Below are 268,719 nucleotides of genomic sequence, written 5' to 3'. Positions count from 1 at the left end.
GTCCCATATAAAGTGGAGGAAGATGGGCACGGATGTTAGCCCACGGCCAGTCTTCCTCAGCAAAAAAAAAAAAAAAAAAAGGAGGATTGGCAGATGTTAGCACAGGGCTGATTTCCTCACAAAAAAAAAAAAAAGAGAGATGCAGGGAATACCAGAAGTCCTTAAGGGAAGCTTTGAAGGAGTCATATGTAGTCACAGAGCACATACAGCTGAGGACCAAGCCCTGCCTCTGATTTTAAGGCCTGTAGAGTTGCAGCACCGATTTGAGTGTTCAACCCTACCAGGTCTCTTACGTTCCAGAAGGTCACTGGTGGGGCAGGAGTAGCACTCTGAGATGTGGGAGGTGGCATTTGGGCATACATTGAACCAAGCTGAAAACCTTGTATCTTTCTCCACTCTTGAAGTGTGGACTGCACATGGTGATTTCCTTCGAAAGAGGAGAGTATGGAAAGAAGGGAGGAAAGAGTAACTTTATAACACAAAAAACTGACAAACACCGACCTCAGTCAGGTGATCAAGGTCAAAATCAACAGTGAAAAGTCATGTTGATAGTATCCACCCTTGATATGATGTGATGAGAAGAGCACTTTACCTCTTGCAGTCTTCCTCCCTAAAACCCACAACCCCAGTATAACCATGAGAAAAACATCAGACACCTCAAATTAAGGGACATTCTACAAAATACCTAGCCAGTCCTCCTCAAAAACTGTCAAGGTCATAAAAAACAAGGAAAGTCTGAGAAACCGTCACAGCCAAGAGGAGCCTAAGGAAACATGATGACTAAAGGTACAGAGGAATCCTGGATGGGCTCTTGGAACAAAAAAGACATAAGCGAGAAACAGGAAATCTGAGTAAAGCATGGACTTTAGTTACTAAAAATGTATCAATATTGGTTCATTAATTGTGACAAATGTGCCGTACAAATGTAAGATGTTAATAATAGGGTTAACTGGTATATGGAAACTCTCTGTACTATCTTTGCAACTTTTCTGTAAATCTAAAACTATTCTAAAATTAGAAGTTTAGGGGGCTGGCCAGGTGGCGTAGTGGTTAAGTTTGGCACACTCTGCTTCAGTGGCCCAGGGTTCATGGGTTCGGGTCCCAGGCACCGACCTACACCACTCATCAAACCATGCTCTGGGGCATCCCATATACAAAATAGAGGAAGATGGGCACAGATGTGAGCTCAGGGCCACTCTTCCTCAAGCAAAAAGAGGAGGATTGGCAACAGATGTTAGCTCAGGACCAATCTTCCTCACCAAAGGAAAAAAAAAGTTTATTTAAAAAAATTTTTTTTCTGTGGCCACCTGGTTGCGCAGCGCTTAAGTGCTCACGCTCCGCTGCCGCAGCCTGGGGTTCACTGGTTCGGATCCCAGGCATGCACCAACGCACTGCTTGTTAAGCCATGCTGTGGCGGCATCCCATATGAAGTAGAGGAAGATGGGCACGGATGTTAGCCCAGGGCCAGTCTTCCTCAAGGAAAAAGGGGAGGATTAGCATCGGATGTTAGCCTCAGGGCTAGTCCTCCTTACAAAAAAAAGAAAAAAATTTTTCTAACTCATAAATGTCTCTCTCTTGGATTTAGGTCTGGGTGGGGACACTTTCAGAATCTAATGTTATAGGGCCAACAATATCTCTTAATGTCTGCAATAAATAAATAAACCAACCTCTGAGCCTCCAAATTCCCCCAAATGCACTACCCCCCACTTTCCCAACCCCTCTCAACCCTGCCTGCCAAGGAGTAAATTTTTCTTTCCGTAAAAGCTTTTAAATGCGACTCTCCCCAGGCTCCTCTTCTCATCCCTCTAGGCCCATGATGAGAGTTAGACATAACTCATTCAGTGAGGCACAAGGCCCACTTATACACCAAAGAGTTACAAGATCTTGGAATCTGTATTAGCAAGAAGTGGGGGAACACATGTAGGAGTGAATTTTCAGCATGTTAAACTAAAGGGGATGGAATGTAACTGTTGATGGAGCCAAATTCAATGATGGGTGAGGTCACCTAATGTTTTGGCTGAAGCAGCCTCAAGTAGCATTTGTAATTTGCTAAATTGGCTAATTAAAGCCTGGACATATTGGTGGCCTACAGCAGTGGTTCTTGAGAACTTCAAAGTGTGGTACCTGGACTAGCAGTATCAGCAGCACCCAGAAGTTGGTAGAAATGCAGATTCTCAGACCCCAACCCAGACCTCCTGAATCAGAAGCTATTGGGGAGGGGCCCAGCACTCTGTATTTTACAGGCCCCTCAGGTGATCGTGATGCATGCTGAAGTTTGAGAACCACTGGCCTACAATCAGTGAGGTCAAAATGCCAGTCTTCTCTGGCATAAGCTCATCAGGAAAGGAATCCTAAGGCTCCAGGCAATGAGTGCATTGGAATGGACCTATTCTGTGCAGCCTGCTCAGCCTCCCCGTATCTGTTCTTTCTGTGAGGGCTAAAAGACATGCCCTTCACTGAGGCATTGAGAAAGGTATTGGTGAGGGGAGGACCAGCCTCCACAAAGAGCTCTGTGATAGACATTGGAGGTGACAGTGGGGATGTTGGAACTGGGTTCCTTAATTTCAGTGGGAATAATGGAGACTCTGAGAGGCAAAGACAAGGTGCTTAACCATCAGAGACAAGGTAAGCAAAGTTACCACAGTGAGCCACAGAGCCTAAATGGTCATCGAGTGTTTTGAACCACGTGGATCTGTGGCCATGGCTAGATGATCACAGGGTCTCTACTAAGATACTGTAACCTTCTAAAGTGCTGCCTAAATACACCTATGGCCTCATGGGGAGTCCCTCATGACCAGGCAATGGAGGAGGACTGCATTCTGGGGGTCAATTCCAACAGGCCTGGAATTGGCCTGAGTTGTTCAGCTGAAGTACTTGCATGGCACCGACCCTTGGTCAAGGCATGAAACATAATGATTAATAGTGTTGCTTTATAACCATGGTTCTGATAACTTTCAGGGAGGTTTATACTGGATGTCAACATTGTTTATTGATTACAGTGAGATTAATGATTTGTGCCTGGCCTCACCGAGACCCCTGGAGGACTCTGGCTTGATGGAATGGTGGAATTATCTGCTGAGAAATAACATCTTGCAAGGTTTGAGTGCTGTCCTACAAGATCTAGCATATGCCGGAAACCAGTGGCCATATGGTGCCATCTTCTTCACAGGCAGAATGTGTGGGTCTAAGAACCAAGGAGTGGAGATGAGAATGGCCCCTTTTGCTATTATTCCTAGAAAAATGTTTGCTTCCTCTCTCCCCACAACCTTGAGATTGGTGAGTTGGAGGTCTTGGTACCCAGAGAAGAAAAGCTGTTACCAGGGAACACACTCATGATTCTGATGAATCGGAAGCTGAAACCACCCTAGCTCATTTAGGGCTCCACATGCCACTGAGCCAACAAGCACAGAAAGGGGTCACAGTACTGGGTGGAGTGATTGATCTTGGCTACCAGGGTGAAACAGGGTGTCTGCTAATGAATGGGGGCAAGAAGGACAGTGTCTGAACTGAGGGGTATCACTGGGGCACCCCTTAGTCCAATAGTCCTGGGCAATGGAAAACTGTGGCAACTCAAAAAATAAGGCAACCAAGGACTCAGATCCTGCAAGAATGAAGATTCGGGTCACCCTACCAGGTAAAGAACCCTGTCCCAAAAGGTGCCGGCAGAAGTTAAGGAGAACAGAGAATGGAAGGCGTAAGAGGGCAGCTAGGATTACCTTCACCTTGGAGTCAGCTATAGAGGTGGGGACTGTGGCAGCTATGTTTCATGAACCATAATTGTTTCTTTATCTCCGTCTTTTACCTATTTCCTTATCTGAAGAACACCAGTGATTTGAGCTGGGAGTATGACCAGCTGACACCATCCCACAGTGATACGCTAGCTGGTGGGACTTTATGGGTCCCCGGTGTTGGAGACAAGCTTTTCCCTTGGACAAAGGTCTAGAGTGGATGCCGAGGGGCCTAAGGGGGAGATTGTGCCATTTACCTTTTTTTGCCCCTCCAGATCACGCTGCAACCCCCGTCACCTTCTCCACTCTGCCCTCTGCCTCAGGAGCTGACCTGTATGGTCCACATCCTGTGTCCTCTGCATCCGGGCGGAGCCCCACAGGAGATCGGAGAGAGAGGAGAGTGAGGTCAGGTTATTTACTCCCTCCCTGTGAGCTGGCTGTGTCCCTCAACCAATGATCATGGCTTCTCTCGCTGCGGCCTTGAGGTAGAGCTCTCTCCCTGTGGATGCCAGTAGCTCTTTCCTCCCTCAGCCCTTCAAGCCTCGTGGCGGCAATGCTTGGCGGCTACTAAACTTGGGTTACTGCACCATCCCTTGCGGTTCCCTGACACCCACATTTTTTTTTGTAAATAAACCCTCCTCAAATTATCCTATTTTGAATGTGCCATCTGTTTCCTGTTGGGAGACTGACTGATGCAGTGGGTTTTATGCCAAAATTACTCTGCTAACAGTTTCATATTTGAACTTCAACTTGTGGTGTCCTGGCATTTCCCCCCTTAAATGGGAGCTGTTTTGAGCCGCCAAGGAGTGTCAGCTCCATGGCAGGCAAAAGGGTGAACCAAGACAGTGTAATCATCTAGCACCGTGCCCGGTGCGGACAGACTCAAGGAATGCTAGAAGAATCTCGCCCACCTCCCACTGCCCTAGCACCTTCCTCGGTGCTCCAGGCTCCACACTGCAACCAAGGCTAGTGGGGTTTGGCATCTTTTGTGTTCCTGTCATGCATGTTAGTAATTTGAGTAGGGAAGGGTTAAACTAGAGAAATTTTGCCAAAAATGACTATTTTATTGAAGACTTGCTCAATTCTTAAATTTGAATACATTTGCAAAAGGCAAGAAGGGAAAATATCTCATTTAATACATTTGGAAATAAACAAACAAAACTGGACTCTAGGCAGGGCCAACCTAGTCACAGCAAGCAGGGGCAGATTTCCTGTGAAGTTAGTGATGCTTAAGCCCCAGTGCCCCCCACACACGTGGGACCCAGCAACAGCCCTGTACCTAACTTTGTATTCATGATTTGATTCTTTTCCTTAAAGAGGGTCCCCCAAATTGTTTAAGCTCAGGCTCCGCAAAACCTGGGGATCCACCCTGCTGGGAAGTTACCACATTTGGCCTCCTCTCTGGGACCCAGTGAAATTCTGTTTGGCACACGCACAGATAGAACTGTTTGGTGGTTACCAGGGACTATGGGGTGGGGGGTGGGCACAAGGGGTGGAGGGATGCACTTATATGGTGACTGATAATAATGTACAACAAAAATTTCACAATAAAAAAAATAGAATAAAAAAAAAGAAAGAAGAGATAAAAAAAAATTCTGTTTGGGGCACATTAGAGGCCTTTTTGTCTCCCAGCTCACACCATCAGAAGTCACACGCATTCTGGATGAATGCAAACAAACTAGGGGCCTTGGGAGATGTGTGCTGTGCTCCATGACAGTGACAAGGCTGCAGCCTTTGCCACACGAGAGCTCTCAGTCTCTCTGCTTCCCCCATGATCAAGACCCATGAATGTATGAGATTATAGATGCAAACTCTTCCCCAACTTCTACAGGGCAGGACGTGGGACCACAGCCACACACTTTCCAGTTATTTGACTTCCAAGTGAGAAGGAGTACACCACAACAAGCATTACCCACTTCCTCTAACCACTGCTGCTTCGCTTTACAGCATGAGATTGTCTTCAGCTGCACAATGCCAGGGCAAGGGCCTCAACTCTTGGTTGTTCAAAAAGAATGTCATCTAATCTGTATCAAAAGCCTAAGATTTTGTGAATCCGTTGACCCTGCGATTCCATGTCTAGCAATTTATTCTAAGGAACTAACACCGCTGTGCCTAAAGATATAGGTACAAAGGCATTCTCTCCAGCATTGTTTATAGTAGGAAAAAAAGGGAGTAAACTTAAATGCTTCTGTTTATTAAGTGTTTAGTGATAGAGAATTGGTTAATTAAATTATGGTGCATCCATATGATAGAATGCTGTGAGGCTGTTAACATTATATGGTAGTAGAATCCATACTACTGTGACGCGATGTGGAAAGACAAACATGTGGTGACAGACCCCAGGGTGGTCCCCGTGATTCCCACCCCCTGGTGTTCATTCCCTGTGTAATCCACTCCCCTTGAGGGTGGGTGGGGCCTGTGACTAGCTTCTAGCCAACAGAACAGAACAAAGGTGAAGGAATTTTGCAGATGTAATTAAGGTCCCATATCAGTTGATTTTGAAGTACAGTCATGCCACATAACAACATTTTGGTCAACAACGGACGGCATATATGATGGTGGTCCCATGAGATTAGCACCATATTGCCTGGGTGTGTAGTAGGCTATACCATCTAGGTTGGTGTAAGTACATTTTATGATGTTTGCACAACGAAGAAATTGCCTAACAACACATTTCTCAAAATATATCTCCATCAAGTGACACATGACTTACTCAAATGAGAGATTATCATGGATGGGCATGACCTAATCAGTTGGAAGGATTTGAAAGAGTTTCTAGGCCCTCCCAGAGGGTCAGAGATCTTTCTCCATTGCTGAATTTGAAGACGTAGCTTCCATGTTATGAGAGGGCCTCTGGAAAGGACCATGTGGCAAGGAACTACTAGCAGTCTCTACAAGCTGAGTGCCGCCCCTGGCCAACCCCCAGCAAAAAATGGGGACCCGAGTTCTAGTCCTCCAAACACAAGAATTCAGCCAACAACCTGAGACGCTTAGAAGTGAATGTTTCTCCACTTGAGCCTCTGATGAGACACAGCCCCAGCCAAAACCTGAAGCAGCCTGATGAGACCCTGAAGCAGAGAACCCAGGCGAGCTGTGTCCAGACTTCTGACCTACAGAAACTGCGAGATAATTGAAAGCGAGAGCTAAGAGGTTAAAAAATCTTCCCTAGAGCCGAAACTTTAAGATAAGCTTTGCTGACTGCAGCTGTGCATATTCAACATAATCAACTGTTGTTCAAAACTAACTAGGTCTTTCCGTCCCTTCTTAGTATATGAGTGAGCTGTCTTTCCCAGAAATTCAAGGTCCAGACGTCAAGATTCAGTCTTCAAGGCCAAACGAAGGTTGACAGGAAGGCGCCAACCAGCAAGGCCACATGCTCCCCCTCCCCTACCTAAAACCCCAGCACATGTTCTCCTCCTGTACCTAAAAGCCCAGATAAAAACCCCTTTTTTCCCTTCAGGGAGGTGGATCTGAGTTGTAAGTCCCATCTCTTCGTCTGGCTGCCTTTCGATAATAATAAACCCTCTTTCCTTGCCACAACGCTGACGTTTCAGTTACTGGCCCTACCGTGTGACAGGTAAACAAACCTATGTTTGTGTTCAGTATCATAATGTGTGTTGTTTTAAGCTGCTAGTTTTGTGGTAATTTATTGTGCAGCAATAGAAAATTAACACATGTGTTGTTACATGGAAGAAAAGCAGGCTATAAAAGAATATGTGTAGCAGGATCCCACTTTTGACTTAGAAAATGAGATCTTGATATATGCTTAGAAAAAAGCCTGTCAAAAAAAGGTTAAAACATTGCCCCAAGATGGTAGTGTTATGGGATTTTTTGTTTGTTTGTTAGTTTTGGTGAGGAAGATTAGCCCTGAGCTAACATCTGTTGCCGAGCCTCCTCTTTTTGCTGAGGAAGGTTGGCCCTGGGCTAACATCCGTGCCCATCTTCCTCTACTTTATATGTGGGATGCCTGCCACAGCATGGCTTGATAAGCAGTGTGTAGGTCCACACCTGGGATCCGAACCTGCAAACCCTGGGCTGCCAAAGCAGAGCGTGTGAACTTAACCACTATGCCACGGGGCCAGCTCCTATTTTTTTGTTTGTTTGTTTATTTAAATTTTCTAAATTTCCTACATTAGTATGTAAGAAGTTTTCTTTATGTTTTATTTATTTATTTTTTGCTTAGGAAGATTTTCCCTGAGCTAACATCTGTTGCCAATCTTCCTCTTTTTGCTTGAAGAAGATTCACCCTAAGCTAATATCTTTGACAATCTTCCTCTATTTTGTATGTGGGATGCCACCACAGCATGGCCTCTGATGAGTGGTGTAGGTCCACACCTGGGAACAAAACCCGTATGCTGAACTTAACCACTAGGCCACAGGGCTAGCCCAAGAAGTTATTTTCAAAGAGAAGAATATCAATAAATGAAATTAAGATTTCACATTAAAAATTTTTTTAAACTGTAATCACAGACAAATTGGGTGAGGGATCCAGATTTGTGTTTCTGAAAATACCAAAAACTAGATAGCCTAAAACCCTCCCATAACAAATGCCTAAAATGTTGGATAAAATGTGGCAAAGACTCTTTTAATGTATATCTGATTTCATGAGAAAGGAGAACTCACCAAGAGCCAGAAACAAAGCTACTCTGCGGGGGCTGGCCCCGTGGCTTAGCAGTTAAGTGCGCGCGCTCCACTGCTGGCGGCCTGGGTTCAGATCCCGGGTGCGCACCAACGCACCACTTGTCTGGCCATGCTATGGCATTATCCCACATACAGCAACTAGAAGGATGTGCAACTATGACATACACCTATCTACTGGGGCTTTGGGGAGAAAAAAGGAGGAGGATTGGCAATAGATGTTAGCTCAGGGCCGATCTTCCTCAGCAAAAAGAGGATTGGCATGGAGGTTAGCTCAAGGCTGATCTTCCTCACAAAAAAAAAAAAAATCTACCCTGTGGGGTGGTAATCAATACCACTGAAGGACTATGGAGAGGTACAGCTGAGTCCCCACCTAAATCCAGAATCCTCAGAGAGTTACAGCCTCAGTGAAAGGATGATCTAGAAAAGCATCCTTCCCCTAGCCAAGGAAAATAGCAAAGAGGTGTGTCTCAGCCTGGGCTCTGGTTGGAAAATGAAATTCTCCTTTTCAGAATTTCTAAACACAGTTCCGTGCCTCATGTAAGTTTGGGGCTTGAGTTTATACTAACTTCATGGTTATTTAAGTGGAATCTAGCAGCAAGACAAGAGAATAACATAAAATTTTTTTCATAGTGGGTGATTCTGTTGGGGTGCCTGATAGAAGCAATCACAAAATAACTCTGGAATATCATGCTGTCAGCCCAGGTCACACAGGATTCAAAGGGTAAAGCCCCACTGAACATGAGCTCACAATCCAAAATTACAAAAAAACAGAGAAAGAAAGCAGAAAAGAAACAACCACTATGAGCAAGAGTCAGCAGCCTTAACCTCAAAACTAGACCTCCAAGAAATTCAGATGTTATATAAACACTATAAGGATATTATAGAATAGATATGATTAAAAGGTCTAGATGCATGCAAGGAATTGAAAGCATAAGAAAAGAATAAAACACTATGAATAGGCAGATATGAACCAGAACCAAATAGAACTTATAGAAATAAAAAATATAGTAACTGTGGGCCGGCCCCGTGGCTTAGTGGTTAAGTGCGCGCGTTCTGCTACTGGCAGCCCGGGTTCGGATCCCGGGCACGCACTGACGCACTGCTTCTCCAGCCATGCTGAGGCCACGTCCCACATACAGCAACTAGAAGGATGTGCAACTATGACGTACAACTATCTACCGGGGCTTTGGGGGAAAAAAAAAAGGAGGAGGATTGGCAATAGATGTTAGCTCAGAGCCGGTCTTCCTCAGCAAAAAAAAGAGGAGGATTAGCACAGATGTTAGCTCAGGGCTGATCTTCCTCACAAAAAAAATATATATATATATAGTAACTGAGATGCAAAGTTCAATAAATGAGTTAAACAGAAGATTAAACGCAAATGAAGAGAGACATAATGAACTGGAAAACTGATCTAAGAAAATTACCCAGAGAAAAAAGAAATAGAAATTATGAAAAAGAGGTTAAGTGACATGAAGAGTCAGAAGAAAAGAGCCAACATTTGTCTAAAAGGAATCCCAGAAGAGAGAATGGCTGAGGCAATATTGAGAGAGATAATGGTTGAGAATTTTTCAGTATTAGTGCAAGATATGACTCTTCAGATTCAATAAGCACAGTAATACTTACTTCTAAATTATTTTACCTTGTGTTTTATGCATCTTTGGAAGTGATTTTAAATCTTTTTTTTGGAACAAGGCCAAATAGAAACAAAAAAATTAAATGAGTTTAATTAATTAATTAATTAAAAATAAACTAATTAAATGAAGATATGAATGTAAAATTGCACAGAGAAAGGACATCCAGATCTAGTGTGATGGGGTGGGGCATGTATCAGTTAGTGCCTTTTCACTTGTAAATGGCATAAAAATCCATTAAAACTGCCTTAAGCGAAAAAGGCAATTATTGCTCTCATTGCCAAAAACTTAATGGGTAGGCAGATATGCCCCTTGCTTTTAGGTGGGGCATGGTGCGGGTTTCAACCACGCCTTCTGGATCTGCTCTCCAAATCTCAGCTCTGCTCTTCTCCATACTAGCTTCATTCTCAGGGTCTCTCCCCCACTAAAACAGGGGACATAAGAGGCACATAACAGGTGCTCAAAAATATTTGCAGAAGAACAAGGAAGAGAAGGTGGAAGCAGTAGTGGCAGCACAATTTCTGAGCAGGAAAAATAAAGATGAGCCTAAACTACATATATTTTAGAGAAACTTAAGAACATGGAAGATAAAGAGATGATTTTAAAAGTCACCTGACAACCTCACACCTGTTAGAATGGCTATTGTCAAAAAGACAAGTAATAAGTGTTGGTGAGGCTGTGGTGAAATGGGAACCCTTGTGCACTTGTATTGGTAGGATTGTAAATTGGTGCGGCCACTGTGGAAAACAGTATGGAGGTATCCCAAAAAATTAAAAATGGAACTATCATATGATCCAGCTATTCCACTTCAGGGTATTTATCCAAAGAAAATGAAAACACTAACTCAAAACCCATGTTTATTGCAGTACTATTTACAGTAGCCAAGGTATGGAAGCAACCTAAGTGTCCATCAGTGGATGCATGGGTAAAGAAAATGTTGTATATATACGCAATGGAATATTATTTAGCCATAAAACAGAAGGAAATCTTGCCATTTGAGACAACATGGATAGACCATGAGGGCATTATGCTAAGTGAAATAAGTCAGACAGAAAAAGACAAATACTGTATGAGCTCACTTATATGTGGAAGGGAATAAAAAAAACCAAACTCATAGAAAAAGAGATCAGATTGTGGTTACCAGAGATGCGGGGGGTGGGGTGTGGGTGAAATGAGTGAAGAGGGTAAAACAGTACAAACTTCCAGTTATAAAATAAATAAGTCTTGGGGATGTAATGTGCAGCATTGCGACTATACTTAATAACACTGTATTATACATTTGAAAGTTACTAAGAGAGTAAGTCTTAAAAGTTCTCATCATAAGAAAAAAAATTTTTGCAACTATGTATGGTGACAGATGTTAACTAGACGTAGTGTGGTGATCATTTCACAACATATTATAAATATCGAATCGTTATGTTGAACACCTGAAACTAATATAATGTTATATGTCAATTATATCTCAATTTTTTAAAAATGTTAAAAAAAAGGGCACCTGACAAAGGAAACAGAAAGCAGACTTCTCAACAGTAGCACTAGAAGACAGAAGTCAGAGGAATTCTAAATTCAAAGTGCTGACAGAAAATGACTCATTCAAGAGTGTTTCAGTTGTAGACTGCTGCGTAATAAAGCTCTCCAAAGTTTAGCGGCTTTAAACAACCACCACCACCCGTTTGCTCACAAGTCTGTGATTTGGCAGGGCTCAGCAGGGACTGGAGGATCCACGACAGCGTCACTCACACCACACACGTGCGGTGCCTCTGCTGAAGGGATCGGAACGGCTGGTGGCTGCCCAGGCCTCCCCCTTCTTTTGTCGTCCTTCATCTTCCAGGCCCTCTCTCTCTCTCCAGTAGGGCAACTGGACTTAGTTTCATGGTGGCTGGATCCCAAGAGGGTGAGAGTAGAATCTTCCAGGCCTCTTAAGACCTAAGCCTGGACCTGGCACGGTGTCACTTCCACATTCTGTTGGTGGAAGCAAGTCACAAGGCCAGCCCACATTTGAGGGGGGAGAATAAACTCCCCCTCGCAATGGGAAGAGTGACATGTGCATGACAGGAATGGACAAAGCAGTTGCTGGCCAGCTTTGTGTGACAATCCGCCACCACGTGTGAAGGGGAAAAGAAGACTGTTTCAGATGAAGAAGAGGGAGTTTGCCATAACATAGCATTGGATTTACAGCTGCTAACACATTTATTTTAAGAGAAAGGAAATTGAACTCAGAAGGAGGGAGATGTAAAAAGCAATGGAGAGCAAACCAGGTGGTAAACCTGTGGGTAAACCCCAGCAGCCGTGATGATGGGTTAGAGGAATGAAGACACGGAGGAGCAGAAGTGCTGGATGGCAACGCGGCAAGCGGAAGGGTGATCAGACTTGAAGCGTTCTAAAGACCCATCCTCCTTCAGGGGACAGTCGAGTTCCTGATTAAAGCCAGCGTGCATGTGAAAAGATGTAGAGATAAGCACTAAAGAATAGGAATGAAATCTATAATTTCCAGGAAAACAAATGAATGAATAAAACTAGAAAAATAAGTTTGATAGGAGTAGGAGACCAGGGAAGGGAAACAAACAAGCGGAAAGGCCCACCAAAATAAGATGGTAAAAATAAGTCCAAATAACAACACTTCAGGTTGTAAGTGAAAAGACATTGATGCTCAGGTTAGATCCAGGTCTCAACATGCCTAAATCTCAGAAACATACCAGCACCAAAAAAAAAAGGCAGCAAATTGTCAAATGATACACTACAATAATCTGTACATAAGATTTTAAAACATGCAAAGCAGGTATGGTGGTTCCTCAAAAAATTAAACATAGAATTATCGTATGACGTAGCAATTACACTTCCGGGTATATACCCAAAAGAGCTGAAAGCAAACACTTGAACAGATATTTGTACATTCATGCTCATAGCAGCATTGTTCACAATAGCCAAGAGGTGGAAACAACCCAAGTGTCCATCAATGGGTGAATGGATAAACAAAATGTGGTAAATACATACAATGGAATATTATTCAGCCTTTAAAAGGAAGGAAATTCTGACACATGCTGCCACATAGATGAACTCGCACTATGCTAGGTGAAATAAAGCAGACACAAAAGGAGAAATACTATATAATTTCACTTATATGAAGAACCATAAATTCAGAGAGGCAGAAAGTAGAATGGTGGTTGCCAGGATTGTGGGGAGGGGAGAATAGGGGAGGTTATTGATTAATGGGCACAGAGTCTCTGTTTGGGATCATGGAAAAGTTCTGGAGATGGATAGTGGTGATGGTTGCACAACAATGTGAAAGTACTTAATACCATTGAACCGTACACTTAAAAATGGTGAAAATGGTGAGGCTGGCCCCATGGCGTAGTGGTTAAGTTTGGCACACTCCGCTTCAGCAGCCCAGAGTCGCAGGTTTGGATTCTGGGCCCAGACCTACACCACTCGTGAGCCATGCTGCAGCAGCAGCCCACATATAAAGTAGAGGAAGATTGGCACAGATGTTAGCTAAGGGCTAACCTTCCTCAAGCAAAAAAATAGAGAAAATTCACAACAGACGTTAGCTGAGGGCGAATCTTCCTTAGAAAAAAAAAGATTAAAAAAAATGGTGAAAATGGTAAATTTTATGTTATTTATATTTTACCACAATCAAAAATAACATGCAAAGCAATGCTATACGTGGTGTACTATACAGATACTATACAAAAGAGTAAAGACATGCATGGGAACGGTGAACTGCAAATTCAGGAGAGCAGTTTTTTTTTTTTTTTGAAGATTTTATTCATTTATTTTCCCCCTGAAGCCCCAGTAGATAGTTGTATGTCATAGCTACACATCCTTCTAGTTGCTGTATGTGGGACACGGCCTCAGCATGGCCGGAGACGCCGAGCGTCGGTGCACGCCCGGGATCCGAACCCGAGCCGCCAGCAACGGAGCGCGCGCACTTAACCGCTAAGCCACGGGGCCGGCCCTAGGAGAGCAGTTCTGCTGGGAGGGGCAGGAATGCACGCAGGAAGGGTAGACAGGATATTTCAGTTGGACCTGTTATGTTTCAGTCCTGAAAACAAAATTTGAAGAAAATAGGACGAAGCTAGGTGGTAGGCACACTTACATTTCTTATCATTACACTCTAAACTTTTCAATAGGTTTTGAGTTTTTCATATTCTGAAGGAACAAGATATTATGTATGCCTGGTAAGTAGGAGTCTCGCCACAGCCCTGTCTGCACCACACACACCGATGGTCCCTCCTCATGTCACCTGAGCAGCCTCCACTCATTTGCCAAGTCTGGAGCAGAGCCTGGAAGTTGCAACGTCAGAAGATCCTTCCCGGCCCACCCTCTCCAGTGACCAAACCACATACTTCTTGCCCAAGAATCTTCAGGAGCAGAGGGACAGAGAAACTGTGTGGAATCCAAGCTATTAGCAAGCCGCCTGCATGAGCTGTGGCACTAAAGGCTGCCTTCTACAGGGAAACCCGGAAACATTACTTTCCAGTGGGCAGTGTCACACCAGGCTGGCCTCACTGTGTGAGGGGCATGCAGGGAGCATTTGCTCCAGCAAGTCCAGGCTCTGGGATTGATTTCCACACTGACAAGGCTGTGAAGAAGGTGGTCGATGTTCACGCTCAGCATCATCTGCCAAAGGCCCCTCCTTCTCCATGAAGACTAACGAGAACCCCCGTCCCGCCCAAGTCTGAGACAGACATGTCTGCTACAATGGAGTCCCCATGTTTCTGACAAGGGTCTCCATTCCCTTGTGCTGAGCTGAAGGCCTCTGTGCATGGGCTTGCTCTGAGCAGCCTCTCCTGTCCCTCTTCACTCTCATGCAGATGGCGAGCCAAGAGGCCTGTCTGGACTCCATCCAGACCGTGGTGAGGCCCCACAAGACAGTAGTCTGTTGCCTTGAGGCGGGTCTCTGCTTGTCTGACCACCAGTTATTCTTGGAAGTAATATTCAGGTGGGCGCCTGCCAGCCCACCTCGGGCCACAGATTTGTGTTATACAAGGTTCAGAGCATGAGGGTCCAGGAGGAGCAGGCTTGTGGTGACTGGCTGACAAGGAGGTCCTCCTAGGGTGGTCTGACAGTAACTTAAATGCACCTTCTCTCGAGCCCTTGGCGATATTTGTCAGCTACACCATGTGAGGCCTACACGGTGGAGCAAAGGGAACAGGCCTTCTCCTGGCGCCTCAGCTATTAGAATGGAGTTGACTGGGGCGCCTCTACCCGTTAACAAAATAGGCACTGCCCTTGGTTGACTATTTGTGAAACTAAAACACATCATCTATAATTCTTACAACAACCCTCTAGGAGACAGATTATCCCCACTTCACAAATGAGGAAACTGAGGCTCAAAGAGGTCACATGACTTGCCTGCACTCATGGAGACCTAATGTGCAGAACCAGAGTCAGTGTCTCTGAGACCCCGACTCAGAGGCAGCCTCGGCATCAGCAGTCCAACAGTATGGGGTGGAGGTTGCAGGCCACACGCTGTGGCTGGGCACAGGTGCCCTGAGGCCCCGAGTTCCCGCACTTGCACGCGGCACTGATTGAGGAAAGTGAGTGGGCGTGTTAGACCGAAGCAGTAGTTTCACAGCAGGGAAGGGCTGCCATGTTCAAGACGAGCTTGTTCCTCGCCTGCCCTCTTATTTGTTTAACTACTTCTCACCACAATAGAAACTGCTTATCTGCAGGTGTGCACTATTCTGAGCAAATGAACAACTGGCAGCTTCGCGTTCGAGTCCACGGATCAGTCAGAGCCGCCACCTGCCCGCCCTGTGCTCCAGGCTGCTTCGCACGCTGGCTCTTCAGGCTGCTACTGCTCTCGGCCCCTTCCCCTCCCATCCAAATGCGCCAAACCAAGCAGGCTGATGGGCTCGCTCTTAAAATTTTCAAATGATTTTATTATGAACTGTAGCACAAAGCAGGAAAGTGCATAAAACATGTGTGACAGGTTAACAGATCACTGGAAAGCAGATACCTTGTGATCAGGTCATGAAATAGAGCATGGCCAGTACCCCAGACACCTAAGTGTCACTTTTCAGTTGGCAGGCACACACCACGCTGGCCTCACTGCCCGAGGAGGTTCCGGGAACTGTTTGCACCAGGGCTGATGAGAAGTCCAGGGCCTGGAATTGATGTCCACGTGACAAGGTTGTGAGGAAGGTGGTCAGGGCACCTGCTTAGCATCACCAGATATATGGCTATATAGATCTAGATGATAGATAGACAGACAGACAGACAGACGATAGATAAATCGATCGATCTGCCCCTCACATCTGGAGCCAGACTGAGGTTAGGCCAGGCAGGCAGGAGCCACAATATTACTGGGACATTAGAACACGGCTGGACACATAACCGGAATGAAAGATGTACTGACCGGAAGGCCTTGGAAGAAGGACCTGTTAGAGACTCCATTCAGCCAAAAGTGACAGACGTTTTCAAAATCTGAAAAACAGTCCCTTAAACAACTAAGGGGTTTGTTTTTCTCATATAATGGGAGCACAGGGCTTTTGGGACTCAAAGCTGCCATCGAGGACCCCCAGTCTCTCTCCATCTCTCTGCTCCACCATCTTAAGCATGTGGTTTTCAGCCTCGGGTTCATTGCCTCGTGGTTGCAAGGTGGCTTCTGCAGTTCCAAGCACTTCATCTGTGCCCATGGCAGGAAGAAGGGGGAAGGGCAAAGGGCAAAGAGCAACGCAGCTGTCTTTCTCCTTTAAGGAGCTTTCCCAGGAACCTCTTCCATTAACTTCTTCTTACATCTCTTTTGTCAGAACTGGGTCCCTGGCCACCTCTAACTGCAGGGACGCCTGGGAAATCAACTTTTTTTTAAAACTGGTCATATTGTTACCAGCTTTACCAGTTGTCTCAGTGTCTAAGAATAGACACTGAGAAGGAAAGAAGTAGTTCTTCCTCAAAAAAATACTTTGGGGTAGGGCTAATGAGAAACCCCCGCCAGCCGCCTTCCAAGGATGGCGGGTCCGGTGAGTCTCATGGCTTTTGCTGGGTGAGGCTGTAAGTCTGGCCCCAGAGCCGAGCTACTGAGGACTAGGAAAAGCTGAGCTGTCTCTCGGTGTCCCCTTCCCAGGCCTTCCCCCACACGGCCTGCAGCTTCACTGCGAAATTAAAGCTGAATAAATATTTTAAAGTGTTGTTTTCCCCACCAAAGACGCACCTGCTTGCAAATGTGTTAAGAAATACGGGGCAGACACGCTGAGTGGTGAGACATCCAAGTGGCAAGGACATCCAAGAAGGTTAGGGCACAGACACCTGGGGGCAGCTGGGGCCGTGTCCCTGTGGGCCGTGGCCCGATCCAGATCCAGAGAAGAATAAAGAGAGCATTAGGTTTACTGACCATCTCTGGTTATTCTGTAGATTTTTTCCAAGCATAACAGTGTTCTTTCTGATTTGTAAGAGATCACTGCACATTAAGGATGTCAATATGCACCGAGTATATCAATCTAAAAGGGCATCAAATGATCGCGAGTCAACGTCCCAGGCTGAGCTCTCATTTGAGGGCAGGGTCCGGGACGCTTCCGGGGGAAGGGGCGGCCCCATGGTGGGGTCAGGTCTCTGCCTCACCACTCCTCACATGCACACAGGAATCACTCCCGGATTGACATGGGACATTGAGACACTTAAGAATTGGGGTATCTCATGTAAATATATGGATTTCCACCTTACTTTGAAAAATCAGAAGATCTAGCAAATAAGAACCCCACCTTCCCTACGTCACCATCTTCTGCCACGGAGACCCTCTTCACACAGAAATGTGCTTCCAGTGCACCCCGATCCCCATCACCCCACAAAACGGGCCCTGCCACGCATCATCCCCCTTGCCCTATTAGTTCCCTTAGCCCCAACTTATTTCACACATTTGTGTACTGGAATTTGAGTTTGTATCCCCTAACAGCAAAGCCTTCAATTTAAATACAAATGACCTGGAATGCAGAGTGAGTGGTCCAAGGGCACACAGCCTGTAATGGCATAGTCAAGACATCACTTGGGGTCTCCTGGGACCCAGTTCTGATGTAAAACACCTCTCATGGAGATTTATGGACATTGCTAATCCCGTTGATTACAAGGCCTGTGCGGGAGAAAGGCTGCGTGACTTGAGTTGGGGTCACCCGGGAGCATCTGAATTTTGCTGATACCGGGCTGTGGCAGTGGAACTCCTGGCCTGGCAGGAAGATGCCCACTAGTCCGGGGTGGCAGGAGCCCCTGACCTGTGCCCTGTTCCCACGGGGAGAGGAAGTCACAGTGGTTGAGGTGAGAACCAGAGTTTGGGTGGGCAGAGGCAGCCACAGGCAGCTGCAGCAGACTGGTGCCTGCCCAGATGCACCCTCCACACCCTTTCTGCAAAAATTGCTGCCACGTGCAGAAATGCAGAAACGTGCAAAGTCTGAGAGCGAGCGCTCAGGAGTCCCCCACTGTGTCTACAGGCGGCTCTCATGACTCAGCCGCAGCCCCAACCATGCACATCTTTCAGGCAACTGAGGGTTAAAAAAAAAAGAGGTGTTTTTGATCCACAGGTGGCTGTGGTTTGAGCAGGGGTGCAGGGGGAGGGGACTTGAGGTTCCCTTATCTTGCTCCAGGCCCTGGCCAGGGGGCGGGCCTTGCCTTGGGAGGAGGGGGCAGCGCTGTGGTGTGCAGGCTGGTGGCCAAGCTGCAAACAAGCAAGCCCCATGGTGGTCTGCCCTCCTCCATGTCCTCCCCATGCCAGCTCCTCCTCACCTCATGCCAGGTTACAGCTCTCCCTCACTGCAGGCCCCGGCCCCCAATCCCGGTGGTGTCCTGCCTGCTCCCATTGCCCTTTGGGGTCTTTCTCTCCCCAGGGACAGCCTAGAACAGAGACTGGACCTCCAGGAGAATGAGGATGCACCACAGGGCATGCTGTGCTGCCTCACCACCACCTCCTGGACTTTGGGCAAGTCTCCTCTGTAGCCTGTGTGTGGTCTTTATGTGGCCTGGCCAAGTGGGATGGAGCAGGGAAAGAGGTGTGTCAGCTTGGGGCCACACTGCCCCCAGAGCACAGATTGGCACTCCTTTCCCGAGAACAGAGGCCCCGACCCACTCCGTGTCACCGTCTGAGAGGTGGGGCTGTCACTCACCCTCTTGCCCAGGGGCGTTCTCATGACACTCAAACCAGAGTGAATAGACAGGAGATTGGGAGGCTGGCGGGGCAGTTCCTCACCTGGGTCCTCCATAAGGGACATAATAGCGATTCAGGACGTAGCTGTTTCCCCCTGAGCTCACAGAGATGCTCCTGTTCTCAGCCCAGAAGTCCAACTCCAAGGCCAGGGTCTCAATGTTGTCCCTGGGGTGGAGCCAGGCACCCCCTCAGCCCAGGCACACCTCCCCAGTCCCGCCCTGGGAGGTCTCAGGTATGGGGGCTGCAGGGCAGCACAGGGAGGGGTGCCCACCGTAGGAAGGCGGTGTAGTTGGTGTGAGTCACATAGCGGTCCATCATGAGGGTCAGGAGTGGGGGCTGGCTCCGCTGCAGGTAGTACACGCGGGCCCCATTGGGGATATGTCCGTAGCTGCCACGAAGGAGGCCTGCTGAGATGCCTCTGCCCGGCCGCCAGAGCCAAGGCAGACCCAGCTCCAAGCCCATGGCACCTGCTTCTCCTCCACCCTGCCATTGAGGTGCCCGGCCCCCTCTTACGTTTGCACCAGGTCCAGGAAGTTCTGCAGCATGCCCTTCACTGTCTCGGGCATCTCAGAGAGGAGCAGACCCTCCATCACCTAGTAGGAGTCCCTGGGGGAAGGGACAGCTCAGGCATCTCCTCACAGCTCCCTCTGCCCTGCACACCCAGGCCACGTGAGGGCACCCTGTCCTGCTCAAGACACCCCGCTGACCCTGGCTTCCCCACCACTCCCGCCTCTGTGGCCCCTGGCTGCTCACCAGTAGTAGAACTCGACAAAGCGCCCGCCAGGCACAATGAAGGGGTGTTCTGAGTAGATCAGAGAGAACTGCTCAGGGTGGCTGAGGACCTCTGGCTTCACCTGCAGTCAGCAGAGAGGGCACAGCCCTCACAGAGTGGAGGCTGAAGGAGGCTGGGGCTGGCAGCTCTGGGCTTTGGAGCCAGGCAGCCTGGGCTTGAGTTCTGGCTCTGCTGCTGCTCAGCCGTGTGGCTTTGGTCAAGGCCTGAGCTGCTGGGAGCCTGGTGTGCTCGTCCCCACATGCCGGCCTCTGGAGTCCTGACTGGGGGGATGGTGCGTAGGAGCCCTGACCACTCTGCCTGGCACCCACAGGTGCTCACTGAGCAGCGGCCATTATTAGGACCCAGGTGGGGGGCCATTTCCTCTGGCTCACCTTGCCCCCCGAATCTCTGCTGCCATCCCCAAGCCAGGCCCAGAGACTCAGGGCCCCCATTCTCTGGCTCAGGTGTGGATGAAATCCCAAGCCCTTTCCCCAGTGAGACGGATGTGGATGAACGCAGCTGAGGGAGAGCAATTGTAGGACCAGAGAGGGGCTTGCTGTGTGTCCACATCTGGCATTTCTCTGTTCATTCCCTCCTAGTTCTAGAGGAGGGTGGTTTTAGTGGGAGAGAAGCCAGCCTCTCTCAGCAATTTTGAGGGGAGCAGTGGCTCAGGTTTGTTCCTGCAGGGCTGCGTGAGGAAGCAGCCCAAGCTAGCTGGCAGAGGAGCCCGGAGCACCATTCTGTGTCAGCAGGTGCCCTGGGGCCTGGGCAGGAGGACAGTTGCTGTGCAGCCTTGGGCAAACCACTGCCCTCTCTGAGCCTCAGACAAAGGAGAGAAAGTGCCTGACAGACCGTGCTGATCCCAGGGCTTGGCTACAATCGGCAGTAGCAATTATCATTCCTGAGCAGAGGCCTGGCCTGAGGAGCTCAGGGAAGAGAGAGCCCAGCAGGCAATTACCACTGGTGTAAGGAAGGGGCAGGACTGGGCAGCCTGGAGGTGGTAGGACAGGCTAGGTTTGCCTGGGGGAGGCTGGAAAGGGCTTCAGGCAGGAGGTGAGGAGTTAGGAGTAGACCTTCCCCTCCTCCCCATCAGAAGTTCTTTCTAGAGAGCTTCTGTAGGGTCAAAGGATTGGGTCCTTGATTATTCCATCTAAACCCAGTGCCACCCAGAGAATGGCTACACAGGTATTAAGTACTGAAATTTGCAGACATAGCACTTGGCTGCCCTGAAGGCTGTCTTGTTTGATAAGGAGAAGGTGTCCGTTTCGACTACTACCTTGAGAACAGAAAGACCTGGGAGTTTTACCCATTCAACCCCACTCCTTTCTGGGCCGGCTGCTTCTCTGACCCGGGCGACGTGAACAAGGCTCTGAAATACCTGCAGGTGAGGGGGGCAGCATGGCGGGCTGGTACTCTGGGGGCAGGACCATCTGCTCTCTCCCTGACTCTGAGCAGTAACCCCTGGCAGGTGGCAGCCACTGCCTCCTGCTCCGCCCCAGCGTCTTAGCCTGCAGGTCCCACTGCAGCCACCAGGGGGAAGCTGTGAGTCAAGAAGGCCCAGGGAAGGACATCTAGCTTTAGGAGCGCCCAGCTTCCTGGCTCCCTGTCCAGCTCCCACCCATAGTCATAGTAATGTCTGGAACCTTCTAGGACAGCCAGATCCTGACCTACCAGTACGGGATCCCAACCTCTCTCCAGAATACAGGCCAGCAGTAGGACTTTCCCAATGCCTGGGCACCCCTGCGGGACCTGGTCATCAGAGGCAGGAGGCAGGGATGGGGCACATCCCAGGGCCTTACCCTCGAGGGAGTAGAGGGTCAGCCTCCCTGGTCCTGGGGAGGTGTGTGCAGAGGATGCAGGGTCTTTCTCTGACTTCTCTGCTCTCTCAGCCTCCCACTCAGCAAACATTTATGTCTACCCCAATTGTGAGGGATATCAGCCCTCCCCTCTCCCTCCAAACTCGGGCCCCAGATTAACAGGAAGTTGGCCCGTGGTTCCAGGAAGGAGGTCTTAGGGCTCGGACCTCTTTCCCTCCTGGAGGAGAGTAAGGCTCAGGCCTCTGCTCCCCCTGGGATGGGGGCTCTGGAGATTCAGGGTCCTGCCTGGGGTGAGGTCTAGGTCTGATCGAGTCTCCTTCACTTCGGGCCCAAGAAGTGGCTTTCCAGCTGGCCCAGAGCTGTATCCGAACCAATTTTGATGTCTACTCCAAAACGTCAGCCATGTATGAGAAGGTGAGCTTGCCCTGAGCCCAGTCCCACGGGGCCTCCTCCTCATGGTGAGATGGGGAAACTGTCAGGCTTGCAAAGCCCAGGCCCAGCACAGCCAGGGACAGGGGTGGCACCTGGTGGCCATTCTCGGGCACTGCAGGGGTCAGAGCTGCAGGCCAGAGTGGATTCTCCCAAAGGGGCTCCCATTTCTTGCTTCCCCTAGAGGGCTGGGGTGTGGAGGCTGGGGGCAGCATCTGACCTTAGAGCACGTCCTCTTGTCCCCAGTATGACATCAGCAACGGTGGACAGCCGGGTGGTGGAGGGGAGTATGAGGTTCAGGTGAGTGGGACATCCTCCAGAGAACTCTGGGGCTCTGCTGTCCCCACAAATGACCATGACCTCCCCTCTCTTGGCTTCGGTTTCCTCCCCTGTATGTGGGCCCACAGGGAGGAGGTACCCCCTTGGTACCCCTGGGGCTAGGCGGGGCCAGAGTCTCCGGGTGAAGATCCCACAGCCTCTAAAAGGACTTGAGGGCTTCCCCAGAGGTCTTCCCTCACTGGCCATGCCTCTCTCCAGGAAGGGTTTGGCTGGACCAATGGAGTGGTCCTGATGCTCCTGGACCGCTATGGTGACCGGCTGAGCTCAGGGACTCAGACAGCTTTCCTGGAGCCTCACTGCCTTGCAGCTGCCCTTCTACTTAGCCTCCTGCTCAGCCTCCTGCCACAGTGACCGGCCTCACTGCCCCGTCTGCCTTCACTTCCTCCTCTGCCTCCAGCTCCTGCCTCATTAAACTTCTGAGTTCCCACCTGCTCCTGCCTCTTCATCCTCCATCCCTGGAGACCTCATGCCCTCCTATGTCCCTAGCCGGTCCTCAGTCATTGTGAAGTGGGGGCAGGGTAGGGACCTGGAGGTCATGGGTTGGGCCCTGGGTCCCTCCTGGAACATTTAATAAGGTGGAAATCCTGCTTAGTAGGGAAGACCTAGCCCTCCTACCTCATGTACCCCAGCTCCATGCCCCCCACAACCTGGCTTCCCAAACACATACTCCAAATGCTTTATTGTTCTGCTGAGACGCTTACAAATACTGAAAATCACACAGCCTGTGGTCCCCAGCTACAGTGGGCCCCCAGTGCTATAAGGGAGGGCAGGGAGGTAGGGTCAGAACAAGTCTCAGTTACTGACCTCCTGAACTATCCCTTCAAATGAGTCCAAATCTGAATGCATTAGTTTAGACCATTTTATGCCCTTGGGCACTTTTGAAAGTAATTGACCAATAGCTGGCAGTTATTTTATCAGCTGAGCATACTCAGACAACGAGAGGAAGAGAGCCCTGCCAAGACCACTGTCATCCCAGGGTGAGTGTGGGCACAAACAAAGCTGTGCCCCTCTGGAGCAACATCATAGGCTTAACACCGAGGAAGGGACGTAGACGTCACTAATCAATCCAGCCAGTCACTCCACAAATAAACAAGCAAATAACAACACCAAGCCTTGGTTGGAGGGGGGGAGCCAGTACCTGGATTTGCTATGCTATATTATCCAAAATGTCCATTTTCCAACAAAGAATTATGAGACATGCAAAGACACAGGAAAGTATGACACATACGCCAAAAAAAAAAAAATTAAGAAGAGAAACTGCCTGTGAGAGTGACCATATGTCAGATTTAAAAGAAAAAACCTCCATTTGACCAATTTAAATACGTTCACAGAACCCAAGTAAACTGTGCTTAAAGAAGTAAAGTACGATGACAACATTGCATCAAATAAAGAATATCAATAAAGGGCCTGCCCCGTGGCTTAGCAGTTAAGTGCATGCGCTCTGCTGCTGGCGCCCCAGGTTCGGATCCCAGGCGCGCACCAACGCACCGCTTTGCTGGCCATGCTGAGGCCGCGTCCCACATATAGCAACTAGAAGGATGTGCAACTATGACATACAACTATCTACTGGGGCTTTGGGGGAAAAAATAAATAAAATTATTAAAAAAAAAGAATATCAATAAAGAGAGAGAAATTACAAAAAAACAACCAAATGAAGGTGTAAAGCATTCCTGGACCCAATTCCAACATGCGTGCGTGTGCAGCCTTCTCCACACCAACAGGCGGTTCTCAGACACCAGCAGGGTGTCTGAGAATTCAACTCAGTTCTTTTTTTTTTTAAAGATTTTATTTATTTTATTTTCCCCCCAAAGCCCCAGTGGATAGTTGTGTGTCGTAGCTGCACATCCTTCTAGTTGCTGTATGTGGGACTCGGCCTCAGGATGAATGGAGAAGTGGTGCCTCGATGAGCACCCGGGATCCGAACCCGGGCCACCAGCATCGCAGCGCACGCACTTAACCACCAAGCCACAGGGCCGGCCCCTCAACTCAGTTCTGACACTATCTACCCTGAGATAGAATCAGATTCCACAGGGAAAGGGCTCAGTCCCACAAGACCACTCTCCACGTCAGACACCAGTCACAAGCCCAGGTTGTTACCTGTGCTTCTGATTGACGGGCTACAAACTGGAGGTTCCAACAACCCCCTCCAACTCAGGATGCCAATCACAAGTCCAGGTGGTCACCTATACCTCTGACTGACTGGCTATAAACCAGAGGTTCCCACCACCCCCTCCTCCAGTTTGATTAATTTGCTAGAACGACTCACAGAACTCAAGAAAACCCATTTTCTCACTAGATTACTGATTTAATACAAAGGATATTAAAGGATACGAGTCAACAGCCAGATGAAGAGACGCATAAGATGAGATACAAAGGAGCTTCTGTCCTCATGGAGCTTGGGCCCTGGCCTAGTGGCACATGGAAGTGTTCTGGTTCCCCTGCGTAGAAGCTCTCCGAAAAAGGGCTGATGAGCTGTCCTTTTGGGTTTTTATGGAGGCTTCATTATGTAATCATGATTGACTAAGCCATTGGCCATTGGCAGTTGATTCAACTCTAGCTCCTCTCCCCTCCCTGGAGGTTGGGGGAGGTGGGGGGGAATGAAAGTTCCACCCCTCTAATCACATGGTTGGGTCTCCTGGTGACAAGCTCTCATCCTTAAGTTCTTTCCAAAAGTCACCTCATTAACACGACAAAAGTCACTTTTTATCACTCTCAACACTTAGGAAATTCCAAGGGTTTGGGGAGCTGTTAGCCAGGAACTGTGGATGAAGACCAAGTATGTGAGAAATATCTTTTGGTCATCTGAATGACCAAATATATATTTCTTATAAATCACAGTATCACAGAGGGTTTTTGGTATCTGCTCCAGCACGCAAGCAGCTTGGAAGTCATCACTCTGTTTTAACAACAATTAAAAAGCTGAACTTGGGCCGGCCCGGTGGCGTAGTGGTTAAGTTCGCATGCTCCACTTTGGCAGCCCAGGGTTCGCAAGTTTGAATCCTGGGCTCGGACCGACACACCACTTGTCAAGCCATGCTCTGGTGGTGTCCCATATAAAGTAGAGGAAGATGGGCACAGATGTTAGCCCAGGGCCAGTCTTCCTCAGCAAAAAGAGGAGGATTGGCATTGGATGTTAGTTCAGGGCTGATCTTCCTCACAAAAAAAAAAAGCTGATCAAACTGAAAATGAACTGCTCTTGAATCTCGCAGAGAATTGACATCACAGGGCAAACTGCTAGCTCCAAAACTGGAGAGACAGACAGGCAGATGCAGAGAATCACAACTTACCAAAGCAGAAACTCACAAACTGAAACCTCTACAGGAACTGGTACTAGATTTCTTTTACCCAGTACATCATGTCCAGCTTTCAACAAAAAATTACAAGGCATACTAAAAGGCAAAAAACACAGTTTGAAGAGGCAGAGAAAGCATCAGAACCAGACTCAAATATAATAAGGATGTTGGAATTATTAGATCGAGAATTTAAAAACAGCTGTGATTAATATGCTAAGGCTGTTATGAAAAAAGTAGACAACATGCAAGAACAGATGGGTAATGTAAGCAGAGAGATGGAAATTCTTAGAAAAAATTAAAAAGAAATGCTAGAAATAAAAAATACTGTAACGGGAATGAAAAATGCCTTTGATAGGCTCTTTAGTAGACTGGACACAGCTAAGAAAGAATCAGTGAGCTTGAGTCAACAGAAAATTCCAAACCTCAAAATCAAAGAGAACAAAGACTGAAACAAACAGACCAGAATACCCCAGAACTGTGGACAACCATAAAAGGTGTAATATGTGTTAATGGGAATATTAGAAGGAGAAGAAAGAGAGAAAGGAAGAGAAGTAATATTTGAAGCAATGATGACTGAGAATTTCCCAAATTTAACATCAGACACCAAACCACAGATCCAGCAAGCTCAGAGAACACCCAGCAGAATAACTGCCCAAAAATCTACACTTAGGCATATCATACTTAAACTGCAGAAAATCAAAAAATAAAGAAAAAATCTTAAAAGAAGCCAGTGGAAAAAAACACCTTACTTGTGGAGGAATAAGAATAAGAATTACACTGGACTTCTCCTCAGAAACCATGGAAGCAAGAAGAGAGTAGAGGAAAATATTTAGTATTAAGAAGGGAAAAAATGGATGTATGAACCAAATGAGAATATCAAGAGATAAAAATTATAAAAAGAAACCAAATAGATTCTTGAGCTAAAGGTACAATAACTGAAATGGAAACAAAATTCACTAGAGGGATTCAATAGCGGATGCGAGCAGGCAAAAGAATCAGGGAACTTGAAGATGAGACAATTGACATTATCAAGTCTGAGGAGTAGAAAGAAAAAAGAATGAAAAAAAAATGAACGGAGCCAAAAAGACCAGTGGGTCATCTTCAAGAAGACCAACATACCCACACCATGGAAGTCCTAGAAGTAGAAGAGAGAGAGAACAGGGCAGAAAGAATATTTAAAGAAATAACAACTGAAATTTTATGAAAGACATGAATCTACAAATCCAAGAAGCCCAATGAATTCCAAATATGAGAAACTCAAAGAGACACATCAAGACACATTATAATCAAACTGTTGAAAGACAAAGAGAGAATTTTGAAAGCAGCAAGAGGAGTACAACTCGTCAGGTACAAGGGATCCTCAATAAGGTTAATTGCCAAGTTCTCATCAGAAACCATGGAGGCCAAATGACAGTGAGATGACATATTTAAAATGCTGAAAGAATTTTATATGTGGCAAAACTGTCATTCAAAACTGAGGAGAAAATTAAGATATTCACAGATGAGAAAAAAGTTGAGGGAGTTTGTACCACTAGCCCTGCCCCACAAGAAATGCTAAAGGGAATCCTTTCTGGCTGAAATGACGCTAGATAGTAACTCAAGCCATATGAAGAAATAAAGATCTCCAGTAAAAGTAAATACATGGGTAAGTATAAAAGCCAGTATCGTTGAATTTTTGGTTTGTAACTTTTTATATCAAAAGAATTTAAAAGACAACTATATAAAAATAATTATAAATTTATGTTATTGGGCACACATGTAAAAATGTAATTTGTGACAACAATAACATAAGAAGAGGAAGACAGAGATGTATTGCAGCAGAATTTTGAATACTATTGAAGTTAAGTTGGTATCAATTTGAACTAGCTTGTTATAAATTCAGGAAGTTAAGTATAATCCCCATGGTAATTACAAATAATTCATCTAAAAAATATACGTAAAAGGAAATGAAAAGGGAATCAAAATGGTTCACTACAACAAAATCAACTAAACACAAAAGAAGGCAGTAATGGAGGAAATGAGGGACCAAAGAGGTGTAAGACATGCAGAAAAAAATCACAAAATGGAAGCAGTAGGATTAAACTCACCAATCAAAAAGCAGAGATTGGAAGAGTGAATTTTTTACAAAATTATTCTACTATCTGCTGTCTATAAGTGACTCACTTTAGATCCAAGACATAAATATATAGATTGAAAGTGAAAGGATGGAAAAAGATATTTCATGGAAATAATAACCAAAGAGAGCCAGGATAGCTCTCTCGATATCAGACAACATAGACTTTAAGTCAAAAACTGTTACAAGAGACAAAGCTGGACATTATATGTTGATAAAAGGGTCAATTCATCAAGAAGATTAATAATTATATGTACTAAACAACAGAGTCTGAAAATATATAAAGCAAACATTGACAGAATTGAAGAAAGAAATAGAGTTCTACAGTAATAGTTGGAGACTTCAATACACCACTTTACATAATGGATAGAACATCAAGACAGAAGATCAATAGGGAAAGAGAAGATTTGAACAACACTATAAAACAAATAACCTAATAAACATATATAGAACTCTCTACCCAACAACAGAATATACATTCTTCTCAAGTGCACATGGAACAGTCTCCAGGATAGACCATAAGTTAGGCCACAAAACAGGTCTCAATAAATTTTAAAAGATTGAAATCATACAAAGTATCTTCTCCAACCACAATGAAATGATGCTAGTAACAAATAGCAAAAGGAAAACTGGAAAATTCACAAACATGGAAATTAAACAACACATTTTTAAACAACCAAAGAGTCAAAGAAGAAATCACAAGGGAAATTAGAAAATACTTACGGATGAATGAAAACAAGAAAACAACATACCAAAATTTATGGGATGTAGCAAAGACAGTTCTCAGAGGGAAATTTATAGCTGCAAATGTATACATTAAAAAAGAAGAAAGATGGGGGCCAGCCCAGTGGTGTAGTGGCTAACTGTGTGCACTCTGCTTTGGAGGTCCGGGGTTCACAGGTTTGGATCCCAGGCGCAGACCTGTGCACCACTTATCAGGCCATGCTGTGGCAGGCGTCCTGCATATAAAGTAGAGGAAGATGAGCATAGATGTTAGTCCAGGGCCAATCTTCCTCAGCAAAAAGAGGAGGATTGGCAACAGATGTTACCTCGGGGTTAATCTTCCTCAGCAAAAAAAAAAGAAAAGAAGAAGAAGAAGAAAGATCTTAAATCAATAACCTAACTGTACACCTTGAGGAACCAGAAGAAGAGCAAACTAAACCCAAAGCTAGCAGAAGGAAATAAATAATAAAGATTAGAGCATAGGTAAATAAAATAGAGAATAGAAAATCAACAGAGAGAATCAATGAAACCAAAACTTGGTTCTTCAAAAAAATCAACAAAATTCACAGAGAAAAAAGACAGAAGACACAAATAACTAAAATCAGAAATGAAGGGCAGGCCTAGTGGCATAGTGGTTAAGTTCACACGTTCCGCTTCAGCAGCCCAGGGCTCACCGGTTCAGATCCTGGGTACACACCTACTCACCGCTCATCAAGTCACGCTGAGGCAGCATCCCATATAGAAGAGCTACAACTCTACGGCTGTGATACACAACTATGTACTGGGCTTTGGGGATAAAAAAAAGAAAAAAAAGAGGAAGATTGGCAACAGATGTTATCACAGGGCCAATCTTCCTCAAAAAAAAAAAGAAAAGAAAGAAATGAAATGAAAATGGGGACATTACTACCAACCTTACAAAAATGAACAATTAGGTAACCTAGATGAAATGGACAAATTCCTAAAAACACACAAATTAGCTAAACTGACACAAGAAGAAATAGAGGGGCCAGCCCAGTGGCGTAGTGGTTAAGTTTAGCACATTCTGCTTTGGTGGCCCAGGTTCACGGGTTCGGATCCTGGGTGTGGACCTACACCACTCATCAGCCACGCTGTGGTGGCAACCCACATATAAAGCCGAGGAAGATTGGCACAGATATTAGCTCAGGGCTACTCTTCCTCAGCAAAAAAAAGAAGAAGAAGAAATAGAAAATCTCAACAAACTTATAATACGTAAAGAGATTGTAATTAAAAACCTCCCCACAGCGATTAAGTTCGCGCATTCTGCTTCAGTGGCCTGAGGTTCGCAGGGTCAGATCCTGGGCGCAGACATACTCCACCGCTCATCAAGCCACACCGAGGTGGCATCCCACATAGAAGAGCTACAACTCTACAACTATGATACATGACTATGTACTGGGGCTTTGGGGAGAAAAAGCAAAAAGAGGAAGATTGGCAACAGATGTTAGTGCAGGGCCAGTCTTCCTAAAAAAAAACAAACCCTCCCCACAAAGAAAATTCCATGTGATAGTTAATTTTATGTGTCAACTTGGCTAGGCCAAGGTACCCTGATATTTAGTCAAAGATTATTCTAATGTTTATGTGAAGGTAGTTTTTAGATGATATTAACCTTTAAATCAGTAGATATCGAGTCAAGTAAGTTACCCTCCATGATGTGAGTGGGCCTCGTCCATCAATTGAAGGCCTTAATGGAAAAAGACTGATCTCCTTTGAAGAAGGGGGAATTCTGCCAGCAGACTACCTGTAGACTTTAACTGCAACTCATCTCTGAGTCTCCAGCATGCCGGCCTCTCTTGCCGATTTTGGACTTGCCAGCCTCCACAATCATGTAAGCAAATTCCTTAAAATAAATCTCTCCTCTCTCTCTGAATCTCTCTCCACACACACACACACATCCTATTGTTTCTGTTTCTCTGGAGAACCCTAATACAGTCCAAGACCAGTGGCTTCATTGGCAAACTCTATCATACATTTAAAGAAGAATAAACACCAATCCTTCTAAAACTCTTCCAAAAATAGAAGAGAAGGAAACACTTCCTGACTCATTCTATGAGACCAGCACTACCTGATGACTAAGCCAGATAAAAACATCACAAGAATAGTTAAAATGTCCATACTACCTAAAGCAATCTACAGATTCAATGCAATCCCAATCAGAACCCCGGTGATATTCTTCACAGAAATAGAACAAAGAATCCTAAAATTCATATGGAACAACAGAAGACCCCAAATAGCCAAAGCAATCTTGAGAAAAAGAACAAAGCTGGAGGCATCACAATCCCTAACTTCAAAATATACTACAAAGCTATAATTAAAACAGCATGATACTGGCACAAAAACAGACACACAGACCAATGGAATGGAATTAAGAACCGAGAAAAAAACCCACACATCTATGGACAGCTAATTTTCGACCCAGGAGCCAAGAACATACAATGGAGAAAGGAAAGGCTCTTCAAAAAATGGTGTTGGGAAAACTGGCTAGCCACATACAAAAGAATGAAAGTAAACCATTATCTTACACCATACACCAAAATTAACTCAAAATGGATTAAAGACTTGAATGTAAGACCTGAAACCATAAAAGTTCTAGAAGAAAACACAGGAAGTACATTCTTTGACATTGGTCTTAACAGTATCTATTTGAATACCATGTCTCCTCAGGCAAGGGAAACAAAAGAAAAAATAAACAAATGGGACTACATCAGACTAAAAAGCTTCTGCAAAGCAAAGGAAACCGTGAACAAAACAAAAAGACAACCCACCAACTGTGAGAAAATATTTGCAAATCACATATCCAACGAGGGGTTAATTTCCAAAATATGTAAAGTCATACAACTCAACAACAAAGAAACAAACAACACGATCAAAAAATGGGCAGAGGATATGAACAGACATTTTTCCAAAGAAGATATACACATGGCCAACAGGCACATGAAAAGATGTTCAACATCACTAATTAGGGAAATGCAAGTCAAAACTACAATGAGATGTCACCTTATGCCTGTCAGAATGGCTATTATTAACAGGATGAGAAAGAATAAGTGTTGGAGAGGATGTGGAGAAAAGGAAACCCTCATACACTGCTGGTGGGAATGCAAACTGGTGCAGCCACTATAGAAAACAGTGTGGAGATTCCTCAAAAAATTAAACATAGAAATACTGCATGATCCAGCTACCCCACTACTGGATAGCTATCCCACTTCAAAGAACACGAAATCAATAATTCAAAGAGATTTATGCACCTCTATGTTCATCGCAGCATTATTCACAATAGCCGGGACATGGAAGCAACACAAGTGGCCATCGACAGATAAATGGATGAAGATGTGGCATATACATATAATGGAATATTAGCCACGAAGCAAGACAGAATCGTGCCATTTGCGACAACATGGATAGACCTTGAGGGTATTATGCTAAGGGAAATAAGTCAGACAGAGAAAGACGAATACCATATGATTTCACTCATATGTGGAAGACAAACAAACACATAGGTAAGGAGAACAAATTAGTGGTTACCAGAGGGGAAGGGAGCAGGGAGGAGGGCAAAAGGGGTAAAGGGGCACATATGTATGGTGACAGATTAAACACTAGACTAGTGGGGCCGGCCAAGCGGCACAGCTGTTAACACGTGTGGGCTCCGCTGCGGCAGCTTGGTGTTCAGATCCTGGGCACACACTGACGCACCACTTGTCAAGCCACGCTGTGGCGGCGTCCCATATAAAGTGGAGGAAGATGAGCACGGATGTTAGCCCAGGGCCAGTCTTCCTCAGCAAAAAGAGGAGGATTGGAGACAGATGTTAGGTCAGGGCTAATCTTCCTCACAAAGATAAATACATAAGTAAATAAATAAATAAAAACTAGACTATAGTGGGGGTGAGCATGATGCAGTCTATAAAGAAACTGATATATAATAATGTACACAACGTTATATACATTGAAATTACACAATGTTATAAACCAATATGACCTTAATAAAATAATTAAATTTTTAAAAATCACAAGAAAATAAACTTACGGTCCAATATCCTTTATGCATACGATGCAAAAATCCTCAATAAAATACAAGCAAACCAAATCCAACAGCATATTAAAAAGATTATACACCATGTAAGTGAGCTTTATCCCAAGAATGCAAGGGTGGTTCAACATAAGAAAATTAATCAATGTAATACACTGCATTAATAGAACAAAGGAAAAAAACACATGATCATTAACAGATGCAGAAAAGGCATAGACCAAATCCAACACCCTTCCATGATAAAAATATTCTAAAACTAGGAATATAAGGGCACTTCCTCAGTACAATATAGGGAATTTAAGAAAAATCCACATCTAGTATCGTACTCAGTGTTGAAAGACTGAAAGCTTTCCCTCTAAAATCAGGAACAAGACAAGGATGTCTACTTTCACCACTGCTATTCAACACTGTACTAGAAGGTCTAGCCAGAGCAACAGGACAAGAAGAAGAAATAAAAGGCACTCAAATTGGAAAGTAGGAACGTATCTATTCACAGATGACATGATTCTATATATAGAAAATTCCAAAGGATCCACAGGAAAGCTACTAGAGCTAATAAACAGATTCAGCAAAGTTGCAGGCTACAAGATCAATACACAAAAATCAGTTGAGTTTCTATACACTTGCAAAGAACAAGCTGAAAACAAAATTTTAAAAGCAATCTCATTTACAATAGCATCTAAAAGAATAAAATACCTAGGAATAAATTTATCCAAGGAAATGAAAGATTAGTACACTGAACACTACAAAACATTGCTGAAAGAAATTAAAGGAGATCTAAATAAACGGGAAGACATCTAGTGTTCGTGGGTAAGAAGGCTTAATACTGTTGAGATGTCACTAATACAAAAAACAATTTACAGATTCAACACAATCCCTATCAAAATTCCAAGATCCTTTTTGTAAAAATGGAAAAGGCTATCTTCTAATTCATAAGGAATATCATAGGAGACATATGGAGTTGCTAGACACCCTAAATAGCCAAAACCATCTTGAAAAAGAACAAAGTTAAAGAACTCACACTTCCCAATTTCAAAACTTACTACAAAATTTTAGATGGGCAAAAAACTTGAACGAATGTTTCTCCAAAGAAGATATACAAATAGCCAATAAGCACATAAAAAATGTTCCACATCACTAATCATTAGGGAAATGCAAAGCAAAACCACAAAGAGATACACAATAATAGCCATTAAGATGGCTATTATTAAAAAAACAAAAAACAGAGCCAGTCCTGGTGGCCTAGTGGTTAAGTTCAGCGCACTCCGCTTCGATGGCCCGAGGTTTGGTTCCCAGGTGCAGACCTACACCACTCATCAGTCAGTGGCCATGCTGTGGCAGTAGCTCACATACAAAATAGAGGAAGATTGGCAACAGATGTTAGCTCAGGGTGAATCTTCCTCAGAAAAAAAAAGACAAAATAAGTGTTGGAGAGAACGTGGAGAAATTGGAACCATTGTGCATCTGTGGTGGGAACGTAAAATGGTTTAGCTACTGTGGAAAACAGCCTGGTGGTTCCTCAAAACGTAAACATAGAATTACCATATGATCCAGCAATCCCAATTCTAGGTACATACCCAAAAGAACTGAAAGCAGGGACTCGAACAGATATTTGTATGCCCATGATGACAGAAAAAGTTTTGGAAATAGATAACGGTGATAGTTGCACAACATTGTGAAGGTAGTGTAAACTGAATTGTGCACTTAAAAATGGTTGAAATGGCAAATTTTATGTTATGTATATTTAACCACAATAAAAAACTCAAAAAAAAAAAAAAAAAAGGAAGGAAGGAAGTATACAGCCTCTGGAGGCAGGGGTGGCAGGAAGGAGGGGGACAAACTAACAGAGCAGAGGTGACTGTCCGGTGGGGAAGGACAGGAGCACTGTCAAGGGGAAGCACAGGGCCTGGGCCATCTCATCTGTAAACACTGCTCAGGCACTACAACTGACATCCTGGACAGCTAGCCTGAGTGCAATGGAAAGGTCACACAATCACTAAACTCAGACGGTGATGGCTGGCAGTGTGCACCTCCCCCACCCCCTGTGTCATTCCAGGCCTGAGTCTTCGATCCCAGATCATAGCTACAGCCTCCTCATGTGCCCCTGCCCAACTCCCTGCCCCTCAACTCATCTTCCCTAATGCCAAGGGGATGAGCTTCCTAAAGCAAATCTAATCCCGCTGCCTCAGCTCACGATCTTGGCTTGGCAAAGGCTATTTACAGTGTGGTGCCAACCCGGTCCTCCAGCCTTGTCTGACATCCCTCCCCTGCACCAACCTCAAGTTCTATCTGGCCAGGCTGAGCCTCTCACGGTCCCTTACAGTACGCTCTGCCTACACTGGAGTGGTCTCCAGCCCATTCCCTTGACAAATTCCTCAGCCGTCTTCAAGATCCCTTGCAAATGTCACCGCTACAGTGGGTCTTCCCAAGTCTACCTCAGACAGGATGGTTGTGCTCTCCTGCACTCCCACAGCATTTCTTGTAGATAATTGTGAGGGTCCTCAAGTTTCACACTACACCTGGGACAGAATTTTGAGCCATTCTGTTTGAAATGTTAAAGGAAATGGTAACCTTCTGAGATGGTGGTCTTGGGGCCACCCATGCAACTGGCATCTGGGTTACAGATGTCTGGCCTAATTATGTCCCTGACGCTTAGGTGCCCATTCCCCTATCACATGACTCTGAGGGAAGGGCCTGAGCAGGCAGCACCAGCTGAGACTGAGAAACAGAGAGGAGAAAAAGTACAAAGTTGGAGGGCAGGGGGTGACCTCTGGGAGCCGAGAGCAGGAGTGGCAAGCAGGCACGTGTGGACCTGGCACACATCCCCTCAGGTGGCCACGTCTCAAACCTGGACTTTGGCTTCCCCGGGTAGGCGGGCGAGCCAGGCTATGACTCAGCGAGCAGGAGGTGCCTGGGCTTACTCATTTGGCCGCAGCCGTGGCCACCATGCCTGGGAGGACCTGGGAGCTGCGCCTGCTGCTTCTGTTGGGGCTGGGGCTGGGGTCCCAGGAGGCCCTACCCCCACCCTGTGAGAGGTAGGAGTGGAGAAGGCAGCTGGGAATGAGGCAGGAAGGCTGAGGTCCGGAAGGTTGGGATAAGACCTCAAGCACTGGGGGTCCACCCTTCAAAGGAAAGGGAAGGGAAGGAAATTAAATTTCCTTGTGTAGCAGGCTCTGTGCTGGGCACTGGACCTCCAGTGCTGGGAAAAGATGGAGCTGCCTGAGGCCGACCTATGCCTGGTCCAGGAGCTGCTGGCCAGAGCCCTCCCTTCCTCCCGCCTTCCCTCCAAGCTGCTCCTTGAACTGCGCAGGGCTGTTCTCAGGATTGTTCCAGGAAACTTTCTGCCCAATTTCTCTAGTCTAGATGTGAAAGGGGGCATAAAGGCCTGAAAAGAGCTCCTGGGTTTAACCTCTGACCTCTGTGACCAAGGGCAAGTCAAACCTCTTTCCAGATCTGTAGTTTCCATCTCCAAACAATAGAGTTAAGTGACCCCATCCTGCCTCCTGGATCCACAGGGCATCGTCCACTCTCCATTCAACATGAATTTACTCAGCTCTCACCATGCCTCTTAGGCTGCAGCAGTGAGCAAGAAAAACAAGGTCCCTGCCTTCATGGGCCTTACACAATAAGCAAGAAAAGTAATAATAGAAGCTAAATAATGATAGAAGCATGATTAAAAGTTAAAATGAAGTTAGAGAGCCACTCATGGGGGTGAGCAGGGGATGTTTCAGATAGGATGGAGAGAGAAGGTGTCTCTGAGGAGGTGATGTTTGAGCAGAATTGTGGAAGGATCTATCTCTCTGCAGATCTGGGAGAAGAAAGTCGAGGCATGGAAACTTCAATGCAAAGGCCCTGAGGTCACTGTTGAAGGATCAGGAAGAAGGCCTATGTGGTTGGGACAGAAGTGGATATAAGCCAGGAGAGGGGGCTGCTCCAAGGAAAAAGGGACCAGGGTTTGGGTTCCAGTGGTAGGACCAGAGGGTGAGAAGTGAAGTGGATCAATATGGCATATATTTTGAAGGTTGAGCTGCTAGGACTTGCTGATGGAATATAAAGGCAAAGGACATATCTGGGATAATTCATACTTTTCTGTTCTGAGCAATTGTAACAGAGATTTCAGAGGCTGAACAGAGAGGCTGTGTGATCAAGTGTTTTTTCAAGCTTTAGGTTGGTTGCCAAAAGTACAGATAGAAGACTGTGTTGGCAGTCCCTAGGACCACCCTCAGCTTCAGTGATTTACTAGTACTCATCAAATGATTATATCCATGGTTACAGTTTATTACAGTGAAAAGATACAGATTAAAATCAGGAAAGATGAAAGGCATATAGGTCAGAGTCCAGGAAAGAAGACACGCGAGCTTCCTGTTGTCTTCTCCCAATGGATTTATAAGGAAAGCACTTAATTTCTCCAGCAACAATATGAATGAAGTATGGCCTGAAGTATGGCCTCACCTGGGCTGTGGCATCCAGGGTTTTTACTTGGAATCAGTCACAGAGGCATGGAGTATCTGCATGGCTAACCTTAGTTACTCAGTCTCCAGGTCTCCAAAGGTCAAAGCAATACCGGATGGCCCTTGGCTCCCACCATAAATCACATTATTAGCATAAAATATTCGGCACGACCCAAGGGCCCAGGTAAACAAAGATTTATCAGGCAGGGCTTCACCAGTTTAGAGGTTCTCTCTCTGGAGCCGGGCACATACCAGACTGTCTTTGAAATGTACAGGGTTTGAACACAGCAGACCTGTTGCTAAGTCAACCCTTTACTGCACAAGCTACTTGTATAATGAAGAATTTGTCTAGTCCTTGTCCTGGGTTCCTGGAACATAACCTCTAAGCTTTTGGAATTTCCCAAGTGATAGAAGCGTCTTTGGTACTCTGGGTGGGCTCTAATAGTTTATGTTAGTGAGGTGACTCATGGTGTGTCCCTAGATGGGTCATGCTAATGAGATGACTCAGGATGGGGGAGACCATGCCAGAAAGACCATGTGATTAGAGCTTTGAGCCATATGATAGCAGCCTGACCTCCCAACCTCCAGGGAGGGGAGGGGCTGAAGATTGAGTTCCATCACATGGCCAGTGATTCAATCAATCATGCCTATGTAATGAGACCCCAATAAAAACTCTGGACACCAAAGCTCAGTGGAGCTTCCTGTTTGGTGAACACTTCAATGTGCCAGGGGGGTGACATGTCCTGATTCTGTGGGGAAAGGACACAGAAGCTCTGCATTCAGGCCTCTCCCAGACCTCTTCCTGTGTGTGTCTTTATTTGGCTGGTCCTCATTTGGATCCTCGTAATAAAACCATATCATAAGTATAGTGCTTTCTGAGTTCTGTGTCATTCTAGCAAAGTATCGAACCTGAAGGGTTGTGGGAATCCCCGAATTTGTAGCCAGTTGGTCAGAAGTGGGGGTAGCTCAGGGACCCCTGAACTTGCAACTGGTTCCTAAAGTGAGAGCCGTCTTTTTGGGGACTGTGCCCTTGACCTGGGGTGGTGTCTGAGCTAACTGGTTAGTACCAGATTTATATTGCAATATTGCAGTTGGTGTCAGAAAATGTGTGATTTGCAAGAATGACATTAACTCACTGAAACATGTGGCTTGGGAAGAGCAAGAAGAAAGGTCGGGAGATGAGGATCCTTTGCTTCCTGGATGGCAACAGGGTCACTCATGGTTTGGAACAGCAGTTGTGTTGTGATCAGATAGAGGTAAACGGAATTTAGAGATGATGGATACAACTCCTGGGGTGTTGGCTCACTGGTTCATAGGAAAATATAAAATAATAAGAAAAAAATCAAGAAATACCATCCCTTAGTTATTGTTATCTATAATAGCAAAAATGAAAGTGAGAGATGGGCCAAGCTTAGACTCTGGCCAGTCCAAACTACAGCCTCTTGCCTCAAGGCCCCTGCTGAAGGAATGTGTTGGGGAAGATCCCGATTCTGGCTGGCCTGAGGTACAGCCAGCAGCCTCAGAGCCATTTCCAAGGGAAAAAATTATTCTGAAACAACAAATAAAGAAGAAATCTAGACTGATTCCCAAGAGAATGGGATAGACAAAGGAGAGAGCCAATAGACTCATCCCAGCAGGGTGGGAATCTTTAAATAGTTGTTAAGAAATGGGATGAATAAAGCAAACATTGATGGGGCAAAACAAAGGGGAAAGAGAAAGGGGAGAGTCAAGGGACTCATCCCAGCATGGTGGGAATCTTTAAGCAGTTATTAAGAAATGGGATGAATAAAGCAGCTGTTGATAAGGTCAAAGCAAAGGTCTTAATGCCTTAAAGAGGCTGAAAGGACCAATGGGAGCCCCTGCAGGTCCCCCAAAAGGGAAAGGCCCTAAACAAATCTGCTTTATTTACTCTACTTTGGAGGAATTTGGAAAACTGCAAGGCAAAGACAGCCACAAGAAACCTGACTTCCAATCTGCAGGGGCAATGGTCCTGAAATTTAATCAAGATAAGGATTCATGGAAGGGTCAGGGTCCCTTAGCTCTATCCCTGCTGGGGACTCAAAGCCTTATGCATATGAGTGGGCAAAATGGTCAGAGGGTAGAGAAGTTTCTTCAACTCTGCAACATGGGAACCCCATGCACTATAGTACCAAAAGCCACTGGTGAGGGCCAGCCTGGAGGGCCTAGTGGTTAAGTTTGGCGCACTCCGCTTCACTGACACGGGTTTGGTTCCCAGGCGTGGACCTACACCACTCGTCGGCAGCCATGCAGTGGCAGCTCACATACAAAATAGAGGAAGATTGGCAACAGGTGTTAGCTCAGGGCGAATCTTCCTCAGCAAAAAAAAAGCCACCAGTGAAGACCTAAAATGGGCTACAGTCAGATCGAGAGGCTATAGAAATGCAAGAGTTGATGAGTTTAAGGTGAAAGTTCGGATAAAAATTGGAATGTCTAAACAAGCTTTATGTGAAGTGGTTGTTTCTCCTTTACCCAAATATGGGAATGGATATTATGTCTGACTGGGGATCACTTACCCTACCTAGTATTGTAAAACCAAAACCTGTTGGTGAACTCCTAACAGAGGCCACAGTTAAGAATGCAAGGGTTGATGGGACTAAGGTGAAAGTTTGGATGAAAATTGGTATGTTTAAACAGTTTTTATGTGAAGGGATTGCATCTATTTTACCTGAATGTATTACAGGGATGGATATTGTGTCTGACTAGGGAACATTTCCACTATCTAGTATTATAAAACAAAAGGCATGTAAATCCGCCCATCAAGCAATATTAATTGGACATTCCAAATGGGAACCAATAAGACTGCCCGAGTCCACACAGATTATAGCCTTCTGTGGAGCATACAGTGGGGCTTATAGCAAAAGCCTTTGGGCACCTCCCAGCACGACTGCTAAGACTTTGGACTAGAGAATTTTCATCTGAGAGGCAATTACTAGCTTGCTGTCAGACATTAATTGAAACTACTCCTATGACTGAAGGACATAAGATAATCTTGAAATCTGAAATACCCATAATATCTTGGGTGATAGGGGAGAAATGCCCTAAGAGGGAGGGCAGTGTCCAGAAGAGTTCCACAATAAAATGGAAATGGCTTATGCAGGAACATGCTACCAGAGTTACTCACTGTATTCAAGAGCAGGTGGACTCTTTTCCCCTAGGACTGACTTTGGAACCACCTGAGGGGCTACCGGATTCTATTGCCACTTGGACAGTGCCTTATAAACAGCTCTCGATTGACCAAAACAGAGCTGATTGGTTTACGGATGGCAGTTCCAAGGTGAACAGACAGCATACTGTTTGGAAGGCTGCCACTCTGATCAAAGCAGAAAAAGCCAAATCAGCTTGGTAGGCTGAATTTCATACTGTTTGCCACTGGGTTTGGGTTTTTACCTACTCCTGGTGAGTGGCCAACGGCCTGGCTGCGTGGTCAGGCAGAAGAGCAATGGAAAACTGGCCTATAAAAACAATGCCCTTATGTGGCACGGTCCTATGGAAATCACTATGGGAATTTGAGGGGTGCACTGAAGTAGAACCCATTGATGCCCATCAGAAGAACTCCTTTCCTAGATGGAAGGTAATTGGAGCTAGCAGATGAGTATCCCAGTGTGTTCATGTGAGGTGGCCACTTGGGTTTATGAACTGATTGAATATTGGGAGGCTGCAGCAATGCAGAGATGGGCTGAATCTAGATATATTCCACTTGTCTTCCTTGAGACACAAAATGCCAGAAAGAACTGTTCTGTCTGCCAACAAGAGAGAAAGACTACAGATGACTATGGGGCAAATTCCTTGGGGGAAAGGACACTCATATAGCTGGCAAATTGGACTGACGCTGGTAGACCCAGAAGGCTACAAATGAGTCCTGACAGGAACAGACACTTACTCTGAACTGGGCTTTGCACACCCAGTGGTAGATGCAAATGCTCAAAATATTGTAAAAGGACCAGAAGAGAAGTTACTGCACCAATTTGGAGCACTGAGTTACACTTCTTCAGACCAAGGAACACTTTCATCCTCAGAGTAATGCTTTGACAGAGAATTGCGATGTCTAAAACAGGGGGAGATATAGGTATGAAGGGCTGGCTTACACACCTTCACAAGAGTGTGCTCACACTCAACATGATGGGTCAAGGGACTGTTCCTGCTAGACAGATGCCTCTGCTTTTCTGGGAGAATCTAGGGAAGAGAGGGTGGAAAGGATGTTGGTATGACTATACAACTCTTCTCATGGGAAGAAGACAATGGTATGATTATACTTTTTTCTTTCTTCCTCACATCACTTCAGATTTCTTTTTCCTGCCCGATGCAGTGATCCCAGGACCAAGACAGCAGCTACAAGTGCCAGAAGCAGAGATGATTCCTAAGCAAGAAAATGTAACGATACATTTAAACCATTATTCAGAATTAATAAGAATTCCTAAGAATACCATTACTCAGAATTCCTAAGAGTCTGATGGGGCAAGTTGTACCTTCACCTGATCTGGGTAAATTGGGGTTGTCAGTGAACACAGCTGTATTCAGTCGTAGTTCAGCCCTAGCAGTAGGAATAGCCCACTCATTCTGTACCTATGAAACCCCACTCTATATGGATGGGAATGGACTGCAGAGGAGGCACTTGCTAGACTAGCATTGCTGCCTGCAATCTGGACCAGCACAGTGGTCAAACCTAATGTCCTTTCCAAAGGTGGAAAAGTTTGGATATAACTGGAGAGGAGAAGAAATAGTCACTGAGGGTAAAGGAATGAACAAATGGATTAAAAATAAATTTAATGAAGGAAATCCACTATGACATTAACACTTTAAAAGCAGCTCAGAGCAAGAAATGATATTGTCTCTTAACTCAATTATACCAGATGCCTGAAAGGGTGAAACTATATATTCCCGAGACCACTCCTACTTTGGAACCTGACAAGACTGAATGGAAGCCTGCAAACCTGAGTGGCCTCACCCTGGGAGACATTTTAGTCATAACATATGATGATGGACTAGACTAATCATTAATAATGGTATGGGACTCCAGTAATGTGCCAACATCTTTCAACTCTTATTTTTCAGGTTTTATCTACCATAGTGTGATGTGGTAAAACACTGATATTTTGTTGGTTAGATTATAATATTAATATTGATGGTCAAATGTATTGGGAAGTTGAGTTAAAAGTCTCCTATCCCTACTCTACACCAGCTGTAAATGTTAGGTGTATTTATGTTGATACTTTGTCTGTTATATAAATGCTACACCAAATGTAGATGCTCAAACAGGTATGATTGTTTTGCTGTAAGAGATCCATGGCCAAAGACCAGGGGGTGGCCTGTTGTATAACAAAGAATTTATCTGTCATTTGACCTTTTCCTGGAACTAACCTCTAAACTCTTGTAATTTCCCAAGTGATAGGAGTGTCTTTGGTATTCAGGGTGGGCTCTGATAGTTTATGTTGATGAGGTGACACATGGTGGGCCCCTAGATGGGTCATGCTGATGAGATGACTCAGGATGGGGGCAGGCCATGCCAGAAAGACCATGTGATTAGAGGGTTGGGGCTTTGGGCCACATGATATCAGCCCAACCTCCAGGGAGGGGAGGGGGCCTGGAGATTGAGTTTGATCACATGACCAATGCTTCAATCAATCATACCTATGTAATGGAACCCTACTAAAAACTCTGCACATCAAAGCTCAGTGGAGCTTCCCAGTTGGTGAACACATCCATGTGCCAGGAGCATGATGCATTCTGATTTCATGCAGGTTAAGGACATAGAAGCTCTGTATTCAAGACCCTTCCAGACCTTGCCCTATATGTTGTGAAAATGAACTGAGTGAGGGAAGTTTTATTAGAAGCTATACCCGTAAGCTTGTGGAGTCTGCACTAACTCTAGGTGGTTAGCGTCAGAACTGAATTCAGTCCACCACTGCTCTGGCCCTTGGCCTAGGCTTTCTTACAGCAAACCATCATATTTGTTCGAGCAACTGTATTTAATGCAGCAATTATATAATAGATACAGCAATAGTATCAGTATGACTATGCCTAACATTTGGAGGAGCCAGTGCAGACTAGGGATAGATTTAAAGAAACAACTAATCTGACCTATAAAGGCTTTACATACACTTTCATATTTTGGTAGTGATTTGATTACTCATTTCTCTCCTTGCTCTGCTGCTCTTTGTATCTTATGATAAATTTGTGCAGGACTACTTAGCATAGAAATTAGTTAAATTCAGTTCTTCCTCAGTCCAGTCATTTTCTATTGGTATGACACTCTGAGGAGGCTTTAACTCAATCTCTCAATATATTTAATCATCAATATCATCATTATCATATGGCTTATTTACATAAGGTAGTTGAATTGTACCAATAATACCAGTGTTACACCATATCCTAGTATGGACATAGTACAATTCAATTTCATTACAGAACAAATCTGAAGAATTACAGAGGAATTTTCTAAGCCTTCCCAATGGAATTGAACCTCGCCCGTAAACCAAATATTATTGTGGACATGCATCATTACAAATGGCCATGATTTGTAATTGTTATTTGTTATTTCTGGGTTCCAAGTCAGGCACCAGGAGGTGAAGCCAGTCACCCTGTCTCAGTTCACAGGCTGGTACTGAGACTAGTTTCCATTGTTTGCTGTTATATAGCAGGGCCCACCTCCTTCCTATGGGAGGACTCAGGTGGTATTCAGAATAGTTCCTATCCCTGCAAATCGTACTACAGGGTGTGTCTTCTGATCTATTCTTGGAGCAAATGCAGTCATAATGCATCAACGTAAAGTATAAGCTGTCCCAGAGAACTTCCATGGGTTTGCAGGTCCCTAAGATTCCCATAGGAGTGCTCCTTGAGCCTCTGCAGCTAGTATGGAGGGCCATTGCCCCATGGCTCCTTTGGCCTTAATCAGCATTAAAATAGTCAAGAGGCCCTGTTGGGTGAGGGTACAAGCCCTTTCCCAGTGCTGGGCTCTAGTATTATGCAGCATTATTTGATGCCTTTGTCTCACCCATTTTACTAAAGCCTCATCATCTTTCCAGGATGACTCCTATCCTTTGTTTTCCTCCGGAAGAGAACTCCTACTTACCTGCTTGTTCTAGTTAATAAAGATTTTTCCTCTAAATACCTCTCCTCATTAAAAGCAAATTCAGTTTGTTCCACAATGGGGGACTTATCTCCCTTAAAGCTCTTTCTTTTCTGTCTCATGGGCCAACGTTGTTTAATCCACCATATATGTTGTTGCCATTGTGTACAAAAGACCTGAGTGCAGTAAGGATAAGTGTTTTGTACCCCAAAATGGTGGATCCCCCATACTAGAGTTAGATAAGTGGTAGTCACACCTAATGATGTAATTTATTTTGAGTATACCATAAGGCCTCCCATAGCCTTCCTTGTCTCAGGACCGGGCTACTCCCCAAGAGAATTTGGAGGTACCATGTGATTCCTACTGCTTTAATCCCATAAGAAACCCATTTTTTTTCTAATCTGTTTAATAGCTTTCTATCCACAAAAAAAAAAAGGTGATCTGCATTTGTGCATATAGCACACTGTGGCCTTTTGGGCATGCTGCTGCTATATTTTGTCCATTAAAACCAGGGACCTTTCTAAGTATTTGATTATCAAGGTTTATAGTTACACAGAGACTAGTCTGCCAGGAGTTGTAAACCACACAGTCCAAAGGCCCAGTAGGGACTAGTTCCTGGAAATTCTTTCCCAAATGATATTCTTCACAGTAGATATAATCTGAAAACAGAGTCAAGAGACACTGGCACATTACTAGAGGTCCCTTCAGTTGTCAACAGTTAATCCAGCTCATTATCATATCCTAAGACCAAAATGTCTCCCAGAGCGAAGCCACTCAGGTTTGCAGGCTTCCGTTCAACTTTGTCAGGTTCCAGAGGCAGGGGTGGTCATGGCAAACATATGGCTTCACCATTACAGGCATCTGGTATAATTGTGCTAAAGACAATATTAATCTCTTGCTCTGAGCCTCTCTCCAGGCACCAGTGTAATGTTGGATTTTCCATTTTCGTTGCATACCCAATTATTCATCTCTTTACCCTCAGCTACTATTTCCCCTTTTCTCCTTTTGTCATTGATTTTCACTAAACTTTTCCACCTTTGGAAGGGCCATTAGGTTTGGCCACTGTGCTAGTCCAGATTGCTGGCAACAATATCAGTCTTGCAAGTGTCTCCCCCTCAGTCCCCTCCCATTCATATAGGATAGGGTTACATAGGTCCAGAAAGAGTAGACTATTCCTACCACCAGGCAATACACCGGCATTCACTGTTAGCCCCAATTTGGCCAGATGGGGTGTAGGCACAATCTGCCCCATCAGGCCCTTAGGAATTCTGACATAAAGGTTTAAAAAGATAAAGTTTCTTGCTTAGGGATCATCCCTGCTTCTGGCATCGCAGTTGCACTCCTGGTCTTAGGACCACTGTATCAGGTAGGAAAAAAGTAAGTCGAGATGATGTGGAAAAGAATTGTATAGTCCGAGTGCTGCCAATGCCCCAGCGGAGAAGCCGAGGTCATCATCAAATATGAAATATTTAAAGTGGATACAAAACTGTTTCAGCAACACAGACAATTAAGTGCATTGTTGTGGGCGATGGTGCTGTTGGTAAAACATGTCTCCTGATATCCTACGCAACAAATAAATTTCCATCTGACTGTGTACCAACTGTTTTTGACAACTGTGCAGTCACAGTTATGATTGGTGGAGAGCCATATACTCTTGGACTTTTTGATACTGCAGGGCAAGAGGAATATGACAGATTACGACCGCTGAGTTATCCACAAACAGACGTATTTCTAGTCTGTTTTTCAGTGGTCGCTCCATCCTCATTTGAAAATGTGAAAGAAAAGTGGGTGCCTGAGATAACTCACCACTGTCCAAAGACTCCTTTCTTGCTTGTTGGGACCCAAACTGATCTCAGAGATGACCCCTCTACTATTGAGAAACTTGCCAAGAACAAACAGAAGCCTGTCACTCCAGAGACTGGTGAAAAGCTGGCCCATGACCTGAAGGCTGTCAAGTATGTGGAGTGTTCTGCACTCACACAGAAAGGCCTAAAGAACGTATCTAATGAAGCAATACTGGCTGCCCTGGAGCTTCTAGAAGCGAAGAAGAGCTGCAGGTGTGTGCTGCTCTGACCATCTCTCCAGAGCCCTTTCTGCACAGCTGGTGTCGGCATAATACTAAAAGCAATGTTTAAATCAAACTAAAGATTAAAAATTAAAATTTGCTTTTGCAATGACAAATGCCCTGCACCTACACACATACACTCACGTGAGACAAGGCCCATAGGTATGGCCCCTTCCCCCTCTCAATACTAGTTAATTTTGAGTAATTGTGTATTGTCAGAAAAGTGATCAGTACTAGTTTTTGTTTGTCATTTCAAAAATGTTCTTTTGTTTGTTTGTTTAAAAGCAAGGCATGCTTGTGTTGACCCTGTAACAGACTGATTTGGGTTGTTGAAGCTGCTCCCGGGTTCTGCTCTGGAGAGTAATCTGGGACATCTAGGATTTCTTTGGTTTTGTCTTTTTTTGGGGGGGGGGAGGGGAGACAGTGTGTGTGGGGTTTGTTTTCATTTAGTCATTTTTTTAATTAATTAACCATTGGACAGCCCTTAACGGGAGGAGGATGGATTGAGTCCACATCCCACTTCCAAGATCTAGTGTAGAAAACATGTTCCCCACCTGGCGCTCTTAGGAAGGAGTATAGTAAATGCCTCACTTAATAACATATTCTTTTTTGAAAGTTGCCTTTTCTCTCTACCTTTGAGTAGGTCCAGTATTTGATGACACTCATGAAAGTGGGTGGAACCTGTCTTGCCCCTCCTCTTTTCTAGGAGGCACTATATATGTGACTGTGACTTGCAAGGAAATTTGTTTGCCATTTGCGGATTTTTTTGAAGTTAGTTTCTAACTTCTTTCACTGATAAATGAAGAAAAGTATTGCACCTTTAGAAATACACCAAATGGATTGAGTACGTAATTAAACATTTTCTCCCTGTCAAAAAAAAGAATTGTATAGTCCTACCAGCAACATCTCCCACTCTCTCAGACCTCCTGGAAAAGCAGAGGAATCTATCCAGTGGGGGCCCTCCCTTCACCTCCCTCACATTGAGGGAGGTTACACACTTGTGAAGGTATGTAAGTCAGCCCTTCATGCTTTTGTCTCTCCCCATTTAGACAACAGATGTTTCAATTCTCTATCAAGCCACCACTCTGAGGATGATATGCAACATGATATGCCCATTTGACATGATATCTCTTGGCCCATTGTTGGAACTACGGGCTATCCAAATTGGTACAGTTTCTTCTATTCCAATATAGTATTTTATAGCATTTTAAGCATGTTCATCTACAATCAGGTATGCAAAGCTACTTGAATGTGCCCCCTTAAATTCCCATAGTGATTTCCTTAGGGTTATGCCTATACAAGCATCCTTTTAATAGTCCAGTTTTTCACTGCCCATTTGCCAGAGCATTGGCCCCTGCCCATGAGTCAATAAAACCCAAACATAGGGGCCTTTTCATTCAATTCTTCCATCACTGCAAGGGAAACAGCATGCAATTCGTCCCACTGGGCTGATTTGTTCTTACGTTCTGCAAAGATTTCCATCAGTCAGTCAGAGCACAGTGGCCTTCCAAACAAGACACTGTCTGTCCCGTTTGGAAGTCCCATTGGTAAACCAAGCAGCTTTTTCTTGGTCAATAGAGAGCTGTTCACAGGGCTCCTGGTGGCTCCGCAGGTGCTTCCAAAGTCGGCCCTGCGGGAAAAGAGGCCACCTCCTGGTGAACACGATGAGTACCTCCTTGCGTTCCCCAAGTAGCATGTTCCTGTGTAAACCACTTCCATTTCATTAAGGAACTCTTTGGGGGCACTGCCTTCTTTATCAGAGAGTTTATCTGACATCACCGGAGACATTATGGGTATTTCAGGTTTCAGGTATATTGTGTGTCCTTCAGTCATTAGAGGTGGTTTCAACCAACACCAATAGCAAGCTAGTCATTTTCTCCCAGATGGGGCATATCACACTCTGCATCTGGAAATTTTCTGGTGCAAAATCTCAGCAATTGTCACTGGGTGCAACTCACAAGCTTTTGCCATAAGCCCTTCTCATCAGGTCCATACAGGGCCACTATACAGAGAATTCGTCCATCCCAGTCTAACACATCACTGATTAAAGTGAGGATCTCCTTTTGTCCACTGGGTATTCTGCACTGTTTCAAATGGATAACTAGTGTGGGCTCAGAGGATTGTTTAGGTCCCTTACTGCACAAGGGCCCTCCTCGTTCTCTCAGCCCTGTATGTCACCACCATCCATAAACCCCTACCACACATGTGTGCGCACACACACACAGCCCTTGTCCAGTCCAGGCAACATGCCCCTGACTCTAGCCTTTCTTCTCCCCTAATGGTGGTGTCCTGACCTGCTCCCCTCCCTGACTCTCTCTGCAGCCAGATTTACTGCCATGGGGAGCTCCTGCACCAAGTTCAGATGGCCAAGCTCTACCAGGACGACAAGCAGTTTGTGGACCAGCCACTGTCCTCAGCTCCAGGTAAGGCCCCACCTCCTCCTGAACCTTCCACCAAAGATGCAGGGGGCAAGACCAGGCAGTGAGGGGCCTCTGATCAGGGAGGGGCTTCTGGGGTCCTGCTGACCTCTCCCTGCTGCCTGTTCAACAGACCAAGTTTTGCAGCGCTTCAACGAGCTGGCCGAGGCCCACAACCACAGCATCCCTCAGCAGCAGCTGCAGCTGTTTGTCCAAGAACATTTCCAGCCCGTGGGGCAGGAGCTGGAGTCCTGGACTCCTGAAGACTGGAAAGACAGGTACAACCCTGGACAGGGAACAGGAGAAGGCCCTTCAGAGAGGGCTGCCTCCCTGAACCCTGTGGGGCCGGTGTTCTTCAGTCCCCAGTTCCTGCAGACAATCTCAGACCCCAACCTGCGAGCCTGGGCAGGGCAGCTGCACCAGCACTGGAAGAATCTGGGAAAGAAGGTATCAGTGTCCTGGGCCTGCGCCAGGGCCTGACCAAGAAGGATGGACCTGGGAGAGGGGTGTGTCAGCTTGGGGCCCACAGTGCCCCTAGAGCACAGACTGGAATTCATTTCCTGAGAACGCAGCTCCCCGCCCCCTGGGTCCTTGAACAGAAGGTCTCTAGAAAGAACTTCTGACAGGGAGGAGGGGAAGGTCTACTCCTAACTGCTCACCTCCTCTCTGAAGCCCTTTCCAGCCTCCCCCCAGGCAAACCTAGCCTGTCCTACCACCTCCAGGCTGCCCAGTCCTGCCCCTTCCTTACACCAGTGGTAATTGCCTGCTGGGCTCTCTCTTCCCTGAGCTCCTCAGGCCAGGCCTCTGCTCAGGAATGATAATTGCTACTGCCGATTGTAGCCAAGCCCTGGGATCAGCACAGTCTGTTAGGCACTTTCTCTCCTTTGTCTGAGGCTCAGAGAGGGCAGTGGTTTGCCCAAGGCTGCACAGCAACTGTCCTCCTGCCCAGGCCCCAGGGCCCTGGCACCTGCTGACACAGAATGGTGCTCCGGGCTCCTCTGCCAGCTAGCTTGGGCTGCTTCCTCACACAGCCCTGCAGGAACAAACCCGAGCCCTGTTCCACTGCTCCCCTCAAAATAGCTGAGACAGGCTGGCCTCTCTCCCACTAAAACCACCCTCCTCTAGAACTAGGAGGGAATGAACAGAGAAATGCCAGATGTGGACACACAGCAAGCCCCCCTCTGGTCCTACAATTGCTCTCCCTCAGCCGCGTTCATCCACATCCATCTCACTGGGGAAAGGGCTTGGGATTTCATCCACACCTGGGCCAGAGAATGGGGGCCCTGAGTCTCTGGGCCTGGCTTGGGGTGGCAGCAGAGATTCGGGGGGCAAGGTGAGCCAGAGGAAATGGCCCCCCACCTGGGTCCTAATAATGGCTGCTGCTCAGTGAGCACCTGTGGCTGCCAGGCAGAGTGGTCAGGGCTCCTACGCACCATCCCCCCAGTCAGGACTCCAGAGGCCGGCATGTGGGGACGAGCACACCAGGCTCCCAGCAGCTCAGGCCTTGACCAAAGCCACACGGCCAAGCAGCAGCAGAGCCAGAACTCAAGCCCAGGCTGCCTGGCTCCAAAGCCCAGAGCTGCCAGCCCCAGCCTCCTTCAGCCTCCACTCTGTGGGGGCTGTGCCCTCTCTGCTGACTGCAGGTGAAGCCAGAGGTCCTCAGCCACCCTGAGCAGTTCTCTCTGATCTACTCAGAACACCCCTTCATTGTGCCTGGCGGGCGCTTTGTCGAGTTCTACTACTGGTGAGCAGCCAGGGGCCACAGAGGCGGGAGTGGTGGGGAAGCCAGGGTCAGCGGGGTGTCTTGAGCAGGACAGGGTGCCCTCACGTGGCCTGGGTGTGCAGGGCAGAGGGAGCTGTGAGGAGATGCCTGAGCTGTCCCTTCCCCCAGGGACTCCTACTGGGTGATGGAGGGTCTGCTCCTCTCTGAGATGCCCGAGACAGTGAAGGGCATGCTGCAGAACTTCCTGGACCTGGTGCAAACGTAAGAGGGGGCCGGGCACCTCAATGGCAGGGTGGAGGAGAAGCAGGTGCCATGGGCTTGGAGCTGGGTCTGCCTTGGCTCTGGCGGCCGGGCAGAGGCATCTCAGCAGGCCTCCTTCGTGGCAGCTACGGACATATCCCCAATGGGGCCCGCGTGTACTACCTGCAGCGGAGCCAGCCCCCACTCCTGACCCTCATGATGGACCGCTATGTGACTCACACCAACGACACCGCCTTCCTACGGTGGGCACCCCTCCCTGTGCTGCCCTGCAGCCCCCATACCTGAGACCTCCCAGGGCGGGACTGGGGAGGTGTGCCTGGGCTGAGGGGGTGCCTGGCTCCACCCCAGGGACAACATTGAGACCCTGGCCTTGGAGTTGGACTTCTGGGCTGAGAACAGGAGCATCTCTGTGAGCTCAGGGGGAAACAGCTACGTCCTGAATCGCTATTATGTCCCTTATGGAGGACCCAGGTGAGGAACTGCCCCGCCAGCCTCCCAATCTCCTGTCTATTCACTCTGGTTTGAGTATCACGACCCCTTGGCCAGGACGGTGAGTGACTTAACCCCACCTCTCAGATGGTGACAGAGATAGCCTTGGTGTTACTTCAAAACCTTGGGAGCCTCCTGGGGGAAATGTGAAACTGACCCGCATATGTACAGGGCAGGGAGAGACCTAAGAAAGAGGCAGACCATTCCAGATTGGTAGGTGGCAGTTTTAATAAAGAAGGGAATTTACTTACGAGGCTTGTCTTCCGCAGCCACAAGACAAGCAGATCTCCGCACCCGCCCGCCAGAATCTTAGGTTTATGTAGAGGTCGTAACTGGGTTCAATTATGTATTCAGTCCAGATGGTCTCAACTACACCTTACTCCCTCAAGGCTATGTCCTTGGAACAGCTCCCACTATGGAACAGTAGGCAGAGGGTACATTCCAAGGACAGGGGAGGGGGTGAGGAGCCTCCGACTGCCCAGGACCAGCTCCAGGGTCAACCGGCGATCACATCGTCTTCATTACCTCCTCCAGCTCCTGGGTAACCCAGGGCTGTGGGGCCCAAAGGGCAGCTGAGTCAACATGGCTCAGTCTCCAGCTTGGGCACAGAGGGCTTAGAGCCTCCTAGTGCCAGGCCGCCCACTCTCCTCTTGCCAGGCCAGAGTCCTACAGCAAAGATGCAGAGCTGGCAGACACCTTGCCAGAAGGTGAGCAGCAACAGGCTGAGAGGGTCTGGGTGGCGCTGGGCGCCTGCAGTTGTGTCAGGCCCTGGTCCCCTGTCTGCTGCTGCCTTCTCCTCACAGGGGACCGGGAGGCTCTGTTCACCGAGCTCAAGGCTGGGGCCGAGTCTGGCTGGGACTTCTCTTCACGCTGGCTCATCGGAGGCCCAAACCCCGATTTGCTCAGCAGCACCCGAACCAGCAAATTTGTGCCTGTTGACCTCAATGCCTTCCTATGCCAGGCAGAGGAGCTGATGAGCAACTTCCACGCCAGACTGGGTGAGCACGCCAGCAGGTGGGGAGGTGTGCTTGTCCCATGTGGGTCCCCGCCTCAGCCCTGGCAACAGCGCTGGAAGTAGGACCTCGGGTGAAGGGCCTCCAGCCTGCCAGCCTGCTCAATACCTCTCCCCTAGCGCAGCCAGGGCAAGTGCACAAGTGGAGCCCACTCTCATCCTCACTGCCCCTCCTTCTTACTGGGAAGGCCTTCTAGGGCCTATGAGTGGACACCCTAGCCCATACAGCCAAACTCCCTCCATTCCTCTTCCAAAACAGCTGTCTGACCACTCAAAGCTAGGCCAGTGCTCTCCAAGGATGGCCCCAGGAACTGGCCAGTTCAGGGAACCGCAGGGAGCGGTACATGGCAATTTCCTCAGGGAATTACAGGTCCTAGAGGCCTCAAATGTGGTGGGCTCCAGGTAGGCTTGTCCCCTTGGTGTTCAGGACTTCTTAGCCTTTGGGGAGGACAACAGGAGGAGGCCAATAGAGACCTTTCGAAGGCACGGGTCCCAAGGGCAGCGGCCATGATTACTCAGCCTAAAGGCAGTGTCACTCCAGGAAATGACACCCAAGCCACAAAGTACAGAAATTTGAGGGCACAGCGCTTAGCTGCCCTGAAGGCCATCCTGTGGGATGAGGAGAAAGGTGCCTGGTTTGATTATGACCTTGAGAACGGAAAGAAGAACCCAGAGTTCTATCCATCCAACCTCGCTCCACTCTGGGCCGGCTGCTTCTCTGACCCGGGCGACGTGGACAAGGCTCTGAAATACCTGGAGGTGAGGGGGGCAGCAGGGCAGGCTGGTACTCTGGGGGCAGGACCATCTGCTCTCTCCCTGACTCTGAGCAGTAACCCCTGGCAGGTGGCAGCCACTGCCTCCTGCTCCGCCCCAGCGTCTTGGCCTGCAGGTCCCACTGCAGCCACCAGGGGGCAGCTGTGAGCCAGGAAGGCCCAGGAAAGGACATCTAGCCTTAGGAGCGCCCAGCCTCCCGGCTCCCTGTCCAGCTCCCACCCATAGTCATAGTAATGTCTGGAACCTTCTAGGACAGCCAGATCCTGACCTACCAGTACGGGATCCCGACCTCTCTCCAGAATACAGGCCAGCAGTGGGACTTCCCCAATGCCTGGGCCCCCCTGCAGGACCTGGTCATCAGAGGTAGGAGGCAGGGATGGGGCACATCCCAGGGCCTTACCCTCGAGGGAGTAGAGGGTCAGCCTCCCTGGTCCTGGGGAGGCGTGTGCAGAGGATGCAGGGTCTTTCTCTGACTTCTCTGCTCTCTCAGCCTCCCACTCAGCAAACATTTACATCCATCCCGCCCATCAGGGGAATCAGCCCTCCCCTCTCCCTCCAATGCCGGCCCCAGATTAACAGGAAGTTGGCCCGTGGTTCCAGGAAGGAGGTCTTAGGGCTCAGACCTCTTTCCCTCCTGGAGGAGAGTAAGGCTCAGGCCTCTGCTCCCCCTGGGATGGGGGCTCTGGAGATTCAGGGTCCTGGCTGGGGTGGGGTCTAGGTCTGGCCAAGTCTCCCTCACTTCGGGCCCAGGAAGTGGCTTTCCAGCTGGCCCAGAACTGGATCCGAACCAACTTTGATGTCTACTCCAAGACGTCAGCCATGTATGAGAAGGTGAGCTGGCCCTGAGCCCAGTCCCACGGGGCCTCCTCCTCATGGTGAGATGGGGAAACTGTCAGGCTTGCAAAGCCCAGGCCCAGCACAGCCAGGGACAGGGGTGGCACCGGTGGCCATTCTCAGCACCCCTAGGCACTGCAGGGGTCAGAGCTGCAGGCCAGAGCACCTTCTCCCAAAGGGGCTCCCATTTCTTGCTTTCCCTAGAGGGCTGGGGTGGGAAGGCTGGGGGTACCACTTGACCTTAAAGCCTTCTTGTCCCCAGTATGACATCAGCAACGGTGGACAGCCGGGTGGTGGAGGGGAGTATGAGGTTCAGGTGAGTGGGACATCCTCCAGAGAACTCTGGGGCTCTGCTGTCCCCACAAATGACCATGACCTCCCCTCTCTTGGCTTCGGTTTCCTCCCCTGTATGTGGGCCCACAGGGAGGAGGTACCCCCTTGGTACCCCTGGGGCTAGGCGGGGCCAGAGTCTCCGGGTGAAGATCCCACAGCCTCTAAAAGGACTTGAGGGCTTCCCCAGAGGTCTTCCCTCACTGGCCATGCCTCTCTCCAGGAAGGGTTTGGCTGGACCAATGGAGTGGTCCTGATGCTCCTGGACCGCTATGGTGACCGGCTGAGCTCAGGGACTCAGACAGCTTTCCTGGAGCCTCACTGCCTTGCAGCTGCCCTTCTACTTAGCCTCCTGCTCAGCCTCCTGCCACAGTGACCGGCCTCACTGCCCCGTCTGCCTTCACTTCCTCCTCTGCCTCCAGCTCCTGCCTCATTAAACTTCTGAGTTCCCACCTGCTCCTGCCTCTTCATCCTCCATCCCTGGAGACCTCATGCCCTCCTATGTCCCTAGCCGGTCCTCAGTCATTGTGAAGTGGGGGCAGGGTAGGGACCTGGAGGTCATGGGTTGGGCCCTGGGTCCCTCCTGGAACATTTAATAAGGTGGAAATCCTGCTTAGTAGGGAAGACCTAGCCCTCCTACCTCATGTACCCCAGCTCCATGCCCCCCACAACCTGGCTTCCCAAACACATACTCCAAATGCTTTATTGTTCTGCTGAGACGCTTACAAATACTGAAAATCACCCAGCCCGGACCCAGCAACCAAGGCCCAGTGCTGGGAAGAGGGGCAGGAAGGTGGGTTTAGTGTTAAGGCGGGAAGGGCTGAGGCCCGACAGCTGGAGGCCTGGTCCTCTTCTCTCCATTTTCATCATCCTATCGAGACTAAAGGGAGGGCAGCCGGACCTCAGGGTCCTCCCCATCTGCGGCTACTTCTGCTCAGGCCTTCCCTCAGGAGCGTCTGAGCAGCCCTCTGTCCCTGTCAGAGACTCAGCCCTGTACAGAACTCAGCCCTGTACGGGCCCTTCCACTTTCCTCTCCTATCCGCATCACTCCTCCTCTGGTCTCTAGATCCCCCAGCTTCGTCCCTTCTGGCTCTAAGCAAGGCACAAGTGGAAGGGAGAGGGCTGGACTGGGGGGCCAGCAGGCTGTGCATCAGGGCCTGGAGACATAGGCAGGGGGCAGGGAGTTATTCAGTCCCTTCCCCCCAGCATGAGATGCCCAAGGGCCTGGGCTGGAGAGATGATGGCACGTACCCTCAGATGGGCCCACAGCTGAAGCAGTGGGCAGAGCCATGGAGCCAGGGCAATTAGTATGTAACCATGGCAATGGGTCTGCAAAAAGGAGATGGGGCTGGGACCTCAAGGATGACACTTGAGGTCTCCGGCCCTTGAGCAAAGTAATAAAAAGTATAAACACAGGAGAAGAACAGGGTTGAGCGAGGTTTGAGAAGTATACCGCCTGAGCTGTTAACCCGCTCTGGATGTGGCTCTGCTCAGCCCCCAGGCCCCTGCAAAGTGGGCTGAGGCAAGAGGGGATCTTTGGCAGATTCTGGTACCATTTGTCCTTTTACAAAAGAGAACACAGGCTGGGGAATGCAGGTGCCAGGTCAGAGCTGAGAGGCCCCCTCTGTGACAGCTCCTCAGCCCTGGCTGGGGCCCGGGCAAGACCCTGAAGGGTTATTGCACGTTCTGGACTCCCAGGAGACAGCAAAGCCCCCTCCCCGGCTTTTATCTCCTGGCTGGTTCTTTAGGGGGCCCCAGCTCAGAAACTCACAAGATGAGCTCCTTACAGAACACTACAAAGTCTTCTTGTACAAAAACCCCAGTCACACTCCATCCTCCCAGGGCCTCTGGGAGCGCTCCTGTGAGGCTTAGGGCCCAGGGTAAGACTCCGTCTCCAGGGGCGAGGAGCAGCAAGTGGTCAGACGTGGGTCCGGGGGCCAGCCTGAGGGTCCAGGAGGCCCACACCAGTCAGTTCATGAACTGAGTGTAGCCCTCAGCCCCGGTGACAATGACATCCATCCAGATGCGCATGGCCTCTGCAGATGGGGCCACCATATAGTACAGCCGGTCATGGGTCTTCACACAGAAGGTGAGGGCTGGGTTTGGGCTCTGCCGAGGAAGAGAGGAAGGTCTAAGACGGGGCGCACCCACGATGCCCAGGAGCATTCTCACCTGCCTCCCAGTCTGCCCTTTCCCCTCCCTGTTACCCTGCTCCCTGGAGCTTGGGGCTGAGTCCTAAAGAGGCCTAAAGCCTGGCCCCCACGAGTCAAGTGGGCCCTAGGCTGAGATGCTCCCCTCCTCACCTCTGGGCAGTCCTTGGGCTTGCCCCAGGACCCCAGAGAAGCAGAGATCAGGGCTGGGGTGGGCATCCGAGGCTTGGCGGGAGGGAGGCTGACGTGAATTAGGGCAGATGGCCCCAGCCTCAAACATCTCCTATTTATCAGTCCTCTGCCAAATCCATTCTCTGAGGGCCGCCTACTCCCCTTTTAGCCATCCCTTCTGCATTGCCCACCCCCTCACAGGGAGACATCCTGTTGTCATCTCAGAAGAGAGGCAAGCAAGCCATACTTCCTGCTCTCTACAACCCACCTTCACTCCTCCCTCAGGCCTGGGGGAAGGGAGGGGGATTTAGGGGACAGTAAAGGGTCAAGGGTGAGTGGGGTACAGGAGATGTTAATGTGAGGTAGTTCTGGTTACAGGTATATGGGGAGGGGTACCTCAGACACCATAGTGAAGCTGAAAAACCTCTTCTGGGAAGGGGAGAGGGAGAAAGGAAGAGAAAGTTTACAAAGAGAACAAGGAATGGGTCCGAGCCTCTGAAGAAGACAGGCTGGAGGCCTTTGCTCCCAGAGCCCTGCTGAGCCCACCCCTTCCCCATGGCTGTCTCTTCTGCCCCCCTCACCTTGGCTGCACTGCGCAGGTGGTCATAGTACACTTCCTCGATGGCCTGGAAATAGATGACCCCCTTCAGCTTCGTCTCATGCTTGTCTGCAAAGCAAATAAGGGCCGGGCTGAGGAGGCCTGCACACTTTAGGTCAAGCTCCGTCGACACGGAGCTTCCCTGTCTGGGAAATGGGGCTATTCCCAGGACCCTAAAAGAGAGTCCGACACGGAGCCCTGAAGACACGGTCAATGCTCAGCCTAGCTCAGAATTACAGAGAATGAAAACTAGACCTCCACTGAGATACCACTCCTTCTCACCTATCAGAATGGCAAAAATATACAGCATATTTTTGGCAAGTCTGTGGAGAAACAGGCAGTCTAATAAATGACAGGTGAGAGTATAAATTGGTAAAGCTTATGGATGATTTGGCCATATCTACCAAAATTAGAAAAGTGTTTGCCCTTTGAGCCAATGATTACACTTATGAAAATTTACCTTACACAAAATAAAAAATTTGCAGGATTATTCACCACAGCAGTATTTGTAGTCACAAAAGATTAGAAACAACCCAAGTGCAGTAGCCCCCCTTATCCGTGGTTTCACTTTCCGTGGTTTCAATTACCCAAAGTCAACCGAGGTCTGAAAACATTAAATGGACGGGCTGGCCCCTTGGCTTAGTGGTTAAGTGCGCGTGGCTCCGCTACTGGGAGCCCGGGTTTGGATCCCGGGCACGCACCGTCACACTGCTTGTCAGGCCATGCTGAGGCGGCGTCCCACATACAGCAACTAGAAGGATGTGCAACTATGACATACAACTATCTACTGGGGCTTTGGGGAGAAAAAGGGGAAAAAAAAGGAGGAGGACTGGCAATAGATGTTAGCTCAGGGCCAGTCTTCCTCAGCAAAAAGAAGAGGATTGGCATGGATGTTAGCTCAGGGCTGATCTTCCTCACACACACAAAAAAAATTAAACGGAAAATTCCAGAAATAAACAATTCATAAGTTTTAAATTGTGTGCTGTTCTGAGTAGTGTAATGAAATCTCATATTCGAATTACTGTTTCTACTACTGAATGCCTATTGCTTTCACACCATCGTAAAGTCAAAAAATCTTAAGTTGAACCATCATAAGTTGGGGACTGTGTGTAGAATGATATAGAAATATCCAATGATATAAATATCTAGATATAGATATATTTGACATAGAAAGATCTCTAAAATACATTAGCAGGAAAACAAGGAATGTATTGTATGCTTCTTTTGTGCAAGAAAAGGGGTAAGCATTCATGTTTGCATTTATTTATACTCCCCTAAAGAAACTCCAGAAGGATACACAAGAGATTAAATAAATAGAAGGATTTAAGACTATTTTTAAGAGATTAAAAATAAAAGTGGGTACCTGAGGTGAGTGGGGGTATAATTCTCAATTTAAACCTACTTATGTGTTTTGATTTTTGAACTATATGAACACATTTACCTATTGAATTCTAATATTAAAAAATGGAAAAAAGTATACAGCCTCTGGAGGCAGGGGTGGCAGGAAGGAGGGGGACAAACTAACAGAGCAGAGGTGACTGTCCGGTGGGGAAGGACAGGAGCACTGTCAAGGGGAAGCACAGGGCCTGGGCCATCTCATCTGTAAACACTGCTCAGGCACTACAACTGACATCCTGGACAGCGAGCCTGAGTGCAATGGAAAGGTCACACAATCACTAAACTCAGACAGTGATGGCTGGCAGTGTGCACCTCCCCCACCCCCTGTGTCATTCCAGGCCTGAGTCTTTGATCCCAGATCATAGCTACAGCCTCCTCATGTGCCCGTGTCCCACCCTCTACCCCTCCAACTCATCCTCCCTAATGCCAAGGGGGTGAGCTCTAATCCCTCTGCCTCAGCTCACGAGCTTCTCCGCAGGTTCCCTCACTAGGGAACCTTCCTCCTTGGCTTGGCAAAGGCTATTTACAGGCTGGTGCTAACCCGGCCCTCCAGCCTTGTCTGACATCCCTCCCCTGCACCAACCCCAAGTTCTATCTGGCCAGGCTGAGCTTCTCACAGTCCCTTATAGTATGCTATACCTACATCGGAGTGGTCTCCAGCCCATTCCCTTGACAAACTCCTCAGTCATCTTCAAGACCCATTGCAAATGTCACTACTATGATGCATGGTTGTGCTCTCCTGTGCTCCCACAGCAGATATTCCTCTGTACAGAACTCATTATGCTGAATCTGAACCCTCCTTTTTCTGTTCATAGGTCTACCTCCTCCAACACCAACAATTAGGTGTCCAGCACATAGCAGGTGCTCAATCAACACTGAATGAATGGGTCTTAGGTACTAGGATCCAGAGAAAAATCAGAGACTTTTCTCTTAGGAACCTATAATCTAGTGGGGAGGAAAGCCCGACACAGCCATTTATCAGCTGTGTGACCTTGGGCATGGTTAGGAACTCCAAGAGCATCTACGCATCATAGGTTGTCATGAGCATTAACTGAGAGAACACATTTCAAGTGTTCAGCACAGTGTCTGGCATATAACATGTGGCATCTGTCATCATATCATTATGCCCCTGGGCTGATGTCACATGGCAGAAGGACGCTGTATAACACAGAAGGACAGGAACTATTTCCAGTAAGGTAGCGCCAGAAAAGGCTTCACAGAGATAGTATCTAATCTGGACCCCGTAGAAGGGAGGGGTTCCAGTGAATATGTGGGAGGAAGGTCCAGGCAAAGGCAGGGAGAATGGCAGGTTCAAGGCAGGAGCAGGCAAGGCATACTCAGGGCCGTGATCCAGCCACAGGCCCATCTCCATCTGACACTTCCTCTGGACTCAGCCCCACTCCGGCACCCCCAGGCCTGGCCATCCCTCCAGCCCGTTCTCTCCTGTCTCTTCCTTCACTGGAAATAGTAACACGCTCCTGCCTCCACTTCCTTACCACCCACCTATCCTTGATCTCGTGCAATCTGGCTCCCGCCCCCATACACAGCAGAAACCTTTCTCTCATCAAGCTCCAATCCCTGAATCCAATGGCCTTTGGTTCCACATTATTCTTGGCCTTACTGCAGCATCCATCATCACTGGTGACACCCCCTGCTTGCAAATGTCTGCTCCTTTGGCTGGCTTCCTTCCCCATTTCCGCTCCACCTTCCCCCTCCCCCATCCGAACTTGGTCTCCTTTTGTTTCATAGACATTAAGGAAGGTCACATATGCCAAGTGTCAGCCCAGCACCTGGCATGTGGCTTCCTGCCTCCTACCCCTTCTCCCTTTACTGGTCCTTCCCCTTCCTCCTCCCCAACAAGGGTAGGCCTGCCCCAGGGTGCAGCCCTCCCTCTTCTCTGCTCTGAAGTCTAATTGCCCAGGTTCAGTTTAGCTCTGCCTCTTAGCAGCTGTGAGACCTTGGGCAATTTACTTAACCTCAGAGCCTTATTTTCCTCATCTGTAAAATGGATGTAAAAATGGCATTTCCCTCATAGGATTATTTTGAAGATTAAATGAGATGCATGTAGAGTGCTTAGCACAGCATCTGGTTCACACAAGTGTTCATTAAGTAGGATCTGCTATTATTATTATTGTTATGGTTATTCCAACAGATTCGACCTTCACTCTGTCTCTAACGCTGACCTTTCTCCTACACCTAGTTGTCCCAGGGTCACTTCAACTTCAACCTCAACATGCCTAAAATAGAGCTCTTCTCCCCAGGCCTGTTCCTCTCAATCCTGACAAAGTCCCTTCCTAGCCCAGGTGGAAACATGGGGACATTTGTGCCTCTGCTTCTCCTGCCTCCCTACACCCAGGGCCCAGGTGGTCAGGGAAGGCTTCTTGGAGGTGGTGGCACTGGTTAAGGACCAGGTTGGATGGCAAGCAGGGCACTCCAGGCCGGGGTGTCTCCAGCACCAAACACTCCAGCCCTTCCTCCCAGGCTCCAAGCAGGACTGTTCTTCCCAGCTTTGTGCTTGAGTGGGGTTGACTGACTGGCTGAACAGCCCCCCGTGACTTGTGGACAGACCCCAGCTGGGCATTTAATGCCAATGCAAGGCCCAATTAGGTTTCTCTTTACTCTCTGCCGCTGCAGCCAATGATGTTCCAGAAAGGCATGCTCTGAAGCAAAGAACACTGATGCAGAGCGAAGCACAGCCCCCACCAACCCATGTACATGGACACGTATCAGAAGTAAGAAGGAAAATTTTGTGGTTTTGAGTCACTGGGATCTTAGGGCTAGTTGTTTCCACAGCACAGCTTAGCCTCTCCTGACTAGTGTAGGATACAGCATCCAATGTACCAAGTGGGAACTGTCCAGGATGGACCAGTGGGCCTGTCCCCAGGGCTGTCCTGAGCACTCCTTGGCACTGCTCAACTGTTTGTCTTGGAGTCTTTGAAGGAACTTGCCCAAAGGGGAACCCATGGGACTCTATGCAACCACAGCAACTGGGTGCTCCCTACAGCATACTCATCACGCTTTGTTTTAATTCTTGGTTCAGTATCTGCCTCCCTGACAATAAGCTCCAAGGGAGAGAGCTATGGCCATCCTGCTTATCACCAAAGCCTAGAACAGTGCCTGGAACATACTAGATGCTCAGCTATATTGCCGAATGAATGAATGAATGAATGGAGGTGAACCAGGTACACCCTGTACATTTTTAGAGAGGAGAGGACAAGACCCAGCCCAAGCCCCCGGCCCCTCCACTTTGAAGCTTGGCCTCCTTCCAGAAGACCAGCTGTCCTGGGTGACAGAGCCCAGGGGTCCCGGCTCTGGGGCAGTCTTGTGAGAACTCACCCACATAATAGGAAAGGGTGCGCTTGAGCCGGTCAAAGACAAACCAGCGCTTCTTCCATGATTTAATCTTGCCACCCATCTTGACCAAGTAGCCACGGCAGACCTGGTGGGAAGCAGGAATAAGGAAGGACTCAAATGAGCAGCCCCTAATCCTTTCTCCCCTGAGCAGCAACATAAGTGCCACCACCTGTGCCAGTATTCATAGGGGGCTGTCCCCAACATCTCTTCAGGCCAGCACACCAGGTCCTGGGACAGAGACCTTTGGTGTCAGGGCAGGAAATGAGGCCACTATTCCAAGGACCTAGAGGATGCCTCTGACTACGGGGTCCTCTCCCCAGCACCCCAGGGCCACGCATGCCTTGTACCTTGCTGCTGAGCACCACGTGCAGGCAAGTATCAACACCGTGGCCTGACGACTCGATGTGGGTCTTCAGGTCAAAGTCCTCCTTCCGGATTGGCAGGTAGCGGGTCAGGGGTCGTGCCTGAGAGCAGAGGGGAGGGTCAGCAGAGTCTCCTCTCCTCCCCCATGGTTCCCCTGTCCAGGTCCCTTGGCTTCAGTCCTGAACTCCCAACAGTCTGACATCACTCCCTCCCCACCCCCGTGGTGCTCACTCTGGTTTCACAGGGCTTGCGGCAAAAGCAGAGACCTAGCATGCCTGTGCTGACTCTACCTGGGCAAACTGCTGAACGGCTCTATGTCTCAGTTTCCCCATCTGTGACCAAGACACAGCCACTCTCATCTTGTTCCTGCTCCTCCTCTCCCTCCTGGATGAATGAAATAAAGCCAGAGGCCAGATATGAACATGCTCTGAGGAGAAAAACCCAGTGAGAAACCTGGCCTCTGACTTCCTGTGAGACTTTGTTTGGGTCACATCCCTTCTCTGGGCCTCAGTCTCCTTATAAGTGAAATAAGGGCTTTGAACTAGATATCACTAAGGTCTGCTCCTCCTTAAAAATTCTGATAACGGGCCGGCCCCGTGGCTTAGTGGTTAAGTGAGCGCGCTCCACTGCTGGCGACCCGGGTTCGGATCCCGGGCTCGCACCGACGCGCTGCTTCTCGGGCCATGCTGAGGCCGCGTCCCACATACAGCAACTAGAAGGATGTGCAGCTATGACACACAACTATCTACTGGGGCTTTGGGGGGAAAAAATAAATAAATAAAATCTTTAAAAAAAAAAAAAAAAAAAATTCTGATACTAACTAGAATTTTCAGTCAACTGGAATGTTTTTCTACTCTTCCTTTCCAGGAAGAACATTAGAATGTCAAGAAAAGAATGGCATCACAAATTACTTAAAGAAAAAACAAAATTCACAACTTCCAGGAGGCACCAAAGATGGGCTGATTTCACCCATTCCCACAGCAGACACTGGTGGCCCCTGTAGCAATGCCTGAGCCCAGGACAGAGGGCTAGAGGAGATGGTCCCAAAGTAGCCTCTGACTGAGGCAGGAAAGGCACTCTTGGCTCTACTGAACTAGGCATTTGGCAAAGATTCAAAGCACAGAGGAGAAACTCACCGAGTTTCTGATTATTTCTTAATTCCCAAATGCAGTCCAGGCAGCCTACCCCTTAGAATAAATGTTGTTGCATCATAGGAAATCAGGGAGCTGTGATCGCTGGTCACTGCTGGGGGAAGATCCCACAGGACTCCCACCCAGGGGAGGCCTATGGAGACCCAATAGGAAGGGACACTTGTCTGAGTCCCACAGGCTCTCACTGGGGTCAGCATCTGGGACCAGAGACATGGGTAGATTTCCCTACCCAACCTAATTTCTCCTTCTACCTTCAACTGTTCTTCTCAAGTCTCCTGTGTAAGGAAAAAGGCCAGAGTTGGTTTTTGTACAGGATGGATTCCTGTCCCAAGGAGAAATTAGTACAAATCTTTCTTGGAGATGTAAACCAAAAGTCAGAGTGAGGTCATCAGCTGGTGGTGGGACCTGGAGCCAAAAGGTCTGGTGGAGTGAGGGCCAGGACAGCCATGAAGCACCAGGCACAGGAGGGCATCAAGGAAGTAGGAGGGAGGTGCAGCACACACTCACGAAGCATCAATGAGGCCCTTGAGGGAGGGCAAGAGGAGCCACCCTGATTCTTGACTCTCAGCTTCCATCTCTGGGAAGCCTGTCCAGACCATCTTCTCTGACCCTAGAGGTCTGCAAGGTGGCCTGCCATGTCCCCACAACCCACCCACTCCCAACACACAACACACACACACACACACACACACACACACACACACACACACACACACACATATGCTGGCTTGACCAAGCCCCTGTGGGTCTCTGTTGGGGCTGAATGAGTACCAGGTAGATTTCTCCTTGTGCTGAGCCAACAGTAATCTTTTCTGGAGTAGAATAGGTTTTACAGCCTAGCAGGGGTTCCCTGGGATATCCCTACCCCTCCACAGCCCCACCCTCAAGCCAACCACCCACCATACCCCACCACCCACTCACCTGGGAAAACTGTTTCTCCCGCATCTTGACCTCCTTCTCCACCAGCTGCTGCCTCTTGGCGGTCTCGCTCTGCAGCCTCCGTTCCACCTGTTCCCGCCTCCTCCGCTCCTCCTCCAGGGCCTGCCGCCGCAGCTCCATCTCCCGCTCCTGCCCACAAAGCGAGGGGTCAGTGCTCTCAGCTGCCCTCTTCTCCTCAAACCCTGGCCGCCACTCCTCAGGCCCAGGCAGAGCTGCAGGAGGCACCCACCTCAGAGGACAGCCTGGCATTTGGAAGCATCATCCTCAAAACCCACCCTCTCCAAGGACCTTGCTGGTAAGGGTAGATGCTTTAAAGGGAGACTCTCCTGGCTTCAAATCCTGGCTCTGCCACCACTATGAGCTCTGTGACTCTGACAAAATCATTTAAACTCCCTAAGCCTCAGTTGCCTCATCTTTAAAAAAGGACCAAGAGTGCCTACTCCTGGGATTGTAGTGAAAATTAAATGAGATCTTGTATGTAAATGCCCATCATTGACTCCAGCAGGTTGGAAGCACTCAATAAATAAATGGAGCTCTTATAATTTTTATCTGAATTCCTAGAACATGGATTATCTAAACAACTTCTTGTGATAGCAAATACATTCAGTAGTCCTTCTCTAATCACTAAAACCCTTTGAAACTCCAAACTAGAAAAATCTGTAATTGAACTTTAAATTTTATGGGGAAAAACAAACTTATGAAAACCATTATTAAAAGATTTTAAAAGTCATTAAAAAATAATTAAATACAGAGCATGTCAGTGATGTTTTATATGTCTTATTCAACAATAATGACCTTCAGGGCCGGCCCCGTGGCTTAGCGGTTAAGTGCGCGCGCTCCGCTGCTGGCAGCCCGGGGTTCGGATCCCAGGCGCGCACCGACGCATTGCTTATCCGGCCATGCTGAGGCCGCGTCCCACATACAGCAACTAGAAGGATGTGCAACTATGACGTACAGCTATCTACTGGGGCTTTGGGGGGAAGAAAAAAAAGGAGGAGGATTGGCAATAGATGTTAGCTCAGAGCCGGTCTTCCCCAGCAAAAAGAGGAGGATTAGCATGGATGTCAGCTCAGAGCTGATCTTCCTCACAAAAAAAATAAAATAAAACAATAATGACCTTCATACCATTAATGCCAATTTGCCACTTCTTCCCAGCTCAAAACTTAGCAGAATCTCCTTTCTTCCATTTGCGAAGAGATGCTTGTAAATTTGCCCTCCTTTGAAGTGAACAAGACTGAAAGGCTTTCTTTTCTGGGTGGTATAGCTGCTGACTCCTGCTCCCTGGGTCCCACTCTCATCCCAGGAGGTACAGAGAGCCCGGATGGTGGAGACAGAACAGCTTCTGCAGGTCCTTTATCTAACCGCCTCCCCAGGCATGTGTTTCTTAAGTCTGGCTGTGCCCAGGATAAACCATTGGTCCCTCTTTGTTTTGTCCCAGCTCTAGGCCCACGTGAAGAAGACGTGCCTTCCCTCAGCCCCTGCCACTCCCCAAGGCCCCCAGCCAACACCTCTGCCCTGGCTTGGACATCTGCCTTCTCCTCTGTCCCCGTCCCTCAACTCCTAGTTCCTGCTTTTCCTAACTATCCCCAAGAGGAATGACCTGCCACTCAGGCAGACAAGGAATCAAAATTTCCGTGGTGGCCAAAATGTCCACAGAAATAAACACACAAAGACTGGAAGTTCCCACACAGCAAATTCATGATTGGACAATGGTTACCATGCTGTCTCCTCTTTTCCTAGAGCTGTGAAACCTATAATCTCACTAAGCCTCCCTATCCCCCATTTGAGGAATGCAAACTTTTACAACACTTTCTTCCTCAAGGGAATGTTACTAGGTTAATGTGGGTGAAAGGGCTGGGGTTGGAACGCAGGCCCCTGGCAGGTGGAGGGCAGCTCTGGGGCTCCCACTGCCTTCTGCCTCTGCGGCCCAGATCTGCCTCACCCTAGACTCCATGAGCCGGCTCTTCTCTGCATGAGCTTCTTTCAGCATCTTCTCCATCTCCTCGATCTTCCCCATGTCCAGGCCACTTGCACTGGGGAGGGAAGGGGAAGAGTAGGTCCACCAAGCAGCCAAGGAGGCGTCTGGTGGAGGTGGAGGGCCCTGATGCGGGGGAGGGTAGAGTTGGCACAATCGGGTGAAGCGGGGATCAGGTACCTAGACATGTTGTCGGGGGAGCAGGCCGAGTTGCCCCCTGTGGAGATGCTGGTCTCCATGCTGTCAGAGCTCTCCAAGCTCAGTGTGTCGTAGGCGTGCTCACTCTCCTCCCCACGCTCGCGCCCAGCCGGCAGGTGGTGCAGGATGGAGTGGTGCATGAGCGGAGGGAAGCCTGAGGGGCCCGCCGAGAAGGGGGCCGCCCCGTGCAGGGCATCCCACTGGCACTGCGCCTCGGCTGCTGCTTTCTGCTTCAGCTCAGCTAGTCGCCGCCGCTGCTCCTCAATCACCTGCTGCCCTGCAGGAGGGACAGGTGGGAGACACAGTGGGCACCCCACTCACCCAGGGAGGACACTGGCAGCATCACAGACAGAGGGAAGAGGCGAGCAGGGAGAGGTTAACACAGGGCACTCCCCTCACCCGTCATCAGCTTCCCTGAAGCCCCCACAGCTCCAGGTCCAGCTGTCCTGCCAATGCTTCAGTCGCCTGCACAACTAGCCCCAGCCGCACAGTCTGGCTTCAGCGCTGTTTCTGCATCCTAAGCCCACACAGGGCATCAAACCTGCCCAGGTGGTGCCCTAGCAGCATGACAGCCAGGTGGCTCCAGCTCACAACCAAGGTCTGAATAAATGGGCAGGACACATGCACCCACCCTGCCTGCTGGGGAAGGGAGAAAGAGATGATGGGAGCCCCATGGGCACCCAGGGTGTCAGGGCAGACCCAGCTGTGATGCAGAAGCAAGAGCACCAGCAGCAGGAAAGAAGAAAGGGGAGACAAGGCAGAGCACAACTGAGGCTGGAGAGAACTCAGCTGGAGGAGTAAGGCCAGCCAGACACCCCAACCCAGCTCAGCCTGGGAGCCTGCCTGCGGGCAGTGGGGGCTTGGGCAGGATACATCATGCGGATGCCTGGGCAGGGGCTGCCTGGCCAAAGCAATGCCCTCAATGACCAACGCTCTACCTGCTGGGTCGTCGGTTGGGAAGGGCTCGGCAGGAAGCAACTCCACTGGAGTGGGGGGCCCCCCAGGCAGAGGGTAGGGTAGAGAGACACAGAGGGGATGAGAGGAGAGAGAGGCACAGACATGGGCTTTCAAAACAACTAAAATGCACACAAACAACAAGGACTCCTGGGTCCCCAGAGCCAATATCTTAGGGAACCATTCCTGGAGGTCATCAAGTCTATCCCTCTGTCTCCAGACAGGGCAATATCTATCCCTACTCAGATCAACATCTATCCCTACTCAGGTCAACAAGCATTTCTCTTATTTGCTCGGCTCTCTAGGAAAGATTTCACAGTTCCCCATACACTTAGTCCTCTGCCCTTAGTCTTTTGATGAATATCCAGGAAGCTCTTCTTTAGCTATCTAATCTAAATCCTTTCTGCTCTTGCCTACATCCCAATTAAAGGGAAAATATCCTGTGAAAGGTGTGGGCATGGATGAGGTATGGTGGGGGGGTGTATGGCAGATATCCAGGGACCCCTGTGAGAGCAGGTGGGCTGGCATTGCAGCCACTCACCCTTCTGCTGCAGGGCCAGTTGGCGTTTGGTCTCAATGTCCTGCAGCGTGGCTGCCAGGTTGCGAGGAAGGCTGCCTGTGCCATTCTGGGCAAGTAGAGCACTCTGTGGAGGGAAAGGGAGCATTGGGAGGGACCTGAGGCTCAGAAGACCCCCTACAACTCTCAAGGCTTTCATGGGTGGCTTTGGCCTCTCCTGAGTATAGCAGTCTCCATCCCCCTACCACCACCACCCTGCCACACAAGCAGCCCACCCACTGTCCTCAGACCTTTGGGGAGGGGCTACGGCCCAAGGTAGCCACGCTGAGCTGGGAGGAGGAGGAGGAAGAGCCAGAGGAAGAGGGGAGGGGGCCACTGCGGGTCCGGGGCAAGGGGCTGGTGGCCTCACCATCCATCTTGGAGCGGTAAACCTGGAGGGAAGAGACACTGCCTGGTGAATTCCAGCTCCCCCACTGGCCACCACCCCCATGTCACCTAGGCTGGCTGTGATCTAAGGTACTGCCCTGGCACCAGACCTCTGAGGCTTCTGTCTCTAGCTGACAACAGCATTGAGCCTCCTCGCCCAGCCCAATAGGCAGATGTTATTGGCAGCTGCCAAGCCTCCTTTCCAGGCTGTTCCTTCTTAGGCTAATCCCTGGTTTAACTCTGCATCTTAGAAAGGACCTTGTAAACCGACCCACACGAGGAGTTAACATCAGTAGAGCAGAGCTGTACAGGAGATCACCTGGAGGCTGGGGTTCCCTCTGGTCCCAGCTGTGCCACTAACAGGCTGTGTGACCTTGGGCCACGCACCTCCCCGCTCTGGGCCTTGGCTTCCTTATCTGCAAAAGGAGGGGGTAGGGCTAGACTAAATAATTGCCAACCTCCTTCACAGCACTAATGTTTGGTGAATATGAGCTTTGGAGTCAAGAACCTGACTCTCCGCGCAGGCTCTGCTACTTCCTAGTTGTGTGGCCTTGGGGAGATTACTTATCTTCTCTGAGCCTCAGTTTGATCTGTAAAGCAAGAGTTAACTTTACCTCAAAGGCCTGTGGTGATGATTAAATGAATCAAAACATGTAAAAATCTCTAACCAGCTGGGCACAAAGTAGAGGAGCCACACATGTTATATGAATCAAACTCCTCCCAAAGGGAATATGGAGTCTTAGCTGAGATCACAGTCTTAGAGGTGCAATACCTTCACTCAAGGAGTGAATCTTGAATGGTGGGGTCTTAGGCACCAAAGCAGGTCAGTGGAGTGGAACTAGTGGGAAAAGACTACCTGAATATTCTTTCTCCACCCCATGGTCAGCAGCTTGCTGTAGGCTCAAGTAGGCCCAGGCCCTCCATGGCAACTCTGATGAGGCTTGGGCACGTCCTCAGGGCTATCACTTCAAAGTCTTTGTTCCCCTCCGTCCTGCCTCCAAGTGTCACCCAGGGAGACTAGGAGAGCAAAATGCTGGCAGTTCTCCCAGGACACACTAGTTCCAGCTGCAACAGGCTCAAGAGTGTGTCAGGCCCCCAGACTGAGTGAAAAACTCTGGGGTTGAGGGCTGCCAAGGACAGAACAGAGCCACAGTCTAGTCTAGCACAAGGGACCAAAGAGATCCCAACCTGACCACTGCTCCCAAACACCCTTCCATTGGACAGTCAATCATGCCACCCTTGGACTCCAGCTGTCCAAAGTGCCAGAATGGCTGCCCATGAGGAGACTCTCATTGCCCTCTCAGGGTCCAGAGACCCCTTGCTGTCCTGGCTGGCCTGACTCCCCTACCATCTAAGGTGGCACCGAGTGGCTGACAGATGGGCAGGAGATGCCCAGAGCAGAGAGGAACAGGGACTGGAGACGGATGGTCAGTGAAGGAAGGGGTTACCTGCAGCTGACGGGAAGCTTTGGCAGGCAGAGGCGGGGGGGAGGAGCAAGGGGAGGCTGTAGTGGGGCCAGTCCCCAGCCCGGCCATCAGCTCCTGGTACCACTGCTCTAAGTCTACAGCAGGGAGCAGCAGCTTCTCCATCTGGAGGGGGGGCATGGGGAAGGGGACAGGGTACAGGAGGAGAAGGATGAAGAGGAAAGGTCAGGAAATGGGGGGAAAGGCAAGGGAGGAAAAAGGAAGAAAAGGGAGAAGGAAGGGGAAAGTTGGAGGAAGGGTAAAGGAAGGCCATTATCAGGGAAACAGACAGGAAGGTGAGGGAAGAAGGGAAGGAAGGGAGAAAGGAGAGCATAAAGAGAAGGAAGAGAAAAACAGTTGCTGTGAATGTGCTAAGGGAAAGAGAAACAGTCAGGACACAACTCCCAGACCACAGATGTGCTATGCCGACCATGATGCCAGCCAGCCAGAGCCCACAGGCACTGAGCACTCCCCTGGAGCTGGCCTAGAGCTGAGAAGCCGGGTGAGCAGGGGCAAAACACACACAGACAGAGCCACACCAGTCGTGGGCCAGGGGTGGCAGGAACACACAGACCACCAACCTTGGGTGAAGGCGTGATAGAAGCGAAGGAGGAGGAAGAGGGCAGCACGGGAGGAAGGCAGGTGGTGGGAACCAGGTCCCTGGAGGCAGAGGCCCAGAGAGGCAGGCCTGGCGCAGGGGCTGTGGGCACGGGCGAGGTGCCCCACATCGCCTTTAGCTGCTCAAGCGTCACGTACTTGGGGGAAGGCCGGGACGCAGGAGGGAATACAAGAGATTAATGGGACTGGAACCCAAGAGATGGCCCTGCCCATGGGCAAGGGAAGGGTAAGAGTAGGAAGCACAGAGCAGAGGAGGCTTGCGGAACCCGGAAAACCAGAGTCTTCTGAGCACGATGCCCTCATGCTAGAGCAGAAGGCCTGCTCCTCCTTGAGCCATCAGGAGCTGAAGAGAGCTCCCAAGTAATGGAGAAGAGAGGGAACCACTCCCAAATCCCCTTATGCCCGCTGCCCTTCTCCCTCACTGCTGAAGACAGATCTGCTGTCCCCCCGACCCCCACCCAGGCCTGAGGGGCAATCTAGGACATTTACAAGTAGGCCCTTAGGCACAGGTGGGCTCACTCGGTGGCTGGTACCTCACTGTCAGGCAGGGGCTGGGCGAGCACGCTGGGGGAGGTGGCAGAAGCATAAGGGTCCAAGCAGGAGCACAGCTGGAGAACCTCTGCCAGGCTCACATACTCCTAGGGTGCCCGGTGAGAGGGGGAGGGATGGGCAGAGAAGAGGTTAATAGGGTTCGACCAGGTACCCAACACCCACACTCCATGCCATAGGGCCATCACTCCATTCAATACAAAATCCAGAGCAGGGGTGGGGAGCTCAGCTGCCCACTGTGGCCAAAGATGGCTGCGGGGGGAAGGAGAGGACCAGAAAAGGGCAGGCAGAACTGACTATCTGAAGGCTCTTCTTGACCTCCACTTTTGAGGCTGCCTTGGCATCCAGGCCCTGCCCCAGGCATACCCTGAAGGCCCATCCCTGGGTTTGCCCTGGGCAGGGGAAGGGGAAGAAGCCTAGGGAGGGCCTTCTAAGAGTCCACCAAGGATCAGGACCCAGCTGCCAGAGAACTCGTCTGTCTCCAACACCTTGGGCATCCCCAACGGGGCACACACATGCAGCATTGAGCACCAATCACACCTTTCCCGAGGGTCCCCTCATATCCCATCTGCCGGGCAGGAGCTAGAGGGGTGGGGATGGAAACACCACTAGGGCCTGAGTAAGATGTGTTCTGAGAAAGAGACCTTAGCAGGGAGCAACTAAAAGCCCAGGCAGAAAAACAGGCCCACCGCCCAAGGGTTAGTACTTGGAAAGATGATAGCACATTACATTGTGGGTTGGGAGGACACAGACTGTCATATTCCCTGAGCATAACCTTAGAACCCTGAGCTTATCTAGGTATTGGGGGCACGGTAGGCATCCAAAGTGCATGCTGAATCAAAGCACAGGATCCTAAGCCTGCCCTATCCAGGGGGAGCCCATCCTGGCCTAGCTCCAGAGGCCGACTGTCCACCAGGGGTCACGGAAAAGGAAAATGAGCTAGAGGGTCCAGTGTGTTGTGAGAACTGATGAATGGCAAGCAGAATACATGCAAATTATTAGGCAAATTGATGCTGATTTTGCATGGGCTGCCCAGGCACTCTATGGAACAGCAGGACAGCACACTCACTCCAACTCGCACAAACTCTGGCCAAAGGATTGTTGCTACACGCCCTTCATCAGGGCCCTTTTGGAGGCGCTGTAGGCAAGAGCTCAGCAAGCAGGCAGACGGGCAGTGGGCACAGCAGAGCAGGCAGTTAGCTGTGATTACCTCTTGTGCTTTGGGGCAGAGCTGAGTGGAAGCAGGTGGGGTTAAGGAGACAGAGGAGGCTCCAGCCTGAGAAGACCCTGGGAACGGGCCTAGAGCCACAGTCCCCAGCCCCATCTCTGAGGACTCGGAGATGAGCAGTTCAGCCTACAGAGAGGGTACATGATGAGGGGCCTCACTCCTCACACTTAGCCCAGCCACCCCACCCCAGGCCTAAATTGCTTGTGCAGTGAGGCAAGGAGGAAGGGAAAGAGCTCAGGAAACTGGGCTAGTTAGACCTCACACACCAGGCATGCAAAGACTTAGGAAAGAACAGCTTAAGGGACTTCAATGCTCACTTCTGAGCCAAGAGCTTAGTTCCAGACCAAAGCCCAGGGAGCTCCCAGATCAGGACCCCTAGATCCCTCTCCTCCCCCTCAAGTGAGTCTGCCTAGCCCTGACCCTCACCAAACCTCTGAGCTGCTCCTCCCCCCCACCCCTGCCTCCTGAATCCTCCAAATGTATTCAATCACCCAAAATGGTAACATCAGTGGGCTCCTGGGAGTAAGCAAGGTAACTGAAAAGAAGAAGCTGGTAGCCATAGAGGATCAAATCCCAGACCTCAGGGCCATTCCTACTCAAATCTCGCCAGTTCAGGAAAACATCCCCATACTCAACCTCCGCCATTTGGGTAAAGATGCCATGTGTTGCTCCAGAGCCTCCCAGGAGACACCTTGGGCCTGAAGCTGGGGCTGACCCAACCACATTACCTCTTTGAGGGTGGGTGTGGTCTTTGGGAAAGGCCTGCCCCCTGTGAGTGACTGGTATCTTCTTTCCAACATAGTCAGTTTCTCCTTCTCCTGCAAGCCCAAAGTGGAAGAGAGTCAGAAAGGAGTGGGAGTGATGGCAAGGGAGAAGACCAAATGAAGGGGGATCCCACTTGGCTAGCAAATCTCCAGCCCAACCCATCTGCACTCATCTCCCACTCCCCCACCCCCTCCCCAACCCTAATCCCCCAGCCCAACCTGACTGGGGCTACCTTCTGCAGCAGCTGCAGGGAGGCATTCTTGTCCCGGGCCAGGCGCTCCGACTCTTGCACGGCCTGGGCCCGGATCTGCCCAGCCTGACTGTCCAGGACTGCCAGGCGCTCCTGGAGGAGATGGTGGTGGTGGTCAGTCGGGCCCTGGAGAGACAGGGCTGAGCCCAAGGTGAGGCCTGGCTGTCTGTCCTGCCCAGAGACCCTGGGCTTGGGTGAAGGGAATCAATCAGCTATTCTGCTGGCCTCAACTCTCCCCAGGAAAACTAAGGTTGCTATGGTCAGCTCCCTCCCTCACTCCTCCCTCGACCAGTGACTCCTGTGCCACCAGGCACACCAGCCAGAACCCAAGTCCCCAAATCTCCCTCCCCACCCTGACAGTCCACACGTCCAGAATCCTGGATACACTAAACAGTTCTCCATTTGCCCCATTCCCCGATCCCACCCTCACTGCCACCACTCAAATCCAGGTCCTCTGCTTTCCCAGTCTGGACTTGTTCACAAGCCTCCTGCTCTCACTCTCTCCACGTTCTGATCCACTCCACACTGCCAAAATAGCTTCCTAAAATGGCCTTTGAGGTTTGTTTTCAGTTGCTTGCTTATCTGAATTTTCTAATCTTTCTGAAAAGAATATATATTACTTGAATAATTGTTTAAAAATCCACAAGTAACGCAAGCGGTTAAGTGCGCGCCCTCGGCTGCGGCGGCCCAGGGTTCACCGGTTCGGATCCCGGGCGCGCACCAACACATTGCTTGTCAGGCCATGCTGTGGCAGCGTCCCATATAAAGAGGAGGAAGATGGGCACGGATGTTAGCTCAGGGCCAAGCTTCCTCAGAAAAAAAGAAGAGGATTGGCATCAGATGTTAGCTCAGGGCTGGTCTTCCTCACAAAAAAAAAAAAAAAAAAACTCCACAAGTAAGGTTAGATCACTCCTCTCTTCAAAATCTTTCAGTGACTCCTCATTACTCATAAGATGAAGCATCAACTCCTAAGCCGGCATTCAAGGACTCCTGGAACTGGGCCTACACTGTCCAGCTCCCCTCCCAACCTGAGCCCTCCATGCTCTCAGCTTGGCCGTGTTGGACGCTCAGCTGTGCTGCTGCACACTTCCAGGCCTCTCTTATTCTGTTCCCTTAGCCCAGGATGTCCCTGTCTTCACTCCTCAAGAGCTTACTTATCCTCCAAGACCAGACCGGATGCTATCTTCTCTCCAACATCTTTCTTGATCACCAATTTCTTTGCTCCTTCCTCTGCGCTCAAATTATTCTGTATCACCATTTGCCTTGTTTTATTGTTAACTTGTGAATATATATCTCCATTACCACCACCCCACCCAGGCTGTCAGATCCAAGGGCAGGGCCAGTGTCTGTCTCCATATCCCCAATATAGTTTAGCTCAGTGCCTGGCTCAACAATGATGTGCTAAAAGGAAATGAAAAGATAATAAGTGAGAGAGAAGGATGGGGGCTGGAGGAAATGCGCTGGGTTAATCCCAGGAGGGCTTCCTGAAAGAGGCAGCCTTAAACCACTACCTTTAAGAACAAGACATAGGAGAGGAGGTGGGGAAGAAGGGAGCTGTCCTAAAACTGGGGTCAGCCCAAGTAAAGACTAAAGCAGACCAGGCAGTAATCCTCACAGCAAGATCTGCTATTTACTGGGAACCTGTTAGGACCCAAGAACTCTGCTAAATGCTTTGCATTTGTTACCACATTTAACCCTATTATGAGCCAGATGTCTTTATGCTTATTTTACTGATAAGAACACTGACATATTTAGGAGCTAAGGTATCTTAGCTAGTAAGTGGTAGAGCTAGGATTAGAACTAGACTTCAAAGTCATACTCTGAACCACTTTGAACCAGAGCAGAGTGGAGAGGGGAGCCTGGGGCGGGTGGGACACTGGGGAGCAGGGAATGGAAGCTGAGCAAGGCTCAAGAGGAGCAGCACAGGGAAGTATGTGACCCCGGGGTCCCAGCAGCTGAGCTCCTAGGGGCCAGGGTGGGCATGGGGAGGAAGAAATAGGAGTCCAATAGTGCCAACCCCTCCTGAACTCCCTGGAGCTTATACTCACCAGGACCTCGAAGGGACGGGATTAGGTGATCTAAGGCTCCCTGTTGCGTTCTCTCCAGAAGGAAAGAGAAAGAGGCTGGAGAACTGCCAGCCCCCAGCCCCAGTGCAGGACAGTGGAAGGAACACGGGCTTTGGGGCCAGGCAGGCCTGAGTTCCAATTGTGACTCTGAAGCTTATAAGCTGGGAATTTTGGGGCAAATATGTTGCTTCTCTGAGCCCTTGTTTCCGCGTAGCTAAAATGAGGATAAGAGTGCCGGCCTTGGGGCCGGCCAGGTGGCTTAGCGTTTAAGTGCACGCGCGCTGCTACTGGCAGCCCAGGTTCGGATCCCGGGTGCGCACCGATGCACCGCTTCTCCAGCCGTGCTGAGGCTGCATCCCACATACAGCAACTAGAAGGATGTGCAACTATGACATGCAACTATCTACTGGGGCTCTGGGGAAGAAAAAAATAGGAGAAGGATTGGCAGTAGATGTTAGCTCAGAGCTGGTCTCCCTCAGCAAAAAGAAGAGGATTAGCACGGATGTTAGCTCAGGGCTGATCTCCCTCACAAAAAAAAAAAAAAGAGTGCCAGCCTTGTGAGACCATCCTAAGGTCAGCATGAGACAACCCAAGAAAGCCTCCTGGCACACATCCACATGCTTGGGAAATGCTCATTTTCTTCCATCCTTTCATCTGCCTCACATCTGGAAATGGATGCACTCATAAGGCAGAGCAGCTCAGGGAGAGAAGCAAGGGATCTGGACTCAGGAGGAGGTCCAGCAGCTCCCTTCTTACCACCAAACCCAGGCTAGCCGTCAAGCCCCCAACTCACCACTTCCTGAGACCCCTCCCCTGATCTCACTGCCCTCATCTCCTAGCCAGGCAAACTGCACATGCATGCATGTATGTGCACAGACATGCAAGTGTCAGCCACGGGTGTGTGAGCCGCCTGGGCCATCCTTCCCATTCTCCTCCCCGACATCTTCCTAACCCTTGCTTAACACAAGACTACTCCCAATTTTACTCCCCCCCCCCACACACACACACACCTCTGCCCCATCACCCTGTCTTGATCCGGCTGGGATCAGGAGCAGATAATCATAGCACCTGGGGCTCCAGAGCTGGCCAGGATATGATACCCAATCCCCTTGTTTTATGGCTCAGCTGAGTCAGGGCTGAAACCCATGTGATGCCCTTTCTAGGACCCCTGGCAGGCTGTAATATCCAGATCTCAGGTCTCTGTATGTGTCTCAGCACTTCCATCAGTCAGAGAGCTCTACAAAGGCAGGAACAAGCCTCCTCCTCCTCCATCTCCATCTTTCACTTCCCTGCCCAGCCAGTGTCCAGCTTCAAATGTGAGGCCAATCCACTTTCCACTGGAACACTGAGGGGAGTCAGGACTTAAGAATTATGGCTACGTTATGGTTGGCTATGGTTCGTGAGTGCTCACTATGATCATATCCTATGCTGCCTTTGCTTATATCATCTTGTTTAATTCTCACAACAGCCTGCTATTGTTCTCATTTTACAGATGAGAAAACTGAGGCTCACAAAGGTGAAGTTAACTATCATGAGGTCATCAACGGAGATTCAAACCCAGGTCATTGGTCTCCAACCCCCACCCGGCACTGGGTACCATGCAGCAGGGAATGGGGTGGGGCACACCTTCCTCTTTGTGATGCTGCGGAGCAACTCAGCCTTGCTCCGGAGCAGCCCCTGGCCTGCCAGCTCACGTTCTTCCTCCACGCGGCTCTCCCGCTCCAACTGCTGGAACTCCAAGTCCTCAAAGAGCTTTGTCTCAGTCTCCAGGGCCTCTGCCTCCTTGAACGACAGTGACAAAGGGGGTTGGGTGGTGCTGGAAATACCACTCAGGGCCTGGAAGGGGGCCTGGGGGCTGGACCCAGGGAAATAGGGGAAGGGACCTGCCCCCACCCAACCCCCTTTCCTCTGCTTAGCTTTGCCCCTTTCGTGGGCATCACTGTCTGGAGTAGCAGAAAGGAGAAAATCAACACCTCCCCCATCCTTCCCTGTCCCCTCCAAGCCACAGCACCAACCCTGGTGTCCAGCAGGTACTGCAGGGCCCAGGTGGTCCCGTCCCACCGTTCTCCTCTCTTCTGGGCGGGTGGCCCCCGGGGGCCGGGGAAGGGGAGCTGGTGAAACTGACCCTTCTCAGCTGCTCCTGTAACTGTTCCCGCACTGACTCGGGGCAGTTATCGAGCTGCGTCTGGAGCTCAGCGTAGAGCGCCTGGCGGGCCTCCAGGTGCCTCCGTCCCGCGGCCAGCTCCGCCCTCTCCTGGTCGGCGGGAGGGGGAGGGAGAGGGCGGGGCACAAGGGAGAAACAGAACACACACTCCTCAACTCCGGCCCGGCAGGCAGCAGCAGCAATGGGAGGGGTGGCAGGGGCGGGAGAGAGAGAAAGGGCGAGCAGAAATGGGGGTGAGGGGGAAGCGAAAAAGGGGCGAGGAATAAAAGAGAACAACCGGGAGAGGAGAAAGAAGAGTAGAAAGGGAAAACAGGAGGGAAGAGGTGAAGAGTGGGAGACACAGGACTCAGAGGTGCAAGACATGGTGTAACACAGGCAGAGGTGTGGGTCCCAGGCAGAAATTTTGGTCTCTTGGAGTCCCTTGCAGTAGAAACGTTAGGGTAGGTCCTAAGAAAAGGCCCTCTGTTTTCTCTCCAAACCAGTCAAGGCCACAGCTGGTTCCACATCACAAACACAGAGCCTCTAGTTCCTGTTCCTCCCCCTCTTCCACTGTCCAGAGACCAAAATTTAACCCTGGGAAAAAGGGTAGAGATAGGAGATAAGGGTTAAATCCAGGGTTTGGGTGTGAATCGGGAGCTGAGGATGTTAAAGCTACAGCGGTGCAGCAGAGGGGACCCCAGCCCAACCCCCTCGGCCTCCCTCCGTCCTGCCCAGGGTGGGGGTGGGGTGCTGGCACTGCAGGCTGAACTTCAGCAGGATGAGGGTTGCAATTAGTTGTCCGTTGCCATGGTAATAGGAGCCCCAGGAGTGGGTACAGAGAGGAGGTGGATGGCTCTGTGTGGGGCAAGATGACACCTCTGAGGGCAGGAAGGGGGACAAAGGGAGGAGCTGATGAGTCACCCCTCCGAAGGACAGGCAGAGGAGAAACTGTGATTACTGATTCCAAAGCCAGAGTGGGGCCATGGGCTGGGAACTGGAGAGGGAAGCTAAGTGAACCTTCCCCACCACCACCGCCAACACCACCACCACCATCACCACCACCACCTCAAGTAACTGGGCCCAGAGAGAAGGCAAAGTCCAGGCCTCCAGGCAATGCCAGGTCAATGAGAAATGAGGTTAGGCAGGTTCCTTCTGAAATGCTGAGCTTCACCCTGGGAGTAAGTTCCTATGTTGAACCCTGGCCCCACCCCCCTTCCATCTCATCCCTCTCCCCATCCCTGGAGAGGAGGACCTGATCAGGCCAGCTTCTGGGGCCCAAGCACTTCCCCATCCTTGGACTCAGCCTTTACAATACCCAATGTTCTGGATGGCTCAGGGGCAGGTGAGGGGGAGAGGCCCAGCCATTCCCACCCTCTAGCTGGGGTATCTGAATTTGGAAAGCCCCAGGGGAAAGCTAGGAGGGGTAGCCACTGTGTGGCAGAGAGCCCCTGCCCAAGCCCTCCACAGGCCATGCCACCACAACTGGACCTCTTTACTCCTCTGCTCTGGAGGGAAGGGAGGCAGATAGCTGGAGGACAGCCTGCCTCTCCCTGCTATGCAGGAAACTGTCAACAGTCTGTGAAAGGAGCACCCAGGTTCTTTCAAAAATAAGAGGAGTTCTTCAGGCTGAGAAGCTCCTCAGCCAAGCATCTCCGCCAACCTTGTACCACTTCTGCCAATGCCCTATTGCGTAAAGTTGAGCTGTGCCCCTTGCCCATTCCTTTCTGATCAAAACCCTGGGGTCCCCCACCAAGAAAGGAAGGAGGCAGCATTAGAGGGGAGAGGCCAAGGGCACAGAGGTGCCCATGGAGTTAGTCCAAAAGCAGGCATGGCTCAGCCCTGCCTGGGTGGCACTGGTAGTTAGGGGCATGCAGAGAGCCCAGGACAGTGATTAGAGGGGGCGTTAGTGCAGGCCTGGTTTATAAGCATGGAGTTAATTTGGCACAGAATTTGGGAGTGTGGTTTCGGGGGCCAGAGTCAAAGCTCAAAAAAAAAATGGGGAGGTCAAAGAATTTTTAAGAGCTTCAAAATTGAGGGGCAGGAGGAAGACACTCTCAAAAAATCCAGAAGGAAAATTAATTCTTGGAATAATACTGTCAAGTCCAGAAATAGATGGCCCCTCTCCACTTCAGGGCTTTTGGCACGTTGTTGCGCATCTTGGGCATGGCTGGCACAGCCCCTGTGGGATGGAGCAGCCCTTGCAGGCTGGCACGAAATCTGAAAGGGGCAGGGGCAGGAGCTGGGACCATCTGGGACGGGAAGCTGCAGATCCTGAAGGCTCAGGGGAAGCAGAGTCCTGAGGGCCATCTCCCAAAGACCAGGTTCTGAGCATCTGAGGCATGCTTAGAGGGAGATGTTCTCCAGATGGAGGCACCCAAACCTGAATCACCCAGCACCAGTCCCCCGGGCAGTGCTCACTGCACAAGAAGGGGCTTTGGCACTTCCTAGAAGGGCCATGAAGGGCCCAGAATGGCAGGCACCCAGGCACCCAGAGATAGCACAGAGACCCACAGAGAGGAAACCCCAGACACCAGCCCAGCCCCTGGCAGTGTCCTCCACACTGGTACCTTCCACAGAAGACAAGGCCTCCTGCCTCTGGAGGGGCATAGAGACCACCCAGTCTGCAGGATGGATGATGAAGTAAAGGGTATGGGGCAACGGAGAAGGTATTTCTCCTCTCCCAAGCCACTGGTACCCAGCACTGAGCCAGGCCAGGTGTGGGTTACCTTGTCCCTTTCCTTTTGGATGCCCGTCTCCAAGGTCACCAGCTTCTCCTGCAGCTGATCTACCGCCTTCTGCTCCTTCTGCAGCAGTGCCCGCTCTGCCTCCCTTTCCCCCTGCAGCAGCGCCCGCTCCATTTCAGCCTGGGGGCAACACCAGGGTCCACATCAAGGCCAGTCAAGGCAACTGGACTCAGGTCACTCTGGGGGCCTTCATTCTGCCTGGGGAAGAGTCCAGCCAGGACACTCGTGGCTTACCTCTCGGGCTGACTCCTGCAGCTGCTGTTCCAGCTCCTTCACGCGGACCTTGAGCTGCTCCACTCGCCCCAGCACCTGAGCCCGCTCCTCTTCCAGGGCCAGCACCTCTCCCTGGAGCTTAGTGCCAGGTGCATCTTCATGCTGGAGGACAGGGAAGCCATCAGCTGAGGAAGCCTAGAACCTTCCAGGATGAGACTAAGAGAATGGATCCCCATTCCTCAGGGCACTTGGAAGGGGTAGCTAGACTAAGATAGGAGGCAAATTCCCCTCCCTGCAAGGCGAACAATACAGGCTCAACTAAGTGGAATAAAGATTTACCACTGAGTGCCAGGCCTGGGTGGGGCTCCAAGGAAAGGCAGGTCATAAAGCATATTTATAGCTTGGGAAATGCATCAACACCTGCCTCTCTTCCTTGCCTCCTCATTTCTACACCAATTGAAGTTGATCCTTCAATTACTTCCCCCTCACTGGGACTTAGTATCCACCACACAAGGCTGCCTCTTCTGCCTCCTAGCAGATCTGACCCCAGCCCCCTCATCCTGCTCACCCCGCCACATCCCACCTCCTGTTGGGTGCTCTCAGTGCTGCTGCACTCCTCCTTGAGATTTTCCTCATCTGAGCGTTCCATGCTCTCCCATAGGCGTTGGGTGGCACCTCCAGGCTCCTCGTTGCTCCGCCCAGAGGCCACAGTGGCCCCTGCAAGGCCTCGTGAGGGCCTCCGGCCTGCCAGGGCTAGTGCTGCAGTGGCCTCTCCAATGCTGGGCAGCTCCCCGGCCTCAGGTCCCCCATCAGCCCGGCTGTATTCGGCACACAGGTTCAGGATGGTCTCCAGGCGCTGGCGTTCCTGGGGAGGGTGGACAGAGCAGAGCATGAGGGGGAAGAGGCTGGGACCTGGTGAGGCTAGAGCCAGGCACAGTATCCTGACAGAAGAGGGAAGTAGGACACTAGGGGCTCGGGGCTCAGAATCAAGTCAGGAGAGCCCCAACCCCAAGGTCTGAGGAGGCAGAGGGAAGGAGGATGCCCCAGAAGTGGGCAGGAGGAACCAAGCTGTTGTGCCACCTGCCCAAGTGGCTCACCCCTCCCATCTTCCTGTTTCCTTTCCCTTCTCATTCTATCCCAGAGTGGGCTTCCTCATGGACACACAGGGACAACCCAGACACACACTGGTAAGCACACTAAAGACCACAATGAGACATAAACACTCAGGTGCTCTTTGTGACATGGATACACATAGATCCACAGACACAAGGGCACACAGAGACATCCCCGCACACCAGCACTGACACACAAGGACACATGTGCTCTGGGCCTGCATTAACAGGCAGATACACACAAAGACACCAGCCCTGACATGCACAAATGCACACTGACGCACACTCGCACAGATAAACACAGTCTAGCATACAGACAGGTGGGCACTGACACAGACAGGGCTGGAAACAGATCCACAGGCCCACAGGGACCTGACAGTTTCACACAAAGATGTGCTCAGCATGTATACATCCTGCCAGACAGAACCAGGACATAGTCCTCCTCATGCCCACCTCAACTCCAAGACACTCACAGGCAGCCCTCAGCTCCTTCCAAGCAGGGTGGGCTGTTGCCAGCACTTGAGTGCCTAGGCCCAGGGGTGAGTGCTCCTTGGCCCTACCACTTAATCCGCCCCCTCCCCACACACAGCCCACTCAGATACCTCTCGGGGGCCTAGGAGGTGAAGGAGGGACAGTACAGTCATGCGCCCGGTCTGTGTCCCCTTCTCCCATTCAGAACACCCCTGCTTTGAAGCCTCCCCCAGGCTCCCATTGGCTCTCCGGGATCCCTCAACCTCAGGTGTCTCTCACCACATACATTTGGCCATGAGCCCCCAGACACTTACCCAGCTTCCCTCCTGCTGCTTGCCCAGTTCCATGGCAAAAAAAAAACCAGGAACAGAGCCTCAGCGCCCAGGAGGCTGGGCCAGTGACCCCGCCCCTGCCCCGGGACCCAGATAAGCAGCCTGGTTGAGGTGGGAGGGGCAGGGCGGGCAGCCTCCAAGATTTAAAGTGGCAGGTGGGGCAGGTCAGGGCTGGTGGTGAGGTGTGTGCTCTTGCATAGGGGTGGGGGTGAGGAAGCTGAATGGAGGAGTTGGGGGAGGCTGGGACCACCACTCTGCCTGTACCAGGCTCACTGCCCCCTCTGCAGGATGAAGCCCCAGGGTGGGCCAAGCATTCTCATCCAGGCCAAGGCAAAAACAGTGAAGAGATGTAGCCATGGGAAAGACTGAGGATCTTGCCTCATCTCTCCCCCACCCAAGACAAACACACTCCCACAGCCTCACCTCACCCAAAGCTGTCTCAACCTCTTCTGAAAGCATCTCCAGACAAACCTCCTCAGTTCTGATTCTCCTCCTCAAACCAATCCCAGGGTTCCTGGGTCCCCAGGAACCCCGTTCTTCTGCTCACAGGGGAGAGAGGGCAGAATCCATTCTCCTGTACGTGTGCTTGGGTATATACACACCACCCAGAGCCCCTTGAGCTCCCTGTGCTATCTGGGGAATCCCAGCCCCCACCCAGCTCAGATGCCATCTCCAGGACAGCTGCCCAGAGCCACGCCCAGCCCCCAAATGCACCAACACGCATGCCTATGCACACAATCATAATCAGACAGGCAGGCCCAGATTAGGCCAGGGGCTGCCCATCCTGTTCTCTTCCTCTTTCCTACCACTGACATTCCCAGATGATCCTGTATGGGCCAGGATGAGCAGCTCCCACCCATTTATAGAGACCAAAGAGAAGCAAGAAAGAAGGACCAGAGGCTTTTGTAAAGAATAAGACTTGGAAAGATAGGAGACTTGGATTCCAATTCCAGCTCTGCCAGAACTTGCTGTGTGACTTTGGACAAGCCCACTTCCCTCTCTGGACCTCACCCTTCTCATCACTGAGATCTGCTCCTCAAACTGAGAAGTACAAGGCCTTACCATAAATGTTGTGAGTTTTCCTAGAGCTTCCTTGTATTCAGGTAAATAATGTGAAACTTAATTTATATATTAAAACAAATGCTTGGGGCTGGCCTGGTGGTGCAAGCGATTAAGTGTGCATGCTCCGCTGCGGCAGCTCGGGGTTCGCCGGTTCAGATCCCGGGCGCGCACCAACACACTGCTCGTCGAGCCACGCTGTGGCGGCATCCCATATAAAGTAGAGGAAGATGGGCACGGATGTTAGCCCAGGGCCAGTCTTCCTCAGCAAAAAAGAGGAGGATTGGCATCAGATGTTAGCTCAGGGCTGATCTTCCTCACAAAAAAAAAAAAAAAGCTATGCTACAGAATAAATGCAAAATTAGCAGAAACTTAAAATAAAGCCTTAGAAACTACAAATAAAGTTGTTCTTTAGGGCACCAGAACCTTGAGATACTGGTCACTATGGTGTATCCTGGAAGTGGGGAAGCTCAAGAAGCTCAGGCCCTGTCCATGGGCCCCTCCTACTCTGCCAGCTGGCCTGCCCACACCCTGGCAGAGACCCTGCCATGCCTGTCGGCAGCCTCTCTGGCATCTGCTCACCAGCCTCTCCATCTCCTGCTCCCGAAGCCGCTCTTGGCGCTGCCGCCGGTGGTACTCCAGGAGGTCATCCTCATTGTCGCTAATCTCCGTGATGCTATTTTTCCGCTCTCGAGTGACAGGCACCCGTAAGTCCCCACTGGACAGCTTCCTCTGGGTACGGGGGCTCTGGCGGGGTGAAGCCCCAGTCAAAGAGCCCAGACTGTAGGCCGGGCTCAGCCTGCCGCTGAAGCTGCCCTTGCGAGGCGCCAGGGACTCCCCAAGTGTGGGCGAGGGGCTTCGTGTCCTACGGCCCCGTGCCCCCAGCGTCAGCGAGAAGTCCTCTGGTGAAGCCCCGTGGGCTGCCCAGCGCCGGGGCCGGGGACTCTCTGCCACTTCCCTGGTTAGTTTAGTATCTGGGGTGGTCCGGGCGGGCATGGGGGAGAGAGCCCGTCGGGACAGGGATGGGCTCAAGGGAGGGAGTTCTCGCATACTGTCCAGGCCCCGCCGACCCAGGCGAGGGCTCTCAGGAGGCTGCAGGGTGCGGGTGGCCGACCCATCTGAAAATGTTCGGCCCACCAGCTGGCGTGAGGGGCTGGTTGTCAACACCCGCTCGGTGCCTGGTGGCTCACGGAAAGGGCTGGGAGGGCGATCTTGGAGTGTGCCAATCTTGTTTCGGGGAGCAGGAACTGGAGGCTGGAACTTGGGGCTTCCAGGAATGCTGGTGGGTTGGCTGCGGGCACCAGAAGCTGGGTATTCACTCAGGCTGATAGCCACCACAGGCAGCTGCCCACCCAGCCGGGGGCTCTCAGTGGCTCTGCGAGCCTCCGCCAAGACAGTGGCTGCAGGGCTATCTGTCAGCAGACCCCGGAGGCCAGGGCTGGGTGGCCTCTCATGACCCCCCTTCCTGCCCAGCCGGGGGCTCTCAGAGGAGCGGGCACCACTCGGTCGGGACTGTGGGGGCTGCAGGGCCAGATGGTAGCTGGAAGAACGGGCAGGCACCAGCGGAGGCATGGAAGGTGCTGGCTCCTGCCCACTGGGTGAGTGGCTGGCACAGCTTCCACTGCTGGCTGGTGACGAGAGTGGAGAGAAAGCTGGAGAAGTGTTCTCATAGCTGGAGCCCACAGACATGGCGCCGGGGCTGGTTGGGGGGGACAGCAGGTAGCGCCCACCATTAGCCATCGGTGACAGTGGGGAAGTTGCAGCAGGCTTCTTGCCAGCAGCTCCAGGCTCTTCTAGCACCAATGAGTCCATGATTTCCTGCAAGTCCTTCTCAATAGAGCTCACGAGGGAACTGTGGCTGGCACAGGCCGAGGGTCCCCGGGTTGCAGGCTGTGGGGTATGGTTCCCATTCACCAAGCTTTCTGATTCTACTGAAAGGAAATGCAAAAGTGCCTCAGGCCCTAGTCTTCGACTTCAGGGAGCTGCATACGCTCAAGAGTGAGGGCACTCCCTCACCTCTTCTTAGCAGAGTGAGGCTGCAAAGGTTCTGGAGAAAAAGCCGGGAGATCTGGGTTCTAGTGCCAGGTCTGCCACTGACCTGCTGTGCAACCTTACCCAAGTCACTTGGGCTCGGTTTCCCTTTCTGTAAAGGAAGAGGATGGGCAAAGCTCTTCTGGCTCTAACACTCTACGATTTAGGACAGAGTTGGCAACAATGCCAGGCATTTCTGGGCCTAGTTGTTACTGACTCACCCCAACACTAGGTTCCTCCTTGCCTTGGCTTCCCTAACCTCCTATACCTCTCCTTCAGGAAGGGCAGGTGGACATTCTGCAAAGTGGATGGGGGCATGCTGTGGAGCTGGCCAGAAGTTCCGGGGGGGCAGTCCCAGTCTAATAGGACATTAGGCAGCAGCCCCAACACAGCAGCCGAGACCCAGGAAAAAACACACACAAAGCCTCCAGGGCTGAGTGAGGGGTGTGTACTGCATCACTTTGTCCAATCAGAGGGAAGGGAGGGGCCTGGCACTGATGGCTAGTTCCTGGAAGCCAGGCTGGCCAGCAACTAGGTGCAGCTCAGCGCCCATTAAGCCACACCAGCAAAACCCTGCCTTTGCCCTGCCCCAGTCCTCATCAACCAACCAGGAATCCCTGGAACCACTGCCCCAAACAGCTGAGGGAGTGGCATGCAAAGCTAGGGTGGGGGCAAGGTAAAGCTAACCAAGAAGTAGACTGGGAACCCAGGCTTCTGGGCACCCAAGAAGCTAGAAAAGACTGGGGAGTGGAGGAGGAGAAGGGAAAGCTTTTGCAAGACTGAGTTTAGTTCCAAAATTATACAGATTGTGTGGGACCACAATCAGAGGGGTTGCCATGGATGCTGGTGATCCCAGTGACCACCCATCTTTCCTCAGCTCCCCAGAGTATCCACTTAAGCCACTGATGCCACCCTGCTAGGTATACCTGACATACATGTCCACCTGCCCCAGTACCGTGTTGACACCTGTCATGCCACAGCCCATGTAAATGCTTGTGCAAAGTCTGGGGTGGTAGGCCCACTGGCAGCCTCCTGGTCTGCATCCTGCCTTCTAGGGAGCTGGGCTAAGGAGGGCTGTGCTGGTTCCCTGGGACAATCACCAATTCTCCTCTGGGGATCAATAATTCACACACAAACTGCAGCTGCTCCACTGAGTCATCGGCTGGCATGGCATGGCCTGGGGGCAGGGCAAGGCCCAAGGACACGATCACCAGCAGGTGGGACACACCAGAGCTTACAGGAGTTCAACCTAATGCTTCCTTCTGCCCCCTCAGGTCACTCTCAAGGGTAAGGTTCCCTCATGGTGACACAAGAGAGTCAGGGTTACAGACACTGAGGTGGCATCTTCCAGGGCAGTGGGACACAGGCTGGCAGAGCCCTCCAGCCCTCAAGCACATGATTCCCCAATTCCAGCCAGGCAGCACTTCTTGGATCTCTCCCAGTGGCCAGACTGCCTGGCACTCTCCACCAGCAGCCCATGGCAGGTGGCAGCAAGCCCACATCACGGGTATTATCCTGCCCTGACACCACAAGCATGACTGGAGTGGGCAAGAAGGAGGACTGTCCAGGAGGTACCACCAACCCAATCCCCTGCCCCAACTGGGTACCTACCTGGGCCAGGACTGTAGGGCGGCCCAGGGGCCCGGCCCCCTGCTGGAATCATGCTCTTCATCCACTTGGCTTCAGCCGGGTGGTTAAAGCGGAGGAAGGTGGACTGACCCAGGCACAACATGCAGCCTGTGGAGAAAGCAAACACTTGGAAGGGCAGGCAGGGCTGAAGCAACCCTGACCTTGCAGCAATAGCAGACTCACCCCAGGCTCCAAAGAGCCATCCCCCCTGCACTCACAGTGGTCACACAGTCCACACCTGACCGTACTTGTGCTTGAGATGGGAACCAGCAGAGCTCCACAGCACAGGGCAGAGTGCAAAGCACACTGGTTTGTGAGTCCCAAGATGCGAGTCCTAATCCTAACTCTTCTTCTTACTAGCTGTGAGATCTTTGGGTGAAGTCACTTCACCTCCCTGAGTCTAGTTCTCTCATTAGAAAAATGAAGACAATACCACTGACCTTGCAGAGTTAATGCAACAGTGTATGTGCAAGTGCTCTGAAAACGGAGAAGATTCTTCAGAGAACATGGATACCCATGTCCCCCCAACTCAACCTGGACCCATGATGCACCTATCTGCCCCGTGAGTGGAAGGGTCAGCACCCTTTGAGAGGCAGCAACTTCCAGGATCACAAAAAAGCTCTGAGATGGGGGACAGGGAAAAACCATGGATCAGTCAGATGCCCCCGCGGGCACCAAAATTTGCTTCCTGGCTCCAACTCCTTTTGTCGTCGTGCGGTCTTAGGAGAATTGCCACCCTCTCTGACAGTAGGGAGTGGCGACCACCCTCTTTCTCTCTGATAAAGCACCCTCTGGCCTGACATCTTCCTGCTCCTTGGTCTCCCCTGGAATGTAGCCAAGCCTAGGCCAAAAGGCCCAGCCTCAGCCAAGCACATTCCCAGGCAGTAGACACAAGCCCAGTCCTGCCCAGGAAGTGTGAGTGCATGGAGGGGGGAGGGTATGTGGGAGCCAGAAAATGTAGCCAGTGGCACTAGGAGTGTGCACAGCGGCAGTTGTGCCTACAGGCGCTTAAGCCTGGCTGGCAGAACTCCTCCTCCTGGCCACACAAGGTGCTCAAGGGCTCCTGCAAAAGATGCTATGTTGGGAGAAGCCAGAGCCGTGGTGCTCTCTACCACCCACCCTTCCAATTTGTCCACACCCCGGCCCCTGGCCCCAGGCTCCTGTCTACCCAATCTGGTGCCACTTGGTGCCCCAAGCTTCATGCCAGTCTCAGCTAAGACTGGCAAAGAAGCCCACATTCCTGGACGCTGAGACAGTTCAGCTCCGGCAGGCCATGAAGGCATGGGGCATCCCAGGCCACGTGGGTACCTTGGCAGGCCCCCCACTGAGCTCAGGAGCCTGTTGCTGGAACCCAGGGCATTGCCGTGGGGGGCGGGGCTAGCAGGCTGAGAAGCCTTTGGCAGATAACCATAGTGGACAAAGCTACCCACTTCTTTGGCACATCCACAGGCCCTCCCCGGCAGGCGGGCACCAACAATTCTAGAGGTTGATGGGTGGTTAGGAGAAGGGGGAGCCTTCCCTGCCAAGCCACCAATCAGAGGAGCTGATCCCAGAGTAATCATAACCAGAATAAATAATAGCCAACCACACTGTCCACCTAATTACAACCACAGCTGTTTCAGAAAGAGCCCTGCCAGGCCCCTCCCTCTCCTTTCAGCCATTTAACAAGCTAATTAATGATGAGTTCACAGGGTCTAGACAGACCCACTCAACCCTAGATTGATGGGGGGTGGTTGCTGAGGGGGAATCAGGAGCCTGATCACACAGTCCAGGCTGGGAAGGAGGTGGGGAGTCTGGGTGGATTCCAGCCCATCAATGCCAGGCCCACCCAAGGAGGCTGTGGACACGTAGGGACCCTCAGCCTTGGCTTCTACAGCTGTGAGTTCCCCACCCCCTCCTCTGCCCCTCACACTCCTCCACACAGGGGGTGTGGCTATGCTGCCTCTGGGCTATAAATAGGTGATGCCAGGCAGCAGAACTGGATCTGTATTAATAGAGCAGGCAGGAGGGCAGCAGGACTGAAAGCAGCCCAGCTCCTGCCCAAATTAACTTTCTATTTGCACTCAGGGGCCCCAGGCATTGCCCCAACTCTGGTCCCATGCCCCCAGGGGCCTGACCAGCCTATTTCTGGGAAGAAACCTCCTCTCTGACCACTCCTGCCCCATACCTCCAAAGATTAGCCCACTCAGGAAAGCCAAGAACCCCTTCTCACCCAGGCAAAGTTGTGGTCCATGCCCTCCAACCCCAAAGGGGCTCAGGGCCCCGCTGTGTGCAGGTGGGTGGAGGAGCTGCACAACTGGAGGGAAAAAACAGGGCAAAGGAGAGGGTGGATCCCTTCTCTGAGAGATGCAGAGGGGAAACACCACACAGAAACACACTTTCATACAGGCTCATACACATACACACTCCTAGAAACACACAGACTCACACAGACATGGGCATACATGCTCACACACTCACAGAGCAACAGTCACTGCCCTGCTGGCCACACAAATAGAATGGACTGGCCAAAGGGAAGCTGGGGGGACGGGAAGATGGGAGGAAGGGCCGTGGCCCTTTCCACCAGAGACCCCTCTCAGCCATAACACAGGCTCCCCTCATTGTAACCAAGACCCCTCAACGCCATCCGGAGGCAGGTCCCACGGAGCGGACTGCCTAGCGCTGGGGAAGATGAAGTCTGCCTCGCGAGCAGTGGCTCCAAGCCCAAACCTCTCCCCCAGAAATGTTCAGGGCTCACACACAATCGAGTCTCACTGCCTCAAGCTCCCAAAAAGGGGCCGAAGACCCCATCCCCCTCCTCTCACCCCACCCCCAGACGCCCCTCCCAACCCGGGCTTCTCCACGCCCCGCTGCCTGGGGGCTGCGGCCGGCCGGCGCTGAGGACTCACCGCCAAACCCGGACCTCCGGAGCCCTCGCCCCCGCTAGCTCGGGCCTTCCAGGTCCCCGGCCCGCCCCGGGCCTTTGAGGGGGCGGGCCGACCTCCCGCGCCGCCGGCTCCAGGCTCTGAGCAGTTAGCAGCGAGGCTGCGAGCAGCCACCAATGCCCGGGGAGGGGCGGGCCGGCCACCAGCAGCGGGGGAAGGGAGCCAGGGAGGGAGGGACAAAGGAGAGGAGGAGGGGAAGAGGAAGTGATGGAGAAGAGAGGGGAGCTGGATGGAGAGGGCGGGGCGGGAGGATGTAGAGAGGGAGACGACTCGGCTCGGGATTCCAGCGCCTAGGGCAGGAGTAGAAGTGGGGCAGGGAGGAAAGGTTCAAGGGAGGTGACAGAAGGAAAGGGGAAAGGTAAATACCGAGGCCAGAGGGTGAAGAGCCAGGAGGCAGGAGTGAGGAGAAACAGGGTCTTACTGGGAGCCCTCTGTGGTAGGAAGTCACCAGAGGCCTGGGATGGGGCCAGCCTAGTCCCTGACTGGCTGGTCACCTTGAACCAGTCCCATCCTCTGGCCTTGGATTCCTTATCTACAGAATGAGGAGGTTGGCTTCAATGACAACAGAGGTTAAGCTCTGACATTCCATGGCTCCATATACTAGAATGAAGAGTGGAACTCCCAGGGATCCAGCTAAGTAACTAGGTCCCGCTCTGACCCTCAGTCTGCCACCGTGACAAGGTCACTCTCGGACTGGGAGTTCAAGCCAAGGCAGTGCTCTGTGCAACTGAGCCCAGCTCCTGTCTCCATCCTAAACACCTCCTCTTCTGCTCCCCGCCCCAGCCCCCCCTCCAGTCCCCCCCCCACACACACACACACACTCCCATCAGCTCACCTCACCCCATGACCCAGGCTGGACCAAGGCACTGCCCTTCCGAGCCATCCCACTTCCCTGGGGTCTCCGGAAATCAACCCTACTTCCTCCCAACCACAACCACCAGTTGTGCTAGCCCCAGCAAAGAGCTCTCCCACCCCAGTGAGGTACGCTTTCCATCGGGGAAACACAATGCCACCTGCCTCTGGGGCCTCCAGGGTCATGCTGAGGCTCTGGGCCAGATAAATACCTACTACCCAGCCTAGGCCCCAGAGAATTCCTCTAATTCCAGGGACTTGGCCTCTGGACACCAGAACCTTAAGGGACACCCTGTGTTCTCACAGACACATTCAGTATTCTCAGAGCTCACACAACCCCACAGACTTTCTCTCAGATACACACCAACATTTGCTCAGTCACACAGACACCGCTTCAGCTGTGAACACTCTGAGTCACACAAACCCCCCAGTTAAACGCCCTGTCTCTCACACACATTTATTCTCACACAATCTCACAGGCACCAACCCCCCTCTTAGTTACACACTCACTCAGACACAGATATCCTTTCACTCAGTCCCTGGAAAGACTCTGAAATTAAAAGTCAACCTCCTTAGAGAAATAATCAAACAATATTTGCATCCTTGCTGAACACCTACCCACACTGCGATACTACTCACACATGATCACACACTCACACGTGCACATGCATCTTACTCCCCTTCTGAAGGAAAAAGGAAGAACCATATAGGGTCAAATGCAAAATAGCAAGAGTCTTTAAAAAAAAATATTTCCTCAGGAAGAGTGATTCATCGGTCTGGAAACTGTGACATCCAGCTGGACAAACCCAGACAGACACAGAAGATGCCCACCAGTGAGAAATAGGGCAGGAGGCAGGCACAAGAAGTGAGGAGCTAGGAGCCTTTGCTTTTTAACTCTCTGTTCTTTGAGCTTTATTAGTCAAGCTCTTTATCAGTCTTATAACGGAGGACAGTTGGAGGCTTCACTCCCATTTTACAGAAGGAATAACTGATAATTGGGTGGGGCAGGAAGAGGCTCAGTGTCCTGGATCCCAGAGAGAGGCACTTGGATAACCCAGGAATCCTGGCTCCCCATCCACATTCCAGGGAGCCTTCCCTGCCGGCCCTCTCACAAGCCTCTACCCACCAATGAGGGTCCTAGGGAGTGAAAGCAACGTGGAGACGAGGGCTGGCAGCAAATGCTGGGAGTGTATGAGGACCTACTGTCTAGACAGCCTGGGCCCTGAGCTGTGTGGCATTCTGTGTCCTCCCCTACTGAGACCCCTCCCAGATCTTTCATGTGGTCTGGCACTGTGGTCCCAGGGCGGGGCAGCCTAGACCCAAATTGAGATTCCTCCTCCTTTCCTTGGTCCTATTCCCAGCTCCACTTCTTGCTCTGTAGAGAAGAAGGCAGCATGGGATGTGCTTAGATACCCGGGTATGGGAGTGGAATCAGGCTCTTCCTGGCTCTATCACTTCAGGCTTCCATGTCCATAGCTCTAGCTAAAGGTTAGCATCTGCTTTCTGCCTGCCTCCCCCCATGCCTGGCCCAGGCATATTCCTGCTGGAAGAGCCTGTCACTGACATCTCTGCTCCTCATGACGCATGCCTCTCCAAGTTGCCTATGGCTGGGCACAGTGCCCAGAATGATGCATCTAAGGCCTGGCCCAGCCAGAGCGGGCTCCTTGTTATTTCTAGAGTAGCCCTCTGTTTTTCAAAGAGGAGTCCCCTCTACAGGCTGGATCAGGGGAACAAGAGAGGGAAAATGATCCTCTTGCACATATGGCCACAGATAGGCACATGGCCAATGAGTTCTCCTATATACATAGGAGTACACACACGGACACTTTGGTACCAGCAGTCCTGAGTTCACCCCTGCCCCTCACTTGAACATTCTGATCCATAAACACAAGGAAAGACACAAACACAGAGATACACAAGCCCAGAGTCACAAACACATCCGGAGATACATAAACACACTTCAGTTACACAGACACAGAGAGATAGCACATGCACCCCCCGGGCCACCCAGTTTCCAGGGAAACGCACTCCCAAGAATGTCCGGAGTGGGGCCAGGCAGGGCTGGGCTTGGTTCATTGCTCCAAAGATGAGACAAGGAAACCCTCAGCTCCTGGAGCCCAGGGGAGGGGGAGTGCTGGGGAGAAGAACACCCGTTCCTTTGTGCCTCTGCCTACCACTCCCCAGGCTGCCAAGCTTCTGAGACAGGCGAGCCTAGACAAGAAGGCTATGGGGTTGAAAGGGATAAAAAAGGAAGGGGTTTAGGGTCAGAAGAGAGTGGGAGGGTACATACTTGGCAGGGTGGGCTTTTGGCTAGGGAAGAGTTGGGTCACTGGGGCTACAGGAAATGCCTAAGAATTCCAGCTTGGCCCAGGCTCTCCCTCTTCTCAGGGAACTAAATGATGCACTGGGAAGACTGGGCATGAGAGGCCTACAGAACATCAGTTCTTATTCCCTGCTCAAAACACACAGGGAAAAAATTTTTTTAGGTGTGACTTCACCTGTATCAACAAAAGGCTGGTGGTTGGGGCATGAGCTCACAGGATATAAACTTGCCTTGTTCCTTTCCCACTCCTATGTCCCTTAGTCTGCATGTTGCGCATGAATGTGAGGGAATTGGGGCCAGAGGAGTAAAGACTGGGATCTTTCTCCAGCCCTCTTTGAACTCTGCCCCTACCCCTGCTTGATGCTCTATTGTCTCACTTCCAGGCACCCAAATCTTGGGGAAGATGCTCTCTTTGAGATTGAAGAGGACTGTCAGGAACCACATGGCATCACAGCCAAAGCCCCAATTTATGGGGGTTCCTTCTCTCATCAGGAGTCAGAGACCTTAAACCCCTAGAGGAGGCCAGGGCCCGCCTGCTGCTGCTGGCAGACCTGCCTCCCTAAAGTCAGTTGTCCCTCCCACACTCCCAAGGGTGGGAAGAAAGGAGTAAGGCAAGGTTGGGTCTCCTGGGTCAGCTGTGAAGGGAGCAGCATTTAAAGAGACTCCAAGGGAACAGAAGGAGAGAGAGAAACAGTTGTGTGAGTGGGATTTCCACAGCAAAGGAGCTTTCACGGGGCCAGCCCCATGGCGTAGCAGTTAAGTGCGTGCGCCCCACTGCTGGCAGCCCGGGTTCAGATCCTGGGCATGCACCCATGCACTGCTTGTCAGGCCATGCTGTGGCGGTGTCCCATATGAAGTTGGAAGATAGGCAGAGATGTTAGCCCAGGGCCAGTCTTCCTCAGCAAAAAGAGGAGGTTTGGCATGGATGTTAGCTCAGGGCTGATCTTCCTCACCAAAAAAAAAAAAAAAAAAAAAAAAGGAGCTTCCAGCCAGTAAGAGGTAAGAGTTCCCAGAAAACAATACCAGGACATCAATCCTCCTACTCAGAGCCAGGCTTAGCCCAAAGCTCCCATCCTCATGTTAACTCCACCTCTACCCCCCACCCAATTGTGCTTTTCTCATTCCCCTAATATGACAATTCACTGTATAAATTGATACCCAGGGCAAACACACCTAATCTGTCAAAGTGCCACCTAGGCCAACCCTTTACCTGCCTGGTCACCATAGTAACCAGGGGCCTACTTTTTAGAGCTACCTTACACAACAGAACCACCTGTTGCTTTGGCAAACAGGGTGGAACCCTATTCATGACCCAAAAGCTACTGTCAACAATCAATAGGAGTGGGCATGTCCTCAGATTTTGCCCTTGCCTCATCCCCATCAGGAGATACTGTCCCCCTCTCCCCCACCTCTACAGCTTTCAGAACAATTCCCTCTGGGCATCATGGAACAATGCATTGTTCCCCTCACTGCTGCTCCAACTGCTCTCCCCTAACAACCACAAACGACCACTACACCACTCCCCATGCCCTTTGATAGCAGGAATCAAAACCTCTTCTCTCTCCATGGTGTGGGGAGGCAGAGCGGGGGTGACCAGAGAAGAAAAGCAGATTGAAGATAAGACTGGATGCTAGAGGGGTTTGGGATGTTGTTTAGGCTCATTCAGATGCACCTGAGTACCCTACCCTCAATATGGCCACTCAGGCAGTTACCATGCCAATCACCACAGCAGGCTTCCCCTGTACGTATCATGCACAAGTTTTTAAACAGAGGCCCCCTCTGTTTGGGGGTATCAAATCTTACCCTGAGTGAGCCGGGTGGGCTGCTGGACAGGGAGCCCATCAATAGTGCAGGCATTGCCACAAGGGTAGAGCGTGAGGGTGCCCCGCAGGTTCTCAATGTAGCAGTGCTCTGGAGCCAGGCCTGGACCCTGCAGTGAGATGTCCCTGGCCGCAGAGCCAATCACTGTCCTCCCTGAAGACAGAGGCAAACTGAGTCAAAGGGGTTGTCCAAGCTATGGAGGCAGGGACAGAGCAAGGAGGACCACAATGGAAATATAGTTCCACCTCCTACTCCAGGGAGAATCACTGTCCACCAGTGGCTACCCCTTTTGGTCCCCTGAGCCTGGTGGAGACATTAAGTGATAAAAGCTCTTCTCAGGCAGAGAAAACTCTGGCCCAGAGATGGGAAGGCCCAGAAGGCACAGTAGGATCCAAACTCCACAGACAGAGTAGAGAAGGGGGATTCTCTTCTGCAGATCTTCCCTTAGTTCCCCCAACTCCCCCTCCCTAAGTCCTTTTTCTCCATCATACTCCCCCTTCTTTTCTTCTCTCCCTCCCCTGCCACCTGCAGCCCTTGCCCTCCCTCACTCCCTCTCTCTTCAGTGCAGCGCTTCTGCATGAACAGCCCCTCCCCCTGGCAGAGCCCCTAGGCCTGGTATTTGGGGAATGTAGGGAATGTAGTATCACCCAGGCAACAAGGGCAGCCATGAGAAGAGAGGAAGGGCAGAAGCCGAAAGGTGAAGAGCACTGTACCAGGGCCTTATCTTGGGAGGACTGCCCCACTCTCATCTCTCCATTCTCCACTGGTATCTTCTCCCATACCAGGCATCACCCTGGAGTGGGACCCCCTTTCTTCTTGGCCACACTAATTGCTAAGAGCTATGTGCTCTCCTGTTTCAGTGCTCTCCTCCTTGTTTCTTAAAGGTTTTCTTTGTTTTATAATTTTATTTATTTTTTCCCCCAAAGCCCCAGTAGATAGTTGTATGTCATAGCTGCACATCCTTCTAGTTGCTGGTATGTGGTACGCGGCCTCAGCATGGCCGGAGAAGCAGTGCGTCGGTGCGCGCCCGGGATCCAGGCCGGGCCGCCAGCAGCAGAGCGCGCGCACTTAACCGCTAAGCCACGGGGCCGGCCGGCTCTCCTCCTTGTTTCTAAACTGAGCCAGAACAGTCTGGGGAGGCAGAGACAAGGGAAACAAGCTGGTGGGGTGGGATTGCATGGCCTCCCATTTGGGGGAGGTGAAACTTGCCAGCAGATAGCAGAAGGGCCCCAACACACGCCTGGACTCCAGGGCAGGAATATCTATAGGGACAGAGAAGTGGCAGGTGGGACACCCCTCCAGACTTACCTTCCTCCAACGGCAGAAGGGTGATAGCCGTGCTGAGTCGCCCACTGCCCAGGCTCACCAGATGGGGTTTGTCCGTTTGCACTTTCAACCCTTTGCCTGTCTCGATCAGGTCCAAGGGTCCTTTCTGCAGGTAGTGGGGGTAGGGGATGAGCATCATTAGGGACTCCAGGCCAGCACCTTTCCACCCTAGTCCCAGTCACACCAGCACTCTCTCCAGCACTTGCCGTCTCCAAAGGCTCTGAGGGTGTCGAAAGGCTTAGCACAAAATCTTGCACAGAGCATTATTCCACTAAATTGTAATTAGATCTGAATCTAGGCCACTAACTCGTCCCACCGGATTTATCTCAAGTCTTGGCTTAACTGTCCCTTTTGTCTACTAAGATAGAAACAAGGAGAAAGTAAGGGGAGCAGGGAGGCGCTGGGTAAGAGGAGGGGGTACTGTAGATGAGGGCCAATCAAGACTTGTCCCTGTAGACTTGTCCACAGCAATCCACTTGGCCATTGCTTGCCCCTGTTAAACTAAATTACAAGAAAGGGCAGGGGCATGGATCGAGGAGAGGGATACAGCCCAGGGTCAATCTGTAAACTGCTTCCTGACTTTCAAAGGGTATTTTCTGGGTGAACCAATTAACCTGATTCAAATAAAGACTTAGCTGTTAATAGGCTTGGGACCTGGGGAGGGGCAGAGAGGAACTGCTGCTCTCATCCTTGAGCTGGGACCACAGGTGGGTAGAGGAGCCAAACCCATCCTCACCAACAGCCCTCTTGCCCCATGCCCCGACCCCACTCACCTGCACCATTGCTTGGGTCTTGAATCCAGGGCCTACCTGGTTCCTATTGAGAATGTCCATGGTCCTGGGGCTCCAGAGCTCCTGGGGACACAGCAGAAAACAGGTGAGGTAGGGAGGCCAGGGCAGAAAAGATTGGATGGATACCACGCATGGATACCACATCACACCAGTCCTGACCCTTGCCACTATAAGCACAAAAAGCCCTAGAGGGTCCAACCTGTATTTCTGTACTGTCTTGCCTCTGACACCAAGGACCTATGTCTTGGCAGCTGAGGACGCTCAGATATCCGGAACCTTAAGCAAGGTGGGGAAAAGCTACCTTAGTGGGAGAAGCCAAATCCAAGGAACCCCCTCCAGGGACACTAATAGCCAGAGGCTCCCCAGGTGGGTGGCAGGACTGAGCAGAAGCTCCCTCCCCCAACATTTCCTTCTGCTCTTCTCCCTTTGTCTCTTTTCCCAGGGGTCTCAGTAGGATGTTTTCTTAAAGGAGACACACCAGGAACAACTCAACCATTCCTGTCATCTCTATATGTCTCAAATTCTGCATCCTCTCTTCCCCAGAAAGCAATCTCACCCCCACACAATCAGCAAAAAAAAAAAAACCTCAGTGGTGACTAGTACTGGGAATACAGGACTCTTAAGTTCTTAACCTGATTTGGTACTATAGGAAGCTTAGGTCTTTAGAATCAAGGTAAAACAGATTTCAAAGCCAGAACTTGAACTCTTCCCCACCCATTCCTTTCTCCTTGGCTCACATTTTTTGGTACCTGAGAAATCTGAAGAAGGATCTTTATCTACTAATGTGTGCCCACCTGCCCGTCCCTTGATCATCTCGCTAAGGAGAGAAACTTCTCGTTTGCTACTGAAATGTTACTGGAGAAAGCTGAAAGAGTGTGGCTGACGGTAGGGAGGGGACCCAGGAAGGCAGAGTTTTCCTCCACTTTCTCTTCCAGCCATCTACCAGGTGCCTGGAGAGGAAGTCGGGGCAGGAGCCAGCATTCCAAGGAGTGCCTGACCCTGGCAGTTGGGCCCAAGGGCCTCAGCCATAGAGTTACTAATTTTACCCTCCTAGCTTCCACCCTTCCGGACCTGGACTGCATCATCTCTGTCACCATTTCCACCCAAGCTGGTGGAAGAGAGGCCGGAACAGGGCCTAGGGCCCACCCCAAGTCTGCCTGGGAAGAGGGAAGGTAAAGGCCATTAAACTACACCAAGCCCCAAGCTGGCCCAGCACCTTCCCAGGAGATCTGATCATGAGGAAGAATTTCCAGGGATAGAGACTGCTGTACTGCTTTCTTCAACTCAGGGAAATCCCTTAGCATTCTCTGAGAAAGGAGAGGCAAGAGAGAGTGGGTTGGGAATGGGGAGTTTATATAAAAGAGGGAGTAAGAAAAACAAAACAAATAACGGTGAAGGAAAGTCATCATCGTTTAGTGGAAAGAGCTTTAGATTGCGATGCAAGAGCCTTAAATTCTAATCTCGACTTTATTAATTAGCTGTGAGATCTTGGACAAGTTATGTAACTTCTCTGAGTGTCAGGTCATTCTCTATAAAACTAGACTAGTGATAAAAAAAAAAAAGGATTGTCTGGATTAGAGCTTACCTGGGGCTAGGGGTAAAATGGCGAGTGACTATAAACGGGCACAAGATTTCTTTTTGGGTGACAGAAATGTTCTAAAACTAAATTGTGGTGATGGTTGCACAGCTCTGTGAATATACTAAAAATCATGGAATGTACACTTAAGTGAATGTCATGGTATATACATTATACCTCAATAAAACTGTTAGGTTTTTTTAGGGAAAAAAACTGATTATCTGGAGATTCAGGTATTTTATATATATATATATATATATACACACACACACACACTATATATACACTTCACTCTGTGAAGTGCAAAGCATTATAAACATGCCAGTTATTATTATGAGCCTTGTGACCTTTAACAAGCCACTTCACCTTTCTGGGCCTCAGTTTCTTCATCTGTCAAATTTTCACTATCACCCTGTGAGTCAGCTATGGGTGTGCTCCTTTATTTACACCAAAGAATTTCAAGTGTACATAAAGACTGTAAAGGAATAAGGTTGATGGGGAACAAGAGTGGTGAGAGGAGAGGAGAGAAGGGAATAAGGAGGTGAAAGGAGAGGGAGAGATGGAGAAGATAAGAAAAGATGTAGAGATTAGGAGGTGCGAGGCTGTGGCCTCAGCTCAGAAACCTAACCCAGGTGAAGTGGAAAGATACACCAGACCAACGCGTCCCAGCGCTCAGGCGGGGCTTTGACGAAGGGGCTGCGCCGCGGCCCGGAGAGCCGCCACCGGGGGGCGCCCTGTCATCGGACCCCACCCCCAGCCTAGATCGCCCCCCACAGGCCGACCCGCTTCCGTCCGACAGGGCTACCCACCACCCCGGGCTGTAATTACCCACCCAGCTCGCCCCGCCCGGCCTCCGAGGCCTTTCTGGGAAACCCCGCCCCGGCCCGCTGCCAAAAAAAGGCCCCTGCGGTGCGAGTCGGGCTCTGGAGGAGGAACGGGAGGGAAGCGCCGCGGTCAGCCTCGGCTCTGGGCGGCCCTCCCGCACCGCGGGCGCAGATGCCCAAGCGCCTTCCCGGGTGCAGGGAGGCAGAGGCCTGGGTGTCTGGAGTTGATGTGCAGGGAGGGCCCGGTGTGGGGCGAGGCCGGGGCTCTGGCAGGTGCCCCGCTCTGGCCCGGCCCCTCCGACCTCCTCGCCCAGCGGGAACGCTCGGGCACCCAGCGCACACGGGATCAGCAGTCCCACCCCGTCCGCAGCCCTCTCTGCCGAGTGGGACGCTCACAGTCGCCGATCGGGGGTCTCGGCACCCGAACGAGGGTGGAGGGAGGCCCGGGGAAGGATCGAACAGGTCTGGAACCATCAGGCGTTGGAGGAAGTCCAGGCCCCAGACGAAAGGTCCAAGGCCAGGCCCAGAGCGAAAGCCCGGCCGTCCGCGGCGCCCCCGCGCGGGTGCTCCCCGTACCCCGACCGACCGCTCGGACCCTCACCTGTGGCCCAGGGCGCCAGCCGAGGCCTCGCCCCGGGCGTCGCATGGCTGTGGCCACAGGCCTGCGGGGCCCAGCTGGGATCCTCTCCGCCCGCCGCCGCCTTCGCCTTCCCGGCGCACATCCGCCCTCGAGGAAGGGCGGGCGGCAGAGGAAGGCGTCGGGAAGGGAAGGAAACTGAGGCCGGGAGCCCGGTGGGCGGGTCGCCAGCGCAGGGTGGGGGCCGGGAGGGGGTGTGGAAAGGCCCGGGGCAGAGAGAACTGAGGATGAGGGAAATGAGGGGTCTGCGGAGGGACAGGGCGGGGAAGGAGAGACGAAGGGATGTGGAGGGAAAAATCAAGGAGGGAGACTGAGGGATGAGGAAAAATGAGAGCTGGAGAGAAGACTAGGGCAGAGAGCTGGGCAGGTGGGGAGGAAGGGAAGACGGTGTGGAAACAGTATCGAGAGTCCGGGGACGCAGGGTGGGGGAGACAGAGGGACAGAGAAACAGAGGGACTGGGGGACAAAGAAGGAGATGGGGAGACTGAGGACAGAGGGGTCCTCGAGTAAAGGGGTGACAGACAAGGGGAGCCGGAAAAGGCACTGAGGGCAGTGGAGGGGGAAACCGAGGGGCGGGGAGGAGTGAGAGGAAACGAGGGAGTTGAAGGAAAAGTAGGCGAGTAAGGGCAGGCCAGGAGACCAGAAGTGGGGGAGAGACCGCAGGCGGTCAGAGAAGAGAGGCGGGCAGGCGGGGGACAGAGGAGACAGCCGAGGAGAGGCGCGAGTGTCGTTTGGGGTTGGGATTTTTATTTGTGTGGGAGGTGGAGGGAGGGTGCTGGAAAGCGCACCCCTCCGAAGTCGCGGGCCGGAGTGGGGTTTCCGCTGGGGAGGCTCCTGCCTGCCCCCCCGGCCCGCCCCTCCGCACGGCCGCCAGGTGGGACAAGGCCGCAGTGTTGGGCCGCCCGCCGGGGCCGCCCCGCCCGCCGCCGAGCCGGACAAGCGGCCTTTCTTCGGCGGGGCAGGGAGAAGGAGCCGCTTGTTTGCGCGGCCGGGGAAGGGGCGGCCCCACAGACACCGCCCGCTCCCAGCGCGGCAGCTGCGGGAAGGGGGGCTGTGTGTAAGGAAGGTGCGTGTGGATGCGTGTGTGAGGGGGCTGAATGTGTTTGGGGGTGCGTGTGAGTGGAGAGCTGAGTGTGTAGCATTGCTGTGTGTGTGAGTAGGGGGCTGCGTGTGTGAGGGAGATGTGCGTATGAAGGGGGCTGGGTGTGTGAGGGTGAGTGGAGGAACGCGTGTATGGGGGGGCCGCGTGTGGGGAGTGCGTGTGTGAATGGAAGGCTACGTGTGTAGCGGCGGTGTGTGTGTGAATAGGGGCATTGCGTGTGTACATGGGGACTGCATGTGTGAGGGAGATGCGTGTATGAAGGGGCTGCGTGTGTAAAAGGGCTTCGTGTGTGAGGGCTGCGTATGTGAGGGTTGTGAGTGGGAGAACTGGGTGTGAGTGGAAGGCTGCGTGTGGGGGGTGCGAGACGTGAGGGGTGAGTGGGTGTGAGTGTGAGCGGCGAGGTGTGTGTGTGTGTGCATGGGGGGCTGCGTGTGTGAGGGAGTACGTGTGAGCGGGGACTGCGTGAGCGCGGAGGGGCTGCGTGTGTGAACGGCGGGTTCATGTGAGTGCTGCGTGTGGTGTGAGGTGTGTGTCGAGGTCTAGGTGTGTGTAAGGGTTCCACACGTGTGACGGCGGCGAGAACCCCAGGATGTCTGTGGGGGGTGTGGGTTGGGCAGCGTGCGTGGGTGACGAGGGGTGGGGCGCTGTGCGTGTCTGCTGCGTGGGATGCCTGACGTGGTGGGGAGGTCGTGTTTGTGTGCTACCGGTCCGATGAGTCAGCCTCCGGGACGGCTGAGCTAACGGGCCCAGAATGCAGCCCCGCCCCGGCGCCCTGGGTCTCCCGCCGGGCCGCTCGGTCTCCGGGCCAAGGCCCCGCTCGCGCCCGCCTCGGCGGAAGCGTCCGCCGGCGCCTCGGCAACCCCGCGCCCCGCGGCCCCTCCCAGCCCCCCGCCGCCCCCGCCCGCCCGCCCGCACTTCCCCATCCCGGAGGAGCCCGGATGACTTGGCTCAGCCGCCTCTCTGGGGAACTCCGCAAGAGATTCGAATCCCGACCGCGCGGGCGTGGCAAGAACTTGGGACTCACTCCCCCAGGGTGCCCCATCCGGCCTCCTGGACCCCAAAGACGTGAGGCCTCGCAGGAGAGCCCGGGAGGCCCCATATGTGCCACCTATTTCCTGAACACACCCAAGAGTCCCTCCCAGACACCAATGCCTCTGAGCCCGACTCCGCATCCCTTCCCTGTCCATCAAGGCGGCCCGGCCCGGGAGAGAAGCCGGGATGCCCGAGGGCACCTCCTCCCCTCCTGGTGCAGGGCTCTCAGTCCTGCAGTCACCAGGAGAGGGGGAAGTGCGGGCCGCAGGCGGACGAGACCCGGCGAGTGTCTGCCCAACTGGCCATCTGGGTGCCGGCTGAAGAGTCTTGATGGGGCAAGGATCAGCGTCCCTCCCGGGGGGAGAGCACGAGGGCCCCCTCTGGCGGTGGCGCGGGTAGCGGCTTGGGAGGGCAAAAGCAAGCAGCTCGCGGGAAAGCAGCGGAGCCGACTGCCTACAAAGACTCTTTAGCCCCCACGCACTCACCTGGAGCACCCCCGTCTCCCCCATGGGTTGCTTCCAGGTTCCCTAGACCAGAACTGATCTGAGAGCTCTCGCCAGGCCCCTGGGACTTTCCCGTACCCAGTCCCGTACCCGCAGCGAACGGGCCCCGTAAGTGTAGTGGGAGTTCTTACCTCAGGGGATGGGAGAGGGGGACACCGGTCCCTTCGCCTGGCTCGGCCGCAGCGGCCTCAGGCTCACTGTGGCTTGTCCCTGGGAGCCCGCTGAGTAGGAGGAGAGCGTGCGGGTCCCGCCCCCCTCCCCGCCAGTCCCCGCCCCCGTCCCCGGTCCCGTCCGCCTGGCCAGGCAGAGAAGACGCCCTTGTGGGGCTGGAGCCCAAGGTCCCCCCATCCACCCTTTCCCATAGCAGCACCTCCCCCCCGCCTGCACAGCACCCGCTTTGTTCCTCTCTGCAGCTGGGCTCTCCACTACCACCACCGCCGCACACACGCCCCTTCTCCTCCCTCCCCCTCCCCTTCGGACTCTTCTAGACCACCTTCCACCCTTAGGCTTTAAGGCTCTTCTGAGAGGGTGTTTTGACAGTTTCTCTCTCTCTCTTTTTAATTTTAGATGCTTGAATTCTCCATAGGCTCCCAGTGAACCTCATAGTCGCAGCCCTACAACATACTCTCAACATCTCCTCCAGAACATCTGCTGAGGGTTACCCAGGTCTGCCCCCTGACACCCCTTCTCTTCACCCTATTCCAAGCCCCATCATGAAGAGCTGTAAATGGGTTGATAACTCTGCACATTAGGCTTCACAGATTTTCCTAAGAAGAGGTATAAGAAGACATGTTAAAGCGCCATGCAAACTGTAAAGAGCAGGGAAGCTGAATGGAATTATCATCTTGCCCCCATGTAACTTCACCCCCACCACAGCCTGGTGGATTACAATTGGGAGGCAAGCTATAGATATACAGTTGAACCCACCATCCTATAGTAGTTTGGGTCTCTGTAGGAGTAGGGTGTTAATAAGGAAGAAAAGAGGGGACTAAAAATCTAAGAGGAGCCTAGAAACTGAGCCTGGTTGAAGTCATTCTTCATCTCAACCCCCACTGGAAAATCCAAGGCTGACAGTGGATCCTTACCTTGCAAAGCCAGCTCTTGCCCCAGGAGACTGCCTGGGGAGGCCCTAGGGAGCTGAACTCACCTAGACTGGACCTCTTTAACTTTCACTAGAAAGACCCCTGGGACTCTTCCTCACTGAAAGAAGGAACAGAAAGCCCCCAAGGCTGGCGTAAATTCCAGCTGGGGAGGATAGCAGAAAATAATTTGTCCTCTTTGGGATGGAGAAATCCTGTTCTGATTCAGTGGCTTTCGTTTGTGCCTCACTCCATAACCCAGGAACAGCAGGAGGCTGAACTGCAGGAATCTTTGGTCACTCATTGACAGGCCAGCATTAGCAGGGGGCCCCCCACGGCTGGAGGCTAGAGCTGACCAGAGCCAGGCAATGGACAAGAAGGGGGAGGGATAGGACGCTCTTTGCAGCTACCTACTGCAGCTAACAGAGGCCAAACAGTCAGGCTCCAGCATGTGCTGTGGGTACAAGGAAGCCCCAGGATTTAGGGGGAAAGCCTCTTATTTTTCCTCTCTTCATTCGGTTTGAGGCTCACAAAATTATTTTGACTCTGGCCACCTTTCATGAGGCAGATCACAACAGTAATTTTCAAGCTAGTCTGGTAAAAGAAAAAGAAACAAAACCAAAACTGTTGTATTCTATGTGCCAAGATCCAGCATTTGAGGGAAGGGGCTCAGACGGGGGTACCTCAGAGACTTTTCACATAACTCTGTTTCACAACTTTCAGCTCTGCTTTACCGTCTTGGTCAGGAGGAATTTCAGAGCATAATCAAGCCCGGCACGGAGGCAGCTGATGCTGAGGCAAGGGGTCAAAACAGCACCCAACTTCTGTCTTCCCAGCCCAGGGACCGCCTGACCCCATGATAAAGGCTCTGTGCAATGTGTCCTCGCCCCTGCTGTGTCGAGGCCCTATGTTCCCACACTTAGCGCACTCAGGGGATTACAGACCTACCACCCCCACCCTCCACCCCCACCCTGCTCCACATCTGGAGCCCATCAAAAAACTCAGTGCTCTCTCACAGTTACGCAAGAGGTCGAGCAGCTGGGAGCTCCAAAAAGGGGGAGGAAGAGAGGAGAAGAAAGCAGAAAACAGCTTTCCAAGCATGGTTCAGACTTTCCGAAGTGGAAGCAGGGGGAGAGGGCAAAGGCTGGGTGTGGAAGGAAGAGTGGATTTTTTAAAGCCCTCTGCACTTGGCTATGAATGTCAGGAGTAGATTTCCACATCCCTCCTGCCTTTGCTTAGGCACAGTTACCACCTCTGTCCCTCCTCTCAAACTGTACTCCCTCTAGCTCCAGAAAGAGGTGATTATCGCTCATTACAGCAAGCAATCCCTGTAGATACACACCCTATCCCAGAAAAATATCCTTTCTGGCCTCTGGATCCTAGACTCAGGCATCATTAGTGTAGGTGGGGTGGCAGCAATGACGCCAAGTAATTCCTCACTGCATCCAACTTGGGAAAAAGTTCAAACCTTGTTTCAGCAGCTGCAAAGGAGCAGAAGCTCTCCTCTCTAAGTATGCTTTAGAAATTACACAATCCACACTGCCACCCGAAGCTAAGATACATCCAAGCTGAGTGGGAAGTTTGGGAAGGACAGAAGACTGGTCTTGCTACCTCCGTGGCCCCTGACCTTCCTATGAGCTGGGAAGAACAAGCATTCATTTAGGCGAGAGTATGAGAAACAAGACCTATTTACATTTCTCTCATTGCCTTGAATTTGGAATGCTTCTTGTTCAAATAGCCTGTTCGGTAATCACACAGAGTACACCTATAGAAGCTTTCCAGAATTGAACTAAGCCCTAAATAACCACTTAGCCCCTGTCCTATGAACAGCAAGGCAAAAAACTTCCTTTTTGGTGAGGGGTGCAGGGTGGGGGGAGTGGGAAATGATCCAAGCTTCTAAAAACTCCCTGGTTGCTTGATCTCTTGTGTTTGAGGGGCAACAGCTTGGTTTGGAAAGGTAGTCTAATTTTCCTAAAGCCTTCTCTCCACATCAGTCACTAACCTCCCAGGGTAAGATATGAGACTGACACTTGTAGAGATGCTGTCTGGCCTTGGGTAAGAGCAAGGCACAGCAACCAACCTACTTGAGGATCTTCTAGGAGTTTCAAAGCAGCTCTACAGCTGCAAATATATTTACCAAGAGGGGTAAGAGGGAACAGAAGGAGAGAATGGTTGCAATAAGAGATGTGTTACAGGGGAGTTAATTCTGAGTTTTTGCTTTGAGAGATTCCTCTAAAGCATATACAACAGAAGCCCTATTCCTCACCCTCACTGAGACCCATGTTGAGTATCACTAGTTGCAGTTAGCACTTGTTTACCTTAGAAGAAAAGGCTTTGTAAGTAGGTAGAGCCATTGCTTCTAGTTAGACTTTAATCTTCTTGAGGATGGGGCCTTTTCCTATTTTTCTCCTATCTTCCTCCAATGAGCTCTGCCAGATGTAAATTTTTAAGAAAGGCTATTCTATATCAACCCTGGAAATCTCTCAGATCCTACCCAGTGTGAACAACTTTAAATTAATTGGAGGGCAAAGTTTCCCATCAGAGATGCATGGGTTGATAGATTTGGGGTTTGAAACTACTGTGAGTAAATGAATGACAGATTTTTAAAAGGAACTCCTGACCACAAAGGAGGTGTGTTCCCTACCCCCTATGTGGAATTCATTAATCCAGAGCAGGAACCACAGCCTCCTACATTAAACCGAATGCTCAGTCAGATCTAATTATTTTGTTAGTCTCTCTCACAAGAGGCCAACAAAAAGTCCACTTGATGCCATGGAGGGATTAGCTGCTAGTCAGGGGCTGTGGCATGGTTTTGGTGTGCTTCATTTCATTGGGTTAAGGTTACAGTTTCAGAGAGCCAAGTCACACTTCAGCAACATTAGACCAAATACTCTCTATTTCTCTTAAGGAAAAAAATATCAAAATCTTGGGTTTCACCATTAAAATAAAAACTTTTTCATTCCACTTAGTAGTCATTAAAGAGAATAATTTGCCTTCCAAACAATTTGTTGACATTCAATAGTTTTTCAAGTTAAATAAAAAGAAAGTAAGGAATTTCCGGGGGAATTATAAACAGCTCCCAAGGCATTCATCACTCATCTCTGCATCACTTACTTCTTATCACTGTTTGTCTAATGGGGAAGAGAATGCTCCAAGATATCACCCACCATTGTTATTCTTTAAAGATTAAGCCTCATTTTTCTGACTCTACAACTGCCCCTGACAAAATTAAGACCAAAAGTCCATAAATAGCTTCAAATTCAAAAGCTGCATGTGTGTGTGTATGCTCAAATGCAGAAAAATACACAAGGAGGCACAATACCTGTAACATGGGGAAAAGGCAATGAATACTCTCAGATGGAGATGATTTTCTCTTAAAAAAAACATATCATTAATTTTTAATCTTAGATCCCATTACATCATCCTGAATCAGCAAGCAGACACCAAAGTATGAGACCGTCAAGAGTCTAATAAACATTCATTTTATAATACTCTTTATTTGATTAAAGAATTTGCCTTCTTTGTGTACACTGGAATGTTATATTCCCTACATATTTTACAGGGTTACAAAACGTCTCTCATTTTAAATATTACCCCAAAAGTAATTTCAGAAAAAAAAAGTTTTTGTGAAACTAAACTTGACTTTTAAAAAATCATATGGACAAGCAACTCTCAAACAAAACTGGATTAATAAGATTTCTTGCCTACTTAACTACATGACAGATTTCTTGTCCCAGTCCCATTCCTCAAAAAACCTCATGTGGAAACCAAGCTCGAGATAAGGATTCTTCCCTGATGCAGTTAAGGGAAAGGGAAAGGCTAGAAATTTCTTTGGCAAACAATTCCATCCACGGCCATTTGTGTGTGACTGCTTTTCTTCAAATACAGTACACTCTTTGCAGGGAAGACCAGATGTTCTTTAGGGTGGGAGTGGTACTCTCCAACCAGCTGAAAGTGCAGGAGGTCACCTACAGTCATCTGCCTCTTCCCTCTGCCAGTGGCTGCAGCCTGGCAGCAATTTCACCAACCCTACAGAGTGCAATACTGGGTGAAAAGCCAATGCAAGGCTGATGTAGTCCCCCCCATTGAAAAAGTAATGGATGAGATGGGGCTGAGAAACAACCACTACATGATAACACTCAACAGAAGAGGCTTAGGGGAAGAAAAGGAAGAATTTCAGAGACAGGGACAGATAGGCTGGTGAAAAAGTGTTGGAGGAAAAAATGCTAGAAGGAAATGAAGTACGTATCAGCAATCCCTACATACCAATATAATCAGCTGCCTCTTGAAATGCTAAAAACCTAGTGGAGTTTTCCTTGACAGTTTAGGATCAATGAGATTGGCAGAAAGACTCACTGAACCCAAAGCCTCCAAAATCATAACCTAGTCTCTGCTAGAAAGGAAAGGACTGATGACACAGAACAGCCAGGAAGAGGGAGATGATGAATTTGAGGAATGTGAATGGATTACAAAGACTATGAGTTATAATGTTTTAGCTGAAGTAACCAAAATGTGGAGAAATGGAAGCCTGGGTAGCACTAGCAGCAGACATGATTACCTGTGATGTGAAATCCCTAACTGGACAGAACCATTTTCCTCTGATGTGGGGACTATGCCATTTAAAAGCTCTTTCTCAGCTGTCTTTAATAATGACACAAGTGGGATTCACAGTACTGTTTTAACTGGAGGGACAGGCCTGAAATGAAAACAACTTGGCAAATAAGTGGAGGGATGAATGGATACAGGAAAAGGACATAAGACATTCTTATCTTTTAACTTCTGATCCCACACCCCTTAAGCAGTTCACTTGTATAGTCCAAAAATCAAGAATGGATTAGATCAACTTGTTCCAGGAGTGCCAAAGAAATACAATGCCTATACACAGATGATCCCACCGCTTGACTGAATGTATAGACAGAAAAAACCTGAAGTTTGGAGTTATGAAAGATTAAAATCTTATGCAGAGAAAACTTTTTAAAAACAAATTAAGTATGAAATATAACTATATTTAGGGATTAAAATAAAGGAGCAACTTAGGCAAAGGCAGAGAAGGTGTTTAACTGCGGGCATTCTCTGAAGAGCTTGCTTTCCTGCTGGCCAGTAAAATCTGCCAAAGAAATCAGCAGCCTTTCCCTTTATGTTTGTGTCATTTCTTTGCCAAAGAATGTCTGTGACACTGAAACACTGAGGGTGAGTTGAGGGTCCTCGCGCGCAGAGAATCGTGCATTGTATCAGAAAAAAGGGTCTCCGATAGCTTGTTGATTTGGAAAAAACTCTTCAGCCACTGTTGGCTTCTTCTTTATTAATTTGAAATTTTTCCTTTTCGCTTCCCTCTTCTTGGTATTACAGGATTTCATACTTATCCACTAGGAAAGTGGTCTCTGTGGAAAACCTTACGGGGCTGTTTCCATCTACCTGGGTCACTTTGGTAACCTAGGAAAACAAACAAAGAGTAAGGTAAAGCAGGAGAGTGAGTCTCTAAGGTGCTGACTAAATTCTCAGTACAGAACAAATTCCCTAAAAGCAGTGTTAAAGGTAACTCAGAGGGGTCAGCCCGGTGGCGCAAGTGGTTAAGTGTGTGCATTCCACTGCAGCGGCCCGGGGTTCACCGGTTCGGATCCCGGGCGTGCACCGATGCACACTTGGCAAGCCATGCTGTGGCGGCATCCCATATCAAGTGGAGAAAGATGGGCACAGATGTTAGCCCAGGGGCAGTCTTCCTCAGCAAAAAAAGAGGAGGATTGGCAGATGTTAGCACAGGGCTGATCTTCCTCACAAAACAAACAAAAAAAAAGTAACTCAGAAATACTAAAAAAGTTCAATTCACAACCGCAGCTCACAGCATCACTCTTTCCCACCAACATGATTCATCTGCTCTCTAGACAGAAAAGACAGCTGTTGGGATGAGATCTAGAGTGGTATTAATATTTAGTAAAAGGTCCAGAATGAGTCACCACTGCCCGAGTCCTGCCCTATAAAACCTATGAAGTTCATAGAGATTCCATTAGGATGCTCAATTAACATTTGATGCTAAATGCAATATTTTTTTTTTAATTTTTTTTTGTAAGGAAGATCAGCCCTGAGCTAACATCCATGCCAATCTTCCTCTTTTTGCTGAGGAAGACTGGCCCTGAGCTAACATCTATTGCCAATCCTCCTCCTTTTTTTCCCCTTTTTCTCCCCGAAGCCCCAGTAGACAGTTGTATGTCATAGTTGCACATCCTCCTCGTTGCTGTATGTGGGACGCCACCTCAGCATGGCCCAACAAGCAGTGCATCGGTGCGCGCCCGGGATCCGAACCCGTGCCGCCAGTAGCGGAGCTCGCACATTTAACTGCTAAGCCATGGGGCCGACCCCAAAATGCAATATTCTAACTCTTCAACGTTATTTGTTTGATTTGCTCTCAAAAGTCTCACTAAGCTGCTCTATCATACTTATTTTCTAGATTGGTTGGGTCCTTCTAATGAGATCTTGTCTTTTCTTTTTAGTAATAATAATAAATGTCCAGTTTAATGAATTACCTATAACAATGGTAACTGCAACGGCACCAACACAATACTTGAACCACTGACTCATATTTTCTAATGAGGTTTGGAGAGAGCAATTATACTGCCTATTCTTCAAACAGTCCCAAACAGGAAAATGTACCCATCTCTATCTAATGTCTTGGGTTCAACCATGTGCTCCTAATACAGATAGTGTTATGCCAATAACTGAAAGAGGAGGGGGAGGGGGAGAGAGAGAGAGAGAGAGAAAGAAACAGAGAAAGAGAGAGAGAACTGCTCTTTGTAATCATCCAACAGAAGAAACTATAACTCACCAAGCACTTACAGGAGAGACTAAGACCATCTGGGAAGATAAGATAGTGCCAGAATAAGCAGCAAATCAACAAGTCACAGGGGAAGATGACAATATAAACTGGGTCCTTGCAATGCAATTTCAAAAACTGGAGAGGGGCCGGCCCCGTGGCTTAGTGGTTAAGTGCGCACACTCAGATACTGGCGGCACGGGTTCGGATCCCGAGCACGCACCGATGCACCGCTTGTCCGGCCATGCTGAGGTGGCGTCCCACATGCAGCAACTAGAAGGATGTGCTACTATGACATACAACTATCTACTGGGGTTTTGGGGAAAAAAAGGAGGAGGACCGGCAATAGATGTTAGCTTAGGGCCAGTCTTCCTCAGCAAAAAGAGGAGGATTGGCATGGATGTTAGCTCAGCACTGATCTTCCTCAAAAAAAAAAAAAAAACTGGAGAAACAATGAGTTAAAAATAATGATCTAGGGGCTGGCCCAGGGGCGTAGCGTAGTGGTTAAGTTTGCATGCTCCGCTTTGGTGGCCCAGGGTTTGCAGGTTCAGATCCTGGGCATGGACCTATGCACTGCTTATCAAGCCATGCTGTGGCAGGCGTCCCACATATAAAGTGGAAAAAGATGGGCATGGATGTTAGCCCAGGGCCAATCTTCCTCAGCAGAAAGAGGAGGACTGGCAATGGATGTTAGCTCAGGGCTAATCTTCCTCACCAAAAAAACCCAAAAAGATATAAAGGAAAAGTTCACAAATTTCCATTGCTTTGCCTACCAAAAAGACAAAGTTCACAAAAGAACTGGCTCATGATTATCTGTATTAACGAAAGGAATCTGTGACACAAATAATTAAAAAATTGTATCCATTTGTATTAGAATCACTTTTTTTTCCCAGTAACTTTGCCTTCCAAATAAAAAACTTTCTTTCATTCCTTGGGTTCAAACCAAGTGACATCACAAAACCATGTGTTGGGTGTTTTGGCAAATGGACTTTAAAATATATGAGACTACAGAAAAATAAGCAACTAAGCTGATTTTTTGCTCTGATCATGAAGCCACACTGTCTTTCTGGCACCTGTCCTACCACTTTCCCCATATATGCTCTCTATTAAAATGGGGTACCTGTATGTTACAGTAATTTTTTTTGGAGATGAAGGAGACTTGAACAGGGAAGAAATCGTTGGGCTGCCCAGCAATGCTGAATTCAAGGCTGCCACTCTTATTTTTGGCATCAATCACTGGCAGGCACCACTCCAAGGTATTTCGTCGACTGTCATGGCGATACTCGCCATCGATCTCACCAATCACCGGTGCGCCAACACCAGATCTGTCACAAGAAACATCCGTGTCAAGTTAGCTGTCCTGAGCAAGAAGAACTCTGCCAAGGAAAACCAGCCCCAAATTTGATTATGCTCCTCAAATTTTGTCCACTTGTATATATAAAGTCCTAGAAAAAATTAGGGTCCCTAATAATTTCAAGGATCAAACAAAAGTCCTAGCACCTTGCTAACTGGCAGATATGCCAATGGACTGCTCCAACTTGTGGACTAGATCTGGAGCTAAAACTGAGACTGGTGAATGTGTGAACTGGGATATATTTCCAAAAATCCTGCACCAATAGTTTGTTGCCCTTTCTAGATGAAATTTTAACATAACGTAGCTCTCTTTATATGTGACAATGGAGGAAAAAACAGGTTGACAATAGTGGGGGCAAACTTGAAACATCATTATGTGGTTATTTAGAATAGAGATGAATTTGGGCCTTTGCGAGGATGTTTTCAAAAGATTTTAAAAGATTTCAAAACGTACTGTAGTTGATGCCAGTGTATTTATGTGATTTACAATGCAGTAAGTAGACTTTTATTTGATAAGTGAAAGCACAATTACCCTTGGGCAAAATGGGACATGGTGAGAGAGATACATAGTGGTCCTTAATCTGTAAGAGAATCAAGGCTAGTTAGGATGTACTCTGCACTCCCACGCATGGCTGACAGGCAGTGTCACCTACTCCTACACATTCTAAATTTACCATCTTTTAATTCACCAGTGACATTCAATGCTTGTATTAGGGGCAGGGTAAATAAGGGAGACAAAAAAACTTTAAGGGTGATATAACACTATTAACTCTTTCCCATCAATTTTATGGTCCCAGTTGTATATATGTGTCTTCTCTTTGCCCTTGTTCCAATTCTGATTCTGATCTCCTCTAATTTGATCAGTTTTAGACAATACGGTAAAATGTTGTCTAAGGGTCTCCTCTGGAGACTATTGCAAAATTGAACTAAGACACAGGAAACCACCATAACCACAATTATAGGGTAGATGGAGAGGGCTAAAACTCGTGGCATCCTAAAAATAGTCTAGTAAAATAAATCTTGACAAAAGAAAACCCACACCTGTCACCAATGCCCAAGTCCTACAATGGTTCAAGGCAGCCATCTATTGTTCTGAAAGAATAATCCAGCTGTGAAGAATAAGATGGTTATCTCATTAAAGGGGATATTGGTAATAAAGCATATTTTAAAAAATGGAAACAATAATGACTAAAACCAGACCTGGCCATGTAAAGGCCTAAATTATCAAGAAGGGAACAAACCTACAAATTAAATTAGTACCATTTTCTTGGCAATAATAACCGAGACATATAACAGTACAGATATATTAAGAATACACTTACTGAGTATTCATAATTAAGCACTGTGCTTAACCATGGTGGGTGGGGGACTGAGAGGTAGAGGAGAGGAGCCAGGATTCATTAGTGAAGTAATAATAGCGCACACTCATTAAAAATGCTAGTAAGGAGACAAACTTAAGGCAGAGAGTATTTCCAGACGATCCTAGAAAGCAAGGCATTTAAGCACACAACAAAAACTTACTGGAACTAAACTTTTGGGGATGATGGCCATTTTGATATTCTTTATTGTGGTGATGGTTTCACAGCTGTATATATGTCAAAAGTTATCAAATGATGCAATTTAAATGTGCAGTTTATTGCATGTCAATTATACCTCAATAAAGCTATTAGAAGATTTACTGAAACTAATGTAAATATCTTGTTTCAGTAAGAATCAAAACATTCTTGAAAATATACTCTCGTCTTTAGCTGAAAGTTTAGAGAGCAAGCTAAAAAGAAAAATTCAGGGGGCCAGCCCCATGGTGTAGTGGTTAGCTTTGCACGCACCACTTCAGCAGCCTGGGGTTCGCCAGTTCAGATCCCGGGTGCAGACCTACACACCACTCATCAGGCCATGCTGTGGCAGCGCCCCACATACAAAATAGAGGAAGATGGGCACAGATGTTAGCGTAGGGCCAATCTTCCTCAGCAAAGAGAGGAAAGATTGGCAACAAATGTTAGCTTAGGGCTGCTCTTCCTCACCAAAAAAGCAAAAAAAGAAAGAAAAATTCAGCCTGACAGACTCAATTTCTCTAAGAGTTGCAAAACAAAACAGAGAAAGTTTGACTGAGAAGTGGCTCCTTCTGGAAATCTTCATTATTACATGAACAAACTGAGGACCAACATCTGAAAACATAGCCCTAGAACTACAAGCTTGCTTTGTTTGATTTGGTTTTAAAGTCAGGAAAATCCACTCCTTTTAAAGAGTACAGCTCAATGCATTTTGACAAATGTATATAATCTTGTAAGCACCATCATAATCAAGTCATAGATCATTTCCACCATCCCCAAAAGTTTCCTTGTGCCCTTCTGCAGTCAAATGCCTTCCTCTCTACCTCGTGATTTCTGTTCCAAGAGTATTACCTTTTCAGAATGTCATATAAGTAGACATAGTATGTGGCCTTTGTATCTGGCTTCTTTCACAATTAGCCTTTATAAGAAGCAAATATCTTAGAATGAATAGCCAGCTAAGTGCTGCCTCCAAAACAAGTTCCAAAAGACTAGTTCTATAAACTCAATATAGAAAAAAATAATTATAAGGGGGACACCACTTACGGGAGTGGGATGGTGATAACCACATCATTCAGTTCTAAATTATCTTCTTGTAGCTCATATTCTATGTTGACATCGCAGCCACTTCCACTCTCTGAGGGCCAGCAATTAACTGAGAAGAAAAGCAAAGTAGGTATACTAGAACATTAGAAAAAGAATGGAGAAAAGTTAAGATGCCAAATCAAAGCTGACAGCTGCAGCCTTTAAACATCCTAGCCTTTAAACATCCTAATGTAAACTATTAAAAATAACAGTTTCAAAATTAAAGCTATTAAAAATTAAAGCTAATGATTAAAATGCAGCACTGAGTCCATTTTGAAAGAAGGTCATTTTCTTTCTGTTAGTTCATTATTAGCATACAGAAATGCAACTGATTTTTGTAGACTGATTTTGTACCCTGCAACTTTGCTGTAGTTGTTGATTATTTCTAATTGTTTTCCAACGGATTCTTTAGGGTTTTCTATATATAAAATCATATCATCTGCAAATAGTGAGAGTTTCACTTCTTCGTCACCTATTTGGATTCCTTTTATTCCTTTTTCTTGCCTAATTGCTCTGGCCAAAACCTCCAGTACTATGTGGAACAGGAGTGGTGAGAGTGGGCAGCCCTGCCTCGTTCCTGTTCTCAGAGGAATGGCTTTCAGTTTTTCCCAGTTGAGTATGATGTTGGCTGTGGGTTTGTCATAAATAGCCTTTATTATGTTGAGGTACTTTCCTTCTATTCCCATTTTGTTGAGAGTTTTTATCATAAATGGATGTTGTATCTTGTCAAATGCCTTCTCTGCGTCTATTGAGATGACCATGTGGTTTTTATCCTTTGTTTTGTTGATGTGATGTATCACGTTGATTGATTTGCGGATGTTGAACCATCCCTGCGTCCCTGGTATAAATCCCACTTGATCATGGTGTATGATCTTTTTAATGTATTGCTGTATTCGGTTTGCCAATATTTTGTTGAGGATTTTTGCACCTATGTTCATCAGCGATATTGGCCTGTAATTTTCTTTCTTTGTATTGTCTTTGTCTGGCTTTGGTATCAGGGTGATGTTGGCCTCATAGAATGATTTAGGAAGTTCCATCTTCCTCTATTTTTTGGAATATAGTTTGAGAAGGATGGGTATTAAATCTTCTTTGAATGTTTGGTAAAATTCACCGGAGAAGCCATCTGGTCCTGGACTTTTATTTTTTGGGAGGTTTTTGATTACTATTTCAATCTCTTTACTTGTGATTGGTCTATTCAGATTCTCCATTTCTTCTTGGTTCAGTTTTGGGAGGGTGTATGAGTCTAAGAATTTATCCATGTCTTCTAGATTGTCCAATTTGTTGGCATATAATTTCTCATAGTATTCTCTTATAATCCTCTGTATTTCCGTGGTATTCATTGTAATTTCTCCTCTTTCATTTCTAATTTTATTTACTTGAACCTTTTCTCTTTTTTTCTTAGTAAGCCTGGCTAAGGGTTTGTCAATTTTGTTTATCTTCTCAAAGAACCAACTCTTTGTTTCATTAATCCTTTCTACTGTTTTTTTGGTCTCAATTTCATTTATTTCTGCTCTGATTTTTATTATTTCTCTCCTTCTGCTGACTTTGGGAAAGAAGGTCATTTTCACGAAAAGAATTTTGCTATGGCAATGAAGAGAAGCATGTAAAAGCCAAGGCTATTTCTAGTTCTCAGGGCAGACTAGCTTAGTGGGACTCGCCAGAGCACTTACTTGTCAGTGGAATAAAAGATTCCTCTGTGGTTTGTAGTCTCCACTTTAGCACCCCTACGTCACTGTTGACTGGAAATGACTTCTCTGGATTCTTCAAGCCAATAAGAGATTCTGCAGTGAAAAGTTTTTTATCCACATTTGGATGGGTCTGAAGTGAGAATGGAAAGAAAACTTCTGAGGTTCAGACATGATAAGACAGGAAATAAATTCCCTATGGCCCATAATCTAAACATCTAAAATAGAGTACCTAAAAAATTCCAATTCTTTTTGATTTTGAAGAAAGATTTCCCTTCTCCAAAGACTTTTAAAAAAATTTAAGACATTGAAAAAATAGTAATAAAAAAATTTCAACTCTAAGCCATTTTGTTTGTAATTGAACAAGTTAATAATTTTGTAATTGAAAAAGTTAAAGACCATTAACCAGGTCCTTTACAAAAATACTTCACAGGGAACAGCCTCATGGTGGGACCAAGCTTGCCAAGTAGAAGACTAGGGTCAGACGTTGATCAGCTGCCTGGGTCAGACAGCAGTCCTGGCCTTATAGTAAGCAGGCAGGAAAAGGAAAAGCTCTATGGAAAGTTTAGTTGCAATTTTGCCCAGAGAGCTACAGTTATTCAAACTGAGGCCAACTAAGATGAGCCAACCTTGAGCCAGCCCTGATGGCCTCGTGGTTAAAGTTCGGAGCTCTCACCACTTTGGTGGCCTGGGTTCGTTTCTTGGTCGCGGAACCACAACACCCGTCTATGAGTTGCCATTCTCTGGCGGCAGCTCACACAGAAGAACCAGAAGGACTTACAACTATGCAGTGGGGCTTTGGGGAGGGAAAAAAAAAGAGGAAGATTGGCAAAAGATCTTAGCTCAGGGTGAATCTTTCCCTGAAGAAAAAAAAAAAGATGCGCCAATCTTTTTAAAAGAAGTCATATTAGGAGAAAAAAGGGACAAAGAAATAGCTTCTGGATAGCAGCCTACATATACTTTAAGAGCTAGCAAAGCTGTTGTCAAATAATATAAGTACTACTTCCAAAAGACAACTTTGTGCTGATTATGAGGGGGAGGAAAAAAGTAGACAAAAACACATTCTTGAAAAGACTTGGTTCTCATGACAAGAGACAGAAGATCAACCATCTAAATAAAATGTGAGAAGAACAAATGTAATAATATAGAAGGTCTCATACACATCCAGGTAGGTGGAACATATATATTTATTTTGTAAGAATTTTATGCACTTTTCAAATATACCATTAGATATTGCCCTTCAGCTAACAAAACAAGCACTAGTAGTTCACATAGTGCCAGAATGAGTAAATTTAGTGTCATAACCTGTTTTAATAAAATACCTCCCTATTAAGTTTAAAAACTTTGTTTTTGTTTTTTTTGTGTGTGTGTGAGGGAGATCAGCCCTGAGCTAACATCCATGCTAATCCTCCTCTTTTTGCTGAGGAAGACCAGCTCTGAGCTAATATCTACTGCCAATCCTCCTCCTTCCCCCCCAAAGCCCCAGTAGATAGTTGTATGTCATAGTTGCACATCCTTCTAGTTGCTGTATGTGGGATGCCGCCTCAGCATGGCCAGACAAGCAGTGCGTCAGTGTGCGCCCGGGATCCGAACCCGGGCCACCAGTAGCGGAGTGCGCACACTTAACCACCAAGCCATGGGGCCAGCCCAAAACTTTGTTTTTTTTAAAACCACATTTTAAGTGCAATATCCTGAATGAATTTACTCTTTGCATAACAGTAACAGATAAGCATCTCTTTGCACCTTTGTTAGTGAATATGAAGTCATTTATTAGATTTCAAAATGACCTTTCATTCAATTCTAATATTAAAAGGCCATTCTAATACAGCTGCTGTTAATCATTCTCAACCAGCTTGGGAAGAGATTTATTGCCTCAAGGCATCCACTGTAGGCAATAAATTAGCTTCTCTATACATCTAGAATGGCACTAGTCATATAACTTAATTTTCTGTGTTCTGTGGTTCATATAAGGAACTCCAGTTGAGAAAGACTGTGCTAGGTAAACAAAGTCTTAATATTCCCTTATCAAAAGCCTCTACACACCTGTAACTGCACCCCTTTCTTATCTTCATTTTCCACATGAAGACGAATTCGGCCAAATTTATCATCTGAGATCCTAAGCATGATCATGCCATGCAACTCCATATTCTGTAATCCTCCATCTCGTCCACAGGTTAGTGTGATCTTTTCCTCAATCTTCATGTGCACACTATAGAGAAAAAGTAATAAATTTGTTCAGAAAGGTAGAAACCAGAATTCCCTTTCTCCAGGGTTTAATGGTGATTAGCCATCAACAACTTATTTTAAGGTGCTGCTGCTACACGTATCAAAATTTAAAGCAATTATACCCTTTGATCCAGCAATTTCTCACCCTACAGATAAATAATTCTCACCTGTATAAAACAGTGTAGTAAGTTATTCACTGAAGAACTGTTTGTAATAGCAAAAGTTTAGAAACAACTTAAATGTCCGTCAATAGGGGACTGCTTAAATACATAAAGGTATATCCACCAAAATGAATATTAGGCCGTTGTGAAAAAAAGGGGAACAAGTGAAAAAGCTTTTTATTTGAAAATAATTTCAAAAATTAAAATTATACCAGAAATATATTTATACCCCTTTTACCTACTGTTAACATTTTATCCCGTTTTATCATTTGCATACTCTCTCTATAAATACTATATACATATATGACTTTTTTTTTACCCCTGAACCATTTAGAGGCAGATTATATAGATCATGGCCCTCTATCCCTAAGCACTCTCAGAGTATATTTTGTAAGAACAGGGATATTCTCTTACATAACCACAGTACTATTATTGACTTCACAAATTTACATTGACACAATACTTTTATCTAATCTACCATCCATACGCCAATTTTGTCAGTTGACCTCATAATGTCCTTCAAAACAGTACAAGATCCAGTCTAGGGTAAGGTATTGCATTTAGATGTCTGTCTCTATAGCTTCAAATAAGGAAATCCTTATCTCCAAAATAATTAAGTGAAAAAAGCAAGTGGGAAATGTGTCTAGTATGCTACCACTTATGTGTAAAAAGGAGAAAAATAGAATATATATACGTTTTTATTCATCCGTACATAGACTATCACCCTCAGAAGGATACACAAACTAGTTAATACCAGTTGCCTCTGAGAAGAGAAACTTGCATGGCTGGGTAGAAGGAAGACTTTTTACTGTAATATCTTCTGGACCTTTTGAATTTTGAACTATATGAATGTATAACCTAACAAAAAAAAGCAAGTAAAATAAAAAGTACTGTTGTTATGGGCAATTATTAAATACAATCTATCTATATTCTTTACTAAAACTACTTTTAGCTGGCTGAACTACAGAGCCTAAAAAGAATACTCTGGCATCCTACTTTGTTCTCTATTCCAACCTCTAAGTCTTCCCAGAAACAAAATCATGAGACTCAAGACCTTTTAAAGGAGTGTATCATAAGACAATGAAGGTCTCATTTATCTTCACGAGAATTTTCTCCATGCTCAAGAAGTATTTCATCATTTAGAAAAGAGTCTCAAACCCTCTTTAATACGTGATGGTCTCCAATATCATTTCCCACCCCCCCAAGTCCCAGTAGATAGTTGTATGTCATAGTTGCACATCCTTCTAGTTGCTGTATGTGGGACGCAGCCTCAGCATGGCCGGAGAAGCGGTACGTCAGTGCGCGCCCAGGATCCGAACCCGAGCCGCCAGCAGCAGAGCGCGCGCACTTAACCCCTAAGCCATGGGGCCGGCCCTCCAATATCTTTTTAAAATAGTGTCAAGCCTTTGTCTCACTCAAAGCAACCACTAGGAACAGCACAGGAGCTTTAGTGATTTAAGAGATTTATCCTGACGTAACCCTGTTCATTTCATACAGAAGAGGACATACAAAATACTCCTTTTTTATGCACACCTGATAGAGGTATCCTCCTAGACTCATCTTTCACTTGACCTCAAAACCATCAGCAACATTAGAAGGTCTGGGCTTTAAGAGAAGAAATCTGAGCCATGAATATGTGAACTTGATAACTACCACTTAAAAATGTTACCAACCAGTACCACAGTCCTGAGATAAGAAACAAATCAAAATACTCTATACTGGGTTCAAATACTTAAAAGGCAAAAGACAATGTTAATTTGCTATTAAAGATATTTATAAATTTTGTATTAAAGACTGGTCCTCCTTAAAGTTTAATTAAAAAAAGACATGCCAAAATATAGTGTAGGGGTCATCACAGCTCTATCCTCTAATTCAAGTCCATTTTAAGAGACAACGTACACACTAGGCATGAAGACAAGTTATTTTTGTTTAATTTAGCCAGCACAGGGTTGATAAAAAAGTAAGTTCCAAACTTCATAGCAAATAGACAGCTGAGAACCCCTAATTGTGGTTAAAGAAAAAAAAAAAACCTTCATGTTAATACCTAGAATATACTCTAAGTCTTTTAAATCTGAAAAATTAAGACACAAAAACAATAAACAGTGCAGTGAAATAAAATTTTTTAAGCATTATGTGGTCTGTTCTTACTGCAAATGTTACTTACCTTTCCATATTAACGGGTGGAGCGTGTACTTTGGTTGCTTCAGAGGTACGCTTGCCCATATTGGAGGACATGATAGTTTCACCTTCAGATTTCAATTTGTCTACAAAGTTATCTACCTCCTTTCCTTTGGCTCCAAGTTTCAAAGCCTTGCTGGGACCTGAAGGTCTAAGAGGAAGAATACAAAATAAGAAAAAATACACACATGATTAAAAAAAATTTGATAACCCCATATTATTGAAGCTTTCCCTGAAGCTGTTCTTTAAGAGGAATGAGAAGAAAAAAAAAGAGGAATGTGAAGACCTCAAGAGAAAAACCCAAGCTTCCTAGTGTTTAGTGGACAACTAAACTGGTAGCTGAGTCACTATTAACATGCAAGCTTCAAGTACCCAAAGACCAAAGGTATATACTTTTATAAGCATGCATGATCTGCTGTATTTTCCATCCAGATAAATATACCTGTGCAAACTTTTGCATATAATTTCAGGTAGTTCACAGATTTTCTCTGAAATCCATTCATGAACACCAAGGTTAAAAATCTGCATTAAATATCCCCTCTTCTCCCAAAATAAGGCAACTCTCATAGGAAATTGAGGTCACAGTATAATTTGTAAAAGAACTCTTTTACATAAAAGGAAAAACACCATATTCAGATTTCTCCTTTATCCCCATATTATGTGGTCAAATTTAATATTACAGCTTACTTCATCAAGTCACTCATTATTTACAGCTTGCCTAGAAATCAGATATCATTCCGAGATACACACATACAGCCTTCATCTGCCATACTAGGGCTGCTAGTGATATACTGGATTCTACCTGGCTGGTGCAGGTGCCACTTTTGGTTTATCAGTTTCAATGATGGTCTCTGTGATCATGGCAGCTGTGCTGCCTCCAGAAACTGCGGAGCTCCCAAATCCCCCAAATCCTGGTGCTTTTTTGCCCTGTCTCTCTGCATCTCTTCGGGCCTGTTGTAATTCTTTTGCTTTACGCCGCATCTCAGCCTTGGCTTCACGTTCTTGAGTCTACGAAGAGACATACATTGATGCAGGTTTAAGCAGAGTCTATACTAGCAAATAAAAACAGGAAAATCAGATAGTGAAGCCTAAAAGAAAGACATACAAACCAGCAGTCCCAGAGAAGAGCCTATTTACCTCTCTGACTGCTCTGAACACCTTCTCCTCATGAGAATCCATTTCTGTGAAAGTTCTGATCTGTGCCAGATTAACATTCTCCCGGTATCCCAGAGCAACAATTTCATCAAAAGCAAAAATCAAATCAAAACAGTGCTCAGATATTTCATTCTCTTCTAAGGCCCGGCAATATTCAGGGATCTAATCGTGGACAGCAAAGGAAAAGAAAGATTTAGAATTTATCAGCAGTTACATTTTCCAAGTCTTATCCTTTAAAGTACACAAATTTCAATGAACCTGAACCCCTTTCTTAGCTCCTCTACTCTTTATTTTAAGCAAGACTTTGGCATAAAGTCTTTGTGTGCTTGTGGCTGTATCAATAAGTCTTATCTAAAAAACATCTAAAAATATGGCCAAACTAGTGTCAGAAACACAAAGCAGATTAGAGTAACTGCTTAAGAACTAGGAAAGGGAAGGGCAGTTCTCATACCCTCTTTTGTGATACTTACAGCCTAGGAGAACAGCCAGTAAATGTTTGCTGAATGAATAAGGAGCTACAGCAATAAGCTGCTGGGGTGGGAGTGAGGGGCATGAAGGATGCAAACTGATAAGCATCAGCTGATTTGGGGGAAAAAACAGTTTCACACAGAAAACTTAAAACAAAAAACTGTAACCTGCTATTATAGAAGGATTCTTACCACTCTTGAGAAGAGCCTTAGGGTCTCCAGATCTTCTAAGATGTTGCTGTTTTTGGTAGTGATCAATACCATGTACAGTTTCTCCATAGGTTGGTAGACATATCTTACACTCTCTGTTTCAACAAAGGTATGTTGTTTTCCAGTGTTCATAAGCTTTGGAAAAGCTGCTAACAAGCCCTCAATCCGAGTTCGGGTCATCTCCACGAACTGTCGAGAAACAATAGCCTTTCCTGCTTTTGTGCAGACTGCTGCTGCCAACAGCACCTGCCAGGAACACATGTATAAATAAGTACTAATTAATTCTTTCTTCACATCTGTTTTCTCAGCATCCTCAGATCTTCCACAGAATGGCACACTCAGTTATTTAGTGACATGACTACTACTAGAATGTTGACTTTCAAACTCTACTTCATTGCTATTTTAATTATAGTATGTTCATAAGTAGTTCATAAGAAAACTAAAGTAGAGGAAAATGAAGCTATTATTCCTATTTTTTAATAATATACTTAGGGCCGGCCCCGTGGCTTAGCGGTTAAGTGCGTGCTCTCCGCTGCCGGCGGCCCGGGTTCGGATCCCGGGTGCGCACCGAGGCACCACTCCTCCAGCCATGCTGAGGCCGCATCCCACATACAGCAACTAGAAGGATGTGCAGCTATGACAGACAACTATGTACTGGGGCTTTGGGGGAAAAATAAATAAATAAAATCTTAAAAAAAAAAAAAAAGTCTTAGATGCTTTAAAAAAAAAAAAATAATATACTTAAAGAAAAACTTAGTAAAGAAATAATTTTTTCCAAGTCTACACATATATTATTAATGTCCCTGTGACTCAAAACTGGATCGCCTTCTGCTTTGGCAGATCTATAAAGAAGAGTTTAAACTTTTTCTAAGAACAGAAATTTCCAAGCCAAAACAGAGGTCTGATCAGGCAGATTAAGGTTTATAAGAAGCCCCTGACCTTTCCTTTCATTTTTGCCTAGAACATGGAACCAATCTAGTGACTCTAAATTTATCTTCTGCTCTTTGATTAACCTTCCCATCCCATATACTATCTTACCTCCAGACATGCAAACTATCTGTAAAATGAAAAACTAAATGGCAACGTTTCACACAAGTTTTGACACTGAGCAACGATCAAGACCAACAACCTTTTTTCAGAGTCTGACATTTCATTAAACAAATAAAGCACCAAAGAAAGAAGAGGAGATCTCAAATACCACTGGCAGGAGAGTAAGAAAGCTAAGTACGATGTTAGTCTCTCGGTGCAGGAACCCAAGCGTTCACAAGTACAAGTAACAAAAAGACTATTTACATATTTTGGAAGCCTCAATGTTAGGATACAACCTCTGAAATCAATATCCTACTGGTCAGGCTTCTCAGCTTTACAGAAACCTGTCCTCTCCAGGGGAGCAACTTGAAGAAAAAGCAAGTTAGCCAATTCAAATAAATATTCTTATGGTTTCCATACATCAATACAGTTTTATAATAATTATAGGAGAACACAATGTCCTCAGCCATCAAGATACGTCATTAGGTTATTTGGGAGATCATTACAATCATGCTTATTTCCAAGCAGCTAAGTATAAACAATTTATATTGGAAAAGTGTTTGAACTGTATCTTGCACAAATAATTTCCTTTTACCAAACAGATTTTTACTGACTGATTTACTTCCAGTGAACGTGGGACAGATTTTCTCACGTGAAATCTCAAGCTATCAATGGCTATTTCCTAAATAACAACTGCAAGTTTAGAAAGAAGCACATTTAAGGAAGTAATACAATTTTGTTTATGTTTCTGATTCTATCAACTCTACACTGAAACTTATCTTAATAATCCCAGCCTAAAGTTACTTCTATGTTGCATAGAATTAAAAAGTTTAAAAACAAAGTAGTTCTATATGATAAATAAATACTCTTAGGAAGAATCTTGTTTTGTAAATTAGTTCCTTTTAAAAAGATTAGAAAATATTTTAGACATACAGAGAGGTACAGAGCATAAAAATTACCAGTTGATTAAGAGTGGCAAATAAGTTAGCTTAAAAGTCTAAAAAATCACTTTTTCCCAAATATTTATAATTTTTAAAAATAAATAGTTTTGTACTTAGAAATGTATCTTTCACTATCATGGACTACTAGGGAGGTTTGTACTATTACCCAGGTATGAGGCAAGAAGATATACTGAGGGTAGTAAAGGATACCAGAAAAAGAATAAAAATGCAAAATGGTTATGACCCATATTTCTCAAAAGAAATCCTCCACTCCATGTCTTTAACTTTATTTTTTTTTATTATTGGCTACAGCATTTTATGTTTTTAAATAAAATTGTAAGATATTTAAAGTGTACAAAGTGGTGATTCCATGTCTTTAACGCTAATAGTGTGAGATAAAGAAAAGATTTTTTCAAATAAGGGCAAGGTATCCTATAATTTTTGGTACACAAATAATGATAATACCTTAATCCCTAAGAAGAAACTGACCTAAAATTATCACCAGGCAAGAGTATTTGTTTAGAAGACTAAAACCAAATGTACTCAAGAAATTTGATTTCACATTCATTTTTATCATAGGAGGTTCCTGTTTCAACCATACAAATATTTCTGGCAAAAAAAGAAGAAATAAAAATGTAGCTGCTGCTTCAGCTTACCAATGACAAGGAGGTAAGTCTCTGTACTGGTTCCCTAAGGTTTTATACGCCACATATGTCCAAATGAGGTAAGATTTTTGCCCCAAAATTATCCCTCCGAAAAGAGCTGTGCCACATAAAAACTTAAAAATGAATATTCAGGGCCGGCCCGGTGGCTTAGCGCTCCGCTGCTGGCGGCCTGGGTTCGGATCCTGGGCGCGCACCGAGGCACCGCTTCTCCGGCCATGCTGAGACCGCGTCCCACATACAGCAACTAGAAGGATGTGCAACTATGACATACAACTATCTACTGGGGCTTTGGGGGAAAAAATAAATAAATAAAAATTATTTTTAAAAAATGAATATTCATAGCAGTAATTATTCATAATAGCTAAAAAGTGAAAACCCACATGTCCATCAACTCATGAACAGATAAACAAAGTGGTATATCCACTTTGTATATATGGAATTCAGCCATAAAAGGAATGAAGAACATGCTACACATGGATGAACTTTGAAAATATTATGCTAAGTGAAAGAAACCAGATGAAAAAGGCCACATCTTACATAATTCCATTTACGTGAATTATCTAGAGTAGGCAAATCCACAGAGACAGAAAGTAGAATAGTTGTTGCCAGGGACTGGGAGAGGGGAAAGGAGGAGTGACTGCTAATGAGTACAGGTTTCCTTCTGGGGTTATGAAAATGTCCTAAGCTTAGTGGTTATGGTTGCACAACTTTGTGAATATACTAAAAAAATCACTGAATTGTATACGTTAAAAGGCTAAATTTTATGATATGTGAATTATATCTCAATTAAAAAAAAAGGAATGGAGGTCAAACTCATAGATTAACAAGAGACTTAAGAGACATGTCAACCAATCACAATGTATAAATCTTATTTGAATCCTAATTCAAACTGTAAAAAAAAAAAAAGAAAAATTATAAGACAACTGGGAAATTTTGAACAGTTAATGAAGTAGTTGATATTAAGGAATTATTTGTAATTTCTAAATGTGATATGATATCAATTAAAAATATTTTGAAAATAAGGAATACTTACCTTAAAAGAGAGTTGTGTAAATTCAAATCCTTCTACAGTCTCTCATACTAAAGGTGCTCTCTCAATAACTTTATGTTGAACATCTAAATGAGTTGTTTGGGGTAGACACTATCCTCAACCTCAAACCATGCTAGTTTTGCATGTATTAATAAAAGGTCATCTGCTTTATTAATTATCCTGAGGATCAGAACTTAGTTTCACGTGTCGGATGTCAGTTATAAATATATCTTTTAAAATCAACTGTCCTAATGTTATACAAATGGGTTTTTATGACTTGAGGTAAAATTTCCAAAAGTACCACATGGATTCAAAAAGTGCTAAATAGCAAAAAACTTATATAAAAGTTCTAGAAAACTGGTAATTCAAAAAGTGGATCTAGGGCCAGCCCTGTGGCTTAGCAGTTAAGTGTGCGCACTCCGCTGCTGGCAGCCCGGGTTTGGATCCCGGGCGTGCATCAACGCACCACTTCTCCGGCCATGCTGAGGCCGCGTCCCACATGTAGCAACTAGAAGGATGTGCAGTTATGACATACAACTATCTACTGGGGCTTTGGGGGAAAAAAAATAAATAAATAAAAATTATTAAAAAAAAAAAAGTGGATCTAGTGGTGCTGATGATGCTTGTGAAGAATTTGGATAAACTGTCTCATGAATATAAGAATGGAAAAAAGCAATTATTTCTCAATTAAAAATCTTATTTATATAATTTAAAACACATGTAGGGGGCCGGCCCTGTGGTGTAGCGGTTAAGTGCGCGCGCTCCGCTGCTGGCGGCCCAGGGTTCGGATCCCGGGCACGCACCGACACAACGCTTGTCAGGCCATGCTGTGGCGGCGTCCCACATAAAGTAGAGGAAGATCGGCACGGATGTTAGCCCAGGGCCAGTCTTCCTCAGCAAAAAGAGAAGGATTGGCATGGATGTTGGCTCAGGGCTGATCCTCCTCACAAAAAAATAAATAAATAAAACATATGTATAAGTAAACTATTAAATATTTTACGAACACATTTGACTATTTGTGCTACACTCCTAAAGTTTATATACTTCAATTGGCAAAAAACTTTTCTTCTTAACAGTCTCATCAGGAAAATGGGGAATTTCCTTATATTTGGGATCACCTCACACTGGCTCCTCCTCTTCCCAAACACTAAGTGAATTAGAAATAGTGTTCTAAATTTGCAAAAAACCAAGTTGATATACCAGAAAAACTAAATGACTGGGAGTGAGAAGATCTGGGTTCTAGTTTTTTTGTTCGATTTACTATCTATCTGACCTTAAGTAGTTAACCTCTCTTAGCCTCAGTTTCTTCTCCTATAAAAAGGAGCATCATCTGACTACCTCACAAGCTATTATGAGGGCCAAATGAGTATAGTGAAATCACCTATACAACTTACACCACATATATTCACAACGTAAAACAGCACCATTATTATTAATAAACTTGCCAAGAAATGAGTCTCATTTAAAAAATTGTGTCATCTTCAGGCAATGGATTTTTACCTTTATGGGTTTGTCAATATTTTGATATTCAAATAATAGACATAGACTCTCTCCCTACAAAATTTTACATATAATTTCAGGGAATTCATAGATCCTCTAGAGCAGTAATTCTCAAATGGCCCATAGAGAATCACTTTATGTAGTGAGAAATATTACCAATAAACGGGAGCATATTGTAAATGTAATCTTTGTAGAGCCCCTTCCCACCAAAAAAAAGGCTGAGAACCTCAGTCCTAGGAAACTATGGTTCCCTACCTTAGAATTTTATGATGTTTTGAAGAAATAAAATAAGTCCAAGTTAAGATACTAAGTATAGCACAATTTAAACAAATAGAATCAAATGTCTACCTAGAGAAAGGACTACTCAGACCAAACTTTCAGACCTCTATAAATATGCTGATTTAATACAAAGCCCATATCTAATATATCTAATAATAATAAGCCTGTTACAAACACCGTTTGTAGGTTTCAGGGTAGTTCTTAGGCAGCTGGAATTAAAAACACCTCCATATCATACAGATAGAATTTAGGTAAAAATTAACATCAAAGGCAACGTGAAAGGGAAAAAAAGAACAAAAGGCAAACTATAACCAGAAAGGTGTATGCCATGGGGAGGGGCAATTCATCCACTTTGTTTTCTTGATTGGACACGATCAAAGGCTAGTTATAGGTATTGGCAATCTCCATTTTAACAATACTATTTTAAGAATTAACTAAATAATTATTTATTGAACACCTACTTTTACACACTTGATGCTCTCTGGGAATACGAAGAGGAAACAGGTTGGTACTCTTCCCTCAAGAAGCCTAGTAGAACCTTAAAAAAATTTTCTTGGGGCCGGCCCCGTGGCTTAGCAATTAAGTGCGCGCGCTCCGCTACTGGTGGCCGGGGTTCAGATCCCGGGCGCGCACCGACGCACCGCTTCTCCGGCCATGCTGAGGCCACATCCCACATACAGCAACTAGAAGGATGTGCAACTATGACATACAACTATCTCCTGGGGCTTTGGGGGAAAAAAAGAAGGAGGAATGGCAATAGATGTTAGCTCAGAGCCGGTCTTCCTCAGCAAAAGGAGGAGGATTAACAAGGATGTTAGCTCAGGGCTGATCTTGCTCACAAAAAAAAAAAAGAATTTTCTTGTAACTATGTATGGTGACAGATGTTAATTTTACTTGTCGTGGAGATCATTTTGCAATGCATACAAATATTGAATCATTATGTTGTACACTTGAAACTAATACAATGTTATATGTCAAGTATACCTCAAAAAAAAAAAATAAGACACAAACATAAACAACTGTAATACTAGGCAGAATGTATTTAACGTGCCATGGAATTCAGAGGAAGAAGTTCCTTCTAGTTGGTAAGATCAGGGATGACTTGATGGAAGAAATAGCACTTAAATTATGCTTTGAGGGGAATCAGGGGATTTGAGTACGTAAAGACAAAGAAACAGTAGGGTAAAATAGTAGGTCCCAAACAGGAAAACTCTGGGACTCTCTTTGAGTCATTCCATTATCCAGATACAAGCAAAATAACACTCCTGAAGTAGGACCAAAGTGCCCCACGCTAAGTATGGCTCTAAACCTCGAAACACCCAAGACACCATAATCACAGGGTCCACGAAGCTGACACAGGTTTCTCTTCACTATATTATTCATGTTAATAACAGTTATTAACATGGCTGGAAGGTACGGTCACCTCTAAACAAGATAAATTTAAGCTATCCTAAATTAACATTCATCTTCTTAAATGCCTTGAAATACTAAAGCTTCTCTTCCCATCAATGTTTATCGATATTTAACAATTATTAAAATATAGTACACACTAAAAGGTAAGTTAATTTTTCCTACTGTAATTTGATCTGATTTTCTTTGGGAAAGAATGAGTAAGTATGACTCTCTATAAAGTTGTTTTACTCATTTATTTTTTACATTTTTGGAAAAGAACATTTAGACCTAAAAGGAACTTTCAAGAGCCCTGGATTGTTTTATAGATGTAAAAACCAAGGGCCCAGAAGTTAGATCATCTCTTCAGGACTGTTTGAAAAAATAAAATAAAATTCCCCATTAAGTTGAGTTTTTTCAAACAACTCTTCTCTTTTTTTGTGGGTGTGTGTGTGAGGAAGACCAACCCTGAGCTAACATCTGCCAATCCTCCTCTTTCTTTGCTGAGGAAGACTGGCCCTGGGCTAACATCCACGCCCATCTTCCTCCACTTTATATGGGACGCCGCCACAGCACAGCTTGACAAGCGGTGCAGCTGTGCGCGCCCGGGATCCGAACTGGCAAACCCCAGGCTTCCGCAGCGGAGCGCGCGCACTTAACCGCTTGCGCCACCGGGCCAGCCCCCAAATAACTCTTCTCTTAATAATACTTACAATGGCTTGAGTATATTATTATTTGTTTTTGGATTAAGTAACAACTCTCTCCTACCCAGATTTAACTACATGGATCAGAAAGTTGCTTAAGAAACCTGGAGAATTAGGTTTCTGTTCTGCCTCTGCCACTAATTATATGACCTTGGATAAGTCACTTAGTTGCTTCTTGAAATATCCCTATAACAGGGGGCCAGCCCAGTGGTGCAAGCGGTTGAATGTGCACGCTCCACTGCAGTGGCCCAGGGTTCGCCGGTTCTGATCCCAGGCATGCACCCACGCACTGCTTGACAAGCCATGCTGTGGCGGCATCCCATATAAAGTAGAGGAAGATGGGCACGGATGTTAGCCCAGGGCCAGTCTTCCTCAGCAAAAAAGGAGGAGGATTGGCAGATGTTAGCACACAGGGCTGATCTCCTCACAAAAAAAAAAAAAAAAAAAGAATTATCCCTAAAATACAGGTTAGTTTATATGAAATCTACAGTGCCTTCACATCTTTAAGATTCTGTAACTCTAAGCACCTGAAGACTTTACAGCAAAAGAAAATGTACAATACCTCCATTTCACACTCACTGCTCCAGTGGTAACTGCTTTGGAACCACATTTTACGTTAATATTAAGCTGCTAGAAGGCAAACTGCCTAACCAAAACAAATCATGTGTGTGTACAGCACAGTCATGTCCCTCATAAGGATGTTTCAGTCAATGACAGACTGCATGTACAACGGTGGTCCCATAAGATTAGTACCATATAGCCTATGTATGTAGTAGGCAATACCATCTAGGTTTGTGTAAGTACACTTTATGATGTTTGCACAAGGACGAAATCGTGTAATGACACACTTCTCAGAACATATCCCCATCGTTAAGCAACATATGGCTATACACATGTGTGACATAGCTGCCACATCATCCCTTCATGCCCACTAGTGATAGAGGTCCAAGAATAATGGGTAGTAATTCAGAATAAACACGCACAATTCCCTAAAGAAAAAAGTCAACGACTTTCTTGAACCCCTAATGCTTCAGAATTCTTTACTTCCCAAATTAACCAGTCACTTTCTCCTTTGTAACTCACTGTAATGATTATATAAATATATAAAATTCATGATCATATTAACGCTAGTTTCTACAACTGTCATAGGAGACCATTTTATCTTTCCTGTTTGCATGAACTAATTACAGATAAAATCAGAGGGAAGATTACAATAAAATCTAGACCACAGACAAAACCTAAAACTTGAAAAGTTACTCAGTGAGAGTTTTAAGCTTATCACAAGTTTCTGTTCTAAAACACAAGCTTGTAGTGAATAAAAATAAATGGACATAGTTCTCACTTTCTGCAGTGTACTTCCTATTCAGAGAATAAATAGACGGCCATCAAGGAAAACTCAAAAAAATCATTTTCATTCTTTGCTGTCCTTTCAAACAACAATCAAAAAGATAAATAAAAAATACAATAGCTGTGCAGCTGCTGTATTGTACATGAAAAAGGGAAAAAACAAGCAATAATAATCCCCTAATTGGGAACTGTTATGACTGTGTAGAATTTCAGTTTCTCCCCTGTCATGTGTAGATCTGCCATACAAACCCAAATCTAGCTTTCTAATAACTAATGACTTTTGGAAACTGAACTTACTGGGATCATTTATATTTAATCTGACCACTACAGTAAGTTTACTCATTGCCTATAGTAGTAAATAAGAACAGCACTCTGTAGATAAGCAAAGATTTTACAGATTGGTGCTACCATGAGACTAAATATCAAGTTTATTCGAATGTAAGTTTACTAAGAAAAAGAACTGATTCTAACGATATCTGACAAATTAAGAAAATAAGAATATGTTCTCATTAATTTGCAGAAAACTAGAAAAAAGATGCCTTTTTTTGTACTTCATTTTATAACAAAGTCATCATAAGCCATTTCTTTTTGCATTTGTTCATTTATTTCTCTACTAGGACTTCACAAGGTAGGACATTTTGCACAAATTTCAGTAACTAAAGGTAAAGGAAATTTTTCAAAAATCAATATTTATGTACTGATAGCTGAAACTTACTCTGAAATGCATTAAAAAAAAGGATGGATAGAAGAATGGATGGATGATTAGATGTGTGAGAAAAACAAGTATAGTGAAATGTTAATTACAGAATCTAGCTGGTGGTTATATTGGTGTTCACTGTAAAATTCTTTCAACTTTTCTAGATGTTTGAAAATTTTATACTAAAATGTGAAGGAAAAATCAACTTTCAGGAGTTTTGATACAACTTTTAGATGCAAGAAATCTTACCAAATGTCACCCTATTTGGACGTTTCTACTGTCCAGGGATCTCTTCCTAAAGGAATAGGGCCCAAAAACATTACACAGCAATAACACTTAATAACGTCTTAAGATTCAACAGAGCAGAATGTACTGAGATAAGCTGTTCTCTAGAGTACACAAATCTGTGATATCTGGATCATGCCAAGTCCTAAATAATTCAAAAAGATATGCATATCTAAATATGACACAACTGTATGTATATGCACGTGTCCGAGTAACACACAAAATTTATATTTTATGTTTATCAGTCAACACCTAGGGCTTTACCATTCCGCAGTTATCGATGAATTAAAAATACTAAGTTCCAAGAACTTTTCAACATACAAAGTTTTTGTAAAGATTATCTATATTTGGTTTATATAATATAAGGCTTTAATTTCGCTATTAAAATTATAACATGCTCTAAAATGCACTACAAATACACCCAAGATGTAAAAAACATCCAAAAAGGAGTTTAAAAATCACTATCCAAATACTAAGCCTCCTAGTGGAAATGAAAAATGGAGTTTTTGGGAATTTTATGTCCAACGTAAAAGTTTTATGAGGTAATCCTGCTTGACAAAATTTATATTCCTGAAGCTGAAAAAAACCTTTCAGTGGTTTTAAGCCCAAGCATGAATCTCCCCCACCATCTAAGTTCTCATCTAAAAAACGTTGTCAATAGAACTTAACATTACTGGCACCAAATTATATTGTCATCTCTCAAGTGCGTAGGAAAATGCTTTAAATCAAATTATTAATCTATTGACAAAAAGAGAATAAAAAAAGAAAAGAACATCCTTCAAAACACTGAAGGGCATAAAGTTCACTAAAAAATAAATTACTAGCTCGTTTGGAGCCAAAGATTTTCTCCTACTTCATAAATATCCACTAATTGTAGTGATAAAATAAGATTTAGTGGAGTCAGCACTGTTTTGTCCCATCCTCACCCACGTTAATTTTTCCCTACAAGAGATGAGAACACAAAGATAACGCATTTGAAGCCAAGTAAGAGGTCCCAGAGTATAACCCGTTTCTACCGCTCCTGTGAGACATCTGATCACGATACGCCACATACACATTTTACTTTACCGGAACAGTAAGTTCCTTGAGGACAGCCTGTGTTCTCTCTAACTCGCTCACATTTGCCCAGTGCTCTATACACAGGGTATACTTAATCCACTGACAAAAGGACACACCTAAATTCTGGAGAAGCAGTGCAAGGTTTCAGGGACAGTTGGGTCCTACAGATTAGTGTTAGAAGGTACTCCTTCCTGTTTTATGCCTCCTTTCATCTATTTCCCCCTTTCACAAACAAAAGAAAAAGTCCTGAACACCAATGGATTTGGAGTTCGAGTATCAATGTCCTACCGAACACCGGGGATGGGAGGAGAGCTGATTACAGAAGGAAGCTAATTCCCGAGAGAGGCCCAGCCTGCTAAGCTCAGGCGCCCATGGAACGGGCGGGACATTAGCGCCGAGGGCCGCAGCATGGGGTCCAAGCGACACCACTACGAGGTTCTCGCAGCGCAAAAACCCCAAACCCGTTCCAGGGCCCGGAGGGTCCCAGCTGTTTGGGCGGGGGCGGGAGGAGGGTGTGCGCGCGACGACACAGGGACTGGAGCCGGGTCCATCGCATCTCCCGGGAGGCCCGGCACAGGGTGGGCAAGGCCACGCCGCTCCCCCAGCCCTGAGGGAAGCGCCCGGCTCCAGGCCCTCGGGGCGGGGCTCCTGTGGCCCCGGCACCAGGCCGTCTGGCAGGGAGAGCGAGCGAGCAAGGCCAGACCCCGGGAGTTGGACCCGGCTCGGAACTTACCATGGTGAGGGCGGTGGTGGTGCGCACCTGCGCTCCGGCTCCACTGGGGATAGCGCTAGTGTCAGGGGAAGGGGAATAGCGGCCGCTCCAGACCTGCTGCCCCCCTGACAGGGGCCGCTGCCGCTTCGCCTCTTGCCAAGATGGCGGCCTGGAGCCACGTCTCCAACCGGAAACGGCGCGGGTCAAAGGGCGGAGGGCGGGGCGCCGTGGGGTGGGGAAATTGTGGGTACCGGCTGGTTCGCCAAGGATGCAAGGGGCCTCGCCCCCCAAGCCGTGGAACTTCATACTTCTGTCTTTTCACCGTTCGTCAGAGCTTTCATTTAGTTTGTGGTACCTCTTACAGTTTATAAAGATCTCACAGCCACTATATCATTTAACATACAAAATAACCTGTGTGCATAAGGGACTAGTATCCAGAATATATAAGGAACTCTTACTACTCAACAATGAAAAGACAAATAGTCCAATTTACAAGTGGACAAAACAGACATTTCTCCAAAGAAGATAGACAAATGACCAATAAGCACATAAAAAGATGCTCAACATCCTTAGTCCTTAGGGAAATGCAAGTCAAAACCACGATGAGATACTACCTCACACCCACTAGGATGGCTATAATAATAATAAATGTCAATGAGAATGTGGAGAAATTTGAATCCTCATACAACGCTGGTGTGAATGTAAAATAGTGCAACCACTTTCAGAAACAGTTTAGCAGTGCCTCAAAAAGTTAAACAGAGACAGCCCTGATTGCCTAGTGGTTAAAGTTCTGTACACTCTGCTTCTGCATAGGGTTGGGTTCCTGGATGCAGAATCACACCAGTTGTCTGTCGGTTGCCATGCTGTGACAGCCGCTAAGGTAGAAGAACTAGAAAGACTTACAACTAGAATGCACAACTATGTACTTGGGTCTTTGGGGAGAAAAAAAAAAAGAGAGGAAGATTGGCGAAAGATGTTAGCTTAGGGTGACCCTTTCCCAGCAAAAAAAAACAAGTTAAACATATAGTTACTATATGATCCAGCAATTCCAGTCCTTGATATATACCAAGAGAATTAAAAACATAAGCCCTCACAAAAACTCCTACGCTAATGTTCATAAAACTTTATTCATAATAGCCAAAAAGTAGAAACAATCCAAAATGTCCATCAATAGATGAATGGATTAAAAAATGTGGTATATTTATACAATGGACTATTACTCGATCATAAAAAGGAATAAAGTGCTGATACATTATACAACATGGATGAACCTTGAAAATGTTATGTTAAGTGAAAGAAGCCAGTCACAAAAGACCACATCTTATATGATTCCATTTATGTGAAATGTCTATAATAGGCAAATACATAGGGACAGAAAGTAGGGCTGCAAGGGGCTGGAGGAGAAGAGGAATGGCGTGTGAGGTTTATTTTTTGGAGTGATGAAAATGTTCTAGAATTAGATAGGGGTGGTGGTTGCACAATTTTGTGAATATACTAAAAACCACTGAATTGTACACTTTAAAAGGATGATTTTTTGTGTGTGTGTGAGGAAGATCCGCCCTGAGCTAACATCTGCCAATCCTCCTCTTTTTGCTGAGGAAGACTGGCTCTGGGCTAACATCCGTGCCCATCTTCCTCCACTTTTATATGGGACGCCACCACAGCATGGCCTGACAAGCGGTACTCGGTGTGCGCCCGGGATCCGAGCCGGTGAACCATGAGCCACTGCAGCAGAGCGCGCACACCCAACCACTTGGCCACTGGGCCGGCCCCTAAAAGGATGAATTTTTATAGTTTGTAAATTATATCTTTAAAAAATGTGTGTGGGAAGCAGGGAAGTTACTGTGCTTATGTCCATTTTGTAGATGAAGAAAATGATGACAAGTTTAAGAAATTTACCCAAGGTTGTAGGCCAGTATATAACGGAAACAAGACTCCAATCCAGTCTTCTGATTCTGTTGGTAGTTCTCCCACGCCAAATGTCAGACTTAGAGAATATGTGATTCAGCAGTTCTTCCCTATATCACTGGCTCGACTCTGCAGCACATCCATTGCTGCAATAATGGATAAGCAGCCATCTTTTATTGAGTGTTTATTTTATGTCAGGTATGTCAGGTATGTTATCCCTATTCCTTTACAACAGTCCAGATAAGGGCACAGGATCAAAGAAGTTAAGCACTTGCCCAAACTCACACAGCCAGTAAGTAGTAGAGCCAGGGTTCAAACCCAGCTTTTCTCATTATGACACACTGCCTGTCTATATCTCCTGTGTATTCCTTAATGTTTATTGAACACTTACAAGGTAGCAGGCATTACTCTAAATTCTTCACACAGATCATCTCATTTAATCCTCACAAGAATTCTCTGAGATTGGTACCATTAATATCTCTATTTTACAGGTGGAGAAACCAAGGTACAGAGAAGAAAGCTATTCTACCACAGGTCTCAGAGCTAGAAAGTAGCAAAGCCAGGATTCGAACAAAGGCTGCTCAACTTCAGAACCTATACCCTTAAGCATGGCATTATAGAATTCTCACTGTTACTCATTTCAATTCCATCTCCAATGACTTTCTAGTAGAATCTTTACAAAGCTCATGTATTTTTAAACTTTGCATGTCTGGAAGGATATATGTCAAACTGTATTGTTTATTTTTGTTATAAGAAGCACATGTATTTTTAAAAAGATGAACAAATTCTTAATTTAAAAAAAGTAAAAATCCTGCCTGGAATTATTGCTTTATTGAGGCAGCTTCCAGGGGCCTTCAATATGGACTACCGAGGCTCAGGAAAGACCAGTTGATGCTGATTCTTTGGAAATATGATAGCAGCTGAATTAAACTGTGGAAGAAATGCACCCTGCAAGCATGCTTCATGAGGAGCACCTTAGAGGCAGTAGTCATAGTGGTTAAAAGCAGAGACTTGGGAGTTAGACTGCCTTGTGTTTGACTCCCATTTTCAGCACTTACTAGCTGAGTGACTTTAGGCAAGTTGCTTTAACTCTCCTCAGCCTCAGTTACCTAATCTGTAAATTGGCAGTAACATCTATCTCATAAGGTTGTGAAGATAAACAATATATTAATAAATAAAATTGTATAATCTAAGTGCTCCTACAGGGTGTGGTGGTTAAGATTTGGCACTCTCACTGCCACAGCCCATGTTCCCTGACTGGGAACCACACCATCTGTCTGTCTGTTGTCATACTATAGTGGCTGAATGTTGCTGTGATGCTGAAAGCTATGCCACCGGTATTTCAAATACCAGTGGGGTCACCCATGGTGGACAGATTTCAGCAGAGTTTCCAGACAGACAGACTAAGAAGAAGGACCTAGCTACCCACTTCTGAAAAAATTGGCAATGAAAATCCTATGAATAGCGACTGGCCCAGTGGCATAGTCGTTAAGTTCATGCGCTCTGCTTCGGCGGCCCAGGGTTTGCAGGTTCGGATCCCCGGCACAGACTGCACCGCTTATTAAGCCACGCTGTGGCAGGCATTCCACATATAAAGTAGAGGAAAATGGGCACAGATGTCAGCCCAGGGCCAATCTTCCTCAGCAAAAATAGGAGGATTGGCAACAGATGTTAGCTAAGGGCTAATCTTCCTCACACACACACACACACACACACACACACTCACCCCCCTATGAATAGCAGCCCTGAGCATTGTCTGATATAGCTCTGGAAGGTGAGAGGATGGCGCAAAAAGACATGGCAGAGTTCCGCTCTGCTGTACACAGGGTTGCTAGGAGCCTGAATCAATTCCATGGCACTAACAATACATATCCATTATTATTAGCAATAACAGATGACAAAAAAATTTTTAAATGTTTTGCAGTTCCATTTTTAACCAGAGTGTCTCAGAAGAGGTCTCTCGTTTTCTTTTTAAAACCACTTTCCCGCTTTCCCCTGACAGGTTTTCAGGGTCAAATTTCCAATATTCCTTTCTTTGTTTCTCTCTCTCTGACTCCCAAAATTAACTGTGTCTATAGTTTTGGGACATTTGTTCCTTACATCTTCATTCACTCATTCCTTCATTCATCCACTCAAGAGCATTTTTTAAAACCAGCATTTTTTTTAATAATTTTATTTGTTTATTTATTTTTTTCCCCTAAAGCCCCAGTAGATAGTTGTACGTCATAGCTGAACATCCTTCTAGTTGCTGTATGTGGGACGCGGCCTCAGCAAGGCCAGAGAAGCAGTCAGTCCTTGCGCGCCTGGGACCCTAACCGGGGAGCCAGCAGCAGAGTGTGCGCACTTAACCGCTAAGCCACTGGCCGCCCTTACCAGCATTTTTAAAGCGCCCAATTTATGCAACACACTGACACTATGAAGAGGTTAAAAATTTAGACCCAGGCCGTGCCCTAAGGAAGCTCAGTCTTCTTTAGCAAATAAAAATACAGGACACTGGGTTAAATTTGAGTCTCAGATAGATAAACAACGATTTGTTAACGGATGTCCCATGCAACAGGACATCGTGGAGGGAAAGGACTATAATATAATATAAATGCTATAAAAGGACGTACAAAGTATTCCCTGGAGATTTTGCCTAAATTCTGATGAGACTGATTTAGTAGGAATTGCATGCCCAATGGTCCTTGGGGCGGGGGGGATGCACGCGGTATTTCCAGGTTGGAGGGCTAACTATACGAACCGAAATTCCTCAGCCCGCTTTTTTCACCCGTGACCGCTAGATGCCGCCACAGACGCATTTATTGAAACCATAGACAAACAGGAGACTTGATCGCGCAGAGAGGCTTTATCCGAGTCCCTCTTGATCCTCCTCGGATCCTTCTCTGGAAGAGACGTAATGCGCAAGTGAATGGAGAAGGTCTCACGAGAGTGAAAGCAAGTCTCGCGAATTTTTTTTTTTCTGCCTAGCGACTGACAACAGGCCGGTTGCTTCAAGTGGAATCCCTCAAGTGGCCTAGCCTGAGATTGGAGTGAGACTCCAGCCTTAGGCTGGGGTTCTTTCCATCTAGGGGAGACGGATTCAGAGGGGCTACAGGTAATTCGTACTCACCCTAGCAGAAAGAGAATTCCCTTTCTCCCTCCCAAGAGGAATTTTAAAGGACTCCCCTTCCCTCTCCCCAACCCTCTCTACCTCTTTCCATCTCAACAGCTGTTCTTTCTCTCCCTCCTTCACGCCACTACCAACCGTACTGCTTCCTTTACTCCCCAAGAAACTTAAGTGGGATCCGACCTGCAAGACGGGGAGTGTAGATGGGGATGATGCTTTGGGGATTATTGGCTGGGACCGAGAGACTGGAGTTTACCCTCTCTTACCCCCGACCCCCGCCACGGGGTGACCCCAGAGAGAACTCTTTCTAGAGCCTCTTCAGCCTCCCCTGAGAAACCCCAACAGCCTTGGGAAAACCGATCGAACCTGAGAAGAGAGCCGCCATCTACAGAGGAATCCTGTTCTGCCCTTGCGCGGGGTCTTGTGTATCTTACAGCTTTAAGGAGCTGCTGCAGAAGTTGGCTGTCGTTTCCCTCATTCCTCAGCCAGCCTGCCAGCAGTTCCTAAATGAAGAGCTGCAGCAGAATGACTTAACTGCTTGACTTGGGGCGAAGAAGCCTTAAGGAAAGTTTGAATGGGGGTGAAGGTTTCGCGTAAAACTAGTGTCATGAGTAAGGAAGAGGAACCAATGCTGGTTTGGAACGGTACTCCCCACAGAGTGCTTAACGTCCCGTGATATGAGCTATGTAATCATGTCTCCTTTTGCTTAGACCAAGATTGTTGAAAACCAGACATACGATGAGCGTCTAGAGATTAACGACTCTGAAGAGGTTGCAAGTATATATACTCCAACCCCAAGACACAAAGGTAAGAGAGGAATGAATGAAGAGGAAAGAAGAGAAATGGTTCTCAGAACAAAGGGCAGGATGGATTCATGATTGTCTTCAAGAAGTTCCTATTTTATAATAGCAAATGTTGGCTTTCAGAGTCAAGTTACTTCACTTGCCATTGTTTCTGTTTTCTAACTAATTAAGAGGGGAGAAAACACAGCCATCCAGAATACAGGATCTTCCTCTAACCTGTCCGCTGTACCCTATCACCATTTACTTTCTCTGTTCACAATCTGCCAGGGGTTCATGGTTTTTTTTTTTTTTAACTTATCAAAACTGTTTTGCTCAGTTTTGAAGATGCTGCAATAACCTGCCTTTAACCTGCACTTCCAATCAAAATCTCAGTGGGATATTTTAAAAGGACTTGACATCATTATTTATTCAACAAACATTTTTTGAATGCCTACTATGTGTCAGCCTCATGCTTGGCACTAGGTATACAATATTAAAAGAGACATTGACCCTGCCCTGCCATCCTGATGCTTGTAATCATGGGAGATAGATGACAAATGAGTAAACAAACATCACTGCAAATGTGGTAAGTGCATTGATGGAGGCAGAGTTTGATGTTATGAGGAATAATGGTGAGGAGTGGGATCTACTTTTGATAGAGTAGTCAGGGAAGACCTAAGGTGGTGACATTTGAGCCTGAAAGATGTGAAGGATCCAGACATTGAGGAGAAGTAGGCCAGGAAGAGGGAGCAGGCCCTGAGGCCAGAAAGAACTTGGGTTAGTTTGAGGACTTGAAAGAGACCAGTATATGGTAGGGGGCGTGGTATCACAGGTGGCCGGGCAGGAGGCATAGCAAGCAGAGCTGTTAGAGGTCGTGTGCTGTTTTGTGTGGAATGGATTGAAAGGTGCAAAGGTGAAAGTAGGAACCAGTTGAAAGGACTGTTGCAGTGGCTGATAGTGGCTTGGATGTGATGAGGAGGTTGAGAATAGACAGAAGAGGCAGATACAAGATATACTGTTGTAGTAGAATCACTAAGACTTGCTGATGGATTGGATTTGACTCCTGAGTTAGGAATCAAGAATGACATCTAGGGTTGTTTGTTTATTGTGGTAAATATACCTAACATAAAATTTACCACTTTTACCATTTTGAAGTGTACAGTTCAATGGCATTAAGTACATTCATAATGTTGTGTAACTATCTCTACTGTTTCTAGAACTTTTTCATCATCCTGGACAGAAACTATACCCGTTAAACAATAACTCTCCATTCTCCTCTTCCCCCAACCCCTGGTAACCTCTATTGTACTTTGTCTCTATGAATTTGCCTATTCTAGGTACTGCATAAGTGGAATCATACAATCATACATTTGTCCTTTCATGTCTGGCTTATTTCACTTAGCATGATGTTTTCAAAGTTCATCCTTGCTGTAGCATGTGTTCAAATTTCCTTCCTTTTTATGACTGAATAATATTCCATGTATGTATAACCACGTTTTGTTTATCTATTCATCTTTTGATGGACAATTGGGTTGTTTCCACCTTCCGGTTATTGTGAATATGCTGCTATGAACATTGGTGTACGGTTCATACAACCATTGGTGTACAGGTTCATACAGTATCTGTTTGAGTCCCTGTTTTCAATTTTTTGGGTATATGTAAATATACCCAGACACCCAGGTTTTTGTTTTATAATTTTATTTATTTATTTTCCCCCAAAGCCCCAGTAGATAGTTGTATGTCGTAGCTGCACGTCCTTCTAGTTGCTGTATGTGTGACGTGGCCTCAGCATGGCCGGAGAAGCGGTGTGTCAGTGCGCGCCCGGGATCCAAACCCCGGGCCACCAGCAGCGGAGCACGCGCACTTAACGGCTAAGCCATGGGGCTGGCCCAGACACCCAGGTTTTTGACTTGAACATGTTTGTAATCTTGCCAGCTGTGGACATTATAACTTATTTTCAGTTTGGGAAATTTAGTAGGCTGAAAAATGGTATTTAATTGGCATTTATTTGATTTGGAAATCATTGAACATGTTTCCATGACAGTTAATATCTTACATCTGGTTATACTTTTAATTGTTCAGAATATCTTTATTGCTCTCATCTTATGGACACTGATTCAGATTTATATTTGTGACTATTATTTGCCAGGAGCTGGGTCAGTTCCTTCCACATAGGTTTTTTCATTTGATCCTTAGAACAGTCCTGAGTGACCCTATTTAGAGATGGAAATACTGAAACTCAAAGAGGTTATTTCGTCCAAGTGATAGAGTTGTCCTTCAAACCCGGTCTTCTCACTATACATCTAGCACCCTTTTCACTTTCCTAATTACTAACCTCATTTTACCAGTGTGTAAACTAAGGGCAGATCTTATATTATTTATGCAATGGCAGATAACCGATTAGTATAATATCTAACCCAATGCCTTAAGCACAGTAGTGCTTAGTAACTATTTCTTGAATTGAATTGACAGAGCCATGGCTAGAATTCAGTCTCCTGCCCTTTAGCTAGATGTTCTTATAAACCCTGTTCTATAAAATGGTTAGAGCATAAAATATTATAAACTAAAAATATTTGTCTTTAGAAATCATTTTAACAATAACCTAAAGGGGAAACTTGTCTTCTAAGGACTTCCTCGTTCTGCCCATCTTCCTGACAAGACTATGGCTGATAGCAGTGATGAGTATGAAGAGGAAAATAACAAGGTACAGTATAACCCACTGCGTCTTGGGGAATTTCTGCTTTGAGTTTTTAGTAGTGAGTTTGACATGAGACTAGTTCAGTAGTAAACATTTCTTGAATGCTCACCTCCGGTGGCTGGGTACCTTTGAGCTCATGGAGGAAAATCAAGAGCAAAGAGCCTTAAGATGTGAACTCTCCCTCGGGAATAAAGCCTACCAATACAGCTGACTTTTTGGTGAGGAATTTCATATAATGTAGGCCAGCGTTTCACAAATTTCACTGATCATAAGAATCAAGTGGGGAACTTATTTTTAAAAATACAGATTCCCAGTCCCCACCCAGAACTACTGAATTAGAATCTTGAAGGTAAAAGCCTGGGAATTTATATTTTTGGCAAGCACTCCAAGTAATTTTTATGATAAAGCAAGTTTGGAATTATTGGTCTAGGCATTTGTTCATTATCAACACTTGTGATACTGCCAATATTTTGTAAAAGAGACTTTAATTTTGAAGTCTTAAGACCCAGATGTCACTTGTTGTTATTCTGTGAACCTAGAGAATCACCCCTGTTTCTGAAAGAAAGATGGAAAGATGTCTACAGCTCTAGCCAGATAGACCTTCAAGTAGCACATATTCTCTGCTTAATAACTGTTGTGTTCAGCCTTAGCACATGGTCCAATGGTTACACTGTAATTGTCCTTCAAGAATAGGCACTTTGAAAGCTCAGGTGAAGAAGAATTTTTGAAATAATGCAGAAAGCTGTAGTGATATAGATTGATATCATAAAAAGCCTAAAAGGTAACATGTTAAGGTAGCCCCACTTTGTGACTAGTATGCTGCTTTAACATTTTACCCAGAGTAATTTTTTAGGCATTTGTCTGTCGTATATAAAGTCTTCTGCCTTTAGATCAGGAATTTTGCAAAGCACAACTTTGTAGAAGCAGACAAAAGAAAAGTGTACAATTTTCCTAAAGTGACCCCCTAATTTTGTATATTCACCCTAAATTTTTCTAGTCTTCATCATGATTTGGTCAATATTCAAGGCTCATTTATCTTTCCAATTTAGTGTGTACCCAGAATCAGCATAAAGGGTCCATTTTTGAGTAGTCTTTAAATTGACAGTCAATATTCTTAAAGAGCTCCCTTTGCCAAACTGCTTCCCATGTGACCAAAGATAATTTTGGCAGACTTTGAATTAAGAAAGAACACTATAGGAGATTCTTATCAGTTGTATACCAATAAGGCATAGTCACAGAATAAATTTTGCAACTGTGTGTCATGTGTCACACCTATTACAGATTAGTTAAAATATATTTTTATCTATGTATAATACATCTGTGTTGTGCTTAGAGGAAAATGTGACCAAAAACAGATTTTGATGTCCTGTACTGTATGACAATTTTATGTGCCAATAGCTGCTTTACTGTAAAAGAAATGTTAAATGATTTTTAAAACTAGAACCAGAAATCTATTAACGTCAGTATAAGCCATATGGCATATGGAAACCAAGCTTTCACAACCTACTTTTAAAGGGGGCCAATTGGTCATCCTTCAGGTCCTAAGTGAGGGCATGCCACAGGCTCCAGGCCACAGAGGCAAAGACATGGATCCCGTCCCAACTGCCCCTGCAAACCCCAAGCGTCACCAGACCCCTTCTCATGGACTTGAGAGGGTGGGATGGTACCTAGCGAACCAGAAGCTCAGAAAGGTAGGTTATAATGCCAAGACAGAAGAGTCTGTTATCTTGACATATAATGTGTACTCATTGCATTTAACTTAAGGGGGAAGGGAAGGGAAGTATGGATAGTCAGATACCCACTGAAGAGAAGTATCACTGAATGGAAATAGAAAACCCACAGTCTCTGGAACTGCTGGTCGGAATTCAGGCACACGGTTGACTATGACATTTCTTCTGTTGATAGTTACAAGCAGTTTACTCTGGGAAGTCTTGCAAATTAAATCTAGATTTCCTCCCTGTGATCTTTGTGAGTATTAAGATCCCCTAAAGTTTGTCTTCCCCACTTCATCTTCCCCCATTTCCTCCCAAAATAACTATTTAGAGTTGCCTTCCTCTTCAAAAGTTCATAAGTTTTAGAGTTGAAGTTGACTGGATAAAGTTTATGCAGAGTTCTCGGGATCTCCTGAGTAATAGGTAAAATAGATATATATTGGATAAAATTTATCCCCAAGCCTCAAGTAGAGAAATAGAATATGGTTATGGAAAGTGGGGATCTAGTTTGCAGCCAAGCAGGAGCAGAAGAAGGTTCTCAGGCTCTTCTAGGGAGTGCTACCTTCTTTTTCTGATGGTTTGGTGCCAGGTGGGAGGGTATTGGTTAGAGCACTGGGAGAGAACTGGGCATAGGTACACTAAATTTCTCTTTATGTGGACCTCTCTATGCCTACCCTGCCCTATCTCAGGAGAAGAAGACGACCTCGAAGCTGACACCTCAGCGGGGCTTTAGTGAAAACGACGACGACGATGACGATGATGATGACTCATCTGAAACTGATTCTGATGAAGACGATGATGATGAAGAGCATGGGGCCCCTCTGGAAGGGTGAGGAAAGCCCCCTAGCCTAGGACACCCAAGGCAAGGAGGAAAACACCTCCTTCAAAATACTAGACCGGAGGACATCAGTTAGAACTGAAATTCCAGCATCTCTTTTGGTCTCCTCTATTTAGCATTTTCAGATGTCTCAGAAGGCCAAAATGATGAGTTTTCATTCTTTTCTGGCTCCACAGCCTCACTGAGTCCTGTGATGTCACTTGCACTATCTGAAACATTAGTGGGCTCAGAGATTTCAGTAGAATTTGCTGAGTAAATCTGAAAGATGGTCCCTGACTTTAAGGAGTTCACATTCTGGAAAAGAGAAAAATAAATTTCTATACATAACAAAGCATTTCTGTTTAGCAAGAAAAACATTCATCCACAGGAGCATTTCTGTTTCAGGCCCAGACCTTTTTTTGGACAGGTAGAGAATAGGTGGTTCAGGAGCCCCATGTTTAGGCAAAATGTTCCTGGATGATGCTTTTTTTTTTTTTTTTAAAGATTTTATTTATTTTATTTTTTCCCCCCAAAGCCCCAGTGGATAGTTGTATGTCGTAGCTGCACATCCTTCTAGTTGCTGTATGTGGGACTCGGCCCCAGGATGAACGGAGAAGCGGTGCCTCGATGCGCACCCGGGATCCAAACCCGGGCCACCAGCATCGCAGCGCGCGCACTTAACCACCAAGCCACAGGGCCGGACCATGGATGATGCTTTATTGAAAAGCTTCTCACCTTGTTCCAGCCCTGGTGCTAGATTAGTCATGACCCGTGCTATAGGTTTTAATCAAAGTGGATTCAAAGGCCCATCCATTTAAAATACAATTACTGGTTAAATAAATTATGATGTGGCCAATCAGTAGAATTCTGTCTTACCATTAAAAAGTATGAGGCAGCAACTCTATGCACTGATAAAGAACAATCTCAAGAGATATTGTTAAATTTTAAAAATGTATAGAAGTGTTTATGCTGTGCTACCACGTGTATAAAACAAATATTACATAGACTCTAGGATACACTAGAAACTAATAATAGTGATTCCTTTTGGGAGGGGAACTTGGTGGCAAGGGGACAGGAGTGGAAGGGAGACATAACTTTTCACTGTATACATTTTGTTCCTGTTATTTTGTATCATGTGCATGCATCATTTATTAAATAAAGTAGTTTAATAAAAATAAAAATAGCTACCTTTGGATTATCCACCTCCAGGTAGACACTAAGTAAATCAGGCAAATGTTTAATCCCAGACTAACTTTCATGCTTCCCGACTTCCTTCATGGTCATATCCTGCTTCTATAAGTTATAATCTGGGGAAATGTAAACTTTAAGTCATTAATCTATATAACTTTTTTGTTAAGCAACTCTTCCCACAAGAACCTTATTAATAATTTTCCAATCTCATATACTTTGCCAATGTTCATTACATTTTACTTAAATATAATTAATATGTGTTCTACTAATTTTTTTTACTGTATATATTTCATGTATCAATACAAGTATTTTAAAATAACTATGCAATATTCAATTTGACATACCTACCATCCCTCAATTGTTGGATATTTTATTTGTTTCTAATTTTTTACTTTTATAAACAACACTATGAAAACCATCTTTATAAAATTCCTTTTTTTCTTGGGGCAAACTATTTTCATGTCAGAAATTAAAATCTCATTCCATCTTTTCTCTTCATCCCTTTCATTCAAAAAAGGAAAAATGATTGCTACATTCTAAAATTTTAAAAAATTATGTTTTGCATTTTCTGCAGCTCTGTTCTTCTTCATTGTCAGAGATAACTGAGAGCTAATTATAATCAATTTTGGAGTTGCCTTGCAAACCACCCAGGAAAGGCAGATGTGGGCATGGCAGAAACTAGGTTCAGAGTCAAGTGCCCTGTAGTCAGAGTAACACAGGCGGAACCAGGGATCAGCCACATCTGCTCTTCACGGGCCATTTTGAACCATATTTTCCTTTTCCCAGGGCCTATGATCCTGCAGATTATGAGCATTTGCCAGTTTCTGCTGAGATTAAGGAACTCTTCCAGTATATCAGTAGGTGAGTACTAGGACCTCCAACCATAACCCCCAGCCCTACCTTGCTCTTTCCTACCTCTAGTCTGAAGCAGGGCCATTCTCCATATATTTTTTTAGCCTGAATAGTAAAGTAAGTTTCTCTGACTGTCTCCACCTCCCCTTGGCAATATCTCCTAGGTACACACCTCAGTTGATTGACCTGGACCACAAATTGAAACCTTTCATTCCTGATTTTATCCCAGCTGTTGGGGATATTGATGCATTCTTAAAGGTATGGTCAGAACATCCTAAAAATGACTCCTGAGGTGTTTCTTCTGACCCCTCCATTACTCTAACACTTCTGCTAATTCCCTTGACTAGCACTGCCTACCTTGGTATATATTCTTCACTTCATTGGAGTTCTTAACTTTGCTCTCTACTCCAAATTATACTCATGGCTATTAGGTAATACTTGATTATCTCATTATATGTTAAAAATTTGTCACGTATTTGCCTCGTAATTATGCATGACTTTAGCTTTATATTTAAGGCCCTATAGATCATGTATTTTTTTCTAGATAGTATTTTAGTACAGCATGATATGCAGCCATGCTTTTCAATACTAGTAATAATGATGAACCAGAGAGTTCTTTCTCTTCAGTTTATTGGAAGCAACAAGCGTGGCCTTTTTATGTCCCTCTCACTTTTCTCTCTGCTTTCTTACCTTTCTCCTAACCAGGTCCCACGTCCTGATGGAAAGCCTGACAACCTTGGCCTGTTGGTGTTGGACGAGCCTTCTACAAAGCAATCGGACCCTACAGTGCTCTCACTCTGGTTAACAGAGAATTCTAAACAGCACAACATCACTGTAAGTCACTAGCCTGAAACAGGCACCAGCTGGAGAGGGCTGAGAGCGGAGGCCTTGTTGGTTATTTGTACAGTTGACTTACTGCCTATCAAAAGGGATGGCTGTGGTTTTGGGCCAGCCTTATTTTTTTTGTGTGTGTGTGTGTGAGGAAGATCAGCCCTGTGCTAACATCTGCCACTCCTCCTCTTTTTTTGCCGAGGAAGACTGGCCCTGGGCTAACATCCGTGCCATCTTCCTCCACTTTATATAGGACACTGCCACAGCATGGCTTGCCAAGCAGCGTGTCACTGCGCGCCTGGGATCCGAACCGGTGAACCCTGGGCTGCTGCAGCGGAGCACGCGCACTTAACCACTTGCGCCACTGGGCCGGCCCCCAGCCTTATTTTTTAAATAACAGTTTTATTGAGGTATAATTTACCTACCATAAAATTCGCCCTTTTAAATTGTACAGTTCAGTGATTTTTAGTGTATTCACAGAGTTGTAGAACCATCACCACTATCTAATTTAAGAACATTTTCTTTCCAAAAGAAACCCTGTACCCATTAGTAGTGACTCCTCATCCCCCCCTGCTCCTATCCCCTGGTACCTACTTCATTCCTTTTTTATGGCTGAATAATATTCCATTTTATGGACATACCACATTTTGTTTGGCCATTCACTAGTTGTTTCCACTTTTATTACTTATACTGCTATGAACATGTACAAGTTTTTACATGGACATATATTGTTATTTCTCATGGACATATATGTAGGAGTGGTATTGTTGGGCATATGGTAAGTGTTTAACATTTTGAGGAACTGCCAAACTGTTTTCCAAAGTGCCTGAACCATTTATAATCCCACCAGCAATGAATAAGAGTTCCAATTTCTCCACATCCTCACCAACACTTGTTATTGTCTGTCTTTTTTATTCTAGCCGTTCCAGTAGGTGTGAAATTGTGGTCAGTCCTATCCTATTGATATGCTGCTTTCCCATGGCTCCAGAGAATTTTATCAGGGTTTTCTATAATCTTCCTTTGGCTGCTGTCAGGCTTCCCTTTTCATCACCTGCCTTGTGTATGACATAGCAGCATGTGATGAGCCACTCTGTAAAAATGAGAGAGCTACTTCACTGCTATCAGCCAGGCTTTCCCCTTATTTTTCTAGCAACATATGAAAGTAAAGAGCCTGGAAGATGCAGAAAAGAATCCCAAAGCCATTGACACATGGATTGAGAGCATCTCTGAGTTACATCGTTCTAAGCCCCCTGCGACTGTGCACTATACCAGGTATGAAATACCACATTCTTCACCACAGTAACCCATGGTAACCTTCACCACCTGTGAGCCCATTGCTTCTGAGAAGAGGGCCCGAAAGCAGGGGACACGTTTGATCAACCTGAGGTCCTGCGGATCCTGGCAGCAACTGGCTGAGATTGCAGACCTAAAGATTGTAGTTTGTCTGGTATTATTACTTAGCCAGCTCCTCCCAACCTCAGGCTCTGGGTAAGTTTGGTCTGCCCAGTCTGTGTTCTCCTGAAATCCTAATGTGCCAGGTTGAAAACCTCCCTTCATCTTAGAATATTCTGTTCCGGAAGTTGCTGATATCATCAGTCCATGTTTCTTTTTCATATGCACCTCTATACTTTTAGGCCCATGCCCGATATTGACACGCTGATGCAGGAATGGTCCCCAGAGTTTGAAGAGCTTTTGGGCAAGGTGAGTGGAAGGTAGTAGGAGCTAAGAAAATGTGGCATTCACTCTAGGGCCCAGGCTTTTCTCTCTTCCTGTATTATTATTATCATTAACTTTTTTTTTTTTTTTTGCGAGGAGATCAGCCCTGTGCTAACATCTGCCAATCTTCCTCTGTTTTTTTTTGCTGAGGAAGACTGGCCCTGGGCTAACATCCGTGCCCATCTTCCTCCACTTTATATGGGACCCTGGCACAGCATGGCCTGCCAAACAGGGCGTCGGTGCACGCCCGGGATCTGAACCGGCGAACCCCGCGCTGTTGCAGCAGAGTGTGCGCACTTAACCGCTTGCGCCACCGGGCCGGCGCCTATCATTAACTTTTTTTTTAAGATTTTATTTATTTAATTTTTTCCCCCCAAAGCCCCAGTAGATAGTTGTATGTCATAGCTGCACATCCTTCTAGTTGCTGTATGTGGGACTCGGCCTCAGGATGGACGGAGAAGTGGTGCCTCGATGCGCACCCGGGATCCGAACCCGGGCCACCAGCATTGCAGCGCGCGCACTTAACCACCAAGCCACAGGGCCGGCCCTCATTAACTTTTTTTTTTTTTTTTTTTTTTTTTTAAAGATTTTATTTATTTTATTTTTTCCCCCCAAAGCCCCAGTAGATAGTTGTATGTCATAGCTGCACATCCTTCTAGTTGCTGTATGTGGGACTCGGCCTCAGGATGGACGGAGAAGTGGTGCCTCGATGCACACCCGGGATCCGAACCCGGGCCACCAGCATTGCAGCGCGCGCACTTAACCACCAAGCCACAGGGCCGGCCCCTCATTAACTTTTTAATTGAAGTATAATACACAATCAGAAACGTACACATAAGTGTCAATTAATTTTCACCAACTGAACATGTTTGTATAACCAGCACCTCAGATCAAAAAACAGAACATTGCTAGCATCCTGGAAGCCCCCTCATACTCCCACCTCCCAATATAACCACTATCCTGATTTCTAACAGCATAGATTAGGTTTGCCTATTTTGTAATTTATCTAAATCTAATCATACTCTTTTGTATCTTATTTCTTTTGCTCATCTATATTGTTCATCCATATGGAGATTCATCCATATTTTTTCATACATTGTGGTTGTACATTTGTTCTCATTACTGTGTAGTATTCCATTGTTTGAATATATGACAGTTTATCCATTCTATGATAGCCATTTGGGTAGTTTCCAGTTTGGAGTAATTAGAAATTACTATGTAATATTACTATGAACATTCTAACACATACCTTTTGCTGAACATATGTACCATCTGTATTACTGCTTTAGACTGCACCTTCTGCACAGAGGTATTTATGCTCTTCTAAGAAGCTAATGTTCCATTCATAGTTACCCCAAATTTAAAAAAATGCTCAGGGATAAATTGAATAAGAAATTGGTAAGACATTTTTTAAAACAAATTATGCAACTTCAGAGGCCGGCCCAGTGGCGTAGCGGTTAAGTTTGCACGCTCCACTTCGGCGGCCAGGGGTTCACCAGTTTGGATCCTGGGCAGGGACCTACTCACCGTTCATCAAGCCATGCTATGGTGGCGTCCCATATAGAGCAAGTAGAAGGATGTACGATTATGACATACAACTATCTACTGGGGCTTTGGGGAGAAAAAAGGAAAAAAAAAGGAGGAAGATTGGCAACAGATGTTAGCTCAGGGCCAATCTTCCTCAGGAAAAAAAAAACAAAAAACTATTTAAGGTCAGTAGTGACTAAATTGTTAAAAAAAAAAAAAAAAACTTTAATGAAGGGCATGACACATGATTTGAATGAATGAGGAGTCAAGCCATGTTCCTAGAGGGGACGATTCAACCTTGTAGCACTGTCAGTCCTCTCCAGTTGTTTACTATGTAAGTGTAAGGCTGTTTTGATTAGGATTTTAACTGCATTTTTTAGAAATTAAAAATTTCGTAATGAAGTTTATCTGAGAGAATCAATTTTTAAGACTAATCATGAAAATTTTAGGGAAAAAATAACGGAGGATTTGCCCTATCAGACATTAGAAACACATTATAAAGCTATAGTAAATAAAACAATAATGTACTGGCATAGGAATAGAAATAGATCAGCAGCACATAATAATCCAGAAACAAACCCATGAATATGTGGGAATTTGATGTATAAGAAAGGTAGTGATACAAAAAAGAAACAACAACAACAACAACAAAAAAGAAAGGTAGTGTTTTAGATGATTGGAGATAGAATGGGTTGTGAAATGAGACAATTGACTAGCCATTTGAAAAAAATTAAATTAGGCCTGTATCTCAACCATGTGCATACATGAATTCCGAATAAATTAAACAGTTAATGTAAAAATAAAGCTATACAAGTACTATTTTTAAAAAGTAGGAGAAATATTTAATACTGTTAGGATGGTTAGGTGTTTTTTAGCATAATAAGAAACTTAGGGCTGGCCCCGTGGCTTAGCGGTTAAGTGCACGCTCCGCTGCTGGCGGCCCGGGTTCAGATCCCGGGTGCGCACCGACGCACCGCTTCTGCAGCCATGCTGAGGCCGTGTCCCACATACGACAACTAGAAGGATGTGCAACTATGGCGTACAACTATCTACTGGGGCTTTGGGGGGAAAATTAAATAAATAAAATTATTTAAAAAAAAAAAAGAAACTTAACAGTAATAATGGGGAAAATGTAACAGTTTAGAGTCATAGAAATAAAAAGTTTGAAGTACCAATAGTTACCATAAGCAAAGTTAAAAGAGTGATGGACTGAGAAAAATTATTTAAATATATATTTATGACAATATTACTACCCAAGCAAAGAGCTCTTACATATCAAGAAGAGAAAACTGAGCAAAGATGATTAACAGGTCCTTCCTGGCCGTCATGTTTAAAATTGCCACACCAGCCGCCCATGTTCCCTACCCTCTTTGCCTGCTTTTTCTGCATAATCTTACTTTCTAACGTACTGCATACCTTACTTATTTTGTTTTTTGTTTCTCCCTACTAAAATATAAACCTCATGAAGACAGAGGGTTTTTGTACGTTTATTGAGGAATTGTTGTAAAAGCAAAGAATTTGAAAACAATCTTTCCTCACAGCATTTTATTTATTTATTTTTTTTTTGTGAGGAGATCAGCCCTGTGCTAACATCCGCCAATCCTCCTCTTTTTTTGTTGAGGAAGACGGCCCTGGGCTAACATCTGTGCCCATCTTTCTCCACTTTATATGGGACGCCGCCACAGCATGGCCTGCTAAGCAGTGCGTCGGTGAGCGCCCGGGATCCGAACCAGCGAACCCCGGGCCACCGCAGCGGAGCGCGCGCACTTAACCGCTTGCGCCACTGGGCCGGGCCGGCCCCCCCTCACAGCATTTTAAAGCAAGGCAGCTGAGGTAGCTGAGGAAAAATGTGTGGTTAGGGAATTGAATAGATAGATTGTAGTACATCCATTCAGTGAAATCTTTATACGATGGAATATTATTTGGCCTTATTTTGCTCTGATACAGAGAAATAGCAATGACATGTTCTTAAGTGAAAAAAAAGGAAATTGCAGAACTATATACCTTCTAATTTTTGTAAAAAGAAAACAAAAATTTTTTAAGAACCCAATGGTTTTTAAACTTAAATATGACTTGTTTAGATCCAGAGCCTGTCGCCTGAGATGTTATGTCCATTTTTTCTGTACCTGTGGTGTCCTAGGACCATTAGGCATTATAACACCAAGTAACTGTAAATACTTGGCCGTAACTTGGGGCCAGTTTCTTCTTCACAGAAATACGCAGTAAGACAGCATGGCAGTATATTTCACTTATAAAAGCTTTTGGTCCTGTTAGATCATCTGCTACTTTGGTGATTAATGAGTATGACAAACTCCATTTTACTGATCAGAGAAAAAAATAAGCATGTTGTATTGTTTGGTATGGGTTCCAAAACAAAGTGCCACAGACAGGGTGGCTTAAATAACAGAAATTTTCTCACAGTTGTAGAGGCTGGAAGTCTGAGATCAAGGTATTGGCAGAGTTGATTTTTTCCGAGGCCTTTCTCCTTGGCCATTTTCTCCCTATATATTCACATGGTCTTCCCTCTGTATGTGTCTGTGTCCTAATTTCCTCTTCTTATAAGGACACTAGTCATACTGAATTAGGGTTCACCCTAATGACCTCATTTTAACTTAATTATCTTTTTTAAGACCGTTATCTCCAAATACAGTCATTTTCTGAGGTACTAGGGGTTAGGACTTCAACATATGAATTTTGGGGGAACACAATTCAGCCCATAATACACCTTAAGCTAGGAGCTCTTTTCCTTCAGAGAGAGAGAAAGTGGTGCTGGGACACTGAAACTTCAGCCTTTTGACTTTGGTCCATCCTGTGCTCCTCCTAGGTGAGCCTGCCCACGGCAGAGGTTGATTGCAGCCTGGCAGAGTACATTGACATGATCTGTGGTAAGCTCTCCCATCCCTTCCGTGTTGCCATCTCTGGATAAACACATTGTGGTCTTTTTAAAAGGCTCATTTACTCTGGGAAGATAGCATCTTGAGTTACAGCCTTCACTTTAAGCCTGTAGTGCTATTTGGCAGCACTCAGGGATGGTATTTGGGCTTATGTGACTACCTGCTGGGTATTTAACCCCCAAAGTCATAGTAACACATCCCATCTGGGAGGGGATTGGCTCTCCTAAGCAGAGATTCCCCATAATTCCCAGATTTCTGTTTGGTTCTGCTCATGGGAGTTCTTGATTTCAGCCATCCTAGACATCCCTGTCTACAAGAGTCGGATTCAGTCCCTCCACCTGCTCTTTTCCCTCTACTCAGAATTCAAGAACTCACAGGTAAGACCAGCATTAGATCCTGACTTAAGTGAGCATCCCTGAGTCTCTGCCATCCTGAGTCTGCTGTGATTGTGTCCTGTGACAGTGGAGGATGTCTCTGCCCGGAGTTACCATTACCTTCCCCGTAATTAAGAGAGCAGCAAGGCAGGCAGGAGTGGGGCTTTTAAAGGAGGGAGAAGTAGAAGAGCTGTGGGACTTAGATGAGGCTAGGTAAGGTCTACAGAGGACACTCCTTCTTACAGGAGAACCAAGTGGCCTAATGAATGGAGGCAGGCAAGAAGGAAAAGGGTTCATTATTGAAGGAGGTGGGACAAATTTCTAGCTGTGTTTCAAAGACAACACCAAGGAATTATTTTGGAAGTAGTATTGGGAGAAAATCGGAGCTTAAAGAGGTTAATTCTTGCTCAAATGTAGCCACTAGCATATCCCAAATATCCTATGTTTCCTCTCCTCTTTCTTCACAGCATTTTAAAGCTCTAGCTGAAGGCAAGAAAGCATTCACCCCTCCCTCCAACGCCACCTCCCAAGCTGGAGATGCAGAGACATTAGCCTTCAGCTGAGACACCTCCCAGGTCACTGTTTCAAGGATGAGCTGGCTCCTCTACCCTAGCTGAGAAGGAGAGAGTGTTATCAGCCCCCTGCATCCTTGCCTGCATCACAGCTTGACTCGGACAGTCCCACTCCCCTCTCTGCCAGGAAGCACTGCACGGGTTCCTTAAGTGGCTTCTGCCTGTCTCAGGTTTCCTTCCCATGAGAATTATGCATCTCCACCACGGTGGAAATTTGAGTTAGAAGAATTGGAATCTGGGATCCCAGGATGCTCCAGTGGAGAGGAAAGCTTAAAAGATGTTCTTTTTGAGATAGCGATGAAATTATTTTCTTTCACTCTTAAAGTTAGTTGGCAAAGATTTTACAAATAAAATGCTCTTTTAGGTTATCCTGCTGTTCTATAATATGAAAGAGAAAAGGCAGACTGAGCATAAGGCAGAGACCAGGAACTTGGCCTAGTAATAGGCATTAAGTGAGTAGCATTTTAAGCAAACCAACTTTGTGAAATAAAATCAAACCCCAGTCCTCCAAGGCTGGCAGTAGAGGGGAATCATTTTTCTCCTGGAACTTCATTTCTCTAGGGGTCTCTGCCCAGTTAATGCTGCCTGCCTTTCAGGATCCCTGCCTGTCTAGCCCCAGACCTGTCTGGTTGTGGTCTCGGGGAGCCTAGCTATGGCAGTAATCCAGGTGAGAGATGAATGTGCCTTGGATTAGGGTGGTAGTGGTGGTAGTAGTAGAGATGGACAGATTCAGGAAATATTTTGGAGGTTTTATCAGCCAAGCTCCAGTCAGGAAGTCAGAAACCATGCTAGTTATTTCTAACACAGGGTGTTAAATATGGGAAATTGGTTACAAACATGTTGGAAGGGCTGAAGGAACAAAGGGGAGAATGGAGGGTGTGAAAGAATGAAGGTTAAAGGGGTGGTATCCACTGCGGATGCTGGAAGCAGAAGAGGCTACTGTGGTCTTGAATGGCTGAGGAGGTGCCACACTGAGGCACTGCTGAAATCCGCAGACCCTCACCCTCACTGCTACAGCAACTGCAAGCAATGCCTGCCGCTTCCTGTCTCCCACCTTCTCAGATCCTGCCCGTGCCTCCCACTGGCAGAAATGAACAGCTAGTAAGGGAATCTGGAAAATCCAGCAGTTTAAAGGAAAGTATAGAAGGGAGGGTGTGGGGCTGAGAGACAACAGATAAATAACCAGTAGAAATAGAACCAACAGATCTTGGTGATCAATTGGATGTTGGGGGTGGAAGGAAAGAAATCAAGGATGATGCCCAGGTCTTTTGGCTTGAGCAACTGAATGGATAATGGAGCCAAGTACTGATATGGGGGGAAAATGGGGCAATAATTGATTGGAGGGGGAGATTACATTAAAATGCTACACTATCAGCCCAATATATACACAATGATCACATAGACAGGAGGGGAATTGTTTCTTACAGACTCAACCCAACTATGATGTTCACAACATGCTTGAATTTTAGGAGCAGGAACATTTGAGCTCTGGCCTCGCTTTGACACCATATTGGGACCAGGTGCTCTGCTCTCAAATGGATACCATCAATGCTCACATTTAACTCGGGAAAAAGAGAGGCAAAATGTGATAGGAACTCAAATTCTCCGTTAGATTTTCAGGGAACAATTGGATTGCCTTCTTTGGCTAGAGCTGAGACTCAACACTAATAAATACAGTTGATTCTTGTTCCTCATGGTAGTTATGTCCTATCATGTCACCACAAACACTGAGTTAGCAAATACTGAACCATTGCTCCTAGAGGAAATACAAGGTTAGGTTCCTGTGTGCCCTGGTCATAATATTTTTGTCAAACAACCATTGATTCATTGAACTCATAGCCACCAGCACTATAAATCATGCCATAAGGAAGCTTGTCTACACACTCTCTCCATAGGGCACATCACAGGCTAATTACACTTAGGAACACTTGATGGCACTTCAGCACTATGATTAGGGGCCATTTTAAACAGCAGAATCACCACCAGCAAGCAAAGGATGTGGCACTAAGTAGACCATGAAAAGGGCACTTGTTTACAGCACGAAAGCTGAAACCAGAAGGCAGAATGAAGCCTTATTCAGCCTCAGCTGGGAAGATAGGCATTGGGCAACTCAAGGTTTTCACTGTTTTGAGCATGTCTGCAAATGATCATGAAAACACTGCAAATATTGATTTGGGGATTACAAATAAATTATAGCAGGTACATGAATTCACAAAAGCGGATTGCCAAATAATGAGGATCAACTGTACTTCCTGACTAAGTTACTGGTTCATGCATGGGCCTTTTCGTTTATCTCCCTACTCCAGCATATCCACCATTGCTCTCCTGTGATCATCTTCAGACACTTTTCATCACGGGCTCCTCTCCTCTTCAACAATCTGTAGTTACTCCCTTTTGGCTACTTGCTCTGTGGCCCTGGGAAAAAGCAGTTAACTTCTATGCCTCAGTTAATCTAGGCATAGATGAAACAGTTATAATAAACACTAACTTAACTCTTAGTCTTGTCCTGTGGGTAAAAATATGTGAAAAGATTAAGTGCCACAAAATGTGAGATATAATAATTATCTTACTAAGTATAAATTTTCAACTTGACCTTTTAGACTTTCCATTTGGCAACTCTCTCCCAACCCTGAGATCCTCATTTTCCATAATTCCCCAATGTGAACTGCAAAACCAATCTGCTTGCCATGCTCTACGTGGGACTCCTGAGTTCCCTCTTCTAACTAAACCTTTATGAAGGTTTTTCTTGGCTTGAAGTGTCCCTCACCTTTGCTGATCCTAGGCTCTCAGCACTTCTAAGTAGAAAAAAATTAAATACAAGTATTTATATCTTCATTCCCTCCTTTAACCTTACTAAAATGACTGGACAGGAATAAAAAGATATAAATCAGCAAGTACAGATAATAGGAAAGAAAATGATGGTAGACTAGATAGCAACACAATTTTGGAAGATGGACGAGTAACTGATTAGTCGGGGAGGGGGAAGAAGACCTGAAATTTGACTGCCTATGGAGGAGAGGGACAGAGAAACCAACACAAAGTAAGCTATTTGACACTGCAGAACCCTGGAAAAGATCAGGAATTGAGAGTGTCAGATATTTCTGATGGCATGTGTGCAGGGTGGTGCTGAAAACAGGAGGGTTGGTTAAAGGTTTGTAGAAGGATGAGATCCTCACAACCTTCCCCATCTGTGCTGCCCACCTCCTTACCTGCTGAGCCAAGGAGGCTCTGGACGTGAGAACTGAGCAATTATGAGAACATGGAAAAGGGGCCATACTTAAAATAAGAGGATGAAATAGAGGAATGAGCAATGAGACCTTCAGCCCTCTTCCAGGCTTATATCTTCAGAGCAGAATTTTGGAAGAGTCCTCTCTCGGGAAACTGATCAGCCAAAGAGAAAAGCCCTACAGATACTGACAGGGGGGCTTGAAGCAAATGTACAGGTCCCTACCTGCCCACCTACTTCCAGTCAGCTTTCTGGTGTCATTCGTGTGTGTGTGTGTGTGTGTGTGTGTGTGCGCGCGCAGGCATGTTTACAGCTTTCATTCTTATGAATGTATAGTCAGAGACCACTGGACATTTGAAGAAAGCCAGAAAAATAGAGACTAAAACTGACAGAACAAAGGAAATCAGAGAAACAAAGTAGACAAGATAAGAAAAAAAATTTTTAACTATAATATTCATAAAGCAGTAGTTCTCAAACTTGGTTGCACATTAGAATCAACTGGAGATCTTGTAAAGAAAAGTTTCCTCTCCCAGACAATACACCAGACTAGTTAAATCACAACCTCTGGAGGTAGCATACAGGACCCATATTTTTTTAAGCTCCTCAGATTATTTCAATATGCAGATAAGTTTGAGAACAACTTTCACAGAGAGATGAGAAAATTCCATATCCATGAAATAAGGAGACTTACTAAAACATAAAATTTAAAACATTATCATAGAAAACTTGCAACTCCCTCCCCCATGAATGTCTGTGAAAGTAGCAAAATTTGAGAAACACTGTCCTAAATGATTTTCTTTCTCATTTTTTCCGCTACTCTCTGAAAACTTAAAAATCCCTTACTGTGAAGTCTGTGTTAGCATTGCAAGATTAATTTCCTTCTGCCGTCTCTAGTGTGAATGTTAATTTCTTTTCTAATAAAGAAGTATCCAAAGATGACACAGTGATCTTGGTCGAATTCTTTTCTACATTCTCAAGTCCTTGAGGAATGGTATTAATGCAAAATACACCAATTTAAAGCTTTATTTATGTTTGTCCCCTGCCATTATAAAGGCACATGCTATTGTCCCTCATTGAGTACAGATGGTTGATGTGGTTTTTCAATTTCATATTGAAATGACAAATAATTTTCTTTATTTATTTATTTATTTATTTATTTATTTTTTTCCCCCAAAGCCCCAGTGGATAGTTGTATGTCATAGATGCACATCCTTCTAGTTGCTGTACATGGGACGCGGCCACAGCATGGCCAGAGAAGCGGTGCGTCGGTGCGTGCCTGGGATCCGAACCCGGGCCACCAGCAGCGGAGTGCGAGCACTTAACCGCTAAGCCACGGGGCCGGCCCGAAATGACAAATAATTTGAATATAATATGTCAACATTAGCCTATTGAATAATGTTTAGGGTTTAAAAATAGTCTTTTTCATTTCACGTTCCGTTTTCCATTTCTCACTTAATAACCTTGTACTTTTGGCTTCCTCTTCCTTCCTTTATGAGCCCTATCACTCCCTTCAACCAGATTGCTGTGGATGATTGTGTGGGTTACACACTGCACAACGCTATGAATGCCACCCCTTGGAGGTGGTGCAGTGTGCAACCCGCACGTCCCTGATCCACTCCAGTTCGCTTGCCTGCACTTTCTTTCATGCTTCTCTGCCCTTGCTCATTGCATTGCCCCCTCCTGAGATGCCCTTTCTTAGCTTTTGTTTTACTTTCCTACTCCTCCTTCAAGGCCTGACTTACAGACTGTCTTCCCCTGTACCTACCCTCTCCACTCACTGCCTTTTGACTAAAAAAAGCGATTTCTCCCTCTTTTGTAATCCTAAAGCCCTCTGCATAGAGGTACTTGACAACTCTAATCAGCTTGTATGGTCATCAATCATCTATACTGGGCTTTTGCCAGATTCAGAAATACTCAAAGGCAAGAGCCTCCACTTAAACATCTTTGTATGCCCAGTGTCTAGCACAGAAGTTCTATTTTATCAAAGTAATCCATGCATGTGGTTTAAATAGCCAAACAATACTAAAAGTCTTTCCTACTCCACCCCTCCCCAAACCCCAGGCCTGGCCACACACATAGTTTCATGGGCATTTAAGCCTATTTAGAAATATTGTAAAATGTATTAGACATACAGAAGAGTACATAGAATGCATAGTTCTATTTAAATTAACACCCATGTTTCTGCCTCCTGGGAGGGAAAAAAAGAATAGGAGATTTACGAAAAGAACATGCAATACAGCAAGAAGATATAATGATTATAAACATTTACACACCTAATAACAGACCCTCAGAATATATAAAGCAAATGCTGACAGAATTTAAGGGAGAAACAGTTCTACAATAAAAGCTGGACACATCAATACCCCACTATAAATAATGAATAGAACAACCAGACAGAAGATAAGTGAGGAAATAGAGGACTTGAATAGCACAATAAACCAACTAGATCTAACAGACATAAACAGAACACTCTACGCAATCACAACAGCATGCATATTCTTCTCAAGTGCACATGGGGCATTCTCCAGGATAGAACATATATTGTCACAAATGAAGTCTCAATAGATTTAAAAAGATAGATATCATACAAAGTATCTTCTCAGATCACAACAGAATGAAGTTAGAAATCAATAACAGAAGGAAAACTGGAAAATCCAAAATTTGTGGAAATTAAACCATACACTCTTAACCAATGGGTCATAGAAGAAATCACAAAGGAAGTTAGAAGATGCTTGGAGATAAATGAAAACGAACACACAGCATACCAAAACTTATGGGATACAGCAAACTGATGCTCAGAGGGAAATTTATAGCTGTAAATGCTTACATTAAAAAAGAAGAAAGATCTCAAGTAAACAATCTAACTTTACAACCTGATAAACTTGAAAAAGAAGAACAAGCTAAACCCAAAGCTAGCCAAAGGAAGGAAATGATAAAGATTAGAGCAGAGATAAATGAAATAGAGAATAGAAAAACAAGAGAGAAAATCAACAAAACCAAAAGTTGGGTCTTTGAAAAGATTAACAAAATTGAAAAGCATTTAGCCAAATTGTCTAAGAAAAAAAAGAGAAAATTAAAATGACGAAAATCAGAAATGAAAGTGAGGACATCACTACCAATTCTACAGAAATAAAAAGGATGAGAGAGTACTAGGAACGATTGTATGCCAACAAATTAGATAACCTAGATGAAATGGGCAAATTCCTAGAAACACAAAACCTACCAAGACTGAAGAAGTAGAAAATTTGAAAGACCTATAATTAGTAAAGAGATTGAATCAGTAATTAAAATTAAAAAATAAAAAATTATATTTTACATAACATGAAATTTACCATTTTTAAGTGTACAATTCAGTGGCATTAAGCATATTCATTGTTATGCAACCATCACCATTATCCAGCTTCAGAACTTTTTCATCATCCCAAATTGAAACTGTGTACTCATTAAAAAATAACTCTTGTCCTCACCTCTCCTAGTAACTTCCATTTTCTGTCTCTATGATTTTTCCTATTCTAGGTACCACATAAGTGGAATCATAAAAAATTTGTTCTTTTGTATCTGGTTTATTTCACTTAGCATAATGCTGTCAAGGTTCATCCATGTGGTAGCATGTGTCAGAATTTCCTTCCTTTTTAAAAGGCTGAATAGTATTCCACTGCATATATATACCACATTTTCTTTATCCATTTACCTGTTAATGGGCATTTGGGTTGTTTGTACCTTTTGGCTATTGCAAATAATGCTGCTCTTAATATTGATGTACAAATAACTGTTTGAGTCCCTGCTTTCAATTCTTTGGGGAATAAACCCAGAAGTGGAATTGCTGGATCACATGGTCATTCTATGTTTAACTTTTTGAGGAACTGCCAACTGTCTTCCACAGTGGCTGCACCATTTTACATTCCCAGCAGCAATGCACAAAGTTGAACATCAGTTTTTACAAGTCCTTATTAAACAGTCTATTGTGTCTGGAGGAATTCAGTAAAGCATAGTCTAGGTGGAAAAATGCAACCTGAGTTGTGCCTACCCAAATGTTGGACTGCTGTACATTCAAGCTCGAAGGAACAAGCCACCCGCCTCCAATCTTCATTGGAGGGTCAAGATTAAAGATTAGGTGACTTGGGCCGGCTCCGTGGCTTAGCAGTTGAGTGCGCGCGCTTTGATGCTGGCGGCCCGGGTTCGGATCCCGGGCGCGCCCCGAGGCACCACTTCTCCGTCCAACGCGAGGCCGAGTCCCAGGTACAGCAACTAGAAGGATGTGAACCTATGACATACAACTATCTACTGGGGCTTTGGGGGGAAAAAATGAATAAATAAAATCTTTAAAAAAAAAAAAAAAAAAGATTAGGTGACTGAAGTGTTAAAAATTGATGTTCTTTCCCAGAAAAGAGAACTGTCATGTCAGGGGCATTAGTAATGCTTGAAAATTCCATGATCCTTAGAAAGACCAAAAAGATTTCAGACCTATTAGAGAAGGAACTAGATCAGGGATCCCCTCCCAATATTTTATTATGAAAATTGTCAAATAAAATAATTTTGGAAGAATTGTACAGTGAACCCTATATACCCATCAGCTAAATCCTACAATTAACATTTTGTTAAATTTGCTTTCTCATATATCCATTCCTCTACCCATTCATCAATCCATCTTGTTTTTTGATACATCTCAAAGTAAGTTGCAGACATCAACGTACTTCATCCCTAAACACTTTAGCATGCATATAATTAACTGCAGTTCAACATTTATTTATGCTTCTTTTGTCAGGTGAAACTTATATACAGTGAAATGTACAAATCAAATTACCATTTATGATTTTTTAAACTAGAGCTTTATTGAGATATAATTCATATAAAGTTTACCCTTGTAAAGTGTGCAATTCAATGGGTTTTGTCTATTCATAAAGTTGTGCGTTGATTACCACTAATTCCAGAACACTTTTGAAACGCAAAAAGAAATCCCATATTCATTATTCGTCATTCCCCACTCTTCCCTCCCCCCCGGTCCCCGGCAACCACTAACCTACAATCTCTGTAGATTTGCCTATTCTGGACATTTCATATAAATGGAGTCATATATGTGGTCTTTTGGATTTAGCTTCTTTCATTTAGCATGTTTTCAAGGTTCATCCATGTTCTAATTTGATGGGCTTTGATTTGCATAATGAGCAGGGGTTTCTTCATCTGCACTTTCTCACAAGTTTTTAACTTTCATCACATGCTCCAAGGAGTCTGTGACTCAACAAGGGAACAAGGAGTCTCTGATCTAAGGGATGTGTATGGAGAATTGGCACACTAGTTTGAAAGTCCACCCCTTAGCAAACATCTGCAAGAATGGGATACTTCCCAGGAAGAGCAAACCTTTCTGCTAAAGTAAGACCTTGAGTGCAGCTGAGAGGAGCACAGCGCTTGTAGCCTTGCCAAAGAACCATCAGGAAGGGGCTCCAGGAGCTCTGAAAGGGCACAGTGGACGAGAGTCATCAGAACTGACGGCGAGGCACCCAGGCTTCTAAAGTTCTGCAGCCATGAAAGAGCTTACATGCAAAATCAGTAGAGGCCAGAACTAAGTTCCTCCCAGGAGACAGGGGCAGCCTTAGCCACTCCCATGGAGGAAAATACTGAACGAGAGAGGTGAGGAAAGGACGTGGCTGAAAAACCCAGCTCTATGCAAGCCAAGCCCATCTGTTGCTAAAAAAAGGTGGAATATAAATCTGCCCTCAAGAAACTTATCCCATTTCTTTTTCTCCCTCATGATCCCCCAGAAAATTTTTTTGGAAAATCACAGCGTAGCCTGAGCCTTCTGTACCCCGACTCAGGGCAAGGGGCCCAGCATGGCTTAGCCAATCTTGAGAGGGGGAGAGTCTCCCAAGTGGTATAGACCAAGTGAGACTCAGACGCTGGGTACAGCTATGCTCCCTCCCCCAGCACTCCTGAAATAGGAAGTGTCATCCCTGCCACTGGGAACAGTGTAATAAAGAAATATTATTTATTTATTTATTTTTTTGTGTGTGTGTGTGAGGAGGACTAACCCTGAGCTAACATCTGATGCCAATCCTCCCCTTTTTTCTTGAGGAAGATGGGTCCTGAGCTAACAACCGTGGCCATCTTCCTCCACTTTATATGGGACGCCGCCACAGCATGGCTTAACAAGCAATACGTCGGTGCACGCCGGGGATCCGAACCTGCGAACCCCAGGCCACCGCAGCAGAGCGCGCGCACTTAACAGCTTGTGCCACCAGGCCGGCCCCAATATTATTTATTTTTAAAAATAAAAGATCTGAAGCAAATAAGGTAAAATGTTAAGATTCAAAAGACTTGAGTGGTGGGCATGCAGGTGTTTGCTATACTTGCTCTACTGTGTGATTTAAAGATTTCATTTAAAAACCATATTCAGGGGCCAGCCTGGTGGCACAAGAGGTTAAGTGTGCGCGCTCTGCTGCGGCGGCCTGGGGTTCACAGGTTCGGATCCCAGGCGCACACTGACACACTGCTCGTCAAGCCATGCTGCGACGGCGTCCCATATAAAGTGGAGGAAGATGGGCACGGATGTTAGCCCAGGGCCAGTCTTCATCAACAACCAAAAAAAAAAAAAAAAAAAAGAGGAAGGATTGGCAGATGTTAGCTCAGGGCCGATCTTCCTCACCAAAAAAAAAAATATTCGAAGAAGTGAAGCAGACATGTAACATTCACTGTCAAGTTTATTGAATTGATTGTGTGCTCAGCACTGTCCTAGGCAGAAACATGATAAAAATTACAAAACAAGATATCAACAAGGGAAAAATATACTCTGCACTATATTAATTTGCAATCATTTCCACGTTGTTTTTCAAAGAGTTCTTAGGTTGTTTGGGGGTATGTGGTCTCCCTCTTCCTCCATGTCCCCCTAAAGCTTCTGGCATTGATGAATTATGTGCCACTATGACCGTCCCCTAAAGAACAGAGGGTAGGACACGCAGAGCGGCTTTCTGCTTATGGGCAGTCAGGGGATGGTTAGGGGTGGGGTCCCATCGTGGGGGAGACATATTGAGAGGGAAACTGTCAACCCCGAGGGCTCAGGGCACTCACAGTGAATCAGAGGAAGGCCAGACTTGGGGAAGCCACACAGCGGGCCCTGAGGCCCTCACTCACCCCCTCCCCAGGGGATGTGCTTAAAGTGCTAACACTGTAAGAAAATAACACTGTAAGAAAATAGCCACATGCTGTCCTGGATGCCACTGGACTTCTCACCTCCCTCTTTTCTTCCTGACTTGTGCTAACACCAGGCGCTGGCAACTCCAGGGGCCAGGCCAGTGGGGAAGTCTAGTGCCAGGTGAAGAAGTGGAGACGGTCCAGTGTGTAACCTATGATGCCCAAGCGGAGGCGGGGCAGAGGGGACAGAGAAGGGCAGAGAGGTATGCAGCAAAAGGGACTAGTTTGTGCTTGGCCAATGCCCCTGAGCCAGGGGTTGGTTCCTATGCAAAGGGCAGTTTGGTTCTATACAGCCAGCAGGGTCCTAAATTTTCCCTGAAGGAACAAAGCAGCATAGCATGGGAAGGAAATCCAAGACGTGCAGGGCCCTCTGTCCCCCAACCAGGCATGCCCCCATGCCCGCTGTACACGGTGCAAAGGATACTGGTGTGGGGCACAGAGTGGGTCCAAGCCAACAGGGCCATGCCACACTTAGATGCTGGATGACCTCTGGACAAAGAGCTCCATCTGTCTGGACACAGGCATGACATGCAAGCCCCCAACCTGAGAACAAGGGGCTTAGAGCCAGCTGGCAGCCTTGCCAAGGATACCTGTCCCCCTGAGGGTCAGATCCCAGTGAAACGCATCATGTGGATGACACAGAGGCCACTCCAGCCAGGAGGGCAGGTAAAAGTGGCAGTGGCATGACCTCTTCACGTTGACAACGTGGCCAGACAGGGGATGTCTTGGAGGAGAAGGAGGAGAGGCCCAGGGGCCAAGAGAGTACCCTCATCTCGCCCTCAGCTCAGAGCCAGATCTCATCACTGCTCACACTGGACACTCGATAGATGTAGCTCAGCATTGGGAGACGGATGAAACCTGCAGGGTCAAAGATGCCCAAGAGTCTCAGTAACCTTCATTCCTTGGAAGTTGGGAGACCTTTCTCCGCCCCAGGGACTCAGAGGCCTTTTGCATAAGCAAAAGGCTGGGGAGCAGAGGAGGAGGGCAGCAGGCCCCTTTCCCAGTACCTCGGCTGGTGAGGAGGCCACCAGGCTCTGGGTCCAAAAGCTCTGGTCGGCTGTTGTTCTGAGCCATCTGGCCATCTGCTGGTTTTCCTGTTGGGTGACAAAGTGCGTGGTGCCCAGGACAAGGAGTATGCCTGATGGGGCCCAGCCCCTCCTAAGTACCAGGGTCTGTCTTTTTTCAGAAGCACCTCCGAAGATAATGCAGAAGCAAACAGAGGGTCTGGATGTACCTCTGGTGTCTGGAGTGAGGTCATTGAGCTGCAGGTTGGAGGGGAGGGACATGTTCTCCCGTGGTAGGCGCACATTGTTGAGTTTCAGGTTGTTGGAGTCACTACAGGGCAGAAAAAGCCTGGGATACGCCCTGGCTCCAGCAGGCACAGATTCCTGCTTTGCGGCCCGTTCCAGAACAACCAGAAACCCCAGGTTTCCAACTGTCTCCATGCTCATATCAGTTCAGCCCATCCACCCAGACCCAGGAAGAGTTACCTAGAGATCAGAGATGGGCGCCGGGAAGGGCCTGAGGAGAAAGAAACCACGTCACCGGTTTCAATGTACCACCCACTCTGGGCTCTGCCCCTGTGCCCTTTCAGACCCAGGACCCTCAGGCCAGGGGTCTCTCAAAAGCCCAGCCCTGGCTCTGGGACCAGGCCCTGCGCCCTGGGATGCATGTGGTCTTACCCATGGCCATTCCTGGGAAGACCTGTTCTGTCACTTGTCAGAGACCACTTGTTCTGCCCAGCTCCACTCACAGCCTTTGCTGCTCACCCCAACCTCATCTCCCTCACCCTCAGCCCTCCACCGTTTTGGCCTACCTTTGGTCTTCTTCTCTTTCCTGCAGACCAGGCAAGCCACCAAGGTGCTGAATCCCACCAGGGTGCCCAGGGCAAGCCCTCCAGCCACAACGATGCCCAGCAGTGGCACTTCCACCCGGGTGGCCAGGAGCCCTGTAGGTTGTCCTCTGGTTAGGTTCCAAGTGGGCAGGGCCCCCAACTCGGAGATGCCACAGGTAGGACTCTGTCATCCTTGCCCAGGTGGCTGGGTCAGCTCATTAACAAGACTCACTCAAGGGCACCAAGTCTCCCATTTCCGTACAGAGATCCCATACCCACCTCAGGCTTTGCTGGGCCATTGCTGCCAGTGCTCACCTGGGCCCGGAAGCGAGGCACTGGTGACACCCACGTCGTTGGTGGCTACCACAGAGAGGTTGTGCGCCAGGCTGTGGAGCTGCAGCTGCACAGTGTGGTTGGTGAGCCAGGGGTAGTTCTGCGCATCCAACACCAGGAAGTCGGAGGTGTTGACAGTCACTGGCCCATCCTGGTCGATCCAGGTCACATTGGCAGGTGGGTTGGCACGCACCAGGGCAAAAAGGACAACCAGGAGGCCCGGGCCCTGAGCTTCCTGGTACTTGGCCCCGACCTGGGCAATCTCCGGCTTAACTGGTGCAAAGCAGAGACCAATGTGCTCTCACCACAGCCCCTCAACTCCTTGCTCTTTCCTCCCAAACCCAGAAGGGAGCCAGGGGCCTGGACCTCTCCTTGAGGGGGCACTGGGAAGCAGGATGGCTGGGTCTGCCAGGGAGCCAGCATTTCGTCATGATTAAGAGTATAAACACTAGGGCCAAAATAACCCGATTTGAATCCTGGCTCTGCTACTTACCAGCTGTATGACCTCGGGCAGTTTGCTTAACCACTCTGTACCTAAGTTTTCTCGTTTGTAAAATGCAGATAACAATACTAATTACCTCATAGGGTTATTGTGAGGATAAAGTGAGTTAATATTTGCAAAGTGCTTAAGTGTTTGTTAAATGTCCTATGGGACCACCTGCCTGGTGGCCCCCGGGGCCTCTCCCTGTCCACCTGAGGGGCACTCACATTGCACATTGAGGATGACGGAGGCGTTGGCTGACCGGCCCCTGCCCGGGTCCTGCAGGGAGCAGTTGAGCTCATGCTGGGCCCGCTGGGCAGTGACAGTGAAGGTGCTGGTGCCTCCAGAGAAGGCCTCCCCGTCCACGCTGAGCAGTCTGGAGGTGCTGGACTCCTGCAGCTGTCCATCCAGGTACCAGGCCAATCGGGGGGTACCAGGCCCTCCCGCCACCTGGCAGGTGAAGGCGTGGCGTTCATTCTCCCGCAGTGCCCGCTCGGCCCAGGTCTGACCATCAATTTGTGGCTCCAACTCCCCCCAACCTGGAACACAGCAGGAGGTTCTCTGGACGGCTGGGGATGGGTTAGTACTGTTCTCTGACCAGGAAGGGGTCCAGTTACAGAGGGGCAGCAGGTCAAGAGACAGAGCACCTGAGTTCTCTCACCAGGGACTGGCAAGACCTTGGGTAGGTGGGTGAGGGGAACCCAGGTCTGGTGCCTGGGGCCTGAAGTGGGTACCCAAACCGAAGGTGCAAGCAAGGAGCGGAAAGGGGGAACTTGACCCGGAAATGCTTGGCCAAGGGATGAACAGGGGGGTACCTGAGCTCAGAAGGGCTGGCAGGAGCAGCAGTGTGTGCGGGAGGGTAGCTGGGCCTGGAGGCAGCACCATGGTGGCCCTGGCCTGGGCCCCAGGCTGCGGAGGGAAGGGGGCGGGCGTCGATGTTAGCCAGGTGACAACAGGCAAGCTTAGTAATTCCTCCAGGAATTTACTCTGCAGAAACAAAAATGAACTTTGCACGGAAACACAAATGTAGACTGACCCACAGTGGTGAAGGCAAGGAAGCAAAAAGCCAAGCCCACCCAGCACGTACCTGTACACCCTGCGGGCGCGGAACTGAGCGCCGACTCCAGGGGACAAACAGGTACACACCCTCACATACAAAAAAACGAGCAATCGTGCAGCATGCAGCAGGCGCGCGCGCGCGCGTACACACACACACACACACACTGGGGTACACATGCCCCTCCTCCAAAGGGTCGGTCCTTCTCCCGACTCCGTCTCTCTCCTTCCCCATTCCCCCTGCCATCTCGCGCCCTACACCCCCTTTCCCATCCTTCTGGTTGTTCACGCGGAGGTGGAGCCGAAAGGCGGGGGTCGCGAAGCATCCCGGCCCCGGCCCCGCCTTCCCGGGCGGCTCACCTGGCTCCCTCCCCGAGCGCCGCCGGAGCAACTGCTCAGGTCTGACGAGCACCGCAGTCCGCCGCAGGGGCCGGGGCTGCGCCAGTCAGGGCCAATCAATGCCCGACCACGGCCGGCGGGCCCCTCCCCCCGGGCAGGTGGGCGGCAGCTCCTCTCCCAGGCCTCCCCCACCCCCGCCATCCCGGCGCGCGCAGACGGCCTCCCACGCAGGGGACGCCGGAGTGCCCTCCGCTTGCGGGGACGGCGCTGGACGCAGACACAGGCGGGACTCGGTACGAGCTGGCAGCTTTATTGGTTGGCGGCCCCCCCCTCCCGTCGCCCGCGGGCCGGCTCGGCGCCGGGTGCGGGCCCGCGCAGCTGCGCCATCATGTCGGCCAGCATGCGGTTGCACAGTGCGGCGTAGGGGTTGAGCAGCACCAGCTGGCGCCGCGCGAAGGGGCTGCCCAGCCGCGCCGCCCGCTCGAAGTCCCTGCGGGCGTCGTCGTCGCGGCCCTGCAGTCGCGCCAAGAGCCCGCGCTGCACGAAGCCCTGGCGGGCGGCGCGGCCCCGGCCTCGGCTCAGCTCCAGGGCGCGCTCCAGGTCCTCCAGGGCGCCTGTGGGATGGGCGGGCCGGGGTCAGAGCTTCGGCAGGCACTCATCCGGGGTCAGAATTGGGGCCCTGGGGCTCAGTCATATACACCCCGCCTGCGCTTGATCCTAGAGGTAGGTATTGTTAGTCCCATCACATAGATGAAGACTAGAAGAGTGGGCAAGACTTGCCCTGGGCTACACAGCCAGTTTAGTGGCAGAGCTGGGACTAAAGTCCAGGTTTCACCTTGTCCCTATTATTTTCCACCATCTAATACACCAAAACCGGAACGTTGCTAGGAGGATTTCCAAGGTCACTATGTTCATGAATTTGGCCCGTTGCCCGGCATATAGCAGGCAGTTTATTCCACACATACGTTATTAAGGATCCGCCATGCAGCAGGTGATTATGAATCCTAGACTCAAAAAAAATTATTATGAACTGACAACCATTTCTTACCAATACGATAAAATCCGTTTCTCTTTCTTTTCCTTTTGAAGGCTTTTCTCTCCTCGTTTCCATTGTGTGCTTTAAAATAGCTTCTCTCTCACCTGTTTTCTTGACTGCCTGTCTTTCCTCATTCTTTATCTCCATGATAATTATTTTGTATCTGATTTTCTTTGGAGGAGGTCTTGGAGCTAGAGACCATTTGGAGCCATTTTTATTTTTATCATCCTCGTAAAATATTTGGATTTCATCAGAACTCTGAACTCAAGCTCAGGCAGCCAGCTGGCATCTACTGTAGGGTGCACCGAGCTGCATTTCTTCTGGGCTCTGCTTCGGTTTGCTCGTATTCTCTAAAGAGCTGTCAGGGTGCTTGGGGAGATCCAGCATCATCCTAGAGAAAGGCTGATCCTCCCTGTACTGTCTCTCTGTGTTTTGGTCCCTGGAACCCAGCAGGGGCTATGCTCCCCATCCCACCCAGACGGTTGAGAAGCCCTCTGATCATAGCGTTCCTTGGTTTCCTTTGGAGGAGCTGGTCTGGAGGAATGGAAAGCCTCATCCAGGCGGAATCACTTTTGATCTGGGGTTTTGGTCTGCAGGCTGTCGCCAGCGACCTCCACGGCCCTGCCTGGCCAGAGCCAGGTGGCAGATGAGCCTGGAAAAGGGGCTCTTGGGGCTCTACAGTGTTCCTAGAATGGAGTCCAAACTCCTGGGTCTGGCATTCCTGGCCCAGGGAGCACCTCCACTACTATGAGTGGTAACAGTGTAGTAGTTCCCAGCTAGGTTTCTGTGGTTACACCTTCACATCAGCCTGCTCTTTGGTCCCCAGCATGACCTTCTCTGTCCCATTGTCCCCACTCCAGCCAGAGTAACCTGCATGCAGCAGGTTTGATCCAGTCACTCCCCAGTTAAAACCCTTTAGTGATTCCCCACGTTTACAAGACACAGTCCCATCTCAGCCCAACGTTCCCAGTTCTTCACCATCTGGCCCCTATTTGCCATCCTTCCACCACTCCTTGCTCCAGCCAGCCTGGAGATCTGAAGTTCCCTGTACCTGTTCGTGCCTTCTGGACCTCTACAGGCTGTGCCTTCTCCCTCTGACTCCCTTCCATCCTGCTAACTCCTCATCCTTCAAAACGCACCCCTCAGGAACAGATCCCAGGCTGAGCCCTCTCAAACTCCTTATGCTGGTATCATAATTATGTGTCTGTCCTACGCCCTCAACTGTGAGCTTTTTGTGAAGGAGTATCATGTGGGGATTAAGAGCACACACTCTGGAGCCCTGCCAACTGGTCAGATCCCAGCTGGCCACTTCTCAGCTGTATGAGAGGAGCAAGTTACTTAACCCCCATCTTCAGTTTCCTCATCTGTAAGTGGAGACAACAATGGTACATACCTGGTAGGGTCGTTGCAAGGATTAAATGAGTTACTACATCTTACACGTAAAGTGCTTAGTGCCGGCACATACTAATTTAGTAATTGCTATAAGTATATCTTTTATCCTTTGTCCTCAACATCTAGCCCACTGCTACAATAGTAGGTTCTCAGTAAATGTTTAAGTAAATAAATGGAATGCATTCTCTTCTGACTTTCACCGTAGCCCCAAGAGGTTAGCAGGGCCCATCATATATGTCTTATAGGTCAGAACATAGGTTCCACAGGGGTTTAGTGAGTCCCCCCGGCCCCATGCCCCAGCCCCATGGCCACTTTGTCTCTCGTCTGTGCACTCCAGGGCCCCTTCTGCAGAGGCTCCAGGGCGTCTCCTCTCACCTGCCACGTCTCCCTGGAGTCGCAGGGCTTGGGCTCGGTTGTTGTAGGCTGAGGCCCTCTCAGGCAGCAGGTTGATGGCTTGGCCAAACCTCTCCAGGGCTGTGCTGAGGTCGCCAGCCTCTGCTGCCATCACCCCCTGCAGCTCCAGGGCCTTGGACTGCTCCAGCTGTGCTCGAGGGAAAACTCCGTCTGTGCCAGGGAAGAAGCCAGGAAGGGACAGGTGTGCAGTTGGGAGCAAGAAGCAAAAGCCACCTCAGGCTTTGGAAACCTGGGACTTGAGCCAGAGCTGATGAGGCTGGAGTGTGAGTCACAGCAGGAGTCTGATGCAGTGTTTGGGGCAGGGAGAGCTGAGGTCACCAAGGCTGAGAGCTAACACTGCCTAAGTTCCAAAGGGACCTGGGAAAGGTCCTTGGTTGGCTCCCCATTGCCAAGAGAATGAAGCCCAAACCCCTCAGCCTGTAGCTAAGTGACTTGCTCAGGTCACACAGCCCATAAATTGCACAGCTTAGATTTGAACCCAGATCTTTCTGGCTCCTTAGCCTGCCCCATTTTATTCTACTACACTGCCTCCCACATGAAGTCCACCATGAAGTACCCAGGTCATGAAAATCACTTCTGGGGGCCGGCCGGGTGGTGCAAGTGGTTAAGTGCACATGCTCCGCTGCGGTGGCCCAGGGTTCGCCGGTTCAGATCCTGGGTGCACACTGACGCACCGCTTGGCAAGCCATGCTGTGGTGGCATCCCATATAAAGTGGAGGAAGATGGGCACAGATGTTAGCCCAGGGCCAGTCTTCCTCAGCAAAAAAACAAACAAAAAAAAGAGGATTGGCAGATGTTAGCACAGGGCTGATCTTCCTCACAAAAAAAAAAAAAAGGAAGTCACTTCCGATACATCCCTCAGCTTTTTAGCGTGAAGTTTCAGTAAGGCTTAGGCTTCACTCCTTTAGAAGCAAAGGGCATCAAAAACTTCTGATGGGGACACGAGTCCCCATTAGGGACCGATGGAAAAGCCAATGAATGCACTCACTCTGTGGAAGAATTAGCTCAGTGCTTGGCTTGTAACGGTGTGTGACACTGAATGCTTGCTTAGGTTCTGCGTGTTTAAGTTGGAATCATTCAGCTGAGCCACCCCCTGCCCTGTTTCTGTCTTCCATTCTGTGTAGGGTGATATACTCTGTTATGACAAAGATGTGAGAGTTTAACATCCCCCCTTCCCAAACACAGTTAAGCTTGGATCATGGGGTGAATTAAGTGGTGAGGTAAGTTCAGAGGTGTGAGGGCTGAAGGATTAAGACAAACCCTGGCTTTCTCCTCTTGGCGGTGGCTGTTGCCAAACCCCATCAGTGCACTAAGGATCAGCCGGCCTCTCTGATTCCAATCTCAATCATCATCCAAGGGTCGTGGAACAAGGGGCCTTGTAAGACCACCTCCCTTTGCCACCCCAGGGAGGCCAGCAGACCAGCCAGCCAACGTGGAGAACTGTACTCCAAGGTCAAATACTCACCTTCATCTGCTTCTTCCTTCTGTGCTTCCTCTCCTAGGTCTAACCCAACAACGTCTCCAAACGGGGTGTCAGGGTTGAATATGGCCTGCAACACTGCCTGATCATTTGGAGTCCCCATGGTGCTCAACTCCAAAATCCGAAAAGGTGACTCAGGATCAGAGGGAGGAAGGAGGGGTGGGGGCTGGGCCTCACAGCCAGCAGATCTAGAGGCGGTTCTGTTTGAGGACCATCCCCCCTGAGGAGGAGTGTCTTCCATTCTTTGGCTGTAGTGTAAACTCAACCCCCTTTGGCCTGGGGTTAGGGACCCTGGCTTGGCAGAACCTTTATAAATATTTCTCAACTGCCTCCCCACCCCCACCTCAGTCCTAGGAGAAACAGAGTAAATAAATCCAATTTCAGCCTTAAGGTGGAGTGGAGCAAGAGAGGGTCCAGGTTCTCCCTGAAATGCTTTCATTTTATTATATTCATAGATTGGGAGAAAATCCTTCAAAGCCACTGCTTGACCGCCCATGGATAAAGGAGGAGGGATACACAGGAGGTAAAAGAACTATTCCTTTATCCTCTTGACTTCTTCCTCATATCCAGAATTACTTTTGTCCTGAACATACACCACTGATGAGTAAGGCATCAAGCCTATCGCTGATAAGAGAGCCAGTGTGGCGTGGGGCCTGAAGGCAGGTAGTGAGGAATGATTTACTGATTCCACCTTAAAAGAAGGGACTGTGGAAGGTACTTTGTAATCAGGTCACAGGCCACTCCAGTCCCCCATTTCTCCACCCCAGCCAAAGCCAAAAGAGAGCTCAACCATGTGCAGCAATAAACTTGACATGTTTATTAATTAAACTATCACTTAAATAAAAAAAAGTGCATAGAAAATAAACATGTTTAAAAACTCCTTTTTTTTTTTTTACAACTATGTACACTTTTTACTTTTACATTCAGTCTTTCGTAGAGAGCTTTCAGCATTATTATTTTTTGAACTATTAAAGTATTTTCCTTCATCCCTGTCACAGGGAGTTAACACTGATGGACTTTAGACACATTTTTTCCTTTTTTTTTTTTTTTTCTCTTTTTCTCTAACCAGAAGCTTGGAAGAACACAAGGAAAAAAAACCCAAAAGATCTGTTATACATGATAAAGTTGTCAAGAAATGTCTTATTTCTAGAAAAGAAGCTTGTCATCTGTTGAGCTTTTGAAACAATTATTCAACTACCTGTATTTACTAAAGAGATTGTTAAAAGTTCAATAAAAGAAACACCACAAGTCTATTTTCTTGGTTGAAAGACAGAACTAGAGTACCTCGGAACAAGATACCAGGAAAGCACAGAACACAATATTCCCCTAAATGCAGGTGGTAACCCCAACATTCATAACCAAAAATAGAGAAACAAGGAGTACAGGTACTGACTGGCAACATTCATGGGCAGAAAAAATCCAGGTGACACCGTTTCTGCATCTCCCTCTGATCCTAAGGAGGGACTGTCTTACCATCCCTTTATGGTTTGGGTTCCCCCCATTTCAGGGGATCAGAGGAGTGCCAGACTGACATTTTCCTGCCACTACTAGCAACTGTAACACAATCCTTATCTATAGTGTTAAGAGAATTAAAAGCCATGGACTGAACTAGGCTTTGTTACATGGTGCATTACTATATTAGTTCCTATATATATCATATTTATACTTATTTGAAAACCAAAACAAAAAAGTTGCAAGTTTTCAGAGTGTGAGACTTGACTGGTATTCATGATTCGGCACAAAACCATCTGCTCAATAACCTTGTATTGCTTGAAAATGAAGGAAATGAAACACAAAATTACACCCAGCCCTTTGCAATGACCCGCTTTTCCTTTAAAAAAAAACAAAAAACCCAAAAAACCAAAACTTGATTTCTATTTAAAAAAATCTCAAATCAAACTTAGAAGTTAACATCTGACAAGGTTTTGACCTTTAGTATTTTCAGATATTTGATTGAACATCAGTCCTTTAGAAAGATACATTCATTAAAAGATTTTTTTTTTGTTTTTTTTTGTTGTTGTTGTATTTTTTTTAAATCAAGGGAGCTGCATGGTGCTCACTGCATTGGCCGGGAGGCTTCACAGAGGCAAGCGGGGTGGTGGACTGGATCCCAGCAAAGGAGTCTCGTTGAAAACATAAATAGCTGCCAGGGCTTCCCCCTTAATTCTTGTTATTGGTCTAAAAACAGGAGGGGCTGTGCTGGAGGTGGTGGACGGTAACAGAGGGAGCCAAGAGACCAAGTTCCGGCCAAAGGGTCAGCGCCATGCAGCTATTCTGGTTACACAGTTGTCACTGGCCACCAGGAAATGCAGCCACAACAGGTTCTAGCAGCAAAGCTGTAAGTGAGCTGGCTCTCTCACTGAGAACTGACCAGGTTTGCAGTTGTTACTCCTTAGGGATTGGGGATGCCCCTTGGGGGATTCTTGGGAACGACCCACCACAGTTCCTCAGTCTGCACTTTTGTGTGGAGATTCCCTTGGTCACTTTGAAAACAAACTCAGAGGTGTTTGGGAGATAGCTATGCCGTTTTTTGCCTTCTTTCCCTCTTATAGGGAAACCTTAGCTTATTCCTCAAGTTGCTGGCAGGTATGCTGAATTTTGGCAATGGACTCAAGGTTAAGCTATAAGAGCAATTACTCATTTCTGTGGGTGACAATTAGGGAGTGGAAAGGCAAGGCAAACCATCTGCGGCTGGCAGAAGGAAAGATGTGGGTTCCTCCCCTGGCCTCAGGGTTGGGGATTGGTAGAAAGAGAATGAGGAGGGGGCTCACAGTACAGCATGGCCTAGCAGGGCAGTAACTAGGTCTATTTAGCTGAGTTTCCCCCACCCCCTGACTGGCCTTTGGGTCTTTCTCAAGGTGAATTCATGACCCATCAGTGCATTAATCATTTCAGTAACAAATGCAGCTTAAGGTTTTTTTCTTAAAAAAAAAAAAAAAAAAGGAACAAAAGGATTTACAAAAAAACCTCACACAGTGCAATAATAAAGGAAACCAGACACGAGTGGAACCCCTAGGGCCACTGTATCTTGTTCATGGGCAAGAGGAAGAAGGGAGGTGAGGTCTGGGTAGAGTGCTTTTCCCCAGTCCTCTGCTGGCACTTCTCCATGATGACAAGGAAGTCGCTGCCATCCTGGCCGCAATACAGGGCTCCCTGCATGACAGTAAAACTGTTCCAGCAAAGCCACCAGACAAAGTTCTTACGCTTATGGAAGAATAGGGAGCCCAGGATGGAAGGCACAGCAGAGCCATGAGTCCTGGGGCAGAGGGCGCTGGGCTGAGTCGTATTGCTTTGCTAGACTTCCATAGGAATGGGCTTCTTGTGGTGAGAAAAGGGTGCCCCACCCTCTACTGGACTACACTGCTCTGAAACCTTGTGGCTGACAGAGGCAGAGAAAAATTTGCTTCATTGTGAGTGGTCAGACTGTGCTTCAGTTTCAACAGGCTGCCCCAAAAGAGGGCACAGGGGGATCCACGGGTTCTTTGCAGGTATGAGGACTTGGTGGGCAGAGGAAAAGGGAGCGAGGTGACCTATGAGGCAGATGGTGATGGAAAATGTCAGGTTGCCATTCAACTTGGTTGTTAACTCTGAAGTAGGAAAGATGAGGGAAATGTAGCTTACCACTTCTCACCACTCTGAGCGAGTGCCAGAAAGGAGAGAGAGAGCACAGGAAAGAAGAGGAAAACTGCTGTGTCAGATACTACTACAGCCTTCTGAGGAGCTTCAATATGGGAAGGAGGGGAGTGGCCCAATGGAGCTGGGTGACCTTCCTTTTCCATTTATTGTCAAAGAGCAAACCCAGGAAACGTTTATGTCAACAGGGCACAAACAAGCTACACATTAAACAACAAAAAGTACACCTTCCAGGGGGAAGTTGGGCAGGAAAAACCAGACTTTGTGTGTACAGCTGAATATTTTCTCTAACTTCATCCTATGAAAATAAAAAATTATTAAAAACCGATCTTCTTTTAAATTAGGATAATACCGCGGTTTAAAAAATAGCCTCGTCATAAGTGCTTCTCCCTATGAAGTGCTTCTCATAGAAAAATATACAAAATATATTTACATTTATAAAACCTTAAATAGTAAACTGTAAACAGAACAGAGTAAAATCCAATGACTTAATTTAACAGGTTCAGGACACTGTCTTGGGGAAAGGAAGAGAAGAAACATTTGATGCTGTTTTGACCACATCCTAAGGAGTAATCAGGGCAGTAGTGTCATTTAATTTACTTTATCAATGGATTTTGCACAGGTGGCAGAGTTCCCTCAATACTAGGTGGTCTAGTCCCCAAGTTTTGGGCCTTGAAATCTGATTAGTGTTCTGCCTTCAACTGGACACTGACCATTTAAAAACTGTCTTCCTATGTCTTAACAAGGGGAAAATAAAGTGAGCATGTCCTAAGAATGGGGACCAGGGGTCATCCTGGTTGTGATATTCTGGTTGTTGCATGATTCAAATCCTATTTAAATACTCTTTTTTCCTCTTGTAAAAAATCATGCTACATATATTTCTTTAAAACTCTCAGTGGAGCGCTATGAAAACTTCTCCAAATTCTGTCTGGTTATGGCCAATGGCTCCTGTCCACTTCCCCACTGGCAGTGCTTACAGGCTCAGGGAACGTTTTGTAGGCAAAGACTATGCCCAATAGGGAGTGTCCTTGAGCAGGGAGTCACTCTCCCCTACCACCCAGAAAGAATGGGAAAGCAGTGGGATGAAGAAAGGGGAAATGAAGAGAGTGGAGTGAAGAGAAGGAATGAGAGGGAAGCTGCTCCTATTGTCAAGAAAGGTAACTGGCTGAGATAAGGCTCATGGGGATAACACTCCCACTTAAAGCCCACAGGCTCAATGTTTGGTAATTAATTGGCACAACCCCAAGACAACCTTTTGACACCAAAGGTGCTAAGAATCCTGTCTCCCAACCAGAAGTGAACTCTCAAGGGGGAGGATAGTAGGGAAAACCGCCAGATCTTCTCTGTTTGTTCAACAGATGGCTACAGGCTGGGCCCGGCTGGCCAACTCTCAGGTATCCAACCAACCCTATGTTCGGGGCTTTGCCTGACCCCTCGCTTATAGTGCTTGGGAAAGGGCCAAGGCGAGGATGGCAACTTCTCTCTGAGGAGATGCTCAGGCCCAGTCTCCCAACATAACTAGCCCTCTATAGGCTCCTTCCAGGCAAGTCTGCTAGGGACCCCGTTTCCCACTTTTTAATGGCATACAATCAGAAGGGCCCCAGTAGAAAGCTCATCGTGGATCTTTTCTTTGAGACCTCCTCTCTCCCTCCAGGACTATGATCACATGTATATGTGAATATGGGACATACAGGAGCTCAGCCATCATGGAGGCTCCTCAACTGTGCCCACTCAATCCTGGAACTCCGAGCTGCTGGCAAAGGCCTTCAGCCTTGCTTTGGATGGCCCTGGGTCCTAGTACGCCAACACTGGGGGAGAAGAGCAGCTTTAGTTTAGGAACTTCCGGCATTTCTTGGCGCCACAGTTGCAGGGTAGCTTGTTGCTGGCATCCTCAATGGGGAACTTATAGTCGTAAGTGAGTTCTTCCCCTCGGTAGATCTTGCGCATGGCAAAGATGACAATGTGCTTCTGCCCATCAATATTGATGACCCGAGAGTAGCAGTTAGGCTCACAGGAGTGATTGATGAAGCGTGCAGCGTTTCCATGCATGGTGGCATCCACCACCTCGGAGTCGTCAATGCGGAACATGTAGCAACCAATGCCCTATACGTGGAGGAGAAAGGAGAAGAACTTGTTATTACGGCTCAGGTTTGGGGACATTTCCTAACCTTTTTCTGATGTGATACAGCTGCCAACAAACAGAGTTTCTGCTAGTAAAATCTCCAGATTTCTCCCATCTTTCAAGATACTTCCATGATGAATTCTTACATTATAGGCACTAGACCAGAGGTTTCTTAATGTCTCCACAGGAAAGAGAAACCTAAAGATTGTGTTGCTGTGTGCTTTTTTTTTTTTAATAGTCATTCTAACAGGTGTGAGATGGTAGCTCCTTGTGGCTTTTTTTTTTTTTTGTGGAAGATTGGCCCTGAGCTAACATCTGTTGCCAATCTTCCTCCTTTTTTCCTTTTTTCTCCCCAAAGCCCCAGCAGATAGTTGTATGTCATAGTTGTACATCCTTCTAGTTGCTGTATGTGGGACGCCACCTCAGCATGGCTTGATGAGCAGCGCGTAGGTCCACGCCCAGGATCCGAACCAGCAAACCCCGGGGCTGCCGGGCTGCCGAAGTGGAGGGCACGAACTTAACTGCCACGGCCCGGGGCTAGCCCTGCTGTGTGCTTTTGATCCTGGGATCCACTCAGACAAAGCTTTGAAGAGTATCTTTGTGTACTAATCTTTAGAGTGGACGCTGAACTTTTACTGGGCCCAACACAAATTTCAGAGATGTTTAAATGTAAAAAAAAAAAAACTTTGATAAAATACACTATTTCTTTTTTTTTTTTACATCATTTTATTGAGGTCATATTGGCTTATAACATTGTGTAAATTTCAGGTATACATTATTATATATCAGTTTCTGTGAAGACTGCATCGTGCTCACCACCAATAGTTTAGTTTCTATCTGTCAGCATATGTATGTGTCCCTTGACCCCTTTCACCCTCCCCCTTCCCCCTTCCCCTCTGGTAACCACTAATTTGTTCTCCTTATCCGTGTGTTTATCTTCCACATATGAGTGAAATCATACAGCGTTTGTCTTTCTCTGTCTGGCTGATTTCACATAACATAATGCCCTCAAGGTCCATCCATGTTGTTGCAAACGGCACAATTTTGTCTTGTTTTTATGGCTGACACTATTTCTTTTTTGATCTAGAGATCATATTTATAGTTGATGGCTCCTTTCTACAACAAAACAAAAGAACTGGGAGAGTGAAAGTGTGAGTCTCACCTTGCTGTCATAATACTTCTCTCGCTTGTCAGTCTGGATGGAACGGATGACATTGCCAGCATACTCGATCACCATCTCACCTGCATCAATGTTTCTCTTACAAAAAAGACCCCGGCCATGAATGGGAGACCTAGCATATAAAGATGGAGAAGAGATCAGCCACAAATTTTGAAAACAAGGTAAACTGTGTGAAGACATGAATAAAATCTAGTCTGTTAGTCCCCAGGACAGATGAGGGGAAAAAAAACAAAAAAAGAATCTGGACCCACCTGATTTGAGCATATTAATTGTTCTAACAAATGGCCAAGGATTCTCCATTCTGCAGCTCACTAGAATTAGCAATATTTTAATGCTTATTGTGTTCAATTCCTTGTTCAAAACAAGGAGTTACAGGATCCTAGGACATCAGGTTCAATTAATAATATCTATTAAAACTTCACTTACTGAACGAGGGAGGTCACTCCAGCATTTGGTCTACTTCAATTTTGCAAAACTTCATTTGCTTTCTATAATTCTTTCTAGAATTTTAGCCATACCTGTAGACTCCAACTGCCTCCTTAGAAGTCTTTTTTAAGTGCCGGAAACGCATGGGCATTGGCAGATCCATACTAGTTGCCCTCCTAAGGAGATAAGGTATATTATTAATGAATTCTCTTCAGGAAATAATCAGTTTTGAGTCTTGGATCGAAGGTTCCTAGAAAATATGAATACACTATTCTCTTTGTTCAATGCCAAGCATAGCAAGTGCCTTATACAATTAGGCCTATTTTAATATATATAGTACTTTCTGACCACGATAACTATGGTGGTACATTCAAAGCTGACAGAGTATATTATGGTTAAAGAAAATAAAATATACATCTTACAGTTATTTGAATTTCTCCTCTATAACATAGTTCTCTCACTTTGCTAGCCAACTACTGTTACTTCAACAGGAGGTTATCCAGGAAATTCTGATCCAAGCAAAACTACACAGTGCCCCGAAGAGCTGGAGTAGAGGGAAGCAAGGAGTATTTCTAATGACCCCTCTCCACTCAAGACTTACCGAGCTGACTTCAGCTGTACCTCCTCCTCTTCCTCATCATTGGGGTTGTATTCAGGAGGCTGCCGATGTTTAGAAGCCAGGAAGTTAAACATGTCAAATGCTGACTTCCTGGAGCCAAAAGATTAGAATATATTTAGAGAAATGCTTTAATCGAAGCAGTGAAGGACAGCCTTAACAGTGGAAATCTCAAAGGTATGTGGGAAAATAATTTTATCATTAGATAATAAAATCGGGACCCAAAACTGCTTACGGAAAAGAATGGAACTTGCCTAAGGTGGACTTCAGCCCTGGCTGAGCCATGAGGGTTCAGCGGGGGTTCGTTGGCCTCCTCTGGTTTGTGGAAACGGAATTTGTAATTCCTACAGTGCTTGGCACCAGAGAGCTGCTCAATCAGGAACACAACTGCATCGTGGAGAATCCCCAGCATCCTCAAACCGTTAACACCTGTAGGATCAAAGGTATCAGGGCAGTGAAGAGTGCAGCCAACAGGAAACGGCACAGTACTCAAGAAACGTCTGTGCCCGAGAATAACTCTGCCAGAGGCTGCGCAAGGGTGAGTTATATTAAAGACTGGACAGAAATTAGCATTAGATAGCCATTAAAATGAGGCAGGTACAGACCTGTCCATATGGAAAGTGTTCATGACAGATTAAGAAAAAAGCAAGCCACCAAACTATTGACTATTTTCCATGTTCTGTATGGACACAGATATGCTAGATGCATTATTTCATCTCATGGTCATGATGACCACATGCAGCAGGAATTACTAGCTTCATCTTAAGGTAAGTAAGCCTAGGCTCAGAGAATTTAAATACCACACCCAAGGTCACATAGCTAGTGTGACAAGATTTGAACCTTGGACTGCATAACTCCAACTAGGATCCCATTTTTGTTTATAGGTAATGGAGTACCTGGGTTCTGTAGGCTCATATTCTCACAGGCACCTCATAAAAATTTAAAAGGAATGTTAGTAAAACCCTAACACAGAACTCTCTTTTGTGTTGTTACAGTGAAAGTATGGAGTAATACCCTCGTTAGCTGCTTTGTTTTACTCAGTCTCATGCTATTAATGAGCATTTCTTATTTCTTTCTATTTTGTAAAAACAACATTGACATAAGTCTGCTGGCATAGACGGTGAAAGGCTTTCTAAAATGATTGGCTCTTCTCATTAAAGGAATGGGGTATAGTAACAACGGCCACACTTCTCTTGGACACTAGCAAATAGCTGATATTCTTTATATTTTTATTAAGTATATAGTATATTTCATTTACAAATACTGGTTTTGATATTATTAATAGATACCAAAACAATAAAGGTATCTGTTGTGGACGAGATATGTATTTCGTAAGCATAATTGTGTTAGGATCACATATGCAATTCCAACGGACAGACATTTGTGTTATGAAGCATATTTAGAGATGAAACCTTGGTGTAATTTGGGGACCACATGCTATCTCTGGAGGGATAGCCACGTTTAAATGTTAACAATAGTTACTTCTGGGAGGTGGGACCCCATCTACCCTTTAATTTGCTATTGTAGTTGTTTGCTTTTCCATATTTAAAAATTCTTCTATGTCTTGGGTAATTTTTTAGCAGAGGGGAAAGATATTATTAGATGCCTAATTTCTATTTCACTTAGAGAATTTCTAACAGAGATAATTTGGTTTCGGTGACAAGTAAAAAGTTAAGTCTCCAGATAAGCAACATTTTTATGAACAACTGTTATTCCGATTAGAACTCAACCTAAGTATATATAACACAAGTCTACAATGTAAGAGCTTAAGCCATATATGACAATGGCAAATTTTTTTTTCTACACAACACTGATTTTCCCCAAGAATTTTTTCCTGGGAGTTTTAGATTGCTGTGGATTCCTAAGTAGAAAAAGACATTGAAAAATGTACTTAAGTATATTTTCAAAAAAAGTTCATTTTAACGTGTAGGGTGAGTGTTCAACTCTACATTCACTGGTGGGCTTACAGTGAGATTAGGTACTGTGTCAACAGTGGGAAAAAAAGATGAATTCGGGTTGGCCACTGTTGTCAAGGAGCTCTTGGCAGAGGGAGGCAGATATGTACACACACACATAAGCCGCACAATGGGGAAGTATCCAAACAAAGGTAGAGTATCAAGTACTGTGGGAAGTCTTAAGAGGGAACAATCTATTCTGTTGTGGGGGATTTATTTATTCATTCAACAAACATTTACTGAGCACCTACTATATCCCACACATTCTTTCCATCTTTCCACTGTGCCAGACAGAAACTTGGGCATACAGAGGTGAACAAGACAGTCAAGGTACCTGTATTCATGGAGCTTGTATTTCACAGAAGAGACAGACAATAAACACATAAAAGGTATTCCCATTTCAGGACTTTTTCACCTGCTGTTTCTTCTGCACCGAGGACTTTTACTCTAACCGTTGCATGACCGGCTCCTTCTCCTCATCACTCAGGTCTCAGCTTTAAAGTTACCTCTTCAAGAGACTCCTTTTCTGACCACTCTATCTATAAGAGGCTCCCTGCCACCAACTACCCACCTTTGTGTCACTGTCTATTTCATTACCCCATTTTATCTTCTTCAGAGTACTTATATCCGCCACTAGAATATAAGGTCGTGAGGGCAAGGACAAGGTGGGAGCACGGAGATGGAGAATGACAGACAGGTGTTGGACTGAGGAACACAGTGGTCACTGTGGTTAACTCCCAGCATCCATTCCACCCCACACGATTAGTCTAAGCCAACAATGGGAACCCCAGTCCCCTTGCTGGTGACTAGCTTAGGAATGGACATGGTACCAAATCTGGTCTATGAGATGTGAGAAGCGCATTTCTTCCTAACAAAAAGCCCCTCCTCTGGACATTGCCACTACTGAATGTGATGCTGGGAACTGCTGGAGCCATCTGCTATCAGCCTGAAGATGAAGCTTTACCATGGACAGCAAAGTGGAAAGAATCTAGGTCTTTAATGACACTGCAAACTCCCCTATCAACCAGTCCTGATGCCTGTCCCACCTCTGGACTTTCCTTTATGTAAGATGATAAATCATCTCACTGTTTAAATCAGTCAAGAGTTGGAGTTTCTGTAACCTGAGGGCAAAAGCATCCTAAGTGATAAGGCAATAGGCACAGAGGAAAATGGTCAAAAAAGGCAAAAGAAAAGAGGCAACTTTGAGCAGGGTCTTGAAGGATTAACAGGAGTTTGTCAAACAAACAAGGCAATTTGGGGAGCAGGAGAGAGAAGATGGAGGGAAGTAGGCCATTCCTGGGAGAGGGAACTGCATGAACCATGGTGTGCTACCGTGAAAGCACACGTAATGTAAGTAACAAAAATTACTTAAGCTTTCTCACCTCCAAACCCAGAGGTTCTGATTCACGTCTATGACCACACTTTAAGACACACTGACAGACCTGGAACAGTAAGTAGTGTAGTGTGGCTACAGAACAAGGAATCTTGGGGGTGAGGAAAGTCGTGGAAGGTGAGGCTGAGCTGATGAGGCAGGGTTAATAGGGCCTGGTGTATAAGGGAGCCATAGCCTGGAAACCTCAGGAGAGCAGGGCTGAGTCTGCGTCTACTCAGCTAGTATAGCCTAAGAGTTCACCATGGTGCCAGGCACGTTACCAGTGTTCGGTAAATATTTATTAATAACAAATATTTAAGGGCTGAAGATTTTATTCCACAATTCGTAGGCATCAATAAGAAGCTTTTGGGGCTGGACCGGTGGTGCAAGCAGTTAAGTGCGTGCGCTCCGCTGCGGTGGCCTGGGGTTCGCCGGTTCGGATCCCAGGCACGCACTGACGCACTGCTTGGCAAGCCACGTTGCGGCGGCGTCCCATATAAAGTGGAGGAAGATGGTCACGGATGTTAGCCCAGGGCCAGTCTTCCTCAGCAAAAAGAAAAAAAGAGGAGGATTGGCAGATGTTAGCACAGGGCTGATCTCCCCACAAAAAAAAAAAAAAAAGAAGAAGCTTTTGAGGTACTTCTGGTGACACTGAGGATTCACTACAAGGAGGCGAGATGGGAGACTCAGGGACCAGATATAAGGCTTTCTAATATTACAGGTGAGAGAAATACAAGGGCGATGCCTGAGGAAGGAAAGAGAGAAGAAAGGAATAGGACTCATATTTTTGAAGTAGAATCAATAGCAGTGACCAACTGGATGTGAATGATGAGAGAAAAGAATGATGTCAGATTGACTGGATTTTTTTGACCCAGGATATGGGGGATGGTAGGAAGAAGAATGGGTTAATCACTGGAATGCGATGTGAGAGCATGGGAATGGCTGAACAAGCCTAGCAAAGGTAGCGTGAGAGGGGCAGAGGCAGAGGACCCAAGAGAAGCCTAACTTTTTAAAAAAAATTTATTTGCCATCTGTTCTTTTAAAAACTGAACATATTTGAATTAACTAGTTTGTTTTTAATTTATAAAAGTAATACCTACTCATGGAAATAGTACAGAAATAAAGTAAAAGTTGCCCATTCTAATTCCCCAGGTTTCACTCCTCTGAGGCAACCATTATATATAATATAAAAGTATCTAAAGGGAATACATACTGCTATAACTTGCCTTTTCAGTTAATTTACCTTGGACCTCTTTCTTAATTCCCCTACTGAGGAGTATTTGGATTGCTTCTAGTTTTTTGCTACCACATGTTGGAATGAAAAATCTTACAGATTTTTATGACTTGACTGAAACTACCTACAGGATATTTTCCTAGATGTGGAATTGTTGGATGCAAAGGCACATGACTTGAAAATTTTGACAGCTATTGCTTAACTGCTCCTCCAAATAGTTGTATTATTAAATTATATACCTACCATTAATTAAGAGATAGCTCATCTCGTCCATCTTTATCTATATCCTCTCCAAATTCTGAATCTTTGTTAATCAAGGTGAAAATAATCATGTTTTAATATGCATTTTTAAAATTATGAGTGAGATTGAGTATCTTGTCATGTTATTGGCCATTTGTATTTTGTAGAGGATAAAATGCCTACTGTGTCCTTTGCTCTTTTTTTTAATTTAAAAAATTATGAAAAATTTAAAATATAGATAAGTACACAGGCTGTTATAACAGCTACACATGTACCTGCCACTTAAAATAAACAAATGTTGATATTTTCTAATATACATTTCAAATATTTTCCCTCTGTTCCTTCTTAAAACAAAAACATTATAGATAAAGTCAAACTCCTCTAAGTACTCATTCACTCCCCTTCCAGGACCAATCTGAAAGGAGGTCAGAGAGGTAGACAGATATGGAGAAAACAGTCAATGGAAGGTTCCTACCTTAGATTAATTAAAATTTTTAATGTTCACTCGAAACAACTGTATTGATGATATGTTTTTACACTGCCTAAATTTAATTTGAAATCTAATACCAAGGAGAAACTACTAAAACTTTAAAAACAAAGTATAACACAACCACAATGAGATACCATTTTACACTCATTAGGATGTCTGTAATCAAAAAGACAGACAATAACAAGTGTTCACAAGGATACGGATATTGGAACCATTGTACATTGCTAGTGGAAAGGTACAGTGGTGCAGCCACTTTGGAAAAACAGTTTGGCAGTTGGTCAAAAAGATAAACATAAAGTTACCATATGACCCAGCAAATCCACTCCTAGGTATATACCTAAGAGAAATAATAACATGTCTACACAAAAATTTGTACATGAATATTCATGGAAACATAACCATCATAGTCAGAAGGTGGAAAACACCCAAATGTCCATCAGCTGATGAATGGATAAATAACATGTGGTATATCCACATAAAAGAATATTACTTGGCAGCATAAAGGAATGACGTAGTTATGCACTGCATAATGACGTTTTGGTCAATGACGAACTGCATATACAACGGTCCCATAAGATTAGTACCATATAGCCTAGATGTGGTGTGTAGTAAGCTATACCATCGAGGTTTGTGTAAGTACACTCTATGTTTGCAATGATGAAATTGTCTAATGATGCATTTCTCAGAACGTATCCCTGTTATTAAACAACAAATGACTGTACTAATAAAAGCCATATATGAAAAACCCACAGTGAATATTATACTCAATGGTGAAAGACTGTAAGCTTTTCCTCTAAGATCATAAACAAGGCAAGGATGCCCACTTTCATCATTTCTATTCAACACAGTACTGGACGTTCTAGCCAGAGTAATTAATAAAAAGAAATAAAAGGCACTCAAATTGGAAAAGAAGAAGTAAGATTATCTCTGTTTGCAAATGATATTATCCTATATGTAGAAAACACGAAAGAGATCACTAAAAAACTATTAGAACTAATAAATGAATTCAGCAAAGCACTATATACGAAGTCAATACACAAAAATCAAATGCATTTCTATACATGAACAATGAACACACTGAAGAGGAAATTACAAAAACAATTCCATTTAAAACAGCATCAAAAAGAAAAATATATTTAGCAATTAACTTAAGGAGATGTAAGACTTGTACAATGAAAACTACAAAAAATTGCTGAAATAAATTAAAAAAGACATAAATAAATGGAAATATATCCCATGTTCATGGATTGGAAGACTTAATATTGCTAAAATGTCAATACTACTCAAAGTGATCTACAGATTCAATGCAATCCCTATCAAAATCCCAAAAATGTTTTTTGCAGAAATAGAAAAACCCATCCTAAAATTCATTTGGAATCTCAAGGGATCCTGAATAGCCAAAATCTTGAAAAAGAAGAACAAAACTGGAGGACTCACACTTCCTGATTTCAAAACTTACTACAAAACTACAGTAATCAAAACAGTGTGGTACTGGTATAAAGACAGACATATAGAAATGGAATAGAATAGAGAGCCCAGTAATAAACCCTCACATATTTGGTCAAGTGATTTTTGACAAAGGTGCCAAGACCATCCAACAGGGAAGGGATAGTCTTTTCAACAAATGGTGCTGGGAAAACTGGATATTCACAGCAGAAGAACGAAGTTGGACCCTTACCCTAACACCACATACAAAAATTAACTCAAAATGGATCAAGGACCTAAAACTATAAAACTCTTAGAAGAAAACATAAGACAAAATCTTCAAGATACTGGATTTGGCAATGATTTCTTGGATATGACACCAAATGCACAGGTAATAAAAGAAAAAATAAACAAATTGGACTTTATGACAAAAAATTTTATGCATCAAAAGATACTATCCAAAAAAAAAAATGCTAGTATTCAATGATTTCTCTGAATTCTGTCTCAAATCCCTTCGATCAGAATAATGATCTTAATTTGGCACATTAGGTATATTAGAGTATACAAATAAATAAACATTTACTTATATACCAATAAATAAACATTTATTTATATACATACAAATAAATAGCTATATATGAATAAATAGCTGCCAATAATGTCAGGTTCATTATTTTAATTAATCCTCAACAAATTCTGAAGGTTGCATTAATATTTCTACTTACAGATAGAGAGATTGAGACTCACAGAAGTTAATTAGGTTGGATCCAATGTAATATTGATAGTGAAAGGGCATAAACGGAGCTTGAACTCAGTTGTTTCTGCTTCCAGAGATCATAGTTTCTTACCACCATTCTATGTGGCAGTAAAAGACGTGGAAAAATCACAGGAATCTTTGTCTCACCGGCAAAAAGGGGCTGCGCTACTCAATTTAAGGCTGAGCACACTAAGTTCAGAATGCTGGTTTCCTCTAGGAGTGAAATTTTACACATATTATCAGTAATCAGTTCAGAGTGACTGCTGGGAGGGGCTATGTACAAATTTAATTATAGTTCACCCAATAACCAGACAGAGCAGGACCTATGAACCATATTTTCTTGCCCCCAAAATATCTCCCTCACCAGTCTTAAAAAAAAAGAGACTATCCACAGAGTAAAAAGGCAGCCCACAGAATGAGAGAAAATATTTCCAAATCATATATCTGATAAGGGATTAATACCCAGAACATATAGAGAACTTCTAAAACTCAACAATAAACAAACCAACAACCTGATTAAAAAATAGGCAAAGGACTTGAATAGACATTTCTCCAAAGAAGATATATAAATGACCAATAAGCACATGAAAAGATGCTCAACATCACGAATCATCAGGGAAATGCAAATCAAAACCACCATGATATACCATCTCATATCCATTAGGATGGCTACTGTCAAAAAAACAGAAAACAACAAGTGTTGGCAAGGATTTGGAGAAATTGGAACCTTGTGCACTGCTGGTTGGAATGTAAAATGGTACAGCTGCTGTGGAAAATAGTATGGCTGTTCCTCAAAAAATTAAAAATAAACTTACCATATGATCCAGCAATTTCACTTCTGGTTATGTACCCAAAAGATTTGAAAGCAGGGTCTCAAAGAGATATCTGTACACCCATGTTCATAGCAGAATTATTCACAATAGCTAAAGCGTGGAAGCAACCCAAGTGTCCATCGACAGATCAATCGATAAGCAAAATGTGAGAGATACACACACACACACACAATGGAATATTATTCAGCCTTAAAGGAAAACATGGATGAACCTTGAGGGCATTATGCTAAGTGAAATAAACCAGTCACAAAAACGGTATCACAAATACTGTATGATTCCACTTATATAAGATACTTAAAGTAGTGAAAAACCATAAAGACAGAAAGTATAACGGTGGTTGCCAGGAGTTGGGGGGAGGGAGAATAGAGAGTTATTGTTTAATGGGTATAGAGTTTCAGTTTTACAAGATGAACAGAGATATGGGGATGGATGGTGGTGATGGCTGCACAACAATGTGAATGTATTTAATACCACTGAGCTGTACACTTAAAAATGGTTAAGATGGTAAATTTTATGTTATGTGTATTTTACCACAATGAAAAAAATTCATCTGTAAAAAAAAAGAATGAAGTACTGATGCAGTGTTATAGCAGGGAGAAATCTTGAAAGCATTATGTTAAATCAAAGAAGCCAGTCATAAAAGGCCACATATTGTATGATTCTATTTACATGAAATGTACAGAATAGGCAAATCCATAGAGACAGAAACTAGATGAGTGGTTGCCAGGGGCCAGGGCTGAGGAATGACTGCTAATGGCTATGGGGTTTCTTTTAGGGATGGTGAAAATGTCCTGGAATTATACAGTAGTGATGGTTACACAACTCTGTGAATATACTAAAAGATACTGAATTATATGCTTTAAATGAGTGAACTGTATAGTATAAGAATTATATCTCAATAAAGCCATGAAAAATTATTTAAAAAAAAAAAAAAAAAGCAGGTTGATTTTTTTTTTTTTGTAGAATCCACTCTGTAACTCAGACCAACAAGTTACCAGAATATTCTGAGACGGGGTAAAATGACCACTGTAGCCATTACCTGCAAATGAGAGCTGCTTTAGGCGGGCATTTGATCGAGCTTCCTGGACTTTATCTGTCAGTGACTTCCAGGCATCTGTGAGGAGATAAAATATCCAATCAAACACCTCAACACCAACAGTATGCACAAGCATTGTGCTCCCTACAGCGTGAAAACACATCATGCTAGAAGAGTTTTTTGTTGTTCTCTTAGTGTAAATCAGTTCAGGGCATAAGAAAGAAGCTGGGAGCAAAGGAAACCATCAACAAAATGAAAAGACAACCTAACAATTGGGAGAAGATATTTGCAAACCATACATCTGATAAGGGGTTAATCTCCAAAATATATAAAGAACTCATGCATCTCAACAACAAAAAGCTAACAACCCAATTAAAAAATGGGCAAAATACCTGAACAGACATTTCTCCAAAGAAAATACACAGATGGCCAACAGGGACATGAAAAGATGTTCAACATCATTAACTATCAGGGAAATGCAAATCAAAACTACAATGAGAGGGCCGGCCCTGTGGCTTGGTGGTTAAGTGCGCGCGCTGCAATGCTGGTGGCCCGGGTTCGGATCCCGGGTGCGCATCGAGGCACCACTTCTCCCTCCATCCTGAGGCCGAGTCCCACATACAGCAACTAGAAGGATGTGCAGCTATGACATACAACTATCTACTGGGGCTTTGGGGGGAAAAAATTAAATAAATAAAATTAAAAAAAAAAAAAAAAAACTACAATGAGATATCACCTCACGCCCGTCAGAATGGCTATAATTAACAAGACAGGAAACAAGTGTTGGAGAGGATGTGGAGAAAAGGGAACCCTCATACACTGCTGGTGGGAGTGCAAACTGCAGCCACTATGGAAAACAGTATGGAGATTCCTCAAAAAATTGAGGATAGAACAACCATATGATCCAGCTATTCCACTGCTGGGTATTTATCCAAAGAACTTGAAAACACCAATGCCTAAAGATACATGCACCCCTGTGTTCATTGCAGCGTTATTCACAATAGCCAAGACTTGGAAGCAACCTAAGTGCCCATCAAGGGATGAATGGATAAAGAAGATGTGGTCTTTATACACAATGGAATACTACTCAGCCATAAGAAACGATGAAATCTAGCCATTTGTGACAACTTGGATGGACATTGAGGGTATTATGCAAAGTGAAATAAGTCAGAGGGAGAAGGTCAAATACCGTATGATCTCACTTATTAAGTAGTAGATAATAACACAACAAACAAACACACAGAGACAGAGATTGGATTGGTGGTTACCAGAGGAGAAGGGGGCAGGAGGAGGGCAAAAGGGATAATTAGGCACATGTGTGTGGTGATGGATTGTAATTAGTATTTGGGTGGTGAACATGAGAACATGATGTAATCCATGCAGAAATAGAAGTATAACGATGTACACCTGAAATTTATACAATGTTATGAACCAATGTTACTGCAATAAACAAAAAATTTAAAAAAAAAAATAGAAAGAAGCTGGGAAGGTGCACTACACAGCAGTGCTTCCTTCTGTTAGAAAGGATACAGAGCCAGCCCCATAGCTTAGTGGTTAAGTACGCACGCTCCGCTGCTGGCGGCTCAGGTTCGGATCCTGGGCGCGCACCGACGCACCGCTTCTCTGGCCATGCTGAGGCCGCGTCCCACATACAGCAACTAGAAGGATGTGCAACTATGACATACAACTATTTACTGGGGCTTTGGGGAAAAAAATAAATAAATAAAATTATAAAAAAAAAAAAAAAAAAAAAGGATACAGAAGCAGTAAGGAGAGTAAGACCTTCTGAAAATGACTCCTGAATCACCAAAGCCTTCATATCTCTTGATGATAGTCTGCATCCCAAACGTGAATGTTTGGTATTAATTCTATTCCCTGTATCCCTAACCAATACAATACCAGCATTAACAATTTAACCAGGAGTCTGGGGAGATCATAACCTCTCAGTTCCTTAAGATTAAGGGATGTAATTAGAAAATCTTTACAGTTCCTTCCAGCTCTAACCTAAGATTCTATGATCTCTTACTGTCTGTTGGATTTCTTAGCACCACACTCTACAATTCAGTATGTCTTATGTGGAACTCATACATTCAAACTAGTAATTTTTTTGTTCTCCTTACGTACCTTTTTTTCAGTCACCCAGGCCTCAATCTTCAGAGCCTCTTTGCCTCTTCTCTCTCTACTCTCCATATCCAAGCAGTCATTAAGTATGTCCGCTCTTCTTTTTTTTGTGTGTGTGTGAGGAAGACCGGCTCTGAGCTAACATCTATTGCCAATGCTCCTCCCCGCCGCCCCAAAAGCCCCAGTAGATAGTTGTATGTCATAGTTGCACATCCTTCTAGTTGCTGTAGGTGGGACTCGGCCTCAGCATGGTCGGACAAGCGGTGTGTCGGCGTGCGCCCGGGATCCGAACCCGGGCCACCAGTAGCGGAGCACGCGCACTTAACCACTAAGCCACGGGGCCAGCCCTGTCTGCTCTTCTTTCCTTTCCTTCTTTTCCTCCAGAAGATGGGCTTTATTACCTGACATCTCCATTGTAGCAACACTCTCATTAGTGACCTCTTGCCGTTTAGTGTCTCTAATTCGATCTATTTTATATGGAGCTACCACATGAAACTTCTTGAAATTCTGCTTTTATTCCACTCCTCAACATTTTCCATGCCCTCATAGTTTGGCACTGAAGGCCCTCCAAACCTGTGCCCAACCCACCTTCCCAATTCTCTCTTTCACTACTACTTTATAGGGATTTCAATGTCCTCTTCCCACCTGACTACTCTGTACCCACCAAATGCAATCCTGTCTTTCTAACTTTGCTTATATCCCTTCTTAGAAAGCCTTTCCCATTCCTCTTTGCCTAACCCAAATTCTATTATCCCCTTTAACAGAGTCTTGTATTCTATTAATCTTCATGGGTTTTGATAACCCTAACTGACGCATAGCGATCTTTCTTTCCTTCAAGCTCCTCTGGTATTTACTACCTAGGTAACATTCACTAGTCCTTGAACAGCTAGTAAACATTTATATGCTTGGGATACAAAGATGAGTAAGAAAATAAAATTCTAGGCCTTATGGGGAGTTCACTGTTGAGTAAGATAAAAGTAAAAAAACATTTAGAAAACAAATTTTAAACTATGAGAGAGAAACATTTAAGATTCTAAGAGGAGCTGAAAGGAGAGAGTGAGAGTGCTTATGTGCCTCAGGTCAGGGAAGACTTTCCGAGCTGAACCTTGAAGGATGAACTAGAGCTCTCCAGACGTATGAGGGTAAAAGGAACATTCCAGGCACAGGGAAGCAATGTGTGAAGGCACAGAAGCGAGAGAGAATGGCATTTAAGGTGTACAAGGAAGTGGTAGAAGACAAGGCTGGAGAGATACGCAGAGGTCTCCTGTGCTCTGCTAAGGTGTGTGCAGTCTTAAAAATACAACCTGTATCATTAACTTTTCATATAAGTTATGGACTATTTCTCCAGTAACACTAACTTCTTAAGGACAAGTTAAATGTATAATATGTCCAAGGATCTTCCATAACACCTAGCACAAAACTGCCCCAGATAAAGTGCAGATCTAGCTGAAACAGGGCCTGTGATGGCGGGCCAGCCTATTTTAATCCCACTCACCTTCAATACTTTCCGCACAGATCTGAAAGCCATCATCACTTGAAATTTCAAAAATGAGTCCTTTCTTGGGCTTTTTCTCAGCGATGCTTTCCTTCCGCTTCTGTTCTTGCTGAAGCCAAAGCATCAGTGGAGAACTGAAGTTACTTTCTTCTTCTTCCACTGTTTTAGGTTCTATGAGAGGGAAAACAGGGGCCAACGTGGTTGCAGTAGCAAACACTTATTGAGCATGGACTTTGCATACATTATCTCTAAAGCTAATGACATTCCATAGTTCATATTATTATTCCCATTGACAGATAACAAAACTGAGGCTCAAAGAGTTAAGCAGCTCACCCTAGGTCATAGCTAGAAAGTGACTAAAACTAGAATTTATTTATTTTTTTTGTGAGGAAGATCAGCCCTGAGCTAACATCCATGCTAATCCTCCTCTTTTTGCTGAGGAAGACTGGCCCTGAGCTAACATCTATTGCCAATCCTCCTCCTTTTTTTCCCCCCCAAAGCCCCAGTAGATAGTTGTATGTCATAGTTGCACATCCTTCTAGTTGCTGTATGTGGGACGCGGCCTCAGCATGGCCGGAGAAGCGGTGCGTTGGTGCACGCCCGGGATCCGAACCCAGGCCGCCAGTAGTGCAGCGCGCACCTAACCGCTAAGCCACGGGGCCGGCCCCTAGAATTTTTTTTTACATGAAGTTATGCTATCTCTGTGGTAGAGTTTCTGGTATGACAATTTGATAGTTTTTCAATAAGTAATCACCCTCAATAGGGTCAAAGTTAAAAAATAATAATGGTTAATATGCATGAAGCACTATGTATGAGGCACTCTTCTAGGAACTTCCTATATATTAACTCAAAAAAACCGTACAACAATCCAGTGAGGTAGGTGTTATTATTCTCTACATGTTAAAGGTGAGGACACTGAGGCAGGGAGAGGTTAAGCAGCTAGCTCTATTTCATGCAGCTAATGAGTTCTGAAGCTGGGATTTCAACTCATGTGGCTCCAGAGTCTGCTCATCAGCCACCACCCTTCACTGCCTTCTTACATAAAGAGATGTATCAACCCTCTTGAGGAATCAGCAAATCAGCAGAATGTGGTTACATCCCAAATCTTACGCCTAAGCATCTTCTCTACCTGGTTCTCTTTCAGGATGTCCCCTCGATGGAAATGGGCAAAGCCTTATATCCACAACCGTCTAATCTTGAAGTGACCAGTTGTTTACTGATCAAATTCATTAGGACACATGGAAAGTGCTATGGAGATGTATCTGGTATCATAACCAAAATCTGCCTATCTTATTTGATAAACATCATTCTTGGTTTTCTTCAGTGACAACTAAGGGATGAAGTCAGGTTATCACTAGCTATTTAAATCACACTGCTGTTAAAGCAAGTAGAGCGGAAGAGTCTTTATAGGTTTTAGTCTTGTGTCCTTTAGTTGACAAAAGATCACAGAATATGTGGCAGATAAGCCCTAGACCAAGAGACAGATGCTCTGAGTTTCAGTCTAGAACTCTGGCCAATCACTTCACTTCTCTGGAGCTTAGATTTTTTTTTTAATCCAGAAAATAAGTAGGTAATATAGGTTTTTTTTTTGTGCTAAGGAAGATTTTCCCTGAGCTAACATCTGTTCCAATCTTCCTCTATTTTGTATGTGGGTCACCACCACAGCATGGTCCCCTATGAGTGGTGTAGGTCCATGCCCGGGAACTGAACCCAGGCCACTGAAGTGAAGTGTGCCAAACTTAACCACTAGGCCATGGGGCCGGCCACTGTAGGTGATTTTTATAGTACTTTTGGCTCTGAAATTCTGATTCTAACCTGTTACCCACCCACATACCTGTACTTTCTTGTTCATTTGCTGGATTTTGTGTCGTCTGAATCTCAGGAAGAACAGCCACTTGCCTAAATGAAAAGACAAGTAAATGTGAGATGTAACATCAGCTAGTTCTTCAACTCAAAGACAAAAACTGCTGACAGTCTGCTACATGGCTATGTCAGCTATACAAAACAACCACTAGAAATGAACCACAGGATGCTTTGTGTACAACCTGTAGAATAAACACTACCACCATACTACTGTATGCTACATAACATAAAAGTATCTTTTATGCGATTCTTTCCCGAATATTGACATTAAGTTTCTGCTTTTGGAGTTGTAGATTGTGTCCTTGAAATTCTCACATCCTTAGTATTAGAAAAAAATGAAAGGACGCTTGTTAGAAGCAGTTCTGGAGTTACTTAAGTAAGTCAGCTGGTTTATGTAAAAACAAAAGCTGCATGAGCCAGTAAACCACCACCAATTTTCACATTCTACAATTAAATAAAGCTTGGAAATAATCCAAATGCATATCAATAGGGGACTAGTTAAGCAAGTTATTGTATGTCCACACAGAACTGGAGGCAGCCATTAAAAAATGAACTGCATCTACATATAATGGCACAGAAATATGTACACGATACAATATAATGATGGAAAAAACCAAGTACAGAACAGTATGTACAGCATTATTCATTTCACGTAAAAAAAAGTATATACATATTCATATATACACCATGTGTATTTGTATATGCATAGAAATGTCTGCATGGATTAAAACAAATTATTAGCAATGGTTACTTCTAGGGGATAGACTGGGAGGAGGGTAGGCAAGATGAACACAGAACCATTTATCCATTATTTTAATAATTGTATGCTTTTTTTTTACAAGCATGTATTATTTCCATTAAAAAAACTTTGACAACAAAAATCTATACAAATCATGAGGAACTATTCTTTAAATGAGGTAGACAGAATTGAGGGCTTAATCTTAGAGTACTAATTTTTACACTTACCCTGCAGGCTGCCCACACTCCTTTTGTGATGACTGTTCCACATTAACTACATCCTGCTGCTCAGCCTCTGCTCCCGGAGTCCTGGAACAGAATCATTTATCATCTTTTCAAAAAAACCACCAGTAAATATGTACCAAATGCGCAGGTCGGTATAAAGAAATGACTCTATCAGGCTCTGATAAAATTTATGAGCTGGGAAAACTAACCCGTGGTGATATAGGTTAGAGAGTGGTTACCTTGAGCGGGTACTGACTAAGCAGGAGGAGCCTTCTGGAGCACCAGAAATGTTTTATATCTTGATCTGAATGGTGGCTACACAGGTGCATACATATGTAAAAATGTACTTGTGCACTTTAAATATGTTATTCTTCAACGATAATGTTTTAGGAAAGGACGCCACGAGGATCTACAACAGGTGGCTTGCCCTCCAGACAGGACTAATCATCCCTTAGTATCCTAAGCCTCAGCAAAAAAGAAACAGGAGCAAACAGCAGCACTGTTTTAAATCAGAGCAAAGAGTAATCAGAGATGTGGTTCTATCCAAGAGATAAAGTGCCCAAGGATGGAACTACATTGTGCTCTATAAATCACTACCATGAGAAAAAAAAAATCAAAGTCAAAACCCAGAAACCCCTGAGTGATGCAACTTGGACAGAGGAGTGTCCCCCCCCGAAGACTACCACTTCAACAGCCTCTGACCCAGAGCACAAATCCCACAGACCCAGCACAGCTAACATGTGGACCTCTTACCCCGTGACTGAGGTCAGGGGTGTCGTGTTGGCTTCTTGGTCTGGAATGTGTGCTTCAGAACTGGTCCGCAAATGGGAAACCTTGTGCTTCTTGCCATTCCCTTTGTCCAAAGGCAGCTGAATCCGTTTGATTTTTGGTTTGGGTTTAGTAGGACCCGGCACTGAGGGACTTGCTGACTGCTGTCCAGAGGATGGAGAGCCCCCAGGAGAGGCTGAGTGGGCTTGCATAGCTGAGGATAAAGCCTTATTCTGCTCTAGCCCCATGCTGTTAGGAGCATCTACTGTCTGGGTAAAGTTGGACCCCTGGGTCCCTGGAGCAGAATCAAGATCACGCTGGGAGGAGAGAATCCCGTTTTTGCTGGCAAGGAGCTGGTTCACGTGCTGAAGCTGATAGTGTTCTTCTGCTTCCCCAGAAGGTGAAGCAGCTGTTATGCCTGTGGTCTGAGCAGGGGGGAGCACACAGATGCTAGATGCTGCTGTCATTGCAGCAGTAGAGGGGCTCTGTGATGTCCCCAGCTGTGGAAACATTCCTGAACTTGGTGGTAAAGCCACAGGCTGCTCCTGAATCCCCAGGCTCTGCTGGCTAGCTTTGATTAAAAGATTGCTGATTGAGCCAATATCTGGGGTACCAAGCAACCTTGGGTTGGTTAATGCAACATGTCCTGGAACTGATGCACTACTTGTAGGGGCGGTTGTAGTTGGCATGGATACAACATTCAAGACAGAGGAACCAGATGCCAAGCCAGACACAGGCCCTGATGTGAGGTGGCTAGTATCCTGGCTTATTGTTGATGTGCCCGCCGCTGTGGCAGCAGTTCCTCCCACACTCTGTGGTAACAGGGGTGCCTGTTCAAAATACATGATGCCAGATTTAGACCTTTTTATGATGTTGGGGACAGTTCGGTGAGATGAAGTATTAAGTGACCCCAGATCTAACAGATTGGGATGATTTGGAAGCTGGGAGGGTGTGAAGTTAATCAACGTCATATTAGAAACCACATCGGAAGGGGCAATGTTTGAAGGGGTACTAGAGGGAGCAAGTTTTTTATTCTTTCGGGTCTGTAGACGAGATATGGGTCTTTTCTTGAGTCCAGAGGATGGAGTGGCTACTGTGGTACTGAGGTCTGTCCTCTGGCTGGCCTCTGAAACCAAAAGTTGGGGATCTGGAGGAGGCTGAACCCCAATAAGTAGGCCTGAAGGAGGACTGCTGATGTTAGGTGGGAAACTACTCTGAGTAGCTGCAGGGAAGGAATGTAAGTGCTGGTGATGAGGCATGGGGAGCAATCCTTTGCTAGCAGGAGGGAACAAAGATTGAGAAGTTGGCAAGCTTGGATTTAGTCCTGTGGTGAGGGTGAGACCACTTCCCATGGGCCCCAATACTGAAGTATTTGTCTCCATCACATTGGGTGTAGAACTAACAGAAGAGGTCAATTGGATTTTTTGGGTCACTCCATTTGGAAGAGTTTGGAGAACATAAAGTGGCTGCATGTTCTGGTTAACAACAATGAGTTTCTCAGTGGCTGGTTTCAGGTGGGGTGGAGTGGTCTGGACAGCTGCATTAGAAATCTGAGATGGGCCAGGACTATCAGTAGAATTGGGCACATATTTCTGGTTCTGGATAGGAACAGTAGGGGAAACAGGTACCTGAAGGCCAGGGGTGCTACTGTTTCTAGTTAAATCCTGATTGTTGCCATGACCTTGCTCCACTGAACCACAAGGAGGGCTGGAGATGTGGTCTGTATCCATGTGTCCTTGGATAAAATGATCAGGAGTCATGTGGCCTTCAGGGGTTGGATCTACTCCTGGACTCAGCAGTGCTGAGTCGCCTTCAGAGGAGGCCACAGATTTTTCTGTGATGGTTACTCTTTTTTCTCCTGAGTCTGAGATTACAGCTAGTCTACTGGGATTCTGGCTAGGGACAGTGGGACTCCGGGTGGTCAGGACAGAGAGATCAGATGGCAGCTCTAGGGGCAACTCGAACTGCTCCTCTGCTGAGATAGAGGAAGAGACACTACTGTCCACGGGTTCTGTTGTCGGCAACTGCTGAGAAAACACTTCAAAAAGACCCATGTCTTTTTCACGATTACTATCAAGACCCAAGCCTTCACCAAGATTCAGGAGTTCTGATGAAGAGGACTCTGGGCTCTCACCCAAAGCCTGCATGGATGGAGTATTCTTTAGAACAAAGTCCATAATGTCTGAGGGCAGGATATTCCCACAGTCATCACTGTTGTTATTATCCGAATCAGATTTCAGGAGCTCAGGATTATAGGTGTCCAGTAAATTCTTGTCCGATGGGGTGCTTGTGTGGACTCTGCGGCTCGACTCCAATGAGCTGAGCTGCGCTTCCAAGGAATCCTGTCCCTGTGTTTTAACTCTGCTTACAGAGTGGCAGTTATCCATCTTCGGCTCATTTTTGTGGCCAACAGAACTCTTAATGACATGTTCTTTTTCACCAGCATCTTCAGGTCGATCAATCTTCAAGTTCTCTGTTCCATTTTCTTTACCATTTCTTTTTGGAATCTGGCTGCTCTTCCTTGTTGTGGCTGTGACACTAGTATCGCTCTCTGTCCCATCATCAACACCATCCAGCTGTGAAATTTTTGGAAGATCACATTGTTCCTCCTCCCGAAATAAATTATGGGATGCCAGCCGTTCCTCTCCACCTGAAGAAATCACTGTTCTAGTGAAATTGTAATAGTATAAGTCGTCTTCATCCGAAGTGCTTAAGTCATCAGCCCCATCCACCTGTCCTTCAGCTGATCTCTTGCCTCGTTTCTTCCCAGTTGAGCTGCTGTAGAATGGAATGTCTTCTTCACCATAGGATCTTACTCCATAGAGTGGGGTTAGCCCAAAGAACATGTTAGAACGTGCCCGGGCACTGCGACGGGGATATCTCCTCTTGAACGAGCCATCCTCCTGAGGTTTGGGGCCATCTGGAAGCATTAGGTTTCTGTCCTGTACTGGAAGATTCTGATAGTTGTTACTTTGAGAATCCTGGGATGAGGTATTATTGGGGCTTGGTTGGGCTACTGGGCCATCTCCTGGACTTTCAGAGGCTGAAATTGGTTCTGTTGGAGATGCTGACTCTATTTGCAAAGGGGAAACAGGACTACTTTCTTTCAGGGTATTCTTGGACTGACTCTCACTTTCCATTTTTAGAGGTGTCAGTGTTACTTTGACTGTGCGTTTGCGGGGTGTCTGTAATTCCTTGGCAGATCCTTCTACTTGCACGGATGGAGCTTTGGGGACTCCTGGAATAGAAAGAACTTTGTCCCCAATCTTATCAGAAGAAACATTATTACATGGTCGTTGTCCCATAAACTCAGGAGTCAAAACTTCATCAACAAACTCTGGCTTTAGGTTTCCTTCCTCACCAGTTGTCACCTGACCAGGTTCCAAAAAAGATTTACTGGAATGCTTTTCTTTGAAAGTTTCTTTACTAGATTTTTTCCCTTTCTGTCTCCTGTCTCTGGAACTAGATCCCACATGTTCATTGGTAATGGATGACCTATTGCTCACTCCAGAGAGCTTCATGGTTTTGACTTCAGTATCTTCATTGGGAGGGGGGTTTGCTGATTGGTTAGAATCTGTATGTTGGTCTCGATCAGTCCTTTGCCCTCTCAAATGGAGCGGTGGGAAGGAGAGGGCCTCTTTAGAAGAAAAGGGCACTGAAGAGAGTTCAGCAAAAGTGCCGATTTTATTAACATTTAATTCTCCAGATGTGGTATTATGAACCTGTGTGGCCAGTTTAGGAATGCCAGGGTAAGCCACATTATGTGCAGATCCCTCTAAACTTTTGGAACTCAGCATTTTGGTCTTCTCTCCCTTCAAAGAGGAGCTCTTGGATGCCAAGTCTGAAGCACTAGAATGCTTCATTTCTGAAGATGAAGATCCATCCAAGTGACTGGTTTTAGTGCCCATAGTAACCGCTGTCCTTTGCAAATTTGAAGAGGTGGGAGTGTTTTGCCCTAAATTAGTACTTGCATTCAGTGGCCCTAAGACATGATCAACTGCTTTGGTACTCGACTCAAGATCTGTAACAGTCCCTATGGTGGAAACTGAGGAAACACTATTCCTGGAGTAAGTACTCCCAGTTCTCATTGGAGACATTATCCGGAGTTTAGACCGCTGGGGTGACAAGGAAGAAGTACTGTGACGCCTGGAGCCAATGCTGCGAAGTCCAGAGGAGAGTAAAGGATCACCCACCGTGACGATTTCATGAGTGGTTGGGGTAGGACTTCCTAAACAAGAGAGAAAAAGTAATAAAGTCTATTACAGATAGAACAAATGTGTGTTAGTCATTGGTTTCAATGTCTTGGCTATCTATATTTAAAGGTAACTAAAAATGAACATGTTCAATTAGCAAAAGTCACTAAGATAAAGTTACTTGAAAGAATTACAAACTAATCTTTGAGCTGATCTTCTTGGGTCAAGTAGGTCAACGAAGTCCTTTACCTGCAGAAGGCAATGGCCGACAGCCAGGGGATCTCTGTGTTGGAGAATAACTGGGTGTTCGAATCCTAGGGACCTTTGAGATGACATGATAGAAACAGGAACCAGAGGTCTGCGAATGAGGAGGTCGGTCTGGTGATGGAGGACTTACAATTTCAGCTGTGCTCTGACTTTCTTTAGATGAAATTTCTGTGGTAGGAAATAAAAACTCTTACTAAAAAAGTCCAATTAAAATATTAAACAAATCAACCAATAAAAAGCCAGCTATTAGGTAAATATCAAAATAGAAACAAATGAGACCTCCTAAAGAAATGACTTTTTTCCTACCCTTCAATTACAGTACTCCCCCAAATCTAATTCAAGTCCCCTCTTGGTTAAAGATTAACCTGCAAAAGATGATGGACTATGAGCGATGGTCCTGTTTTCATCATGTTCAACAGTGCTGTTGATATCTGGCTCTACAACCGGAGGACGGCATTCCACTATCTTGCATGTGTACACACAGCGCTTGCGAGCATCTGTGGTGCTCCAGTATACCCTGGAACACCTGGCAAACAGATTTGTAAAATCACCATAAGTGAGAGTACAGAAGCAGAGGCTAACATTTGTCAAAACCTCTTCTCATCCTAGTTTCCCTGGTCTCCTTGATTTAGAGAATTTAGCTGTATTTCATCGATTCTTATTACAGATTCCCCCAGTTAGGGTGTTCCAAGCTTTTTGAAGTCCTTGGTTTTTTCCAGCCTCTCAGAAAATAGCATCAAATCTTTTTTATTATATTGTAAGCCAGGGACAAAAACAGTAAAATATCCTCAAGTGCGGAGAAAGAAAAACACTAACTACTACAAAAAATAGTTACTTGGCCTTCAGGAAGGGACTATTGCCCCCACAATGTGTACAAAGTGAGGAAAAAGCAAACCTGAGGTGTTTCCTTTGGGAGAAAAGCCCCATGAGACACGGGTAATGTAACTGCTTCCAATCTGCTGGGTGCTGATGGAGCCTAGCTTATACAAAGAGCTGCCAGCTAAAATGTGGAGTATACACTGTGTCGTCCGAACTGGAATGCAGAATAAACTGGAGTATACGTAGCAAAATGAGACTCCGAACGGGAGAGAGAGAAAAGGAATTTTAAATTTATATTGTCAGCTTGCTAGAAATTTAAACAATTTGCTCCATTTAGGAAAAACTGGATATTCTTACTGAAGAGTCTGATTTTATTGTAGGGGTTTATATTTTTAGAAGAGCCTATTAAATGTAAAATTGAGGACAGAAGCATGAGGTGTTTGATCCATGAAAACAGTCTGGACTTTTGAATCCAGATGAATGGAAGTTAGTGGATCTTAAGAGACTGACCTTGTGTTTTCTATTTAGGTTTTATTTGGAAATGATTCTGAAATTATGCCAACAATACTTTCCTTCTATAACTGGATTTGGCTGACATAAAACGATACTTTAGTCCCACTCTACAAGAAGTAGCAAAAAATAGTAGTTAATTTTTAGTAGCAGTTAAAAGTAGCTAACAAGTCTGGCCTTACATGTAACGACCTGCTCATGGCTTCAGGGTGCTCAGATTGTGGGGGCTGCTGTCTCCTCTTTACAGTGCTACTTACTGATATCCAATAGGAAAGAGCTTATCTTCACAGTCAGAGAGATCATTCAGAATTCCTAAGCAGTCAATTGTCATGGAGCCTGACCAAGGAGAGAAGAACTGATTAGAGGAGATAATGAGAAGGCTCATTTTATAACTGTAGACTAGAAAGTGCCCCAATGATACACACACCCAGCTTCCCCAGAGACCAACGCCCACGTCATACCAATCATCATGTGGATGTTTTCTGGTTCCAACCCATTGAGAAACTTCCTTCTCAAGCTGATTCCTTCAAAGTCCACAAACACTCTTCTAAAAACCTCAAATCCATTTTCAGGAACCACCTTAAATGGAAACCCAGGGTAGCTGTTAATAGGCTGTCCCTTTACACATTATACTCATGATACTGACTCTCTCAGAGGGAAAGTACAGAGCATATCTCAAAATCACCCTTCTGTTTCACTGGCAGGACTTCTGTATTTCTCCTAAGAGGAGGTGATTCTAGGAACACCTAGTAGGGAAGGTAAAACAAAGTTTACCATCTTGCTATTTTCAGTCTAGTTCCCCTGAATTCCTAAAGAATTCAAAATGCAACTGAAGCTCTCACCTCGCCTTTGATCAAATCCCGATGTCGTTGGCAATACACTTTTTTATCATCCAGAAAGACACAGTTCTTGGCTCGGGAACACATGAAGTGATAATTGCTGGTGCAGGATGTGAGGCAGCAACCCACAGTGGCTCCTGGCTTTTGGCAGAATTCACATCTCTAACAATCCAAAAAGAACAGAGTCCTAGTCAGACTTTCAGATGTTTTAAGCCATTTTCCATCTCTTCTACAGAATCACCCCATTCTGGGTTTCCTACAATTCACTTTGTTTATTGGTAATCTGCTGAATTATAGAGAAGTCATATGAGCCATAAAGCCTTCTCTACAAATCCTCTCTCTCCCATTGTCCAAGGAGCCCCGTAACTATTAAATTTAAATATTACAGTTTGATTTAGAACTCAGACCAAAACATAGTTAATTTTCTAAGATGCCCGATTGACTTAGAGAAGATGAAACTTTGAAGATCAATGCTAAAAACATCATCTTGCTAGAAAGCTATTATATCCAAAAGAACTCAGTTCTAAAAAGATTAAACTAGTCAGAAACATAAAACTTCTCTAGTTACTAGGCTTAATAGATAAACTTTTTATATGATTCAAAGATTTCCTTCAGCTAGCCTGTATGTCACCACCTTAGTCTGTCACAGTCACAATCTGGGCTCCTCTCCAGGGAAGAATTTGTGCTCTTCACACAATTTACTTATGTTTCTTTGCATACGCTATATTTTTGTTTCTTTCTGATAATCTTTCATCTTCTCCCCTACTTCAAAATATAGCTTTTAAAATTTTTAAATTTTACTCCTTCATGGTCTTTTCTGATTACTCTCAGCTGCTACTGATCACTTTCCACATCCCTTTCTCCATGTATGTATGTATGTGTGTTTATCCCATGAAACCTCAGAATGTTGATTCAACTGGGACCTTTGAGATCATTTTGTCTGAATCACTTAATAAATTAACACCTTTCTTGCATATTTGAATTATCTCCCAAACTAGATATACTTTGTTTTCTATTTCTTTTGCACGCATCCTCCAAGGCTCAGTCAGAATAGCAATCTGCCTACAGTATACACCAATATTTGTTGTTGGCTAACCATTCTGAAGGCACTATGAAAAACATCACTGAGGCAGCATTTAGCCACAGAAAGAGTACATGGAAACTGAGGGAATCTTTTCCATAACATTTACCCACAAGTTCTTACCAGCTGCTTGCCCCTGATCACAGCCATATGCACATTCTTTAGTGATCCATCATCATCTTCAAACACTTCTGCTGACCACAAAGCGCAATTTACATGTGTCCATTCATTTTGGCCAATGTATAGCAAACGGCCAGCGTCCTATGAAATGGAGAAATTTCTTTTTTCTTTAAAGAATATAATGTCAAAGAAGGTTTTCCTTGGTATTAGCTTTACCTTCGTGAAGATAACTTCAATAAAGCAATTATAATTCTTCTCTCTCTCTCTTTTTTTTTTTTTGTGAGGAAGATCAGCCCTGAGCTAACATCCATGCTAATCCTCCTCTTTTTGCCGAGGAAGACCGGCTCTGAGCTAATATCTATTGCCAATCCTCCTCCTTTTTTTTTTTTCCCCAAAGCCCCAGTAGATAGTTGTATGTCGTAGTTGCACATCCTTCTAGTTGCTGTATGTGGGACACGGCCTCAGTGTGGCCGGAGAAGCGGTGCGTCGGTGCGCGCCCGGGATCCGAACCCGGGCCACCAGTAGCGTAGCGCGTGCACTCAACCGCCAAGCCACAGGGCCAGCCCCAATTATAATTCTTTAACTTAGGGATGTACACAAAAAAATCACAATTCATTTTTCAATGTTTCTCTGTTTCCACTTCTCTTTTCTAGATTACCTTTTCCATAGACTGGAAATATTTTATAAACATAGAGAATTAAAAAATAAGCAATATGTGGTAAATCTATAAAAGTGTGCAATGGCTTCTTTAAAACCATATTTTAAAGGCAGTTCTTGGGCCGGCCCCCTGGCTTAGCAGTTAAGTGTGCGCACTCCGCTGCTGGCAGTCCGGGTTCGGATCCAGGGTGCGCACCGCTTCTCCCGCCATGCTGAGGCTGCGTCCCACATCCAGCAACTAGAATGATGTGCAGCTATGACATACAACTATCCACTGGGGCTTTGGGGGGAAAAAATAAATAAATAAAATCTTTAAAGGCAGTTCTTGCTCTCAGCTTACATTAAAAAACCTTTTTTGTTAAAAGCTTACTATGCGTTAGGCACTAAATAAGGCTTTACATACACTATTTCCTTTAATCCTCATAACCATTCTGAAATAAGTATTATTATTATCCTCATTTTAAATATGAAACTGAGGGTCAGAGAGGTTAAGCTCCTTGACAAGGTCAACAAGTAGGCAGTAAAGCACAGAAATTAATCCAGGCAGCCTGCCAGAGCTGGGGATCTTAACCATTCTGCTATACTACATTAAACACAAGCTATTTAATATGCAACTTTCATAAAATCTTTTTGAGGAACTTCCTGTAGAAATTACTAGACATCAGCAGGTTAATTTAAGGCAAAGCATCTTTTAAATCAACTAAATCAGTTATAGAAAAAAACCCCAAGTGCCACAAACTATGTGACAAACATTCATTAAATAAATGGTACCCAGTCATCAAGTTCAGACACAAAGGACAAACAGTTCATTATGGGCGTCTACTAAATGGGACCCCGTATGCCCAGGTACTTACATTAGCACTGTCATCACCATACGTCAAACATAATGCACATTGTCTATTATCTTCTATGCCTGGGGGTGGGTTCAGTTCTGGACTATCTTCTCGACTCCTATCAGTACCTTGGAACCGAAAAGACATCCAGTTAAAACTGGCAATACTATGTCTGATTTCCAGGAAAAAAGAAAACAATTCAGCTTAAATAGCCTATAGCCTATAAAATAAACACTTTCAAAAAGTGTTCAAAGTTATGCTATCTCACTGTCTGCTACAATAGAGTATTTATATCATTTCCTTGTTAACATTCCAAGTAAAGCAAAAATAATGATTTTATTACATTTAAGGATGACCTGAAAATTTCTTTCTATTATGCAAGTATATTAAATTTAGATTACCAAAGTCAATCCTGGGCATCTAGAGAGAAATGGATAATGGCTCTTCATTTGGTGCCTTACTCAAAATCGGTGGCGTAGGAGGGTGCAGAGGAGTTGGTGAGTCTGGTTCTCCAGGCCCTTTAGGTTTGGGAGCTGGAATGATTTTCTTCATTAGAGGAGGCTGCTCAGTGTGGCTGTCTTCCTCTCGCTCCTGCCACTGAGCATAATTATGGTCAAGTGAAGGTGGAAGCACTGCGTTTGGTAACATCCCACTGCTGAAAATAATCGATTCAACAAGTATTTATTGAACTCCTAGAATATACCTAGAACTGTAGAAAAAAATCAAATTCTTGATATTCTCAGGTCTTGAACCCATGCATGAGCTATTCACAGAATGTAAGAACAAGTCACAGAACTTGAAAACTGCCTAAATACACAGGACTATATTATTTTTAAAAATATGATCTCAATCTTGGTTAAACTTCCAGAAACAAATGATAACCTTATCAAAGAAGCAAAAGGATTTACTGGAATAAAAATTTAAGGTTAAATATGGAGAATCAAGAGCAGTATAGAGAACACCACTGGAACTGAATAAAATAGAACTCAGTTATAATCAGCCCAATTACTGGGCTCTCTCTATATATACTGTACATATGCCACAAGTTAAACCAGGTGGCCTAAAACATAACAAATACATAAAGAAAGAAAAAAAAGGGCAACAGACTATAATAAACAGTAAGTGTTATCTCTGTACCAGCACTCAAAAGGCATTTTAACTGATTAATTTTTTAATATTAAAACCTGGTCTGAAAAAAACCTCAATCGAGAACTATAAGCATTCTCAGATTTCTAGCTGATGAAGAGAAAAAAAAGTAATACTCAATTTACTTACTTGCTTGATACTTTATTTGGCTCCCAAAACCTGGACTTTTTGACACTGAACCATGGAAAAACACGTTCCATTTGCTAACAGAAAAACAAACAAACAAACAAAATGTAAGCATGTGAACATTCATTTTGGAAACCACATAAAAACCAACAAAGTCACACAGCTTCTCTGTCAATAGGAGGATGACTTCAGGCCACTGAGGGAGAGATCCATCCACTCTGGTGACCTCACCAACTTCCTCCCAATCAGAGGAACAAATTAAACCAGAAGATGTTTTATACACATGGCAAAGCAAAACACAGAAGAGCAGAAGTCTGTTTTGTTCATGGGGTAATTACCCACAGACAGGCATTAAAAACATGAACGTTAGTATCATTCACCCGAATAAAGAAGGACTTGACCATGCTGTTGGCTTTTTTAATCTCCGGCTGCCCTCCATCTGAATTAATGGCTGCTTGAATGATCTTCACAATATCATCACTGAACTCCAACTGTATACAAAAACAGAGCATTAATTATTCATGACACAATGTGCTCTCAAAACCACTTCCTCTTCCCTCCTAAATCATCCAGCACAGAGATCCACCAGAAAATGAACACCCTATTTTAATATAGTATAATTTCTCTAGTGGAGGCCTTTGGGATTCAGTTCACAATTAACTTGCAGCAATCAAGAGATGCCAGGCTAATAAGGCAAGAATGCAAATAAATTAGCTGTATCATGGTAAGTTACTCAAACAGGGTCACAATTTTTTATTTAGACTAAAATGAATAAACAAGTGAAGAGCAAATATGGATCATGAGATAATAGATGATCATTTCCTAAACATTCTTAAAAACCCATAAAATTAAAAAGCATCTATCTACAAATGAATATCCTCTATAGAAAGACACATTATTCAGATTCAAAAAAGGGGCAAGCCAATTATCTTCATATTAGCATTTTCCCATAAACAGTTTTAATATAAAAATAATTTTAATATAGAAATAATTTTCAGAGAACTCAGATGAAAGTCAAATAAAAGAACCATTTTAAGACACTACCTTCCCTATCATAACCCATCTTCTGAAACACAGAGCTAAAATAACTCACATATCTTTAGGTATTTATGTAATACAAATCATCTTTTAATGCTGATACCCAGCCTCTTCCCTCAAAAGACCCAAGGAAGCTAAACTGGCACTTGCAATTTTGGTAGTTTGCTCTCGAGACATACCACAGATGTGTAGTTCCCTTGGTCCATTTTCCTCTTGACTCCTTCCAGATCTAAAGGCTGCTGATCTTCCTGTTTGCTGACCTCAGTCAGCACTGGTGGATCAGGTCCTTCTGGGGAGCTGCGGGAAGGTATACTCTCCTCCGTCTCGGGATTTAAGTCTGGAGGTTTGGCAGCCTGTTGCCAAGAAAGATATGTTTCTTTTATCTAACACTGAAAATGAGGCATCTATGCAAATTCTATTAAAATTAATGAAGGTGGTACTGAATGATTCATATTATAAAACGTAAAGAACATGAACATAGAGATTTCTCAAATAATAGAAAAGGAAAGTTAAAATGAGCTGGTTGTCTAACAGCTTGGCTAGGCTAACTTAGGAGCTTTGCTTGATAACTTCCAAACCTTGTGTGAAGAAAACAGAAACTGTCCAGTTCCTTCTCAGTAAGACATAGATAGCAGCTAATTTTCCTATTCAAAAAATGGAGCTCTATTAAAAGATAAAGCACCAGCCTAGCTCTGAGTTAAAGTTATCCATGTGGTTCTTCCAACATTATATCTCATGTTCCCAATGACTACTTTATAGACGTATAGTTCACAACTTATATGGACAAAAAGGAGTGGTTTTCGGGGCTGGCCTGGTGGCGTAAGTGGTTAGGTGCGCATGCTCTGCTGTGGCGGCCCAGGGTTCACCGGTTCGGATCCTGGGCACACACCGACGCACTGCTTGTCAAGCCACACTGTGGCGGCGTCCCATATAAAGTGGAGGAAGATGGGCATGGATGTTAGCCCAGGGCCAATCTTCCTCAGCAAAAAGAGGAGGATTGGCAGATGTTAGCTCAGGGCTGATCTTCCTCACAAAAAAAAAAAAAAGGAGTGGTTTTCAAATTGTGCCTGAGGTGCCCTAGGGATTTCCCGAGCTGAAGGGTCTCGAGCCCCAATGCTATCATCTCAGTCAGGCCACCATTCTCTCTCTCACCTAGACTACTATAACTGCCTCCTAACCACTGTTCCCGCCTCTAGGCTCAGTCCTCTCTCCAATCCTGCCTCTCTCTCTAGTCAGAAGCATTTTTTTTCTAAAAAGCAACTCTGATCAGGTTACTCTTTTGGGTAAAGTCCATCACTGGCTCCCCATAGCCTTCTGAGCATAAAGTCCAAATTTCTCATTATAACAGCAAGGCCTTTGAAGATATGGCCCCTTCCTATTTCTTACCCCACAGAAGGTCCAACTCTTGGCTCTAAAAATTTTCTTAATTGTTTAACGCTAAAACAATTAACTCTACAAAACTAAATGAAGAATGAAGCAAAATAAAATTAAAAACAAAACATTCCATTACTAGGTAAAAACCACCTAAGAACAAACTCTCAGGACACAAAATGAGACTTGGGCCTACCTGTCGGTAGCGCAGCAAGTGGCTGGTGGTTCGAGAGTTCAACAAGGCTGTCAGAACCTGCTTCAGAGATATCTGTAGCTCTTTTTCAAGGGCCAGTCGCCACTCTGCAGGGTGCCGCTCAGTACAGTTCACACAAGTGTAGGCCACACTTTCTGGCAGATTAGATAGAATCTCATACATCTCATCTAGAAAAACAAAAACCTACAATGATGAGGTGCTCTGAAGAGTGGGAGAGAGAAGAGGAAATTACTCCACTGAACTTAATATAAAGCTGTATGTTAGGAACAGTATTAAGACTCTGATATCCCCCAGGAATTCACACAAACTGATCTCCAAAAGGACATTATTGACACTACTCCAGGATTTGGTTACTGGAGAATCAATAGGTTATGGTAGCCACAAATGACAGAAAATCTAAGTGTTTTAAACGGATATGTTCAAGATAAACAAGCACTAACAACACAACGTTGCTTATTCTAGAGACCAAAAAACTAAATTTAAAAAGATTTCAAATAACAACACTACCATAATTTTATATTTATAGTACTTTGGGGGCTGTAAATGCAGCTGTACCAAAAGACAAGGAAATTATAATAAAAAGACTCCAACCTTCTGTACCTGAAAGATTCTCACATTTGGAATGGACCCAGCGATCACATTTCCCACATTGCATCATCTTACTCTCATAGTCATCATCATCGTAACACTTATCACAGAGAGGGCAGAAGTTTCCTGAAAGCAAAGTGAAGTTGTCAACAGTGCTTTGGTTCACATACCGGTGCCTCTAAGGCCCTTAACTTACAGAGGCCAACCTGATCTAAAATGCAAGCCACTATGTTCTTCTGGAACTACTCACAAATGCCAGCATGGATCTCCTATGGAATGTTCACTCATCTGTAAAGTGTCGAGATTATTCTGAGCTCTTAGAATATGCCACTAGTTCTCGTCTTACGACCCATTTTTAAAGGTCATGAGAAAGATTTTACAGAGAGCATAATAGAAAAAGAATGGAAGAGAGAACTTTATCTCTTAAACATTCCAAAGAAATGTCTAATTTTTTTTTTTTTTTTTTTTTTAATTTTTCCCCCAAAGCCCCAGTAGATAGTTGCATGTCATAGCTGCACATCCTTCTAGTTGCTGTATGTGGGACGCGGCCTTAGCATGGCCAGAGAAGCGGTGCGTCGGTGCGCGCCAGGGATCCGAACCCGGGCCACCAGCAGCGGAGCGCGTGCACTTAACCGCTAAGCCACGGGGCCGGCCCGAAATGTCTAAATTTTTAAGAAGAGGTGAGATATGGGAGTAAAAAAACAGTTAATTTATACTTTTTCCTTATTCCTAGTGCTTTTACATTAGAGCTTAGAGCAGCAGCACTTCCTAAAATTCAGCACAATGTAACCCTTATCAATTTGCTTTATCCATGTATCCCTTCTATTATTTTTTACTTAATAGACTTAACACTGATTTGCTTATTTTAAATACCTTAAATAGTTATAATTATTATCCTAAGTCAGTAAAATAATGAGTTTAATGTATTAGTTATAATTTTTTTCTAGCACAACTATTAAAATTAAATGTTTGACTCAGTACCACCTAAAATTATTTCTGAAACAATCAGATGTATATGTACCTCACTTTGGTAAATACTGGCTTAGGGTGTTTCTTTGTGATTAGTTGTTATAAAAAGTCCTCTTAATTCTTCCCATATAAGCTAACAAAACATTTCCAGTTGCTATAACTCTCTGTGTAAAGGAAAGAGCAAGGCCAAGAACTTAGTAAATGCGTCTAAATGGATCCTTGACAAGATGGATAAGGCTTTATTTCATTCCACTGGAGTGTCCAGCTCACCTCCAAAACACCAAGTACAACCTCTAAAAGTTGACAACACTGGTTTTTTCTAGGTACCTTTAGCAAAGAGTTTGGCACAATCATGGCACAGTGAGAAATCGTGAGACCACTGTGCATCCCACCCTTTGCCTGGAGTTGTGGATCCACAGCTCTTGCAGCGAACACACTTGGTACAGATCTGGAAAAGAAGCAAAGAAATTCAATAGGAATTTCTTATTTATTATTATTATTTTTTAAAGATTTTATTTATTTTATTTTTTCCCCCCAAAGCCCCAGTGGATAGTTGTATGTCGTAGCTGCACATCCTTCTAGTTGCTGTATGCGGGACTCGGCCTCAGGATGAACGGAGAAGTGGTGCCTCGATGCGCACCCGGGATCCGAACCCGGGCCACCAGCATCGCAGCGCGTGCACTTAACCACCAAGCCACAGGGCCGGCCCGGAATTTCTTATTTTTAATATCTCTCTTTATTTAAAAAGATCTTAAATGCAATCAATTTCTAGAGTTGACTTCTCTACTGGGATGGCTTTTCCTAATAATGAGCCAAAAAAACTTGTTATGCTGACATCCTCAAGTAAGGATATTCCCATTCTAAGTTGCACAAGCCCAACAGTCCCATGACAGTTCTTTCTGAAACAGCATACTGTGTACACTCACCCACACTTTCTTTTTCTTGGTGGGTTTGGTGGGGTAGTTTGGTCCCAGGCACTCAGGGTGATAGCTGTTTCGGCACTTATTACACTCCAGCAGCTGCTGTTTAAGAAAACATAAAGGCAAGAAGGTGGGCATCACGTCACCTTCACTGAACACCTATTATTTACTACCTCACTTCATACTTATCTTCAAGTGAGTAGCACATCACTGTAACAGTTTAAATTTCCTCATAAATTATTTACTCTCAATTAAAGATAGGGATTTATTTCCCACCAAAGGCACCTAGTGATGAATAATCTTGTAAGGTAGATTTGATTCATTTGGGGTATTTTTATCCAACACCATGTTTTCTGTCATATTCTCAAAATCAAAACACAAAAATAGGCAATTGATTACATCCAATTACATAGTCAAAATAGACTAAGCCATCAGAGAAAAAATATAGATACAAAATCCTAAATTGAAAGGCAGAAATGGAGATAGAGAGTAATACTCTAAGTAGTTCTATTACTTGTTTTGTACCTTTGTCGCCTGATGCTGCCTTCCACAGACGTGACAGAACTTGCAGCGACGACAACACCAATTTTCCAGCTGGTCCTCCAGGGGGCGCTCGTTCTCCTCCAAACAAAATTTGTGGAAGGGCTCACAACAGACTTGGCAATACACAAACTGGGGCAAGATGGGAACATAGAAGTTCTCGAATAACATGTAGAAATATCAACCTACTGACATACTTCAGACTTTAGGAGTTCAGTGGTATTTTATTCAAAATATATTCATTAAGCAATGACCATGTAAAAAAAGCACAATACTGGGCACTGCAGGAAATTCAGGGGACTAAAGTGGTAATAGTAGAATTATAAAGTAACAAAATAAATATAATCCAAGATTTAACAGAATGTGCTAAGTGCCATAAGAGAGGTATAAACAGAGAGCTATGGGAATGTAAAAGAGTGGGATGGGGAAAATAGGGTTTTAAAGGTTTTCTGTAGTATGCTCAACAATTGTAAGCTCTGGTTTGTCCTTTCCATCTCTGATTTTAGACATAAGTTATTTTTATATTAATATACAGATTTTCAAAAATTCAAATGAGGATGCCCAGAATTTCCTTTTGCCATAAAATAATCATTGGGACAACTGGTCAAACCTAAATAAGGTCCATAGATTAGATAATAGTAATATACCAATGTTAATTTCCTGATTTTGGTAATTATACTATGGTTATATAAGAGAATGTCCTTGGTTTTAGGAAATATACACTAAAATATTTAGAGGTAAAAGGGCATATGTCTGCAACTTTCGCTCTAATTTTTAGAAAAAAAAGTGTCTACATATAAAATGTGTATACATTTTATTTCTTATTTTGTAAAATATATATACACAAAGAGAAAAGGATAAAGGAAATGAAAAATATTAACATTTCAAGAATCTGGGTGAAGAGTATATGGGAATTTTTTGTACTACTCATAACTTTTCTGTAAATCTGGAATCACGTCAACATAAAAACTTTTTAAAAATTCAAATGGAGCTAGACTTCATCAAGCACCACTTATGCTTTAGGAGTGCAATGCAGGCAGTGGGCTAGTCATTCTCTAATTCAGTTTTCAGGAATCCTATGGGATTGCTGTGCACAAATACACAATTGAAATTAGAGCAATTATACTCTGAAAAAAGACCTGTTTTATCATGAAGTTGAAGGACTGGTGCTACAAAAGTAAGTTATTGCTGTGGGTAGCATATGTGTGGATGCAAAGCATTAGATTATGTAGGAAAAGAGATACAGTAGACCCCTGGCACTTGCAGACTGAATACTCTCAATCTCAATGATATTTAAAGCAACTCCAGCACTTTGAACAATATATTGTTCGTAATAGGCACTAAGAAAATATGTGCTTAATGAATGAATATTAGGCAATAATTTGTAATTTTGCTAATGCATAATTTAAAATAGCAAGTGGGCAGGAATGAATCTCTTAGCTAGTAACTGAGTCTCACTGATTGCTCAACATCTAGATTACAACCTGGCTTTGCATTGTCTTTATGACCTTAGAATACATATGTGATAAACAATAAGCTATAGAGTTCAGAAATTGAGAATTGTATGAATGACAAACTACTACTTCCTATTTAAAATTGTGCTACTTTTTTTTTCTTTGTAAAGATGGCACATATGCACTACAAAAAACTCAAAAAAGATAAAGAAAAGTAAAGAGAAAACAAACTCACCCATAATCCAACCATACTCTTAAGAGTCTGGTATACATCCTTCTAGAATTCTTGCCACGTATATATTTTATTTTTATTTTTTGGTTTTTTGGGTTTTTTTGTGAGGAAGACCAGCCCTGAGCTAACATCTGATGCCAATTCTCCTTTATTTATTTATTTATTTATTTTTTTTGCTGAGGAAGACTGGCCCTGGGCTAGGATCTGTGCCCATCTTCCTCTACTTTATATGGGACGCCACCACGGCATGGCTTAACAAGCAGTGCGTCGGTGCACACCCGGAATCCGAACCGGCGAACCCCGGGCCACCACAGCAGAGCGCACGCACTTAACCACTTGCGCCACTGGGCCGGCCCCTCCACATATATATTTTAAAAACATTTTTCCAAACCAAAATGGGATCATGCTTTACATACTCTCTTGTAATCTGTTCTTTTAACTCAGTGATATGTCATGGACATCTTTCCATGTCAATATCAATCTATATTATCATCTTTAGGACTTCATATTTGCCATTATATGCATGTCCTATAATAATTATTTTTATTATTATTTTTATATAATTTTATTTATTTTTTTCCCCAAAGCCCCAGTAGATAGTTGTATGTCACAGCTGCACTTCCTTCTAGTTGCTGTATGTGGGACACAGCCTCAGCATGGCCGGACAAGCGATGCGTCGGTGCGTGCCCGGGATCTGAACCCGGGCCGCCAGCAGCGGAGCACGCACACTTAACTGCTAAGCCACAGGGCTGGCCCTGTCCTATAATTATTTTAACCAAGGGCACCCCCCTTATCAATAGACTTTTGGGTTGGTTCCAATTTTTTATTATCATAAACAATAATGAAATAAATCCTTCTGTTTATTATATATATACATATACATACATATATAGAGAAGGGTTTATTATAAATATCTATTATATACACACATACATATGCATACAGATACATATTTGCTGATTTATCTAATTATATCCTTAGGATAAATGCCTGGAATGCAGTTGCTGGGGTAGAGGGTATACCCATTTTAAAGATAAATATGCATTTCCAAATAATCCCCTCAAAAAGAAAGATTGTAACTAATTTATATTTCCACCAACAGAAAGTCCCCATTTCCACATGATCGTTTTTTTTGTGTGTGTGAGGAAGATCAGCCCTGAGCTAACATCTGATGCCTATCCTCCTCTTTTTTGCTGAGCAAGATTGGCCCTGGGCTAACATCCGTGCCCATCTTCCTCTACTGTATATGGGATGCCACCACAGCATGGCCTGACAAGCGGTATGTGAGTCTGCGCCTGGGATCCAAACCTGCGAACCCCGCCGGGCCACCAAAGCGGAGCACGTGCACTTAACCGCCATGCCACCAGGCCGGCCCCCCACATGATCCTTTTTATCACGCTTTAATTTCCAGGTTTTGGTCACTGGAAGGCTAATGCCCTCCCCGCATTATGTTTTTATTTCTCATTTTGTGAATTATATATTCCTGTTCTTAGCCTATTTTTTTTAATTGTTATTCCTCTTGCTTATTAATTGCTAAGAGCTCTTTATAGACAAGGAGGCTTTGGTATTCAATATAAAACAACCATCAACAGCACCTCTTTTTCTAGAAGAGCACTGTATCATTTTTGCCATGTTTGGACATCTAGCAGAAAAATCAGAACTCTAATAAAGAGTGAATTTAAGAGATGAGACTATTAAGCTCTTCACACTCAATAACTTTGCTACTCTAATAAAAAGCAGATTCCTTCCTGAAATCTCTAAAAATCTTCAAAAACATTTCATCAGCTGGTTTAAACAGGAGATAGTACCTATTACATACCAACAAAACAGAATATAATGATTTCTTTCATCATGGCAAAATAATCTACATTATACTTTCTGGGGTACCAAGAAGCAGGATCTCACCTCGACATGCCCACTACTGGCACAGAGAAAGCAAACCACCCTGGGTGTTATAGGAACAGAGGTCAAGATTCCTAAGCCTCCCATCTCCCACACATTTTCTGCTTCACAATCCTCCTGTGAAGAGAGAAAGATCATTTAGGACAGGTTTACAATAACAGAACTTTGATTGAAAATAAGGATGAAAGCAGACTAACACTAGAATGTCAAGAATACTGCATTTCAATGAGTTCAAAAATAACTGCTGCTGGAAAAATTTTAATCCCAGATACAAACTGTTAAAAGGCTCACCTATTGGTTCAATTCATGTTAATTATAATGCCAAGATACACCAGGATTGAATTTCCCTTAGAGTCTGCTAACTCAAGCAAACATCATGGTTTGAGAATTGCTATGTGAAAGAATTATTTCCTGAGACACTGTTCTTATCTAAATGCATTTTATTGCTCAGAATGGGCATGAGTGTTTCAACGCCCAAGTTCTTCAGTCAGTTTACAGTGACCTCACAACACTGACCAAAGCTTACACACACCTGAACCCACTTGCTAATGACAGTTCTTACTCATTCCCCTACTCGGCGCTGAATTTCCTCTCTTTCAACACCTTTGGTAACATCATTTTCTTGATTTAAAGTCCACGACACTCAATATACCATGTGGTCAGTAAACACGTCTACCTTAAAGTCCACTCTGATCCTGTGGACTCCATCTGCTGGGATTTTTTGCTTAGAACTATTGCCATTGGAGAGAGTGCTGAGGATGTTTAAAGTGCCTGCGTTCTCCTGCTTATTGACTGGAGGTGGTTTTTCCTGCCGAGATAGAAGATGGATAATGAGCAAAACCACACCCTACTTGCCTTCACTTTTGCAACAGACAACAATGCAAATGACAAATCTTATTAACGGGGCTGGAAACCACGTTTCCAACGTAAGTATCCTATAGAAACTGAGAAGTAACCTTTAGAAGATTTGAAGCACTGAGGCATTATATGTGAACGTATGTATTACATCCCTAGAAAAAGAATTCCAGGATTTTCCCTCCTATGTGTTTTCGTCTGGCTTCTTCAGGGTCCCTGATGCCAGCTGAGGTTGTCAGTACAATGAAACCAAACTGATGGGACAGGAACAGGTTATTCTGCCATTTTTCTAGATCTTTGAGTTGCACATCAAAACTGGGGCTGATCACTCCACATTTGTTTAACTTGCTTATTAGGTTTACAACAATATTCCCAGCTCTGTAATCATCAATGATTTCAAATTTGCCAATATAACCATGCTTCATCATCACAGTTAGAAAGTGGACGATGACTTTGGAGCTCAGCCTAATTAAGAACCTGGCATTTGCCTCTCTTTTTGGCATTATGCTCTTGAGAGCATCAGCCAGGATGCTCACGTGCACCATTATGGTGGCACGGAAAGATGGCAGAAAGAGCCAGAAGAGTCTTAAAGACCTCTCTCTCTCTCTCTCCACATAATAAAAATAGTGGACATAGGGAAGGGTGATTGTTATAGATAAATATTGCTAAAGGATGTTGAGGGCAAAAAACAATTATGCTAAGCGGCCTGCAGCATAAGCATAAGCATGTAGAGCCACAAAAAATGGAAAAACAACAAGGGGAAAGAGACAAAAAAAGAAATGAGCTAAAGCCTAAACCTGAAGTTTGTTAATTTTAAGAAATTCCACTGCTGGCTACATAGAAACAGAAATGCAGTTTCGTTCACTAAATCACGTAAATGTCAAGGACAAGGCTACCTCCCTACGGAATAGGATACATCCCTGAGAAATGGCAGAGAAACAAATCTCTCCTCACCTTTTCTTTTGGTTTTTGTTTTACAGGAATACTTGGGCGAGGAGCCACTTTCTTCTGCTTGCTTTGCTCTGGCCCTAAAGAATTCAAAGTAAATTGCAGTCAGATGCTACTAAACTTACAGGTGATGCTAAATAGCAATGACAACTTTAGGACTGACTGGCCTGTGAAGAAAGGGGCATTAGAGAAAATTAAAAAAAATTTAAACTCTAGGCTTTAAATAGGAAATTAAGACAATATCTCCAACTTAACTGGTTTTTTGCTTCTATTATTTTTATTAGTATATAATGGTTAAAAGAGATCTAATTTTCTTGAACCAAAGACTTAAAAATATACATTTCAGGTTTCTGAGTGCTGTTTAAGAAAGACATCAGTGTTCTTTGTTGGTACTTCTGGTGCAGCAATTCCTTCTTGCCTTCCTCACTCACCTGATTCTGGTGGTGGAGGCTGCTTCTTCTTGGGCTCACTAGGAGTGGTCTTGGGAACTTCTTTTCTCGGTGGTGCTGTGCTGGGTGGCTGTGGGGTGATGACTGGTGCTGGCTGGGAGACCTGCTTGCTGGACTTCCTGGAAGCTGGAGTGGTGACTTGTTTAGCTTCAGGTCCTGGGGCAGAGGCATTCCCTTCTTCGCTCTTCTCCTCGACAGGCTTTCGTGGAGGAGGCTCACTACTGCTTTTCTTGGGGGCAGGATCCTCTCTTGCTGATGGAGTAGGTTTCTGATTAGAGTCCACCAGGTTCTTCACAACATTACTCTCTTTGTTCTCTTTCTTTTCACTGGTCTTAGACTTTTTCTCTTTCTTTTTCACAGCTAGAAAAAAAAAACAAGATTATCTATCTGTGAGAAAAATTTTATTTAAAATAAAAGTATAGGAATGTAACATAATCTTAGTCTCAGTTTCCTGCAGCTAAAGTTGACACTGAAAAAGGCTCAAGAAAGTTAATGCCAAGTTGGTCAGGTGAAATAGGTACACTTTTATTGCTCTAGGAAATGGAATGGACTATAATTTTTATGTAAAATTTACAAGTTTTGTATTATGGAAAATTTCAAACATTCTCCAAGGTAAAGGGAATAGTAAAATGAACCCCATGTACCTATCCCCCAGCTTCAACAACCATCAGCTCCCTGGAAAAGAGTAGGTTTTTTTTTTTTGTTTTTTTTTTTTTTGGTCAGCCCTGAGCTGACATCTATGCCCATCTTCCTCTATTTTGCATGTGGGACGCCACCACAGCATGGCTTGATAAGCGGTGTGTACGTCCATGCCTGGGATCCAAACCGGTGAACCCCAGGCTGCCAAAGCAGAGAGTGTGAACTTAACTAGTACACCACCAGGCCGGCCCCAAGAGCAGTATTTTTTTAAAAAACTGGTATTTTCTTTACACTAGTGTACATAACTATGTGGCATTAAAGCAGGAAGCATTTTAGGGAAGATCTTTTTACAACACTACCTTTTGCTTGCTTCTGAAGGTAGGCTTTGGAAGGCATCCATTGTAGATTCTGACATTTTCTCATCCTAGGATAACAAGGGATACCATAGAGTCAATTTACATTTAGAAGAGAACCAATTGAAACAAGTGTTAATTTGTCTGCAAGAATCAGTGAACCTTTATTCAGGTTCATTTTGAGAGTTGGAAAACAGACTGCTCATTACTCAGATTAAATCTGAGCCTTTGAATCCTTCCATCAGCAATTTTACCTACCTGTAGGATCTACAAGGAGCAAATATCAAATTATTTTTAAAATGGGACTCAAATTTCTTGTGACCCAGTACTAACTAGCACCACACACAAAATCATCAGTCGATATTTCCTGTAGTCAAATCAGTTCTGCTCTCTTATGAGATTAATATTCATATGATAATCTGAATACAAAATGGACTAAAACTACCCAACAAGTCTTTTGTCTGCCACTATAATGCTATAGGTCTATCTCAGGGCTTTGATATATATTTCACCCCTCAATTTAATGAAACTCAAACTTGATTTAAAGTCTAAAATTGAACGGAATCCATTTCAACCCCTAAATTTAGTGCAATTTTATGTTGCCATCAAGCACATTTTTTTGCTGATCTGTGAATTGTCTCACTTCTTTTCACTAATGGGACTGAGACAAGATTCTTGCTCAAGGCCAGACTAAACCAAAGCACAGAACTACTTATTGTCTCCTAGAATCTGTCTCCCCTGAAGTATATAATGCAGTATTTCTCCCAATTATGTTTTATATAAATCACTTTCGTGATACTCATTCATTCAGCAAACATCTATCGATAATATCTATTCCTTGCACCAGGCACTTTATGAGATGCTCAATCACCAAAGTTTCTGTTTGTGCGATTCTCTTGATCCATTTCAAACAAATTATCCCTGAGGGTAGAAAGTACACCCACAAACCGACTGAAAAAAGGGAGAAAAGGTAGAGTAATCAAAACTTCTGTATCAAAAAATTCCATATGCATGAAAATACTGAGAGAGAACAAAGAGACTTACAAGATATCACCAATATTTCTTGAATACCATAAAGATAATTTCAGTTGATCTAAAAAATATTATACCTCAATTTGTCAGTTTTTAATAGAAACCCTCCAGAGCTGCACAGATATGGTAGCCACTAGGCACATATGGCTATTTAAATTTAAATTAATTAACATTAAATGAAATAAATTTCATTCTATTCACACTATTTCTGTTATATTCCATTTCTATTCTATTCAGTCACACTAACCACATTTCAAGTGCTCAACAGCCATGTCTGGCTAATGGCCACCATACTGAACATACTGAACAGACACAGAACATTTCCACCATTGCAGAACATTCTATGAGACAGCATTGCCCCAGAGTGTTTCTTATTTAAGTACAACCCAAACCTAGCCACATCACAAAATCCAACTCTGCAACTAATCTTGCAAGTCAAAGAGACTCAATACAACCACGTTCAGTCTTCTGATGCATCTCTGCAACAGACCAGGGATAAATAAGCAAGCTTCATGGCTGAGGGATCAACCCCTCAGAGTAAAACACCCACTCACTTGCAGCACTGCTTCTTTATATTGCGGCCACCAAACTTGGGCTTGTCTAAGCAATTAGTACAAACGCCACAGTCCTCAGGCACCTGGCAGCCGGGACACTGCCCACACCGCCTTGACCGCCGTCCTTTCTTGACTGGAGGCTCCTGAGGCGCCTTGTTTCTGGTGACAGGTTTAATTGGTTTGATGGGCGGAGCGAGAGGTTCAGCATCTTCTGAGCCAGCAATTGATGACTTGTCTGTTAAAGAAACGTGTCATCAGTTCTGAGGGAGTATCTAATTCCTTCTCGAGAGTAGAGGGGGAAATTCTCAAAATCCATTTATATTATTACATATGTTCAAATCTCACTTTAATTGGGACTCCAAAAATGAAATACATTATAATAAAAATATTCATATGCAGAACTCAGAGCTTGTTTTACAAAATTATTTAAATGTTTAAAAATGCCTATAACTTGCAGCTTGATGAAAGCAGAAATCCAAACACTGAAAACAAAACACAGTCTAACCTAAAGTCAAGAATATGAATTGAATGCTTCTGAACATTCTCTGAACCTCTAAATTTTATAGGAGCAGTTACCCCACATTTAAGAATTATATGATAACCATGAGAATGTGCCTCACAGACCTCCAACCACAGCAGGCACAACTGCCCAAGGGCCGCAGCTGCACCCTGAAATCCAGTATACACAGAGGCCACACACACCATGGGGTTGCTCCCAGATGGTGATGGAGCATGGCAGGGATAACAGGGTAGGCCTGTTCCTGGGAGACACCAGACTCCTCTGATAGTCAGCTTTTGCTCAAGGACTGCCCGACAGACTTGCCAAACTTTCTTACACTGCATGGTTGTCTAGGAAGATTCCACCCAACCTTCCTTCTCTCTCTTCCTTCACTGGGATCAGACCTGCAGGGCAGTCTGACAGCTCTCCCAGCCTTCCCTGGCTCCCTCCCCATTTTCTCTCTCAGGCATTTCTGGTAATAAAATCCTTGCACAGGATTAACAAGTGGTTAAGTGTGCGTGCTCCACTGTGGCAGCCCGGGGTTCACTGGTTTGGATCCCAGGCATGCACTGACACACTGTTTGGCAAGCTATGCTGTGGCGGCGTCCCATATAAAGTGGAGGAAGATGGGCATGGATGTTAGCCCAGGGCCAGTCTTCCTCAGGAAAAAAAAAAAAAAAAGAGGAGGATTGGTGGATGTTAGCACAAGGCTGATCTTCCTCACAAAAAAAAAAAAAAATCCTTGCACATTTAATTCCCCCTTGCCACCTGTTTTTTGGAGGACCCAGACTAACACATAATGCTACAAAGAGCCTACTGGGAATCCCCAGAATAACCAGCAAACACATCAAATGTCTGCTCAACTTCAAGGTTGACATCCCTGACCTACCATCATTCCCCATGGAAGACAAAATTTTTTCTCGTTCTTCCCATGGTAAGGCACTCAGGGTGGGCATGTCATCAGGAAACACAGCTCGTTTTCGGCCAAGGGCAACAGCAGCTCTTCTGCAGACATGTTTAATCCGGGGTCCTCGCACAGAGGTCTCCGATGAATCACTTTCTTGACCCTGAATATGAGGCAAGCCAAAAACAAACAATAACAACTATACATGTTGAAAATATGATAAATAAAGCCAAAGCATAGTTGATTAACTCATTATAATTTAGAATCAACATAGACAACTCTAGTTATTCCCAGCTGATAAGCCATACCAACAAACAGGAATCAACTACTTCTGTATCCTAAAATTGGTAGCAAGAAAAAAAAAGGCTAATCAAAAAAACAGAAATCAACTAAACTTCTATTCCCAATTATACTATTTCTTTAAAATTCAGCTCAAAATTCAAGCTGCTAGTCTATATTATCAAAAACTTCACTCTGGTGGGCCGTCCCGCTTGCATAGTGGTTAAGTTCACATGCTCCACTTGGGCAGCCTGGGGTTCACAGGTTCAGACCCCGGGCGCTGATTGACACACCACTTATCAAGCCATGCTGTGGTGGCATCCCACATACAAAATAGAGGAAGATTAGCTCAGGGCCCATCTTCCTCACTAAAATAAAAAAGTTCGGTCTGGTGTAAATAGGGCTTATCTACTGAGACTATTTCTTATATTTCCCTGACCAACAGAAAAGTAGGGGGAAATAACCTATAAATGGAAGTATAAAAGACCATGGCTCCAAACAGAAATGTCTCACATTTTAAAGAGACACTGCTTCTGTCACCAGGAGGCTAACCAAAAAACATCCAAAACGGTGTCAGAAATAAGTCCCATCACATTCCTGCTAGAACTCTCAACTGGCAGAATACTAAATGTAAATATGGCCCTAGGTTGAATAACATTAAAAACCTAAGTTTGTCATCATTTTAACCTAAGCTGATATGTTGGCATAAATATGCACCTACTACATGACAATTTGTAAAAATAACCTAAAGATCAGCAGGTTTTCTCAGAAAGCCTAGCTCACTTTGTAAAACAATGCTGTTCTTTGAAAAATCTGTTTGTCATCATTTAACTAAATGAATTCTACAGCTTTTCTGTCCCACAACTTAAGGCTAAGTGCTTCTCATTTGTATTCTGCAAACACCTATTATCTATTGCTCTTTTAGTGAGTGATCACTCACTACTCGGAGGAAGAGAATCTGCACCCACCCACCCCATCGCCCCACCCCCACCCCCACCAGGTTTTCTATAGTAAAACAATTTGACTACAAAAATGCACCTTCAAAATTAAGTCACAGATTCCATTACACCAAACCCACTGAGTACAAACAACTCAGCATCTCTGTAACATCGCCACAACCTACCTTTCAGTCTTAGTTCATCACTTTCCTACGTGTACCAGTCCAGCTATCTGCCATTCCTCAAATATGTTTTATATTTTTCCATCTCTACCCACACTATTCTCTCTACTTAGAATGTGCTCCCCTATCATTTTCTACCTATCAAAATCCTACCAGTCCTTAAAGGACCATTGCAAACGCCACCACCTCCTCTACCCTTTTCCTGATCCCGTAACTAGACGTAATCGAAAACACTTAGCCTAAAACTTGCTCACAGAAGGGGCTCGATTTTAACAGGCAAGATGGAAAAGAGTACCTGTGCTTTGGGCTGGTCAGTTTGTTTAAGACTCTTACTCTTCTCAATCTTGCAGAGCTGGGCTTTGGCCTTTTTTAGGAGGCTGGCAACCCTCTTGTCTGTCATTGGAAGCTTGTCTGCCTGAGCCAACATGGAGCCTATGGAGGAAGTGGAATGTTTAACAGTGCTAGATGAAGGAGTGGAAAGGCAGAGGGCTTTCTCCTTCTCCAGGGATGGGGCAGTTGGGCCGAGGTCCAAGTTGGTTTTTTCCAGATTTCCTCTCCCTTTCTTTATAAGTATTTTGGTTTTGACAGCTGCTGTATCCCCAAGAGTCACAGAAGCAATATCAGTCCCAGAATCAAGGGATGAAGACTTCTTCCGCCCTGTTGCTTTTTTGGTAGAAGATGAGGTGGCAACATCTTCACCAACAACCTTCTCTTTGGAAACCCTACCCACAGGATACAAAGCAGAACTACTCTGAATTTCTGATCCCTTTTTCCTTTTCTCTTTCCTTGACTCCCGCTTATTCTCTTTTTCTCTCTCCCGGTCTCTCTCTCTACTCTTGTCCTTCTCCACGCTCTTGTCAGTATCTCGATCTTTGGACAGCTCCTCAGGGGCCTTGTCTTTATTTCTCCCTCGTTCAGTCTGAGAGCCTGGGGTAAACCAGGGGAAGAGAGGAGTAGGACTACTGGATGAAAATGGCTCTGCTGGAGCACTAGTCTGCTTCCTTGGTCTCTGGTTTTTCTCTGCAGATTCCCCAGACTGAGTCAGGGAATGAGAAGGAAAAGTAAAAGTTGGGTTTAAGGCACTAGTGGCAAGAGGACTAACAGACATGCTTAACGAGGAAGAGACAGAAGATGGCGGGGTGAGAGGTGATAGCTCAGAAGTACTAAGCCTTCCACTTCTTGTCCTCATGGAGTGAGAAGGAGATCTTGGTTCAGATCGAATAGGGCTAAACACTTTTCTTTTCCTTTTTCTGTTAGATACTCCTGAAGAAGATGTTCCAGCAGAAGTTCGATTACTAGGCAAGGTTACAGACTCAAATATTCTAGAGTGAGCCTCACTTGGAGTAAATCTTGGAGCTCTCAGAAGGGGGCTCCTTTTGTGCATATCAAACCTTGTTCCAGAATGGAGTGGTGAAAACAATCGGGCTGAAGCAGCAGTACCAGATGCAGAAAAACCAGACGCGAAGCCAACATCCTCAGGAGTTAGCGGAGGGGGTCGGAAATTATCAAATATTGGTTTGCGAATAAGACCTTCTTTGGCATACTTTGCTGAGGAAAAGTATTGTGGCTCTGACCTAGAATGCTTTAAAGAAGTCCACCTAAACGTTGGTTCTCGCAAAATAGATTTTCGTTTCCCTTGCATGGGAGCAGCAGAAGCAGGCAAAAATGGTGATGCTAAAGGGATTGTTGGAGGCATAAGCCAAGGTGTGCGGTCAGAGATACTGGAGGCTGGCTGCAACGGTGGGGGTGGAGTAAGCAGAGGGGGAGGAGGAGAGGAAGAGGTCTGCTGCTGGGGGGCACTTTGTAGAGTTGATAATTTTTTTGTTGTTCTAGATCCAAAACTTCTCTCTGACACGGAATACCTTCTGCTTCTCCTATCATTACTATCATTTTCTGGGGACTGGGCAATAGGCAGTGGAGTATGAACTTCGGGGGTATCGCTCCGCTCTTCAGGAAGGACCTGAATTTCCTCAGAGGCCTGAGAGTCTGTGGAGGTATCAACACTGGGGCTACTAGAGCGGGAGGAGTCTGAAGACATTTGAGAGGAGTGCTGAGAAGCTGCACTTGATTTTTCAGAAGATCCACAGGACGTGGCACTGAATCTACTATTTGGTGTAGACTCTAGTCGGGCAATTTTAATTGGAGGGTCATAATCCTCATCCTCTATAAACCGCCGAGGGGTTTTAATGATCCGTGAGGAGATGGCACTGACCACAGGCATGATGAACTGTCGAATGTTTTTGACCTGTGTCTTCACCTTTCTTCCTTGCAGCTGAGCTGCTGCTTTTTCAATTTTCTTTTGCGCCCCCTTTTTTGCCCTCTGCAAGAGCTGCTTAGCAATTGTTGCATCTGTCCTTTTAGAAGAAGGAATAATCCTAACCGGCTTAATCCTTCGAGGGCTTTGTCTGACTACTGTCTTATCTTCTTTTGTGAGTGGAGGTGTTCCTTCCTTGTCTTTCCGGACCTTCTGGGGCTTTTCCAGTTCAGAGTTAATGAGGAGACCTGAAGGGGTCTTTATCCTTTCTGTTGATGGAGGCCTTCCTCGCCGTCGTACAATCTGTACCCCCTTCCTTCCTATTTGAAGCTTCCCTGTCTTAAACTTAGACTTGAGAGGAGAGAGTTTACCTGCTCTTAATTTTTTAATCTTTGTGGCTTGCTGAAATGTAGCAGACGGTGTCCGTTTAATTTTTTTCAGGCTATCTTCTTTGTTTCCCTTTGGTAACTCTGAAATGTCCTTTCCATGTGTTATTTTGATTTTTACTCCAGGGAAGGTGGGAGGTCTTCCTCTCTTCTTTTCTATGCTTTTAGAATCTTTCTTCTTGATCTTATCTCCGGATTTGGTCTCTGATTTACTTAGAGGGGAAAACACAGATGGATCTGAGAGGATAGCTGGATTTCGGTCAGAGCCACTTCTAGGTCTCCCGCGAGGTTTTCGAGGACTAGTTTTAACTGCGTATAAAAATTAAACAATGAAGAGCATATATTTAGCTTTGTAGTTCAGGTCTTAACTAAGCTGAATATAATTTAGCACAAGCCATTTTGTACTGCTCTACTTGGGTCTAAGGAGTCAATAAAACATCTTAATTGTGCTTAATTTCTTTTCACCAAAAACTTGCCTCAAGAAATCAAATAAATAACATTCCACCTAAAAGAACATTTAACTACTTTTTTGATAGAAAAACTAAGATAATAATAAGAGGTTTTCAACTGAGCAGTTAATATACAAAACTGATTTTCCTACAACTTTAGGCGAGCAAAGCTTTTTCAAAAAAATACGTTAAAAAAAAAATCTGTACTACCTTTTCCATATCCTAGCCACCAAGGTTAACATTTGAGTGTTAGCTATAAGTGAGTCATCCCATCTTTTCAATGCAGAATTTTGGCTTTAATAAATTTGAACAAGGTGCTCTCCAATCAATAACATACCAGCTTCTATAGGAAAAGGCTCCTGTGCAACTCAGCTTCCTATAATTTCAATCTGTTTTCCCAAAGTAAACTAAAAAAGTTTTCCTGAATAGAAAAATATTCATTCATGAGACATCAGAATAGAATAAGATCACTGAACTCAGTGAAATACTCAGTGAAAGGACATGATGATGTGTCCATTAATCTATTCCCCTACCTGCAGGTTCTTGAAGTAGTTAGTCCAAAGTTACAAAAAAGATTTAACCTTTATTGATGTCAAGAGCAAATCAACAATTTATTAAATCTGATTTCTTCTATTCTAAATAAAAGGAATTTTCTAATTTATAAATCAGCTCAATCTGTTACTTATCAAGAGACTTAAGAAAACAAGGCTATTTTCTAAAATTCTCTGTATAAACCTATTTTTTCTAAATGTATTAAGAGTTGCCTAGTCTATCATATCTTCTCTTCCCTCATGATTTTTCAACGTTTTATATGACTCAACATTCTTCTGAGACTAAAACATCCCCTAACTGGCACCAAAAGAGATTTATGCCATTACAATGAACATTTTAATTTTAGACTATGGAACCAACTTTCTAACAGAACAGAAACCAACAAAGGTCTTATTGTTGAGCTTTCTAAATATAAATGCTTTCCTCACCAATTAACTTCAGATTTCCCTTAATAGATTAAGAATTCACAATTCCATTCTCAATATATACTAATTACAACAAAAGTAATGGACTAGGAGACAGCAGAGAAACTATGTTTTATTTCTTAAATAATGAAGCCTATCTAGATGGTTTAAAAAAAAAAAAAAAGGACAATATTCAGGATAGACTGACAGTCAAGAAAAAAACTTAAGAGGAAACCATCAAGAAAGGATGTGAATTAACAAAATAAATTCCTACCCAAAAGTACATCACAAGATTCCTTATCATCAATGGTAGACTTGAACCTGGCCACTCATTAAGACTTTATTAATTCTGAAAACCTCTTCTATCCAACTTTTAAAAGAAACTTTTGGTGGACAAGTAGAAAAAGCAGAACAGAGAAGAGTCCAGCTCTGCTGCTGACTTCCATAATCCATAACACATTCAAAGAATTCACAAATCAGTTATAAGGAACTGCTCATCATGTATTTTCTGGGCCTCATTTTGTCATCTATAAATGAAAGGTTAGACCAGACCTCTAAAATCACTTTCTAATATGAAGCTTTAAGATTTCATCACGTCCTAATGAGAACATTGTTCTTCTCTAAAGGCACAGACACTGGGATACTGCTGGCTTAGTCCTCCCAACTAGAATGGCAATACCACCATCATTTGAGAAAGGAAAAACTGTCAACTTGGGTGTTTGAATTAGATTACTATATAACTAATATGATGACTTAAATGAAACCCAAATGCTAACAAACATCACAGACTAAGTCAATGTCAAAGAGCAAAAACACAGCTAACAACATCATATTTAACTAGATTGTCTATCCACAGAAAATCAAAGAAAACCATACAAGAAGTCAGAATGGCAGCACAGATAGGGAATGTTTTTTTCATCAAAAGATTTACAGCCCTCTCCTATATTGAACAGAATTCTGCAAGCCATTAAATGTTATTTCCACTGAGGATCATCTCTCAGGAGACTGCTGTAAGTCTAGAATTTCAAGACATTCCAGATATTTTCTTGGTGAGAATGACGACAAATACTGCTTATAAATGGAAACACCCCATATCATTTTTATTTTCTTTATTTTAATACAGCCTTTCAAGGATCAGGTAAAATAGTTTCATACAGTGCCATATTTTGTTTTTAGTTCTTTGACAACAGTAGACCAAATTTCATATGTAAAAAACCATGGCCAAGTTATCCTCAAAGCCATATGTACTATCATATAATTCAAAAACATAAATCTGAGGATGCTCTTAGTAGGTTACCTTCAATTTGCCCACCAGGTTTTCCAATCATTCCATGGAAATCTAACCCCTACTCCTCAAGAGGTTCCCATAGAGAAGCATAATAAAGAATAAACAAAAAGAGCCCTGACAGAGAAGAGTCCTGTAAAGAGGTCTAGTACATAAGCCATTTCCTACTTAGTGTGAGGGAAAAGTGAAGGATGCACACAAAAAAACCCAAGTATTAAGACCATCTTTTACATGCAAAGAAGGCAAGGGAAGCCACAGTGTCTTAAACAAAACTCAAAGGCATCATGCACTTAATTGGCCATACCTGAAGGAGACCTTGTGGGACTTCGTACTCTGACTTCTTCATCTGAGCCAAAACCTAAGAACTGCTCATCCTACAACAAAGGAAAATTATTTTAAAATCAGAAACAAGAATGTATGTGAACATGTCCCATAGAAATGCCCAGAGGAGACACAAATGAATTTGGAAAATTAGCCTCTATACATTAATCATTATCATTCATACAGATACATAAAATAACTAATATTGAAATAAATGGACCCAGTCATTCAGCTTCATTACAGACAAATAGGAGCTGTGTAGTAATTGAACAATGCATTGAAATGTCATCTTTGGTGCATAGTACACAGGGGATAGTCCTAAATTTCAAACTATAGATACAGCCCAAAACAATTAAAGAACGACTTTAATTCAAATAAGCAAGTCAGTACAATGGCAGAAATATACAGCCCCAATAAAACAAACACATCTTTTCAACAAGTAGTTAAGTCTACAGACACATAAGGAATGACATAAACAACATCATAATCTCTTGACTACTAAATATTAATAGAGACTGAAATTGCCATAATCGTCAGTTCCTTAACTCAGGAATTGACAGTTAGATGTGATGTCTGTACATTTGAGATCCAAAGGTTCTCAACATGCATTGTATGGCATCATTGTAAAATGCCCTGTGATGAGAGACTTAATGGTGGGCAGCAGCATTTGTGAAAGCCATCATGAATTGACCACATATAGGGTGAAACACATTCAAGAATAACTTAAGGAAGCATCTTATTTTCAGTTTATACTTGGAAAAGGCAAAAAGCAAAAACTTCTCCTTACCTCTAACTTTTAACCTGCCCTTTGAAAAATATACTAAGGATTTAACCTATTTTGGACAAGTTCTCAAGAAAGATGGTCTAGGGCCGGCCCTGTGGCTTGGTGGTTAAGTGCGCGCGCTGCGATGCTGGCGGCCCGGGTTTGGATCCCGGGTGCGCATCGAGGCACCACTTCTCCGTTCATCCTGAGGCCGAGTCCCACATGCAGCAACTAGAAGGATGTGCAGCTACGACACACAACTATCCACTGGGGCTTTGGGGGGAAAAAATAAAATAAATAAAATCTTTAAAAAAAAAAAAAAAAAAAAGAAAGATGGTCTACTTAGACAAACTGATTAACAGAAATTCACTGATTCAGAGACTATGAGTTCTTTCCAAAGAGAGATGAGAGAGACAGAATTTCAAATTTCAGAAACAAAATCCATATAAAATGAGAACAAAATAAGGAATGAAACACAGATTTTTCCTGAACCTCCAATTTATACTGATAAGCCCCAAACTAAGTTCCAACAATTAAAGCCCCACAAATTTTCCTCTCAAGAGCAAAGACCACGTGCATGTGCACAACATCTGTGGATTTTCCGAAGAGTTGTTTCCCCAGTTAGTTTAAAGCTAGAGTCAGGTGCTAGTGCTAATCTGTTTAACCACTTATTAACCAGGAATATATGAAAATACACATGCAACCTTTTAGACAAATTAGCAGGTTCAGCTCTTAAATTTAAACGCTCTTGAGGAGCAAAACATTTGAGGCCAAGACTTTGCATACTAGGCAACTGAGAGACAATTCTTATTAGAATCAAAAAATGAGTTTTGCTCTGCGATTGCTACAATTATTAAAGTATTTATTTAAGAAAATAACTGCAATTATTCTCTTCAAAGAGATTTGTTGGAAAAGTATTATAATTCTAAGAATGTGTTAAACCTAAATTTAAGGCATACATACTAGAGTACTTTTTACACAGTCTCTTCTTTCATCATTAAATAAAATTTAAAGTAAATTCTTATAATTAACATCATTTGTGAATAAGAAAAAAATCTATCTCTTAATCTTAAAACAACTTAGGACAACCTTAGACATGTGGGGCTTAACCCTAAATAAATTTCTGGAATGATTTTCAGGGTTTACACTTGTAAGCTACAACATTCCAAAAAGCACCCAATTGATCCAAAACTCTTATCACAATAATGGAAATTCCACATTGTTAATTTTTCAAATGTACTTTTGGGGAGAAAAAAGATATTTAAAATAGTAATCCTAAAATGAACTTTGAGAAAAAAGCAGACAAATAAAATAGGCCAGGGCCGGCCCTGTGGCTTGGTGGTGAAGTGCGCGCGCTGCGATGCTGGTGGCCCGGGTTCGGATCCCGGGTGCGCATCGAGGCACCACTTCTCCGTTCATCCTGAGGCCGAGTCCCACATGCAGCGACTGGAAGGATGTGCAGCTACGACATGCGGCTATCCACTGGGGCTTTGGGGGGAAAAAGTAAAATAAATAAAATCTTTAAAAAAAAAAAAAAATAAAATCTTTAAAATAGGCCATGGTACACTGCCTCAAATGCTGTAAAAAAATCAAAAGACAAAAAAACTACAGTGTCTTAGAATTTTAGAGGGGATCAGTCCAATCCACTCACTTGTTGGCATGTGACACCACTGAGGAGAGTGAAGGACTTGTTTGAGGTGTCAGTTCTAGCACTTGCAGGGTATGTGGTATTTGATAAGTCACTATTTTTATATCTCAATTTCTTTATTTATGGGAGTGTTTTAGAAGTAAATGAAATAATACATGTAAATTTTGTAATTTATGTAAAATTACTCAGAAAACTATAAGGCAACATCCATATTGTAGTTCTTATTATTGATGTGGTTTTAGAAACTGAAGCTTTGGGGGGCCAAATGACTTGCCCAACATCACACAGTTAGTTACAAAGAACTTCCTACCATAGTAGTTATAATTTAAAACTATAAATAAATATTTAAAGGAATCAAATAAATCATCTACAATACAATATCGGCTATTCTTTCAGCTACTGTTAAAGTAATATGCTGCCCATTTTCAGATCCTTAAATTTTCTGATTTCATTCATTCTTTTCCTGCATTATCCTCATGGAACAACCTGCTAATCTATGTATTTCACAAAGACTTCTGGGGATTTCCCAACACTTACCAGGGGACTACATTGCTCAAAACATGAATTTTATGCTTCAAATCCTGCAATGAGAGATAGTTCTAGCAACTATACATACAATAACCAACAGGCGAGGTAATGAAAGATTATTAATCTTCAAAAGAAATACAAGAGATCCACATTGCTATGTTCATCATCAACAACCTTAGCAAGTCACTCTTCTATATTTCAAACTTTCACAAAATGTAACTATATAATCCTAATTACAGTGTGCTCCAAAACAGAGTACTACTGAGCTGTCAGGCTGTAATTTAACTAACTCTGCCAATGTTTAACGTTTCCAAAATGACAGAAAGCATTAATTCTTTCCTTATGGTCTTGTAGTTGGAATAAGAAAAGAACGAGTAGTCAAAAAAGACCATACTTCCACCCAAGAACTTCTTTTCACTTGAAAAACAGGTTGACTTCTTGAAGCGTGCTTAAAAAAATAAGTATCTGTTGTTTAAATAATCCAGACAGTTTAGCCAAAAACAAAAGCCATCATTGTTATGTTAAAGAACTCAGCTTCTAACTCTGAACTTCTGATTCCATGTAAGGGCTCTAAAAAATTCTAAGGAAAGCCAAGTCGAGAAAGCACTGGGAAAGAACTGCTCCAAGAGGGTGCTGCAATTGAAGTCCTTCCTGCCTCTCATCTGGCTCCCATCACCCCGTTTGAACAAGTGGGGTTCCTGGAAGATGCAGTAAACAGTGCTGGCTTCCCAAGGATTTAGACTTGTCTAGAAATCAAAAGGCTATGGCAAAATGTCCAAAAAAAGACTACAAAAGGAGCTGCAATTAAATCCATGTTTGGCACTGTGGCATCATAAGCCTGGACAGCCCTGGGGAGAGAGGTTACAGGAGACACCACGCCACACGTGACCAAGTATTCCTGGGAACTGGGCCCAAAGAGCCATTCATTACACATACTTTTCCTTTCACTATGGCTGTCTCCAATGAGCACAGCATTCCAAGACAGAGTACAAACAAGAGCCATCAAACCTATTCCTTCCGGACCATGATGTCTTTGGAGACTAGATCACCAAGATTTTAACACTTTCTTACCTCCAAAGATAGAAAAATATCCTTGTCAAGTTGAGCACTTTAAAATACCGTTAAATCATGTTTAGCTTCCAGTGATTAAGAATGCAATGAAGCGGGCGGCCCTGTGGCTTAGCGGTTAAGTGCGCGCACTCCGCTACTGGCGGCCTGGGTTCGGATCCCAGGCGTGAACCGACGCACCGCTTGTCCGGCCATGCTGAGGCCATGTCCCACATACAGCAACTAGAAGGATGTGCAACTATGACATACAACTATCTACTGGGGCTTTAGACAAAAAAAAAAAAAGAAGCAATGAAGCTATGTAATGTCACTTCCTAAGTGAAATCTAATTGTAATAATAATAAGTGTGTAGAATTTCTTTATTACCCTTACCCTTAACTCTAGGGTAACCAGTTATTTGAGAATTTCCAAGCATACCTTTACTAGCAAATTCTACTTTACTCATAAATATTTTAACATTTGAGGATTTTTATTTTAATAGCAGAATTTTAATTCTTTAGTCGCTGGTTATATTTGTAAGTGATGAAGCAACAGGCATATTTTTTCCACAAGAGACCCTAAGTGAATCCAAAATAAGTACTACAGATAATAATATTTACATATAAAATATAATGATGAAGACACTTCAGAAAAATACATGAAATTCTGTGTTTCAAGGAATTATGTACTACTAGGACAACTTTTCAAACCAAGCACTATTTCTTTTACTTATTCATTCATTCAAAAACCATTTATATGCTTGCCATGTATATGCTATCTGTTCCAGAAGCAAAGAAGAGTAGGACATGATTCCTGCTCCCAAGAAGTATCTAAGGCAGACAAGCAGGTGCACAATTTCAGCTTTCCTTTCAAAACCCAAAGTCGCATTAAAATGTCAGTGAAGGATCAAATACCATATATTTCATATTCTGGAATAAAAAATTTGCTTGAATCTTGGAATAGTTCATTCTTCCTCTTATATTAGTATTTGGTTCATGGAGAAGTATTCAACAAATTTCAAAATTCTTCCAAAGGATGGCAATGTCTATCTCCGTTCCTCAGTACTGTAACTAGGCACCACTCCAGCATTAGAAATCAGAGAGTTTAGATAATCGAGACCTAAATCATCTGCAGTGATTAGATGGGACACAGTTCCTAGTAATACCAATGATCTGATAAACTTTCAACTGATGGACCTCAATGCCTTTTCCTCCCTTCCCCTAACTAAAATACAGACTTTAGTTCCTCCCTTAAATTCTTCCCAATTCACTATAGTCAGAGCAAAAATCACTCGCATGGAGTTCTTCACCTCCCAAGCTAAGGTGGAGGTTCCAAAACTACTTTGAAAACTCTTCTAAACAAGTTCGGCCAGTTCAGGCTGCAGATGAACAAGGACTAGGATGACTCTGCTCACATCCTTCTTTCTTTTAATTTTTTTTTTATAATTTTTTTTTTTTGGGGGTGAGGAAGATTGGCCCTGAGCTCACATCTGTTGCCAATCTTCCTCTTTTTGCTTGAGGAAGATTGTCCCTGAGCTAACATCTGTGCCAATCTTCCTCTATTTTGTATGTGGGACGCTGCCATAGCATGGCTTAATGAGCAGTGTATAGGTTCATGCCCCGGATCTAAATCCACAAACCCCAGGCTGCCAAAGCGGAGCACCTGAACTTAACCACTATGCCACCAGGCTGGCCTCTCTCCTTTCTTTCCTAGCAAGAAACTCCTCAGCACTTCAGAGCACTGGATTCAGTGGTAGGTATCTCAAACATGCCCTTCAGCAACCATTTCTTAGCATACATGCCCTTCAGCAACCATTTCTTAGCATTCTTCTATCTCCAAAATGTTTAGTCTTAAGAGTCTGAAAAATCAAATTTCTTAAACTACAAAGCTTTATTGATTTATCAATTGAAAATAACATCAATAACCACAGACAGTATCAAAATCACCCCAATACTCTAATTGTTTGAAATTGTTTGTTTTGAAGGCTTTTAACTTTTGGTATCATCAAATATGGTTCTATCATATGAGGAGGCCACAGGAGAACAAAGAAAATTACTAAGAACAACTAAAGAAGATGAAGAAACATCGAGGAGGCATATTGACCATCTCAGCAGCTTTAGGTAAAAAAGAGTAACACTTCTCCTTTGGGAATTTATTCCAGTTAGCTATCACTTCTGCTAGCACATTTCCCTTTGTGTCTACTGCTACAAGGTCTAAAATACTAAGGTCTTGATGTTGCATTTTAAAGACATGCACATAGGGGTCGGCCCCATGGCTTAGCGGTTAAGTGCGCGCGCTCCGCTACTGGCGGCTACTGGCGGCCCGGGGTTTGATCCCGGGCGCGCACCGACGCACCGCTTCTCCGGCCATGCTGAGGCCGCGTCCCACATACAGCAACTAGAAGAACGTGCAGTTATGACATACAACTATCTACTGGGGCTTTGGGGGAAAAATAAAAAAATAAAAAAAAAAAAAATAAAGACATGCCCACATAATTACTAGTATTTAATTAGCATAAGGGATAAAAAAATGTGTTTACATATTTGTCTCCTTCTCTAGAGTGTTCACTCTTTGAGGATAGAGACAGTTTACGTATTCATTTTTGTGTTCCTAGTATCTGGCACACATTTGGCATTCAATAAATGTTTGTATAATGAAAATAAAGGAAATGCAATACAATAACTTTAAAAACATTAAGTACCTACTGTGGCAATAGCACTGTAGTAGAAAATACTGCTAGACTCCAAAGAATTAGACAATATAATTCTTCCTTTTAAGAATGCATAGGGAGGGCCGGCCCCGTGGCTTAGCGGTTGGGTGCTCGCGCTCCGCTGCTGGCGGCCCGGGTTCGGACCAGGGCGCGCACCGATGCACCACTTCTCCGGCCATGCTGAGGCCGCGTCCCACATACAGCAACTAGAAGGATGTGCAGCTATGACATACAACTATCTACTGGGGCTTTGGGGGGAGAATAAATAAATAAAAGAATGCATAGGGAGGGGCCAGCCCTGTGGCGTAGTGGTTAAGTGCGTGCGCTCCACCGCTGGTGGCCCGGGTTCGGATCCCGGGCACGCACCGACAAGCCACTTGTTCAAGCCATGCTGTGGCGGCGTCCCATATAAAGTGGAGGAAGATGGGCACAGATGTTAGCTCAGGGCCAGTCTTCCTCAGCAAAAAGAGGAGGATTGGCATGGATGTTAGCTCAGGGCTGATCTTCCTCACACACACAAAACACACTAAAAAAAAAAAAAAAAAAAAGAATGCATAGGGAGAATGTCCTCAGGCTGGTAGGGCAGACTAAACCAATTCATTTATTCATTCATTCATTCAAATATATGCGAGCCCATTTCTGGGTTAAGGAATGAAGACAGAGATAAAAGACAGCTTCTGCCTTCAAGGACTTGCTAGTCTGTCAAGAATGGGTGATTAAATTAATGGAATACAGAGTGTTGCCTGCTATGCTAGAGGAATACACCCGTTAGAGGAATGAACACGGAAGCAGAGCAGAAAGGCGACTAACCCAGTAAAGGAGAAAGGGTCAGCAAAGTCACTGCAGAAAGGATGAAAATGTAATTTAACTTTTGAAGGGTGATAAATCAGGGTTGGGGGGGAGATAGTGCAGGCAGAGAGAATAACACATACAAAGGCACAGAGGTACAAAAGAGCATGGCATGGAGTGAAATGACAAACAGTTCAGTATGGCCTAGGCCCTAGCTGAAAAGAGAAAGGGGCATAGGACATGAGGGGACAAAAAGGCAGAGGCAGATCATGAAAGGTCTCAAATGCCTTCATGTGTTTGAAGTTTATCTTCACGGATGTGTGGGCCTCATCCTGAAGGCTATAGCTCATCAGTGATACTTTCAGGCAGGAGAGAAACATGATTAGATTTATATTTTCAGAAGATCGCCATGACAGCAGTAGGGAAGTCGAGATTGCCTTTAAAACCAGAGGCAGGAAGAACAGTTACAAAATGACTACATTGGCACTGGGGATTGAGGGAAAGGGCAGAGTCCACAGACAGAGGCAAAACGGACAAGGGTCTGATACAAAGGGTTAAGGGAATGGAAAGAATCAATAAAGACTTGCAGGCGTCTGGCTTCAGTTGATTACCTTTATGGTGATATTTACCAAGATTGGGAATACAGGAAGGAAGAGAGGTTTATAGGAGTGGGAAGGGAGATCACTTCAGACATTTGCATTTGAAATGTCTATCCAAGTAGTAAGCTATAATGATGTGGAGAAAACACATCTGATTCAATGAATATATGAATGCTCAAACCATACATGTACATGCAATCACCCAGGGAGAGACTACTGAGAGAACAGGAGGGCCAGCGGCAGATCCATGAGGAATACCTACACTTAACCACGTACAGAGGAAAGAGAAGCCAAGAAAGGAGAGGAGATGGAATGGCCAAGGAGGAAGATCATGCGTGGTAAGTACAAAACAGTCAACGGAAGAATACATATCAAGGGACGGTCAAGTTGGGTAAGGACTGAAACTTGTACAGCGGGATATCAAAACTGGGAGGCCACCTGTGACATTACCAAGGCCAATTTCAATGCAATGTTAGAGGAAGGAGAAGCCAAACTGCAGTGGGTTGAGGTGTGAGTACAAAGTGACAAAATGGAAACGAGTATAGACTACCCTCTTGAAAAAACTCGGTTATATGGGAAAGGAGAGTTAGGGCCCAGGTAGGGAAAGACCAGCTTGGGGGGATTATTTGTTGAGTGGAGTATGTTTATATGCCAAAGGGGAACACAGCAGAAGGGAAGAAGAGATTGAAAATCCTCAAAAGCAAAGCAGTAATAAGTGGATAAGGGACGGGAGGGCGGAGGGGTCAGCGCTGGGAGGGAGTGAATACAAAGCACAATGGAGGGGAATGTTCTTCCATCAGGAAAGGAGCTCAACGTGGATTTAATTATTGAAAAGTTTATAGGTAGGAGTAAGCTTAGAAATTTCTCTGGGGCCGGCCCTGTGGCTTGGTGGTTAAGTGCGTGCGCTGCGATGCTGGTGGCCCGGGTTCGGATCCCGGGTGCGCATCGAGGCACCACTTCTCCGTTCATCCTGAGGCCGAGTCCCACATACAACAACTAGAAGGATGTGCAGCTGCGACACACAACTATCCACTGGGGCTTTGTGGGGAAAAAATAAAATAAATAAAATCTTAAAAAAAAAAAAAAAAAAGAAATTTCTCTGAAATCACAGGGAAAGCTCTGTTTATATGGGCATCCGTCAGGTGAGAGACACAACAGATTTCTTCAGACTCTCAAAGAGGCTCACAACCTACAAAAGTTTTAAGAACACAGCTCTGAAGGAAATAAATCACGGACAATGGCTGATTAAGAGTAAATGGGAGGGGGGCCGGCCCCGTGGCTTAGTGGTTAAGTGAGCGCGCTCCACTGCTGGCGACCCGGGTTCGGATCCCGGGCGCGTACCGACGCACCGCTTCTCCGGCCATGCTGAGGCTGCGTCCCACATACAGCAACTAGAAGGATGTGCAGCTATGACACACAACTATCTACTGGGGCTTTGGGGGGAAAAATAAATAAATAAAATCTTTAAAAAAAAAAAAAAAAGAGTAAATGGGAGGGGAGCATAATGGGGAGAAGTGGAAAATGAGACACAAGGATTGGTAAAAACTGATTTGGTTGGAAAGGGGTAGCCACAGCAGGACCAAGATAAAAGACAAATGAAGTATCAGAACCTTGTTAATTCTGGGATGCCATGGTCAAAGCTGATACAGTAAACAGCAGGGGGCTACCACTGGTTCTCAAATGTAGAAAAGGCGTAACTGTGTTTGAAGTTTATTCTGGAAACAGTATAAATATATACACACAAATAGAATTAGAGTAGGAAAGAGACCGAATGAAGAGAGACCAGATAGCAGTCTATAGCCATAATTCAACGTGACTGGCATTCAATCACCCAGCAAGTATTTACTAAGTATTGCCAGGCACTGTTTTAGTCTCTGAAGATACGTAGGTGAAGAACTGACAAAATTCCTGCCCCAAGAAGCTACAATCTAGTGGAGACAGAAAATAAACATATAACAAATTAATAAAGAAACGAGGGCAATAAGGATTGATGGGGGTCAGCTATGGGGGCTATTTTCACTTCCACTAGGGTGGTCGGTCAGGAAAGGCTTCTCTCAGGTGATGGTTTACCAAGGATTGGCAAACTACGGGCCGCAGGCCAAATGTGGCCTGCCACCTGTTTTTGTTCAGTCCATGAGCTAAGAATGGTTGTCAACATTTTTAAATGGTTGAAAAAAATCAAAAGAAGACTATTTCGTGTACATGAAAATTATATGAAATTCAAATTTCAGTGTCCATAACTAAAGTTTATTGGAACACAGCCATGCTCATTCGGTTATGTACTGTCTGTGGCTGCTTTTGCTGCACCAGCAGAGTGGAGTTGTTACAACACAGACCATCTGCGCCTTTGCAGAAAAAACTTGCTGAACCCTGGTTTAGACATAAATGATGAGAAAAAGACAGACATCTATAAAGATCTAGGTGGAGTAGTATTCTAGCTTGATACTAAGTGCAAAGGTCCACAGACAGCAACAAGCACGGCCTGAATGACAGACGAAAAGGCCAGCATGGCTCTGTAGCAGAATGAATGAGAACAAGCAGAGATGGTGCTAGAGAAGCAGACCTGACCAGAGGCCAGATCAGGTGTGGCTTTGTTGGCCGTAGTAAGCAATCTGGATTTATTCCAGCAGTGGGGGAAAGCAGGCCGGGGGCGGGGGGGCATGACAGGTTTAAAGACCTGTCAGGAAATAAGATTTGATTGATTTACACTTGGAGTACACAGTTGCTGTGTGAAGAACAAACTTTAAGGAGATAAGAACACAAGCGAGGAGATGACCGAGTAGTCCAATCAAAAGACTGTAATGGGTAAGTCTGGGGGTTTGGTGGTAGAATTGATGAGAGGAAGCTGGATTTAAGGTATTTTGGAGGTGAGGATAGAATTTGCTGATGAGTTATTTGGAATATGAATAAAAGAGAGAAATCAAGGATAACTCTTAAATTTTAGACCTGAACAACTAGGTAAATGGCAGAGTCATTCAGAACAAGGAGAAAGAAGAAAATTAGGATTCTTTGGACATGGTAAGTGTAAGACACCTATGAGACAACCAGCTGCTTCAATGCATACCTGTTTCCTTGCCTGGGAATAGCAGTGGCTACCTCAGAGGGTAGTCAGTAAGATTAGATGAGATAATACATGTGAAGTATTCAGAATACTGCCTGGCCCACAATAAACACTCAATAAATGCTAACCACTCTTACTATTATTATCCCAATGGAAGTGTCAAATAGGCCAGTTGGTTATACAAGTCTGGGACTCCAAGGAGTAGTCAGGGTTAGAGACAAAGATTTAGTAGTCGTTGGAAATGAGGCCTGTTGAGATCACCTAGGAAGAGTGTAGAAGGTAGCGACTCCAACATTCAGGAGAGTTAAGCAAAGGAGGGAAGCTATACAGAATACTGAAAATTAATAACCAATGAGTTAAGAACAAAGCAAGTGAGCATAGTGTTAAGGAATTCAAGAAAAAAGTGTTGCAAGAAGGGAGTAGTCAGCTGGTTCAAAAGCTGCCCAAAGGTTTAAGAGGATGAAGACTGAGAATTATCTATTCAATCTAGTAAGGGAGAGGTCCTTGAGGACTTTGATAAGAGCTGTTTCAGAAGTCCTGGGGATAAAAGCCCAACTGCAGTGGCTGAGGAGGGGACGAGAGGTGAGAAAGTGGAGACAGCAATTAGAGCACTTTCAAGGACTTTTGTTGCAAAAGGCAGCAGAGAATTGGGTAGTAGCTGGAGGAGGATGTGGGGTCAAGGGTTTTTTAAAAGAAGGATTATATTAAGAGTTTGACAGTTTTATATGTTGATGAGCCCAATCCAGTTGTGAGAAAGAAACTGCCGACGCAGGAGAGAGAGTGGATAACTGCAGGAACAGCCCTGAGTAGATGAGAGGGGACGGAATCCAGAGTACAAGTGGAAAGTGGTACTTCTGCAAATGTAGAAGGTGACAGAGGATGTGGTAGTACTTAAGTTCCCTTTTAACAGGAAGAGAAAAGCTATTAAATACCTTGAGAATATTTAAAATATCTTGATTCATATATGACATTTGGTAGAAATGACTCTCAAGAATCAGTAAATCAATAAATGAAGAATATTACTTGAATTGCTCTCAAGAACAATTCTGTTAATATTAGTTTTGAGAGCTTCAACCTTCAAATTACCAATTTCCAAAGTATTTTGCAAAGTATAATTTTAGTACTTATATTCATGCTATATTTTAAGCTGAGCTCAGTAAAAAGAAATTAGACAGTAAGTTCCATAAGGGAAGAGACTTGTTCAATGCTAATGCCCCAACACTTGGTCATCTGCCTGGTACATGAAAGATGTTTTTTGAAAAATCAATCAGATTTTCCAATCTCTCTCCATTTCTTACTTTGTAGAGTGCTATATTTATGATGTCATTTAGGGGGAAGATGAGCCCCTTTGCAAGTACTTTTTCATCATTTTTAATAGAAGAAAATATAGTGATACCTGTAAATCATTTCCAAAAAGTAGAATATAACAATAATGCTGTTGAATCTATAAGAAGGGAAAAGTATAATATACACAAACATAGTCAAATACAGACATCAAGAGACAAACTTCTTGAGCCAAGATGGTTTCTGAAATTCAACTAGTCTAGAAATGTACGCAGTTATTTAACTAACATCACAGTCTCTTGTCAACAGACTGGCAGGGGCAGGGCCAAGGCCAGATTCTCTCTGGTTATTGGTGCATCAAAGAGAACAGTGGTTGTTTGAATGCATAACAGATAGGAAGAGATTTAAACTGTTTTAGATACGATCGCTGCCTGATATTGAGAAATGTTAACCCACAAAGTCACCTAGGATTAAAGAGTTCAAAGACAACAATACACTGTTCTTCAATAAAATAGCTGGTAAAATTTTCACCCACACAAGAATGAAATCCAGTTTTCAAATATTTAATTCAATTCTACCTAGCAACTGTCACCTAAGAGATACAAATGCTACTTAGTTTGTAACTAGAAAAGAAATAGTACCCCCTCATCCTCACTCCATGTCAACAAGAGCAAGAAGCAAAGATGCTCAAAACAGCTAAGCAGATGAGACAGGTGAACTCCACCCATCCTGCTTCAGAAAAAGAGACAGTCATAAAGTATCTCATCTGTCTTTAAAAAAAAGAAAAAAAAAACAGCAAAATGAACTCACTAGATAAGATAGTAGCTATACAGATTCTTGGCAATGCCCCAAATTACTTTGCAGGATCTTAAAAAACAGAACAAAACAAGCATAAATCAAGGAACGTACAGTTCCAGACTCCTAAGTTCCAGGTCTGACCTGGTTTATCTGCTTGCCGAGCAGAAGAAATAAGCCCACTTAACTGATATACTATAGAAATTAAGTTAATCATGACAATCACAGGGTTTATTCTTCTCTGTTTAATAGGAAAGTACCACAAACTGACCATATCCAACTGAATAGGCTGGAAAAATTAAGCAAACACCAACATTGTTTTCAGAGATGGTTCTTTTTATTATAAGAGGTTTTGGTCCCCCATATACCAACTTTAAGTAAACTTCATTTTGAGCTGTATGCTCATTCAACTGTAAGTTTCTACTATAAAACTTCAATTTTTTTCTTCCAGCTTTTTGTTCTTATCTTGGTATAAAAGTCAGGTTGCATCTTTCCTTCTGGGAAGATGGGCTGTTGAATGACCAAAGGCAACTAGAATAACAGTAAGGAATTCACAACTTCCTTCCCTCTGAAGGTAAACAGGGTTATCTCTCCGTAGTCAGTTTTCTGAAGGAGCAATGTGAAGTTAGATGACAAAAGTGAACATTCCCCTGGACAACACAACAAAGCTACAGAGTCGGCCAACCCAATTTTGACCTAATATTTTTTAGGAATTAATGTTCAATATATGAGTTGGGAAGTTTCATGTTCTTAATATCTTGAAAAACCAACTGATTCTCTTCTGACTACCACATCATATTTGGAAGTTTGCCATCACATTCTGAGAAGCCCGCATTATGTGGCATTAACCTATTAAAAAAAAAAGTCCCTGGTATTTTTTTACCACTCCAACACTAGAATCTCTCAAGTAGAATAAAGAATCATGAGAATTATTCTTTGCTTTTATAATCTCTTGCTTTCTGAATTTATACGTGTATGACTAGCAATTAAAAGTTACAGGAAAAGTTTGAATCGCTTATATTTCCAATTCCCAGAGTTTCTCAAACGACATCCAATTTTACAATTAGGGAATCAAACTGCCCTTCACTTTGCCACCACTTGCAGAATTCCTGCGACAATCCAGCTTCACCTTTGAACTCCAGTCATTTTATGAGATTGTCTGGTTAAGAGTGGACAGCATTTACTATATGAAACTTAGAAAATAGTCATTATGTATAAATAACCTTAAATGAACCTAGCATCAATTCATCTAAAAGAAAGAATTTATACCCGATCCCAGTACTAAAGCTTCAATAACCCAATCAAGGTTTTGGAACTAAGAGTTCCAAACGAGCTGGTGTTAATATCAGCTCTGCCCAGACTTTTGGTAATCTATATGAATAATCCCAATTCACAGTTTTCATTCTGACTATACAGGAAATGCTTTCTGCAACCCAACATATCTAAAAAGGTTTCATTCTGAGTAATGCAAGCCCTCTACACAGCCTCAAAAGCCAAGGGTCAGAGGCCTGTGTAATCCTCATTCACATGAAGCAAACTTATGTTAGATTGGAAAGGATTTACAAAGCACTTGTTATAATATATCCACAAACAGTGCTAACCTTAACAAGGGATATTCTGAAGCACATCTCTTTAAACTACAACTGAAAATGGATATAAATGCTATAAATACCTATTTGTTTCCCATATCGAGACCACATCTACCATTTTCCCTGGTTTCTCTTGCTGTTTAAGATTTTTCTCTTAACTCCATTTATTAAATTTTTATTCTCCTATAAAATCATTTCATAAAGACATTTCTCTGGAGCTTACTACTGAAAGTTAATTATTGCCATAAATTGACAATTCAAATCAAATTCTTCTTAGGGAGTCAACGAGGCCCTTGGACCCCTTGGGGAATATTAAAAAGTATAAAACATGATCCATGCCCTCTAGGATCTGAATAAAAATATACTTATTGATTCAGAGAATGAGAAGATAGCTTGAGAGGTCATTTTACACACATATAGGCAGGACTGTACTTTAGAAATTCATCTCCAGAGAAGATCATAAAATTACTTTGGTAACTTTTTTACCATCACTATAATGACAACCATCATTAGCAACAAGTTCTTTACACAACTACCCCTTGCTTCAGTTTAAACCTATTTTTCTCTTATTCTAGTATCAGTGGAGCTGGAAAACAGCTGGTTACCACTCCTAATAATGGATCCATTTGCCTCTTAACCTTTCATTCTCCCAACCTTCCTCATAGGACTGACTTCCAATCATATAATCATCTTTTGAGTCTCCTCAGAATCGTCTCCAAGGTCTCCTCATCCCTTTTAAGTTGAGTAACCTAGAAATGGAAACAACACTCAAGTAAGGGGATCAGTCCTAGTATTATCTATATAAAAGATGATGCCATCCCATGAGGATACCACAACATCACCTTTAAAACCCAATTACTACTTTTACAAAAATGTCCTTTGATGGCTCTTAGACTTTCCTCTGCCATACTTAAGTTAGTTTACTATTTTTAAAAATTTACTCAGAATTATCTTGCTAATAGTCTTGTACAACATAATAGCTTATGTAATGTATCCTTTGCAAAGTATTCCTAAAAGTCATATGTATATCAAATTTTCAATTCAACGAACATTCACTGATTCCATACGAAAAGTCATCATTGTAAACAATATAAAACATAAATGATGATTTAGAAATGGTCCACGTCTTAAGGAAATCACAATCTAATGGAGGACAATCAAAAGTACAACATAAGGTATCCCGGAGTAAATTCTCTAAGGGTAGGTATAAAGTAGTATAAGAAAATAGAAAGGGAGAAGTGAGTTTCAACTAGTAGTGGCATCTGCGAAAGCTTCATGGAAGAGATGGGATCTGAGGATCTGAGATGAGCCATGAAAGAGGCAGGGCAAGATGGGAAAGACCTTAAGGCAAAGGAGAGGCATTAGCAAAGGTATAAAGGCAGGTACACACAGACTGAGGAGAACATCTAATACACTGGTAGTCCAATATGGTTGAAGCACATAAGTGAGAATGTGTGTTCAGGAGATAATGTTCAAAATGTAGAAATGTAGGCCAACTAGATTATGAAGGGCTGAGAATTTTACATCTTATTTTATATTCAGTGAGAAGTTAAAGAGTTTTAGGAATAAAATGACATAATCAGACCTGGATTTAAGAAAACCATTGGCAACACTGCATACACTGAAAAGGAAGGCAAGGAGAGTAGTTAGGAGATTATGGTAATAATCCATGCAAAGGTAATGGAAATTTAAAGTAGGATGGTAAAAACAGAAAAGCAGGGACAGATTAAAGAAACTCTACAACAGCATCATGGACAAGCCTCAGAAATTGATTGGATAGGGTGGGATGAGAAAGCAGTTGAAGATAGCACAGTGCAGAGGGCAAGAATGAGCTCTCAAATAGATACAGGTTTGGATTTGAATTCTAGCTCTGCCAATTACTAGCCATATGACTTAAGGAAAACTATTTAACTTGTCTGTGCCTCAGTTTCTTCATCGGTAAAAGATGGTGTATCAGGTATTTTAGCAAACCTTTTTTTTAAGAGCGATAAAGCAGAACTGTATTTTTCCTCCTTAAGCATACTACCCTCTACTAGTTATTCTTAAACTTTAATCTAGGGCCGGCCCCGTGGCTTGGTGGTTAAGTGAGCGCGCTCCAGTGCTGGCGACCCGGGTTCGGATCCCGGGCTCGCACCGACTTGCTGCTTCTCCGGCCATGCTGAGACCGCGTCCCACATACAGCAACTAGAAGGATGTGCAGCTATGACATACAACTATCTACTGGGGCTTTGGGGGAAAAATAAATAAATAAAATCTTTAAAAAAAAAAAAAAACTTTAATCTGTTTTTGACTATTCTACTTGTGTTTTTTTCATTTCTCAAGTTAAGTTCCAACCTCTACAAATTGTAACCTACAACTCAGCATTTCTTCTATAATTAAATTAATTGCACTGATTTCTGTAGACCAACACTTACTCTTTCCAAGCTGAACAAATGTCAAATAGTTACCAGGTACAGACTAATAGATCTGAACCTGGGGACCAAGACCCTGAAGAGCCTCAGCATTGTTGTAGGGGATCACCAAGTACTGGTACTCATAAAAAGATAAGGAACACTAGTTACAGATACCAAGAGTAGCAACTCCAATAGAGCTGCCTCGGCCTGATAATTATGCAACTCATGGAGGTGCTGTATTCCTTGGTATCCTACCTGCCTATTTACTGTCTTGTTCTTTCTCCTCCCTGTTTTGCCTTATCTCTAATTATGTTCTAGTTGGACACCAATGGTACCAGCTGTTACCAAGATGCTTGCGTGGCCTTCAGTTTGGTTCCACCTAGCTTACTGATGAACTTGACACCCAGACCAAAATTAAGAACATTCTAAAGTCAAGATTATAGCACTCCAGTAGGTATATACATGTACAAGTATACATGTATACCCCAAAGTAATAAAAATCAGTTATCTCGGTGGAAAAAAAAATTATAGGACTTGTGTCCTTTCAATCTCTGAGTCCTAATAATAATTAGGGATTCCTGTGTACCAGACAAAGTGCTAAGGACTTTGCATGCACAATTTCAATTAAGCCTCACAATTATTTTATGAAGCATGATTATCACTAATTTACAAATGAAGAAACTGAAGCACGGAGAGGTTAAGAAACTTTTCCAAGGTCATTCAGCTAATAAATGATGGAGCCAAGATTTGAACCCAGGCAGTCTAAATCCAGAGCCCATGGTCTTAATACCTCTTAATTACTGTGCTATACTATCTCACACTATTAATGATTAGATAATGAGATTCTCCCCCTCCTTTGTAAAGGTATTTATACATGCACAAATTAAAAATCCTAGCTGGGGAGATTACAAAAGGATTTCCTCATTAACTAAGCTTAAAGAGATGTTATCCACATGGTTTTACTACTTATAATTAAAGGCAATAATCTAGGGACAATGTTGTATGTTTGTGTTTCATCTAAAAATTAGTCAATACTCATGGATGGGCAGAAGTTGAATAGAGGCGTGTGTAAATATTTATTCCTCTAGCTGTAGATATTTATTATAGATATTTGTGATTAACTTCCCCCAGTTTAGAACTGAGATAGTACAAAGGAGAGCTTAATGAAAAAATTTTCTCCAAAAACACTCCTCACAAGTAATGTTACTCTCCTAATTCAAGACAGAAAGCCACAATTACTTTGATGCTGTAAAATGAGAATGAAACAACGATGCTTCAGCAAAACATGTATCTTAATGGTTGGATCTCTATAAAACAGATCGACTGTTAGAAAGGTTCAGAGCTCTTATTACTGAAAGACATCAAAACATTTACACACAAACATTCCAACCAAACACAAAAACAGAAATTCAAGAAAATAGATAAACTATATGGAAGAAACTCCAACTCCAGAAATAAATGCCAGTGGAATAGATCCTACCCACTGGTACTACACGCAGCATTGCTGTAGCGATAATTAAAGGTAAGATATCTGGGGAAACCCCTTCAGCCTATTTGTCAAATAGAAAAACAACTACTCATTTCAAAGAAAGGGGAATTTTCATACACAGCACAGAAAACTGCCAACTAACTCTTAACATTTATATCTTTAACTCTTTCCTTACAACTAAAACTCATTAGGGTAGTATATTCAACATCTAAAAAGTTAAACCAAGTTTGGCCTCTAAGAAGTTTCGTACTAATCCTACAAGTGGACTGATATATCCAAAACAACTGCAAATCACACAACAAAATTCTTCTTTCAAATGTGCTAGTCTTTCAAAGCGAATGTCTGGCAGCGGCTACAGCCTCATGGTCGGCTTCCCCTGGTGTGTAACCTGACAAGGCACGAAGCTCACTGAAATATTTAACAGTGCTGGTATGGATTTCTTTGGCTAGATCAAGAAAAGCAGCTCATCCTTTTTAAAAAGGTAAAGAACCATTTTATGGGATGTCATTCCCTCGGTACAAGTGTCTGTGTATTTCCTCGGGGCTTTCTCAGAGACCTTATTGAGGGGGAAAATGAAAAGGCTAACAAAAGGACCCCTTTTCTCTCCCTATTCCCAACATAATCCACCTCAGCCACAGGGCCAGTAGCATCCACAGGGCCACTGTCATAAATGCCAGCAATTAGAGAATTAGGCCATAAAACCACCCACTCAGGTATAAGAGCACAGGCCTCCAGCTTTATTTAATGCATGCCATAAAGATCCTGTACTTCCTTCTTTCAGGCCTTCTTCACAACCAATGAAGTGACAATAACAAAAAAAGTAGTCCTTTGTCTGTCTGCCTCATATTGATGTGATCAATGAAACCATCTGGGTCCAGGTGAAGGATTTAAGATTCCTTTTTCTTACTAAAGACTGCATTTCCTCTAGCATGACACATATAGACCCATTAAAGGATTATGCTGTATTCTGAGCACTAATATAATTGAAACTACATTTTCCAGAAAAATCATTTTACTTTATTCCGAGACTACTCTAGAAGCCAATTCCTGAACTTCTCAAGAAATACTGGAGACTACAAGAGTATTCTTAATTAACTCAATAATTTCTAGAACCTCCTGAAGTCTTTTCTAATCAAAAAAGTTAATTCAAATCTCAAAGTTAACTTTCATTCAGTCTGTTTTAAAATCTGATACAATTTAGGAGCAATCAATAATTTCATTTGATTGATTGTCTTCACAACCTACCAGTCCACAAAAATCACAAGTCTGTGATTTACTCCACAGTAAGATTTTATTTATCAAGCTTTAAACCAATCTAGATAAGACCCAAACACTTTTTAACAGTGAACTCTTTAGCTTCCTCTTTCCTACAAGTGCCTACAGGGTTAAGAATCTGACTAAAATGTAGGTACTCATGTCAGACTCATTAGTAATTTAACCTTTCTTAATCCCCAAAAATAACATATGCAAACAAAAAGAAGGTCCCATCCCAGCAATCTTAGAATAAATTCCTCCCAAAGCAGCGATAGTCATAAAGCTTTCCCCTTTCTTAAAGGTCTGTGCCACTGGGCTCTCCACCTTGGCAGAGGAAGAATGGAAAGAGACAAGATATTCACAAAAGGCTGACTGAAGGCCCTCAGTTAAGTGCTAGAAGGAAGCTGAGGTTCTGTGCCAACACTAGTGGAATGTGGGCAGGCACAAAGAGATCTTAATTAGGAGACCTACAATTAAAACACAGTGAGTCTCCAAAAGAGAGAGCGCACTACAGTCTGTAATGCCTCAGAGCAAGCAAGCACTGTTGCCACCCCCTCTAGCCACAGGGCAAGGAAGGCAAAGGGAATTGAGTCTGCACAGCTGCTCTATGGAGAGACAGCTCCAAAGTGAGCAGAGATGGGAATTGAGTCAAGATGGAAGTATTTTCTCTTCTCAACTTCCCATCAGAAGATAAACCACTGTTTTGTGAATGATGATTTCCTACAGGAGCACGTGCCTTAAGATAAGTAAATGGAAGGTAGAGATGGAGACATGTCATATGGTTTTCAGTGACAGATGAAGAAAAGTTCTAAAGACTGCATTTCTGATGCTCAGTACAAACCAAAGCACTACATTTCTGAGTATATTAACAACTACTCCCCTGCAAAGTAGGTACTATCACTTTGGATTCATATATACATCAGTGCATTAGATTTTTCTTTTCATTTAAAAGCTCACACACCTAAACGAATACACCACCTAGACTGAAAATAACCTCCCTTTTGGACAGTCAGGAATCCACAACATTGAAAACATGAACACAAATTTAGCCAAACAGGAGGACCTCTAAACACCAGATAATGAGCTGTATTTAAAATTTGATCTTCCTTTTTCTTATAAATGAAATTGGTCAACTTCAGCAAAGAATTTTTTCCATAGAGTTAAGTCCTTATATTTTGTCCATACAATGAAAACTTTCCCACCAAGTTGAAATTTCTCTTCCCAAAACAAATGCCAGTTAAATGGGCAAATGTACAATCTGATATTAAAAATTACCAAACATGCTCACTGACTCTGATGCTTTAAATAAACTCAGAATAAGAAGTTATAACTAACCAAAAAATTGATATAATAGAATGGAATCAGAATACTGGAGCAGAAAAGATTCATGAGCTAATTAATATTTAGCCCAATCTTTTCATTTTACAGATCAGAAATGTAAGGTTAAAAGTGAATTGCCCAAGGTCCCATAACTGAGCAGTGAGAGAGGTGAGTGCAAGGAGAGCCCAGGTCCACTGACTTCCGCTCTGAGGCTTCTTCTATTCCACTGTGTTCTCTGCTTCATTTTCCTTGTGCCAAGCTGAGGATTAGCTGTAAAGGTAATGAAGGAGCAACTCCCACTCTTGGTAATATGCCCAATGAATATCAAAAAAAAAAAAAAATCACAGACACTCTCCAACTACAGGACCATCATCTTTTCTAAGCCCAGCCCAAGAGCCCACCTTAATCTACCTCAACTAAACTGCCATTTTCAAGGAAAACAAACACATACCAATATTGCAATTCGGTTTCAATTTACATCCAATTAAAGTCTGCCATGTTATGATCAGGGTGGAAATTTTCCTTTTAAAATTTTGTGAGGTGGTAAGAAAGGTAACCGGATTATGAAATTAATAAACAAAGACTAGTTGCTGATAAATAAACCATTTCTGGGGTTTATATTAAAACAGCCCAAATTCTAGTCAACAGAAAGGATGCTGTTGACTGAGACAATCCTCAGAAAAGCAGGACACTGATATTATGCAGGGGGGAGGGAAGGCAAAAAAGCAGACCTCTGTGATTTCTTACAGTGCTCAATACAATAAAACTTTAATTCTACTTCTCAATTGTCATACAGAAAGGCCAAATAGGAGGCCAGCAACACCTATATATTTTTCAAAATAATCCCATGCTGACAGCATTTGGTCATGAAGAACTCTTACATGTAGTTGTTACCCAGAGAGCTATTCAACACCAGGGAAGTTAGGAACTTGTGGCGGTGAAGGACAAGTCTGCCATGACTAAAGGAGTTTAAATTGGGAAGTGATCTGGAAGTTCTGTCACCTTTCAACCACCTTAACTTACTAGTTCTATAAGCATTAACTTACGTTTTGTTATGGACAAGTTATAGTCATTATTCATTTAAAGCAAACCAGAATTTAAAGAAGCTAGAATCATTTTGGGTCACAAAACCATTTCTTCATGAATCTAGACAAGACTTGATACAGAGCTGTGAATGAATTCTGAGAAACAATCTTTAGAATTCTGTAAGTATATCAGCCCAGGGGAACCCTAAAACTTCCTTTTGGAACTTTATCATTGATTTGTGAGACTCTGTAACAAAATGCTTGGTTTCTACACTGAAAACCACCAGGTCAAAGGATATAATCACTATGGTACTAAACCATACTACGGGTTAGCAGTAATCAATGCATACCATCAACCCATACCAGATTGCCTCAAACTACCACATAACAAGCTTACCAATGGAACAACAGCTCATTCAAGCCCAATTCAGAAATAATACTGAGGTCTAATGTAAGGAGTCAACCACTTTTCCCATACTGAAATAGCAACTACTGTTCAGGCAAAAGTTTTAAAGTAAAAAAAAAAGCATATCAATATGATCTTATCTGAAATAATTGCAATTCCTTGACAGGCTTTTCACTACAGACTACTGCTAAGCAAAATACTGCCAGTGGATAAGAAAATGTTAGCACCTGATTAAAACTTTAAAGGTGATTGGTCAAAGACCAACAGATAAAATATTCTGGTGCCCAGACATTAGGTCCCTGAATCCAGGTGGCTCTCTTTCTAACCAGTCTCTTGAAAAGCTCTGATTGGAAGCTGTCAGCATAAAACTTTGCTTTTGAATATGTGATAACAACATTTGGAATGTGAACACTTGATCCTTCAATACAAAATACATAAGCATGCTAAACAAGAAGAAAATGCTTCTCAGGATCCCCTTAAAATAGACTAACTTCTCCTAAAAGACACTTTCTTATCATACTCAAATATACATGGGGCTAAAATTCTACATATAACCAGGCAAGTCTTAATTTTGAAAATAAGCAGGTAAATGAAATGTCAGTAAGTCTATTTATTTTATTTTATTTTTTTGCTGCTGTATCTTTTAAAAAAGCAAAATCAACTCACATTTAAGCACCAACTCCATGCAAGTAACCTGAACGGTTCAGCCTTTTTGTCATGTATGAGGCCTTTGGTTCTCCAACTACATGGGATCTGTGTTGTTAGCTTAAAAAATACAGAATTGGCCTTTCAAAAAAAAATAATAATCTACAGCAACCAATAAATAGTCTCAAACAACCCTGCTGACTGCAGCTGCCTTCTGAAGGCTGGGAAAAGGAGGTGGAGATAGAGCAGAGAGAGGCAGGGAAAAGGGACGCGGCAGCTAGCTACATAGCAAGGAACACGCCCCCATCATGTCCTCCTTGCTCTGTCAGAAGGCGGGTTGTTGTCAGTCTCCTGATCAGGCTGCCTTAGAAACGATTTAAAAAAGGAGGCAGGAAGACTAACAACTAAAAAATGCCAGCTCCCTGAAAGGAGGGGCCTGGGTCCCTGGGATCTCCTCCCTCCCCTTCTTCCCAAGATCTTTCCGTATATCTAAAGGGGTGCGGGGCACAATAGGGGACAAGGGGTTTGCCCAGGATATTTTGTGTGCACCAACGGCAGAGCACGCAGGAAACGGCTGGTTGTTATCTTTCCCTTTCTGTTTCAATCAAGAGCGCTCCAGAGCAGCAACCCCCTGCCCCCCTGCTTCAGCCCCTAGCAGCTGCTCTTCCTCCTCCTAGCATCCCCCATCCCCTTCTCCCCCCTCCCCTACAATTCAAACTCCCCCTTCTGCATCCAAAGGAAAACAAATGCGCAACGCCACTGGCTGAACCTGAACTCAACTTCCCTGCCCAGGGCAACTTTCCTTTTTGCTGAAGGGGGCTGAATAATGCTTATCAAAGCATCCCCATTCTGGCCCCAGTACTCATGGGTAAGGGGCAAAGCTCTTGACCCTTCATCCACCTTGGGTCCCCTTATAAGAATCAGAGAGCTGACGCTAACTCCTCCTTCTAAGGAATAACTTTGCTTCATAACCCACCTCTTTCCCCCAACCAAAAGCAACCACCACCACCACCACACTAAGGTAAAACTGTCCCTTATCTACTCTCCTCACCCCAACCCTGCTTTCCCCACCCCTTTCAAGCCCCAGGATTGGCCCAGGAAAAGGTGGATCAATAATGAAATGACGGAGAAAAGAAGGGCGGGAGGGAACTAGGGTTGGAGACTGCGTGCTCACAGGCGCAGTGGGTGGGGTAGGAGAGCAGCTGCTTCCCCTGGGAGGATGCTGCCCAAGTCCCCCCACAAATACCTCCCCTCAGAGGGGCCCCCTTCCCCAGAGCTGGAGGGAAAGCCTGCCTCCTCTCCAGGGGGAATGGTGGAAAGCTGCTCTTCTCTGAGCCTAGGGGACAGTGGACTATTTTCCCCTCCAAGATGCCACTAATCCTTCATTCTAAAGGAGGAAAGGGTGGAGTGAAGGTAGAGTAATTCCCTGCTACCAACAGGCTAGAAACTGTAGCTCTGCAAGATGGGGGAAACAGACTGCTGTATGAGGAGATCACCGTTATCTTCAGAGGGAGAGGAGGTGAAGGGAGGCAAGGTGGAGAGGAAAGTAGATTTTCCCTGGTGGGGTAGTGCGGGATGAGGGAGGATCTATCTGCTTGGGGTGGGGTGGAGAGTGGAGGTGAAGGAAGGGGGAGTGGCTGGTAGTGTAGGGACCTGGCCTGGGGATGGGGCGAGGGTTCATCAGGTTTTCGGAAGCAAGGTGCTGGAAGAGACATGGGTCCCCAAGGGTGGGAGAAGAACGTGGCCCTGGATGAGGCCATCACCCGAGAGATGCCCAAGAGGAAAACTGCCCCAGGAGTCAAAAATCTGCCCAGAGAGGGAGGCGGGGATGTGGCGGGATCAGGTCTCTAGGAGGGAGGGAGGGAGGAATCTTGCTCGGATGAGGTAATCTGTGAAAGGGAGGAGGGGTTCAGTCCCGGGATGGGAAACCCCGGCGAGGGGTCTGTGCCAAGGGATTTGGGGAAGGGTCAGGGGAAGGAGGGTGGGGGGCAAACGCCCTTTGCCAGATGGGTCCAAACCCCGGGGTGGGGGCGCCTGGGGTTCTGCACCCACGTATGGGGATCCCAAGATGGGAGGGCCATTTGCTCCGGGTCAGGGACCCCAGGATGGTCCCAGAATTGGGATGCTCCACAATCCCGGATGGGGGAGGGGAGGGGGCTCCGCAGAGGGTCGAGACCCCGGACCTGGGGGTTCCTCGCCCCCTTACCTCTCCGCTGCCGCCGCCTCCGCCGCTCTCCCCAAACACGGCCCGGAACCGGCGCAGGTTGGTGCCGATGGCGGCCGAGACCTGCAGCGCCGCGTCGAAACCCGGGCCCACCCGGAGCAGGGCCGGCCCGGAGGAGGCTGAGGACGATGACGAAGACGAAGACGAGGCGGACGACGAAGAGGCTGCTGAGGCGGCGGCCGCTCCCCCTGGAACCCCAGCCCCGCTGCTTCCCGCCGCCGCCGCCGCGGCCGCCACAGCCGGGGGGGAGGGGGGCGCCCCGGGGCCGCCGCCGCCGACCGGGGGCCCGGGGGGAAGCAGCAGGGCCGGGATGCGTTGCCGCGGGGCGCCCCCTAGGCCCCGGCGCCCCCCGCCGCCGCCGCCCCCGGTGGTCCCGGGTCGGGCGGGGAAGCGCCACCGACAGCTGTGCGCCATGTTCGCCCCGTGAAGTGAAGCAGCGAGAGGGAGAGGCGACAACACAGGGGGGCGGGGAGGCGGAGGGGGGGCCAGAGGGCCCCGGAACCTGCCTAACGCGCTCGGCGCGCCCGGCGGCCTGCACCCTGCCGGCCGCTATGCAGAGCGCCGGGCCTCGCCCGCCGGCCCAGCAATCTGTATACCCGGCTCGGGCCTCCGCGCCTAACGCCGGGCGGCGGCTACTCCATGCCGAGGCCCGGGCCGCCGCCGCCTGCCCGCCCGCCCGCCCCGCAACCTGGATAACTGCATGCCCCGCCCTCCGGGAGCGGCATTGCTCGGGAAAAGGGGGGGGAAGGAAGCCCAGGAGCCCGACGCGGAGCGCGGGTTCCGGGGAGAGGGGGAGGGGGCGAGGACTACGGGGAGGATGGAGGCGGAGGGAGCCGGGCCGCCTGCAGCCTGGAGAGCCGAGAGGCGGATTACACACGTTCCCGGGATGCGCTGGGAATCGAACCGCCCGGGAGAGCGGCTACCAGTATAACGCGGCTGCCGGGTCGGGGACGAGTGAGCTTTCTCTGCCTCGAGGCGCGGATACAAGATAGTTAGCCCTAATTTAACGCTTTTAGAATAAAAGAGCCCTTATTGTACTACATGCAAAACGGAAGCGTTCACCAGTTTACTATATGCAAAATAGAAAGGCCCTTAATGAATGCGCTTTAAAACATAAAAAAGAGCCCCTCCCATTTTCATGCTGGAGCTCTCTCCAAAATGCACACACCAAGTGGCAGGTCTCCCGCCACCTCCTCGCCCTACTATGCACTCGGCGCTGAGGAACCCCTGGCTTTCGTGCCCTTCCGCAGAGAGTTAGGTCGTTGTTTCTCCAGCCCGGGGGTTGGGGCAACGGCGTGCTCCGCTAACGAGGCGCTGTTACAACGAAGCTGAAGCTGGGTGGCTAACGGGGCCTGGAGGGAAGAGGCGGGCAAAAGCGCCCCCGCCCCTTCTTCCTCAGTTCTCTGCCTGCCGCTGCATGCAAAGCAGACCCTAATGTATGCATGCGGAGGGAGGGGGGCTCGCGAGCACGTTTCTGATTAAGAGAGGGGGAGGAGAAGAGCGTTGGGCATTATGATACACTGGGTGGAAGGGGCCCGCCGGCGGCGAGCTCTCTGCGCGGGGTTAGTAGGCTGAGGGGGGAGGGGGAAGGAAGGAGGAGGGTTAGGGCGGGGGATGAATATCCACCGGGTTTACTTTATTGCGGGAAAGAGGAGAGGGCGCCTCAAGCTAGGCGTTAGAAGCCTGCAAGGCTGGGAAAGCAGAGAAGGGAGGGAGGGGTTTGTACCGGGAGAACTTGCGTTGGCTGAGGCTGGGGGATCAATACACAGCCTGCAGGCCCCGGGGCAGCCTCTATCCCCCCAGCCGTGGTGGAGTTCGCTGGAAGGTCACGCAGCCTTCCTGGACTCCCGCACCGGTACAGCGCACTGCATGTAATATTACAGCCTGGGGCGGCGAATTTGGGAAGGAGGGGGAGGGTCGTGGTGAGCAGGTTGCAATCAGTTCTGGCCCTCCGGAGGGTGCACTGCACGCCTCCAGAGAAGGTCCACGGCCTCCTGGTGCTGAAAACCTACGTCCCTCCACCCGCGAAACGTTTGTGCAGAGCGAACGATGGGGTAGGGGCTGGAAGGGAGCAGAGAAAGGGAGGAGACACAGGAAAGCTCCAACTCCCCCAACTCGTCCCGGATCGATCGTCGTTCCAACCGCGCAGGATGGAGCCCAGATGGTTTGCAAAGCGCACACTCACACAGCGCACACACAGAACCAGATTCCGTTGTTACATCGCGTGGTTTTCTAGGTGCAAAAAGGGTGGGAGTAGCGGGAGAGTCTCTTAAACGGCAGCCCCAGGACTCTGCTAAGGACATAGACACCCCATTGTGGACGGTTTCTCCATTGCAATACATTTAGCGTTAGGCGCGGGGGGTTTTGCAGCAGTGTAGCTCTGATCAGTTACAGATTGGTGACCACGTGGATTCCCTCAAGCATCCTGATTTGTCCCCTCTCTCACTCTCTTTCGCTTATTTTTCTTTTGTATTTGCCGCCCCCCCTTCTTTCATATGCATAACGGTCTGCAGAGGTAATAGGCAGGGGACTGAGTGACAGGCTTTATATAACTGTGTCAACAGGATCTCTTCCCGTCCTCCACCCATAAGAAAACGTAAACCTGCTGAAGTTCCTCACTTCTAGCACACTCCATTTGGCACAGGTGGGAGGACTGCAGGTTGGGTGGGGGCAGCAGGAAAGAAGAATGTCTGTGAAGACTGTGAAGTCCCTAGACTCAAGTCTCTAGGTAGAAAAACTCCTTGAGAAATCAGTAAAGAAATCAGTCCTTGCCTCCAGACTAGTCCAAAAGGAGCCAGAGCAAATCAGAATTTGGTTTATTGCTGGAGCTTTTACGGCAGAAATAATAATAACTTACATTTGTTGAGTGCTTTCTCTGAGCCTAGGTGCTTTACGTGCATTCAGTTCTCGCCAACCGTCTGAGATAATTCTAATTTTACAAACGGGGAAACTGAGGCTTAGAGTAACGTCCAAGGTCACACAGCTTGTAAGTAGCAGGACCAAAACTCACTAAGGTCTGACACCAATATCTGCTAACCATAATGCTGATCCCCAAAAGACATACTATGCCACCTCACACCCATTAGGTTGGCTACTATCAAAAAAACAGAAAACAGCAAGTGTTGGCAAGGATGTGGAGAATTGGAACCCTTGTGCACTGTTGGTGAGAATGTAAAATGGTACAGGCGCTGTGGAAAACACAGTATGACGGCTCCCCAAAAAATTAAAAATAGAATTGCCATATGATCTAGCAATTCCGCTTCTGGGTATATACCCAAAAGAATTAAAAGCAGAGTTTGAAGAGATATTTGTACACCCTTGTTCATGGCAGCATTATTCACAATAGCTAAAACACGGAAGCAACCCAAGGGTCCATCAACTGATGAGTAGATTACCAAAATGTGATATATTCCTACAGTGGAATATTATTCAGCCTTAAAAATGAAGGAAGTTCTGCAATATGATACAACATGGATGACCCTTGAGGACATTATACTAAGTGACATAAGTCAGGTACAAAAAGACAACTACTGTGTGATTCCACTTATATGAGGTACTTAGAGGAGCTGAAATCATAAAGACAAAAAGTGTAATGGGGGTTGTCAGGGGCTGGGGCTGGGGGAGAATGGCGAGTTACCGTATAATGGGTACAGAGTTTCAGATTTACAAGATGAAGAGAGTTATGGGGATGGATGGTGGTAATGGCTGCACAACAATGTGAATATATTAAAAAAAAAAAAAGATATTCTACACCTTACTCATAAGGTACCTTAAACTGCATGTACTTTATTTTTTTATTTTAAATTTTAATTCAGTTTATTTTTCTTGAATACCTAATATATTCATATGGTTAAAAATTTAAAGAAATTAAAGTCTTCATTCTTGTTCTGAATTACCCTCCTCTCCCCCAGTCATATTTTACCTTTTCTTAGGGGCAACTAATGTTATCAGTCTCATGCATATTCTTCCAGATATAGTCTGTGCCTATACAAGCAAATACATAGAGCAGTTTTCCCATAAATGAAAGAATATCAAACCCATTTCCTAGATCTTGCTTGGAAATCTATAACTTGGAAATCATTCCTACGGTAGACAGCATTTCCTCGTTCTTGGGACTGCATAAAGTAGATGTGGCATAACTTATTTAACTGGTTCTCTATTGGTGAGCACTTAAGTTGTTTCCAAACTTTTGCTATTTCAAGTAATGCTGCAGTGCATCACCTTGAACATTTGTAATTTTGCAAATGTGCAAATATATCTGTAGTTTAAATTTCTAAAAGTGGAATTGCTGAGTCAAAAGATATGTACCTGTGTAATTTTGATAGATGTTGCCATGTCCCCCGTAAAGATTGTACTAATTCATACTCCCACCAACAAATGTTTAAGAGTGCCTCTTTCCCCACACTGTTCCAAACAGGATTTTTTAACTTCTTGGTCTTTGCCAGTCCAATAGAAATGCACATATTTTAAATTTTTTCCAAATGACGAAAGGAAACTTTTAAGAAGGGAACCCCAAATGTTGCCCCAAATGTTGCCCCTTTCTGCAAACTCATGAATTACTTCTGGTTTGAAGGGACCTCTAGATTCTAGATGGTGGAACTATCATAAGCTCTGAGTCACAAATCTGGGCTTGAATTGCAAGTCCAATAATGATAGCCAGGTGATCTTGGACCAGGCACTTAGGCTCAGTATGCCTCAGTTTCCTAATTTGCAAAAATGAGGATATTAAGAGCAACTTCACAGGATTATTATGAAGATTGATTGACATAATCTAAGTAAAGTGTCTTCTCTCTCATTCAGATAGAAACATCCCCCTCTCCCCTGCCCAGGGTTTTCCTTAGTCATTGGTGAAGATACCCCTCTCAAATCAGCAATTTCCTTTCTGCAAACAGGACTCCAGTGGAAAACATTGCATTAGTAGTCCCCAAAGTCCTCGAACTAAGAATGATGACTGAGTAATTTAAACTTGTCCATAGGAAGGCTTGATCATCACTGAACAGAGGACTGTTCAGAATCCTTGGATGCAGCTTTCTTCTGGGGAAGGAAGGGCCAAGTCCATTACTCTTCTACAAAGGCACTCTTCTATTAAAGAAGCAATGGTTGCATTTTGCTACTTCCTTGAATCCATGAGTTTCCATTTCTGAACTCTAAAAGAATTAAGTAAAGCCATACTTATGACTAAAAGGACTTTAAATACTGACCCCAGCATGGACAGCTGGCTTTCTGTAAAGTATTAGGTGTAGTCTTGGCCAAAGGCAAGGGCTAGATGAGTTTTGGGCCATGCGCTCTTTGAGAACAGGAACCGTGTTTTACGTATCTCTGTGCCAAGCAGTGTCTATAGCAGCACAATTAATGTTTGTGGAATAAATGACCCTTCCCAGCTGCACTCTTGGACCTTGGGATTCATATCCAAGGGGTCTTGCTATCTCAGAGATTTTGGCAGTTGCACGTCCGGGGGCTGGGCTGGGTTTTTTTCTTTTTAACATTTTATTTAAAATCAGGTAAATTGTCTCCATTTGAAATTGTACTGATTACCAAAGTTCATATCTCTCAAAGAGAGAAAAATGATAGGCATGGTTATTATTTGATTATTACTGTTTCACCTTGTAGAAGCTTGAAGGAAATGTTGCACGAAAGCATTTCCTTTCCCTCTCTTCCTAGTTACCTCTAAATTGTACTCTTATAGTAAGTAGTCTTCTGATTGGTGTCCTTATCTTCAACGTCCGTGCTTTCTAATTTTCTGTCCTTTTATTTGTTCAACAATCATTTATTAAACATCTACTTTGTACCAGGTGTTATCTTATATCTAGAGCTATAACAAAGACATACAAAGATGCTATGTCACAAAACTTTCACAGAAACATGAGAAGGAAAGGGGCCTTTGAGAAACAAAGAGTTCTTCAGTGTTGCATGAACATGAGGTACATGTGGGAAAGTGTCAAAAGATGACTGACTAGATCATATGAAGGAGTTTGGATTTTATACTAGAAAGGTAGGAAAAATTGAAAGATTTCAAGCAGGGACTGACATGATGGAATTTGCGCCACATCACTGTGGCAATTGGGTGTAACAAAGCAGGCTGATGGTGAGACTAGAAGCAGAAAATGCTGTTAGGGTATTACTGACCTTTTCCCAGGGCTTCAAACTCGTATATCCATATGCAGTAGTCCAGACGATGGGTGCAGTGGCAGTGAAGATGTAGGGATGAGGACAGATTCCGGAGATACTTAGCAGACAGAATGACTTTTTTTGTCCGTTTAGATATGGAGGATGAACAGGAGGGGCTTTTCTCAGGTTGCCAGCCCGGGTTGATCAAGCATATGGTGATACCACTAGCTAAGCTGAGGAGAACAGGAGGAAGATGTTTTTGCTTGGAGATGATGAGTTTGGTTGTGGAATAGTTGAGTTTGAGATGCCTGTGAGATCTGCAGGTGGAGCTGTCTAATCAGCAGTTGGCTACATTGGACTGGAGCTCAGGAGAAAAGGCTAAAAATATAGATCTGGGACTTGGAAGCGTAGAGATGGTAGTTGAAACCATGGGCATGGATGAGACCGCACAAAAAGTGTGTTGCTCACAGAGGCAAAGTAGTCAAGAATAGAACTAGAAGTAACCCAGGTCTATCAAGTGGGCTAACAAAAAATAGCCAATGAAAGGACACGGAGAAAGAATGTTCAGTGAGGTAAAAGGGGGCAAGAGGAAAGCCAAAGGAGAGTTTCAAACAGAGGAGAGGTACACAATGTCAAATGTGACAGAGAAGTCAAGAAGCAAAAGGACTGGAGTGTTCCTCATAGTCCTAGGGAGTCACAGGTGATCTCTGTAAGAGCAGTTGCGGGGGAAGGTGAAGTCTGGAGTCAGATTGTATTTGGCTGTGGAGGAAACGGAGAGGGCCAGGAGAAGCAAACGGAGACAACTCCTTGGAGACGCTCAGCTGTAAAAGAAAAGAGAAGGACTTTAGCTGGAGCTCCTTAACACATGGTTAAGAGTTTATTTTTTATTTTATTTTTTAGCTAGTTTTTGGTTATTATAAAAGTAATATATGCAAGGTAAAAAATTTCAAATAGTACAGAAGAATATAAGATAAAAAGCCTAAATGTGGGGCCGGCCCCGTGGCTTAGCAGTTGGGTGCACGCGCTCTGCTACTGGCGGCCCGGGTTCGGAGCCCGGGCGCACACAGACGCACCACTTGTCTGGCCATGCTGAGGCCGCGTCCCACATACAGCAACTAGAAGGATGTGCAACTATGACATACAACTATCTACTGGGGCTTTGGGGAGAAAAAGGGAAAACAAAGGAGGAGGATTGGCAATAGATGTTAGCTTAGGGCTGGTCTTCCTCGGCAAAAAGAGGAGGATTGGCATGGATGTTAGCTCAGGGCTGATCTTCCTCACACACACACACAAAAAAAGTCACCTTCTCAGAAAGTCCCCCCTTATCATTCAAGATACCTTACCGTACTTCATTTTTCTCCACAGCACTTATTATCGTGCATCTATTGGCTTGTTTAATGTCAGTCTCCCCCACAAGGATATGAGCTCCATGAAGGGAAGGACTTTGTCTGCTTCACTGCTCCACACCCAGCACCTAGGACAGTACCTGACCCTCAATAAAATAGGAAAAAGCATATAGTGCTAGCATAGTATAGTGTTATGGATAACAGCATAGTGACTAAGAGTGCACGCTCAAACTGCCTGGGTTCTAATCTTTATTTCTTAGTAGGTGTGTGCATTTGGGGAAGTGAATCAGTTTCTTCCCTGTAAAATGGGGTCATACTAGTGCCTAACCCCCCCGGGTTGTTGTGAGGTGTAATGTGTGAACATATGGAACATGCTGAGAACATTAACTGGCGCCCAGTAAATTATGATGAATGTTCACTGCTGTAATTATTAGCGGTGGTCTGTAAAGGCAATATAGTAGCTCTCCCGTCAGTGCTCCCTTCTTCCAGCTCTTCTTTACCTCTTTGATTATTCCTTCACGGCCTCCTTTCACTCTTTCACCCCTTAAACACTGATGTCTCCTGAGTGCTTTTTATCTCTCACATTCTCTTGGAGTGAACTCATGGTTTTAACTACTACCCGGACTGAAGAGTGCCATAGCTGCTGCCCCAAACCACACTGTGCCCTGGGCCCTCAGGCGCTTGCATCCAACTGCTTTGAGCATTTCCATTCTAATTACTTGTTAGGTTGTATGACTCACTGAAGTGTGGGTTCCTCAAGGGCAGGAATAGTTTATTGGTTATCTTTATCTCTGCTTCTCCAGGGGAGGTGCTCTTGATAGGTACACTTTGCAGGTGCTTCACAGTCTAGTGAAGGGAAATAGACAATAAATAAATTACTATAATAAGCCAGTGGGTGACAAGTGCTATGTAAATAGGATAAAGAGAGCTGGGAGAGGCTGAGGTGCAATAGTTTATAAAGGATGGCCGAGGAAGACCTTTGGGTTAAGGAGATCTTTGAACAGACCGCTGACGGAAGAGAGAGAAAAAACAAATGATGTCTGGGGGAAGAACATTCAGAGCATAAACCAGCAAATGCAGAAGGCCTGAGGTGGAGTGTGTTTAGGGACAACAAAGGGGCCACTGTGGCTGGAGTAAAGTGACTGACAGGAATAGTGGTAGGAAATGAGGTGAGTGAAGTAATGGGGGAAGGGGGTGTTTCAGAGCATACAGGGACTTAAATGAGATGACAAGCCACTGGAGGGTTCTGAATAGAAGACTGACAAAATATGACTTAATGTTTGAAAGGATCACTCTGGCTGCTAGTGTAAGAACAGACGATAGAGAAGCACGTGAGAGAGTGGGGGGAACTGTTGGAAGGTTATTGCAGTGGTCCAGGTGAGAGATGATGGTGTCCTGGCCTTTGGTGGTAGTTCGGAGGTGATGAGAAATAGTCAGAATCAGGATGTATTTTGAAGACAGAGTAAGGATTTGCTGATGTATTAAATGTAAGGTGTAAGAGAAAGAGAAGAGGCAAGGATGAATGGTTAAGTAAATAAGTGAATTGGAGATATATATATATCTCCATATTGAACATATATATATTCATTATAGAGTGATACATTACAAGGGCTGCCTAGGTCAGAAAATAAATAAGTGGGAAACTTGAGGAGAACCAATAGAAGAAAGGATTCAAGATACACTCACACACTTCCATTCACTTGTAGAGAAGAAGGGTAAAGAAAGATAGGTCAGTAGCTTGAGAATGAAATAAAGGAAAGGTTTATGTGTGTTTTTTTTTTTTAATTTAACAATAGGGAGACTTGAGCCTATCTATAGCTTGAGGGGAAGTATCAATGAAAAGGGAAAGAAAAAATTGCTTAACAAAGATGCAGCCGAGTTTCCAAAAAGAATCACCTACATTCACAGCCTCTACTTCCTTAGCATCTTCCATATACACTTCAAACCACTATCATCTGCCTGCCACCCCTATGAAAACTGCTGTCACAAAAAACACCAATGACTTTCTAGGTGCTAAAACTAATGGGGACTTTTCAGTTCTTGTTGTATTTGGTCTTTTTGCAGTGTTGTTGAAGTTCTGGAAGCTCTCCTCCCTTGATTTCTGTGACTCCACTCTCTCCTTCCTCCTACCTCTCTAATCTTCCTAATCAATCAATCATTCTAATCAAACGCCTCATTGGCTTCTTTTCCTGTGTCCATCCCTAAATGTTTATTTATTTATTTATTTATTTTTTTGTGTGTGTGTGTGAGGAAGATCAGCCCTGAGCTAACATCCATGCCAATCCTTCTCTTTTTGTGGAGGAAGACCAGCCCTGGGCTAACATCTGTGCCCATCTTCCTCCACTTTATATGGGACGCCGCCACAGCATGGCCTGACAAGCGGTGTGGCTGTGCGTGTGCGTGCCTGGGATCTGAACCTGGGCCGCCAGCAGTGGAGGGCGCGCACTTAACCGCTACGCCACCGGGCCAGCCCCCATCCCTAAATGTTGATGTTTTTGAGAGTTATGTTATTAGCCTTCTTTTCTTTTCATTATTTCATTCATTTATTTAAATACTGACTGAATGCTTACTACATACCAAGCCCAATTCTAGGTACTGGGATATAGCAAGAAACAAAACCTACACAAATGCCTGCCTTCCCTCATGAAGCTTACCCACTCTCCCTCAACAATCTCACCTTACACTCAAGGCCCCAGTCACCCTCTAGGTGCTTGTGACTTCCAAATTTATGTTTCTAGCACTAACCACTCTTAATTTAATTTAATTTTCAGACACACATAACCAATACTCTGTTGGGCATCTTCACTTGTGTGTCCTCAAACTAAATTCCTCTCTACACTGAAGTTTGCCTTTGCCTGTATTCCCTCTTCTAGTTACACCACGACACACTCCCAATTGCCCATTTCTCCTCAGGATTACTGCAATAGTTCCCAATCTAATCATCCTCTGATACAATATTGAACTTCCCAAAATGCAAATCTGATGATATTACTTCTACCCTTAAAATACTTTAATTAAATTCCTTATCATCTTGAAGATCCTTTATTATTTGGTCTAACTCTCCCTTACCCAATACCTCCGACACACATCTATTCCTTGTGTTCCTGCCTTATTGAATGTGAATTCTGTTGTATGGTCATGCTTTGGTGCATGCTATCTCCTCTGTCTAAAATGCCCTTCTTTCCTCTCCTGTCCTCGTGGCTAACTTCTAGACCCAGTTCAGGTGTCATGCCCTCCACCTCAGCCTTCTTCAGTCTCTCCTGTACAACTATACCATAATGTGCAGACTTCTGTTGTTGATCTTTGCATGCTGTATCATAATGGTGTGATTTGTACTTGTTTATTTTGCTACCTCTTCCACTAGACTGTGACCCCTTAAAAGTAGGAAATGTGTCTTCTATTTCAGTATCCCAAGCACTTAATGTGACCTATAATGGGAGTGTAATAAGTGTTTGTTGAGCTAATAAACAAATGAATAAATGAAAATGGGAGAATGGATAGGAAGAGATCACTGAAGAGTGGAAAGGAAGCGAATCAAGAGCAAATGAAGGATAGTTTTGGAAAGAAGGTCCTAAACATTTTCCTCCAGGACAAGAGAAAGGAGGGAAGGGTATCAGAAGTAGATCCATTTGAGGTGAAAGGGAGGAAATTGAAGGAGTCCATGCTGGACAGTTTCTATTTTCTCTTGAATGTAGTAGGTAAGGCATTCCTCTTTTCTGGAGGACTTGCATGTGAATGAAGTTGCATAACAGCTTCTTTGAATCTCAAATTTCACACCTGCAAAACACTTATTCTACTCTCTATCCCATAAACCTTAACTCTTGCAAAGTTGTAAGAACCAAGGAGATCAGATCAGATAGGGCTTTGAGCTCTTTAGATAAGTAGCAATGAACTTACTGATGTCACTTAAATATAACTTTAAATCCGTGCAGTTGAAAGCTGCCCAATTCCAAAGCCCCTCCCATTATCACTCATTTTAATTCTTTCTGTGTATTGTCAATGCTGCAGTTCCTAGAATTGGAAACATTTTGTTTA

The 268,719-nt window shown here is 45.1% G+C and overlaps 7 protein-coding genes, 1 long non-coding RNA gene and 3 pseudogenes across 24 annotated transcripts; 4 read left to right on the top strand and 7 right to left on the bottom strand.

The window, feature by feature from the left end:
- Positions 1-17,117: 17,117 nt before the first annotated feature.
- Positions 17,118-20,797, bottom strand: LOC147916698 (trehalase-like; annotated as a pseudogene).
- Positions 20,798-35,607: 14,810 nt separating this feature from the next.
- Positions 35,608-46,287, top strand: LOC106801377 (cell division control protein 42 homolog pseudogene; annotated as a pseudogene).
- A 2,282-nt stretch (positions 46,288-48,569) lies between these two features.
- TREH (trehalase) lies at positions 48,570-54,520 on the top strand (the record flags this gene model as incomplete). Its single annotated transcript, XM_014785011.2, has 14 exons — positions 48,570-48,687; positions 48,815-48,959; positions 49,041-49,128; positions 50,325-50,425; positions 50,573-50,665; positions 50,791-50,907; positions 51,014-51,136; positions 51,812-51,861; positions 51,958-52,152; positions 52,708-52,925; positions 53,192-53,303; positions 53,659-53,771; positions 54,037-54,090; positions 54,328-54,520. Coding segments are annotated over 14 exons (1,680 nt in total), but the record flags the coding sequence as incomplete, so codon positions are not given.
- Positions 54,521-54,791: 271 nt separating this feature from the next.
- PHLDB1 (pleckstrin homology like domain family B member 1) lies at positions 54,792-100,368 on the bottom strand. The gene is given in 24 exon segments (XM_087433793.1): positions 54,792-56,213; positions 57,007-57,092; positions 61,758-61,860; positions 62,123-62,239; positions 64,211-64,357; positions 66,171-66,261; positions 66,384-66,678; positions 67,897-67,999; positions 68,163-68,303; positions 70,913-71,017; positions 72,885-72,974; positions 73,154-73,264; positions 76,864-77,019; positions 77,253-77,281; positions 77,284-77,491; positions 80,107-80,244; positions 80,359-80,499; positions 80,921-81,202; positions 83,894-85,242; positions 86,954-87,079; positions 94,874-95,044; positions 96,200-96,323; positions 96,991-97,071; positions 100,010-100,368. Coding segments are annotated over 24 exon segments (4,380 nt in total). The 5' UTR covers positions 100,055-100,368; the 3' UTR covers positions 54,792-56,072.
- Positions 100,369-107,238: 6,870 nt separating this feature from the next.
- On the bottom strand, positions 107,239-134,448 carry ARCN1 (archain 1 coat protein complex I subunit delta). The gene is made up of 10 exons (XM_004427254.3): positions 134,296-134,448; positions 122,620-122,883; positions 121,943-122,122; positions 121,608-121,813; positions 120,792-120,956; positions 118,284-118,449; positions 116,226-116,373; positions 114,517-114,625; positions 111,690-111,894; positions 107,239-109,194 (listed from the first exon to the last, which is right to left on the bottom strand). The coding sequence occupies exons 1-10, from the start codon at positions 134,296-134,298 to the stop codon at positions 109,105-109,107; spliced, it is 1,536 nt and encodes a 511-aa protein (XP_004427311.1). The 5' UTR covers positions 134,299-134,448; the 3' UTR covers positions 107,239-109,104.
- A 4,652-nt stretch (positions 134,449-139,100) lies between these two features.
- On the top strand, positions 139,101-159,419 carry IFT46 (intraflagellar transport 46). 3 transcript variants are annotated; one of them, XM_087433792.1, is made up of 14 exons: positions 139,101-139,276; positions 139,999-140,095; positions 142,698-142,774; positions 144,307-144,459; positions 144,674-144,736; positions 145,170-145,309; positions 147,275-147,349; positions 147,505-147,598; positions 148,046-148,174; positions 149,322-149,443; positions 149,806-149,872; positions 154,239-154,299; positions 154,600-154,685; positions 155,150-159,419. In XM_087433792.1, the coding sequence occupies exons 3-14, from the start codon at positions 142,733-142,735 to the stop codon at positions 155,243-155,245; spliced, it is 1,128 nt and encodes a 375-aa protein (XP_087289918.1). In that variant the 5' UTR covers positions 139,101-139,276; positions 139,999-140,095; positions 142,698-142,732; the 3' UTR covers positions 155,246-159,419. The 3 variants fall into 3 exon arrangements, with proteins under 3 accessions (XP_087289918.1, XP_004427308.1, XP_004427309.1); XM_004427251.3 differs by lacking the exon at positions 144,674-144,736 and having other exon boundaries at positions 139,103-139,276; XM_004427252.3 differs by lacking the exons at positions 144,307-144,459; positions 144,674-144,736 and having other exon boundaries at positions 139,104-139,276.
- A 5,738-nt stretch (positions 159,420-165,157) lies between these two features.
- On the bottom strand, positions 165,158-169,889 carry TMEM25 (transmembrane protein 25). 9 transcript variants are annotated; one of them, XM_087433788.1, is made up of 9 exons: positions 169,401-169,694; positions 169,129-169,300; positions 168,541-168,852; positions 167,815-168,105; positions 167,482-167,613; positions 167,156-167,186; positions 166,900-166,927; positions 166,673-166,759; positions 165,158-166,523 (listed from the first exon to the last, which is right to left on the bottom strand). In XM_087433788.1, exons 1-9 carry the CDS (start codon positions 169,614-169,616, stop codon positions 166,500-166,502), a joined length of 1,293 nt encoding a protein of 430 aa, XP_087289914.1. In that variant the 5' UTR covers positions 169,617-169,694; the 3' UTR covers positions 165,158-166,499. The 9 variants fall into 9 exon arrangements, with proteins under 9 accessions (XP_087289914.1, XP_087289913.1, XP_087289911.1 ...); XM_087433787.1 differs by having other exon boundaries at positions 166,900-167,000; positions 169,401-169,692; XM_087433785.1 differs by lacking the exon at positions 169,401-169,694 and adding an exon at positions 169,730-169,889 and having other exon boundaries at positions 166,673-167,000.
- Positions 169,890-169,899: 10 nt separating this feature from the next.
- On the top strand, positions 169,900-175,245 carry LOC106801385 (uncharacterized). The gene is made up of 4 exons (XR_015552730.1): positions 169,900-170,001; positions 174,053-174,159; positions 174,486-174,553; positions 175,100-175,245. It is a non-coding gene; the product is annotated as an uncharacterized LOC106801385 (long non-coding RNA).
- On the bottom strand, positions 169,979-174,133 carry TTC36 (tetratricopeptide repeat domain 36). Its single transcript, XM_014785112.2, has 3 exons — positions 174,016-174,133; positions 172,512-172,700; positions 169,979-170,322 (listed from the first exon to the last, which is right to left on the bottom strand). Exons 1-3 carry the CDS (start codon positions 174,131-174,133, stop codon positions 170,018-170,020), a joined length of 612 nt encoding a protein of 203 aa, XP_014640598.2. The 3' UTR covers positions 169,979-170,017.
- KMT2A (lysine methyltransferase 2A) lies at positions 174,825-257,675 on the bottom strand. 7 transcript variants are annotated; one of them, XM_087433782.1, is made up of 38 exons: positions 257,213-257,675; positions 255,028-255,126; positions 231,645-231,714; positions 228,636-228,959; positions 226,306-226,442; positions 224,597-224,774; positions 223,209-223,443; positions 221,629-221,693; positions 220,613-220,990; positions 220,188-220,261; positions 219,055-219,186; positions 218,382-218,495; positions 214,776-214,922; positions 214,257-214,352; positions 213,658-213,778; positions 212,365-212,487; positions 211,756-211,940; positions 210,368-210,541; positions 209,531-209,641; positions 209,154-209,227; positions 208,340-208,533; positions 207,900-208,006; positions 206,392-206,529; positions 205,191-205,349; positions 204,810-204,927; positions 204,606-204,684; positions 203,385-203,545; positions 203,002-203,187; positions 198,545-202,787; positions 197,795-197,875; positions 196,800-196,864; positions 194,966-195,136; positions 191,353-191,427; positions 182,258-182,436; positions 181,993-182,096; positions 181,484-181,567; positions 180,948-181,077; positions 174,825-179,766 (listed from the first exon to the last, which is right to left on the bottom strand). In XM_087433782.1, exons 1-38 carry the CDS (start codon positions 257,642-257,644, stop codon positions 179,491-179,493), a joined length of 9,819 nt encoding a protein of 3,272 aa, XP_087289908.1. In that variant the 5' UTR covers positions 257,645-257,675; the 3' UTR covers positions 174,825-179,490. The 7 variants fall into 7 exon arrangements, with proteins under 7 accessions (XP_087289908.1, XP_087289902.1, XP_087289904.1 ...); XM_087433776.1 differs by having other exon boundaries at positions 226,306-228,959; XM_087433778.1 differs by having other exon boundaries at positions 212,374-212,487; positions 226,306-228,959.
- Positions 219,323-219,828, bottom strand: LOC101397757 (small ribosomal subunit protein uS8 pseudogene; annotated as a pseudogene).
- Positions 257,676-268,719: the final 11,044 nt, after the last annotated feature.

The sequence above is a fragment of the Ceratotherium simum genome, chromosome 7, assembly GCF_057802395.1.
Source record: "Ceratotherium simum simum isolate JZ-2026a chromosome 7, ASM5780239v1, whole genome shotgun sequence".
Taxonomy (NCBI): Eukaryota; Metazoa; Chordata; class Mammalia; order Perissodactyla; family Rhinocerotidae; genus Ceratotherium; species Ceratotherium simum.
This window is presented reverse-complemented; position numbering and strand designations above follow the sequence as displayed.

Coding starts and splice junctions, on each gene's coding strand:
- TTC36 (XM_014785112.2), bottom strand. CDS start 174,133: ATGGGGACTCCAAATGATCAGGCAGTGTTGCAGGCCATATTCAACCCT. Junction 172,701..174,015: donor GAAGGAAGAAGCAGATGAAG/GTGAGTATTTGA, acceptor TCCCTGGCACAG/ACGGAGTTTTCCCTCGAGCA. Junction 170,323..172,511: donor ACTCCAGGGAGACGTGGCAG/GTGAGAGGAGAC, acceptor CCCATCCCACAG/GCGCCCTGGAGGACCTGGAG.
- TMEM25 (XM_087433784.1), bottom strand. CDS start 169,616: ATGGCAGGGGGAATGGGGAAGGAGAGAGACGGAGTCGGGAGAAGGACC. Junction 167,614..167,814: donor TGCCTCGCTTCCGGGCCCAG/GTGAGCACTGGC, acceptor GACAACCTACAG/GGCTCCTGGCCACCCGGGTG. Junction 167,001..167,155: donor CGCCCATCTCTGATCTCTAG/GTAACTCTTCCT, acceptor TCTGCCCTGTAG/TGACTCCAACAACCTGAAAC.
- ARCN1 (XM_004427254.3), bottom strand. Junction 111,895..114,516: donor GTTATCACCATCCCACTCCC/GTAAGTGGTGTC, acceptor TTCTTGTGACAG/ATCTGGTGTTGGCGCACCGG. Junction 109,195..111,689: donor AAAATTACTGTAACATACAG/GTACCCCATTTT, acceptor TTGTTTTCCTAG/GTTACCAAAGTGACCCAGGT.
- IFT46 (XM_087433792.1), top strand. CDS start 142,733: ATGGCTGATAGCAGTGATGAGTATGAAGAGGAAAATAACAAG. Junction 144,737..145,169: donor ATTTCCTCCCTGTGATCTTT/GTGAGTATTAAG, acceptor GCCCTATCTCAG/GAGAAGAAGACGACCTCGAA. Junction 147,350..147,504: donor CTCTTCCAGTATATCAGTAG/GTGAGTACTAGG, acceptor AATATCTCCTAG/GTACACACCTCAGTTGATTG.
- KMT2A (XM_087433776.1), bottom strand. CDS start 257,644: ATGGCGCACAGCTGTCGGTGGCGCTTCCCCGCCCGACCCGGGACCACC. Junction 210,542..211,755: donor ACTTGCTGCGCTACCGACAG/GTAGGCCCAAGT, acceptor TCTTGGCAACAG/GCTGCCAAACCTCCAGACTT. Junction 205,350..206,391: donor TGATCAGGGGCAAGCAGCTG/GTAAGAACTTGT, acceptor TTGGATTGTTAG/AGATGTGAATTCTGCCAAAA.